Here is a 237307-nt window from a genome sequence, read left to right on the forward strand (position 1 = left end):
ATTTATGGATCCAAATACTTATTATTATTATATATTATATTAATGATGAATAACAAATAGCTTAGCAAATAGTAATACATCTATGCCGGTTTAGTGACATTCGTCGTTAGCTTTTCTCATCGGGTTTCGGCTCGCGTTTGCCAAAAGAGTGTTGGAATGCATCGATTTTCTCACGGATAGACCGTGGAATAATTTATATCGAATAAATTAGATAGATTATTGGAACAGACCGTAGATTAATGTATTGGTGTGTATAGGTGTGTTTGTTTGGATGAACGTTGACAAGTCTTGTCTTTGACTGACTATCTGAGAGAGAGCTTTGAAGGATTGCTGTAGACTATACATTGATATACGCCGTCTGCACAAACTTATGCAAAATCCCTGGCAGATAGCTCCGTGTATACCTATCGACGATCATTTGCCTGGTTGCTGTAGGTTTGCGCGTCTTATGCTCCATGCAAATCATTGTTCAGGTATACGGTATAGTCAGCCGAAGTATATAGCTGATGGTTGCGCTGTTTTGCGTGGTTTAATACAATAGTAGTCCCAACTGCCGTTGGTCGTCACAATAAATCACCAGTTGTCACAACGAGCATTTCAACTCTTGCACTGTTTTCCGGTCTTTGGTTCTTGATTTACCTATTTAGTTTATAACCTTTATTGGTATCTATCACTCTCCGTGTCATATACATTATTTAGCTCATTTTTATCTGATAGTTCATTTTTTTTTTATGTAATTATTGTTTCATCATGTGGTGATATGTTATGATTGATAAGACGTTTTTGATTTTATTAATTTAGTAAATAATGAAAATGTAATACGTCCGTCATAGTTAGATGGAAAATTAAACTGAATAAGATTTTTTTTTTTTTTTTTTTTTTTAACTACAACTAAATGTTATGTTTCAACTGGGTAATTGACATAAAATTGGACAGTAAAAATAGATTCAAGATGCCTGTGGAAAAAAAAGACAGATGCTAAATGAATGAGTAGGAAAGTTTTTATTTGATTGTATTCTTCATTTATTAATGCAATTAGTTTTTCTGGCTTCCGTTCATAGTATTTTATTTGTAATGTAATAAAAGTTGGTAGATGTTGTTTTCAAAAGTAGAATCAACTTGGCTATTTAGTTTTGTAATTTTATTACTCGCATAATGGAATATGTTTTAATCATTGTATTCGTCTTTTACATTAACAGAAAGAAGACTTTTATAATTTATAATAGAATTTTTATTTAAATAACAGTAAAATGTTTCACTGGAAAAACAATTAACTTTATTTAAGAGAAAAATTATCAAAACAAGAAAATTATTTTTGAGAGTTTCATATTCTGGGATCAGCAGAAAAGTTTTTTGAAACTGAAAACTTTTTCTTGATTCAAATAAATATTTTTTTTAATATAGATATATAGTCAGTTAAAGAGTTTATATTCGTTAATAATGAAAAAATCATTTTTAATTATTTTACACAATTAAACTTGATCTAAAAACATTAAACAATAAAATTTTCCTCTTAATAAAATTAACAAAATCTTATTTGAAACTAAAAGTTGGTTAATTAATAATCTTTTTCTTTGCTATGAAAATTGAGCAGTAAGTTGCAGATCATATTGTTAAACTCGAAGAATAATGAGAGTAATGAAAATATGTCTGAATACTAGTACGTCTACAAGTCTAAGAAAGTACGACGGGACAATGAAAAGTACTTATTGCCAGGAGAGTTATAGTATGAAAAGGTCCCGAGATAAACTTGAGGCTAAAGGGCTTTTCGGGTAAACTGCCGAATAGAATGAAGAAGAAGAAGCAGTAGCAGAAGTAGAGGAAGAGTTAGGGTAGTTTAGCACTCCGCATACTTTATTGGAATTACTACCCCGGGTCTCTCATCGTCGTTGTCGTCCTGGTTGCAATGCTTGTCTTCGGTATGCTAATAATGAAATGGATGCCTCCAAGCATGAATTTCAATAGTCAAGAGTGTGAAACTTATTCGTAAATTAACCTCACTTATTCATTAACGGTAACGACCTGTCGCAGCTCAACTTAAGCTTTTAAATTTCATTTCAAAATGTATTTTTATTATTTTAAAACAACTGTAATTTTATTTTTTTTTTTACATCTCATTATTGCAAACTTTTTGTCGGCATTAACTCAGATCTACCGAGCTTGTTAAGATAGAAAAAATGTTTCAGCGAAACAAATAGAAAAAAAAAATGTTACACGGAATTGATTATGAAATTTTAAATGAATGAAGATCCATTGTTTTCTCTTTCGTTGCGTTAATTAAGAAAAATCGATAAATTTGTCGGTATCCGAACAACGGAGAATATATTAATCAAATTGGAAATGAAATAATTGGTGAGACAAGAGACAGAAAGAGAGCGGAAAGGAAAGGGAGTGAGTATGTTGGATAGTGAAAGGAAGGGCTGGTGGATGATTGGAATGCGATAGAGAAAATGGGATGGACGGGTTTGTCAGAGTATTGGCATAAGCATTAGTATCAGTAGGTTGTGATGTTACCCGGTGTTATGTACGCAGCCACACAAAGTCTCTCTAACCGCAATATGTGGTCTCTCGTCTCCCGCATAAATCACTTCTCGCAATATCCACGGCGGCATAGGGGCACAGCGGCGGGTGGCCAAGCGATATTCCAAAGAGTAAAGGGATGAGAGTCTGCTCTGGTTCGCTGGTACCTACACCCCTAGCATAATACACGACTCTGTTGACGCACTCCTCGTATTTATTTTTTATACTTCTTTTCTACACACTCTCCCATCAATAATTTTTTTTTTCTTTTATTACCTATTTTTTTATTTTTATTGTTAGACTTTTTTATTTTGTTTCGGTCTATTGAATTTTAAGTCATGGACTAAAATGAACAAATGTCTGCGAATTTGGTTTTTTTCACTCTTCAACTAATAAACTTTTCCGATAATTATACGGTAATCAGGAATTCGAGGAATTCAGATGTAATTTAATGATGAATTAATATACGAATCAAGCGAAATATTTCCGTTAACATTTTTTAAATATTATTCTTAATTATTAATTACTTTATTTTTAGGTATTTGTTTCGACGAACAAATTCATCACATAGTTTTTAGGAAAAATATTCCAAAACTTTTCATTTATTGATAGTATAATTGGCTAGTGGTTGATGAATTCATTCATAAAGTTGAATTGAGTTCAATTTCTTTTTATTAAAACTACGCTGAGTATATCTTTTTTTTTTTTTTTAAATTATAAATTTTATAAATAGAAGGTCGTATCGATTTTTATTTAAATAATATTTTTCAGTCGTGCTTCCTGGTTTTTTATGAATTTGTTACGGTTGAAAATTTACCTTAATGACGTCACTGTAATATATACATTTTTATATATGATAATAAACCTTTCAGAAGATATACTGAAATTTTTTTTCAGTTTGCGATACCTTTGCTCCGATGTACTCATAAAATTTCAAGCTTATTATGGTCGTGAAATTTATTATTCGTAAATAGTATACTCTATGTATACTACCTCCGTGCTCCAGTATAGAAAAATAAATAATAATAAATGTGGAGAGATGAGTGGAAAGTGGAAAATCTTGGAAAAATTCAACCATATTTCCTCGTGGTTAAACTTTCATAAGAATCTGTGCGTGTTTCCGCGTGAACAAAGGTACACATATATTTTGCGGATATGTATAGATATATAGAGGTGATACATTCCCATATGTTATATGTTGAAATTTCGTGGATTTAAAACATCTGAAGTGTGCAATGAATCACCGTAGTGATACTTAGAGGCAAAAAGACACCGAAGGGTCAGTTTTTTGTAACATGTTTTACAAAAACTTATGGTGAATTTTCTTTAATATTATTCCTGACACAACTGTCATACATTCATCTTTTTTGTATCTTTTGAAACGATCCGATTTTTGTATCATATAATTTATTGAAATTTTATTGAAGGAAGGAACAGTGTAATTTGAATAAAAAAAAAATTAGAATCAAATGAATTATTGGCAATATTTGAGCTGAGTTAATTTGATTCAAGTGTTTCGTCAAAAAATTTATTTATGCCTCGGGAAACAGAAGTAAGAGGAGCGTAAAAGGACATATTGGGAATGGTTGTGCGTTAATGGCACAACAATTTATCTCTGTCGATCTATGAACGATCGAGTAGTGAGTCCCGATATGCTCTGTGCAGGTTATAAAGTTGGATAAAAGTAAAATCATGTTGCTGAGTTTTTCATGCTGTTGCGCTCAATCACAACTACCGGCAATGGCAATATTTTTTTTTACACTATCTCTATTAGATAATAAATATAGTTACGGTTTTGAATAACAAAATAGTTTATGGCTACATTATGAATAATTTATCGAGGTAGCAAAAAAAATTATAAAAATAAACAATGGGAATAAAAAATGTAAATTGTGAAAAAAATTTCATTATCACTTGTTATATTTTGCTTGCTACCAAATTATAAGCCATCCAAGAGAACACAAGCGGACGTTAAAAATTCTGTATCCGAGAAAATGGTTGCCGCGAATATGAAGAGCAATTCTGCTCTGTTGTGCACGTAGGCGTAAAATGTCGAACGTTCACGGGAAAGGGATTTTTTTACTTTTTACTTTAAACTTTTTTCCTTCTTTTTAACCACTTATTACATGACCGTGGAGGTAAAATAGGGTGTGTGTGTGTGTGTGTGTGTGTGTGTGTGTGTGTGTGTGTGTGTGTGTTTAACGGTGGCCTGATCTAGTATACGGTATATGGAATAATAATCATAATGATTATGATAATAATAAAAAAAATAGTGTTCAAAAAATAGCAACTTGGCGTTAAATAGTAAAGACTCATACTTGTATGCGACTTGAGACTGAGAATGCTTTTTTTAACACGTTCGTATTATTTCGAGTTGTTTTCCTATTTGTGTTCTTATTTCAGTTCTCTTTTTCTTTTTCACCACTCTCTTTTAATATTGATGGAATTTATGTCTGCACTATATTGAAGTATTTTGGGTTTTATATATAAAGTAGAGATTAAAGCGCTGAATTTTTCGTATGAGGCGTTAGCTGAAAAGCTATTGAGTTATATAAACTCAAAAGAACTCTTGAAATGCAAATAGATTTTTATTTATTTAGTCAATCAAATTCACAGCTTTGCGATATTTTATTATGTATTGAATCTTAATTTTTAAGCAGATAGCTATCGTCCATTTAGATGTTTTGTATTTTTTTTTTTAATATTTTCGGTAGTTAGTCTTAGATAGTTTCATTTTTGCAATCTTTATTCTACTTTTTTTTACTGTGATATTTTTTTTTTTTATTTTAATTCTCATATTTTAGCATTTTCCTTCAATAATTGAATTCCTTTATTATTTGTCGGACTATGTAGTTTACAGTGATTTTTATTGGAGCTTTGAGCTTAAGTGTCTGCATCCAGTTGAAGCGAGAGACAATTTAAATAAACATCGGATGTACTAATTTAATTACCAACTTGGTCATTTATTTTGAGGTTTATGATAAACAAATTCGATTCTGACGTAGCTGAAATGGAGATAGAAACTAATACACCGAACAAAAACGATCCGTGTTTTAATCTCTTGGGAGCAGGATGATTAGCTTCTGTCCGCTAATTTGCATTAGCCTGAAATTGTCTTGTTTCGAGCAAGTAAACAGACTGTAGAATTCAGTCTCAATGCAGGTTATATAAAAAAGCCCTTTATGTAAAATTGAAAGTAACAGAATCTTTTTTTTTTTTTTTTTTTTTTAATAATTTTACAAATGATTAAAATTCGTTTGCTAATTCATTAATTTAATTTTTATCAGGGAGATTATAATAACATAATGAAGTCAATATATACGTCACGTTAAAATCTATTTGATTATTTGGATGTTTCATTACTCATGATATTTTATATTAAAATGGAATTATTTTATATGTATTTTATCATTTATTTATTTACCATCGTCTGTTTAATCAAAAGATCACATTAAACTATTTTTAAATTAATCGTTATATATTTACTCAGAGTAGTATAGATATAATATATAATAAATATTGATTATTGATTATTTCATTATTATCGCTATAATAATATTCAAATGCGATTGTTCAAATTGGCAGCTCTTGAATAGAATGCAAATTTCAAATGTCATTTCAAAATGAAAAATAATTTATGCTGATATTTATATTCATTTTTTGATGCTTTCAATTCATCAATCACGATAGCGATCAAAAATACAATAGAGCCCTTACTATCAATGTGAAAAACAATTTGTCACTTATTAATCTCAGTCATTTATTTTTGATATTTACCAGTAAAAATTTATCGTTTAATTATCAATCGTTTTTTTTGTTTGAATTTTTTTATTGCTTCGTTAATGATTATAACGTGCGAAGTTGAGTATTAAAACGTGATACACGTGTTTGGATATATTTCAGGGTTAAGTTGAAAAAATTAGTTCGGGTAGAGTGAGAGTGAAATCTAATATAAGTTGGCTCATAATTTTCTCGCATCTGACGCGAGGCAACGCCCTAGGTCCTATCGAGCCAGCATCAAGGATTGCTTCGAGTAGCGTAATTAGACTCGAGCTAATTGATTCAAGCTATTATTTAGCTTCTAGTGCTTTGCAATCCTATAATATATGAAACTCTCCTAGTAGTGACGTCAAATTATATAGCACATCTGTATCTTTATTGTAAATTCTAATATCAACAATTGGCTTTAAGTTAATAATAACATTAATCAATAATACACGTATGGGTATTGATAGATTTAATTTGGATGTGAAATATCTCGATAAGTTTATACCATTAGGTCAGACGTATTTTCATTGCCAATTAATGCATTTGTAAACAATTCACGGCATTGTCCTATTTTAAAGTTGATTATTTTTAATAATTCAAATTCACCCTTTTTTTTCATATTATCAAACACACTCTAAAGGTTTTTTATTATTGATATTTAAAGAGAGTCTACAGTAGTATTACTGGTGTAGTAAAACAAAATAGCATGTAAATTACAATTGCATTTGAAATTCGGAAATTTGCTAAAAATTAGGAAACTTTAAATAAAAATTATTCGGTAAAACTTGCAGTGAACCTATTTTTATTATTCTGATTTTTATTAGTTGTAAATTTTCAGAAAAATTACCTTTTCTAAAGATGGTATTTTAAACTTCTTCATTTACAACAATTAAAAATAAATAAAGTGATAATTAAACATTAATTAGATGCCAATTATTATGGTGGTATATTGATAAAACTTCCAGGCAATATGGCGTTATTGATGTACCGAATAATAAAGCGATATTAATATTAATATAAAATTAATTTTGATCATTATATAGCAGTAAAATAAATGATAAATTAACATTAGTTATACTTGAACAGTTTACAGTATTTTTTCCGATTGTTTTTCTGTTATTTCCAATATTAATTACACAAAAATATCCTCAAATATTTTTCGCTGTAGAATGAGTGATTGTGAAAACTTTTTTGTTTTCCTGATCTTTTATGAACACGAAAAAAATAATTAAGTAAATAAACAAAATAAATGGATGTGAATGTAACCGGATTGTCAGCATCAGCCGTCATCACCCATTCTCCTGTGGGTGCTTCCATAATTTTCTAATTAACTGGGTGGATGAAAATCAGGGGTGAAATTCCGTAAACAACAAACGCTTGGCAGCTATTAATTAAATAGCAACGGTAGATGTTGGTATGCCGGTGTGGCGCAAAGTTACTGGATGTAATTTCGAACAAAATTTAACGGACCAGTCAGCAATCTCCGTATAATAGTATCAATACTTTTCGCGTGTAGACGTGACTCATGGATCCTGTGTTGTAGTGTACAGAGTATAATAGAAATCATTTAAAACTGCTTCGTTATAGTACATGTATGGTCTCATGTAAGTATACAATATTTAGCTATGGTAAATGTATATTACATATGTGCTGTGAATATGAGCTCTAGTTACACCGACGGAGTAGAGAATTTGGTACTGGATTTGTGTTGAACTAAATCTATGGTCCCATCTTTCATGTTCCAAGTTCCAAGCTCCTAGTGCGGTGGACAGAGTCCTCAAGCCCTCTGGCTCTATTGCGTACTCCTCCTTTCATTATCCACTCGAGACCGTGGCAAACGGCAAACTCATTTGGTTTCATCTTGTTTATTCTCTCCGGTCTTTCGTTAGCCCATATTCTGGCAGGCGGTACTGATCGTGGCAATCCTGGCTACTACTGAATAACTTTTTTTTTATTTTGTACTTTTTTCTTTTCTTCTTTCTCTATTTCTTTTCCTTCAGTTTTTATTTAACTTCTTTTTTTCGAGCCTTTCCGCCCGTTGATTTCAATATCGACGCGACAATGAAAAAGAGCAAGGGCGTCAGCAGCTTTATGCTTGAGTCCGCTTTAATTTTCATTTTTGTTTTCCCGTGTTGTCTTATTTTCTCGAGTACGGAATTTTTATTTTTGGGAGTTATTTTTTTTTTCATCTCAATATTCAATATTCGAATGATTTAAGACCACTGAGGTGGCATGGCTTAGTTTATTTAATAAATTTATTGAATCCTTATTTGTTTTTAGTATGTCCGTTATAAAATACGCTCAACATTGTTCTGCTCATCTCAATAGAATTAAACAAATATTTTGAAGTACTCGGTTTAATCGTTCAATTGCTTGTAGTCAAAAAATTATTTTTCAAATTAATTATTTAGGTACTAAATATGGTTATTTGTCTCTCCATGTATATAGATATTTAAGTAATACATCGAGAGGACACAGTTTATAGATTTATATCATCGACGTTGGTGTAACACACAATCTATATCGGTTTCTAGTCGACTGCTTTGGGTAATGGGAATTTGAGAAGTATCCAGTTGTTCGCGTGATAATTCATTCGCGCGTATGCTCGCTTACGAACGCTTACATAAACAATAAATTTTCCCGCAAAGTGTATATTATTACGATAATGATGTGACGATCTGACTCTAGCTCGAATAGTAGTGCCAACATTGCAAGCTCACTTGTACCGATAGTTTGTCGCGTTTTGCATTCTCTTGTCGGCTATCATATAATGGTAAGTAACCATCCATGTACACACACGCGTGCATGGATACTCTAAAGGCCATAGAATTATTGGATCGAGCGTGGTTCCGCCGAACGATCGCAAACGAGGTTACACCCTGGTAACATTCCGTGCTTATCCATTTGTGCATGCACAAATTTATCAATGGACACGTGTGTTCATGTATTTTAAATATATATCCATACATCGACATAAATTTACAATTTAATGTGTACATTAATTTAACTCTGATATATTTCTTCTTCAATATACTTTTAAGGCTGATTTTTTTTATTTAACTTTTTTTTGTCCTCTTAAATATCCCCATGAGTATTGTCTGATCTATGCTCTCAAAATTTAGCATCTGTAAATTTTTGATATAATTATTTTACATGTTTGCAATTCGTAATTCATTAAAATTTTTTCTAATTTCTTTTATAACAAATTTAATTAAATTTTGAACCGAGTAATTTAAGTACAAAATTAAAACATACTAAATTATTTAAAGGACTTCTCTTCTTAGAATCACTAGTCGTAATAATACTGAAAATTATTAATAGTTTTAAATCACATTCTATTAAGCAGTAAAAATAGTATCAATCATATCCATAAAATTATATGAAGATCATTATCGTAGTATTTAAGTTTTAATTTAAGTATCTGAAATTCGATGTGAATATTTAAAATCTGTTTCGATAAAATATCAAGTCAGAAGTAAATATTTCATCGTTACAGTGTATTTCGAGAGGATTTATGTAGAATTTCGACATTAAGTCTACAAGCAAATTTGCGTTTAGTATATGTTGAATGAAGTTTACTTAAGCTTGATTTTACAGGAATCGTAATACGAAACAGAAGGGGTTTTATAAAAGTCAAAGCACTCTAATAAGAGGTATAGTTTTGGTTAGTTTATATAATTTAACGAGTTTGTATGAAGTGTTTCATTAAAACTATTTAAACTTTTTATTTATATATACATTGACATTTATTCTTTTAAACTCATTAACGTAAGTATTGTTGTTATTTTGTAGCAAGTTTGCATCTTAATTGGTCACTGAATGCACTAAAAAAGTAGAAAAATCAAAAGAGACTAAGTAAAATTAAAACCGCAAAAAGATACGTTTTATTTTACTTCATTTTTCTCTAACCGTTCCAAAAAATGAAGACAAACTTCTTTTATATAAAATACAAATGATTAAAGAAACGTATTCTTTCGATGATTAATTTTCTCGGTCCCTTTGTTTGCTATTTAAAATTAAAGTTTTCAATAAAATACTTTGTAAGAAACTTTTAAGATGTTAAAGAACTTTAAGAATTACGGATAAGCAAACAAATTTTAAAAAGCTTGTTAAAAGTTCTCAACTATAACAAGATATGGTTTCTTAAACTCATTATTAATATTATTATTATTATTATTATTATTATTTTAATTTTTTATTCATACAATCGTCTTATTTAAAATACATTACAATTATAATGTGTGTCAAAAATAACAATAATATCAAAGAAAACTTTAATTTTTTTCTACTCCATTCTCTTCCAGATTACACTAGGCATATCAAATCATTTCATAAAGTCAATTTGACATTTAGGGTAACATGTCTTCTGGTTTCTCGTCACTGGACTTGACTCTTAATATTTCTAGCCCGTTGAACCGTACAAAAATCAACAACGACGCAGAAACTCTTGCTTAAATCCCTCGTACTTTTCATGCCGTAGATCAGAACAGGTACCCTATAATAGTAGCAGATGTAATAAGTATCACATGAATGGTAGTATTAGTGAATAGCACTATACATACGAAACGACATTCAAAGTTATACGTATGTTTATCTATGTCAACGTGTCGTACATAACACTTGACAGGTTAGCGAATGCGCAGACAGTTGTACGTATATCTATATCAAGGTCTATGTTTAGTAAAATCAAGTGAATTTGGATTATGTAGACTGCTGAGTATGAGAATTTGTAGGGTCTATTGAGATGAAAGGTCGGTACGAACAACACAACTGACTGGTGTTTGTATAAAAGACAGCTAAAAGGATGTGAAGAGACCAATTGTGAAGTCGCGAAAAAGCATTACATGCAAGAAAATTTTTTAAATCCACTTTTAACGCCTATAGATTCTTATAAAATCTACGATTGTACTGGTAATTTTATTGACACTTACATACTGACATTTGCTTTTTTAAATCGGCTACACTCGTAGAAATATTTTTTACTTCGTTGATTTTGATTCTAAAAAATACAGAGGATCATTTGTCGATCAATACACTCTAGGTTGAATTGGTAACAAGAAATTTGAGAGATAGGTAGGAATTATACTGATACACATTCTTTTATTCCCCTTTTTTGAAATCAATTACTAATTAGATTCCATCATTTAAATTATTAATCAACTTAAAAATGGATTGGTGATGTAAATTTTATTGAATCCGGTTACATTGTTAAGATTTAATTTAAATATTGTAAAAGCATATCGTTGTCGCGTTTGAATATATTTATGATTAATAACATTAAAATTCAAAAATATGTGGGGTTAGAATTATATGTCAGATTTATATTCAATTACTGTAAATTTTAGCATAGAAATTAAATAATTTAATTTCAAAATGTCACTGTTTAAGATGTGTTATTAACTAATTTTTAATCTTATTAAATTTACACTTTAATTAAACTTTTACCATTAATGAAAATTTATTTCCACTAAATTTAATTTGTTGTAATTAATTATTATACTTAAATAAATTACAATACGACATAGTATATGGATGAATATTTTGATGAAAGTTAATCACTTAGGACAATTAATTTATACACTGTAAAAAAACCGGAGTGAATCGGGAGTGAATTTCACTCCCATTTCACTCCCATCACTCGGAGTTCCGGAGTGAAGTAATTAATCACTCCGCGTAGGTAGTGAATCCGGAGTTTTTGTTTGCGGAGTGATTCCGGATTTCACTCCGAAAAACATCCGCGTTCGGAGTTTTTAAAAAAAATAAAATAAGGATGAATTTTCGTTCTAGGAGGGATGAAACAGTTTTTTGTATCCTCACTTGCTAAAGTTCCAGCTTGCTCATCAAAAGCTGAGTTCTTGGCAGTTAGGATGCAGAAGGCTGGTATACTTGGTTCTCTCCGTCTCTTAAGGGAAATGACTTTGGCCTGCTGTGATCACTAACCGCCTTGTTGTGCGGAGTGGTCCAGCAGTAACGGATGGAGCTCAGGCTGGGCCCTCGGAGAATCGGACTCCGGGGATAACCCCCCTGAGCATTTAATAACAAAATAATAATAATCTATATTATTAAAAGAATAAGTAAAATTTTGTGGCCAGTGTATTTATATGATGAAATGGGTTTTTATGGTTAAATTTGGTATCGTTGGAAAAGTCTTGACTTGGAGTTGTGCCTTTTCATGGTTTCATATTATTCTCACCAATAGCCAATTTATTATGATAAGTATTTACTATTTAGACTGCAGTCGAAAACATTTTTAAAGATATAAGCTCACCCCGACATTACACTCATCGAGACCTTTCATTTGAGTACCCACATCAATTTTTAATATATTTATATATATGATATATATGTATATATGAAAAATATATCAAAATGCATGTGGGTACTGAAATGAAAGCTCTTAATGGGTGTAACAGCGGGATGAGCGTATATCTTTAACAACGTCAATAGTTAAAAAAGTACAGTGCAATTCTAACAAAAATCATTATTTAATAAAGCAAAATTTTATCTAATTATAATTAATTTATGAAAAAAAAATATAAAAACATTATAATAATAATTAAAATTAAATATTATTAAAAATAATAAATTAAATTTTTAATAATTAAATATAAAAAGGGTTTATAAAAATATTTTCTTTACAAAAATTTATTTATTTCTAAATTCATTTATTTTGGGAGTGAATGCGGAGTGAATTTTATTATTAATAAAAATTAACTCCTTCTCGGAGTAAAGATCACTCCCGCTGGGAGTGAATCAATTAAAAATCATTCACTCCGCGTTTACTTCGCATTCGATCCACAAATTTTTTACAGTGTATCATTTTATCGTAGTGAATCGATAATTTATGGACTTATTTGTTTTCAATTATTACGCATCTAAAGAGACGAATGGTTACTTACAAAATTTATTAAATAAATATAAATTTTAAGAAATTAGAATACAATGGGAATAAATAACGTGTGAGCACGCACAATAGCCAGCCAAGAGTTTAGAATAGAAGTGAAGGCAAAAGGGCAATAGTTGGGTTAAATAACAGGGTGTGTGCTGATATTATTCATCCTGTAGTATATGATGGCTGGCACTACTGCCATTACTCTCTCATCTCTGGTTTACTTGTAGAATAGTATCTGTGTATGGTTGAAAATATATCTTCCGTGGCGGCAACGTCGGCAATGATTGCACAGTAGTCGCGAGACTTAATGAAATTTTTAAGTGCAGACTATTAATATGGCTTTCGAGAGTAGTCAGAAGAGAGTGGTGTACTAGTACTAGAAGCTATAGCAAGTAGTCGTAGAGCAAGTACAAGTTTCTATGAGCTTGCAGACCACCATCAGTGAATAAGCATGAGAAATTATAACTTGAGGATCTTTAGTTGCACCACTGATTTTATTAAACGAAATTAATTTTACTTCATGCAGATCCTCGGGTACTTGTTTGAAGGGATTGCGGAATTTTTTCATCATTTAACGAGAACGATGAATTTTTTTTTTTTTTTTTTTTTTTATCGCGATCGCAAAACTAATACCCGCGACCCACAAATCATGTGTGAAATAATCGGTCGCTTTTATTGGTTTATCCCTATCCGTGGTACAAGTGTAACCATTCATTTTTTTAGTCAATTTTTCTTTTTTTTTAGCTGATGTAAATCCATCGCGGTTTTATGAAACGTCGGTACACTCGACTATATGACATCCGGGATAAAAATCAACAATCGCTAATGATTAGTTGGCTGGGATTGTTGATTTGACCTTGATGCGGGGCTTAAAAATTCGCGACACCCATTTATACAGGATTATATGCATAAATTTACTTTTTTATTTTTTAAATTCGATTCAATGCTGGTCATTAATCTCGGACCAATGTCAACAAATGACAGCTTTCAAACAATATCCCATTTTATTTTTATTTTATTCACAATTTTTTTCATGTTTAAAATTCTCTAATATGAAATCCTATCAGAAACTTTTTTATAATCATATTAACAGAAAAAAAATTACTTCCAGATCTTCGTTCAAGTCCCCGAGGATCACTTTTAATATATTTTCTGTCATATTCGTTTGCATAACACCTTCTTCGGTTTGTAGAAAATGCTCGATAAAATAATTTGCGATTACAAAATAACAAATACAACAAATACTCTCCACTACAAAGATATATATATATATATATATATATATATATATATATTAGGGTGTGCCAAAATGTAACTTCCTTGATGGACCTTATAAAATTGGAATTTTCAGTTCCGCTTTTGAAATCAGCTGTGTTTAGGCCTTTCCTAAGATATTTTGGGGTGAGACGATAAATTTGATTTTCATAGAATTTTTTAACTGGAGCTTAGTGAGGGCACTTCCGCTGAAAATTCAAATTTTCGCCGGAAGTGCCTAATTAAACCTCTTGCTAAAAAATTCTATGAAAATAAAATCTATATATATATACACGAGATATGAAAAACATTTCAGTCGTTTAGCTCGTAATTAATCAAGCTGTCGCTGGAAATAACGAATCCGTCGTATTTTCCCTCGAGAGGCAAATATATAAATTTCATTTTATCAGGTAGCACTTTCTCGTGGGGGTAATGAATTAATTTTCGCGAAGCACTTGCTGTTGTAGCTATAGCTGTACCGGCAGCATCAGTTTTATATATAGTAGTGGTAGGAATAAGTGCGCCATATATCCTGTAAGTATGAATGTAGTGGTGTGTGAAAAATAATGGTTTTGAAAAATGACGTGAGCTTATGTGACAGTGGTAGCACTGAAGCTCAGTATTGCAGAACAGACGTCAACCTACACTAATACAATCTCCCTATACGTCGTATGTTATGCTAGTAATGCTAGTATATCTAGTACTGAAATGTTTACCATAGGGATAAAGTCAGAAAAACAAACGACATTACCGATGCAGTAAAGTATATAGTTATAAGTTGGACGAGTTAGGAATGGATGTGCAAGAGGGAATATGTGGAATGAAAAGGGAATTATTGGGTGATGGTTCAGTTTGGTACGAAGGTTACACGAATATACACGGAATGGGGAATAAGGGTAAATAAATACGTGGCGTCCCAACGCAAAACTCATTCTTTCTCTTTCGACCGTGCCTCGCTTTCACTCATGTGCTTTTGCTTCAAAATAGTTTACAACACAAGAGCGGTCGCACCAGCTATGCAGAGAGCCGTGGGGTTGCGATTTTTATTGCTCTCTTGGAAAACAAGTGCGGATACATGGTTCCACGTAATGTGAACACCGTGCGGGCGGGATGACACGATGAAATTCACGACTACTCCAATGTACATCCTATTAAATACTACTACTACGTTCTGTTGAGTAGGCAATGACACGCCCGTACGCTTTAAACTCTCTGTTCTATCCAGTGTATACGTTGCATTCTATAGTACATACCATTTGTTACTACTTTATATGTGAAAATCTTTCATACATATATATATATATATATATATATCTATATATTTATTACTTTTTATTTTTCATGTATTTTATGTATACTTCTATAACAACAACTTTTCCTGTTGGTTTCACTCTCCAGTAGTCACGAGTTGTCTCGACAGCATTTTTCTGCACAACATACACTCCGTCTTAGCTACCGATTATTTCCGGGATGAACGGGTTTACTTTTCATTGCTCCTCTTCCGTGTGATCCGTATGACCCGGGTAGGTTAACATACAGCAAAAGTTTAGTTCGACACAGCTGCAATGACTCTTTAACTTCTTCGTGCATTTAACAATCCATCTTGCTTTGAAAAATTGATCAGACGCGTGCCGGCGTCTATGCAAATATATTACTGCGTATATTTTTAATATATTTCCACGGAAGTGTGCATGTATGTGCTTATATATGGATGTGTTTTACTTACTAATGGCGCATACTCCCGTTTTATTCCTCGTTTTGTGTTCCTCTACTCGTGACGATAAAACTTGGCTCGTTCGAACTTTCCTAGTAGATCAGTACGTGATGGGTAATTTTCACTCACTCTTTCCTATACTACTGAGCACATTTATTTTAAAATACATTAAGAAATTTCAAATTCTTTAAAGGGCAATTGTATTTAATTTTTTTCTTTTTTTGTACTGCTTTTATCTCTTTTACAATTCTCGCATTGATCGATTGTTAACTCAAATATTATCGGGTCTATAGTAGAGAGGTTTGAAATTAAAATTTTTAACATTTTCGATAGGTATTCAGTGTAATCTTACGCAGTATAATCAAAAAAATTACTTGGTCAAATCGGAAATTTTTTTTCAACACAGATTACACTGAGTATAACATGGGAGGATACGCAGTGTAATTTTGTTCTTTCTGTGTACGTGAGTGTAATGACGAATTTTTTTATCAGTGTAGGATGATTCAATGATCTCTAGGATGGTACAATGCTCCCTCGGTATTCAGCTGACCGAATATCAGGCGTATCTTTATAATATCCCGTGGGCGGACGGATCTAAAAATACATGCGTTCATTTATTTAACGAGACCGCTCAACGTTTAATGAGCTCGATGAGTTAATTATGAGTCAAACGTCAGGGCAATTTGTATTTTAAGTTGCAGCGGACATTTGAAAAGTTGTCTGATACTGTCATCTTCTTATTTAAAATTTATTTTTTAACTTAAATTTGCATCAGACGATACATTTTTTATAATTCATAAACAAAGACTGGGCTTTTCAAAAATGTCAAAAAAACAAAAATCCGATGACTTTATAATTATTCTTTTATACCAGTACATCTAGATTATTGTATAACTTATCTTTTATTCAACACGACCTTAATTTCTGATATACGAAGTAAGTACCCTCAAGGAATTTTTTAAAAGATTTTATGAAGCTTGAACTACAATACATTGTTAATGCTAGTACTCTGAAAACTTCCGGCTAAGTTAATAGTATTGTAGTAGCTCGAATGACTAAAGATCGTTCTTTTCCACACTTCCGCCTAGTGATACTTAATTTTCCAACAGCCCTAAAACCATACAGCTCTATATATTTTCACTAATATTTGTTCCTCAACATTCTTATAATAAACATACATCCGTTCAGAGCCGTGTTTATTTTCATCAATCATTTTATAACTCGAATCACAGAAAAAAAAATTATTTTCTACACTATCTTAAACTGACATTACTTATTTATTACTTTTTACTGTGACTTTTTGACAGTACACTAAAATAAACTGGTCATTTATATTGTAATAATAAATGACCGGTCATTTTTTGTTCTTTTAAACCCGTAATTCACCGTGACTAATTAATACACTGTTAATGTGTTGCATCAAAAGACTTTATTAACGTAAAAATATAGATATTAACAAAGTTCAATGTACTTTTAACTTTTAATTGTATGTAATTATTTGTCAGTTCAAATTGTTAGTTTATTTTATATAAACATAAATGTTTATATATATAAAATAAAATAATTCAATATTGTTGATTTTGATAATATTTTGACGCACAGCCGTTCATAGTAAAATATTTCAATATTGTAAACAAATATTTACAAATAAATGAATAAGTCGTATTGAAGCAGAAAGTCCGTCTATTAATGCGTAGATTTAGTCTCTCTTTTCCACTCTCGACAACTCCAATCATTGTATAAACTTACTCCAACATATTCGTTTACTTATATATGTATATATACGATTAACACAACCTTCTGGGGGCCAGATAGCATTTCCCTGAGGCGTGTATACATAAACGGTAATATGTGGTCAGGGATATATATCGCTACCACGAGGGACAAAGATCTAAGCGAGTTGAATCGATTGATCCATATCAATTGACTGTTATGTAACAATCAGCAATACAAGACGAACAAGAACAATATATAATAGGCTTATTATCATCATTATGATTAGAACTATTGTTATAATATTTATGTGTTTTTATCAGTTAAGTCGTTGTTGTATACAAGCATTGTATAAGCGTATTTATTAAAAAAGTTTCTAACTTGAGCTTTTGTATGATTGCGAGCTGAATTGCTCTATATCAGACATACGTAACAAAGAAGATATAAGAGACACAAGACACAAGAGACGAAACAAGAAACGAGAGACAAGAGACAAGACAACGATGAGATATACATCGATTTACAATGGACGTCAGAGTGGAACGCGCGCACTAGACTCGGTTCAACATTATTGATTCGAATACCTTCAAAACTCGTTACCGATAACGTAACGCGGAAACTTTGAATAAGAATGTCCATGCCGGGGTAACGTTTGCCGCTTAGCACGCTATGGGCAATCGATTTTGCCGCTTATTCATTTATACATGGTATTAAGTTGGGGTAAGGTGCTCTGATATGTATATGTATGCATATTAGGGAGATAAAAGCGAAGATGCCCAAGTAACAGGTAATAACCCAGCCGTTTGTCGTTCCAAGTGTCAAATAAGCGCATTCAAGTATACCTTCTATGGAATCTTAGATTTTATCTATCCAAGCTACCACTACCACTGCCTCTGGCGAGACTCACATTATCTTTCTCTCCTATTGGTAGCTCCAGTTGGTCGTCCTATCCAGTCTCTTGCATTCCTGACCTCTTTTACACCGTCTATGTCTTCCAGGACGACGTACGGAATAATAAAACAAACGCCAGTGAAAAGATTGTCGCATGGTATTTGGTTCGGGGGTGTACTTTTCCACTAGAGTGTTTAAATAAAATAAATTAGCCTCATAATTAATGCGATTAACTTGTTTCCTTTAAGCACTGTGAATTGATTAATTTTTTGAAACTGTTTTGCACGATAATTTTCGGTGTAAATAATGTATAAAACTTTACGGTAATAGTGAAATTTATACTTGTGGTCTTTTTACGGCAATTATCATCGCTGAGAGTAAAAAGCCCCATAAGTACTCCAAATGGGCAGAGTTAAGAAACTCTGTGTGGAAAAAAAAAGTTTTAAAAAATTATTGCAACCAACTCTTGACCAAGTTTACCAAATGTCCCAGGCTCGATAAAATTGTTTTTCTTTGGCTCCTTGGTCTCACTTTTTGGCTCCTTGGTAACTTCAATACTTTATTATATATATTTTTTATTTAATGGCGGCTGGTATGCTAAAAAAGTTCATAAACTTTTAGCTTGGTTGCTCGCTTACTCGCGTTTGACTTTCAAGCTTAAGTTCTGATGCTTTTAACTTTTTGAGAATAAACGGGCATAGATCGCAGTGGGGGTAGTTTTTCACGGTGAGAGCACACGAATCTACTCGATAGGTAATTTGTCGGTTAAAATTTCAAACCAAACTCACTCTTCTATTATTCTCTTTCTCTCTGTCTTTATATGCATGATGCTGTTAAATTAATTGCATCGTGTCTATAAGAAAACTTTATAATCCGGAAATTAAACTTGTGTTATATAAAATTGTGTTTGTGAGTTTGTAATTTATTGTAAGAATGCCGTTTAAACGCGATCAAAAGCCCGGTAGCTTCACTTTTAAAACAAGAAATATATAATATATCCATATATAAGTGTTTACTGAATATATACATGTATATTCGTTCTTAAATAACAGTAAAAAAATGATAAAGGCGAAAAGAGAGTTGGGAAGAGAATAGTTTGGTTTCGAAAGGCAATGAAGAAGTGAACCAACCTGAAGTGGTAACTTTTCTTATAAGATCTAAAGTTTCAACGCGCGAAAGTCTTCCCCCAGCAGTAAAGTCGCACCAGAAAATATTAGAGCTTTTAAACGTCATTATTAGTTTGCACTGTGAGCCGAATAACTTCAGGCGTTTCTGTAATATATATATTTTTTTTAATTTTTTTATTCCAGTAGTCTTTGATTACTTTAAAAGATCATAAGCATTGGCTCTTTTTTACTCACTTTGCTCTTAATCCTTCGTTCATTAATGTATTAAAAAAAAAAAAAAAAAAAACTTTTAGAACTTTAATTTATCAAAATTTTTTTGAGTATCTTATGTATTGTTTAATTTAACACACTACTTTTTTTATAGTCACAAGTAATGGCGGAAAATATGACGGGTATATATAAACATATTTCTTTATAACTTTGTACTTTATATTTATAGAAAGAAACGTATTCTTCAAGTATTCATGAAAATATTGGTTTTCCATGGACCATTTGTTCTGACGTCAATACATTCAAGAATAATGTATACGCTTTTGTCTCGTTGTATTTGTCACACTGTTTTGGTCACTTACTTTTTAATTTTTTATTTTTATGAAAGTTTTACAGTCTAGTTGATTTTATCACAGTTCGTTTATTCAGTGATTCATCTCATCCTGACTTTTATCAATTATCAATCCATAAAAATTGGTTTAAACTTTTCCAAATAACTTTTAATTAATTTTTTATTTTGTTTTATTTATTTTTTTTTTTCTATTTAAATAAAAGAAGGTTTAGTAGTCCAAACGTTAATGCTCTTCAATAAAAAAGTTAACCAAAAAATCAGCCTACGTCGTCATGCCGTCCATAAAAAAACAAAACAAGTAATTGGCTAACAAACCAAATAGTTGAGTTGACGATGTTGGTCGATAAAAGTGAATTGCCAATAAAAATATTTTGCCAATATTTTGTGATCGGATATTTAGTTAAAGCATCAAAGAAGATTTATTTTTTGATATAATCTGTTTTATAAAAACTTTCACTTTGTATTGCGTAAAATATATACTTAGCTTTAATTATTTTCACGTGACTACTTTGCAAAACATAGGCCTTTATTTTCCATTTGTTTTTTTTTTATGATAATTTTTAAGTAATTAGATAGATGACAATGATAATAACTATTAAAGTCTTGTCAGAGGTATTTTGCGTGACAGCTGTGTTTTGTTGTTCGATGTTAGTATGCCATCAAATAAGCCACAAAGACGAGAGATAATCGTGAATAATTTAAAGCGACGCATATTCGGATGAGGATGGGAATGAGAAGGAAGAGAAAGCCAATATATATATGTGCATATATATATATATATATAGGCTGATAGATAGGGAGGCACACATCTTGAACATGCGATGAGTGGTACTTGTCCCATCCCCCGTTTTCGTCTCCCATCATTCCACGCCAATTATCATCCCTTGTTTGTCTGTTTCCTGTACGCGACATACCGCACAGCTTGATGGGCATTAAAGCTACTTCTCTCTTGTTTCCACACTAAACGATAATGAGATATTCGTTAATATTCCAAAGCTTAAATACCTAAATTACGGACATTAGTTATTCTAATAATAATAATAATAATAATTATTATTATTATTATTATTTTATCATAATTGAAATATCTAAATTTCAAATTTTTTACGTTAATTCAACTTTTTATTATTCATTAAAATTATTGAAGCATTTAACTTAAATTTATATAAATAAATTGAATTAAATTGTGTAATTAGTGTTTATAGGATGTCAACTATTTTTACTGAGAATAAATGCACTTGGAGAAACAGAAATTGATAGCACATTATTTCAAAAAAAGAGTGTCGGTTATTGAATTAATTTATTATTACGAGAAATATTTTAAGAAGCATTTAAATTGAATTGAGAATTCATCCGGATGTTCTCAAAATAAATCTCAAAATTTTCTTCATATACAGTAACTGTAATAATTAACTCAGTTTGAATCAATGATATTTACGAGTCTGGTTATTGAATTCTTTCGGGTATGTCCATTATCATATATAAAGTTTCATTAGAATAAATTTTATATTAAATATTCATTTTATAAACAAATTTCAACTCCAATGTTCATTCACTTGAATACGATACTATTAATGAATATCTGGTACAATTAAAAAGCTTAAAATTAAACTTTTTTCATTTCTCTTATCGACTTAAATTGATGAATTTAAAAGACCATGGTTAGCAGTAGTAATATAAAACTTATAAAAGAAAATTCAAGTGGACGGGTAAAGGGATAAAAAGGGGGAGCTGGTATTGTGACGAATAGTGAGTCAGCGAAAGAGAGAAAACAGACGGTTTGAGGATAATTCTAGGTGATAATTTAGGAAGTGGCTCGATGGGAATCACCTTTACGATTTAAGAGCCAATTTCCAAAGTGCGAGGCGCTGGTTCTACTTAGACGTTACTCGTTTTAAAAGATAGAGCATGCCAGTAGCATATACCCAGATGAGAAAAGAGAAGAGAGTAAGAGAGAATGCTTCGGAATTCTGATCCTGGCTGGGCGGGTGATACGAGTAAGGAGTTTTAGTTTCCACGGCAGGCTAGTCCAGGGCGTTAAAGTTTCAGTTTCAATTTAAATAGTTCACCTACACTCTCCTTTTTTCCCTTTATGTACCTCATGGTTTTTCTCTTGTCGACTCTATATACTTTCAGTCTCGCAAGTCTTCTTTCCTTTCTCTCGCTCCAACTGCTTACCTTGTCTTTTAACATCTTAGTTTTATTTTACTTGTTCATGTTCTTTATTTTATTTCGCTTCCTTTCTCTTTCTTTCTCTTCTTTTCTTTCTATCAACTAATGAAACATATTACGAGAGTTATCTCAACGAGCTAGAGCTGAAAGACGGAATGGAATGATCAAATATATCCTTCGAGCGCATCTTCATAAAACACGTTGACTGTATTATTCACTTGCAATGTCTCTGCCGTATATATTTTCTAAAAAATAATGAATGACAAAGTCTCTCAGAGACTCGTCTTATACTTTTAATTTTTATGATTGCAGTTAACCTGACGAATCTTCCTTGCCTTGCTACTTTGATCTCACTGCTACGAAATCTTATCCAGTGGATTTTTTTCTCAACATCCATTTCGTCTTCTATGACTTAACGTATTTTTTTCTCAGTGCGACTGCTACTGTCGCTTGAATGTTCAACTGTCGACAGATTAAGATCCATGGGTAAAGAGAATATTCATAAATCTCCGCTAGGGCATGATCTAAATTAAAATCTCTGAAGTAGTATTGACTCAAGGTATAGTGTAATATTCATAATGCTTATGCTTAACGTGAACTTGACCTTTCCTTTTTTTTTAGTTTTTAGTATTTTTATCAACTGTCTTACAAAATTATAAATAAGCGACATTTGTGAACTTCTACCTTAGAAGTTGAGCGCTGGCTATATCGGTAAATTTGCTGACAGTAATATTTTCAATATCACTCAATAATTTTGAGTAGCAAAATTTTAAATGAAAAATCGAAATTTTGGATCCTGTTAGGAGGTTTAAAAATCTCACAATAACTCTAGAATTTCTTACAAATAAGCTAACATTATAAATATTCGATAGCTTAAAAATTTTTCTGACCGATTGAAACCCTGAAATTTTTCTTCAATGAAGTTATTTTTGTAATTAGCTTATGGTTAAAAAATTATTGTAAAATAGTTTTTTCTTTAACTTAGGTTAATTTATAAATCCAGTATAAAATTTAATGATCTTAGTTTGCTTCATCACGATTATCATGGATGTACGATATTTTTTAATATTTTTTAATATTTGAAGTATAACCTAGTTTCTTTTGACCCTTGAGACACATTCAACGATTTTTTTTTGTTTTGAATCTCACAAATGCTCTTGAGATCTGTATTTAAAATTAAAATATTTCATACGTGTTTTGACAGCAGTATGCATTTTTCACCTCATACTGCTATCATACTGATAGCACGCCTTATTAATTTTAATGGTAATAAATATATTGAAAACTGAAATAATCTATGCAAGTAGAAATTGAAATTTAGTTCAACCGAAAACAAAAAAAAATTTCCATAAGATTGTCTAAAGAAACATAATACATTAATTTCAAAGTCTCCGTGTCAATTGAATTTAATTACTCCAATTCTATTATTGTTATTATTCATCTAATTATTGTTGGAGCGAAGTAGGTACTAAAAGCAACCGGTATGTTAATATGGACGATATAGCTGGTTCATACATTAGCTAGAGCATAAAAAAGAGAAAAAGAATACTGTAAATAAGGCGTGGTATTGCGTTGGGTCAACGGGGGTTAAACTGTTCTTGTAACGGACAAAGTTCGAGACTTATGAAGAACCATCATAAACGACATGTCAACCAATCTATGTGTTATGGTATAAATTTTCTTCAGATGACTCGTGGTCATTTAGGCCGACAATGATCTCATCATTTTTGATGACGTTGTATCCTACAGATATAAACCAAGATTAAATAAAATAAAATAAAATATAACGAAAAATACAAACAATGATAATAATAACAATAAAGTGCAAACTGTTAGACCAATTATTTTCGTGCGATAAGAAATATTATTGGATAAAAATAATATTTTTCTATGATATCCCTGGGGGCTTTTATGCTGTTGAATACAAATGTTTATCAGTTATACAAAAAACGTATGTCGGTTGGATAACAATGAGCTGTCAGAATTGGATTTCCGAAGTGTTAAATTTATTGACCGAGTAATTTTTAATTCTGAAAATCGCAAAGAGTTTGATATTTTTATTCGAAAATAAAAGTACACAAAAAAAAAAAAAAATAACATTTATTTCAAATAAAATCAAATCAAGCTGAGGTTTTTGCGTAATATTTTTTTATGACAATCTATTTCATTTGCTATACCCATACACTGCGAAAAATATTCAAAAAAATTTTATTCAAGCACTTGAATTTTTTATATAAACTAAATAATTACTTCGGCTCAGATAATTTGTATTTTTAATAGAACAATCAAACTGTTATTATTATTCATCTTTTATTAGATTTATCGAGTTGAGGTTTGAGGATTTAAATTTATTTTTGCTTTGGACACTTTTATGAGTAATGAAGGATGATCAAACCTCGAAGTCCAATGTATATATCTATAATTTAACGTGACAAGGGGGCGTTTGTTCGATCGCGGATTTTAATAGAGATGCCAACCGGCGCCTTTCAATTTGCACGTTAATGAACTTTTTTGCTTTTGTCAGCGAGCTGTTCTCTATATATATTCACATATATATGGATGCTGCTGTTGAATGTACTGGATCGGCCGGGACGGTGGCTCGTAAAACGAATAAAAATGACTTGTTGTTTTCATTTTTATATCATACCCCCAAGTATATTTAAATAATAACAAGTTGCCCGTTGATATTCCAGTCAAAATATTAGTATCGATTAAAAAGTAACAAAGTTAATAATAAAAACTTGCTCCGACATTCTTTAAACAACTTTTATTTTTTAATAACACCAGAAGTACAATATAAACACGATATAATACAAATAAAAAAAAATCGAATTATTTATGCAAAAAATAGTAAAATGAAAATCCGATGGCCTATTTTAAATACTATGCAACTCCTCAGATCGCAGATAACATTTCAATCCATATTTTGAGGAAAAAAAAATTATAAAGAATCCCAACAAAGATATCTCGGAATAAGATCAGAACCTCAGCACAGCGTACTGCATATAAGGATATAAAAATAAATATATATCTCATAAAATGACTCAAGCCTTGTATCAATATCCCCGTAACGTAGAAGTAAACTCACCCCTTGATTCTGTACCTCTTTTTCGGTAAGTCTTTTTTTTTACTTCCGTGCGCAGTAAATACGAGGAAAGCGTACGGTAATAGTGTAACTGTTATATAGAGAGAACTAAGTCATCTTATACGTGTGTAAGTATATATATATATATATATATATATATATATATATATATATATATATATATATATATATATATATACACATATAGGCATGTTAAAGCTTTATGGTACTTTATGTAGTGCCAAGTAAGCCCTCATCCTTCTTTCGTTTTCGCTACATACACCAGCGGTGGTCTATAACAGCCAAGCGGAAGGAAATTTAATCGCGCTCATGCGCCTTTTCTTCCTTTATTTTCAACTCTGTTTTTTTTTTCTCTTATAACTTTTAATCGTTTTATTTTTCGCCTACGTGCCGGCATAGCCTACAGACGCTCATCTTTCGTGGCCAGTTTTTTTTTGCTTAAGCTCGATTTTCGTGAGCCTTTTACCATCCGCTTTTATCTCCTTCACAGCTTATTAGATTATTTTAAGAGTTCTCTTAATATAATTACGACCTATATACTTTATTTTACTATTTTTATTATTATTATTTACAATCTAAAAGTCAACAGTTTTTAATGTTGAAATTAAACTAAACAACATTCAACTTTTAGAAGTGAAGCAAATAAAAGTTGACACAATTTTTAAAGGAAACTTTTCTCGCTAAAAATTTTGAAGTAGAATTGCCCAAGTGAGTAAATTTTTTCTGCATTACTTTTTCTTACACTGAGAAAATAGAATTTTTTTTGTTAAAAAATAGTGTCACATATCCCTTAAGGGCTTCCTGACTATACTTCTGTTTTTACTACAGCGGAGTCGTTTCATAAATTCAAACTCGAAAATCATCGAATGAGGAGTAAATAAATGATTTTATTCGTCACTGTAGCTACATTTATCTCAACCGGTATAAACCACAAATCCCGATCTCCCTTGAGACAATCGTAACGTCGAAAAGACAAGAGAAACGGGCACAAGAGGGTTTGTAGGTGATGTATGAGATTGCGGGTTACCACCCGTGCTTTTGCTTTCAGCTTGGATGGTACGAGTAATGTTTTCTAAGTTTTTTCCGTTCTTAATGCTGCGTTCTACGTTTATCTTGTATACCTTAATAAAATAACAATAATAATAATAATAATAATAAAAAAAAATTAAGAATAACAATAACTACAACAGTAATGATAATAAAATAATGATAATAATCACATAGAGCCGCATTGCGGGGTTGAAGACACCAGTCCCAACATAAAATCGTCATTACCGTCAAGGTGCAAGCTGAGTTACAAGAGTTACGAGGACTCTCATCGCGAAACGTCTTTTACTATTTCACAATTCATGTGCTTGTATATACTCCCCACATCCATGATGTTTTATCTTTTCAATGAGACTTTGGTAGATATGGACCTATTCGTATTAGCTGTGCAACAAATATATAGACACGGAAAAAAGTAAACTGTAATAAATAACAGTCGATTTATAATAAGTAATGATCAACTGCTAAAAATTACCACTTCAAACAGTAAAATCATGATTTTACTATTCACATTGGAATATTTACAATTTAAACCTTACAATTTACTCTTTACATGGAAGAAAATACTATTTCAAACAGTAATATTCGCCATGTAAATGTCTAAAATGTTAAAGTATAATAATTAAGAATTCAGACTTTAATATTTATCATTTTGTACCGAAAAAATGATGTTATGATATGTAAAAAGTATAGAATAAAGTTAGTAAATTTATAATACAAGCAACGTCAATATTTACAAAGTAAAATGGTAAATTTTAAACGCAACGCTAAAAATCAAACTGTAATTATGGACTTGCTTAGACTGGTAAAATGTATATTTTAAAAGTATAATTTTTACTGTTTGAAATATTAAATTCTCCCAGAGTGAGACCCCCTTCTCTTTCATCTGAGTTCCCCTTCTCTTCATAATATGGACTATATATTGAAATGGCAATTTTTACTGTTTGAAACTGTAATTTTTAAAGATAAAAGAGTCGTTATTAACTATAGTGACAACTACTAATTACTTATTTTGGATATTAAATTATAAATTGTGGCTTTTATACTTTCTACATTAAGTTCTGTAATATTTACATTTTTGCCACCCCGATGTCCGCTTTACTGTTTGAAACTATAAAAACTAACCGGAATCCGAGTGAATATTACAGTTTACTTTTTTCCGTGTATGTATACATAGAGGCTGACAAAAAATTGGCCTCTGGCCATCACAAAAAAATATAATGACAGACTCTATTTACAAAACCACTCACAGAATTTATTTTTTGCTTTCCATTATTTATTTACCTTTTCATTTAACTCCGTCGGATGTTAATAACTAATGCAGGTGCTTCAACAAATATAGTCATTTTGTCTTAATATATGGCGTGACATTAAACAGTTCATTTTAATTACTCATCACTTTTTCTCTATTAGTTATCCTTCATTGGGATAGTAGACACTCAAAATAGCATTGTTTAATTGAAATAATAAATTTTTACTTGTCTTAAAGATGTCGATCTCAAATATAGCGATGAAGGTGTCATAAGAGTGCATAAAAAAAATTATTTTTGGGAATCGATGTAAATTATGATTTAAAAGTGTAATAATTGCCGCCAAGAACGTGAAAATCGGTTGATTGTTTTGAGAGATATCGTTGACAAACAATTTAAAGAATAGTGTTTCATTAAATGTTTTTTTCTAAACGGTCCAATATTAAGCTGTAAGCATTTGAGACTAATATGGTATCATCAAATAATTAATTGTGAATTATTGATTGTTTCATATTATTAAAAACGTAGAAGTTGTTATAAAAATATTTCGGTATTTTAAATCTATCTCAACAACACTTGACACAACTAATGGATGAATAAAATACAAAAATAGCAGACTCGGTTAACAGAGATGTTATTTGGTACTGAAATAAAATATTATTGGAAGAATATAGCCAGGAATAGAACTGAATAACCAGAAAAAATGGTATCGAGTAGTATATTGACATTTACGATGATGATAATGATGATTATTATTTTGGAATTTGATCCATTTACAAGGTGAAAGTGGGCGCCGGGCGACGGGTATATTAGGATTGAGGGTAATCCTTCCACAACTCATGTTCTTCTTTATTATATACCATAACCTTATGTAGGCTCTAATACTAAAAAGACACTACATACCTCCCAAAGAATTACTTCCATCGTGGGAGCTTAAGAATTTATCGCTGTTCCCTGAAGTACGCGGGAATAACGATTACTCTGGTATTTTATTTTCTCGTCAAGATAAATGTGAAACGTTAAATGGATGTAAGGAAAAAAAATTGCCACTTAAGTGTTAAAGAGAAACCTTTTTTATATATATATATATACTAGAATTCAAATTTGCGCGCGCAAGCGCGCGCCTTACTATAGCGTTTACATATATTTTCATGCTCATGATATATTCGACCAATCACGTTACGAATAGTTTGATGCCACATACATTTTATCTCAATTTTATTATGGGATTTATTTATATAATACATACATAAATAAATCTGAGGTATATAGGTATGGATGAATATAATTTAAAGTACGATGAAGATAGTAGTTTGTCACAAGGGTCCTAGTTATATCAAATCGTTAAAACTTTCGCTGGGTATATGGTAAAAGTCTGACTTGTTATTTTATTCCATAGGGTGTCAACGAAAGTTGCTAGTCCGTTCAACTGATACGCAACGTCTGTATCGCGTAAGAATTAAGCTCTTGTCCCATGGCGTCTGCCGTCGAATTGACACGAGCAAGAAGCTTGCCAGCAAAAAATAAAAATATTTTAAGTAGTCAGAACCATTTAGCTCCGACGAAAAACGTTTCTTGAGTAGTTTCTCATCTCTCATTTTATCCTTTTCTGCTTTTGTATCTTCTTTTTCGTTTTACTTCCTTGCCACTCTCGCACACTGCATACTTAATATACATTTATGCTATAATTATTATTATTATAATAATTATCGTTATTAATACCATAATTGTCGTTTTGAAGTTGAAACATTTCTCATGTCTCATTAGTTTATAAACCTTCAATTTTTTTTGCATTTTATTTCACAGTTATTACCGTCACAATAATATATGAAATGATTGGCACATTTGATTAATCGAATAAATCTATAATATAAAATTAAAATTTCCTATAAATATTTACAACCATGTTAAAAATTATCCTATCATGCGCAAAATGAATAATATTATGGTATCGATCAATTGTGGCAATCATGTCATAGTCAATCGTTAATCCCGCTCAAAACAGGATTTATTTATTTGGGGTGCTTGATATCAATTTTTGAGTAATTACTTTTAAAGTTAAGCTTGCTACTTCCTATCAGGTGTTACAAAAAATTGAACTGTTAATTGAATTGATTTTTTTTTGTTTCTTTTTGAACCGTAGATAATAAATTAAATTTGCATAATACCGACTATTGGGGAGAAAAAATACATGACTCAAATATTAATTTAGGTCGATTACTTGTAAAATTTTGAATGACTCAAATTCGCAGATGCATGAAAGAATAAATAATAACTAGGGGTGAAGTTTAATACACAAATTATAACAATAAAGCATAATGTTAGTATATGTTATGCTGACACATTGGGCGAGGGCGTAATTTTTTTTGCTCTACTGAAGGCAAAAGCTAGAATTTAATGCGAGTCATAACTACCGATACTACAAGTAAAGCGTGTTTTGTTTGTCTGACATTGATCATGGCAATGTATGACTCAGTGAGAAAAGTCACCGCACACATGAATATATTAAGGTGATATAATACGGTATAGGAGATTGTACATTTTACATGTAATGTGTATAGCAGGGACATTGATATTACAGATGTGTGAAATTAGCGAGCGAACCGATAACGTTGAGTTGTAAACGCTGTTGTTGGAATATTACGGGCAGCACACCGTACATTTACCTAGCTCTGAAAGTTAAGGGTGTATGCGCTAAATGACATGCTGACTCGTATGACGCGTCTGGTTTGGTTTACCCATAGCCACATACATGTATAAGTTTAAATAGCAGTTCAACCAACTGTACATGCACGTGTCTACGCAGTCGCGTGTGTCCATCAAATATCACGTATTAAATTCGCATTCTAGTTCTCTGCTCGTTTCCTCCTCCATCTCCTTCTCTTATGCATTATTTCCGCTCGATACTAATACTCCGGAACCATTGTTTACTAATCTCCGCAACATGTAATCGTACTTACCTATGCTATCGATACAATACTCATTTTTATCGATTAGTTATTATTTATTTCTCGGATTTATTTTATATTCAGGTCAACGATTAGGTATTAAAATTTATATATTTTAAACGTTAATTGATGTAATTATAATAATAATTATTATAATAACAATTGTTATTATTATGATTTTAAGTGTAATTATTGATATTTTTACTATTACATTAATTTAATTGGATAATTGAATATTATATTAGCCCATTAGTACCATTTCAAATTAATATGTACAGTATTGACAGTCGCAACGTTACATCTGTTTATTCAGATTTTATCAAGCTGCTGTGCCATAATATACCTTGATAATTATCAATTTATGTTATCATTATGGTATGGTAGTGTTTTTTTTTAATAGTTCAAAAAATAATAACTTTTATTAGCTACTATTTCAGAAAATTTAATTTTGTTCATGCACGTACATAAAATATATTTTAATACAGAAAGTGATTTTTTTTTTTTAATTGAAACCAAATGGTGTTGAAGGAAAAAATAATAACGCGTAAAAAATATACAAACAAAATTTTTGCTCTACAAAAATGAACGAACAAAAATTTCAAGTTATTTTACGTTAAAATTTCATAATGCGTATAATTCTAAATTTTACTATCATTTGGTTGTAATTATTGTAAATTTCTCAACGTGTAAAGATGAATATGTTTATGTAGTGAATCAGTCGTATAATAATTCGATTGGAATATACAAAGTGATGTGAATTATCGCACGGAACCTGACTGATTTCTGTTCTGTACCTGATTCAGTCCGGTGCTAGAAAACCTACATATATCCATATTTATCGTTATGCTGATTTTTTTAGATGTTGAAAAATAAGTTTACATTTGAATTAAAAAAAAAATTATTTATCTTTCATTTTTTTTAATTCAATTTTATGATTATGATGGATCGTTTTCTCAGCGCTCAATTTTCTATTTCAAAGTAAAATTATTATTTGAGTGCAGGATACGACCAGTTTCTGTGCTGGATGATAACCATTTGTTTGTGGCTTTCAACTGGTTACTGTGCTCGAGTTTAGGTGCATCACCAGACTGATTACTGTTTAGAACCTGACTGAGTCATGTGTGCACAATACTCAGTCGTGTGCTAATTAAATTTTCGTCGATTTTTTTTTAGCACCGTACAGGGCAGATGCAGAACAGTAACCAGTCGGGTTCTAATCTTTCCGTGCAGGGTCGTAATTTTGTCACAAGGATTCTTTTGAAAGCAATGAAAAAATTTATATATTTGGTAAGCCCATCAGCTGCCTGCCAAGAATGATAAACCCATTTCGGGCGATAATACATGCATGATATAACTTTATATAACATAACACAGAATAATATAATAATATAGGTTATAAAGTCTGTTAAGAAAGGCGTAACTTAGAATCAGTAATCTGCGTCTGTCGTGACGCTGGTAAGCCGCCTATTCAGAACATTAGCATCTCTCCGCAGGGTAGCGATATTATATTATGTCTACACTATTATACATAATATATTATATATGTATAGTATCTTAGCAGGTAGTGTCTATGGTTATTCTCACGTAGACACAGATGTCACGCCTATTATATTGTATTATATATGTATATTTAACAGGCGGAGCAAGTCGCTTGCATTGTCAGATTAACCGGCCGCATATCAAAAACTTTGAATTTAATCTGGCTTTTCTTATTCATTTTTATATCTACGACTTCATATCATGCTTATAATAATATAGGAGAAAAGAAAAGACAAAATAAGTCTCCCTCAATAAGTTTAAAAAGTTTTTTTTTCTCGAAATTTTCTCTCTCGAAAAGCAAAAGTATACGGAGAAAATAAACTTTCTTTTTCACTTCTAATCAAATTATATTACTTTGTAATTAATAATAATTTAATTTTTATCGAATTATTTTTGGACAATAGCAAAGCTTTCCATTATTCACGACACAAAATTTCATTAGTTTATTAATTTATATTTATTGAAAATTGCTTTCGACATTGAAAAGAAAAAAAATTATCGTGATAACGCTGTTAATTTTTTTTTCAGTGCAAAAATCTATTTGAATGACAAAATAGCCTAAAAATTTTAGGAAAAGTAAATAAACAAAATAATCTTGTAATTAGTAATAAAATTGTTGATTTACTTTGATCCAAACAATATTAAATTTTTTACAGCCACCTAAAACATACACTTCCATAAGAACTTTAATTAAATTTTAATTAAAATTTTTGAAGAGCCTTTCTCCGACATACCTTATATACAGCATTGACTCGAGTATTGTTGTTAATTTAGTTAGTCGCATAATTGAAAAGTGATAACTTACTTATTCTTCGTAAGTACCTCTAACATTCGTCACGTTCGAATCGTACTTTAATAGTTTTAAGTACTTGCGAGATAGAAGCTGACACAAGTACTCAACTAATTCTTGTTCGTCTCTGAGTGGTGAAACCTAAACTTTTGAAATATTGTTACTGATTGTTGCAGTTTCTGTGTGGCGGTGTGATGATTACTTTTGCTCAGGATATACGAGCTTGACGAGTTTCAATTTATCGCCTCGATGTTATATCATGTCAATTGTTATAGGCACGAGCTGTTCTGTTTTTATATAACATAAATATAATATACTCCTCTTTGATGCTATTGAACTTTTACCTTCATATTTAGAAATGAAAGTATTCAATATATCGATTCATGCTTCGACGTAATTGGCAGTTGATATGCAGCAATATATATCTACACAAAGACCTTAGGTTCATGGAAATATCATAAAAATTTTTATATGTAAATAAAATGATTCGTTGAGATTTCCTTTACCCGTAAGAAAATTCTGATATGCATGATTTATATGATACGTGAAAAATTTGATGTGTCTATGTATATGGTATGTCCTGATATATTCATATATATTGCTGGATATGAAAATTGACCATATCATACTATATTAGCCCACACTTGAGTATATCAAAACACATAAGGACATATTCGGTTTGAAATGTCTTGAAATGACTTTGTGTACTTACATATTTTTTCAGTAAAAGTAGTATCGAAAATCTCTGACAGAGAGCGCACGGTCGCTGAATCGTCTCCTTACAAGAGAATTAATTCTGAAGTTTCAAAATGGAAATCATTTTTTTTATTTTTTTTTAAGGAGCGTATCTAACAGGTTTCAGTTTAATGAACTTTTAATTTAATTTTTATTCATAGACATGCTGTCCTAATTTATGGACACATTTCTATAAAAAATAAATTAATTATACATAGCTTGATATGGCTATGTATAAAAAATGGCTACATTGGCTATAGTTATTAGGTAAACCCTTAATGCATCACATCCAAAATATTTACAATATTTTTTTGACGCAATAATGGAGAATTTTTTACTGCACCCGGGCAGATAAAATAGGAATTTATTTTTAACAAATAATATTTGATTAAAAATGACAGAGAAAAAATGAACTACAGGATTAAGCTGACCGCGATCTAGCTAAACGTGTGAGTGTCATTAACGAAATTCGTTAACGGCCGGTACGGATTTTCATGTGATGTATGTGCAAGAGATAAGAGTCTCATTAATTTTAAGCATCATATTGCTAAAGTCTGTTCACTAAGAAAATAAAACAAGAAGTAAATTAAAAGCCACGGTGGTTTTAATTACAAAAAAAAGTCAAAAGTTAATCTGAAATAACGTGATAAGAATGCAGTTATTAGATAAGTGTATGTATGAAAAAGTGTTCCAACACTTAAATTCCTAATGTATATATATGTAGAGCTTTTATATCACGATTCTACATCCACATTCATCGTACATCGTTTAATAACCGAGTAAATGAACAAAAGCCGAGTAAAGTAAAAGGAAGAGTAGTTGCTGCCGGGCGCAGTGAGGTCAGAGCCCGTCAGAGATCGAAGGTTAATCGCGTGGAATCGCGTAATTACGCATCCGCTGCTCGATCTCTTTTCATTGGCACGAGCATCACGAGAGCGAATTATATGTTTTTTGTTGTTTTCTTTTTTGTTCTTGTTTTTACTTACTACTGTTTCTTTTTTGGTTTCAGCAAGCACCAATTTTTCATGCAACTTCTGGATTCCTGGAATCGGTAAAAATTACTGGTGCAATGAAGACACAGATATTTATCTCTCATTCGTCTGGTTGTCGGGAGAAAATCACTCTCATTGACGTCGGAATGTGTGAAGCAGCTACGGTTTACCTTCCCTGGATTTCGCTCGTCTTCATGCCGATTCCATCCGGTAAATTAACTCGGAATTTCCATAATCTTCTCCTCATTCACGGTAAGTACCTTATGTACGTATATATCTATTATCAGATAAAGTGCACAAGAAAAAATTGAATGCCAATTTGTTAACTATTTTTAAAGTATTCAAGATGGATCACTTTTTCTTCTAGTCTCTTTTTTCTTATAAATTTTTCATGTCTTTTTATATATTCATTCAGTTTATTTTGTACAATAAAGTTCATCTCAGGGTAAGAAAATATTTTTTTTCTTAGTTTTGAAATTCAAATTATGATGAAAAAATTATTGAGGGAAATTTTCTTCTATTTTCGTAAAAAAAAAAATATTCTATTCATTTTTTTAGAAATAAACACGTAAATGAACATGTTGTTTTAACCAAAATATTAGCTCCGATTGGTTTCTTAGAGGAGTCAAATTTGGTAAAAAAATTATAATTGATCATATCATGGCAGATACGGGCATATCAGCACATATGAAATTTTTTATGTGTTATAAAAAAATTTTTTTACGGGTCAGAAAACCGTTGTGGGAGTTTGTTGCAATCGCTTCAGATCATTGAACTAAAATTTTCTTTTCATCCTTTATAAAAATATTTTTAACTTCTAATGGGTTAAATTTGAATATCAAAATACTAAAAGTCACTTCAAATACTTGTATTGTGACTGTATTAACTCATATCCGATGACTTAGTGATTTCAAGAATTGTAATTTTCCCCAAAGTGATCCTTGAAAAAAAGAAAAATGTGATGTAATTTATCGTTCGAAAATGACGTTAATAATTTTTCAAGTCTCATAGGCATTGCGGAGGAGGGTTAGTAAGCCTAAACCCCAAAAAAACGAGTAGGATAAATTTTTAATAGTAACCAAAAATAGTAAATTTAATTTGGTATAAAATAAAGTAATGTAGAGTAATGAAGTTATTGTTAAGTATTGTATTTTTATAAAACCCAGGAGACTTTAGGGGACGTAAAAGTCATTTTCCGCTCGTAGTGTGTACTGAACATATCCATAAAGATATACTTATGTGCACATACTTTTACGAGCGTTATACAAAGAGATATTAAGTATTTATGACACCAGCGAGCAATGCAATAAATAAATGATGGCGTGTGCGCCTCCTAATGAGCTATACCGCCGAGACACCCGCTCTGGTCGCTGACTCACTACTCGTGCATTACAGACATATATGTATATTATATGTACTATGTATTATATGTACAATTTACAGACTGTCCCCTCGCATAACACATTGCGTTAAGCTCCCTTCTTTCATTTTATTATCTGTCTCCTCTTTCACTTGATCGTGTGACTTTTATCCTCATCACTCCAAATATTACTCGTCTTTTTCTTTACTTTCTTTTTTTTCTATTTTCTTTATTTTAATTACTCAATACAACTGTTTAAATAAATAAATAAAAATTAAACTTTATTAATTAAGTGACATCTCTCTTACGTATAATTTGTCAAGTAAATTCTAATATTTGTCGAAGAAAATTAATTACATGTTTACATTTCCTCAGCATCTTCGCTGTCAGTATATATAGTATATAATTTTCTCGGCAAATATTACGATTTAGTGAGCAATCTTCATTAATTAACGTTTGAACATAAATATATGCGTACTTTTATGACTTACATCGCATATTACATTATATTTCTAATAAAGTCTTGATAATGTTTAGTTTAATTTAACTAAAATAAATTTTATTACAAGTTCCTGGTGAACTAGAATTAAATTAAAGATTACATTTGTGATAGATAATTACAATTTTTTATTATTCGTGTATAATATCTATCCCCATTTCATTGCTTATCATTTATCATTATAGTGATATCTCAACAGGTTAACCGTAAAAAATTTAATATACATGTATGTGCAAAATAAACAGCATTATTATGACTTATTGAAATAAACGGTTAAACATACATCCATAGATGTGGCATTTAGCGTTAACTATCATTATCGTGTTAAACTTTTCACTCAGCGCTACAGTGTAGGATTACTAAGTACTTACCCCCGGGACAACCTGAAGAAAATTCTCTTGCTACTTCTCGTAAATTTAATCCAGCTATTCGCAATGCTGAGACGGCTTTGTCGAAATGATGAGCAAGGGAAAGATCGTTTAATCCCACGGGGGATCATGCTAGATGAATATTTTGACTTCAGTCACTAAGTAATGATTCATAGATATATATATATATATATATATATATATATATATATATATATATATATATATATATATATATATATATATATATATATACATCCACAGTCCATGGGCACAAATATAGTACAATACATTCGTCGATCTATTTATCTGTATATATTTATGAGACTTTTAAATTAATACCGTATCGTTTGTATCTCGCGTGATTAAGAGCAATTAATCGCATCGCCTACTTATTTAACCTTATTTATTCATTAATTATTAACTATTTGCATATTCATAACTTTATTTATTATAAATAATTAGTTTTATTGTTTTTTTCGGTTATTTTATTCCATTATTTATATTCGTTGACTGTGGAAAGAAGTTTAGTTTAAAAAAAAATTATTGATTATCTCTCACATAAAAATTACTGTAACGAAAATTTTTATTCTTTCCAATGCGTACTTAAAGATACTCGATAAATAGTAGTGTGTACACGTAAGAGATGTTAAATGTTAATGCTTAAAGATGGCGCGTGGAGGGTTTCAGCCAGGTTTGTTTGACCTCTTGGATCTAAGCCAAATAGAAATTGGCTATTGACCAAACTAATGGTAGCTGAATTACCGGTGTGTTACTACTGTAGTGCGTCGTACCGTGCTGAAATGCTTCGGCCTTGTTACACGTCGTATATTCGATTATCTACTGGTTTATTACATAGATGTGGTCAGAGGACAACGTTATTCGTTCTCTCTACACCCTTATATATCTACCACACACCATATATGTATACTTTTATAGACACAAATATGCATTAATATTAATTATTTAACATGCAACTAACAAATTATTCAGTTATTAATATCATAAAACGTATTGTTAAAAATTTTCCCTCTTTACTCAGTAATAACGGTGATAGTTGCGTCCGATTAAAACTCATAAGCACCAAGATTAATTTTTAATTAACTAAGTGGTTTTATCTTTGTTAAGTTTTTGGAATCATTATTTTGCAATGCGTGTCTGATAGTTTAGATTTGATTAGAGTGTAAATAATGGTGAACCTCAATCAATCGTTTGGCTGAAGGATTTTCGGTTTAGTCGGTTGTCAGATTCATAGGTAGGCTAGTATACATATATATATATATATATATATATATATATATATATATATATATATAGCAGTCAGACGTAATTTGACGCCCGTGATTCGTTAAAGATGCTTGTTAGCAGGCGTTATATAGTCGAGTAGTAAATTATATGACAGTGGAGTGAAAATTGATGAAGGGCTTGGTTGGGGTATTGTGGCGCATGGCTATTGGAAGAAAAAAAAACTGAAAAAAGTTTAGTGTCGATTTAAATATGCGGACCTTAACCATTCTTGTTATTATAAAAATAAAAAATTATACGAATTCAAATTTACTGTAATCGATATTTTTTGTTGAAGATTTCATTTTTTTTATTTTAATTTTTTTTTATTTTTATATTATTATATTAAATAAATTGAACTAAAAACCAATGTCAGATCAGTTTCGTAGGAGAGTCAATGAAATTATTTCCATTTTAAAATTCAACACCTTAGACTAAATTCTCTTGTTAGGAGAAAGATTTAGCGATCATGTGTCCTCTGTCGGAGATTTTCAACACCAATTTTGGTTGCAAAATTATATATGGACTTATATAAGCATATCAGGCCATGTATGGACAAATCAAATTTTCTAGTTTGAATTAAAAAACTAATTGTATACCTACACGGAGAGAAAAATTTAGTCAAAATGACTATACAAAGTATCTTTGAATGACGTATCCTTAAAATAAAGATTTGTTTCTCCATTGTTATAATAATTTTACTCAATTTAAGCATACGACAAATAGCCTGCGTAAACATGTGCTGCTTTATTGATGTCGCCATCTACTTCGCCAACATGAGGATCTGTATACTTGATTTGGCCATACGGTAGATCACTATCGACAATAGAGAGTGCGGAGTTTACGCAATCGCATTTTTAACGTATTCCGATGTTGTGTTGTGTAAATTAATATCAATATCTTTAATTAATTCATTATATTCAAATAAATAATAATTATTGAAGATAAAAATTTATTGCTAATGGATGATTGGGTAAAGAAAAAGCTCTCGGAGTGGAACTTAGATTATCTTGGATCAATTTTCAACGGTATGTATTTTTTAATATTTTTATTTGTAAACAACTAATCATTTAACCTATATAGATTAAGTTACAAAAATCGACGCGTAGTCAAATGATTAATATTTAAATTAATTTTTAGATAATGAAATTGACGAAGAATCGTTTAAATCGTTCAAAGAAGACAATATTAGAAATTTGATTTCAAAGATCGGTCCACAAATAAAATTTTTAACGAAATGGAAATCGGAGTTCGGAAATTTTAATGACACAGTTGATTTACAAGTATATTCTAAATATTTTTATTGAATTAATATTTTTATTAATTCAAGATTATCGTTTTATTCACTCTAAATCATTCCTTATTCATAGGTTCTTCGTAATCCTCTCTCTCCTCGTCCTAATGGAAATTTTTTGAATAATATTGAAGTAATCTATACTGAACCAGGTATATCTAAATTTCATTTTGTAGTAATTTTGATAAGTTTTCATTGTTTTCTACAACTCAAAATTATTTCTTATTAAGAAACAAGTTTAATTTATGAAAAATATTAAATACAAATGTTATAGATAACAATGTAGAAATTGGAGTCAGTGAAAATATGCCATGTGATCCTTTACCTTCTTAATTATTACAAAAATCACCGAGATCTTAATGACACATACCGTAAACTTTTGTGTGATGCCATTCTTTTGCATGAAATGCGCGCTGATAACACTTTAATGTACTTAAAATTTCTTAGTTTATTTGCTCTTGAATTAAATAATATTTTAAGATATTTTTACATAATGACTAATGAAAGTTTTTTTGTAGGATTACTCCGGAGCGTCTATATGATCTATCGCAATTAGTACCAAAACTATTCATCTCAGAATTGTCAACCACCTACTACGTACGATATTTTAAAGAAGGCAATAGAAAAATTTTACCCCGAGGAAAATTATATTCTCGTTACAATTACTGGAGGGACGTCTTAATAAAATCAGGATCATCACAGAATTTTCGAGGAGTAAAACGCAAGGTCATCGATGAATCCAAACCAGTTCGCTTGGGGACTTATGAAAATATTTTAAAAATTGACTGTGCTCGTTTAGATGTTATTGATCAATTAGAATATCTCACGGAGCATATAGACCCGTGGAATGTAATAAAACAGTATTGGGAAAATACTTCTCGTCATCGGATTCAAGAACTCATAAAAAACAGTCAAGTAACGAGCTTAGATTATCTTACAACATATCCAGTGCTCAGAAATATTAATGATGGTTTACAATTAATTGATATTGATTTTAATACTCAATATCCCGAGAAAGCATCGTGCTTAACTAATAAATATCAAGATTTAGAAAAAAAAATTTACACTTATTGTGTGAAAAAATCAAAAAAAAAGTGAAGACATTAAAAATCACATTAGTTTATTTGAAAGGAATCGCGATAAAAATGAAGATGTTAGAAGTGCAATTATATTTCGATGGCTCCCTTCACTTTTACCCAATCCTGCTCTTTTAACTTCTCGTGATAAGTCAACGTGGCGACCAACCAAAGAAGACGTAACTGAAGGGTTTCTTTTGCATGTTAAGGATGAACACACGTTGAAGGTCAAATTGGAAACTAGAAAAGCTAAGCTGAAAAAATTTGGTTTATCAGAACAGCCATTGTCTGTTCTCATTGGAGAATCTTTAAATAACATTACAAAGCGTTTAGTCATCATCAACGACGTTAAATACGTTGCCAACTCTACAATCGAATGCGTTGATTTGACTTTTAAAAGCTTTTACAGCTTACAATTAGAATTTTCTCGAGAAGCTGCTTATCCGTGGATATTCTTGAAAGATGTTATCTATAAGATTACTTGTGACGATGATGTAGTCATCCCTCCACTTGATACGTTTATTAATGATTTGGATCGAGCTGTTATTTCATAACTAATTGATTAACTTATCAAATTAATGTATTTTTAATTTAAGAAATGGATATTAATACTAATTCAGACGGAAGTAAAGACTTTTACAATAAGTTATTAAATGCTACTTTAAAGCTATATGGCACCTCAAGTATTTCTTTCAATCAAGTAGATTATATTTTTGATATGATTCAGGAACTCTTTAAGTTAGAACATACGAATATCAAAAATACCTTACAGCGTAATGCAGATAATGATAAAAGTAAACAAATTAGTTCTAATGTCTTAAGTATTTGTAATTCATCAGAAAATTCTTTTAAACAATTTAATACTGAATATCACCGTCTTCAAGTTTTACAGAAAAATAAATGCTACATACCCCCAATTGAGTTTTTTATTGGTAGTAGGTGTGCAACTTTAAAAAGAGATAGTGAAGGAAATCCTAAATCTAAGCCTAAAACTGCGACAGGAATTTTATTTCCATTACGAGCAATGTTTAAGAAGGTTTTTGAATTGCCAGGCATATATGAGAGCGTTCAACATTACAAGCAAGAATTAGAAAAAAATAAAAATATAGTAACGAATTATATTCAAAGTATTAACTGGCAAAAGAAAATTGCGAACTTTCCATCAAAAAATGATGTGCTTCTTCTTCTTTTATTTAGTGATGATTATGAAACCGGAAACTGTCTAGGTAGTCATGCTGGCTCTAATAAGTTATGTGGTACATATGTATCAATCGCTTGTTTCCCACCACATTTACAATCATTAAATTCAATATTTCACGCGCTTATATACTATTCTAAAGATCGACAAGAGTATGGAAATTTCGCAGTTTTCAGAACTTTAATACAGGAACTACAGTTTTTAGAAACCACAGGGGTAGAAATTAATTTACGTAATAACGTAAAAAGGACCATTTACTTTAAACTTGGCCTCATTTTAGGCGATAATTTGGGCTTACATTCTATTCTCGGTCTTGTTGAAAATTTTAATTCATCTTACTCTTGCCGATTCTGTAAGATGGATAGTGTTCAGCGTTCTTTGGCAACTTTGGAGGATCCAAGATTAATACGTGACAAAAACTCTTATGATACTGATGTTAGTTTGAAAGATCCTAGCTCTACCGGTATTAAACAAAATTGTATTTTTAATCGTTTATCTAGTTTTCACATTTTCGACAATGTAGTAGTGGATATTATGCATGACTTTATTGAAGGAGTTATGCACAGAGATATGCACGATATTTTAAATTATTATATTAACACAGTAAAACTTTTTTCTCTCGTAGAATTGACTCATCGGATTAAATTGTACGATTTTGGTGAGTTTGATATTAGAAATAAACCACCTGAAATTTTGGTAAGTCATTTAAAGTGTGGATCACTGAAAATGTCTGCAGGTGAAATGCTGACATTTGTTCGCCACTTCGGTATCATAATGGGTGATCTAATACCAGATGAAGACATTGTCTACAGGATTTATTTAAACATCCTTGAAATTCTCGATATCATCTTATCACGATCAGTTCATAAACAATGTCGAGGATTACTGACATCTTTGGTATCTGAGCACCATTTATTGTCAAGTAGTATTTTTAAGCGTAAATTTAAAACAAAAGAGCATAATATGATCCATTATGATACCGTAATGCATGAATCTGGTCCATTAATCAATTTTTCTGGCATGCGCTGGGAAGCGAAACAAAGAGTCTCGACTATTAGCTTCAGTGTCTAATTCACGAGTAAATGTGTGCTATACTCTTGGTGTTAAACATCAGCTCAAATTTGGCTATTTTGTCCAATCACAAACCATGTTTCCTGCGGAATTGTTAACTGGTGTCTTAACACAAGTTTTGATTAACCAATTACTTTCATTAGATAAAAATGATTCTATAACAATTCATAAATTTTCTAATAAAAAAATTAACACGTATGATTTCATTGAAAAAAGAGGAATTAAATACAAACCAAAAATGACCTTATGTATTTCTCACGGAGATTATAAACTTAACTTTGGTACTATTAAATATGTAATGATTGAGCAAAATGTTATTTATTTCATTTATGAAAAATTAAATACAGTTTTTGATAGTCATCGTCATGCCTTTCAAATACTAAGTTCTAAACAAGATAATTATATTATAAGTTATGATGATTTAGTAGACCTGTATCCCGTATCTTTAATTCAAAACTCCGATAAATATTATATTTTACTACATTACTTAGCCTAAAATATTGTATAATAATGTATTCTATCAGTTATCACAATAAAATTCGTTATTTGTAATTTATATTATTTTTATTAGTAATACTTATAATCCAAATATTAATCAGCTGTACACTGATAGAAGTATTATTTTCAATTTAAGAAAATTTCTTAATAGTTAACCAATCATTAATTAGAGACTATTTTTTACCTTTGAACAAATATTTTTTACTATTGAAAATAATTTGTTAGTATTAAAAAAATAATGAGCAACAAATTTATTAAATATTAACAAATCATATTTAATAGTAATAAATATTTGTTTATAATGCTAAAAATGGTCTCTAATAAATTATTTGTTAATATGTAAGAAATTTTTTCTAATCTTAAAAAATCTTTCTATCAGTGTAACTTATTTTAAATTGATCGATTTCAAGTTAATTTAATATTCGTACACTGTCAAAAATGTTTTGGATTCTGTGTAGTGTACATGACTCGATGTTACAGAGTAAAATTCTTCTTGAAGGGAATTTAATTCTCTATAAAAATATCGGACATAATTTTTTTGTATTTTTTCTATTATTAATCATAATAATAATTTTTTTTAATTCAAAAATTTTTACACTGTCGCTTTACATCGTACGGAGTAGGGTGGGTCAAAAAAATCGAATAATTTATTTTTGACTTTATACTCTGAAAAATAGGTTCGTAGACACCTAAAAAGAATTCTCTCCAAGTATAAGCTCTTAATTATAACGGGAAGGTCCTCCGCTTTGCGGGTTTCTATTTTTTTCGAATAATCAGATAAAAAAATTTATATCTCGCTTCCAACTGCTTGGAAAAATATTCCGTGGCATAGATTTTGTGAGAAATTGAATGCTTTACAAAAAGGTCTCTTATGACTTTTTCAAAAACTCAACCGATTAAAAGATATTCATAGTTGAAGTTTGGCTATTTTAAGGAAAATATTCGTTTTTATTATGAATTTTATAAGTCGATGAAAAAAATTATTTCGGATTGCGGAACTCATGATTTTGTAGGAAATTTACTGCTCTACAAAAATGGTCTCTTATGATTTTTGATTAAGTGAAGCCGTTACGAGATATTCATCGTCAAACATTAACGAATATCAATATTTCCAGTTTTTGATCAATAATTCGATAAATTTTAATTTAAACTATGAGTTTCAGGAAAATTTACATAAATTTGAGTTTCGATCGATAAAGAAATGTTATAAACAATTTTTTTAATATTGTTTTCAGTCTTGAGCTTGTTTGATTGCATTAAAACAAGAAATTAGAGCATTTTTTTCGACATATAGCCAATGATTAGTTTAATTTGAAGTGAATGACATATTTCTTTGTCAAATTTAATATGAAAAGTATTGAATCAAGTGAGAAACAACCAGTATTTAACTTTTTTATAGATAAATTTTTTATTGAATTATCAATTGCAATATAATTGTCTATATTTTTAACATAACAGTACGCTATTACTATAAATAATTTCTTTTATTACAATTTGGGAATGTTTTTGATGTTCTTTGACAACTTGCAATAAGTACTGGAATTGTTCTTCATTTTTGTCAAGCATTGATTATATTCACTGACTAATGCAACAGCTCGCTCTGCTGAATCATTGACAACTTTTAGTTGTTGAAAGTATTCTTTATTTTCGAGATAACTCTCATTAGTAGGCCATAATTCAACATCGACATCAAGAAAGTCATACGGTAGATCGAAGATTTTGAAAAGATTTAATGACTTTTTAGACACAAAGTCACTCAGAGTTCTCTGCGCCAATGAATTCAAATCTTTTTAGCAATTACAAATCTTTTAGCTTTAGAATCTGTACCTTCACGAGTATTAACAGCTTCAACAATACTTTTTTTTTTACTTCTAATGGAACGCCATCGTCAAACAGTGATAAAATGGCAAGTTCATCGCTCAAATACCATAAGTGCGAAATCATTTTTTCACACGTAGCTGAAGAAATCAAAGGATTGATATGTTTGTACTCCAATAAATTTTTCATAAACTGCAAGTCATGATAAGCAGCAGTTGTTGCAGAAGTTGATGAAAACCAAGCTTTTAAATACAATGTGACTATAAAAATACAGAAATGACGAAGACCATGCAATTCTTTCTGAGAGAGTTTGAATTCATCTCTGAATAGATACATTTTCAAACTATAAATGGCCTTAGCCATCCATCTAGCATGATGAACAGCACCAGGACGTTTGAAAGAAATCTTTTCTTGAGGCATTTCTCCAAGGAAAATCAATGATAATTCCAATAATTCTTTATCTAACTTATTATAACATTTCTTTATCGATCGAAACTCAAATTTATGTAAATTTTCCTGAAACTCATAGTTTAAATTAAAATTTATCGAATTATTGATCAAAAACTGGAAATATTGATATTCGTTAATGTTTGACGATGAATATCTCGTAACGGCTTCACTTAATCAAAAAATCATAAGAGACCATTTTTGTAGAGCAGTAAATTTCCTACAAAATCATGAGTTCCGCAATCCGAAATAATTTTTTTCATCGACTTATAAAATTCATAATAAAAACGAATATTTTCCTTAAAATAGCCAAACTTCAACTATGAATATCTTTTAATCGGTTGAGTTTTTGAAAAAGTCATAAGAGACCTTTTTTGTAAAGCATTCAATTTCTCACAAAATCTATGCCACGGAATATTTTTCCAAGCAGTTGGAAGCGAGATATAAATTTTTTTATCTGATTATTCGAAAAAAATAGAAACCCGCAAAGCGGAGGACCTTCCCGTTATAATTAAGAGCTTATACTTGGAGAGAATTCTTTTTAGGTGTCTACGAACCTATTTTTCAGAGTATAAAATCAAAAATAAATTATTCGATTTTTTTGACCCACCCTAGTACGGAGTTCTCGGAGTCCATTTTTACCCCAAATTTTTTTATAATGTACAGTCACTTTTAGTTTTTATACACTTTTTTAGGATCATATTAACCTCCTAATTTTTGTTTATTAGTAGATTTCATAGAAATCTAACTATTGTATTTGTCCTCATGACGCAATTTTCAAAAAATTTTGCTTGTTTCTCGGTCAGCTCGACAAACTGAGTCCGAAAACACATCTCGTTTAGAAATTTATATATGTATGTATTTATATATATATATATATATATATATATATATATATATATATATATATATATATATATATATGTATATATATATATATATACGATATAACGCGGTTTGTCACGACAATAGCGTCTTCAATTCTTAATAGATCTTAATGAAACTTTGAATACTTCTTTTTTTTCAGATTTTTGAAGATCAAGTTCGAAGCTGAGCTCAATCGGTCGAGTAGTTTAGAAATAGAAGGATTTTGAAATTTTGAAATTTCAAAAATTTCAATTTCACTTACATTCATACGTGAATAACTTTTGAATGCTTCAAATTTTTTAAGATCTGTAAAATGCATTTTAAAGTTCATTAAATAAGCTTTAATTTGACCTATATAAAGTATAATAAATCTCATTATTACGCCTTTTTTTGCTACAGTCTTTATGGAGTACATGAAATTTAGCTTTTGCATTCGTTGTATTCTGTTTTTTTTGTAGTAGATTTCACAAAAATCTAACTATTGTATTGGTCCTCATGGAGTATCATGTAGTTTAAATATTTATTCACTTAATAAAAAAAATAATGTGAAATCTACTTCCATTTCGGCTGCCGAATGGCCTTTTTTTTATAACATAATTTATTCACATGTCAAACAATGTCCGGACAGTAATAAAAATCTTTTATATGTCTAAAATAACGATACGATCATCATTTTAACAATACGCAATAACAAAACGTGGTATAGTTGAATTAGCTATACGATGTATCATAAAGATAGATAACTATATTCCGTATGGCTAAAATAGCTATACAGATCCTCATTCTGACAAAATTTTTCTCTCCGTGTACAATTTTTTCAATAACAATCTAGTTGTTATTTCAACAAATTATTTTCCCACGCATATTTATTGACAGTAGAATAATGTTTTTAAGCTTTCTATGAATAAATCAATTGATGTCGGTTCAGAGCTGGCTCTACTCAATCTTAGATCTCTCCTCCTGAAGATAAGTGAAGTAAAGTAAAGTACGGTGTTGTAGTCTGTACAAGAGGAATAGTACCAGCCGTTACACTGAGTCACAACGACGACAATGAAAAAGTTAAAAGAAATTTTAGCAACCAAGAAAAATAGAAGCGTCGTTGAAAAGAAATTCCTTGGGCGTCAAGTACCCTAGGTACTTCTTCTTTGTATACTCGAAGGATTTTTCTCTAATGAAATAATTAAAATTACAAAGCTTTTCCTGGCATCCGGCTTACAAGACGCGCTCTGGAGCTTCTTTTACTTTTTTTTTCTTTCCGGTTATATGTAATGTACAGAAGCTTGAATTTAAATTTATACATTAGTATTTGTACACGTTGCTGTCAGAAGGAATTACGTCGTCAGCGTTTTCAACGTCTAGAAGTTAATTAATTAAGTTCGACAAACTTGGTGAATTTGTTACGGTCTCTTTTACTTATTTAAGTAAAAATTCGTAGCATGTACTTATTCATTATCGCGACTTGAGTCCATAGTTATAATAGTTCATAAAATTCATTATCCGAATGATGATAATAATGAGCTTTGAATTTTCAATAAATGGCTTTTGCGCAGTAATTATTACAAGTGGGGTCAACCTCATTTTGTGAAAAATACCATAACTATGTGAAAAATGATTATGTATGTTAAAATTTCTTTTTTTGATTCTGCTTGTTTTTACGGCACATTTATGATAAAAAATATCGTGAAAGGAAAAAATAAAGATTTCGATAGCTTTTTTGCCTTTAAAAGTTGGAAAAATATTGGGCTTTCATGTTTTAGGATAAATTTTTTATTTTATCCAAATTAAATAAAAAAATTGATCAATTTGATCAAAAAAAGAAAAATTTTTTTTCTATGGCCAAATATAAGGCAAAATGGGGTTGACCCCACTTGTAAATAATTAACTTTTTTCGCTTGCTAGTTTTTTTTTTGTTTTTATATTTTTAGCGTCTGGTTATTTTTTGCCCTCCATTATCAGAAATGACGACGAAGGGTCGTGACAAAGAGAAACACCTCAGGGGATCTGGAGACATACTACTTCTAGTGTACATTACCGTGTATCGAGAATCCCTTGGCTCTTTTTCTCGGCAACAAGGACCATCAGTACCATACCTATCTACACCCCTTATATAATACATACAAGTATACACAAAGCAATACTCCCCATACCTGTTTGGTGAAATGGATTTGCACCGAAAGTGAGCGCGTCGCGTGATCGTAACGTGTTAAAATATTGGTTACTTGGTGTTTCTTACGGTAACTCAGTTATTATTTGGCAAAAAAGATGCGACCGAAAGCGAGTTTAAGAGCGTTATATTTTTTAGCTGTAACGTTTGATATCTGAAGCACACACATTTCAGCTCGTTAAAAGTTTACGATCTTGGGTTTTGTAATCATAAACGCCTTTTTTCCCGGTTTTATTTATTTAACTAGCAATTTTTTCTACTATGTTATTTATTTATTTTTCTTAAGTTAATATTTACCTTAAAGTTTCAACATTTGTTAGCACACACATATACTTCCAAAGCTAAGTAGCCTGTGGCGTAATTTTTATTGTAACGCGCGCGCTACGCCAACTATTTGGCTAAACAGCCATCGGCATTTTTGACCGGTCACGCCTACTGTTTGTTTCACAGGAATTTGTTTTCTCACGTGTGAGAGTCACTATCATTATAGCATTAACGCGCGACGTCGGTCTAGTTTACAAAGGTGATCATCTTAAAAGTATAAAAAATATATATACATATATAAGTATCAAAAATAATATAAATTGATGCCGCGAGCTAGAGAATAGGCACCGTCTTTTGATGAATTTAACGACGCCGATCACCTGGTAGATGTTCATATAAAATATATGAAGCTTCTCAATATCTTTCGTATCGTATAGTATATTCTATAGAGTATATTCTATACACCAGGATCTAAAATATAATATATCAGATGTATTGAAACCACACTAAAAGTATAGATTCATTTCTATCTTCTGTGTACTTGTGCGGTACAATGAAGCCTGATACTTTTCTAAAAACTCCGGTCTCTTGGATCGAACTCTCTATTTTTGTATACAATATCTATATCGTTCTCTTTCACCTTTGTACTTCCTTTCAGGCCACTCATCGCACCCGTGCTCCTCACGTAACACCCGTATCTGTCGGATAATCAAGTTTTGCTACTTAATTTATCGAGCAGAGATTTTAACGTCGATTCACTCACTTATCTTCTATTCTATCTTGTCTCTCCTCGTCTCCTCGTTGTGAGTCACCAAACTATTCAATTACCGTGCTTTTCATTTTCAGACAAAGTTTTAAACTTTCCAATGAGGTTGTTAATGAACTTCCACAATAAAAAAAACATATATTTGTTTCAGATAAATCGATTTCATTGTTGTAACTTATTTTTTTGAAAAAGTGTTTTTTTATGAGTTTAAAATTTAGCAACAGGTCAGATTAATCACTTAATCGAAGAAAAGATAAAATATCATCCTGAATGAAGAAGTTAATTATTGAAATCATTGTTTACTTGTTTTGAATAAATCAAGTATTCGATTAAATTTTTTTTCATGGGTTTTTCGTTTTAGTGAAGAGAAAAATGCTAAGTACAAGTAAGCGTATGCATTCTACTTAGTTTATTCGTATTAATAGAATTAGCTTTAGTTAAGTCGAATATCACGAGGACTACTTCGAGAAACAAAATTTGAAAATGAAAATTGAAAAAAAGTCTTGTGATTCGGTAAGGCTATTTAAGATCGTGTTTTTATTGAATCTTAATGTTTTAGGATATTCATGCTTTAATTTCGAAGCATTTGTAACATTAGAAAAAATCAAATTAATATTAAATGTTATTTAGCAGCAGATTTATATCAACCTCCATTTCTATTCCAAAAGTAAATAATTTATTTCACCCTTCTAAATCTCTTGTTTGACACTGATAAATATTTATTTGACCATTTCCAAGTTTACGATTTCGTTGGTTAAAATAAATACTATTTCACTTAAATAAATATTTTTTCATCGTCAATTTTATAGTCGTACTACTATTTAAATTTCATGACCTTTCTCGACGTTTGAAACATGATTTTCCATTACCTGGCCCTTGAATTTACATTTTGTAAAACTTTCAATACTTTATCGGAAATTATGATTGAATTTTTTTTTTCTATTTCCTTAACCGCTCAAGTGATTTGTTATCAAAGATATATATATATATATATATATATATATATATATATATATATATATATATATATATATATATAGATATATATGTATATATTGGAAACGAAATTTTATTAGCGACCTGATGCTGGTGGTATAAAAGGGGGAAAAATATAATGTTTTCTGCGTACAAGGTTACATTGCCCAGAAATCATATTACTAGTACTTCTACACCAGTAATAATAGTAGTAGTGAAGTCTATATATATTTATAAAAGTTTTGGTTGGCTCATGCGCTTGCTCGTCGGTTACATTCCCCAGTGAATCTAAAAAATTAATGTTACCATTAATAATTTCTGGACTTCGTTTAGTTTTTTATAACAGAATACAGGGGCAATAGATATATATGTATATGATTTTTTTTATTTTAACCCAAAAGTTATGATTCCCTGCGGGAACAACGTATTTAAATAATTGATACACTCCCGTAGACATTTTCATTATTTTATAATACAGATATTACATAATATAAACTATACATACCTCATTCAATATTTAATACCTACACAGCAATATTTTTATCAAATAAATATAGCTTCTGTTATGAGTAATATGCGTCGCAAAAGACTCCATTGAATGGTTGAATAAAGCCTGATTTGATATGTAAATGATAAATCGACATGAATGCATGCTCAAAACCACCCAAATTGATGAAAATAAAATAAAAAGACGATAAAAAAATAATAATAGAATATTTGAAAAAGTATAAAATTCCGTGTACTCAGTTCTGAATTTACTTTAAAACTTTCGGTTTATATTTCACGACTCTATACTGCTAAAGTAAGACCAACTTTTCGTCGCACATTTTCCAATCGATCGGTCCGCCACCGCGAATGTCCGCGTTACTGTCAACTTGATCGATCATCTTACCGCAAAATCGCCGATCTATTGTTATAGGCAAGGATTGTATTCAATCAATAATAGCGCAATCATGTCGTTTCGAGTTATAAATAAGAAGTCACTATTGTTTATCGTACTATCGAGAGTGGGGTGACATTAGTTCACTTCGGATAGATTTAATCAATTAAAAATTATCCACTCCGCATTCTCTCGGAAAATCACTCCATGAATTTTTTACAGTGTAGATCTATCTATATATTAGGATTTACGGAAACTCAGTTTCGAAACTTTAGATTGATTTCTGTGAGTCTATATAAATTTATTCATAAATATTCTTTTTCTCAGAATGATGGATATCATTTTACTAGTAATAAATAATTTTTTGTATAAAATATAGCAGGTATGTTTGAAATAAAAATTACAGATTTAGAATTTCGCCTTTATTCGCTTAGCCTAGACAAGCATGATTATGCCATAGTTCGGCTCATCTCCATGTCTGCACGGAAAAAAGTAAACTGTAATATTCACTCGGATTCCGGTTAGTTTTTATAGTTTCAAACAGTAAAGCGGACATCGGGGTGGCAAAAATGTAAATATTACAGAACTTAATGTAGAAAGTATAAAAGCCACAATTTATAATTTAATATCCAAAATAAGTAATTAGTAGTTGTCACTATAGTTAATAACGACTCTTTTATCTTTAAAAATTACAGTTTCAAACAGTAAAAATTGCCATTTCAATATATAGTCCATATTATGAAGAGAAGGGGAACTCAGATGAAAGAGAAGGGGGTCTCACTCTGGGAGAATTTAATATTTCAAACAGTAAAAATTATACTTTTAAAATATACATTTTACCAGTCTAAGCAAGTCAATAATTACAGTTTGATTTTTAGCGTTGCGTTTAAAATTTACCATTTTACTTTGTAAATATTGACGTTGCTTGTATTATAAATTTACTAACTTTATTCTATACTTTTTACATATCATAACATCATTTTTTAGGTACGAAATGATAAATATTAAAGTCTGAATTGTTAATTATTATACTTTAACATTTTAGACATTTACATGGCGAATATTACTGTTTGAAATAGTATTTTCTTCCATGTAAAGAGTAAATTGTAAGGTTTAAATTGTAAATATTACAATGTGAATAGTAAAATCATGATTTTACTGTTTGAAGTGGTAATTTTTAGCAGTTGATCATTACTTATTATAAATCGACTGTTATTTATTACAGTTTACTTTTTTCCGTGTGTACAATAGATTTTTCCAAAATTTATCTTTTATAATTCTTAAAAAACGCGCTCGCTTTACATTTTTACATTTAATCAATAAAGTAAAACGGAATGCAAAGCTGAAATTAAATACTTATGATTAATTTCAGTTAAATAATTTTCCTAATAAAGAACTCTTTATTAAATGGCTTAAATAAATATTTCTATCAAAAAATACCTTATCTTGAAACAAAAATAACAACAACGTTTAATTATTATTAATTATGCACATCAATGATAAAAGCCAACATATACAAAGGCTATAGATTTTCGTATAATATCCCATTTGGGATATTGAACTAGGTTCTTTTTTTATTATGAGCTTGTGTACTAAATATAAATAAAATATGTTAATAATAACATCGAGTGCATTGATATTACCAAATTAAAAATTTAATCAATAATATAATTTTATGCATTAAATAAAATACGAAAGTTTGTTGAATATAAAAGGTATCTTCAATAGTTGAATTTAAAATTTAAAACCTTTTCTCTGAAAAGAATTTTCATCAAAATATAATTGAGTCAATACATACAATATCGTTCTATTAATATTTATACTTCAATCTTTATTACGTAATTAGAATCTTAGTTTGACAAAAGTAGCATTAATGTGACATTTACAAAGAAAAAAAATTATTCAAATAAAATCATCGTTTAAATTATAAATATTATTCTATTGGAAGTTCAGTAATTTATTTTTACAAGCGTTGAAAGACTTCAATTAATTTTACCAATATCTAAAGAAAAAAATGAAATAAATTTTCGAATCAGTGTGTGGTGGGTAAAATAAATAACCAATAAATAATAATGAAAATACTTGAAAAAAGTAAAAAAAAAAAGAATAAAATAAAAAGACACCGTTTATTTGAAATAAATTAATATATAGACAGTTTGGTTATAGAATAGCAGTTAATCCCGAACGATTGAATCGTTCTCGCGCGGTTGCAAGGCGGAGACGGGAAGCGGCAATGAATGAGTTAATCAAGTGCCATCAATTCTGGGTTCGGTCTGCCACAATGTGCTGTAAAATATATATATATATATATATATATATATATATATATATATATATATATATATATATATATATATATATATATATATATATATATATGTATCTGTATATATAAAGGCGCCACTTTTAAAATACGTCAGCCACTAATTAACTCAACAACAAAACAGCGTCGTCTAGCATGAACATACTATGTTCAAAATATTCTCAGAAAATATAAAAATTATGCATAATTTATAATCTTTAAATTGTGTTGTTTGTCTTGCGTCATTATTATCGAAAAGGAAGTTGTGAAATAGAAGAAGAACATATCTATTTATAATAAAACTGAATTTTCAAAACTGAAAGCGTATGTTACAATAATTATGCTAATACGGCTCTAAAGAATTTTATCTGATGAACTTAATACTTCTTGGAGACAACACCCGAGTCCTCTATTAAATACAAATATATACCTGCCACAAAACAGAATGGGACTTACTCAGGTGTTAAATTTCATTTAATCGATCGGTAGAATCCAATTTTCGACATTCGATGTAGTATCCGGTGGTCACGACTCGATGTCTCGGATCACTGGCAATTCTTTTGCCAATTGTTCATTGATCTATCAATTATTTCGTTATTCTATACTCTCTACCGTAAAATAAAGCCTACGAAATACGATTATCTGTAATCTTCGTTATTTAAAAACTTCAACAATCCCGCTATTTTCAATTATTTCATAGCTGTCTATTATTATTCACCAATCAATATCAATATAAATTCCAAATTACGTATTGACTTACTTCAGATTATTTTTATTTCCCGTTTATGAATAATATTTTTCGTTCATTCTATTGCACATCACATAGTATTCATAGTAAAAGTAAATTTCAGTTAATAGCCGACATAAATGCAAATGTGGTAATCCGGCAAATGATTTAGGAAATTAAAACCGATCGGTTGTCATTTGTTTTTTAATTTAAATTAATGTCAATAATCGTCAAATGAAAATTGATTTTATTTATACCGAGACCTCATTTCTATTATCTACGCAAATTGAATTTTTCATCATTTAGGTTATGCCTCGGGAATTTTATTGATGTAATTCAAAAGCTAGAGAATTTTTGGATTGAAAAAAAAAATTTTTTTTTTATTTAAAATAAATTCAATTAAAAATTTTTAAAACTAAGAAAAAATTATTTCAATTATTACACTGTTATTATGAAATTGTAATTATACAAATAATGAAAAACAATAATATTAATAAAATTCATTTTGTCAATAATTGGAATTTCTGTCGTTTAAAATTTTAAATGAATTTATCGAACAGCATTAATTTAAATTAAAGGAAAAATTTGCATGCTTAATCAACAAAATTTGCAAATTTAATTTACAAATTATTCATAATATAATTTATTAAATATTGTAATTATTCATTAAAATAAATGAGATAGGCTATCTTTGAACTCTTTATTACTGTTAACGTTCTACAACTGCCTACAATCTTATTAATTACAACAATATCATGTGTTATTGCCATTAAAAAAAAAACGGTAACTAACAAAATAATTAGAGTACATATTTTAAAGCTACACCTGGAGAGTTATTGTATGCATATATGTTTACAAAATTTGATATCGAAAACGGCTGGGCTCTGTTATACACCGGTTATTATTATTGTCGTCAGATAACATACGCACGCTTTGCTTTAGCAAACTCTTTGGTCACCCGGTAACCCATATTAACCTACCTCGTGCATCCACGGAAAAAAGTACAGTTGAAAAATTACATTTCCTACTGTAAAAAAAGACGCTACGGGTAAAAATCTAGAAATATTACAGTTTAAACAGTAATAATTGAGATATTTTTTCTAATAAAATAAGTACAATGAAAAATACTAAACTTTACACTTTCTAATGCATTTTGTACGAAATAGAACTTCGAAATTTCAGTTACTTTTATTTTTTTGATTTTTCGAAGTTGAGAAGTTATAGTTAGTCGAAGAAACTGTAAGAATTACAATTTATTGGTGATTCATTTTTTGTTTTATGAAAATGAACTCATTCTTACATCAAATAATAAAAATTACACTGCGAGCTATTAATTTCCGACAATGCTAAATATTCTGGAAAATATTACAGCTCATACTGTAATTTTTAAAGTATAGAAAAATTACAGTTTGAGTGAGGAACTTTTAAATTTTAGCTAATAAGTTTTACAGTTTATAAAGTATTGTCATAATATGGCGCTACGTTTTCCCGGCAAATGCGTGTCTTTAGCGACGGTCGCAAGCAGGTTCAAACACGTTTTCCGGTAACGCTCAGTTATTTAGTAACGCTATTGTGGATAGTTCAATCTCAGTGGTTGCAGAGTGAGGACATTGTGTTATAGGTTATCTACATCTGTGCTAGTGACAATTAATGTAAGTACATAAATATCTTATTTATATAAATGCATGTTGCCATCAAATTTTCATAGCATCTAATCTATTATTTATAATTATTATGATTATTTTGCAAGTTTAATTATGAAATTATATTAAATTGTGGTTATGTTGAACGTATGTTGTGATTTGTTTTTTTCTTTTTTTTTCAATTTCTGCTTCAAAACATCGATGCTTGGGAATTATTGGTTCTTCTTCAAGGGACACAAACATGAATCAAGAAATACATAATAGTAATTCTACAGCTCCTCCAGAATCCTATTATTTAAACGCATTTAACACGCTATATGCAAATAATGAAAATGATAATTATTTTCATTACCAAAATCAAGTATATGAAGTATTTTAAACACGATTTTTTGCATGTGCTGTCTAAAATAATTATAATATTAACATATTCGTACAATAATTAAAATCTGTTAAATATTAATATTTTACGTGACCATGTTGAATTTAGTCTCTTGATAATTGGAATTTTCCTACAAATTATTTGTCACATATTAATTACTATGAGTAAAATTAAATTACTTAATATGCTCATGGCAAAAAAATTACTTCAGTAATCATTAGAATTTTTTTTTTCAGAATCAAAATCCGCATGGTTTTATTCGGAATCAAGCTACATCAAGTACATCAAGCTTTCCTTCATCTTCTCATACATCTACACAAGCTTCACAGATACAGAGTTCGAACTGTGGAGAATCAGAAAACGAAAGCTCATCAAGCATTTCTTATTTTTGTGACAATAATTAAATTTGTACCATCTTTTTTAGCTTTAAGACAATAAACACTTATGTTCATCTGTATTAATTTTAAAAGTTGTATTTACTCATGTTCTTGACTAGCAACTATATTTTTCTATACTCGTACATTAACTCAATATATTCGTAATATCAATATCTTTACAACAATAATTGAAGAAATTTAAATAATTTATGCTTCATACGATTTTAAAATTGAGAGCTGATACTTTTAATGTTAGAGTGTAAGTAACATCTCTCATTGAATATAAAAGAAATATTAATATATAAAATTTTAAATCTTCTATTTTGTAATTGCAATGATCGTCGTATAGAGTGTAAAATTTAAAAAATACATTCGAAAAATTACAGTGTGAAACAGTAGTTTTTAAAAAAAGATTTAAAGATTGAAAACTTGTTTACTAGACAAGACTACAAAATGATCTGTGTGAAATTGTAATAATTGTTATATCAAAATTTTAATGTAATTTTTACAGTTTCAGAGTAGAAGCGACTCACTGTTATTTGAAACTGTAATAAATCCTAGATAAAAACACAATTTTTCAACTGTTCTTTTTTCCGTGTCCTCGACAGTCCATGTTTAAAATATGTAATTACTAATTAGTTATGTCCCTACACTCTTTACCGCAATTTATCGAGCGTTCTCTAATTAATGACTTGATGAATATACCTCCCGTTAACCAGTTGGACTAAAATTTAATTACCCATCATTATCACACTCCAAATTGTCGATTTATTCATTAGCTCAAGCGTAATTAAAACTTTTGTAGCCAATGACAATGACATTTATTACGAATCAATTGATCGATAAATCGTATATATCGTGACCCCGATTAATTCATGTCGCTCTTCCAAAAAATCACTGCTAATTCTATTTACCTGGCTTGTTTACCGTTCAAGAGCTATCATTGCACACAGTAATAGAAAACTACCTCCCGTATATTAATAACGACGACAATAATAATAATAATGATGATAAAAACAGTAATAATAATAATGAAAATAGTAATAGTGAGACGCGTGTACTGAAGTAAAATCAGGGACGTATGACGACGCGCTGAAGCGTGACCGTAGGGTGATACTCGTTAATGAAAAAAAATACACAGCACGCTCCCTTACGTTTATATTCTTTTTTCGTGTTTTTTACTAGTATAATATATATGCTTGATTCATCATCATATTTCCAGTAAATATTGTTTTCATGTGATCCCACCCATGCAGTTGTTTGTATTTCATATCTACCCTTAGTCACGACGTCTCTTATATTTTAAATATACGTATATGCTATCACTGATATATACATATTATTCATTACTACTACACATAAGAGAAAGAATGGTCTGACTCTTCATTATCTTTCGTCTACTCCAATATCATTAATCCGTCCTTTAATGTAATTTTTCACCCTCCTCGTCTTCTTATTTTTTGTCTGGTAATGAGAATAGTCGTTAATCCTATTTTGAATTTTTATTAACAAATATCTATCCAATTTCTGAAAAATATTGATGTCAAAAATTATATTTTTTTTGTTAAAACAATTACAAAATTACTTCCTACAATTCAAATTGTTATTAATTAATCGAAAATTAACTTCCCACTTCTTAAAAATCATTGATTAAAAAAAAAAAAAATAACAATAACATAGACAGTAACCTATAAATAGAATCATTTTTGTCAATCATATAAAAATAGAGTAAATTTGGATTCTCGTGAGTGTCCATCGTCTATTCATGATCCCGACGTGCTGGAGAGTCGCAAGACGGTCGTGATGCTCGTTGGTAGTATACTAGCGATCGCTAAGGGTGGGGAGCGGCGGCAAGCGTCGCGACGCTGCTCGGGACCAACGGGAACTATGCGTCTGGGCGCTCATCGTACGCCAGTATCGAACCCGCGATCGTACTGAGCGTATGCACATCTCATACGCACCATCGTCTGCATATACTTATAGATACATATCTATATATATATTTACACTAATATATAAGTGTATATATGCACGATTTACAACGTACTTATGTATACGTACCTATGCACATATGTTTTCCTGCAAAACTTCCCGGTAAAATTGGTGTTCGCGTTATTATTAAATATTAGAGTAAAATAACAGTGACAATTTAAATTATTTTAATTAAATTATTACTATTATTATTGTCATTTGGGGTTACTCTGCAAGTTATTACTTGGCATGATAAATTAAGAGTTTAATGATGATTAAAAAAGTTTATGCTTTAGTGAATGTTGATGATAATAATTATTATTATTTAAATAGTAATAATAATTGTAAATAACTAAAAGTGAGGGTGGAGTGAAAAAATGAGAGAAAAAAAAAATAAAGTGTGAATAAAAATTTTATTATTTGATCTTGATACCGTGCAGAATTGATTGGATAGCAGAATTGTAAGTCAACGTGACATCAAAGGACGTTAACCAGTAGGGTACGTTTTAGGTCTTTTACTTCCTATAGTCAAGACGGATTCTGTTTCCTTTAAAATTGGATTTTTTTTTCTTTTGCAACGACTACTACTGGAGCATACGTCGGCTCTGTATTATCGCGATATAGTCACATATGTATATAGAGTGCGCAGTGAAATTTTTCATCGCGATTTGTGCTGCACCCTCTGTACTATTCTTCGTTGGACGAATGGCCCAATTTTATACGTGACGTTCGTACAACCCTTATTCCCCTTATTCTTATTCTCCATCTCCATCTACTTATTCTTCTCGTCCTTTTACTTCATCTGTAGTAAAACTACTGTACTCAAGCTTCGCTGGTTTATACACCTCAATATTCTTTTTTTTGTTGAAACAGTGACAGTTCATTTAGAAAAAAAAAAAAAAAATTATTATGTTACTTTTTTGTTCAAATTACTCCATTAAAATATTGTAAAAATTTTTTACTCCATTTTTTATAGCTACGAAAAAATTTTAGCACTTTGATCCATCTGCGCTCGCAATGTGAATTTAATATTGGATAATTTAGAGACGATGTAAGCGATGGATTTCCGTGAACAAACTTTTTCCTATATTTTTAATAAAAAATTTTTTCATATCTCTTTTATTTGAATTTAAAAAAATAATTAAAAAAACTAGCATTCATTTCAATTTTATTCATAATATAAAACTACTTTTGTTTTAAAAGTTTGATGCTCTACGTAGAAATTCTAACTAATTACTTTTGAATTCAGAGAAATTAATTAACATCGACTTGAAATTTCGAATCAATGCGTACTTTAATTTGATTTTAACTGAAAAACCTCACAAAATAAAGGCGTGGAATAATAAATTCGGTATTCTCAGTGATCATTAAAGGTTTAATCTTTTTTCGCGATACTCCATTTTAATTAAACCGATGGTACACAGTACATATTTGTTGTTCCTCTTTTTTTGTATGTATTTTCTTCGTCATTATTGTTGTAGTAGTAGAATTTTTTAGTACAAGATCGACGTTGTAGTATTATTAAAAATAATTGCCTAACAACTTTTATTTGTATTAATAAAAGAGTTTATTCCCATAACATTTTATTTATTATCTTTTATATAATTCCACAATAATTATGCTTCTAACTGATAACTACTTTAATCTTCTCTAATATGTATGTTTGAAAGAAGACAAAAGCTCTGAATTCTTTATGAAGTTATTACTAAAAGAGTATGTTTCTATTGCATATCTCAAAATAAGAATCAATCATTTAAATTAATGAGTGATTATATTTACATTTTAATTTTTTTTTTAATTTTTTGCCATCACTGTTGATTTCGTAACGCGTATATGATAATTGCATTCCATAGTAATAAATTTTTATTATGTTGTTGTTTAATTTTATTAATTAATATATATTTTAACGTTAATTATTATAACATTACTGTACTCACCCTATTATGAATTAATTGATGTAATTAAAAATAATATACACATTTGCATAACTGAAAATTTAACTTTGATATTTCATTATTGAGAAGAATGTTTTTTTAATGAAATATAATTAAACAAAGTTGATATTTTATTTAATTTTATAAATACAATGCATTCAATTAATATTACACGTATACAAATTGATCGTATTTTATTAAAATTTAATTAAACTAAAATATAAAAGGTGCGTATCGACCTGACAGTTTTATTGTGCTGGCCAAAAAAAAATCATTTCAATTAAAATAACTGTTTATGAAGAACAGATTAAAAAAGTTTGTGGCTTGATTTTAATTATATAATAAATAAACCATAGCTAGGAGAAATATTTCAACGTGAAAACTTTCAAGTTTATTATTTGTAAGAATATTTTATTGGAGTTGTCTATAATTGTTTCTATAATTATATTTTTATTCGATCAAACAGCTTGAAACAAATCGTGATAAATCAAAAATTGAGACGATTTAAGATAATATGACACGCGGAAAAAATAAGCTTTAAAAATAAAGCCTGTATGGGGCGAAAAAGTGGACTAGTGCGACAGCGCAGGTGCAAACTGTTTCGGATGCTTCTAGTCATCTTATGTAATAACTGTACATATATATATAGAGGTACATGCAGAAAATTGCTTGTTAGTGGTTGTTTTTAGCTGTATGGTTGTAAAGAACATTCTATTCCAAGCCGAGTAGAGGCGTTTGTGTATTCATCTCCACTCAGCGGCGAAATAGGGCTACTTGTAAACCACCGGGGCGGTCTGTGATGCCAAGAGTCTGAATACTTGTCTCGCACTCGAGTTCATCAATCATCACCGATAAAAAAAAATATCCTCGATTTACCTTTTCAACGTGACTTAGTATTATATAGGCTCGGTATCAACTCTCTAGTGTTATTCCGACACCTCTGGGGTTAATCGGTGTGATAATATATTTTATGAGAGAGATGCTGTGTGATTATATACATATATATATATATATATATATATATATATATATATATATATATATATATATATATATATATATATATATATATATATATGTTTGTCTATTGGATGTTTTGGGGACAGTAGATAGAAACCTGTTTAAATAGTGGAAAACATCAATATAGATTAAATTACATTAATATTTCTGTGAACTATAATTTTTTTTTAACTTTTCACACAATTTTTTATCGACTGTATGATATGAGACCAGTTATGTAATAGATGTTTCGAGGACCTATAACTTTGTTCAAGTATCGACTACTATGGGGACAGCTATACTGAACATATCAATATAGTCTATATTTTAAGGACATTTGTCTGGTGACTGTTTTGAAAATGCTAATGCTCTGATTTTTTCAATTTTCTGTACATATTTAGAGTAATTATTGCTCATATAATTTATAAAATTGGTAGTTTTAAACACAAGTTACTATTTTTTTCTTTTTTATAAAAATGAGAGATAATCTAAGATATCTAAGAACAATGTATGTCTGGTTATCTAATACTTCAAAGCACTCATAAATGTTTCAAGGGAAATAAATTATGCTTTAAACGTCAATCGAATTATATTACATACAAAAGAATATTTAATTGATTCAAACGAAAAATAATTGAATTACATCAAATCATTGAATTAAGATAATAATCTTGAAGAATTTATTAATTTAAATGAAAACAGAAAATTTTGGATTCAACTAAAATTTACTTGAGTCACAAAACATTTCCAAATTCAAAAATTTGTCTACTTCAATCAAGACAATGAAATTCTTCAAAATAATTTTTTTAATTAAAGGAATGTATATTTTATATATTGTATATTTTTCCGAAAATGGGTAAAGAAAAAACAAATGTCTGGCAGAGACCTCATACCAAACGTTGTAAGTACAAACCAATGTCTTCATAATGACTGTTCCATAGAATGAAAATGTCTCCATAGTTTTCTAATGTCCTCATAGTATACAAACAGTAAAATTTACAGATTACCGTATATTTCACCGCTTGTATACCAATGTCCTCATAACGACTGTTCCATAGAATGAAAATGTCTCCATAGTTGTCGGATGTCCTCATAGTATACAAACAGTAAAATTTACAAATTACCGTATATTTCACCGGTTATATACTATGAGGACATCAGACAACTGTGGAGACATTTTCATTTTATGGAACAGTCATTATGAGGACATTAGTTTAATTTACTGAACGTATTAATATAGTCTATACTTTGAGGACATTTGTATGGTCACTACTTTGAAAATGCTTGTATTCTGATTTTTTCAATTTCTACGTACATATTTATAGCAATTACTTCTCATATAATTCATAAAATCGATGGTTTTAAACATAAGTTACTATTTTTTTTTTGTCTTTTTATAAAAATGAGAGATAATCTAAGAAAGTTAAGAAAATGTATGCATACCTAATACTTCACATCAATCATGAATGTATCAGGGAAAATAAATTATTCCTTAAGCGACAAAAAAATCATATTACATACAAAAGAATGTTTAATTGCCTCAAGCGAAAAATTATTGAATTCAGATAACAATTCTAAAGAGTTTATTGATTTGAATGAAGACAAAAATTCTTAATTCAACTAAAATTGACTTGAGTTACAAAACATTTCCAAGTTAAAAAATTTATCTACTTCAATCAAGACAATGAAATTCTTCAAAATGATTTTTTTAATTAACGAAATTTTTTTTTTTTTCAACCAAGTTCATATTTTTTTTTTTAAAATTCAATTTAATTTTAAACAAGTGATAAAGTACTATTCGCGGGTTTTATGTTATTTTCCTCATTTTTGTATATTTTTCCGAAAATGGGTAAAGAAAAACAAATGTCTGGCAGAAACCCCATACCAAACGTTGCAAGTATAAACCAATGTCCTCATAATGACTGTTCCATAGAATGAAAATGTCTCCATAGTTTTCTAATGTCCTCATAGTATACAAACAGTAAAATTTACAGATTACAGTATATTTCACCGCTTGTATACCAATGTCCTCATAATGACTGTTCCATAGAATGAAAATGTCTCCATAGTTGTCTGATGTTCTCATAGTATACAAACGATAAAATGTACAGATTACCGTATGTTTCATCGCTTGTGTACAATGAGGAGATCAGACAACTATGGAGATATTTTTTTCTATGGTACAGTCATTATGAGGATATTGGTTTGTACTTGTAACGGTTTGTATGAAAACTTTGAAAGAAATTTTTGTTTTTACTTCATGTCTAATAAAATACACTCTCCAAGTATAGATGAGGGAAATTTTGTGTAACTTATGTAGATAAGAAAATATCTCTCAAAGTTCTCATACGATCTGTTAGAAGAACAAACCGATATAAATATTTGTAATTTTTCCTTTCAGCTTAATAGTTTTTTAATAATTATTTGTCATCGATTTTGTGGAAATTACTACACACATTTTAAAATGATTAATTTCTAATAATAATAGCATTTATTTTTATATCAATTTATGAAATTAATAAACACGATCGTTTTTTAAATTAATCAAATGAACAAAAATTTTTTTGAATCGTTGATATTTAATCTTCGTAATCGATTCAAAACGTGGCCAATAAATTTTATTTGTTTGTTGTCAATTCTAATATTGACCGTGTTTACAATTTGCTGTAATCAGTCGACAAAACTTAAAAAAATGTCATGAACAATCATTATAACCAAACATACTTTATAAATGACGAACAAAATAAATTAATCGTAACAACTTTTAAGAATCATTACGTGTTTTTACCTTGTATTTAATACCTTCGACTAATCAACGTCTGTCCTTAAATCATACTTTTGGTGATTAAATATTATGGGGACACTGTCCCGGTTTACACCTATCAGTAATGCTGTCCTTAATTAAACCTTTATATTGACGGTGTATACTTTGAAGACAGTCCTCGAAGTATACAAAATATGAAAAGAATTATGAGGACTGTCTTCAAAATAGCCATATGTCCTCAAATAATACTTTATATAAGATAAAATGGTCTTATAATAACCAATAGAAATATATATATATATATATATATATATATATATATATATATATATATATATATATATATATATATATATATATATATATATATATATATATATATATATATATATAGTGCCCGTCATAATCAACGAGCGTTGTATTTTATGAATAGATGCTTCTGTTTTACTTTTAATGCTCATTATTTTATTAACTTCCTTTTTACTTTAATGCGTTAAGTGTATCGTACTTGAACATTTTTTTTAATTCATTTCCTTAGTCAGGAAGTGAAAAATAAGAAAAATAAAAAAAATATGAAGAAAGTAAAGAAGGACAAGGTATACTTTAAATTATTAAAATATTTCATTTTCTTCCATTAAAAATAAATTATTAATATTAGTTCTCAAGACAGGGATGAGCTTATTTAATAATTAAAAAGCTTAGAGAATTTTCTAAAATTTTAAAAACAATGAATGATCTTATGCTAAAAACATACTGAATAATAAGTAAACTCAGTACATATATAAATTAATAATAGAGTAATTTTGAAATACTGAATTATTAAAAAACATTTAAAAATTATACTTGTACAAAAAGTAGTCACTAAGGAGTTTAGTTAGTCTGAAGTTGAGCTGGCTTACTGATTTTTCTTATTTAAACTTCCATTTCACTAGTAGTGTCTCTTTCATTAGTTCGTGACTGAGTCCAGTGTATCTATAACCGCAGCTATGTTAGCATATATCATCATTATTCTTATTCTTATTCGCATTCTCTTCTTCCTTTTCTATTTCTAGTTCATTTCAACTTAAACTTCTTCTTGGTTTCGCGTTTTGAGTTAGCGGTGGGAATCGTTAAGAGTCTATTCACGCGAACTCTCTTCGAAATAGACTGGAAACCAACCAGAAGACGAGTTGGATGACATTTTCCCATGGGCAAGTTCGCAAACTTTTCTCCGGTCTTGAAAACTCAAATCTTTGCTGGACGCTGTGGGACTCCGCAGATATGTATACACCCCTTCACATCTAAATGTTCTCTACAGAAATCTACTTTTATAAAATCAAACAGGAAGGAAAACTCGGATTTTCAGTGGCAGGGGATTTAAAACTTGTTCGTATCAATGTATTTACTTTTACAGCCCATGTTGAAGTGAAGCTTAAAATATTGTACTAGTTTTTTTATGTTATTTAAAATAGTAATTATTTAAAAAATATTAAATTTTTAAATAAAATCTTTTTTTGGTTCTTTTAAAGAGGGTATTTGACATTGATTTTTAGATTGATCAACCGTTAAATCAATTTTTATTTCATACAACGTACATAGAAAAAAAAAATAATTCTATTTAAGAGAAAAATTCTTATATTAAGTAAAATTTACTCACACTACATCAAATTTTTTAGCTCAAAAATTTTTCGCTTGATTCATGATCATTAATTTCTTCAAAATCATATTTTTGGTCTATTTTTTTCTCTTCAATGAAGTTAATTATTTTATCAGCGTACATATTTCTAATATAAAGAAAAAATTATCAAAAAAATTTTTTTTCATTTTTATACGTAGTCTGATGTGGCAATGAAAATTTTTTCGCGAGGTATTTATTTTTTCAGTCATATAGCTTCTACCCTAACTGCTATACACTATTTTTTATTAGTCATCAGCCTTGCGTGTCGTCAAAGTCAAGTTTTTAGATTTTTTGAGAGACGAACGCAATCTTCAATGAAAATAGAATCTCCAAATTAGAAAGAAAGCTTTTCGGTTAGACCGAAGCAAAAACTACAAAATTTAACTTTTTTTTCTCAACCTCAAACCGTCTCTCTTTTATCTAGTCAGAGCACCGGAAAAAGCGTGCTCGGAGACTCTTGAGACCAAGTTTTCCATTACTACAAACCAAGTTTTCTCAATCGAAATTCCAAGTACGTATTTTATTTTTATTTTTAAGGACACCGAGGGAGTGAGTCCAATATTCGAGTACTCTACCAGCACCATATTCTCTACATCAAAGACACACATTCCCAGCATTACTGTTGACGTTCGAGAGTTGTATCGATATTTCTGTATGTGATGGGAACACATTTGGACACAAAGAACTTTCTAAAGTGGCTTAGTGCTAAACTTTAATGTAAAAAGTAGATAAAAAAATTCCATATACCGTGTTTCGAAAAAAAGAGAAAAAAAAACTACATCGCTAAACGCATTTTTAAACCGCGTGTGAGTACGTGAGTGAAGTACCCGGTGGTAAGTGAAGGACACTCTGAAGTGCTGAGGCCCGGACGAGGATCAGGAAGAGTGTGGTGAAAAAACGTCAAAGCGGACAGAAGTGAAGAAATGAGGTACCATCCGCCAGTCATCATCTTCATTCTCTTACTCGGCAGCGTACGTGCGCAAGGTCAGTTTCTTCAAATTATTTTTTATTTTTTGTAAGCTAGTCTATATTTTTACAAATAAAAATTCTTTATTCATTGTCATGGTGATGATAATACCTGACATCGTAAAATTTCATTATCTTAATAGTTTCTTAAAAAATATTATTCTTAAGTAATTGAATACTGAAATATATTGAAATTGATATTAAAATTAATTAATTTATTTCTATCTCAAAAATAATCTTCGTCAGAATTAACCTAATTAAATTTTTACGATTATTAAGAAAATAAATTTAATATTCTAATGAAATTAGTTAAATATGCTCTATTAATAAAATACAATGGCTCATTTTTTACAATGGAAAAAAAATTTTTCCTATCGTTTATTTTTAATTTCACCAAAAGATTACAGATAGAAAAAATTATTTAAAAATATTTTTTAAATAATCTGTAGTCTCAACATGATAATAAGAAATTATAGAAATGGTATCGACGTCATTTTTGTTTGGTCCTACTAGCTGTTCTGATGAAATTAAGTATCAATTATTTGCAACTAATCTGGTGTCTTTAAAAAATAGTGACTATAAAATTTGTATGCTTAATTTTTTTCGGTATTTTTTAGTATTTTAAACTACCAATGTTATGTTCTTTTTTTTTTTTTTTTTTTTTTTTTTCAATTTATTTATCGATATACCTCCCAGATGTAAATCAAAATTTGTATCAGTTTAGAGTGTAAATATTATTCTTTCGAGGCAAGCTTGAAAAAATTAAAAAAATGTCATTTACTGTGTTGTAAAATAGGGCAGCCGTAATCTGTCAATATCCATCCTGTCGAAATAATAAACTTACGTTTGCATAGAAAGCTTCAACTTTTTTCACTTGCATTGAAATCACTCCAATAACTTGGTAACAATTTGTGAACTGAAAAAAAAAAAATATTTCTATTTTCTGTAGGTCTAAAAAATGTATTGTTTTAAAAAACTTGTAAAGTATATTTTAAATATTCTGTTCGCTCAATTACACTTTGAAAAATCTCTCGAAATTGTGTTAAAATATTTTTATTGTTCATAAATTTTAAATAAGCATATTGTTTGTTTTTTCATTTACATTTATTTACTGTGTAACAACAACTTTTTTAGTGGATCTTATTCTTAAAAATGATTTTCATCGTTAAAGATTTACTAGAAATCTAGTTCCATTTCGGTCGTTGAATAGCCTTTTTTTTTTTAACTAAAAATCTTTTACATTCTGTCACAAATGACACAATTTGACAAACGAAACCATTTCTTTAATTGTCTCTCCGTACAAACCATAATTATTTGATTATTACGTATAAATAAACCGGGTATATTGTATTAATATTTACATAGACAGTACCTATATCGTTTAAGATAAATTAACCGTTCGCGTACCCACGCTAAATAGTACGCTCTACTGAGACATTCTGCGGGACTGCATTACACCTTGCACTATTGACCCAAGACCACTTATTTGCACGTATCATTATTATATGAGATTGGATGGGCACGGGTGTATCGGCAGCAACGAGCGCCAGAGCATATCCGAGCAATTATGGGTCAAGCCAGATGAGACTTGACGCTATCTATACATGTACATTTATACAAGTCCGTGTGAATGTGCGTGAGTATAGGATCATGATACGATATGCAGGAAACCGTACCCGGTTTGGGGTTCGTTGCACACTCGTTTATAAACTACAATTACTAATCTGACGCGTGTCTTTTTCGTACTTATCTTCCAAACATGTATTATAATACATACAAACGAGTTTATGTGGCCACCGTGTGGCTGCAATACACTTAATGAATTAATATATTGATTATCGGTAAAGCTCAATATTTTTCAATAGCAGACAGTCGATTGCGGTCAAATTCACTCATTAGAGCAACCGAATTATGTGCAATTGGTTATTTCAATATGGCGTAATTAGTGATTGGGTTTATTATTAGAGCGCTTTAAGTGGAAAATTTGGGTAACAGTATTAGAGAAAATTAATTTCATCTTGTTTAAATAAAACACGATAATAGGATGGTTTAAATTCTCGGTATAGCTTTCATTATTCAACGGTTACTATTTTTATCAAAATGTCAAGTTATTTAAACCATATTATTAAGTTTTAAATTATTTGCTAATTAGTTATAACTGTTTTCATTGATCCATTCCATTTATGTCTGCATATTTCTTATTCATACATAGAAAGAAAATTTTAATAGGATATTACTTAAAAGTTGGGATATTAATTCAACCGGTGAATGATTTATTAACAAGCGATTTGAATAAAGTTAAAGATAAGTTTAATGATGAAAATGAAAAACGAATAATAAAAACTTTTGTTAGTGGACTTAAGTTTAGCATTATTAAAGTTAGCAAACAATCACTTAGTTTTTATATCGGCGGATATTATATAAAAGATACTATTTATTATGTACAGTACTGTTCAGTTAATTGAAAATTTTTCCATACTTCGATCAATCGATTTCGCTTTTATTTTTTATCATTTTGCATTTTATTACGACACGTTTCCATTTAACCCGTAACATTCGTGAGAGCGAACAATTTTCAGTAGAGGAGCGCCGGAACACCTGACAACTTTTCGTTTCAGCATTGCAAATTGTTTGGCACAAATTCCGCTCAGTAGCCATCAAATGTGTTTCAATTTACTCCATTTTTACTTTGCTCACAACACAAAGTAAAGAGTATCCTTTCTTTACAGTAAACATTTTTTTCCATTTTCATCTTGAATTTTTCTCAACTTACTGTTAGAGTCATCCGCTGTATTGGTTGTCCTTTGAACAAGCTTTTTTGTTTTATTTATTTTCCTCATTTTTTTCCCTTCCGTTTCTTTTTTTGCCTAACAGAAAACTATCATCAGAGAGAGAGCAATCCAACTTTCATCAGCGTGACAACGTATGCTTTAAAATTCATCCTGGCTCTCAGCATACTCGAGTATGTCATAAAATATTTAATCTTCTCATGAGGTAATTATCCGGTTTTCAAAATATTCACACTCACACAACATATACATCTTTATGCCTGTACGTTTGTAAAGGAAAAAGCTCCATCAATAATGAGAGTAATTTTTTAAGGATTTTTTCAAATGATACTTTCTCTGTTAGACGGAAGTGGAAAAAAATATGAAAATAATTAAGTTATTTAATGATCGATCATTGCAAGGAATTAGAATAATTTTCATATAATATTACAATAAAATGTTAGAGGCTGAAAGCATTCAATTTTTTATTTTACAAAAGGAATATTTTCATGTAAAATATAACGCTACAAAAGTTTGTCTATTGAATTATCTTTTTATACATCAATAGCTTACAACTTTAAATGTGAAAAAATAAATTTTATATTTTGGGATAGAATTGTTTGTTGATAGTTGCAATATTCTTGAATAAAAATAATAATATGAATGCACAAATATCAGTTGTAAATTTTTTTTTTTTTACTTTAAATGATAAAAATTAATAACAAGGATGAAGATTAAAATTAAACTTCACTCAATTGAGTTTTTGAATTTAATTTTGCGATTCCTTAAAACAGGAAATCAATACCTAAAATGTAACTTTAACCTATTAAATATTCCTTACATATCTAAAATATTAAACATGCCGATCAAATCACATCTCAAGTAAGCAATAATTAATGAGCTTATATCTAGAGTAATTCAAAAAACGATAATCGGTATTTTAAATTACTTGCAGATAAAGATTAGTTTGATATTTTTTCATAAATTTTACATGATTTTACTTTGCTGTGTCAGTTTGAAAATTAAAAAATTAATTAAATGTAGTCAAATTAAATTATTCCTACAGAATAAAATGTTGATAACATAAAAAAATTCATGTGTTCAATTTAAAATAAATTTTGTTATTTTATTTCTAAAGAAAAAATTTATATATCAGTTCAGTCATAACTTAATAAGTTTATTTGACACAATTATTTATTTTTTTCTGTGCCTTGTATTCACCGTCTCTGTAACAAGCAAGTTATGGCGCAGAACACATAATGTACATACGTAAGTACAGATAAATGTAAAGTCCTTCTAGACCAGAGAAACTAAGTTGGATCATTCGGTTATTGTATATGCGATTATTGTACGCACAGTGGATTATGTGGTACACGGATTATCGCTTCGAGGGCCAATTAACGGCAAAATGTTTCCCCGTTAATACTCTATGCTAAATGATCCTTAAGTCGAGAGAACTTAGATCGTAAGTCGATTAGTTATTTATTAATTCAGCTCGGATAATAAGCTCATTTGTAATTCTATCGAGCACCGCATAACATTTGATCTTCTGACTTTAACATTTATTTCTCACAGAAAATTTAACTATCAATATTAATTATTAAAGTGAACTACATTTATCTTTAAACTCTTTTACTCAAAAGACTTTATTTCTGTATCAATATTTTCATTTAGTCGAAACGTTTCACGAATGATTGCGAAATAATATTTATTTGAATGCACTTTTATTCTATTTTTGTTATTAAAAGAAGCATTTTATACATGAGTAAAAGTATCCATTTGGAAGCTTTACAATCTAAAGTGCATTTACGTGATCGGTACTGAGTGAATTAAATCTTAATCTTAAAGTACATAATTTAATTGATTCAATTTATCTATAAACAGCGTTTGCTATACGCGAAAGAATAACAGCTCGAACTTTTCATTTTTTATCGGGCATAAAATTAAACCAGTAAAGAAATGTGAAACATGGATGAAAATATACCATTTAAATATTATTCAACAGAAACTAATCGAGCGAAAGAATAAAATAAATAAATGGTTGGAATAAAATAAACCTTAAGTATATTAAAGTAAAGTTTCAGCGGTTTACCTCACAAAGTTACGCACTTTACATTGACTTTTATTCAGTCTATTTAATTATATACCTTTTTTACTTAAAGTCGACAAGTGGATTCGTGTAGGTTCGTGCTTGCAGTAGGTATCCCGACTAATTAAATTCCTGGTAGTCCAGAGCCTTGTTACGAGGTCAGATGATACAGAGAGAAAGAGAAAGAGAGCACCGGAATAGAGAAGGAAACGCGTTAGTTGATTACTCCAATAATTCCCTTTATATTCTCTTGAACCGAGAGAGATCTTCGTGTCTGCATATCTAGCTACATTGATACGAGCTTGAGATGTACAACGTACATTGTACATAGAGTGCATAAACATGCTATAGAAAATTGTACCATAAAAAAGCTCCTTTCATTTTTGTAAAGTCAATTTTAAGGTCGAAAAAATAACAGACGTAAACTTTGTCACAGTTCAGTTATATTTAATTTTTCTTAAGTAATTATGATTATCTTTGTTCGCTATTTGTTTAAGCATTCTAAAACTCAACATGATAATATAAAATCAATACCACAATATCAAGTATTTTATTAAAGTTATTTTTTAGTTTATTGTATTATCATCTTCATCTTCTTTTTTATTTTTTGTTTGAAGATTAACTATTAGTATTAAAGTTTAATAAAAGAAGTTAAGGGTAAAAAGTAAATCTAGAACTTACAAGGCACTTTGCGGTGACCCAGAAAGTTATCTTGCGATCTTTGGCCGTGTAATGCTTTCGAAAGGATATCTGCAACCCAATAGAACTACATATAAAAAGGTATTAAATTTTTTACCATTTTTTTTCACTTGTTTTTTAATTTCTCTTATTATTGTTATTAGTATGATTATAATTTTTTTTTTATTGAATAATAAATGTGTGCTCTCTTTAGTTTGAAGATAATGCATACCGCATAATAATGTCGGAAATCGCGTATTGCTTATTACTTTAAATGATCATCTCTGTTAATTAAATTTCGTCGGTATTATATTTTTTCTCGTAGCACACATAACAGTATATAGTAGTACTGTTTTACGTACTGCTGCTTTTTCTCTGAGCTTTTTTAACGCAAATTTTTGCGTCAAGCTTGAAAAATTATTAAATTTAAGGGGGGAGACTCATGTAAATCCCCCGAAATCGGTCATTTTTTAACATTTTTTTTTACAGTGATAAAATAATTTCATTGTTTCGAACTTTTAACACAACTTTATTAAACATTTTAAGATTATAAAAAAACTTTTTTTTTTTTTTTTTAATACAAAATGGCGGCTCAGCATGATGTCTTGTAGGCTGCCTCCGACGCGAGGTCCGAAACTGCTCTATTTGTCACTCATGAACCGTTGATCTGAAACAAAAAAAAAAAATTTTTTTTTTTCAGGAGATATAAACGGAAAGGATAAACCTTTAAAATTAAAAAAAAAAGGATAAAATCCAATATAAAATCAGCCTTAAAAAAAGTTACGATTTTGGGCTATTTTTTTTATCCTTTTACCCCCAAAAAAAATTAGTAATCAATCAGAAATACCTGAAGTTTCAGGTTTATCCTTCCGGTAGTAATGTAGAGAAAAGCCTCACCAAATTTCAAACAAATCGGTCAATAATTTTTTGAGCTACAACACGAGCAGTTTTTCAAAAAGTAGTTTCGAGATAATCGCGTTTAAAGTTTCAGTACAGGAAAATGAGTAGTTTTACTGAATTATTAATTACTTACCGACTAATTTGCAATTCCAGGTCCATATAACAGTCCTTCTGCCTCCTCAAAAGTTGATTTTCATCTATTTGATGTTGTCTGCGAGCTGAACGAGCTTCTTTGGTCTCTGAAAGGCTTTTACGATTCTGTCGGGTTATTCGCTCTTCGTCTGTACTATCCGCAAATATCTTAGCATAAGTGCCAATATTCAGATTCAGAAGGTTCATTATTCTTAATATGGAAGTATAACCTTCATTAAATATCCCAGCAGCAATGTAAGCTGAAATTTCGACTACTTTTAGTCCGGAATGCAGGTGTTTTGGGGATAATCGCCAAACTGTAGCGTTAAAACTTTCGTTCGCGTTCTGCGTATGACCACCAAGGCATCGCTCAAGTAAATCATCTTTGGACAAATCTTGATATATTGGTAAAAGATGCTGTTTAAAATCTTCACCAAGTAATGGAGCTAAATTTTCCTCTCGAGGATCTCGATTTAGAGCAATAGCCTTCTGCCATTTGCACCAGCTATCAACGCCTTCAGGGCAGTTATCATGTTGGGGATTTTCTGTAGTGGAAAAAATATGATCATAAGTAGCCATTATGGCTTTTTTCATATTTTCAACACTGTTAACATTTCTCTGAATACTTAAACCATAATATTTTGTTAATTTTTTACCACTTTATCAGTTAGTTTTCCTCTCCCCGAAAGTTTCTTTTCTTTTCTTACATTTCTAAGTCGAGAGCCCATTCTTTTTCTACATGACCAATACATTCACTCTTCACTACTGGTAACTCATTACCGTAAGGTTCTAAATCTAGAATAGCCTTGAATGTCTTAAAATCTCCGTCACCAATGTAGTTACCATATTTTACTCCAAATTTTTCTTCTGAAGTCGAGAACATTTCTTTCATGGCATCGACTTCCATCTTTCCTGACGAACCTTCGTGATTTTGTTGACACTCATCCTCATGATACTCACTCCACTTACGGAATTCTTCTGTATGAGTCTTGTTCTTCCAGTAAACACAGCCTTGACAGTAACTACTTTTTGTTTTCAAATCAATAACTTTCCCTGAATAATATCCTATGAGCGTTGCAACACCGTACGTTGATTTGAAACCACGTTTTTTCCAAGTACCATCTCCAGATACTTTTAAAATATTTTTTCTCTTCCTTGCTCAACATTTTTTCCATCTCTTCTTTCACTGCCTTCTGCGATAGAAATTCAAATGATAATTTCACTGTATTATAAATGTGTTCCACAATGTTAGCGTAACAACTTTTACTCAAACCAGTGCATAGATCCATCAGGTTACAAAATACATTTATTCCTTCTCTTCCAACACCCAAAAGTCTCATGATAAACACTATTCTCCGGTTTATTTCAAATCCGTTGTGAATGAAAGGACCTGAATTGATTATTTTATTACCACATGGACATGTGATAACAATTTTAAAACCAAGACCTCTGGAACCACACTCACTGAATTTTATCTTCTGATTACACACCGAGCACTTCACAATTTCCGACAAAGCTGTGAACACCGTAAAAAATTCAATTATCCTGTACCCGTGTAAAGGATTTGTTATAATTTCTTCACTATCACAGGTATGGAGTTTTTTGCCACTGGCACTCTCATTGTGGCTTGTATTGGCTTCGAAATTTTCACCTTCTTTATTGGTGAACTGATTACCCTGATAACTTCGTTTTTTGGAGATATTTCGTGCAATATTGCCACGTGTGCCTTTTTTATAATTCGGCATTTTTGCTTTTAAAAATCGACTGAACACGAAGAAATCTCCAGCTAAACTAAATATATTTCTATACTAACGGTTATTCGTGTACTAATGTTACACGTGTGCAGGAATGTAAAAGTATGTATATATATATACTAAAAGGGATTCTCGGTAGTTGAACAAAATAAATATTTCTAGGTATTATAATAGAAAGGTCCTTTTCAAGCGCCCCGACTACCTGGCTCGTTACTTAACAATACGTACTCCGACCCGCTCCACTGTATTAGCCATAACTTTGTAAATGTTCGAGATTTTTTTTTTCCGGCTCGTCAGTACACGCTCAACATAGTATACTTTCAGAATATCGAAAAAAAAAAATCGATTTTTTGAAAATTTTACATGAGTCTCCCCCCTTAACCTCTGATTATTTTCGTAGTAAAAAATGTACTTATAAAACATAAAAATTTTTATCATTATTATTTTATAATTAGCTTACAACCGAATTAAATGCGAAAATATGAATATGTTGTTCGAAAACTTAAAATATGATTTATTACCCTTAATCACCTGAGCGAACATAATTATTTATATCCTTCAGAAGGTTTCGACATATTTATCATTTCAATATCGAAAATAAATAAAAATGTCACCTGCAGAAACTGTGCTGTCAAATACAGTCACATAGATCTAGATACCTCCAAGCTAAATATTTGTATTATGAAAAAAATTTACATTTGTAAACTCAATTATACTTGTTTAACTCCCGACAAACTTCTATTTATCCAGATCTGACAGTTTATTCAGCGAATAATAATAAAATATTTTTCCCTGCTACCGTGAATTAATATTCAATAGTTACGTGGGCACAGTAAGAGTAAACAGGATAATTGGTGCTAAATATAGTGGAAAGAATGAAGAGTAAAGTGCTGATGAAAAGTAGAACGACGACTCTCAAGAGTCGGAAAATATATATGTCGACTCTAGGGCAATGTTCATGTATTGCATGTACACATATATACATAGATACATATGTTTGTTCACACATGCACTTTACTCCACCTTCATCCTGGTCACCCAGCATTTCACCGTCTCGACGTAACGTCAGATTTAACCTGCTCGTCGACACGCGATCCCGTCGATTTTTTCTCCGCCATCGATCGACATAATTTTCTATTCTATATTTTATATTAAATATTATGAGGTCGCGCTTGTTTTTATCATTAACCTGACTTCCATATTTCTTAAATAACAGAGTTTTCATATATTAATTGACACTTGATTGGTTATTTACTGTAAGACTACACGAAAAAAATTTATAACAAATACTATTTTAAAGAGTAAAATCATTTCAATTATTAATTTGTGATATTTATTATTTAAATTCTCCAATTCAACAATTATATAGCGAAAATACCATTGCAAACAGATTTAAATGTCAAAAAAATTAAAATACCGATCCAGAGTCTGAATTACTGTTTGAAGCATTAAAAATTAACAAGAATCTGATCATATTTTATAATTTATTCTTTCATGCATATGAATATTCTATGAAGTAGAAAAATAACCTAGTTTGTCTTGTAAATCATTCAAAAAAATTAAAATTCGATAAAGAATCTTAACATTCTCTAAGGACAGTTTAAAATATTACTCCTCATCCAGATGGCAGTAAAGATACCTAATCACTATGTTCTAGAGACGTCACATGCACGCAAAATGTATTTATGATGTTGCACCTAAAGATACGACCTGTACTTAACGCAAATCGATTGTCAGTTACTGCTTATTTTATTAGATACAATTTTTTTTGTAACTGTCAGTTCCTAATTTTGATTTGAAATCTAATACTAAAATTGCATCTCAATTAAAATTGGTATAAATTTGGATTATAACGATACAATAATTGTATAACTTTTAATAAATATCTATTTTGCTAGCTCGGGATTTCTAATAGGTCAGAATTATCAATTTTTATTCAAACTTAATAACAGACAATCCTGGTATTTTTTTAAAATTATCTTCGATTTGTAAATTAGAAAAAGTAAAAAGAAGAAATATATTTTATAGATATTTTTATTAAATACCAATAAATCGTGAAATAAATCCAATAAGTGTTTCTTTAGTTAATTGCTATGTAAATATATAGAACTGTTAAAGCAAATGGGATATAATATTATTGCTATCGAAATTTCCCACAAGAAATCCTCGAATAAACACTAAATAAATTATGTTTGATTATTGCGGAATTATAAGGACCAAATAATGTAGAATCATGTATATACGTAAAAACAAATGTTTACCCAAATGCTTGATCATATAATATACATTTATGAAATCATAACGATCTGGAATCAGCAGTCGCCGGCATTAGGAATCTCTTTTGGCATATAGCTCTTTCTCTCTACTCTGTGCTGGCTCACCGTGTAATTAAGCTGTTTGTATTGTATGAAAGCAAAGGGGACTGTGACTCAGTCTTATACCACCTTTCGCCATCCCCTAAGGCTAAGAGAACCAAAATAACGGGGTGTTTCTACAGCCGTTCGTAGCCAACACTTTCTTTACTTCCCATTAAAATGTTCCTCTCTATATACACACGCGTATTATGCTCTTAATTATCCTCTACTTATATTTACTTAGCTTTTATTTTATTATTCCTTTTCTCTTACTTTCGTTAATTAACGTTTTTTTTTCTTTTTTGTTATTAATTTTGTATACAACTTCGGTGTTTTACTCCCTCTAAAATAATATTGTTACGTCGACTATTATTCATCGAAAGTTTGCTCTCAAGTACGACTGATGAAAATTCCGGAATTCCACACCCTATATAGATTTTGCAAGCCATTAAAGTATTTCAAGATTCAATGGGCATGTTCTTTGAAATTTTAATAATTTATATTTTCACAAACTTGTTCACAATTTTTTAAAACTTTATACTCAATGTGAGAGTAGTTTTTTTTTCATACTTTATTTGATGTGAATTTTCTCTAAATTAAGGTTGGTTTTTATCGACTCAAATATATTTAAAAATTTAGTAAATCAAGTATGTTCACTGTTAACGTAATAAAAAAATTATGTATCGATTATAGGATTTGTTAATGTTTAATAAGTTTGATTAATTGTTAATGAATAGTTTTTAATATCAGATAAATTAATAAATATTTTTTAATAGTTAAAAAATCATTTAATAAATGCGATTTATTTGCTGTTCATAAATAATACTTTTCTTTGTAGAAATATTTATTAAGTTAAAAGTTAAAAAAATGCCATTCAGCAGCCGAAAAGGAAGTAGATTTTCTACTTAAACAAAATCACAACACTGATAATCACATTTATAGAATCCCTTTTCCATAAGTTACGAAAAACTTGTATGATCGTTAAAACGTATGTAATAGAAAAATTTCATTAAATATCTACAGACGAATAAGTTATTTTCAGTCTAGGAGGATGAAATGACGTGGAAGTAAACGCTCTTTTAATGGACTTTGAAATGCGACTTACAGAAATCCAACAAGTTATTTCATTCAAAAGTTATCCGTTATGTCCAAATTAGACAAATAAATTGAATTTATTTTGGTCCTGGTATGTTTCAACCGGTAGACCGAGAACCCAGAAGATTAGAGGGATAGATTTTATTAATAAAATGATGGTTCAAATTATTCAATATATAGAGCATATTGTTGAACACAAATTTATTTTCATTGATTAAATTACATAAACATTTTTATCTCATAGAAAGTTAACATTCAAAATTTACTTGGCAAGATTTAAAAAGATAGATAATACCTGAAGTTGTTTTGTCGACATACGTGGTTACTTATATTAATTATTTTATCACTACTTTTTTTTATTACTAAGGTACTTTTTGATTTAAGTATAAGTGAGTTTGCTGACGTATAACAAAACTCCCATTTATTTATCTATTTGAATTTTAATCCCTTTAATATATCTGGGCCCCAGACTAATGGCGGGAATTTCTCCAGGCCTCTTACAACGAGCCGAACGAGAGACTTGATATTCACACTCGAATAACTTTTACTATCGTTAAAAATGAAAAGAAGTTATTATCAATTTTTACAATTAATTAAATATGTAAAGAAAAAAACTGTCAAAATATGAATTTTTAAGATTTTGAAAATTTTAAAACTCTGTCTATCGTCGTGATAAGCCGCTATAAAATATTCATTGACATAATTAAATATAGACTATAAATCTTTCCAACATATCATCTTCTAGAATTCAACGTATTCTCAGAATTAATAAACCGATTTTAAAGATTTTAAAGATTTCAAAAATATTAAAAGACAATAAAAATCCGTAAGAAAATTGAGAGTTGAGAGTTGTTTCAATTAGGAAAATCTTTAAGAAAATGAAGTTATCAGATTAACCGAAAATAGCTAGTGGAAACGTTCCTGATGGAAACGAGGCAATATTTAAATGAAATAGCTAATTTCTCTTAAATAATTATTGTTGAATCGCAGGAAATCCTGCTCAAATATTTAGAAAAGCATCACATAGCTAAAGTAAAATAATTTCGAATGTTTATTTAATATTTATTAATTTTATCTCTCGGTATCAATCGCCATAAATAATTTCTCACAACTGTGCGCTTCAGCATCTTAGTTGTCTATGAATAGAATCTCAAGTGCTCACTTTGTTGACCAACCGCTCGAATTTAAGGTATTATTTATGGTATCGTAAATTAATAATTAAATTGGGGAATGAAAATTGATTTTGTTTAAAATACACACAATATATATACATATAGTCAGGAAGGAGCACTTTAGTATTTAGCTCTCTGGGACTACCTCGAGATATTTTGTATGGTGAGGTAGTTAGTGCCCCTAAGAGGCCTTGCTGATGAAATAAGAGGCAGAGAGAGGCTCACCGGCAAATCAATAGTGATTTAATTAAAGATTACAGGTTTATGAAAATTAAGATTAATCGCGCGAAATGAATCCCCGTCTTTTACGGGTACTCGTGCACGGGTCAATGGATTGTAATTATCACGGGAGTTCCGTTCTTCCTTAAATAATTAACGGTGGTTATATACAAGCACCCAAAAGTTTAGATCGACGTGTCGACGTCTCGCCCTTAGGTTTAAATCAATTTTTTAGTTTCTTTAAGCTGAGTTAGGCGGCTCTTTACTCGGAAAAAAGTTAAATTGCTCGAGAAATACAAAAACAAATAATACATACATCTACATATATATCTTGGAAGTATAAAAACGTATCAGGTTTTTGCTTAATGTTTTTTCTTTTACGCCCATATATACTCATTCGCGGTACATTATTGTAGCACTGCCACCGCCAGTTTTCCCTCCGACGTATCTCTATTAGCTTCTAAATCGGAAAAGTTTGCCAGGGCCCTGAAAGTGAGAGAAAATAAAATACAAAAAGTTAAATAAAATAAAAAGATTATGGACACTGAGATTAGAGTAGAAAGATTCGAGTCCGTGCGGTTGTTTCTGGTTGGGTTACAAAACACAACCCATTGAATTCTACCTCAGGTAATATATATATATATATATATATATATATATATATATATATATATATATATATATATATATATATATGTATATAAATTTCTATTTCTATACATATATTGTTATTTTATTTGTTTATTTATTTATCTATATATTTTAAGCTTGCACGCCACAATTATCCACCGTTAAACTTTTTTAATTACTACCTTTTGAAGAAAATATCATCAGAAACGTCTTGATAAAATATTTAACTCTCCAAGATCCGGGTGGTCGTAAAACCTTGAAACTTTTCAAATATCCATTAAAACTTACCTGAAATTATATATTAAGAAAAAAATTTATCGAGTTGATAAAGGGGAAATTTTTTTTTTAATTCATTATATCTAATCAAAAATATCAAATAAATTATTTTCATCTCTTTATTAAATTTTACAAATTATATTTTTCTCACATCTATATTTTCTTTGATAATAAAAAAATTAAAAGCATTTTTTCGAATTTTAAAATCGATAAAGTATAAATATTATTCAATTTAAACTCTTCAATCTGTATATTTCAGTTCAATATATTATATGTCTATACTTTGCATTAGCTGTTTGGATTTGGCATATTCATATACATAAGACACGTACCCATTTTATTTACTGACATTTATGATAACGTCAAAAGAAAACCAATAAGCCCACTCAGTATTTGTTGGCAAGTGAATAGAAAATACATAACCAATATTATCGGAGCATCTACACAAGCAAGGTACCGAGAATCGACAGCTACTTTGTCCAAGTTAAAAAGATTAAGACACTTCGCTCGCGGCTAGATATTTCTTATCGTTTTCCGTTGCCAGCAAGTCTGCTGCTCGCTAGCCAGCAAACCTTTACTTGCTAAATCGAACTATTATTTTCTGGTACGGTCCATTTCTATTTTTCTACTCGACAACCGTAAGCTTCATATAAGTGTCTGACGTATATAATGCTTCATACTACCTACTATATATAATATTTGATATATATTGTAGTATATAGGATAGCGGTTACTGGACCGTTCTGGTGAGCACGTGCATGTGTCAAAGGTCGAGTGGTGTATGGTCGTGGATAGGAGACTCGCGCGACGTGTGAGGAAAGACGGCCTCATTGTACTAAACTTTATTCATCCAACACAATCACCCTCCTTTACTTAACTTTGGTATTCCACATCGACATCGATACGCTGTGAAAAATTTGCGGAGTGAATAATTTTTAATTGATTTAATCCCTCAAGAGTGAAACTCACTGCGAAAAAAATTTTCATTAAAATGATTAATGGAAGATAATAAAATAGTTGTCATTCGTTTAAAAACTATAGAATGCGTTATTAGAAATTTTTTTAATTCACATAATCTTTATCTTTAGTTTGATATATTTTTTTATTTCTCCAAATATCATTTTTTGATAAATTCTCTCTATAATAATTTATTTGTTAAGAAATCCTAAAAATTTTTACACGTCAATGAGCTTCAGTAACATTAAAGTAATTAATTTTATTTAATTTAATGTTTAGCAATGCTATTAATATATTATTTCTTATTTTTTACATTAGAATTAATCAACAAGACTTAAAAAAAAAATAATCTTTATGAAAATTTAGTTCCATGTTTCAAAAAAGTCAAATTTGGGAAAAATATAATTTACAAACTAAAACTTTGGATGAAACTTATTTCCTCTAATTAAAATTTATTTTAGTGTAAACACTCCGTAGATTGAAAATTCACTCCAGGTTTTTTACAGTTTATCTGCACACAAACATCGTAAGAACATATTAATAGTCTAACTTTTTTTTTTTTAATCCTATCCTAGTGCTCTGATTTTGGTACCGCGGATAGTTTGCCGACTCGCGAAGCAATAACACGGTGGCGGTACCACCTGCTACCAAATGTTATGAGAACTCCTTCCCACTTATCTCTCTTTCTTCTTCTTGTCCTTTTAAAAAGCGATGTACGTAAAGGCTGCCACGTGCTATCAACGAGTTACACCAAACTGTGACCCCCGTAACATCCTTGTCACCCTACACTGTTACTAATACTGCTATTCCGCTCTCTTATCTAACCAGCCGCTGGCACTCGGCAAGTCACAGCGCCCAGAAGGGCTTCTGCAAGTTCCATTACTACCCCTTTACCGACCCCTTGAGACTAGGGGCAAGGATGGGACGCAGATGGTACTTTTGGTCTTTGGCTTCTTGCCGATGCACCCCCGCTATCCTCTTTCACAGTATACCATTATTACTACCACTATCCTCTCATCATTCCCGTGCTTATGCATTTCTTACATTGTGTGCAACTGCGAGAGAGTAATGCCAGCAAATCTCGGAGGTGAAAAACCGTCGAGAAAGTGAGAACTCGGCATTCCGAGCTCTGATAATGAAAATAAAAATAAAAAAAACACTCTCTTGTAATCATATTTGTAGAATTATTTATCTGATTCTTTCTGTCTTTCTCTTTTCTCCTTAAAATTATTTATTTTGAATGCCAAGAAAACTCTGCCTGGCATGATAAATATACGTATGCTCGTATATAGTTATAAAATTGTTATTTACGTCACGATTGACGGAATTTGTTAAATTACTGGTACTAATAATGATAAAACATTATTAGAAAAAAATTTTTAATTTTTAAGTTACCATTTAATTATTATGTAGATATTATTTATGTTAAGTTTATAATTTATTGATAAATTTAATTTTATCCGCGGATTCGTTATTTTACATAAAATAATAAAGTAGACTAAGCGCGGCGTAACGATAAGTAGCTACGGTCAGTGTCAAATCAGACAACTGAATTTATTTACTAGAATGTACTTTTGTAAAAAAAATAAATGATTATTAATTTAATTTATTGATTAAACAAAATTACGATTAGCTATTTCTTTTAGTTATCTATGATTTTTTTATGATTTATCTATATTTTTGTTACAGGGGACCCGCGAACATTTTCGGCTAGGCCTTTCCGAGGAGGTTGGTTCGTTTGTTTGTTTTGCAAAATTAGGATATAGTCTGTAGCATTTTCTCTGTATAACCACTCTCTCTCTCTCTCTGTTTCTCTCTGTATCTCTCTCTCTCTCTCTCTCTCTCTCTCTCTCTCTTCATTTCATTCTCTTATTCTCTTATTATGTTTCTCTCTCTCTATCTCTTTCTCTTGCTGTATGTTTCCTCCTTTCACGTATTATTTATTCACCTGGTTTTTTTTCGCTATTATAAGTTAAAAATTTTCATATATTTATATATCTACAAATGTAGATATATATATGTGTATGAATAACTCCTTCACTCAGCTAATTAAAACCCAATAACCCATATACATTTAACGACTGGCCGTCTTTCCTCTGTACTAATTTTATACAAATATATTATAGTATTATTATCATTATTGTTTTATTTATAATGAGTAAATTAACAATATGATATTGATTCTATGGCTCACTAACCCAATTAATTTAATGCATTTTCATTAATTTAGAAAATTATAAATCTAGTAATTATTTATTATTATTATTATTATTTTTGCTTTAATGTACACATTTATAAATGTACATAATGCTTACGATAATACATCTAGTTGTTAATATCTTGATTATTGAATAATACTTATAATATAAACTGTAATTGTAATTATTATTATTAATATTAATATTAATATAAAATATGCACAGCACTCAACAGTAATTAACTTACAAAGTAATGGGATTAATAGTCGAAACATAATTTATAAACGCCACAATCAATTATCATCTCAGGAAAATTCAAGTACTTGCCGATTTTATTATTAAATATTATTGCGCGATAAAGCATATTTTTTTTTTATTTACGATAGTAAAACGGATATTATCATAGATTACGACGTCATATAGTATTTTTTGTCGCCGAGCGTCCCAGTACAGTAGAATAGTGAGTGAGCTGTATCATATTGATATCATTTTATCGTAAAATTTGACGGTGACACGCACAAGATCTAATACCGATAATATTACGCGAGTGACGATAAACATAAAAAAGCTCATGTGACATGAATTTTATAAGAATAACGTTACAATTTATGGAGGGTTGTTTTATTTATTTTTGTAACTTGTAACACAATGATCTGGAGACATCTCGACAACGTTAAAGTTGAAATCAAGGAAAGCCGGAAAAATATTTAAGAGTACGGTAAACAATTTTTTATTAAATATTCAAATTCTTGAAATTTTTCTCATTTTTACAATTCAATTATAAATTGTTATTATTATTACTTACTATATTTTACCCCGTTTTGTTCAGAGAGAATAGAAAGTTTAAATTGTTTCTCGGCTTTGATCTCTCATTTGTAATCAAATCTATTTTTTAAAAGTTAATTATTGAGAGCTATTTCAAAATTAATATATAATGACTCGAAATTTATACGGTGAGCTCATAATTAAAGGGCAGTTGTACAACGGTTGATAATTGATGACAAAATAATGTATAAGACAGAATATTAAATTACGTCAAATAACCCAAAGCGTTGGAATACTAATTGACTGTTTAACTCAAAGATTTTATCGAACATATGTTACATGTGTTTTACTAACTTTTATTACTTTTTCGCCTGTTAATTTTTTATTATGCTTTTTGTCAAGGATAAATTTCGTATTTTCTAACAAAAGTTTTAGCACAATCATATTTTTTACTAAAATTTTAAATAATCGCTCCGCTAATAGCTGTAAAATATAAAGCGGGATTTGGAACATTTTTGTGTCTATTGTCGCTCTAGACAAAAAGAGGGATTAAATAAGGAAATAGAAAATTTAAATGCGTATAATTTTTTATTTTTCACTGAAATTAATGATGCACTACATGTTTTGTGGAACAAAAAAGAGCTTTTATTTAGGCTTTTGTTATATTTCAAGATAGAATCGGCTTTTTACATTATGAAATTGGCTCGGAGAGTAAGATTGAATGATAAAATGATAGAGTGTGGCTGTATCCACGGAAAAGACAGAGAGAGTAACAAAAATGGTAGAAGTAGAGTGGAAGAATAAAAAACAAATAAATGGATATGTATGATAAAAAGAAATCTAGGTGGGTGTTAGAAGCAGATTTATTCACTCGTGAGGAATAGAATTTTACGCGCAACACCTGCGTTCCCATGGCTGCCTGTCGAAATTCCCTCTAGCATATCCGTCTGTTTTTCACCAACTCAGCATCAACGACCCTCGCTAGAAGCACACTCTGCATCGCTTACCCTCTGGCTATCCGTTGGTCCGTAAGCTCACCGCTTTTCTGTATCTACCTAACGCCCGTCCAAAACTCAACTTTCTCGATGAAAATTGCATTAACCGAGTTTTCGTACACGTTACTGCCCAACTTGATACTAAAGTCCGAATCGTTCCGGATACGGAACTTCAGCCGTGCATGTGTATCTCTATATATAGATACTTTCATACATATATATGTATATTTATCCTCGTACGACATAAATGATACTGACACAGTATCGCATTCAAAATATTAATTAATTTTTAGAGCTTATTGTCGAATTATTCCATTATTTTGAGACGTAATTACTCGCTTAGTTATCTATAATTTATAAAATTATTATTTATAATATCACGGGAAAATAATTTGGATTTACTAAGATCGTAAAAATAAACAGAGAATTTTAGAAGTTAGAATTAAAAATGTTAGTTTTCATAGAAATTCAAAAATTAATTATTGAGAGATGAGGTAATTATGCATAAGTGGGGCTAAACTTTTTTTGAAAATTGAAAATTTTGGTGATTTTTTTCATATAAAAATTCACAAATTTATAATTTTAAAAATTTTCAAATCATTATATTTTGATTTTTTTTTTCTAACTTATTCTATTTTTATAATGTTTTTTGACACCGTATTAAAACGAATTAAATTAAGATATTTTTCAAATAATAATTTAAAATAACTAAAAGTATTCGTAAAGTTAAAATAAAGTGTACCAATAAATAAAAGAGTGAATTGGTTGGAAACAAAAATTATACGGATTCGGTAGCTGATAAAAAGTTTTAATGATTTTATATTTTATTGAGTGATTTGAAATTCAAATAGTAATTAACTTTTGATGGTATAGCATAAATTCAAATTTCTATCAAGCGATTTCCATGCAATCGTGGAGATATATATCACTGAATTTGGGCTGTCTGGTAGTGCTGCAGTGACCCTCGAGAACTAACTCAACATCGTATAGCTTAAAAGCTGTTTTCGTGCTTAACGGGTAAATACGTGATTTCATTTATGATACGAACTTACGATCGCTTTTGGTATCTGTTGCGAATATGCTCGAGTTTAGCTACTCGTCGAAAGCTTAGCAATAAACTCATTCAGTTTACTTGCCACTCATTCCACTTTTATTTTCCGTCTTCCGCGCTCTGTATAAACATTATACGTCTAGCTATCTTTATCTCTCTATCCATCTATCTATCATCGATAAACATATACGGTTTACGTATATTTATAGATTTAGATTGATTGAGATGTATACATAAACAGTCTATTGAATATTCAATTTCTCAATCTATTTCAATTCACGCGTGCACTCCGAGGTTAAAGTTAACTGTGAACAAGCATAAACATTTAACCCGTAACATTGAACGCGACCTGGGGTATGGCATAGGTATATAATGGCGGATTATCTTTATGAAGTGTCATAAAATCTGTGCAAATAAAATAAAAACAGTATTCTTTTGCTTAACTTGAGTTCTTTCTCTCTTTGCATTATCCTATCTCGGAAATGAGAATGAAAGGTAGGAAATAGCATCATAAAATTGAACGCTTTTGTGGAAATAATGAAAAAAGAATTGTAAAAGAGTGAAGAAACGAAAAGAATAAAATAGGAACAAAAATAAGAATAAAATAAAGGAGACTTAGAAAAAAACGATTGTGGAAAAGTGCTGTGGGAATGCGCAACTAGGGACACTAACTTTACTGCCCCATTCCTTTTCCTTTCGTTTTACGTTTCTTATAAAAATTCAACTTACTATTCAACAGCGTTATTAGGGGCCATTAAATCATCTTTAACCAACAGGTATCGGTTATATTATGGTTAACCAACAGGTATCGGTTATATTATGGCTGGTTGTCATTATCGTAAAAGTAAGTGCTGAAGATTTAACTAAGAATTGGTTCTTTCAATTATTTTATGATAAAGATAATACAGTTAGCACAATTAATTTAATACTCAAACAAACAGTGTTGATATTAATGCTATTGCATGAATAGTTTTAGTTCGTAATTTATGAGTTTAAGTTTAATTTTCCAATAGTTTAATTACGCATCAGCTTAAAGTTACTAATTTGTTGTCACATAAATTTTAAAACTGCAATTCTGAGCTTTGGATACTTTCGGAGATTATTTTCTCAGTGATTTGAGTTCATCAACTCAAGTTCATTTGAGTTGCTTTCGTTTTGCTTATTAGAGCTGTAACTATTAAAATTGATAAGAACGCTGCAATAAGAAGTCATACTTACTCAAGGAAAAGATTATTAACTTTTTGTAACAAAATTTTTAATAAACAATCGTTGTGATAATAACCTTGTAGTTGAGTGAAGCTTTATGTAATTGCTTTGGAAAGTTATATTATATAAATTTATAAACTATTTATTTTACTTGAATAATAACTTTCTTTTGACAGTTTAATTATAAGATCTTTACCTAAGATCGGAAAATTAGTTTTCGAGTTCCGATCATCTTAACTAATTACATTTATGATAATTTAAAAATTATTACCAGAGATATTAGGAGATTTAATAAGAATTTAACTATTGTATTTGTCTTCATAATGGGACTTTCGGGAAACTTTGCTATTTTTTGACTCAGATCGTCAAGCTGGTTCAAACATAGATATAGTTCAAAAGTTTATACATATATATATATATATATATATATATATATATATATATATATATATATATATATATATATATATATATGTATAACGTGGGCAAGTGTTCAGCCTAGATTCTACAATTCTCAACAGATTTAGATGAAACTTGGCATGTATACTCCCCAGACATCATCAAAGTCAAGTTCAAATATGAGCAAAATCAATAAGTTAGTTTATGAATGACAACAATTTGAAATTCGAAATTTCAGATTTTAGATTCTTTTCTTCTAAATAACTTCCAAATACATTAACTTATTCAATTTCTGTAAAAAGCATGTGATAATAATAAAACAAGCTTTCATTTCCATACATACATAAGATTCTTATAGATAAAAATTTTCAATAGTTCTAATGAAATTTTATTATTGCATTCGTTTTGAGGGATACATTAGTATCTTATTCTTTCACAAAAATTCAACACAACATCCGAGATTATGTAGTAAATCGTAAAAAAGATTATAATCGTACAAGAATTTAGAAAATATTGTAAATGAATGATTTATAGAAAATCGGAAAAAAAAAAAAAAAAAAAAAAACACGATGTATTGATGTTGAAAATGAACCCTTACAAGCATATTTTAATTTATAATTTTTAGGATCAATTGATGAAATCTACTTCCATTTAGGTTGCCGAATGGTCTTTTTCAATTATACTTAGATTGAACCCGAGATATATATCACAGCTTTCGTCGACAGGTAAAATCATGAAATAACATTGGATTACTTTTAATGAATTAAAGATCATTCAAAAAATTGAATAGAGAACAAAAAAAATTTGCAACTTAAATGAGTTAAAATAAATATTGATTGTTTACGTTTTCGACACTACATTTTCCAATATTTATATTTCCCAGTCTTCGTTTATTTAATTACATTTTTTTTTTTTTACTTTTTGAGTAACATTTTTTGACGGATTTTTCAGAAGGATATACGCGAAGATAGATGACTAAATAAATAGATGGATAGAAAGATAAAGTGTTAATGGGTTAAAGGGAAAAGTTTTGCACATCTGGAGACCGGTGATTACGTGGTCAGTGTAAATTCACATAGGAAAACTCCGAGTTTCTATTTACCTATGGTGTAGACGATCGATTTTACTTGTAGACAAGTGGTTGCGACGAGTCTTCAATCCTTTTTTTTTATTTTTATTTTTATTTTTTTTTTTTATATTTTTATTTCTACTTCTACTTGAGATTCCCAGGTGACTGTGCGACCACGTTCGTTGTGTATAACTGTGTGTTAAATTGAGTTCGATTGGAAAAGTATTTACTTGGTACAACTGTACCATTGTACAGATGTGTTGTGACATTTCCCCATAGATAGACATCCACTCAACAAACTTGGCCAAGAAAATTAAACTTTTAACTACTTTTAATTTAATATACCTATAATTTTAACAGTAATTAATAGTTGCATTAATAAGTTTACAATTCAAAGTCATAATCATGATCACGTTTTATTTTAGTTTTTTTATTTACACTGAAAAAAAAAAATAAAGTATAAATCCGATGTCAATACATTTTGGTACTACAACAACATTTGTGTATGCTTCAAATTTACACGAAATTCAAGTACCAGAAAATATTTAATTTTGTATTCGAATAACTAAATCGGAACTTTTATTTTAAAAAACTCTTAATTTTTCGTGAATCGTTGAACAACACTTGTTATATTTACTGATACGTTAAATGAACTTTACGAAAAATCGAGTAAAGTAATAAAAAAATCAACTCTATTATGTTGTTAAGGTAACTACACGAGTTTCAACTATTTCAATCGGTGTAACTACTAAATTTAGAAGTGAAGTGTTATCGATCGTTCGAATTTTTTTATTCCTCTAGAGTAGTGCAGTAAATGCAAGTAACGACGTAGTATCAGTCCTCTGTATTGTCATAGGTTAAAGTACCACGATTTTTTTCCATTACAAAACAATTTTTAACTTTAAATTTGAATATCTTTTAACATAACATGATTTGATACTTTCGAATATAAAATAAATTTTTTCATAAGAAATTAATAATTAACAATTCTTTGAGCTGTCGTAGATTCTGTTTTATCTAATAATAAATCTCATGTATGAAAGACCTTAATTACTTAATGGGTGCAATGTTTTATCTCTGAATGAAATAACTTCGAAATAAAAGCTGCTCTCTATCAGCTTATATTCACTAACTATAAATTACGTTTAGTTATTATATCTTGCTTTGCTTTTTACATGCAATAGTTAGATTATAAATTATTTATGTGCTGAAAAGGATGCGCTCAAGATACGAGAAAAAAGATCATTTATTGTGAGATGTATTTTTTAATACGTTTCCGATCGTAAAAAATGGATGATTCAAATAACATGGGATGTATTAGTTTTGACGAAAAAGCTTTTTATGAAAAAGCTACCACGGGTTAGTGTATTTTGTTTACTCGTAAAATATTCGGCCGATTGCATAAATACTGGGCACAAATCAAACACATGTAACAGGGAGTTCGATAACAAATTTTTGCTTATGGATAATGGACGAACGGGTCTATCAGATGGTTTAGTTCTAGTGTTTTATTATTTTATGGTGAATGAATAAAAATAAAAAAAATAACAATAATATTCGTTTATTAGCTATACAGCTATTCAAATATTATATACGATATTTTAAAAATTTTAGTATCATAATAATAACAAAAACTAACAATCTGCAGTCATATGTGGTTGCTGAGAATTACGAATTATGATTAAAAATTTTTTGACTTCATGATTTTTCGATAGTTTCAATCACAATAAGTATAATTGTGATTAAAACTATCGAAACAGCAATATCAATCAATAATGATTTGATGGAAAATGTGATGGAACAAACTTAAACTGAAAAAATTTATAGAAAAGCTTGGTTACGATCCCTATATTTCTTTCAAAGCCATCTTTGCTCCCAATGAATAAAAATTGTATTTATTTGTATATTATAACATTTACTCTAAGTAATGGATTATATATTTTGAATTACCATAAGTTAATTTTGTTTGGAATGATGACTGTTGCCAAATTAACATTTAAAAAGTAAAACTCTTAGCCAGTTAAAAAAGTATATAATTTAAAATCGAAAAACAAAAACTCGTATTTTAAATAATACTAGTAATAGCAGGTGGAAGTAAATAGTAGAGGAGCAAGAGAGAGGTCAGACCGGTCAGTACAGGAGTCGGAGAACTGAATTTTTGGAGCAATCGAGGAAATAGAGAGAATAGGACAGTCCGCGTTACCATAGTAAATCAATTATCTCGCAATGTAAATAAATCACCTTTTTCCAACTCTGCTGAACTATTTCACTGGACAATCGCACAAAATTTATTGACAGGCTTGGGTCCATTTTTTATTTTATTTTTTATTTTTCGAGTGAGCAACACGATTGAAAATGACGCGTGCGTCGCATCATTCATATGATCAACGCGTTCGAACCCTCCCCTTTTCCAATACTCTGTATTTTATCGGTTAATTTTTTGGCAATTTATCTGGTGTGAATAGAAAAATGATTTAATTTTCTTTCAATTATTCTCCTATGCTCTGTTATTAAATCGAAAAATACCTATTTAATCGATAACGTATTCCAAGATATTTAACTGACGACTAATGATTTAATAATAAAGTTAACTATTTTTTGTAAGCTCGTCTTGAATGTTGGGCTGTTGACATAAAAAATTATTACGAGAAAGATAATGAAAAAACTATTACGTGAATTATAAGATTGAGGTCAATTATAGTGTATGAAATGGCTCAAAACAATAGCGAAGACTTGGCAACGGTGCAAATACGCTCAGCGATTCTGAAAATGCGGTACAATAGCTACAACAAATGTGTGTATGTGGATACACTATATAATCAGTATGTGAATCGAAAAAAAGTTTACTGAGACAATGTATTATTTATGTGAATAGTAGCGTAAAATATGGCTTCGCGATAAGAATAATAGAGTATCTGCGTTCCTGCCAATAGGTTTTTGTTCCAATAAAATTCGTAAAATAAAACTACTTCCCTGTAGAATGATTACGACCACTGCGTTATATTAATATCCAGATTAAAATTTAATTACATTTTTACATCAAAGTTTCACTGGTAGAAGTTTTTTATTAAAAAAATTCTTTTCTTGTCATACAGACTCTTTATTAATTATTACGGAACGTTCTTTAGATGACTTAATTTTAACTTATACATCATTTTACGATAAAAGATAAACGAAATAACCTGAGTTTTGTGAGTTGATATATTTAAAAATCTCATAAATGAGCTAGGCAAAATTTCATTGAATTATAGCTTACATGAAACTTTACTATTTTCTTATTTTTGGTATGAAAAGATTTATTCAAAAATCTGTTGCTGAATAGCAAATTTTTCATTACAATATAAATAATTAATTGGGTACTGATTATAACACGGTATTTGAAAAAAAAAAACAGGTGAAGTTTTAATTCCGTGCTTTAGGTTAATCTTTCCTGATAATTTTTTCTTGAGCAAATAAAAGTTGAAACTCATTGCTGCTACTGTTGTAATAATAAAAGTGTATATATAAATGTATAAATAAAATAACTGAACGTTATTTACCGTGAATTGTTTACGCAAGCATACCCGCGAGGAAAAGGGTTATTTGCTGAATGGCTTCGTGGACTATATGCATATTACAGAAGGGAAATCATTATTTTTTAATGAGATATGCTCGTAATTTTAGCGTCTATTATGACTTAGTTTAAATATAAAAACCGCGGTGAAATATTTAAATAAATTTTTTCGCTAGCATATTATTTTGAGTTTTATGTATTCGATACCCTTACAATAACAATAAATAATAATAATAATAATAATAATAATAATAATAATAATAATAATAATAATAATAATAATAATAATAATAATAATAATAATAATAATAATAATAATAATAGCAATATTATATAATAGTGAAGGCATTGTATAATATTAGCAATGTGAGGATAAATAGATATGGAGTAAATGCTAATGCTGCTTTTAACGGAAAAGCTGGTGACATATTGACACAATATTTGGCCGGGAAATATTCAGCGAATCACCAGTAGTCTAGATTGCTCATAAATACCGCAAGTATGCTTTCATAATTGATTATTGGCTATTAATAATCTCGATAAGCTGATTCATTAAAACGTCTGGGTCATTTAGCATTATATTGTATTATAAATTATAACCAAACAAATTTTTATCTCTGTCTGTTTTTACATTCCCAAACCTGGGTGCTTCGATATATTTCCGATATTATATTATATACTATATAGCATAGTATAGTATTGGTTACCTTCACCTATCAAACGATCGATAGCACACCTACAGTATACAGACATACACATACAGATCTCTAGATAACACTCGACTGAATTTGCATTTGCATCGTAACTTTTCGAGATAACGTCTGAACGATCGCATTCGAAAATACCGGGCTGAATCAATTTGCCAGAATGTCTCTCGAGGCGCTATACGATACGCACTCACGCGGTCATCACATATATATATAAATGCATATGCGTATATGTATTTTTTTCTATATTTTTTCCAATCAAAGTTATTCTTTTTTTCTAACACCAGTATTCTTTTTTTCTGCGTATCAGGAGTTATCAGTTCGAATTTGCATATTTACAAGCTCAACATTTGGCCGATCAGCAATAACCAAAAATAATACGCCTTCAATTTAATTTCTCTTTTCTGCATTAAAAAAAAAAAAAAATGATTTCTCGACATCTTTTCTCAATATAATTTTTATATTAATTTTATTTTTTTTTTTTTTTTACTATTAAATTTTGCAAACAAATGAAAAATAAAGTTTAAATCCTAAATTAACGCGTCCCTTTATCGTATGATTGTTTATTCAGCAGAGCATAATTCTCTATTCATTTTCTTGCGCGGAGTAACGAAAAAAAATAAACTACTTGTCAGTTCAAAGCTGTCGTCAATTTATTTTTGTCTTTAGCAGGCGGTATTGTGTATATTTTTTTATATACGCTTTCAGACTCTATTTCAGAAGATTTATTTAGTTAGTTTATATATCTGTAGGTCAGATACTTGGTAAAGTCATTGTTCTCAAAAAAGAATCTAGATAGCTAAAGAATTAAAAGGCCAGGAGAGTATTAACGGATGTATTCTCGGATATTCCCTTTTTTCCATTCTTACGTGTATGCCATTCTGTTTGAATTCAGTGAACCATTTTGCGGTTTGTCTTTACAACGACTGCTATGTCATAGTTTTGTGTGATGGTTTCAATGGATTCCTATCTTTATTGTTGCACGTTGTACGATTTCTATCAAAGAGCATGCACTGGACAGACATTAGTCTATTCATTTCTATCTATGAATATCAATTGTACCTCAAAATCCATCAATATCATATAATCACTACATCACTCTCACAATAACCTCCCAATTATATTCAGTTGACCAAATTCAATAGTACCAATTATTTTGTATTTCATTTTGCTTCGAAATATATAAATAACAATAACGAAAAAATAAATTCACTCATGTAACAAATTTAAATTATTATTTGAAAATCAATAATTGCGAAATACAAATTTTTTTCGTCATTGCGTCAAAAAAATTTTGTGAAAATTTTTATACTGCGTATCAATAACACAATTGTATTAAATTAACACATAAAAGTCTTTTATTTAATTTAAAAAATTTTAAGTAGGACTTTGTAACATACACTGTAAAAAATTCAAGTATGAAAATGGTTCCCGAGGACTTTTTGACGACCGCATAAGTGTAAAATGTCGGTGTGAAATATCTGTTGCATGAAATTTTTATTTATTTATTTTTTACACGGTGCTGTATTTACTTTTTTAACTATTTCGTGGTACAATTTTATGATTCCATCGGGTCTGAGTTGAAAATTTTTACAAGTCTTATAAATTTTTTACAGTCCAATAATGGAAAATTTTTTCCTGTCTAGTTATTTGAAAAAAAAAAAAAATTAACCTAATTTAAGAAAAAAATCTTGAATCGAGAGATTAATTTTGAAGAATTTCATCGTCTTCAATTAAATATAAAAAAATGTAGTTTTCATTTTAATTTAAAATTAATTCAATTAAAATAAATCATTATTTTTTATCCAATAATTGTTCATTTATTCGCAGTTAAAGATAGATTATTAGAAGCAATAATAAAAAAGAACACCGTTAAGCTAAAAATGAAGCTGGACTCATAGATTCACGAGATAGCCGATTAAATTATATTGATAATGTCTACTACGCGGAAGAATATAATTTTCGCGAAATTAATTTGAATAATTTAAATATCCGACGCGCAAATGTGAAGAAAGTATAAGCGGATTGTATTTTTTAACATCCTCTTTTCACATAATATGTACATAATCCAACCCCTCGGGTGCGAGAGGAGTATTTTAAAAGAGAGTGTATTCAAATTACCGAGAGAGCCCATGAGCAATTCGGCCAGGAGTACAATTATTTTTAAAGCAACATTTGTATAGGAAAGCCCTCGTGGGTGTCGCTAACAGTCCTCCCCCTCATTCTCGAGTAATTTCTTCTTTTGCTCGTCTTCTTATTCTTTTTACGACGCCCCCGGTATATTTTCCATTATTCCGTCGTCGCGAACCAGCAACGTCTGGCTCTTTTGCTTTACCACTCAACTCTCTTATGAATCGGTTACCCCGTATCGCCTCTTCGTCCCGCTATATTTTATTTCATCCGGCATATAATAAACCAGCCGAGGAAATTTTTTCTTATACTCTACTGTACTATAATAATAATAATAATAATAATAATAATAATAATAATAATAATAATAATAATAATAATAATAATAATAATAATAATAATAATAATAATAATAATAATAATATACAATACTGGTAAAGTAAAATAAAGCAAAGACAAAGTCACGCTCCAATTATTTTGCATCTAAGATATATACGTTTACTAAAGATAAGTGAAGAGAACATAACAGAAAAGACAAGAGATGAAAGTACATAAAAAATTTTATTTCAAACGAAAAATATAAAATTCCTGAGTGGAAAAAAAGAAATTCCTGTATTTATATTATTATATGTGGGTACTTTTTGTAGCTTATTTTATTGTAGATTTTAAACCAGAAAATACATTTACAAGAAAGGTTTCTGTTGATAAAAATTGCTGACCGTTGTTTCGTCTTAGTATGTCAAGCGCGTACGTATTCCTATTCTCGGACGACGTTTCAAATGCACTCGACCGGGGAGGAAATAAATGAAAGCCGCGTCTTACCATCCATATGCCGAAGGTATTTTAGAGTTTATATACTAACCAACGAACTACTGGTCTCTCGGCAACAGCTATTGCTCGTGAACCCGACTTGACTCCCGAATACCCAGTGTGTGCCAGGAAACAGGAAGACCTTAGATTGCCGGAGAAAGATGCTGAATAATAGGGTTGTAGCATCCATAGGAATGGTCGGTACTGGTAGACCATAGTGCAGAGAGAAGAGAGGAGATAGTTGTGTGCACGGTATACAGAGTAGCTGGTTGATAGTAGGTGAGGCTACCAGGGTGTCTCTCACGGGAGACACGATGAATTATTTAACTTTCCACAAATCCATGGCAATCCTTCTCTTCTAACAGTCTTTTTCGTCTCGTCCGCTTTTTCTTCACCCCTAAATCTACCCAAATAATATGCCAACTATACCATCCCGGCACTCGGAATAACTCCTTCAAAGATACACATAAGCTGGTAATTTATTTGTTTTAAAGGGTTATATATTTACGAGAGCCATTCCGCCACTAAATAAATCACCTTTCGATAATCAATCAGGGTTAAGTAATTTGATACTACTGAGTTGATCGGTCAATCAATATAACAGATTGTTCGAGCTAGAATTATTGTTGGCGATGACGATAATTTTCATTTGACAGCTAATTAATTAAGTTATAATGTGATAGGTCGGTAGATTAGAATTTGAGCAAAAGCCACATACACAGAATTTACAAATTATCTCGTGTGTTGATTGAGGTAAATAGCTCGCTATCGAGTGACCGTTTCTATAATGTTATCAATTTAAAAAGTTTACTGGTATAATGTGTTGTCTAACTTGGATCTTTCAACTACTTCGGGTCTCAATTAAGACTTTACACTTCTCGAAATTATGAGGTTTGTTTATTACTTCACAGATTACCACCATTACTTTTTACGGTTTGTGCTAAAGGACTTGTATTGTAATCGTTTGTGTGAATTTCACAGGGTTGCGAAATTTCTAAATACCTATAAATTTCTAAGTAGTTGAAAATGTAATTTTGAATTCGAGCTAGAGATTACAAATTACAAATTAAATTCTAATCAGATAGTTAGAGTTGAAGATTTTAATTTTTAATCTTGATAGAATTAAAAATTTTTTAATTATTTTTGATTGCAATTTTCAAAATCACAAAATTTAAAAAAAAAATTCGAATGTGAATGCTAATTCAATTTTTTTTTAAGGCATTATTCACAAATTTAACGCAAAAACAAATAATTATAAAGAAAATGAGGATAAATGAAAGTAATGTTCAAGAAAAATATTAACAATAGGTGGGAATTTGAGTTAATTTGATTAGGGTCGATCTAATTGATTAATAGTATATTACATACCTAGGGAAGTAAAGTAAGAAATGTCGGCTTTGCCTCGGCAAAGCCGAGATTAACAAACATGTGATTTGGGACATTTATTCTTACTTTACTTTCCTAAGTGTGTAATATACTATTAATTTTTCAACAATTAAGTAGGTTAGCTTAGTTATACTGAAAGAGCAATAAAGAAGGTACCTAATAAAGTTAATCAATTAAGCGAAATGAATTATTAAAAAATTACTGTCAGATGCTGAGATTGGAGTAATGATAAATGATTATTGTTTCTCAATAATTTAAAACCAATAGAAGATGAAATTATGTTTTTTAATTATTCATCTCCTTATTGCATCCATTCGTAGTGTGTTGTTCCGTTTCGAGAGGTATTATTGTCTAGACAAACTAAATTTTTTATTGAAGATAAAAATATCTTGCAAATAGAACACCATCACGAGCAACATTAACAGCATTTGAGTTAATTAATCAGTTTGTAAAAACTATCTATATGCAGTTAAATTATTTTATTTTTTTCTTTTTAATTTATTGTTAATACATCAATTAAAATAATTCATTCATTTGTGCTTATTATTCCGGTTTTATCTTTATATTATGGACATATTTGTGGCTTCATATGTGACATGTTCGTATATATTTTGAAAATCTCCATCTAAAGTAGAATTCGAAATAATTTTTAAAACTTTATCGATTTTGCAATCGGGCCGTTAAAAAAAGAGGGTAGTAATTTTTAGGGATTGTTGAGACAACGACAATTCAATATGATTAAATAAAAAAAGTAGAGTGACAATTGCACAAGTGATTGACTTGTTTCAAGCAATTGTAAAGCGTCTGAGAGAACTGAAAGAAAGCGTAAGGAAGAACTAAAAGATTGGATATGTGTGGAGCACTTATTTTGGCCTCAATGCAGGTGAAGAGTAAAAGAGACTGGGAAATAAAAAAATAAATAAAGAAACGAGGTAAGTTGTGCTCAGTGGTGTGTATACGCGAAGCTGGAGTTGTTGGAAAGAATACCCACTTTTAATCTGGCAGCTTTCGCCCTGTGTTAGGTGGAACCCGAGCGGAATAAAACCAAGTAGCTGGACCGGGATATGAGGGAACGAGAGACGAGTCTGAGTGAAAGAGATAGATGGTCTGGCAGTCTGCTGGTAGAGAAAAAAAATAAAACGAGTGATATATACATCGAGAGAGAAAGAATGAGAGTGAGAATGCGAAAGAGAGGGTGGGTGGAAAGAGCCGCTGATAGAGGGCGCTAACGGAAGACCACTTTTTTATCCGGCTGATCCGACGGCGCTTTGTCAGCTATATATCTTTGCACTATTTTTATTTTCTTGATCTTAAATTTTTACTTTATTTTGTTTAGTGCTATATTATTTATTTTCATTCCCTGTCTTTTATTATTACCAAAGAATTCTTGCAACGCCGTCGAGAAAGCTCTCAAGTGTTGACAAACTTGTTCTTGGCCCACGGGTACGGTGCATAGTGTTAGCGGGTGACATTATATGCTGAGCACGCGTGCCAGGAAACAACCTATCGCTAGGTTTCGAATTCTCCCACCTGGGGACCTATATCAGGATCCGTAAAGAAACCTTAATAGTTACTCGTTCGTTATTCTTTGCTCGACGAGACTTTTTCGTGTCTTTGTATTTATAATTCAAGTAGATGTAGAGAAAAAGGAGCAACAAAGAGAGTTTATAAGACTTTTTATTAAATTTTTTAAAGGATTAAGAAGGAAAAGTTGAACATTTTCAGCCAAATAAAATTATTACGTTTTATTTTATTAAAAAAAAAGATTTTATCTTGTGCATTAATTTCAATTACGTTGAATGGGACATATAATTTTATTTATTTATTTTTTTTTTTAAGATCTTATGACAATTTGTACGATTATAGATAAAAGTAAGACATTATTATAAATTTAAAGTCATTTTGTAATATCAACTTAAGTAAAGTATTTTTTTTAAAGTAAATGGTCTAAGTGAGATCGTGACAATTTTTGTAATTGCAGCAAATAAAAGTATAAAAGTTGTACGCTAAAGGACATCCTGAGAACACGGAACAGAAATGATAATAGTTTTTTTTTAAATCTTATCTGTCTAACGACAGATAATAATTATACGACGTTTGTCGTATTCGAAAGAGATAATTAAGCTTTTCTTAAGCGAAATACTCATAAAATGTTAAGGGGACAATTTCCTGTTTTAAACTTTACAGAGAATTCATCGGCATTTTTTTTTTTAAATCCTCCGTGTCTACTGACGATTACTGTGAAGATATAAATATAAATATAAAAACTAAAAGTTGGTGTAAAATTTAATGAGTTAATTTGAAAGAAAGAAAACATGAATACCTTCTTAAAAAAGTGCAATTAGTTAAGTAAATACTTATGTAAATTTGTGGTTAAATAAGGATTGATGTTACGGTAGGAAAAGTGGTAAAAGAGCTCTATAGTTTCTGGAATATTTACATTTTATTCCGAGAAATGAGTAGCATATGTTCATGGAATTTTTATCATCTATGCTGCATTTTTAAGATACCTTAAGCGCCGCATTGTGTATATTTTGACTGTAACTTTACTGACATAGACAGTGTAAGAGGATTTTTAGATATACATATGCACTCATCTTCATACGAAAATCTGAAAATGTTTCATGAAAATGATTGAAAAAAGTTTCAATAAAGTATTTTTTTATCCGATGCATGCTAAAATGAAAAATATTTGTAGCAATTGAGAGTACCGTCATATTACAAATCTTGCAAAGTAGAATATAAAAAAAATTGCTGACTCCTTTGTATAGATTCACGTAGACTATTGGATTATACGGAGAGATGAGCTAGGACTTTTTTTCCAAGTAATATCAATTTTTTTTTCATCAGCAAAAAGCATCAATTGCTTTTTTTACCATTAAAAATTTATTTATGATGAAAAAAATAAAAAATACCTTACAAAGTGTAACCTACTACTTTATCAGATTTAAAAATTTTTTCTTACATTGCAACGATTACGGGAAATTTTTCGCAGTGTGAAATTCATGAATAAATTTTAATAAAAATTATCGTGAACATTTTACAATGGGGATAAAAATAGTCTGTTGACAAGGTTCTAGAAGTATTGCGAAAAATATACAGGTATATTATTGAAATATTGGAAGGTAAAGAATAATTTAAGCGGAGAAAAGTGCTGTATTATATATGAAGTAAATAAATCAGTAGTAAAGTATATTCACGCGCCGTATAACTTCTAGGAAATAATATCTAAGGCTTGATTTAATAATAAAATCGCCGTGAAAAACCCGAGAAAGTATAGGAGCAAGTAATACAAAAGAGTTTTCAGCAAAATGAGTTGAATCCCGAGCAGAATAAACTTTATATAAAGCGTCAAATAAACTGTGATCGCCAAAAAATAGAAATATACTTTATTTAATGGATAGTATGTATTTAGCAGTATTTTCTTTTGCAGTACTGCATTTTGTCTTTTTAATTTTTTTCTATGCGCCGCATAGTTAATTAAGCAAACCTTTTTTCTTTAGTTTGCTTTAATTTCATCCCCTTCATCTTTCACATCAACCACCTGAGCATACATAACACCTTTATCTTGTATTTTTGTTTCTTTTTACCACAAACTCATTAACCTTTACTCGACGCAAAAAAAAGCGAACTAAAAACTCGACATTACTTTACTTATGAGAATAAAATCTTCTTAATCTTCTTCGTGAAATACTTTATAAATATTTATATAGTTGAAAAAACCTTTCACCTTCTATTTTAATTGAAAGTATGTGAGATAATACAACATAAATTATTAACAAGTTAGTGAAGCGAAGAGAAGTCTCGTCTCTAAGTTTTTTTTTCTACTTAAATTTAAGTAAAAAATACTTAATCTTATTTTATGCACATTAAATTTTTTTATTTTTCTTGCTAAGTAATTTATAAATACTTACTTTTTTTAAGTAAAGAAGCTTGTAATTTTTATTTCAATTTAAAACATAAAAGTAGTTATTAATAATTTCTTTTGGTGAAGTAAAATTTCCTCGGTTTAAAATATTGTTTGCTTCACTCCTTACATTTAGAAATAAAATCAGTATTATTATTTTGTCTTATTTTTACGAACTGTTATTTTTTTATGATTGCATATTCAATTTTTTGAAGAGACAATACTTGACATTTGTTGAATAAAAAATAAGAAAATTTACTGTACCTTCGTTAAATTAAGAAAAAAAAGTTTAATCAGGTGACGTGCTTTATATACTTCATAAATGAGTGAGAGAAGTTGAGAACTGTGAAACGAAAGAATGATTTTATATTTATAATACAATACCTACCAAGGAAATTATTGATTGAGTCATTAAATGAAAAAGTTCTCAAAACACGTTTAATTTTTCACACAAAAAATTAATTCACTTCACAAAACTTCTGAAGCGTTTAATTTTAAACCTTTACTCAGTCAAAAAAAATAAAACAATTTTAACAAACTAAGCACATAAAGACACACATCAATATAGTTACCCGGTAGTTTAAGTATTGCGTGAGAATATTTGTCAAAGGAAAAATGCTGACTTTGATTTTTTTTTACACAGTTACGTAAAATTCAGTTCTGCTCGAATATTCAAAGTGAAAAAAAGATAAAGCATTTTTTTAATTTTAGTTGAAGTAGTATAATATTGATGAATAAACTTAAACGACTCAGAGTTCAAAATAAAAACATAAATGTTTTTATTTAATGATTTATGGATATCTGAAAAAAGCAAGTACTGCGACAATGTTACTTGTCAATATAAAAAAGATAAAATCTAAAGTCTAAAGAATAGATCGAGTAGCAAGTACAAGGTAATCGGATTTCAGTTTGAAATGAATCTTTGAACGTGTCCACTTAATTTCAAAAGCAATTCGTTGGTACAGTATCAATGGTCGATGTTACCTCAACGATTCTATACTATCTCTTTCTCTTCTCATATATAAATGTATTGTATATATTGTATATATAATCCACATTCATGCGGTTACCAATACTCGTCGATGTTACAGTCGGTTCTTTGAAGTCAATATCTTTGAGCAGTCAATAATTGAGTCAATAGTATCGGACTTAGTTTATTATTTTTAAATTGCGGATCATTTTCCATCAATACTCCTATCTGCTATCATCCCCATTTCTCTTATCTCTTCATACTAGACCGAATCAATATGACTGAATAACCTTCCAGGTACTTACTTGAATAGAAAATTAACTACTAACCACAAAATAATGAAAAATTTTTCATAGATGTACTGAAAAAACCTTTATAAAATAATGTTTGATCGATAGTAAAAATGATGGCAATATCTTACAGATAAGCTCGAGGATTTGGGTTATAAATCTTTAATCTTCACTGAAAGAACGTCATTGAGAAGACGTTTGAATGAAAGGTGATAAAATTGCCGTGAGGATACGTTTGATACTTTTTCTTATTATTCTTTTTCAAAGTCTTGGAAATTTGTGTGTGAAGAATAGTCGAAATTAATTAAAATTAATGATAGCAATTTGATGTTTGATCTTTGATGTATTACGTACTTTCAAGAAGTGTACTTCGATGTTTCAATAAAGTATCGATCGCTGGTGGTGTGTACGTCATATTGGGGAGCATCGAATGCAGTCTGGTAGCTGCTAGTAGTAGAGCTAAAAGTTCTCGTCGACGAACGGTATAGGCATAGCGTGATTCCGCTTTAAATTGTCATGAACTGTTATATGCTATTGTAATTATTTTTTATTTTTTCTTACTAACAAGATCTATAGTGTATGAAATTCAACAATCCATGTATAAAAATTTTTTTATCAAGCCTTTATTGCAGTTTTTGGGTTTTCCGGTAGATTGTTACTGTACCACCAAATTGCAATTGTATGTATCTGTACTTTTTTGTTTATTTGATTTTTTTACGGGTTTTATATCTCGCATTTGATGCCTTTGTTGTATCTTTTTGTGATTTTTCGACGATTGTACGGCTGCGGGATATCGCGAACAGTCCTCTCGTAAAAAGTAATTTTACACTGACCAACTGTTAGGACGCTTTTAACGATTTTATTCGATTAATTTTAGTTTTAGAATATTTTTATTCACTCGCTCAATTAAATTGATTTTATCATATTAAATTAGATAAATATTATTAGAATGAATAAAAATAAAGTTTGGAAAAAATAAAAAATACTAATTTAAATATTTATCGAGTTTAAAAATGAATATTGACGTTTATTAAATATTAGCGAGTATCATAAATTTAATTTCAGAAATATTTTTCTGCATATTCATTGATGCATTCTCGGTTTATTTTTTAATCTCTGGGACTTGAATATTTACATTTCGGGATAAAAGTATGTATATATATTTCATTCGGCAACTTCAAACTAGTTTCAAAGGACTCAAACGAGTGATGGAGAGTGGTTTCACAAACGAATTTTTCTGACAGAAAAAAAAGTGAAAACCGAAAAACGCGGAAAAAAAATGAATAAAAAAAGTAGATAAATAAATAGACGAAAAGACGACGGTTAAATTGAGGTAGGCGAAAAAGGGTGAAAATTGCGGAAAAAGGAAATGGAAAAAGCTCATTGCTGCATTTCGTGTTCGCTAGTATATACTTTTGAACATCGAAACACAACTAAGTGGCTACGAGATACAGTATTGTTTTCCTTCCGGCTGCATTTCTTTCCTTCCTCAGTGCTTTTCCGCCCAGCCGGCCAGATTTACGTCGGGCGTACATAAAACTTTCATCAGAAGTCTTCGTTTGAACTTCAACCCACTTGTTTTTCCTCCGAACTCGTTCAAAACAAAAATAAACTTTACGCTTGCTTTCATTTCTTTTTCTTCCATATTTACTCATTGTTTGTATGTATGTACATTATGACTACTATCATCGCTATTGATATTACTATTTTTAATAAATTCTCAGATATACTACCATCTTTCATCAATTTCACTCTTATCTCCTTTTGTACTCTTAGGACCCTATTTTTCCGGGGATTGTAAATAAAGAAATATTCTGACTAGTACGTTTCATACTTTTTCACGAGATATGACAAAAAAAAACTCACAATTGATTTTTTTCAATATGTTAGTTTTGTAATTTAATTACAAAATTGACACTAAATTTTTTTAAAACTCAAAACTGTCAAAAAAAAAAAATAAACATTTATTTATCTTATAGGAAAAAAAAAAAAAAATAAACGTTAGAATTTCACTCTAAAACACTTTAGACCTAAAAGATATTAATTATCAGTATGATTACTAAATTTAATTAATAAAGTTTCAGTGAATTATTACCTATAAATTAAAATGAATAATTATAAGCATGTTTTTAAAATTGTCTCTGTATCTGAATCTATTTATTACTTTACAAATTTATATGATTACAAACATACTGGTCACTCAATGTGTCATGAATAACGCTAGTTATGAATGTGTCATGTATAACGAAGCAACGCGATAAAATTACAGTGGTAGGATTGGAGATTTATAATTGCTCTTTCGACTAATCCCTATATAGAATTTCTGTCCGCTATTACTGTGGAATACGTTATTGGCTTAAACGAAAGGCATATGAATGAATAAATAAATGAATATCTCTATCACTATAGAAATATCTCCCTGCAAATAAATAAATAAAGCTGCCAGAGCTCTTTATTACGCAGTACTTCATTTGACAATAACCGCACACACCGGTGTCGATAAAATGATCGCAATGACTGCGAGTTTTGCGCGCTGCTTGCTGGCATACATCGTTTTTACACCGAATCTCTCGCACGATCTGCTATCGGCGATATAAACTACACAACTTTGTGACGGGGTATAGTAACAGACAAATGTGAGTGGAGGGTAGAAGGAAAGCCGAGGGGCTAGTAACTGTATTACTAATACTAATACTAATACTGGCAAAGGCTGCTTCGTTATTTTTTTTATCCAAACATGCGTCATTTTATTGTTCGTGATAGATTAACACGCATTCGTCAACACAAACAGACTCAATATTAATGGACAAACTATTTAATCACACTAAACTGTTTGCTTGACGTATTGTTATTAATAATTAGTAAATACTGATTTTTATAGTATTGACAGATTTACATTTTTTCATGTATTGGATTTTATTTGTGGTCAGAACCAACAATTATTTTATCGGTCTGATCACATGAGATTTGTACTACTTGTATGCTTTGTAAAGGACAAATAAATAGAAATATTTTTATTTTTATTGATATCGAGATAAATTTATCTCAGGTAATATTTACTTCTAATAAATTATTACTTCGGTGCCGATTAATTTAAAATTATCAACAAAAAATACACATTCTTTTATTATAAATGTCTACATAAAATTTAAAGATTATGATATTCTAATGATAAAAAAAAAAAAAAAATTGAGCTCACGAACTAGGTAAACATTTAATTTAATGAAGTTATTTTTTTTTTACTTCAATGCTGTGATATTTACCAAAGAAGTTAAAATTAAATTCATGGACGAATACGCTCAAATCTTATCAAAACTAAATTATTTTATTCATCGTAAAGTATTACATTAAATTATCAGAATAAATTAAAATGCTTCTCAATTATTTAAAAAAATTTTCAAATAAAGTAGGACGTTAATGGAAAATTTCTCTTGAACTCCAAGTTTCATAACTAACTGATAAAAAAATAATAAACTTAAACTAGTAGCCATTAGAAGGATAAATTATCTTCATTATTGTCGCAAAATTACTTAAGCTAAAAAAAGTATGTCAAATGAAGTAAAAACAAAAAATATTAATATTATACTACTCTGCTTAAAAGCTTGTATGAATAATATTTTTTCGCTATCAAGAAACACGCAGAGCCCAGAAAATAAAAAAAAATAAAATAAAATAAAAAAGTAGGGTCACGTAGACTATTACTGTATAGAATATAATACATAGAGCGTATGCTCATGGTGATAGTACTACAGCGATCGTTTATCCACTTATGTTCGCAACTCGATTACATTCCCAACAAGGTAAACGCGAGTAAAGAGTAACATAAATGTGAGCGGACGACGACGAGGGTGAGCTTCCAAGGGGATACGACGTTGTCCACAAGCTTAAGCTCAAATCGATTATTCGCTTGGGACCGGGTATCTCACTGACGAGCAGTAATGCTGGTTTTATCGTGACATATCAGTCTCTATGTCGCGAAAACGTCGAGCTGGTCATCGATCAATCCGCGATGCTCGTGGTGCCCCTGTCTCGTCAACATTCACTAGTTTCATATTGTTTTTTTTTTCTTCTTTTTTTTTATTGTTTTTTTTTCTGACTCTATATACCTCCTCAATTTATGTCTCGAGACATAATTACCGTTTTAGTTTTTTATAGGCATCAAAGTCAATTGTCAGTCGTAAATTTGTAATGTCTTACCAAGGTCATTGGCTCAGAGGTTTTATTTAAAATTTTTTACTGAAACGCGTAATGTCTGTATTGAATGGGAAGATTGTCAAGAAATTTTATTTCTATATTTCGAGGCATTCTATAGAGTGGGATTCGGAAGTGTATCAAGAGTTTAACCATGCCGGAACGGAAAGCACGATCATCCGGTTGTCCCGTTTATACACTAGCTTATCGCGATTGTACTTAAGTTGTATTGTCGTCGAGAAATTGCCGTCGATTCCGGGCTTACTCTGGTACCTTATCTCCATTTAATTTATCATTTACACATTTGATAATTTTATCAATGGAAAAAGCTTATGCTACAGTAGATCATTTTTTTTTAATAACTGCGTTCATGTTATTTTAACCTCCATACTGTGGATAGAAAAAAAATAGAGGATTTTTTTCTCTAGGAGAAGAAGTTCAAAATTATTTTTTCATAGTTGAAAATACATAAATTTTTTCTTCTTTTCTATTTTTTTTAAATATGTTATTAAAACTGATATTTTTCTTTTACGTTAAAAATGGTCTCTGATTTAATTTAATTAAACAATAGAATTTAAAATAGCTTCTCGAAAAGTCTGCACGTTTATAATTAGACGTGCTCCGGTTTTTCGAGTCCAATAATATTCTGTCAATTAAATTAAACATATTAAATTTAAAATTAGCTAGACGACTTATATTTAAACGCTCGGGAAAATTTCAATTTTAATTAGAGACTTTTTAAAATTAATAATAAATACCCTCAAGTACGTATCATCCTATCAACAGTGCCCGATATATAACTTGAAACTTTTCCAATAATGATAATAAAAAATTCAATCAATATTATTTTAATTAAAAATTAATACAAATAAAGAAAAAAATAAGAGCACAAGAGATTGAACCACCTGCAACAATTTTTCATCAAGTCTACTCTTTTTGTAGTGAGCTTTATTATCAAGATTATCATAATTTTTTCATGTTCAGACACCTTTCGTGTACTTTTCTTCGCAATAGCTCGATTCTGAAATCCCGTGATAGATCATCCTCCTGCATTTTTACTAACAAAAGAGAATTTCCTCCGGATATTCGTAGCGTAAATCCTTGTTAATATCTTCTGTTAAGTATCGGTCGAATTATTTATTTGTTCATGGATTAAAATTTATTCCTCAGTTATTTAGTGCTCTGTAACAATATACACGGATTAGTAGACTGCTAAATTATTTATCGCGGATATTTAGCGTAATCCTAAATCTCAGATTTAGAATAAGGTTTCCTCTTTATTCGTTCTTTGAATAAATTTTTTATTAAGAAACAAAAGTAAACTACTAAATAAATAAATGGAAATAAAAGTATAAACTACTTTATCTTATATTTTAAAATAAATAACATTTTTCTTAATTTGTTCCAAATCTATCGCGATTTCTTCCTCGGAATTTCGTGCACGTTTTCATTGTAGTTACGTGGCTTACGAAAAAGGAAAAGAAAAAACAAATAAAACTTACGTCAAATGGTGAGCATACAAAGGGGAAGTATAACAAACATCATGATAAGTTTTATCAAAAACTCAAATTTCATTATTTTATTCAAACTTTTAAATTCAATTTATATTTATGCAATTAATAAAACATCATATAAATAAATAATATAAAATAATTTTATTAAATCTTACGATTTTATTTTTAAATTTATTGATACCTGTCGCATTATTAAATTTTTTAGTTTTAAATTTACAGTGTATAATATCACAGCAATGAATTTAAAATACAATGTATCGTAAATTTAACGACGTCCCTTCATTCCGTACGCGGCTCTAAATTCGCACGAACCAAAAAATATTAAACAATAGTTCCTCGCTACAATTTTCTATTAACGTCAAAAATATATTACACTGTAAAAAATTTGCGAAGTAGATGGTTTTTGATGAATTAAATTCCTCCGAAGTAAATTCTTCATTTTTTTTTTTAGAGTATAAAAAAAATTAGTAGTTATTTATTTAAAAATTACAAATGTGTCTTGAGAAATTTTTAAAAGTAAAGTAATGTTTTCTTTAGTTTGATGTAACAAATAAACTTTAATATTTTTAAAAAATTGCATCAATATTTGTTTTCAATTTCTACATGTATCATTTTTCGAAAAATACTCTCTATAATAATTTATTTGTTAGTAATTCTTAAAAATTGCTGTTTGTCAGTTAAACTTTTTTGAAAATATAATTAATATTTACAAACTTAAACTTGAGATAAATTGTTTGAAGTATTTGGTAGTGACTTGGCATATGAAACTTTCATCAGCTAATAAAATAATTTTTTTTTAATTTAAAAAATGTCTTACCAGCAATATTTTAAAAATTGCTCATGATTTTTCCCGACACACTGGCTAACAATTTTTTTTTTTTGATATCTATTGAAAGCTTCAATAAAAACCGCTATTCCTTTCAATTCCAATAATATAAATGAACATCTACTAATTAAATATTAATTAACTCCCTAATTTTAAATCTCCAATTTTTTACAAATTTCCGTCGCAAGTTTGCTAAAAACTCCATTGCATGTACAAACTAAAAATGATTCAACACATGTATACACACGCAGGTTTTAATTCCACAAGTACCCTTAGAATTTCTAGTAGTCTCGGCGGCTCTATCGAGACACCCTCAGCCGCTATCTCAAACACTCGTACTTTTTCCGTACCCACACAAGTAAAGCTCACACTGATTCTATCGAGGCGAATTCGCGGTTGGTGAAACTATAGCCCTCGGGAGAGGAAACTCGTCACCGGCTGCGTAATATTTTCCAATTCACTCCGGTTCTGTATCAGTCACCAACTGCAGTACCAATGTGCCTCTATACTTATTAGCATATATCCCCTGCGGAAAGAACTCGAGACTTCACCCTCTCTCCACCCTCGAGCTAGCTACCACCACTACATCTATCATTTGTTTCAATCCACTAGACTATGCTTTGCTCAGAAACTTTATCTCTCTTGTGAATTGTGCAACGGAAGAGCATGCAAGTGCCAGTTAAACCAAAATATAAACAACAGTAACAAAAGTTTGCGAAAATATTTGCGAAACTAACCCGCTCAGTCATTTCTTGTCCACTTTGTTGTCCACGTGTTTACTGTCTTATGCGGGTCGGTCTACTTAATATAAATTCCCCGAGAAAACTCTTCTTAAGTCGCCTTAAATTCAGACGCAGGGCTTACCAACGTTGATGCTTACGCTTCTGAGGACTAAGGACTGAGTTTGCCCTTCTCATAAGATGTCTCCGGAGATTTCATGTCTATTCCTATACAATCTCATATCACTACTTGGACACTAGCAGTGAAATATCGCGTAAGGTTGGAAAAGAAACCCAAAATTCTGGGAAATTCTGATGGGAGGTCAAACTTCCCTCGGGAGTCCGCTTAATATCTCTTATACGAGAGAGGGAGACTAGAAATAATATAGCAAAACTGTATAAGTAGGATACCCAAATTCTGTACTTCTAGCCTCCAACTCTGTACTAGTATAGCTGGTATTATATGTATTTATCTTTTGGTACATGTATTTTGCAAAGCATAGATCCTGCGACCTTTGTACGGTGAACCGAGTGCCCCCTCACGTTTTGCTGATTTCATAATTTCGGCATTCTGCCAGGGTCACATACGTGATAGCGCACACGAGCATTAAATCGGAATCGACCTATACACTGAAAAAAAAAATTTACTTAAATCAAGTAAATAATTTTGAAGAATTTTATTATCTTGATTTGACTTGAAAATTTATTAAACTAAGAAATTTTTCTTGGTTTAAGTAAATTTTCCTTGATTTAAAAATTTTTCATCTTGATTCAAGTCAATAAAACTTTTCAAAATTATTTTCTTGGTTCAAGCATTTTTCTCTAGATTCAAGATAATTTTTTTTTCAGTGTAGAGTACAACGGCACACCCAACACAAAATATTATCAACGTGTCTTTTCATCACTGCATAACCTTATTCTTTGTTTTCGTTTCATCGATATCCGGTAAAAGCTGCTAGTTGGTAGCAGCAGGTAGTACTGGTGTCCAGTGCTCCCGACGTTACTACTGCTCCAGCTATTCCCCGTCATTTGCTCGCATTCATCTCATTGTTTTGGTTCTTTTACCATTCATCATCCGTATAACTCAAAACAATACGACAATATTCTGCGCTGATACGTATACTGATAGAGTTTCAGATGGATATAAATACAACAACAGTGACATTTATTGCGAGAAAATTAAAATATCATCCTCTGATTATACTTCCAGTGAGTTCATTCAGTTACATTAATCAATCTTGTTACATCGAGTATATTAAACATATGAAATTGTTTGGTACACTAAAAATAGTAGAAAGTTTTTTTTACTTTTTATTATTCATAAAATTTGATTGTTTTCTTTTTGATTATTTTTACACTAAGTTAAAAATTTATAAAAATTGACATTACTGATTAAATTAAACTTCACAAAGCCACGAAAAATTGAAAATTTTGTTAAATTAAATAAAATATTTAATGCCCAGAAACTTTTTTTCTCATTGACATTTATTATACATATGATGGGTTTAAATCTAAAAAAGTGACGAAGACACTTATGATTTGTACGTTCTCTAAAGTGGTACTGCACAGTGTTTGTTAATGTGATCTACGAGAGCAATATGCTTACTTAAACGTTTATGTCATGGAGTAAGTGGATTGCGAAACAGTGCACGGCGACATCAGATTCGAATGTAGTGAGTCGGGAGATGAGACAACCTGGTATGATATGTTGATAGTCTAGCTTATAGTATCCACATGGGTTTAATGCACGTGCAGTACTCGCTGAAGTGGCACGCAGTTCCTGGAATATCTGGAGAATAAGGTCACCGAGTGAGAGAATAAGAGAAAGAGGAAATTACAGATAGAGACATGGCAAGGAAGAGAGAGAGAGAGAGAGAGAGAGAGAGAGAGAGAGAGAGGGAGAGTTGGATTGGGAAGCATTGTATTATTGCAGAATGGTACCTCGGACTATCTGCTTACTCTGGGGTTGGTCATACATGGTCTTACAAACACATAATCCATACCGACACATACCACAAGCCGTTGTCTCTGGAGAATGTCAAACGGAATCTCAGAATCTTGTACTATTACTGCTGTTGCTACTACTGGTACTAGTCTAACACTGCAACTGCAACTGCTGCTGTTACTGTGAAATACTTGATATCATTCCCAGTAGTCAGTTTTCAGTACGACATCCTGAGTGAGTTATCAAATAAGTGCTTTCACTTCAATTCACTTAATACCTGACAGAGTCCAATGTTCCATTTTCGAAGTTACTCATTACGTATTTTAATTAGCGAGTCTTAATCACCGAATCTTATAAGGAACAAGTTAATAGGTTAACATTGATTTACAATAAACCTGTTCGGATCATTGATTGCATTGTCAGCATGAATTCCTATTCAGATAATCAGATTGCTTCAGGGTAATATTGTTATTGTTCCTGCTTACTCAATTAAAATTTAATCTGTTATTTCTCAGTAAATAACTTTTTGTTTTGCTATTATTATTTTGTTATTAAATGCTCAGGGGGGTTATCCCCGGAGTCCGATTCTCCGAGGGCCCAGCCTGAGCTCCATCCGTTACTGCTGGACCACTCTGCACAACAAGGCGGTTAGTGATCACAGCAGGCCAAAGTCATTTCCCTTAAGAGACGGAGAGAACCAAGTAAAACAGCCTTTTGCATCCTAACTGCCAAGAACTCAGCTTTTGATGAGCAAGCTGGAACTTTGGCAAGTGAGGATACAAAAGACTGTTTCATCCCTCCTAGGACGCCAACAATCAGGACGACAAGCTTGACACGGTAACCTGGATAAAGTTTGCCAATTTCAAACAGGAGATCCTGATATATTTGTCTTTTGTGCTCTTCTTTGGCTGAGATGTTGTATTCAGCCGGGGCCGAGAACTCAATGACATAAATGTCACGAGTGGCCTTGTCGAAGAGCACAATATCAGGTTTGTTGTGATCTATCCGCCGGGTTGTTGCAAATGGCATGTTCCAATAAGTTTTGCAACTGTCATTCTCAACAACCTGGGGAATATCTCCTGGCAGATAAGGCAGCACTGGTGTCACGTCAATACCGTAGCAATGACGAAGATAGTAGTACAGTACTGTCAGGGCAGCATTGTGACGCTGGATATATGCACCTCTCGCCAGCACTGGATATGCCGACAAAAGGTGCATAAGCGTCTCCGGATGTTGTCTACACCTCCTACAGGAAGTGTTCGGTAGCTGCACCTGGAGCACCTTGCTACGGTACTCAAGAGTGTTAATGACACCATCTTGGCAGGCAAATATGAACCCTTCAGACTCGGACATCAGGCCAGCTGACTTTAAGAAGGAAAACGTCAGCTGGATGGACAAGCCATGATCACGCACGTGTTTAAAGAATACGCTGTGCATGGACTTGTCCATCAGTTCGCCAAGGAGTAGTTTTTCCTCGGTGTTCCTGATGACGCTCTTAAATTCCTCCTTTCGGAGTTCCATAAGAGCGTTTATTTCTCCAAGACCAAGGGTTCTGGCCGCATATATTGCTGCCTTATACAAGAATGACCCCTTATGTTCATTTTCATGTTTATGTACAATTTGCATAAGAAAGTCATCCTCGTCTGCAGTGAAATTGACAACTTCGTGTGTTAAACCCAGGACCAAACGGTCATGAAGCCGCTCCAAACTCAACAAACCTCTCCCACCGATGGACTGAGAGAGGTGTAATCTGGCGACAGATGAATTGGGGTGCATGCTCCGATTCATATTAATGATCTTACGGGTTTTAATGTCAAGATCGCGTAAATCCTTTCGGGCCCATTTCAGGACACCGAAAGAGTATAGTAAGACTGGGACAGCGAGCATATTAGTAGCTGAGACTTTATTTTTGTCGGAAAGTTCGGAGGACCAAATTTTCCGGAGTCTCCTAACATACTCGCTCTGGAGAGTTGCTCGGACTTCAGAGACCGCATGCATACGGTGCTCTTCCATTCCTAGGTATCTATACAACTCTCCGGCGTCTAATTGTCTTAAGACGCTCCCATCTACTAACTCGACATCATCCCCCGTATCAGAGCACTTACCCCTCGCCAGATGTACGACCGTACACTTATCCAACCTAAAAGACATTCCGACATCTCGTGTGTACTCTGCTACGATGTTGAGGGCCGCTTGTAGATGATCTTTATCAGCGCTATACAGCTTCAGATCATCCATGTAAAGCAGATGGGTGATCGAATAGTTCGATTACCCGGAGGCCCCACAGAGTACCCATGAGTTTTACGGAGTGCAACAGATATAGGCAGCAGTGAAATGCAAAACAGCAGAGGGCTCAAGGAATCGCCTTGGAAGACCCCCCGTTTATACTCTACAACTCCGGTTACGTGTAATGCGTGTCCACTTCCAATGTGAAAACGCGTTCGCCAGAGCTGCATTGTACGCCGAATGCATTCCACTGTTTCCGGATTGACTCCCAGGCATTTGAGTAGATATAAAATGAACTCATGAGGAGTTGAGTCAAATGCCTTGCGATAGTCAATCCAAGCCATTGACAGGTTGCGTTGATAGTAGATCGCATCTTGTAAGACGCATCGATCCACTATCAGGTTCTCCTTGCAACCTGACAGGCCTCTTTTACTGCCACGTTGTTCATATATCTGTTGCCATACAGGCTCTATCTGCTGCAAGATACGGTTATTTAAAATTTTTGTAAAAATTTTATAAACCGCATTTAAGCAGGTGATAGGCCTGAAATTCTTAGGGTCAGACAAGTCACCTTTTTTAGGTATCAGTACGGTTCGCCCTTCTACAAGCCAGTCCGGAATCGGATCGTCAGCTCTAATGTATGATGTAAATATGCGGGCCAGATGGAGGTGGGTAGAAGTAAACTTCTTCCACCAGAAGACATTAATGCCATCTGGTCCCGGGGCAGCCCAATTTTTGCTGCCATTTAGAGCTGAACGAACTTCATCCACACTGACTGCAGGGCTCTCTTCATCAGCATTCTGTCGACGGTGTTCCCGACAGAATACTTTGAAGTCGTGCAGAGCTGGAGTGTTGGCGTTCACGTTTGGTTGATCTCCATACAACTCAGTCCAAAAAGCTTCCACCCGCTCAGGTGTTGGATAATTCCCGGTAACATCGGTCTTTGGTATCAGAAACCGTGAAGGGCTGGATCGAAACAACGAGTTGTCGACCAACCGCTTCAGTCTTTTCTCTAATGACTTTTTAGCAGCCACTAGAGCCCGCAATTTATTAAGAGACTCTTCCTTGATGACATGAAGAGTACTCTTGTTCAGTGTGTGATGACGCCACCGAAGTTCAGCAGCAATGCGCCGAATTCGGGGCGTGTATGGTGTTTGAGTTGTGTTGTACTCAATCACACACTGAATGCGGGAGACCTGTTTCCGGGACATGTCAATTTTCAAGCCAAGTTGTGAGATGCGCTGTTTCAACCTTGCCTCGATCGAGAGACATTGTCTCTCTCTCGGAAAAGCCGAAACTGCTGCACCATACACAACCTGGCTCACAGTGAGCAGGGTGGAATCCTCCAGGATGTTTGCACGGAGATCTTCGTTTACCGCGTCAAGCTGTTGTTGGGAGTAAGTTATCTTTTTAGATATACTTACTTGCCGTCCTACAAAGGGATTGTTGTTGTCCAAGGAGGAACGGCGTCGCTCTTGGTGTAGTTGCGCCGGAAAGGAAAGTCTATTAGACTGCCTTCTGTCCGGCACAAGCGATCTTCTATTTCGCCGAAGATGAGCGGCATAATTACGCAGGTGTTTGGGCGTAAAATGCGCTAGCTCCGGATGCATATCACTCCAAAGAGTGTGCATCCGGGCCATATAGCCGCTCATCCCCGGCTCGCTACGTTGGTAGCACACCAAGAGATCGACTCTCAGTTCCTCCGTCCACTTAAAGTAAGTCCTTAAGGCGCCAGGGTCGTCATCATTCATCGGGTCCGGCGTGCTCCTCCCACCTGATGAATGGTCCTCATCCGAAAAGGACCGGTTGTGGGGAGCACTTCTGAGTTGGTATCTTGTGGTAACTCAGTTATTATTATTATTATTATTATTATTATTATTATTATTATTATTATTATTATTATTATGTTATTAAATGCTCAGGGGGGGTTATCCCCGGAGTCCGATTCTCCGAGGGCCCAGCCTGAGCTCCATCCGTTACTGCTGGACCACTCCGCACAACAAGGCGGTTAGTGATCACAGCAGGCCAAAGTCATTTCCCTTAAGAGACGGAGAGAACCAAGTAAAACAGCCTTCTGCATCCTAACTGCCAAGAACTCAGCTTTTGATGAGCAAGCTGGAACTTTGGCAAGTGAGGATACAAAAGACTGTTTCATCCCTCCTAGGACGCCAACAATCAGGACGACAAGCTTGACACGGTAACCTGGGTAAAGTTTGCCAATTTCAAACAGGAGATCCTGATATATTTGTCTTTTGTGCTCTTCTTTGGCTGAGATGTTGTATTCAGCCGGGGCCGAGAACTCAATGACATAAATGTCACGAGTGGTCTTGTCGAAGAGCACAATATCAGGTTTGTTGTGATCTATCCGCCGGGTTGTTGCAAATGGCATGTTCCAATAAATTTTGCAACTGTCATTCTCAACAACCTGGGGAATATCTATTATTATTATAATAATAATAATAAATATTATTATTATTATTATTATTATTATTATTATTATTATTATTATTATTATTATTATTATTATTATTATTATTATTATTATTATTATTATTATTATTATTATTATTATTATTATTATTATTATTATTATTATTATTATTATTATTATTATTATTATTATTATTATTATTATTATTATTATTATTATTATTATTATTATTATTATTATTATTATTATTATTATTATTATTATTATTATTATTATTATTATTATTATTATTATTATTATTATTATTATTATTATTATTATTATTATTATTATTATTATTATTATTATTATTATTATTATTATTATTATTATTATTATTATTATTATTATTATTATTATTATTATTATTATTATTATTATTATTATTATTATTATTATTATTATTATTATTATTATTATTATTATTATTATTATTATTATTATTATTATTATTATTATTATTATTATTATTATTATTATTATTATTATTATTATTATTATTATTATTATTATTATTATTATTATTATTATTATTTATTACCACACCGTGAAATGTAACTAACACGATTAGCGTAATAATATTTATGGGTACGGAATGTAAGATTTTGTTGCACGGATGCTAGATGATGATGAATGCGCGGATTTGCATGAGAATATTGGATTTGAGGAATGAGACCCATGGTTGTTGTTAATCTAGAAGTCGATTGGAAATTCCTGGTAATGAGCATCGAGCATGAATGCGAGAGTGAATATCATTAAGGTGAAGCACCAAGTCAGCAATGAAACTACATAAGATGCTTCACCTATTGCTAAATTAGTATGAATGGAAGGTAATATCGTGAAGTAGTTTTTCGAATCAAGAACGGCAAGTTTTGATAATAACTACACTAGACTTTAGATTTTGTGGAATGAGTAATTTATATTTGTATATTTACTGTTTAATCAAATTTACCCTAACTATTTCAATTTGTAATTCTCGCTTCGGCTTTTCTCTACACTTTGATCTTATTAATACAAAGGTTTGCAATTTGTAAATTGTTTTTAATTAGCAGCATTGATTAATAATAAGATTTATGACTGTAGTCGTAAAAAGATTTTCTGATATGGTCATAGAAAATTTGAAATGTCTATGAATGTACTGATATGACAATTGGCTAAAAAATTTTATTTATTTTGAAGAATGTGTCTCCTTGTCAGAGAGTTGTCTGAGGTATTTTAAAATAAAAATAATCATTTTGACTCTTCTAAGGAATTTTATTAGAAAATGTTAATTGATGTACAAATTTCGATACAAAAAATAAAAAATTATAAATCATTTTTTTATTTTCATAAATTGCCTAATATGGCCATGCTCGAAAATTTTTTTAAGGATAGTAAATTGTCGGTCCGTAGTCAAAATTATTGCTATTGTTGAAATTATTTTGATGTTTCAACCAAGTAGTGGGTTAATGCGAAGACCATTTGCACAAGGTCTACAGAAAATTACTTTCCGCAATATTTCAGAACGTTTCAGTTCACAACGTAATAGTAATAGCATTTCCGTTTACATCACATTTACTGTACCTAATAGCAATTGGAGTGCGTGAAGAGTTAATGGAGAAAATTCAAGACCGGTAGTGGGTTGCTGTAGTTATTGTTATTTAGCTGCTGCTGTCAAAAAAAAATTTTCCGTGTCACAAATTCGGGTCTACGATGACTAGCATGCTTGTGTGGGATTTATTTTATCCTCGCTCAAAACTAGTTTGCTAGTGAGTGTTATATGTATGGCACAGCATATAATACAACAGTACAGTGTAGTGAGGCAAATTGTAGTGCAGAGAGTGTGCTCGTTGATGCTGAACTGAGGTCAAAGTCGATACCGGGCACGCGAGCTCGGCATTACTGTGTGTAAAATGTAATCGTGAACAGGCACCGACACAAACGTTATTTCTTTGAAAGTAACGTATAAAATTTACCCTCAGTAGGGTAGTGTACTCGTTTCACATGATCCCCTCTATGAAAGAATTCGCTGGATATATGTTATGTGCCAGGAGAAATAGCTCAACGTTATTTTATATTTTATATATTTTTTTCTTTATTCCTCAGTGACCGCGAGTTTTACTGTTGTCAATTTTGTCCGCCAGTTTTTGTGTCCCCGTATTTTATTATTTTTCATCCTATTATTCTACACACTTGATGAAAGTTATTTAACGTACGAGAATTAGATATAAATATTTATGGCACCAATCTAATATTGCGCGTCATTTGTTTGAGCATTTTTTTTTTTTCGTTTCATTTTATATATTTTAATTAACGCTCCTTTTATGCACTTTGTACCTAAAGAAATTGCTTTTCAGCAAGTATAAATGCGCAAAACTTTTAGTCATAAGTCATTACATAAGTCAAAGCTTTGATCTTTAGAATAATGTTTACTCACAATTCACGTAGGCATGTTTTAATCATTTTTGTTAGAACTTATAACTTTCTAATTAAATTCTGTTTGCAGGATATAATGAGATATGAATTTAATAAAAGCTTTTTGATAATTATTTAGTTTTATTGTCACTTGTTTTTTTTTTGCGTGAAAAACAAAAAGACATTGAAAAAAATTTTTCTTTTTTTTAAATAAATAATTTATTCAAATACACTTTAGAAGACTCAATGGATACATATTGTAATTTTTGACGATCAATGCTCAAAGTTTTAACATCAAATTACCTACAACTCATTTTTAGCGTCATGCATTTTCAAACGTACATTATTATTACCATTAATTTATATTCATCACTTGAATCCTGAGCCATGATAAATAAAGTGAGAATTTTAAAATCCGAGAAACGTCCAACAGATACTGAGGTATTCTCGTCGGGATTTCATTTTACTATAGGTCACGTATATGCCGAGTAGAAGAGAAAGATATCGAATTGGACAGTGGAACTCGAGCGTTGGTCAGTTTTAAACTTGAACGTGGTTATATTACTTGAATGAAATGGAATAAGATTTTCTTTCCAATCCCAATCTTCTCTCCCACCAAGTATAATAATGTAGACAGACACAGTCACCGGCACAGACTTTTCTTTTCTATCTCCAAGCCCAAGCGCCCCTAGTATCTACATGAAATCGTCCATTTACAGCGCATGAAAACTTTATGCGGTAAAAACTAAAATAATCCGGAAGCTTTATAAAATATCTTTCCAGACTATATTTACTCGCAAAATTCTTTATAGTAATCTTTGTAAATCCACAGCTCAATATAAAATTTATCATCTATATATTTCAAATATCTCAAACTTTTAGATGAAACATTTTTTATTCTAAGTTATAAACATCATTATACTTGTATGAAGAATATCACTAACTAAAATGATTTTCATCTTCTCTTTGTGTGATCGTTATAAATTTAACATTTAAAAATATTCAATCAAAGTCACTACGTTTACCAAATTTAAAATATCCTGATGTTCAAAAAGAAGATTTTATTCCGAATTTATTTTAAATATAAACATGTTCCGAAGTCGAATGCAGTCTTACGATTATTATATTTGGAGATTTACATCAAATTTATAGTTGACAGATTAAAATCTTTCAAATGAACAGTGAAGAACATCTCCATTCTTAAAACACAATAACTTTATTTTTATACTAAAATCATTAACTTATTTAATGAAGAAGAATCTAAAATTTGAGCTGTTTTAAAAAATTTTAATTCTATATGAAGGTAATGACTAATACTTTCAAATTTTTATCACACTTATTCTATTACTTATCAACTACACAAAAATGAAAATCAAAACAAAAAAAAATTTTTTTTTTAAATTAGACAAATGGCGCTGAAGTCCCCCTCTCCAAAAAAAATGGACCTGATCCATATGAAAAACTATGGTAGGAATTTTTTTACAGGTGATATTGGAATCTCATTAAAAAATTCATGAAATCGATTTATATCACTCAGTTCATCAGATATTACATCGGCCTACATGAGACTAGTAACCCTTATCCAGTACCTAGTATAGAGCGATAGTAATCACAACCGATGAATAATTAATTTCTAGTTATGTAACACCTCGTTCATAAATCCAGGCCCTACAGTGTAAATGCTTGGTTGTGAGTGATCTTAATATGATTCTCGATGCAGCACTCCTATAGTACAATAAATGATTCACACATTTTGTTATATATGTATACTTGACGTTGTTTAACGAGTAGATAAGCATTCCTTAAACTCATTATTGTCATCACTTTTTTCCAACATATAACACTTATTTGCTTTAATTTGCATAATATATGTATATTAGGGTGTGCCAAAATGTAACTTCCTTGATGGACCTTATAAAATTGGAATTTTCAGTTCCGCTTTTGAAATCAGCTGTATTTAGGCCTTTCCTAAGATATTTTAGGGTAAGACGATAAATTTGATTTTCATAGAATTTTTTAACTGGAACTTAGTTAGGGCACTTCCGTTGAAAATTCAAATTTTCGCCGGAAGTGCCCAATTAAACCTCTTGCTAAAAAATTCTATGAAAATAAAATCTATCATCTTACCCCAAAATATCTTAGGAAAGGCCTAAACATAGCTGATTTCAAAAGCGGAACTGAAAATTCCAATTTTAAAAGGTCCATCAAGGAAGTTACATTTTGGCACACCCTAATGTATATATTATTATAAAGCCCGTAAGTAAACTAGCTCGAAAAAAAAATTATTTCTTGTATATATATGCATATAAATACATGTATAAAAATAATATTCTAAGCAAGATAAGAGTACGGTTGAAAAAATTTTAGCTCACGTTATTCGTTAACAATTTTCACGGCAAAACTCGAGATAGAAACTACGAAAGTACAGCATGATGTCGCCGTACTATGCTCGTTCACAACGGGGTCGTTTCAAGTTCCCCGAGGCTGCTTCGCATCTAGTATAGTAGAGAAGAGCTATAGTTTTCTTTCTCTCCATCATCTTTCTTCAGTGTTGAACGACGACTGTCGTCAACCGCTTCAGGGCAGAATGAAAATCCCGTGGAACGTCCAAATAAAAGTGTGTAAAAAACAAAAAAAAAAAACAGAAAATAGTAATAATAAAAACAAAAAAAAATTGCCCAAGTATCAACCGAAAGAAATGAGAAAAAAATAATAAAGACAATGAGGAGTAACAAAACAATGCAGGTGTATTATTCTACAATGAACAAATACCTAGTAGACTTATTGGTGTACACTTGCTTTTGACAATGAAATATTTTTTTTCTATTCTTTTTTCTCGGTTTTCAGAATTAGAGACTCACCCTAACCCGTAAGTTATGATGAGACTTGCATTCGTTTATTAACACAATGATTGCATACTTATTTACATGTGAGAGTGTGAGTTTGTGTATGTGCACTTTGAATCATTAATTCACCGGATCAAAGGCTGTTTTGTCCCTTGTGGCAAATAAATGCCCCAGCGGATACATTTTACTTTTATTTACTTTATAATACATATACACATTTTTTTCTTTCTATTTTCACCCCTGACTACAAAAGTAACAATGACACAGACACAAACTCCCAACAAAAGATAGTCACTTTGTGATTCAACTTTATCCTTGACAATCATGTCAGTCACGTGGCGTTAATTCGAGCCCGCATTAAATAATTTTACCGGATGGTTTTTAGAATTTAAAAGGCGAGTCACTGTCATCGTTAAATCGATACTTCACGTCTATATTTAATGCTCTGTAATTTGTCATTCCCATTAAATTCACTCAATTAAATTATAACCATTCCATTTTACAGGAATAAATTTAAAATAAACTTTCCATGGATGAATTATTTATTTCACTTTGAGAGGATTTGATTTGAATTAACCTCGACAATTTGCCAATGACATGAAAGATGTTGAAAAATTATTTCGTCATCACTAATACAGATTGATTGGCAGCTGCGCTTTAATAATTTACAGTGATACTAAATATTGCAATAATTAAAATTCATAATTGAGGATTCAGACGAGTCATATTTATTTAGTGGATATTAAATGTCGAGAATTGCTATTATAGAGTTAAATATAATTTTCTTCAACCTGAGACTGATATTTACTTGGTATTGCAGTATTGACTCTTTACATTTTAACTCTATGAGTGTGTAAAAAACCGTCAATAAATAATACCACTCTATCAACTTAAGAGTACTTTACTTTAACAGAAAATCGTTGCAAATTTAAAGAATATTAATAACTTGGTTTTGTGGATCGATGATTTTTTTTTTAGTACTAAAGAGATTAAAATTATTACAATTTCCAAGCCGTAATAGTATATTTACACTTCTAGGGCAGAAAAGTAAGAAATTTTCTAGATCATATGCAATTGTTGGTTGAGGTTGACAAATATGTGATCTGACACAAAAATTATGTATAGACATAGATGATCGTATCAGGATATATCAAGTCAAATTTATGCTGATATATCCTATACGACCATATCAAAAATTATATACGGACATATCAGAAAATTTTTGCACGGAAAAGACCTAAACTATTTCTGCCTGGATATAAATTTTGTTCACTAGCAATAATTTTTGTACCCTGCTCAAATATTCTATTCGATTTACTACTGCGGTTATAAATCCGTACTAAAAAATGTATAATCTCTTGCAAAAGTAAATGAAACAACATTTATATCCTTGAGCTTTTAGTACTCTAGATTTTTTACACTCAAAGATATGTACAGATTTATTGTATACGTTGTTAGCATTGCCGAAATAAAAAACATAATACTTCTTCTATGCTTCTATTCTTCACATTATACATCTTTCATCTGTTTCTTGATATCCATTCCAACAAGAAACATCGAATATTTCATAAGCAAATTTTTATTCCTTGAATTTAAAATTTTTTGCACTCATTCCACCATCTTTGGGTATTATCTCTCCATCACTACCTTTACCTCCACTTTTATCTTTATCTTTATGCTGAGCTCCAACACACCACTACTTTATCTATACAATTTTTTCCTGGTTTTTATCCTACGTCTTTTGTTCATACGATTCGAATGGAGAATCCACTGGAAACTTTATAGTGTACATTCAGTGTGAGACTCAATACTGAACACTTTCCATTGTGGATAAATGCAATGTTTGTATTCAATAGCTTTTCCTTATGCGGTGTAAAATGTACATGAACCGCTTCCGTTGCTCATGACACTACTGTAGTATTATGTTCATTCTTAATATTATACATTATGGATTATATTTCCCATACGTAGTTTTGTTTATCCCCAGATGAACATATCGGTATCTTTTTGCGTTCCTCAATACCGCGTTTACATAACATAAAATATCACTGAAAACGATATTCTTGTAGAAAATCCAATAAAAACACCATCCATATTCACAATCATATTTACCCAAACAGCGTTGAGGTTTTTTGAGAAAAATTTGCATGCACAAACAATCTCATTTTCCCTGTTTTTCCCATCAAAAACAAGTCACGCATTCTAGCGTGTGATTTTCATTTTCTACTACTGTTTATCTCACGCTATAAATCTCGTGCTCTCATTTATTCTTTACTTCAATCACCAATCCACTTCCTTCCTCCCTTTAGCTTATTTCCATTTTTATAAATACACCCTTTTAATCAAAATTATTAACACAAATTCAAATTTAAACAAAAAAAAAAAAAAATACGTGTATAAATCGGATTCTCTATCGCAAAAATATTTGACAGACATAGAATATTTATGTCGGCATTTTTTTATGCGTCAGCTGTCGTATTAAAATGTCATCCACCAACAAGTCATGTAAATTTTTTTCCAATTTTCCTCAATATTTTTGACATTGTGTTAACCAATACACTGAAATATATTTGCAATAGAAGTTAATTATTTCAGAAAATCATTAAAATGATAAGAAAATATTCATACTTAAATTTTTTTTCCCCATAAAAAAATTTAATTGATTAAAAAAAAAATATTTTGAACAAAAAAAAATTTTTTTTCTTTTATTATGGCTTTAAAAAAAATAATAAAAAATTTTTCAAATAAATATTGAGAGTAAAATCTATAAATTCAAACAAATAAACTGCGGGCTCAAGATCTAATGAAAAATTAATTTTCAATTTTGGTACATACTAAACATATATCCACAAAATTTGCTGACTATTCGAGCATTAATTGCATACATATTATAACATATATACATATTTGGATCTCGAGGGGAATAAACAGACGTGAGGTGCTCAAGAAGCATACTCCAGTTGACTTGCAACAGCCTGAATGAAAAGCCCGGTTTTCACGTAAATCTACAGAGCAGAATATTTAATATAGGCACACGTAAGTCCCCCTCTTCATGATGCACGTCCTCTATATATAGACTACGCACACATACAAATAGAGATACATTTAGAGGCTCAGCACGGGAGAGTAGCTGTTATGTATGAATATGAATAGGAGGGGCTCAGTGGACGGTCCGTTATCTGTCAGACGTCTAATGTTACAGTCAAGGGAGTTCCCTCTATTCGTAGTATAGTATAGTATCCTGCTGAGTAACATCGTCTCGAGCTGGTTCACTTCATACACGATTTTCTTCTACCCCTGAGAATGAATGTCAGAATAGTATAGCGATATGACATATGGAAGTAACTTGTCTCATGGGGTTTTCGCTAAATTTACAACTATACAGTTCAAAAGTTATTAGTATTTTCAATAAATCATTTATAATCTCTTAAAGAATTCAGACGTCCTGGGATTACGATAAATTGCCCATGCCATTTTCGAACCAAATATCCATTCTTTTTTTACGCTGTAATTTATATGTATTGTTGAGGTAATGATAAGCAGATTTTGTAATAAATACAAGGATTTAGGCGTGACTTTACTAAAAAAAGAGATTTATATTGTACTCAGATTTTCTATTCAAGATTCATTTTATTGAATCAAATTTATCAAATAGAGCAAATAAAATATAAATACATTATACAGAATAAAAATAATATCAATAAAAATGCTTCCATTGACCGCAGAAACATGTCCATTAACAAAAAAATAAAAAATAGCCTGAACTCGGGATTGAACACGGATCTTTAATTCGAAATCTAAACGAGAAAATATATAAGCAAGAAAAAAAAAATAAAGGATAACAATCCACTCAAAACTTGACTTTTATGAGTTTAAAAATTAAACAGTAGTTTCAGTATTTACTGCATCGTTGAATTAACAAAATAAAAAGACATTCATTGTTTTTGACATTACTTGGAGAGTGAAGAATTTCAAATAACAAAGTTTCTTCGAGCAACTTGTTGACTTTTTAATTTAATTATCTAAATACGGTATTTCAGAGCAGTTGAAAACTTTTATCTGTTTTCTGTATAACTGTTGCCGTCCAATTTCATATATATATGATCGACTAATATTTGTTGAAACTAAGAACCCGAAGCTCAAATCATTAACCGAATAGCATTTCAGCAAATTGAACGTAATCGAATCGGAGGTCTGCTGCTTCCCGTTGTACTTTCAACTCATTGTAAATATTTATTCTCTCGATGAAATTGGATTATAAACTGTAGAGTAATTATAGATTTATGAAATATTAGTGAGTATATAAGTGTATAGGATCTACTAAGTACAAAGAAATGTAGTAATGATAATTACCTGTAAAAAAATATTTTGATTATGGCTAATTTTGATACATGGCTTGAGATTAAAGTTATAAAAGCATCTTTTATTTTATTTTTGATATTTATTCTCAATTTTTGGTAAATTGAATAAAATATTCAAGGGTATTAATTTTCTGATTATGGATTTGCTATTACTCTCTAAATCTATGGATACGAATACTTTTCACGAGTGTTTTATTATATTTAATAGTTTGGAGGTTTCATCGAACCAACATAACAAGAGGATAAAATAATTGCAGACAACTCTGCTCACTGACATTCCCTTCATTGTCTACTTCTATTTCTCTCTTCTCTCTGGTCTCGGATTCTCGAGTTCTCTTTTAATCCAGCCCGAGGCCGGCGCTTGGCTGTCGAAAGGGAGAGATAAGTGTCTTGGGAACAAGGTACAAGAGGCTGTGCAAGGTAATTTGGCCCCGGGAGAATTTATCGCGGGACAATGGCTAATAATTGTCGAACAGACGGTGCGCCAGTGACCGTCAATGTAGTTGTGCTAGTAGTAGTAGTCGTAGTAATGGAAGTAGCTGCTGCTGCTGTAGTTTTCATAATAGTAGTAGTCAAAGTGTAGTAGTAAAAGTAGAGCGCTACTAAACGAAGTTTGCGAAAATGATGTCGTAGGAGCCCCTCAGGCATTGTTATCTCGTTCGAACCGTGGTTTTTTTTTCTCAGCCTAAAACAAAAAAAATAATAACATAAAATAAAGAATGAGATCAAAATGTAATATTCAAAAATAAAAAGTTTTCCAAGAGAATAATCACTGAAATAATGCCAAGTGTGGATAATCCTTTTCTCTGTGGGCATTTCATTTTTCTCATTATTATTTTTTTATCTTCTCTTTATTTTCATTCTTCTCTCTTGTTTAAGCTTTTCTCTCATCTACACTTTACAATAACATTAGTAGAAAAAAAAAAAGAAAAGAAAAAAAAACTTTGAAAACTCTTTTTTCTCCATAGTTTTATAGAAAAAATATTATTTTTAACAAAACTTTAATTTAAAAAGGAAAAACTCAACTGTTTTATTTCTCTTTTAACTGTTTTTTCTTTTCCACCCAATTACAACTTATCCCTATTTTAATTGTATATTTACCCTCGTTTTAACTTTTGTGACTCACTCGACATAAATTATGTTACTGGTGAATTTTATCCAGGTTTGTTTAACTTTAACTCGAGTACTGATACATAACATGTTTGCCTCGATTCTGGTGTTTTGAAACAATTCGAGCACGTTATTAAATAATTACTTATTTAAAAGTCTAATTTAAAATTTTGTTGGTTATCATTATCAGTATTACTATTATTATAACTATGGTGACTAATTTATTTTAAATTAATTTCATTAGAATTTAATATTTGTAAATTGGTATTAAAACTGACTATTCATCATTGTCGTTAACAGCTCTACAATTATCTTTCGCCCCCGTATAGTATAATGTTTTTTATAAGTAATACGTAATAATAGTAATACGATGGGAAACTACTGCGTAACACGTGGTCAATTTAATGCTTGGAAATAAAATTAACCTTATTGTTGAGTAATAAAGTTTATCGAAATAATAAATTTCCGTGAAGCGTAATGAAGGATAATAGGGACAGAAGTTTGACCATAAGAATAAGGAAAAAATTTAGTAAATTAGCTATTAATTCGAGCTTACCAGCAGCCTGAACTTGTCAACGTATTGGGCATTTAATGTTTATTATTTCAATACGCACACACGTCATAAGGTCACATCGATCTCACTCTGGTCTCTTTCTCTTGCTTTCTCTCATTCTCTGCTGCCTAGCCGGAGAACTTGTGATACATCCTGATAATAACATAAAGGTCATGAGGTCATACAAAAAGAGGGTGATTTACCTTGCTCGGCGTGTTTCTACAACACATGGCTTCGTGACATGAATTGGGTTATTATCAAGCGATAATATTATCTCTACGCTTCATACTAGATTATCGACCTTTCTTAACTATTTTATATTTCATCGATTTTTTATTTTAGTTTTTTTTATTTTTCGTGAACAGAACATATGTGTCTTGCGACCATAGAAATATGTAGGAATTGTATGAATATTTAAACAAATTAAAATTATATTTCAAATTTAAATACTGAATTGATTTTTCATAGTAGTAAAAGATACACCCTTAATTAATAATGAAAATATTATTTTAAAAATTGTATGCTTTAATTAACATGAAAGCACTTTACCGGTAGCAGAAAGAGGAACTTGAAATATTAATAATGTGCATTCGATAACATTCGATGTGAAATTAATTATGCAACTCTCTTTTTTATAAATTATGAAATTGTGGCCTTAATAATCACGGGATATTGGAAAAATTGAATTAATAATAAAAGTGATAATAATTATGATATTCTCTATAAAACTAATTTTTTGAAATTTCTTTTATTATTTAAATAGTAAGTTTGAAAACTAGATCAAAATTAGATCAAAAATTCAAAAGATCCAAGTTTACTACAGAATTAGTAAAAAAATCATTTATTAATTTGTAGAATTTAGCTTTCTGATTAGTAAAAAAAACTTTCAATTTAAATTGCGATCATTTTCGCTAATTAAAAAGTTAATGTCTACAAATTAATCATGATATTCTTTGGATGTTTCAAAAAAGTAATTATTTACGATCAAATAGTAGTTTTTCATTAATTCAAGTTTAGAGGGTGCTTTTACAAAATGAAACTTTAATGATTCATTTTTAATTATTAAACAGGAATATTTTTAACCTGTAATCAAAAAAATAAATTTTTCTCTACAGAATAGTTTTATTTCAAAAATTTTTTTAGAATACAATAAATAAATTCAATGAGTTGAACGATTTTTCTATTTACCCAAGAAATTTTTCTTTAGCTAAACAAACAGTTCTCGTGTCAAGTGATTCAAGTTTTCATACAAATAATACTACTGCAATGGAATCTTGCTAGAATTTTTTATATAAGTTTACTCTCAGGATTTTTGAGGAGCAAAATGAATATCTGAGTTCAGATAAATATTTAAGATTTTGATAAAAAAGTTGAACAAATTTAAATTATCAAATAAAGAACATTTTCGTGAAAAAAAAAAAATCATGTTTTTGCACTTTACATGCAAAAACATTAATCATGTTTTCACCGACCTAAAATGTTATACTGCTCTTCTTAATATAAATATCCTTTTATATTTTTCATCCCTCATTCTTGCTGCTAAAGTGGATATAAAAATATCATTCACTTTAACCACTACCTGCCCCAGGCTATTTAACTTATCCAACGGACAGGATTTGAATATTATAGATTTTACATTCAATCATTTCTCTGTACACTGAGAGTAAATATCTTGAATGAATATTAAATGACACTGTTGGAGTTCAATTGGTAGAGATGAACTCAATTAAAGAAAAAATTTAACAAAAAAACAAGAATTCATAATCAAATCCACTGAATAATAAAAAAAAGTGTACAATGTTTTATTATAAATACTTTTTCATAAATTTTTCTGATTCTCGAGTGCACAAGCAACTTTTTTATACCTTACATTGAAGCTTGCTATAAAAGGATACCAATAACGTTTTTATCTTCTTATTTTTTATAAAATACTTCAAATACTTTCATTTTTCCGACATTTCTTTTTTTTTTTTTCGTCATGGATATATTTATTACACAGATGTAATTGAAAATAGAATTCTTTAAATTTTTATAAAATTCTTAAAATTATTCAATTTTAAATGCACTGTTTTTATTCGGTCGAATAACTTTTAAACAAAGCTAAAAACGGCATTGAACATTGAAGCTTTTGTACCACCTCGAAAAGGAATTCTCTGCTATAGACTCGTGTAGTCAATACAGTGCGTCCACACCGTTTGTTTTCGCTTACATTTTCTTTATCTTTCTGTCATTGTTCCTTTCATCGAGTATGTGGATGAAAAAAAATAGCATACGAGTCAGAAGTACAATAAGTCCACGGTCACGTAAAATAGAGAAGAAGTAAATAGAAGACTAAAAAGAATATGAGTGGAGCATTATACACTAGAGGAAATGCAAAATATCAAAGGCGGGGTCATGCGCGATTTCTGCGGATGACGTATCAACGGCGCATGGGCGTAATTCCTTGTAGTAAATCACTTCGACTAGTGGCTTCACTATCTCGATGAGGGGGTTATGAGCCCCTATTCCTGTAACTGCTACCCGGGTACGTACTGGGAACCTCTACTCTATCAAACTATCAACTATCAACTCAATTTCCCCGGGTTAAGGATCCACACACTCAACATCAAGCCCCAGTCACCAACAGCGACTCACTTTATTATTAATAATATAACAATTATCATACAGATATTACCCTTAACCCTTAACTGTTCAAAATTATTCACCATCTAAGAGGTATCCTGCCGCCCAATTAATTTGAAAGTTTCAATTAAATTTCCCTCACAACTTCAAGTATTATTAAAATTTCAATAACAATTATTTTAATTAACTATTTTAGCTGAAATATTTTTGGAATACATTAGAACATTTTTAATTTATAAAGTTCAAGGATTAAAAAATTATGAGTAATTTTAATATATTATCCGAGTTAATAATTATATTTTCGGATAGAAAAACTATTTCTAGATTTTTAAGGAACGTGATAAATTTATAGACATTATATTTGAAAGCTATATGGCAGAAGAATATTATTTTTAGCGTATGTTTGAATAATTTTTTTTTCTCAGTACAGAATTAATTTTTTCTTAACTTGCATTAAAAATTTAATAGCTCAAACAATAAACTATTTAAAATAGATAAAATCTCAGCTCCTAAGTGTTTGACACTTAACCAAATAAAGCTATATACATTTACAATGTGGGATCTAAAACGGGTGGTAGATCAGTCGTAGATCTTGACGCTCTTTCAGTAGAGCATTTCAGAGTAACCTCGTAAAGTACTTGAGCTCACTCTGCTTTCATACCTTTCAAAATCTATAGAACGTGCACATCACACAATCACACACACACACCCTTCTCAGGTTACTAACAGACGATGAGAACTCGCGATTGCAGAAACGACTGGAATTTTATTTATACATTACGTCGATTTTCCCATATTTCACGAGCTACTTTACGTCGACGGTAATTTTTTTTATGCATCTATCCTAAACGTTATTACATTTTTGTTTATTTTTACTTCGCTCGGCAATTTTCATAAGTGAAAATAGATGTGTCGATCGTACCGGTGATAGAGCTATAATACGCGTAAATAACAGTAATCTACCTAATACTTGTGCTGAAGTAAAGTGTATTTATTTAAGTGGATTGAATGTATTATATTTCATATATCAAATGTATTAAAGGTGAAAAATAATAGAAAGTATATAGTAGTTATTTATTTTTAAAATAAGTACGATGGATTGAAGGCTTTATTACTTCACAAAATAAAGTTGTTCATGAGGCATCTAATGAATTTAATTAAAACTTTGCTTCATTAACCTCAATTGTCAGAATAATTTAATCAATTATTTCTTTCACATCCACATGAAAATAAATGGTTTACTTACGTTTCTTCTAAAATAAGTAATCAATAACAAAATAATTCATTTGCACACAAAGGATTAATTATTTTCAATCAATACGTAGTTAACTTAATTTAATTTAACTGATGATTAGATAAATGAACGTCGGTTTCAGATTTTTCGATCAAATTAATTAATCAACAGTTGTAATGTGATTAATAGTTCTAATCCAAGGAAGTAATTCAAATACCCTTTAGAAACCTTCCTTTGAGCTACAGCTCTTTAAGATCTTACCTTGGATAACTACTGATTGATTCACCGATAATTCAATTCCAAAATTTTTTTAATACATAAAGATACATTATTTTTAAACATGTTAAAAATTTCAGTTATAATTAGTTTTATATTTATGATACAATTTTTTGGCGAACAATTGACTTTTGGATCAATCATTACAACAGAATTAACTGAACTCAATATAAATTAAATTATTAGATCTTATAAATATAAATACAAATAGAAATTTACTGGGAAATAACAATACGATATTAGTGTCAATACCAAGGGTTTAACCGAAAAATTATAATTGATAGTTGCATTATATTTATGTCTTAAAAAATTTTATTATTAAATTTATAATAATAATTTTTAACAATATTTAAAAAAAATTTTTTTTAGGCGACATTAAATGTAATTTTTCATGTTAAAACAGTGAGATAAAAATAATTGAAATTCATCTTTTAGTCAAAACCTAAAATGTTTAAAGTCTTTATAACACACATAGATTTTGAAATAATGTAAGCAGAAGATATTAAAAAGATGAAAGATCATTTATACAAATAAAGGAGTAGATTGCAATTCTGCATATAAATATCGGAAATTCCTGGAATATGCAACACGTGAGATTAAATATTCCATAACTTTCATTAGAGCTTTATAACTTTGAGTATCAAGAGGAAATTTGAATGAATAAGTACAAGATATTACAGCGGCTTTACATTTCCTTTTTATCCGTTAATAAATTAAAAACGCAAAGTATAGAACAATAAATAAATTATTGTCTCGGAAAGTTGACAATATTTGTACTTGGTAATTGGGGGATTATGGTGACTAAGAGTAACAAGTAAGTATTATCATGATTGTTGTTTTAGTCATTTAAACAGTGCATTGGATAGCCATGAAAATAATTGAATAGCCTGGCGGTGAATTAAGTTTGATGCCATTGGCAGAGTGAATATTGTAGATTGTAAACCAAGTGTTGTGTTGTGTTATAGCATGTGTGAGGTGACCTTAACAAAAGCGAACACCCGGTGCAAATAGTTTTGACGCTTACTAACCGACTTTAGAGATTATTCAAGTGTTATTCTCGTTACTTTGCTGTATAGTAACAGCGGCACGTTTGCTCTGTGTGTATATAGCGAACAAGAGAGAGAGAGAGAGAGAGAACGGGTGTTAGTTAGTTAGCAAGAGAGTAAGTGCATGAGTTACGTGTTGTGCGTTAGTGAGTGAGCAAGTGAGCGAATGAAATCTCTATAGAAGTGGCACACAACCCGTCACAATAAATGCCGCAGTAAATGTCCAATTGTTCGAGGCTCGACAGGGTGTATCGACACAGTAACGTTCAACACTTATCAAGTAATGCACCCCATTTGGACTTTCATTTTTTATTCATGCTATTCTTCCGCTCAATAAGCAGCGGTAAACTCTCAATAGTCGGTTATTGTATTACTAGTGTAAATTAATTATGACCCATTCTATTCGAATTACTTTTTTATTGCGTTCTTTTTGTCCTCGGACAATTAACCAAAAATATTATGATGTTAAGCACTTAATGTGCTCTGCATTTTTGTTTGGAGTAAATAATAGGAGAAATTTCATTTGACAAAAAACTTTCAAATTTTATTTTTAAGCTGAAAGAAAATGAGCGAATCTAGAAGTTTATTTTTCAAAAAACATAATTTTTTTTCGTCTAAAAATTATTTAAGTTGAACGAAAAAAAGTTATCATAAATTTTTTGTAATCATCAGGAAAATTGTGCAGGTTTAATAAAAGTATAGAATCATTGCATAAAGAAAATAATAAAAAAATCTAGTGTAAATTTCACAACTTATTCGTACAATTTAAACAATGGTTATGGAACTGATAAAAGAAAATACTGGTATGATAAAATAAAATATTTTAATTATGATATTGCATCGAAATATATAAAATTTTATTATTTCTGCAATTTACTGTATAAAATTATAAAAAATTTTTTTTCAGGTAAAACCATTTTATGTTCATTGTTGTAGAAAAATTAATTCTCAATCCTCCGATTTTTCCGTTGATAACTTTAATGAGCGAGTAATTCCGAACATTTCACAATAATTTGCCGACTGAAAGATTTTGATTCATTTTCACCAAAAATTATTCGAATAGCAAAAAAAAATTCAAAGTGTGTTTTGTTAAAACTGAAATTCTTAGTTGACTTAAAAATTCATTGAATGTTTTCTATTACAATTATGTAATTTTTGTTCCTGTCAGTAAACTATTTACTTATAGGAGTGTAAGCGCACGATTTTTCTCATAAACAATAGAGCGATAAGCACGACCGAGAAAGTTAAAGTGGTTAACTAATCCAAAATTACTAGAGAGTAGTCTATTGCGTCTGGATTGCCACAAAGACCAATCACCGAGTTAATTGCATTCACCTCCCTTGTGGGTAGCTTTGCAATTGTCGTATCCCGTAGTAGTGACAATTGAAACAACGCCCTGTCTATTTTCTGATTGCTATTGTTAGATTATTACTGTCACAATAATATTCCCGTTCATTCTATTCCATCAACTCTGTACTCTAGTATCATACCCTATTTGATACAAAGATCTATAATTGTCACCAATTTATAATCATACCCACTACTTATTATATTATACACTATAAAAATCTAATTTTGCCAATCAGTTTATCCCTTAATTTCAATTAATTGGTAGATTACTCTATTAACTTAACGAGTTCATTTTTATTAACGAAATGAGAAACTCAAAACTTTTCTAATAAATAAAATGAAACATCCAAATTTATATGAAAGACCTACCAAATTTTAAAGTCGTTAAGACTGCCTGAAATTAATGAATTCCCAATTTTTTCTGTCGAACCAAAAGAAAGCTTGCTTGAGAGTATTTTTGAATGGAAAAATTTTAACTTTTTACCCAAAACTTGAATTCATTCAGAATTTATTTCAATATACGAAAAAACGTCTTTTGAAAATTAAAAATAAAATAGTTTACATTATTATTAAAAAAAAAAAAAAAAAAAACATAATACGAACGTTTACGGTTAATAAAGTTATTGAAAGCGTAAACTCAGTTGGAGTTTAAAATCGCGAGTAAATTGCACTAGGGATAAAGAACAAAAGAAAAGTATACAGCAAAGTTGAAATAAGAAACACAAAGAATTAAAAAAAAAATAATAACCAAGCAACTTGCGATCCCCTAAAAAAATAAAAACAAAAAAGTCAACAGGTTTAATTTTTCTAAGTCGCTAAATAAAAAAGTAATTACAACTTTTTCAGCGTCTTTTTAATTACCACTGCGTCTTTTCTGGTTTCTTATAAACCCTTACAACATTCATACTCTACTAACATTTAACTCTTAACTATATAGACATTTAATATTTAAAATAAACCTGAATAAGAATCTCCCAGTTGTTAAAAAAAATTTACATTATATAATAAACCTTTGGAAGCCGTCTGTGGTATTTAAGCTGTTGAAATAAAGCTTAAAAAAGGGATATAATAGCAGAATGAATGGATGAATGAATAAAATAAAATGAAATAAAAGTAAACTGTGGTTATGCTCAACGCGCTAAATCGCGCGGTTTAAATCTGTGGGTGACAGAGCACCCAAAACCACTGATGGTGCAGTACTGTAGAGTTTTAGCGTCCAGTGTCCGGTATTCAAAGATATAAAACTAAACTCAACGGAACCCAAGTTACTGGAGCTGGATCCGGACGCCATAGTCTGCATTGAGCGTTGAGGGAGGAGAGGCATTGTTAAAGTTACATTGATGCTTTGATGCTCGCAAAGGCGATAGTGGTAATGGTGGTTGGTATATTTAACCACCGTCGACAGCTGCGGGAGTTACACAGTATTCTCGTTAAATCACAGCCCCCAGCTCTATTAATAGGACAGGACAGAACATATATATATCACATATCTTTTATAAAGATTTCCAAGGTCTAAAACAAAATACACAGTCGTTGGACGGACTACTATAACGAAAGCCAAGTTTTTGACACCTTTAAATCAAGCACTGACCTTACACGTGGGTGGTGTGTGTGTATGTGTGTGTAATTGTATGTCTCTTTGGTTCTGTCCAAAACAAACGCTGAGGGATTTTATCTTTCTCGTTGCATTTCACACAAAGGCGTAAGTGCAATGAGTGGCTATTCTGCTGCCATATGTGAGTATGTGCATGTGTGTACTTTAATGTATTAATACTCTGGAGGCATTAGTTTGGTGGAAAAGGTAGGCGTATGCATATATATATATGTGTGTGTATGTGTAGGTATGTGTGTGTACAGTAAAATTGGTAAATTCTCGTGGGATTGATCCCAACTCGCACACTACTCTGTTCTCCATAACGAGTTGGCAATTATCGGACTGGCAGTAGTTCAGCGGAAACTAGCCCCCGTGTCAATGGTGCACACGACCAGGGTAATTTCGCTACTGATAATATTGAGAGCTCAGTTTAAGAGAAATAGAGATAGAGAATAGGAGGAAACGAGAAAAGAGAAGCTAGAGGTAAATTCACTCCGACAGATCAGTTCGATGGTTGAGAAGATTGACGTAAGAGAACAAAGCGAATCGGTGTATTATGTGTATACATTAGTGGTGAGTGAAATTCAAAGCTTTTATGATTTATGATTATGAATACCTTTGTTGGTTATAAGTTATAACTTATAACTTATAACGGGTACTTGTGTAATTTGTATCGTTTCATCCTCTTATTTTTATTAGTATAAAGTGCCTTTGAGCACGTTCTTTATATTTTATCTTTTGAGCAATCTAAGCTCTTTAATGTTTTTAAATCTTTGATCTATTGACTTGTTGTTTATTTTTGTCGCTAATATTTGATATGAAAATTTTTTATCGAGCGAGAGAACATTTTCGTAGAAAGAGTAATGATAATAACGAGTATCAAGTGTCGAAAATTATGAACTTTAAATTAAAGAATTTTGGCTATAATAATTTTTCGATATAATAAAAAAATTACAAAATTTATTAACTTATTCTCAGAGTTAGTAATATAAAAAATTTTATAAAACTAAAATTATAGAGTTGATGTTGTTGCTACCTGCTATTCTAGCCTTGACTGATCTCAGGTTAATAAATTAGCATAAAATAATTACCAAAAAAAGCATTTATTCAAGATAAAGTGGTAAGTTAGGCTATAAGTTAACTGTAACGTCACTAAATCTAAAAATATTTACTTTTTTACTTTATGGTAATTTTTAACGTGAATGTAAATAAAGATAACAGGTAAATACTGAAACTGTTAATTTAAAATGTCAATTTTTTCTGTTTACCAACATTTTCATGTTATTATTCATTCATTTATTTATTGTTGATAAAAGATAAAATAAATAAACAGCTAAATACTCATTCCCATAACTCATAATCATTGATCAATAAATACAAAAGTACCAGTACATTATAGTTTATAGTTAAAGAACAAGCGGTAAATATAGCAAAAAAAAAAAAAGTAAAGAGGTAGTAAAAGAAAATAAACAAAACAAATATATGTTTAGAGACTGCAGTAATTTAAGGTGTATCACACTTAGAGCGTTATAAAAAGAAAAACGAGTAGAATTATAAGAATCGAGACTGAGCAGTATTTCCAGGTGACTTTATTGGGTATCGTACGCCATGATTTCTTTTTAAGTATAAATGTATAGATATAAATAGAAGGGTGTAAAGCAGTATAGCAGTAACCAGCAAAAGAAAATATATATACACAGTGGAGTAAACCAGGAAGTAAACGCGCACGGAAATACGTTGGTGATAAAGTTGTTATGTACGATAAGCCGGGTTTCGCGAATCCAGGGCAACTTTATTTACACTGTGCAGTAGTAGCAGCAACACGACGGCTGGAAGTCGGCTGGTAGATGCCAAGCGAAGAGGAAAAGGAAGAGGACAGGTAATATAACGTAAAAGAGAGACGATGTGCAAGAAGACTTAATGTCTCCCTCCGTTGTGGTGTAGTGTAGTATCGCGGCCGCTAGATCTTGACGAAGCTCCGTTGAGGACATACTATTTCGACCTGTCTTAAGTCTTCCTTTCACTTAGCCACCCACTCTTCACCTCTTCGAGCTATCCTACCTCCTCTCAACCCTCCATCCTCTCCATTCCCCTTAGTTTTGTTGATTTAATAATATTGCTTCGGTGAATTTCCAAGTTCCTTAAACCTCCTAGTCCCTGAATCTGTAGCTAGTATTGGTGTAGGTGTAGGTGCTCTTGTGTCGGTGCTAAGTCCTCAAGACACACGAGCTTACGGATTATTCCTCCGATTGTGGTTATCCAAAGGTCATTCCGAGGTCGTGCTATCACACTATACATTTCACATTTAAACTCCAAATCCCCCGAGGACAATTATCTATAATTTATCATTTTCAATTTCAAAAAGTTTTGTCAATTTACTTTTGAATTGTCTGCAAACCTTGGAAACTTATTTCAAAATCAAATTATCTGAATAAATAAATAAAAATTTATTTCACTAAAAAATTAAATAATTTGATTTAGCCCTCAAGAAGGTGACTTCATATTTTTATATTTTTTTAATGATTTTTCTTTCATTTCTTTCGACAATGTTTAGAAAAATTTGTTTATCCAATCAATTAATTTTTTTTTTTTTTTTTTCTATGAATATTTTTATTTAAAACAAAATTTTATTCTCAATTATTCTGTTTTTCAGTAAACTGATATGATATAATATTGGAAAAAAAAAATTGAAGCTCCATGATTGAGCCTTTAACCACATTGCAGTTTTATCGCATGACAATTAAATCCGATTTTTAAAATAATGGATATCCCGTCAACGTATTGCGGAAATCAATAAAAAACGAAATCCGATAAAACTGTAAATTAGTTTGCTTATGTTACTTACGGTGTTGGTAGATTTTTTTGTTATTTCAATAAAATTCAAATGTATTCGTATTCAAATGAGCTACTGGACCGTGAAAAACTGGTGGCCTCTTGAGTCTGTGCGGTACGTGATAGGATGAAGCATCCACGAAAAAACTAGGACGAAGTAGTTGTCTAGCGGCATAAGTAGCGCCAGTAGTATAAGTAGTACCAGAAGTGCATGGTAGTATAGTTGTATAGTACACCTACAGAGACACGAGATTAGAATTTTCAAAAAGTAAGTAAACATTCATGTATTTATATCTACACGTACATATACCGAGAGTTTATGCTCCGAGGCAGCATTTATTAATTTATTTATTTTTTTTATTTTTTTCGAGAATGAGAACACTTGCACGTTCGCATGCAAGAACATTTCTACAAAATAGAATATTTGTATGGATCAGGAAGCTTAAAGTTGTGCATATGAGTAACGGAGTGAGGGTAGTTGTAGATTCACTGGTCCATAATAACTGCCCGCGCGTACGTAAAATCTTTCAGGATAAATTTTCTAGTACTTAGCAGTACATCATTAACGCTATCAGGAGTTTCGTCTTTCCCTTAGAATTTGTGTTTCTGCGCGCTACTTGTTCTTTCTCATTATCACGGAGTAACAGATTTATGAATTTAACTTCTACCACTGCTATTACCACAACTACACCTGCAACTGTCTATGTGAGAAAATTTTCACAATATAAGTATCTGAATGTGAGATAATCTTTTTTTAAACTTCTTAGAGCGTATAAAAAAGTTAGGTAGTAAATTAAAAAAATTTTAGAAATAACTGATCAAAGAGAAAGTTTAAAATCAATGGAGCATTTTTTTATATGCTTTATTCAACAATTTCAAAAAGTAACTTAACTTGCAACTTCATGATTAGTTTTTAATATATGAAAATTTTTTAACAGGTCATCAAAATTTTTTGTCATAAAAATAGAAACTATCTAGTATATATATAATGGCAATTTTCGATTCAATCTCACATCGTCTTCATAGGGAGTAATAATAAAGTAAAAGTATTAGATAAAAAATTATTATCACGTTTTATTCTCCCGCGGGTACTATTATTTTCTGTAGGTATCTACCGCCTTAAAAAGACACAAGTCGTATCATGTAGTATGTAGTATGCAGTATAACTAATGTATAAATATGAATGTGAATATGTAGATAAAAGTGGGTGTACTGTAAGTTGTTCAGTTAAATGTAAGTGCTCGCATACCTGTACGGCGAGTGATTCCACGAGGAAAAACGGAAATACACGTCCGAAATACGATGCAGCAAGCTGTGTCTCGAGCTCCATTACCGGTGTACATTTTCTCTGGGTAAAACAAATCGATTTTACTACTGAGTAGAATCCTCAAGAGATATGTGAGCAATACTGTCGACAAATTTATGCATGAGACGAATCTTCTTCCGTTTATACCGCATATATGTATAGTTATTATTTATCCATCAAATCTATGATATATTACTGCCCGAAAATCTCTCATGTTTCTAATATAGAGACTTTCAATATCGTTACTGATCTATTCAATATTCTGCTCATATATATAAAATATATTAGACGGTTTATTACGGGAATAAGAAATGAAATACTGAAATACGCTAGCTTTTCAATTTTTTATTTCAAAAGTACTATTCTTGTTACTGTCATCGTTATTTATCAATAAGCTTTTTAAGTCTTAGGTCACTGTTAATCGTTGCAGTAATAATTTAACAAGTCTCTAATTAAAATCCGCGCTAATCAATTTCCATAAATAATTAAATTTTTCATCGAGTATCGAGTCACTAAAGGGCTTATAATAAAAGCTCAATATCGAAACTAATTGGCAATTAAAGTTCCTGCACGGAAAAAAGTAAACTGTAATAAATAACAGTCGATTTATAATAAGTAATGATCAACTGCTAAAAATTACCACTTCAAACAGTAAAATCATGATTTTACTATTCACATTGTAATATTTACAATTTAAACCTTACAATTTACTCTTTACATGGAAGAAAATACTATTTCAAACAGTAATATTCGCCATGTAAATGTCTAAAATGTTAAAGTATAATAATTAACAATTCAGACTTTAATATTTATCATTTCGTACCTAAAAAATGATGTTATGATATGTAAAAAGTATAGAATAAAGTTAGTAAATTTATAATACAAGCAACGTCAATATTTACAAAGTAAAATGGTAAATTTTAAACGCAACGCTAAAAATCAAACTGTAATTATTGACTTGCTTAGACTGGTAAAATGTATATTTTAAAAGTATAATTTTTTACTGTTTGAAATATTAAAGTCTCCCAGAGTGAGATCCCCTTCTCTTTCATCTGAGTTCCCCTTCTCTTCATAATATGGACTATATATTGAAATGGCAATTTTTACTGTTTGAAACTGTAATTTTTAAAGATAAAAGAGTCGTTATTTACTATAGTGACAACTACTAATTACTTATTTTGGATATTAAATTATAAATTGTGGCTTTTATACTTTCTACATTAAGTTCTATAATATTTACATTTTTGCCACCCCGATGTCCGCTTTACTGTTTGAAACTATAAAAACTAACCGGAATCCGAGTGAACATTACAGTTTACTTTTTTCCGTGTGTTTTAATGATATACTGTAGAAGAAAGTCACGAGAATTCGAATCATAGTCATAAATTATATTACTTTTCGAATAAGACGGGATAACGATTTATAAGATACATTATTAGAGCTTTAATACTTCTTATTACTATTGTTATTATTATTACTGTGTTGGTCGTGAGTCGTGACGAAGGAAATAAAGCCAATCAATCATTTTATACCCGTATAGACACTAAGAATGCAGCTTCTTAGTTTATCTGGTGTAGCATTTGAGCCGTATAAAACTTGAAGCCAATCCTAGTCGTTCTATTGGTCGGATCTATGTTTAACCGGAAGATCATTTGTCAGGATTAGAGGCTATGACGAAGAGAAATTACGTCGCGTAGATTTTTCTAAGGGGATCTACTCTTGATTTATAAAGTGGATGTGTACAAAGAAATTTTTTTTCATTATGACAGTTATAATATAAATATAGATTCACTTCGGCATTAAAATTTTTAATTTTTACTCATATATAATAAATCTGATGAGTTTTAATCTTTGTTTCGATTTAACTGATTAATTACAATTATTTTAATCTTTAAAATTTAACCTTAAGTGTAATGTAAGTGACTAAAATTTTATTTCTTAAATAAAGCTAACATTTTGAACAATGTTAACTTATTAATTAAGTAATTAATTAATTAATTCGTCAAAAGAAACGGTTTTATAACCAATTAATAACTTGGAGACAACTATGGAAATAATTAAACGTGCGGGCTGACTAAATGAGGAACTTTATCACTTGTAAACTATCCTCATGTCTGATATTTTTCACAGCGAGTGTGTAACGCAAACGGGAGTTTGGAGTTTCATTATATGTGTTGAGAATGGAACTCTAATGTGTAGGGTGAGCTTCAGAAACAGTGCACATCCAAATGTTGTATTGCAAAGGGAACTTTTGCTGACGTAAATGTGGGAAAACTAGACTCGCGTCTCTTACAGCGTGTACCTACCATGCACAGCCCACACCTCCGGGGGAGTAAAAGTCAGCTCACAGAAACACTCTCCTCGCTAATTCACGTACGTCAAATAACATTGAAAAGTTTGTGCTTTCATTGTGGTTACATAGAAACTAACGAGTGTATTCCGTGTGCAGTCATAAATCTGAGCTCTAGTTTTTGAGATTGACACGAATAATCATCATGTCTTATAATTATAATGATCACGAACAATTTTTTTAGTCTTTTTGTTAACTTTATGTATTTTAATTACGTTAAGCTAAAAAAATGACAAATTTAATTTTACATTGATAAAATAATTAATTAATTCTATTTGATCCATTATTTTTAAATTTTTAATAAATAATTTTTAGGAACAAAAATACATTTATTAACAATTATTAAATATTTATTGACAGTCGATAAATTTTGTTTGATAAAAGATCTGTTAATTATTAATAAATATTTGTTAACTGTTAATAAATATTCCTTGAATCATATAATGTTAAAAAATTATTTATCAGCAGCTAATAGAGCTTATTAAATATTAAAAATTCCTTCTGTCAATGTATGATTTTCACCCGCGATTCAGTTTGAAAGGCTCACCTCTTTTTTAGCGTAAAAGCAGTGCTCCAAGGCGGAATATGCTAATTCATATGAATATGCATTGATTATTTGAGACGCGAGGTGAAATAATCCAGGAATTTACGAGGTTGAATCTCATCGTCGCTGTAATATATCCGCAGCTGTGTACGAGCATACCAACGTAACATAACATAAAATAATAACACAAGAGCTAGCTCTTAGCATGTATTTTATATATTGTACAGGTACCAAAGGTATATATTTGGTCAGGAAGGAAGAAGGCGCGTCTCTTATTGATGTCTCGAGCACAAAATGCATATTTACATGCAACTTGGCTCACGTACAAGTGAAGGGAAGGAAAGTGTCCGTCCTCGGTCCTACTAATTTCCTTCCCTTGAGACTTGCTAAACTTTTAGCGACAAACTTCAAAGCAGTTTTTGGCTGGATACCTACACCGATATCTGCACTTCCATCTACACCTTCACATGTACCTTTTTAGTTCACACAGATATAGTCTAATATAGTGAGTATTTAAATGTGTCATTGAGAAAGTAACGTGCTGTATTTGATGCTTTTTGTGCCGAGCACCCAGTACCAAGTGTAGGACTGAGTGAAAAGATTAATGCTGTTTAGATCGTTGAATTCAAACGTTCGTTTACTCTTCGGCCGCTTTGCTGCACCTGTAAACTACACAAGCTTTTGAATTTATCATTCTACATGAAAACGACTAGACGCTTATCTACAGTACACTGCACTAGTGCTGTCACGAAAACCGTCGATATATATTATTCAATACACCCATATACATGTGTATATCGTAAGTTAAACGGAATGATATCAAATAACATGAAGCATTCATGCGCATATCGTATTTCATTTTTGGAAATAAGTTCATTTTATTTATTTAGGAAAAACAACCTCTACAATATTTATTTTTTTAACGAACCTAATTAAAACTGAAAAACTATCCGTCAAACAATTTTTATGTAAAGTTATACGCATATAGTTAATTTTCATATATCGATGTTCTAATTAGAAAATTAACACGGTTTATTCAAGAAAAATTGATTTATTGATTTATTGATTGATTGAAATAAAAAATAATATCTTTAAAATAAAATGTAAATCTTTTTACGAGTGCAGATGCGACAAGTTATATTTCATAAATAAGAGCTAGTCAATCGTTAGTTTTATAAAATAAAAAGAAGGCATTTTGATTAGAAAGTTTTTGGAAATACACACAAATTCAGTATTATATACTTGTACTCGTAAGCATGTATGAGAGCCGTTGCACTCTACTATACTGTTATTGTTATTGTTATCGTTGTTGTTGGCTCTTGTTGTTACAACTTTGTTGTTTTACGGAGATGGAAGAAGTCAACGAACTAGTAAATACTGATTTAGCAAAAGTACGCGCTTTAAACTCCCAAGAAAATACAAGTAATGTTATTGCACCTACGCTTGAGTTTCGATCATCCTTTATATTTTGTGCTCACGTATACACTTATATTTATTATTCCATTAGCTCCCGCTTTAGCTTGTTCCAAAAGTGACAATGAAATACCGCTGAAATACTTTTTTATTTAAAACATTAAAGTTTTGATGTTTTGGTTTTATTTATGGGTCTTTAATGGATAGCGTCTATTAAGGTATTTACAAATATTAAACACGATTCTGATGATTAATTATGAAGTACGATGATTTATAATTATATTTTTAAAGCAATTGAGCATCATTGGAGATGCTAATTGAATTATATAAAAATATATTTATTTTTTTATAGTATATATTGAACGTAATATTCATTATTGAGAAATAATTTTAACTGAATATCACAATGGAATTTCTGACATACCTACATCAAACGTATGAAAATTCCGATTTGCCAACTTTACTATTTAATTTAATTTCAAGTATATGCATAATTTGATTCTTATCAATATTGGTAAAATGATTTTTGATATAAATAAATTATTTCTTTTGATTTAAAAGTGAATTTTGTTCACTTTTGATTAACCATAAAATGTAGTAGATAAATATATTGGACTGTAATAAAAAATTAAAGAATAAAAACATTTTATCGCTGATAGGAAATTGTCAAGAGAAATGAATTCCACTAAAACAACAGCGATGGCAATCTCTCAAAGGCAATCCCCAAATCAAGCTTTGATTTAGATCGACCTATTTTTTTTACTGTTTCTTTCTATTACTCAGTATTGTTAAATTTGAGATATTTCATTTTATTCCCGGGATTCACTTTGACGATTTCAACAAAAAGCAATTATATAAAATTTAATGTTAAAAGATAGAACGCAGTTATATTACTCGCGTTTCTCATTATAAAAATGAGTGTTTACATTCATTAACTTTTTTCCAATGATATTTCTTGTTACTAATTAAGAATCTCAGCTCATTATTCAATATAAGTAAATTTTTAGCGAACATAATAAATTAAAAGTACAATCAGACTTTAAACTTCAACGTGCTGGATTTTTTTTTAAAAGAAAAATACATTGAAGTTTGAAGTGTGAATATAATATTAAAAAACGAATGAATAGTAAAATTTTAATGACAAAATGTTCAGTGATTTTTAATTTTATCATAAATAATGCTAATCTTATTGATAGAGACTGAGCATTAGATGTCGCAGTAAGATGACAGGTCTGGGTTTTACCTTTTTTTTTTATCCGGCTGCACCGTTACTATAAGAGCTTTATCTCAGCGAGCGAATTCATTTAAGCCGAAGGTGAAATGAGAAAAGAAAGCGAGACATTTTCTACTTGCAGCCCGTATATATAAAAGTATATAGTATATAGTATACAGTATAGAAAATCCCACTGAAAGAAATTGTTACATTGAGAACCAGCCCGAGGGAACATCTATAAAACCCGCTATTTTCTTTCAAATTCACTGTACCTATTCACTATTCTACAGTTCTCATTCTTATACTTTTACGTTACTGTACTCATAAATCGCACCCTTTACGAGTACCATTGATCACAGAATCTTACGATTATTAGAAAATTCAATAATGTTTAAATTTACTCTATCAATAAGCGACGCAATTAAAATCATAATTTTTATTGCATTGTTTGTTTTTATTTGAATAATTTTGTTTTTATTGGGAAAAAAAAAAAAAAAAAAAAAACATCATATATTACACCAGTTGATTTTCACATGGGAAATAATTCAATGCTTGAAATAAAGTCACCTCGGAATTATAAAAAAAAATAATCGAGCTCGGGACAGAAGAAAGAAGAGAAAAATAATGAGACACTATTTTGAGAAAAAAAATTGGGCAAAATTAAATTCCTAATTATGACTAATTTAAATATTGACTAACCAAGTTCATTATTAAAAATTCAAGCTCTAGTTTAATATTTTCATGAATATTATTCAATACTTACACTGGCTATTTAAAAAAAAACAAAAGGGAAAATAAATGCCGAAAAATTTTTCATTTTTAATAACTGTAATTCAAGTGACATAAAATATTCTAGATACACTGATAGAAGGATTTGTTAATAGTGAAAAATATTTGTTAATATCTAATAAATGATTTATTAAATATTAACAAATATTTTTAACTATTAACAAATCCTTCTATCAGTGTAGCAAACTTCAATAATGGAGTTGGGAGAAGAGAAAAAAAGTCTGATGTTGTAAAGAAGTTGAAGAGCAAGAATGTAGCAATTAAAAAATTTCATTTTGTTTATTAAAATAGCAATTAGTACGATTTAATACGCTGAAAACCATCAGAATACATTGAGCAATATAAAAATTTCTTGGAGTAGGATTAACAAATATCGCCATTCTTTAAAAGACATTGAAGTATCTTGGAATAATATAACATTGAAACAGATTGAAAGAAATAAACGTACCGAAATACATCGGCGTACTCAAATACACTGACCTACATTAATAGTCATTAAAATAAGTGCCTTTCATAAAACGACTGACGAATTGAATTCAAGTAAGTCAACTTGAGAATGAAACTTCATAATCACTACCAGTAACGAAAAATCAAAAAGCTTTATGAAACTCATCATATATTACCTTACAAAAAATTAATCTTATAATGAAAGCTTTTGGAAGTTAGTTCATGAAACTTCTAGAATTATTTTTTATTGAAGAAAAAAAAAATACAACAGAATTATGTCGGAGAAAAAAAAACAAACTGATTACAAGTTAATTATCATCGTATTAAATCGTATTAGATCGTAAATTTGTTACGTAGATTGTGAAGAAGATAAAATAGAAGAGAATGAGACAATTGACCTGATTAATTGATTATCCACTGTCACATGTAATAAACGATCAACGACCTGATACTCGCAAATACATATATATCAACTTATACTCGATAGTTACACGTACCGTCATCATTTCACTAATTAGCTACGATAATATGGGTTTTGTAAAATAGCCAATTTATTACATTATGAGGATATAATTGTACACATCCCAGTGTAGTTATTCAGGTTGGTTATTTATTTCGATCTCTGACACCTAATTTTTCGATTTCTGCCTAATTTCATCCGGGAAACTCAAACATCATTTACAACACCCACAATTTACGTACGACAGAATATTATCCTTCGACAAATTAATTCTGAGTAAATATATGCATGGTATACTATATCATCATTTACGCATTTATATACGTCCCGAGTCAGTAATATGATTTCATTAATTAATTAACTCACAAGTGATAACAAAAAAAATATTAATAGTAACAATTATAAAGTCAACATATCAATTCAGTAATAAAAATGAAATTTATTTTGTTTTATCAAAACAAAGCAAACAAAATATTATAACTTATATGAATAATGTAAAAAAAATATTACCGCACAAGCAAAATGCACGTTTGTTAAAATTTTTAATTATTCAGCCACTACATATGCAAATTACGTATACTTAAACGCAATTTATTTATATAAAAAAGTTTTTGTATTAACAAAATATTATCATTGTTGCTTTTATTATTGTATAAACGCGAATAAAAAACACACACATACATTTATGTATTAAAATAGTAACTAAAAAAATAATAGCTTTATCATGATTCAAGAACCGTATGTAATTAAATAATTGTGGTGGCATAACAGTCAGAGTGACTCACGTGCGAAATTATTTCAAATGGGTGTTTGTGAATCTCGTAAATTCTACAGTTTTCTCTCTTGTTCCTTTTCTATTCTCTTCCATGTCTTCTCATTCGTGAGTATGTCTATGTATGCTAGGATATTTTATATCTATACAATACACATGCACGACTACTGTGTGTACAGGAATAAATGCTGCAGATTTCGCGCTTGCGTTTATTTGGTTAAAAAAAAACTACTGCGAATCTTGCAGCTGGGACGCCCGAGTAAGCGGATGCAAGTGGTTGGTTTTCGTGAAAACCCTCGCATAATTAGGGGAAATTACGAGTATCTGCACAACCTGTATAAGTTCACCAGGAAGACGAGAGTTTTAGAATAGAACAAAGAATAAATTTTTAGTACTTGAACTAACTCGCGGGATTGTACTGTCGCCGGATGTCAAGACATTCAAGATTGTGCGCGTTATTTAGGGGTCGTTATAATTCTATATTGACGAACTGATCATTGAAATTGGCATAAAAAATTTTCTCATATGTGTAAAAATATCACAAAAATTTGACCTTATTTCAACTCTCAATCCAATGATAAAAAAATTCTCAAACAATCCCAAAATGAGAAATTATTGTTGTAATACTATAGCGTCGTGTTATTTCATCATATATAATAAAACATTATTATCATTTGACTCTAAATAAAATAATTACTGGTACTAAAATCATTATTGTTATATTATGTATTTATACACATAATGATGATCAACTGTTATATATAATTGCGGGAAATAATTCCATTGGAATAATTAATTACACCAATAATTTTGCTTCACTTCACTTCATTCGCGCTAGAACTAGCACGTTATGTGTAATTCAAATACTATAATTCGATGTTATGTTCTTAAGAAGTTTCAATTACTATGCAAATATGTTACATGTAAACATGTTTGAATGAAATGATTCTACGGAAAATTATCTCAGAGTTTTATCACTCAAATGTAATATTAAATTACCTTTGATGCAACACATTAATATTTACCGGGTATTTAAACCATAATGTTGAATAACGAACGGTGCATAAGATAAGAGAGTATAATATGATGATACGATTTGATACCTTAAAAGACTAAAGTAAAAGCAAGAGTAAGAGCAAAAATGGATTTACAGTTTTGACACACAAAGTGCAAAAGATCTCCCGCATTAGCAGCTCATGTCGTCAACAAACCTTTATGATTCGCGAGTTCTAAAACTTTCTTACCAATTTTACCTTTTCCTAATATGTCATTTACCCAGTCGTGTCGCCCGGCCTGAAATGTGAATAAATTCAATTTAAAGTAAGATGCGAAGCGACGTGAAAAAAAGACAGACAAAGATACTCTAAAGACTTCCTATTCCAGGGTTGTACAGGGTTGTACAGTATCAGGAAAATGTAATTGCTATTAATTTAACGTTTATTCGGAAGAGCGAATTAAAAATTATTTTGGGTAATTCAAATGAATGAATTCAATTGATAGCTTTAATTCAAATTTATTACCTACATTTACAGGATTACTCACGATGAATTTAGTTCCAGTTTCATAAAAAATATTTTCAAATAATTTATTAATTCACGATAAATTTACGAACTACTGCCTCAATTTTTCTGATAAATATTAATGTTTATTAATTAACAAAAAATAAAATAAAACGAGATTAACAATAATTTTTTTACGTTTATATAATTGATATTCTACTAAAATTATTCAAGAGATTTAAACATTAAATTGCTTTATTTAGCTCTGGATTAGCTTGCATATGTGTATGCATAAAAGTATATACCTTTGAATGTGTGAATGTAAAAGGGATAGATGGAAGTTCGTACACGCAAGTAAGCGCATAAGACGGGAACTCAGGAAGTATTAAGCCAGCCATGACGTTGCAGGCTTGCCGTGTACTTTACCGACTAGATATCTTTTACGTCGTGACGAGGGTGTGAGAGTAGTACTGTATTTAACTGCCGTACTTTACCAAGATCTTAAGGTTTGTGTCAGTTCTGGTACTGCTGCTACTGCCATTTTTCAACCCACTTATTTAGAACGTGTACTAATTTATAAAATCATGCGAAAATTACAATATTTACTGCTGACACTTTTCTTATCAACATTAAATCATAATTAAATCACTTTTCAAGGAAAATATTGATTTTATGAAAAGAGAATTATTTTTTTAAATACTTTATTATTTATGGTCTCACGATGGAGGCTTTCATTTAATTAAAAACGATTTTCTTATAACTTTAGGTAAAATCATCTAAATGATTTTTAATAATTGAACGGAAGAAAAGTTACTTAAATTCATTTTATGAAGTTAATCAGTTATTTACATGTTTGTAATGGCATTATTTAATATAAGACGTACTTTTCAGACATTCATATTAACCTAATTTGATTACTGCAAACTTTGTTCTATAACTTTGTTTCACATTCCGAATTTAGGTTTTTTTGTATTAATTTTATTTCGACAAGAACATTTTACTAATTTATTTATCATCGATTTGAAATTTAATTTTCAATTTATTTGTACTGACTTAAGTTCTTATAGAGAGTAACTTGAATTTTAGATAGAGTTTTAATAAAATTAAGAAGTTTGATAACGTTTTGCTTGCCAACAATTTGTTTATTTTTCAGTATCCTGTAAACTGATAGCAATTAAAAATCACTGAAAATAAATGTAACATGATAAAATTTTAAAAATCAATCAATCAGTAAGATAATATATGTAACCTGAATTAAAAAATTTATATTTTTATCGTAACAAACTGAAAATGAAATGCCGAATTTAGAGATGCTATGTTTATGTTGAATGTGTAATAAAAATAAGTTTATGAATTGTGTATAAGTTTCCTCATAAAAATGCATGCAATACTTTTTTTTTCGCATATAATTTGATGTTTAATTTATTCTAGTATAAATGGAGTAAGTGGTAATAAAGTTGTTTAATGAGGTCGAAAAAAAAGTAGATAAATGTATTAGAGAATCAACAAATGAATAATTAGTATGACAAACGAGGGAAATTACTCAACAGTCAACGAGGTTATTAATCAGACAGGCGAGAAGATGGCCTGATGGTCTTCCTTGAGAAATATCGCCGTATCCTGAGATAGTGTATTATACATTACACTGTAGAATAGAGTCGATATTAAAGCGAGCTATAAGAATGAAATAAAAGTAAGATAAAATATCGTACCGAGGGATATCAAACAATCTGAAATAGGCGAACGGAAGGAATTCGCTAAATTGATTAAGGATTTTAATTAATTGTCTGAATAAGAGGTGAACTGTTTTAACTTTCCTTGTGTTCGGTGCACGAATATTTAAGCTTGTATAAAGTTACTCGACATCAGAATTCTGAAAAGTTCCCTGAATTCGAAATTCGTAGTACACTTTTTTTATCTTATATTTTTTCTTCACTTTCTTTATAGTAAAATGAATTTTATATAGCAATAATAAATTTTAGACAAAGTTATTGAATTTTATTTTGCAATGGTCGGTGTTTTTAAATTGAATTTAATTTATTCAGTATTCAAATTTACAATAACTAATTGTTCATTTAAAATTTATAATTAAATAAATTTTTAATACAGTTTAATTCTCCGCGAAAGTATTATCATGAATAATAAATGATAAGATTTAAAGTGCACTCAACTTTTAATTTTATTTATTTTTTTTTTTTTTGTGGGCCTGATACAAGAAAATGTTCTTTACTCTCACCTCAAAAAATTTTGTGGAATAATTTTATAATTTCATAACTGTGAGAAATAATCATGCTAAAATGATAAATTTTCCTAATTATATACTGGATATTTGACGATAGAATTAGAATAGTTTATAATTTATAATATAATTGCTGAATGTTTAGGTAATAAAATGTAAATTTATGCCGTCGGGCGAGTAATTATAAAATGAACCGAGATTACAAAATGTTAAAAAAGGAAGTAGATCAGCGGTGATAAAAATAAACGATCGTACAATCGATTCGCGTGCAATTGATGAAAGTTACGTTTGTGAAATCAGATTCATCACAAATTTGCATACGGCCATCGCTTAGCCGTAAAATCCGTTGTAAACCACAAGATTTATCGCCTCGCGTGGCTCCCGTCGAACCAATTAGCGTTACTGCTGGTGAATCGGGTGACTGGTTTCTCTGCTTCATAGAATTGCACTACTCAGTTTTTTTTTATTTTTTTATTTTTCAAGATCTATACAGAATAACTTATTTCTTAATTTCTTCGTCGTCAATTACAAAAAATAAATTACTATTTTTTAACGAGAAAATAGTTTTGCTTGGAAAAAATATTTATGAAATGGCTATGTCTAACCTAATCTGATCATATATAGATATATCACACTATGTATGAAAAAGAAAACAATTTATTATAATTTATTATCAGACCATATATATGGACCTATCAAATTATATTAGGACATATCAAACTATATCAGATATGTCGTGATATGGCTAATCGTCATTTTCATCAAGCCATATTTTGTTACGGGTATTTAATAATTAAGACGTAAAATAATGTAAAAAAAAGTATAAGGAGGACCCTCTTTGGTAACAAAATAATTTACATGACAACGTTACCTCAGATACTTGGGTGAAATTGATTTTGTTCACGTCAACACTCGAGTCTCGAGTCTATTGAAAAAATATATATAAAGAGCTGTAAATCTCCGTTAATCTGATATCGTCCACGTCCGAGGTAACCGCCTTTTTATTTTTATTTAGTTTTTTTCCCGGTTACTTTCCTCCCTTAACTTTTATTTCTTATATATTCCGAGTTAAGCCGAATTGTTCGCCTTTAGTTTCGCCAGCGTCTCACCATCGCCACCAAAGCTCCTTCTTTTTCATCTTATTCTCTCGCTTCATTTATCTTTTTTTATTCGCCGTTTCACTTGTCATCCTTAAATTTACCACCCTACATCAAATTCCTTCTGCTTGCTATCCATTTTCTTTATCAAAGTTACTCGAGCCCAATCCGCTAGATTTTTCCGTTAACACTGTCGCAATTTCGTAGCTGTCGATTTTGATTTACGCTCAACAAACTTCGCCACCATTTTTCAATTCTTAACCTAAGGTCCTAGCTTGTGCAACTTTGTGTCAACATCCTCGGTGACTTCATTAATTATTTACCATATTACATTTTATTATTATTATTAAACTGTGCCAATAAAAAAGTTTATCGCAGAAAAGAAATTCAATTTTCTTTTTTAGAAATAAATTCGAATAAAATGAAAGTAATAAGTCATTTTTTTTTTAATTAAAATTTTATTTTCAGAACAAGTGAAATATATCAACGGGCTAGACGAATAATATATAAGTTATTAGTTTCTGTCGATTGTTTGAATTGGAAAAAGTTTCATTAAAGTACTTGCGTCAAAATCAAACTTTATTGACCTTTAAAAATGACGTGAAAATTTTATCTAATTAAAAGTAGATTATAAACTTTTAGTAAGTTTTGAATTAGGTGATTTAAAGTTACAAGCAGGGCCAAAGAGTTGGTGTTTTAAGGTTAGCGGTAAATTTTAAGATTGATAATATTACCACAGAAATATGTTCAGATCGTATACAATTTCAGATGACTTGGTATACTAGACAGAAGTTGCTGACTGAATGCGAAACTTTGTCTTAAAATTTGTCTTGAATTTTGTCTTGAAATTTGTCTTAAAATTTTTATTGAGTTTTGTCTTTTATTTTGTCTTAAAATTTTTATTGAATTTTGTCTTGAAATTTTTATTGAATTTTCCCTGATTAAACAAAATGATTTGATATGATCAAAAATGATTATTTTTCTAATTATTTTTAATCCTGTCAAATCATGTAAATCATTTCAAATCATATCTCTTAAAGAGCATTCAACATTGTGAAATCATTTTGTTTAATAAGGGTTGTCTTAAAATTTATATTGAATTTGGTCTTTGAATTTGTCTTGAATTTTGTCTTCAATATTGTATTGAATTTTGTCTTTAAATTTTTATTGAACATTTTTTACCGATGGGATAATTAGTTGAGCAAAACACGCTTGTTGACAGCAACGGTAATTTAATATTACACAAATCTTATATTTTGTCGCTGGCGCACTTAATCTCATACTTTTGAGGACTCAATTTCAAATATTTACAGTCCGATTCCGTGTTCCGCTTTCAGTCAGCAACTTCAGTCTAGTATACCAAGTCATATCTGAAATTGTGTACGATCTGAACATATTTCTGTGGTAATATTATCAATCTTAAAATTTACCGCTAACCTTAAACACCAACTCTTTGGCCCTGGTTATAAGGAAATATTTTTTAAATTATTTTTTATCTATAATAAGTTATGACAAAATTAACGTCCAACCAGTGAATGACTGACGTTTTAGGAACTAATAAACTACCTTACTATCTCATAAATTTAATATTAAACACTATAAAATACTTCTCAGATGAAATCCAAACTGTAGCAATTTCAATCTTAACAACTAAGTTACAGGTACGCTTAGTTTTTAAATAAATTAACTGTATGACACTTAACCTATTTCATTAACGACATTACGACTACTAACTTTGAAACTCCGGTTTTAAAAGCTTAGACCCTTTTATTTTTTTCTTTACTTATTCTTTTCATGGTTTAAATTTAAAATTTATTTAGTTCTTTCCATAAAATTTACCAAAATCTCTTACTATTATTTTCCAGTTGAGATTGCTAGTTTGGCTAATAAATTTTATTGACTTGTTTTTTTATTTAAATAAAATTGTTAATTTTTCTCTTAAAAAATTTTCCCTACAAGCTATTAATTAACATTAAAATTTTATTTCAATTAACACATGACTGAGGACGTTAAAATTTAAAACAATAAATTTTGTCACAATTAAATTTTTTTAGTCACACCATCATACATAACTTGAGGTTTTGCATAAATTAAACTCAAATGAATTTATGTTCATCTTAAATTCTTTTAAAATTACAATTCCCATGTTGAGAATATTCTTAAAAAAATATAATAAAATCACGAAAAAATCAAGAGTCAAATTGCAAGTGTAACTTGAATTTTCTAATTTTCTGATTACTCAAATAGAACAATTAAATAAAATATAAAAATTCTAAATTAATTATGTAAATAGCGAGCAAATGAGTTGAATATTTCATAAGTTAATAATTTTCTTTGACAAAATAGTTTGAGTAGAGAGTAGACCGGCTGTTAAACTTAACGCACTGTCTGCTTTAGTATGTCAGCGACGCTGTAGGGCACACTGTACCCAAAGTACAGAGAAACCGTAGCTTTTGTAACTCTGGGATCGGACACGAGTACAACACCCTCTTGCTCTTGCTCTTTCTCTTGCTCTGTACTTCAGTCGTATCCACTTTCCGCATGTAAAGTACATTCACGTAGGCTATACGCAGACACATTTTAAACTCGGTTGTACTATGCCGGCGTAGCTCAAACAACACTAAAGTTCGCTCATTTGCTAAGCTCGGTTTTCCCTTCTTTGTGCTTTAACTGTCATACTTGCACCTCGATTCTCGGTTTGGTTATATATGCGACCACACACCGCTCTGTCCACTTTTTGCAATAAAATTCATTGAAGTAAGGCCAGTTGTTACATCTCTAGAGTACAATTGTATAGTATTAAGCTCTTCCTCATCAAAGCTCTAACTTTTACTTTCACCAACTATTGCCTTTGCTTTTAATTTATCATTTAATTTTTATATCAATTAATTTATAGTCAGCGTTTAATTTTTTTTTTAAATAAAAATTAAAATTTTTTAATTTATCAAAAATAGAGAAGATTTTTCAGTTCAGTAGTTTTTTTGGAGTAAAAGAAGAATCCTGACTTTTCACTTGTAATTTGTAGATTTACGAGGTTTGGTTGTCAGCCAGAACACATAAGACAGGTATTACAGTCAAGAAAAACCAAACTGTCCGTTACGTAGTTGTTTCTCGGTGGTCGAGAACATGAAATTATCGGATCGACTCGGGGAGTCTGTTGGCAAGAAACGAATTTAACGTAACAGAAGAGACAGCGGTTGGGAGAAAAATACGAGATAAGAAAATTTTAAACTATCTGAGTGAGACTCTGAGCTTTTATCTGTCAGTATTACTAGTAAACTACATGGAAAAAAACTATTTGAAAATTACATGAATGGTTACGTGGATGTTACATGGCCATTTTATGTTATATTAAAAAAAAATAACTGCAAAATTTTCAGATATGGTTATGAAAAAATTACATTTCTAAAAAATTATTTTTTTTTTTATTGTTATGTCGGACTCAACGTCCGACATTTTTATTTTATAACAAATAGAATTTAATTATTCATAAATAATTTTATGTTCTTACAACTAATTACATACATTTATTTTATTTTTAAAATTTTGTTATCTTCAAATTTATCAATAGCATTTTCGAAAGAAACTTATTTGAAAAATTTAGTTTCAGTTGGGCCTGACCATACTAAGGGATTTGAGCCTGAACAAATACCCTAATAGAATTTTAAACTTTGTCGAGATCCGAAATAGAAGTTTTCGATAACAAAATAAATGTATATATAAACAATAGTTTAAATAAAATAAAAGTAAATAATGATAAAAGAAAAAATAAAAAGGAATGTTATGATAATTCTAGTATCAACAGAAGAAAAAAATATATATATATATGTTGATAATTTAAGGAACAAAATTTAATAACTATAATTTAAGTTTAAACAAAAAAAAATAATAAATAAATGTTTTCTTTTATTTTCGAATAAAATAACGACTTAAATAAAAAGAAAAATTTAGATCTAAAAAACTAATGACAATTTGTAATCTATGCACAAATTAATTTTTATCTAACTAATTTAATATAAAAATTTGGTCACAGTAAATAATTTAATGTAAAATAGTACACATGTATGTCTTTGTCTATGCATAAATGCGCTTACGTATACACAAACACATAGATGTATAATAGAGCATAAGAGTAAAGGAGAAGCGATATTGTACTCTGACCCAAGTAGAGGGGACTCATGCAACATTATAGAAAAATCTAAGAGAGAGGGCAAGGGCTCAAGGAAATAGAAAAATAATTGGACATTATTTCTCCCATCTAGTAAAAATAAGTAACGCCCTAAAATTCGACACCTTTACGATTTTTCAACAAAAATATCTCTCGTTGTCCTGACGTCCTAGTGTTAACATCGAAAAAGTTTTTATAAGTTTCAATGAAACCACGCGTCAGATTAAAAAAAAAACAATTGTTAGTAAAGTAAATTTCAATTATGTAAAGAAACGGTAACAATGACATTTAAGTAAGTTCTTAATTGAGATTTTTATGTTTGTTTTAATAATTCAAATCTTTGTATGATAATTTTATAATATATTTATTAAATTGAATTCATTTTCTTATATTATAACTTCAACCCCTTCCCATAAAGCTTCAGATCCTTATCTATTAGCCTAACGGCTAGAATAAAAATAATTAAATTTTAGTTGCGTTTTCGACGTAACATTATCATTTTCCTATTGTTAAATATTGTTTTACTTTTACAGTTTTATACAATGTAAAACATTGTATAAAAAATGTACAATGTACAACATACAATTTAAAGATTTTCGAAAGTTAAATTTACATTTTTTTTCATGTAAATTTAACAATTTCAGGTTAATAGTTTTCAAAGCATAAAAAAAAATTTTTTTTTTCATTTTAATTTGAAAGTTACTTCTTGAAACAAATTGAAAATTTAATAGATTTTTCTGTAATTTTAACAGGGCTTTTTTCTATACAATTATAATGTTTAAATAAAGTTAATACTACAGTAATTAACAATTAAGTTGATTAAAACTATCTAAGAAAAATTTCAATGCTCACTGATACAAGCTTTATTCATAATTATTATTACAATTATGTATGCCCGATGACAGTAATTACAAATATATTACGAGTTAATAAGAAGAGACAGTGTCAATCATGTGGAGAATTAAATTAAAAAAAGATTCCTTGCTGCTGAATTTGTATATCAAATATTAATGCTCTGAATTATCTATATATACTTATCGATGTCAAGCTTTATATTAAGCTTTACTTTTTAATTCTATTATCAGATAAATGTTAAAAATTTGTAAAAAACGCAAAATCCTCAATGTTTTATTTTTATGACAGAAATATTTGAACTAAAATTTTATTATTAAAAAAATAAAAACACACGTAGCAAAATTCATCGCTCAAAGTTTTATTCAGTATTCATATTAAATATTATTTTGATATCAATTTTTTTACACAAATGTTTCACTTAACCATACGTTATATAGTCATATTGGAACCGTTACAAATTAAATAAAAAATAAAAACTAAAAAAAAACAATGTTGAATGTGATATGACTCGGAGCGAAGAAAAAATTTATCACAACATTTATTTTAGTTTTTTACGATCGACCATTTACATCAATAACTTTATGGACTAGAATTCAGTTCTATTTTCATTTTCATTATTTTTATTTACTTAGTTTATTTTAGGACCTTTTTTCAAAACTAAAAAAATATCCGAACATATACTTTCGAAATATTTTTTAGTGAATAAAATTATAAAGTGAGATTTTGGCAAAAATAAAAGCTTTCTAAAAATAAAAATAAATGATAGTCTCGTGAACTAAAAGAGCAAAAAATAGATGATAATAAAAATAGATAAAAAGCTAAGAGATAAAAGATTAAAGCGAACATGCTTGCCGAGAAAAATGATTTCTCATGGACAACGGTAGTAGCTGGTATACCGTAGTCTTACATCGTGTAGACCTTCTGCAATATATCAGCGAAGGGCATTTATTGTATAACCATACGCTTCTCAAAAGGGCTATCACGTAAGCTGGTGGGTTATTGTTTCACTGGGTTCGCTGCTCTCAACCACGTGACTCGAATTCTGAGGCTCAAATAATAAAGCTCTTCTATAGCATCGTATAGGAGTACAGTAGATCGTAGATCGTTTTATTATATCACCGTCTTTTTTCGACTTATTTACATTTCCCATCACTAGGCCATGACATTTTCAGACAAAACTGTTCTATATCGTCGTGTTACAGATTGTTATTCCTCCGAGGCGTGTATTTGGACGTAAGTCAACTTTTTATAAATATAAAAAACTTTTCATATATGTCTTGATATGAGCGATGTATAAGAATAAGAAAATAATTTATTATGGCTTTTTATTTTTTTTTTTTTAAAGTGTGTAGATTAATTAATACGTCGTATTCGGAAAAAGAAAAATTAAAAAATGACAGTTTAAAGTACAATTTGTAAAAGCTGGGTGTCCTGAACAAAAAAAAATGAAAAATTACAGTTTGAAAATTGAATTTCTACAAACTCTGTGAAGCCTAATTTTAAAAACTTTAAAATTAAATTTAAAACTGTAAAAATTAATACTTGGGATTTTGTTTCTTAAAAATGTGATTTTAAATTAATTTATCTTAGTTTCTTGTTGGAAGCTCCTCTTATCATTGATTTATAAATTATTCATCCTCTGACGGAGATTTTAAATACTACCTTTGATGAAAAAATTATGTACGGGCTTCATAGATCATATCGAGTCAAATATGTTTTAACATGGTCCGATATGGCTAATTTTCATATTAGTACGTACATGACCATTTTAAAAATTTTTTTTTTAAATTCTCAAACTTATTATAACAGTTTATTACTATTCATACGTTTAGCATAGTGACGAGTTTAATTGTCAAATCGTAGGTTCTAGAGTAACTGAAGGTTTCACGCCTCCATTGAATTTAATTTCGATTAAAATCCGATCTCGAATTGCAATCCCGATTCTAATCCCAGTTCAATATCTTTTGCTGACTACGGAATATAATTATACGGAAAATTGATACCTACGATACGGAAATATAGGACAAACCCAACCAGAGCCAAGGAAGCGTGTAAAGCGTGTACCCGAGCCTTAATACGGAGGCCAGGGGTGGTATGGGTCTATCATGGTCAAGTGTAGTTGTGTGAGATTTCAGTGAATGAGTAAATGAGTACATATACTGCCGGTCTGTTAAATCCAATAAAACTTTCCGCAAAGTGAGTCGAGGGGCAAAGAGTTTTCGTTATAGAGACTAAGGAATGAATTTAAATGAAAGAGGGATATGATGAGGCTTGGATTTAAAGCTAAATATACATTATTCTACACGTAGCGCTGAATACATACAAATATACACAGATGGATTATATTAAATATATGTATATGATGGAGAAAGGAGGCGCGGTTTTGTGGTTACTTCGGAAACGTTTCGTGGTGGTAAGTTGGAAGGAGGTGTTCGCTATGATGGAGACGAAGCACGCTACACGGTTTAAACTTTTGACAGAAAAGCGAGTAAAATGGACAAGCCCTTGAGATATAACTACAGTCATACTTCAGCTTACATTGTTTTTTAATGTGTTTATAAATATGTAATATGTATATACATATATGCACTGTGTTGCTGAGCCTCGTAATTACTTTATTAGACATTTTTTCATGCGGAATATAATTAATAGGGAAAAAATTTCCCTAGAGACATTTTGTGAATTAATTATTTAATTTGAAGTTTAAAATAAAAAATTATGATACCTTTCATGAAAAAATTTTCTGACATGACCTGATTTGTCTTGTTCTGAATAATTTTCATATCAGACAATTTTTTTCATGAGCTATTATATCAAGTTACGATGGTTATAAAATATCCAGATATGTGTACAAATTTTAACAACTCACCTATAAATGTGTAATGTAATTTTCCTTGGTATCATATAGCAAAAGAAGTAAACTTCTTCAATTCACACTAAACTGACCTAGCTAAATTTTCTGGAGACAATTCTCCAAAAAATTTGTTACATCGTATAAACTGACAATATATAAGATAATTTAATATCCTATACTTATATATATATATATATATATATATATATATATATATATATATATATATATATATATATATATATATATATATATATATATATATATATATTATATGTGTCAAAAAAATCGAATAATTTATTTTTGACTTTATACTCTGAAAAATAGGTTCGTAGACACCTAAAAGAATTCTCTCCAAGTATAAGCTCTTAATTATAACGGGAAGGTCCTCCGCTTTGCGGGTTTCTATTTTTTTCGAATAATCAGATAAAAAAATTTATATCTCGCTTCCAACTGCTTGGAAAAATATTCCGTGGCATAGATTTTGTGAGAAATTGAATGCTTTACAAAAAAGGTCTTTTATGACTTTTTCAAAAACTCAACCGATTAAAAGATATTCATAGTTGAAGTTTGGCTATTTTAAGGAAAATATTCGTTTTTATTTATATGTCATTCACTTCAAATTAAACTAATCATTGGCTATATGTCGAAAAAAATGCTCTAATTTCTTGTTTTAATGCAATCAAACAAGCTCAAGACTGGAAACAATATTAAAAAAATTGTTTATAACATTTCTTTATCGATCGAAACTCAAATTTATGTAAATTTTCCTGAAACTCATAGTTTAAATTAAAATTTATCGAATTATTGATCAAAAACTGGAAATATTGATATTCGTTAATGTTTGACGATGAATATCTCGTAACGGCTTCACTTAATCAAAAATCATAAGAGACCATTTTTGTAGAGCAGTAAATTTCCTACAAAATCATGAGTTCCGCAATCCGAAATAATTTTTTTCATCGACTTATAAAATTCATAATAAAAACGAATATTTTCCTTAAAATAGCCAAACTTCAACTATGAATATCTTTTAATCGGTTGAGTTTTTGAAAAAGTCATAAGAGACCTTTTTTGTAAAGCATTCAATTTCTCACAAAATCTATGCCACGGAATATTTTTCCAAGCAGTTGGAAGCGAGATATAAATTTTTTTATCTGATTATTCGAAAAAAATAGAAACCCGCAAAGCGGAGGACCTTCCCGTTATAATTAAGAGCTTATACTTGGAGAGAATTCTTTTTAGGTGTCTACGAACCTATTTTTCAGAGTATAAAATCAAAAATAAATTATTCGATTTTTTTGACCCACCCTAATATATATACACAAATAAAGTTATAAAATTTTTCCAACAAAACGGTAAGTATAAACGTGTTATGACAGAAAACATTCTATAAAAATAAATAAATATCGTGCTCTGGCATTCATTCAGTTAGCTACAAATGGAGGTTGGGCAAACACAAAGTAATTTAATTTTTACCACTTCACTCGAGCAAATTTTATGTTATTCTAGCCTTTTTTATGGGTAGCGAGTTTTAAAGTTTTCCTTTTATTTTATATTTCTATCCGTTTATTCATTTAAATATTTTTAAAAGTTAGATTATATTTTAGCGTTTTATTGAAAAGTGTAAAGTATATGTCACAGGGACAAAGGTTCTATTCGTGATATAATGGAAATATATTCAAAGCCTGGTAAATTTTTACGAAAAAATATAAACTTTTGAGTTTCATCCCTAAGACACATAATGTGTTTTATTTATTTATTTTCCAAAATGTACGTAAACTTCGACGTATGTGTGACGCAGGCCTAAAATGGAGACAAAATTAGAAGCGTAAAAAAAAATGCTAAAATTGTAAATTCATGACGGGGTGGGTGGACAGTTTATATTCAGGAATTTAGAAAGGAAAATAGATGAAAAGAGGGTCCGGCGAAATCCATCAGACTATATCTCAGCTTTTATCTTTACGAGCACTCTTATCAGCTTCATGATCATATACGACATTATGGTAAAGCCCAAAAAGAGTCATGCGACGTGACTGACATCAATATTTGAAAATCTCAAGTTAAACCTGCCGGTCAACTTAAATGAGCTTTTTTTTTGTTATTTTGTCTTTTTCTTTTTGCTCAACGATTGAAAAAAAAAAAAAAAAAAAAAAACGAACAAATGGCGCTGAAAAATTTATCAGCATAAATGATTCTACAAAAAAATGAGTAATACCATGCAATCTCTGTTAAAAAAATTTCTGTAAATTTTTCGTTGGATATTTTTTATACTTGAACATATATTTTTGATTTAAATTAATTTCATAAGGAGGATACTTGAATTAATAAACCGAGATATTTTTCTTCCGTTTTATTTAGTTGTATAAAAAAAAATAAATATATATTTTCATTTTCATGGACTAAAATAAAACGTAAGACGTGACTTGGTTTTATGTTACACCAAGTTATACTTTCATATGGATGCACTCGACGTCTGAACTGACGAGGAAAAAAAGAGCCAAGGAAAGAAAAAGAAGCATAGTAAGTAATGTTTGTAAAAAAATACCAATAAAAAAAAATAAATACCGCAGAGGCAACGGAAAGTGACGGGAGAAGAAAATTTAAATAAAAGAGAAAACTTAAACTAAGACGGATAGCAAAACAGTTTCAGTGTTGGGTGATGGAAGCTCGAGATGTACGGTTATTATCCCTCGTGATGAGCTGCGTGTACGTAAAAATTTAGTGGGTGAAAAGGGATGTAAGACGGCAGCTAGTGAGACGACGATAAAGGAGGAATGCATCCGACGTCAGGCATGTCCGATGTTTGGGAAGTTTGAGTGAAACGCGTTTAATACCCGGTGCTTTTAACGTGCACGAAGAGCTCGAGTTTCTGTGCCGTATCATATGATGGTAAATGTATATATGAAGATGGTACACACAGAGCGAACACGAATGTGCTTTGATACCTTTCATCATGCATCACATACACACGATTAATGCTAGTAATGACGCAATTGCATTCAAGCTTCAAGGATGTTGTTTTACCAAGAATGCTTCTGATACATTTGCTTATAATTTAATAGATCTAGTAATTAGATATGGTTCATTAGAATTAAAGTACTTTCCATGTCAATTTCAATTAAAATTAATAAAGTCCTTTCTGTAACTTCGATTAGTTCGCAAATTTGTCGTCGGTTTACATAAATTTCAGTAGAATGGGAAATAGTAATTAACGTTTGCTAAAAAATTTTCTGATGTCGCCGGTTGTGTCCATATCAGGCCATATCTGGTTTGACATCTTAATATGCTTATATATTATTTCTAAACCAGTGTTAATGTTGAAAATTTCCGAGAGAGGGCACATGATCGCTGAATTGTTTCCTTATACGAAATCTAAGTTTTGAGATAAAATAAAATAACTATTTTTCATACAAACGCTGAAATAATGACATCAAGCGGGGCATTATCAACTAATAGTATTCAATCACATGGATAAATTTTTTTGTGAAAAATTAAACTGTTGTACAAATGAAAACTATTCATGAATATTATAGATGAATTAAATAAATTAAAAAAAAATTTTTTTTTACTGATATTGTTGCATAAGTATTTTCGATTATACAGAGAGATATTTTTGAAATGAAATATCTCCGAATACCAATGATTTAAAATAATATAAAATAAATATTAGATAAAGAAAAGTAATTTCTTGAGTCGGTATAAGATAAATACCATAAGTTATCTGTTACAATATTCCTTTCCAGCTTTGGAAAATAAAAGTATTTCAAGTACTTACAAAATATTTGTACTTATTTTATATTTAAATCTTTATTTAAGATATTTCTTAAAAGTAAAGTATGCTTCTAATAAAATATTAGCAATTTCTTGATAAATTTATTGAAATGTTTTCGTTCATTGATTGAACTCGTTATATTTTACCGATGTTTTCATGCGTAATGTTTAAAAAACTAACTAGAATATATATTATAACATAACAGTAAGACGAAAAGAGAAATAACATACTTTATGCTATAAAACAGCTCAGTTGAAATAAAAGTCTCGGTAAATTCGATATTATAAAATTGAAATTCTCCTGGCTCGCAAAGTAATTTTCAGTTCGATGTTCTACATTATTTTCCTTTTCCGGCAGTACAGCCAAGATTTTAAAACTTAACTGTCGTTCGCTTTTCAATATCTTTAAATTTTCACGCGTTTACTGACGTAGAAAATAATTTCGACCGCCAAGTAATATAAAATACATCTACTGCAGACTTCAGAGTAATATTAAATTTAAACAGTAATAAAAACGGAGTCAGGAAATCTTAAATGAAACAGTTATAAAAAGCGTAAAAGTAAAAGGCAAAAAAATGAAAGAGAAAAACGACATTAATATAAAATAAAACGGGGTACTTAATTACTCGATTTAATTTTGGTAGTATCTAGTATTATAAAGTTGGTTTAATATTTTATTAGCATTATAAAACCCTGGAGACTCGTGACAATTTAATTCGTACGGCAATAAACTTCCGGAGTATCAATGAAGTCGCCGGAATACGAGGAGCCATATGCAGGATCGCGGTCTCTAAAGCTCACTCGTGTGGCTTCCCGACACTGTCTGACCAGAGGATTATCGGCTTACCTGCGGCTACTGCCTGCTAGTTGGATTATTTCCACGCGCGAGCAACTGATCGGGGTAAATTTGAACGACAATGCAATAAAACTGCAAGTAAACTATACTTTCATACAAACCCAACGACACCAACTAAACTGCAACTGTTTAGTTCATTTATTTCACTTATGCTTACATGTGTTTCGATTACATTTTCCTTTCTTTCTTTCAACTCGTTTCATTTCACCATCTAGCTGCGTAGAAACAGAATAATAATAATCCAAATTATCCTGCATCTACTTATTGCATATGGTAACCGTGGTCTTGTTATAAAGGGGATGATTCCCATGCTAAATACACCTAATTACTATTCCGATTAAACTGATGTATCATACGATAATCTCTTACGCGCAAAACGATAAACATTGAAGTTGGAATTATTAATTATTATAGTTTAACTTTTTTAATATAATTTTTTCTATATAATTATTGAATAGTAACATTTGAATAATAAACATCATAAAGTAACTGTTAAAATCAGGATTTAACTGTTTGAAACAGCATTTATCATAAATTGATAAATGCTATTTATTATAAATCCATTATTATTATTATTTTATTTATTATGCTAATTCCAACCAGTAAATGCAATTTCACTGGTAAATCAGTCAAGTTCACTGGTTGAATCAGTGAACAGAATATCTGCGCGTATGTACGCTGTTATGTCCACTGGTTAAATCAGTGGAAATCCACTGATTTCTTTTAATATTAAGAGAGTACGCATTATAACCGCATATTCAATGATTATTATCAGTTGTGCACTTTTGTATTTTCTAGAAATAAATTATCTCTTGAATAATAACTTGGATTATTTTAATCACAAAAATCTATTCAACTGTAGATAATACAGCGGCCACAGATTACTGTATGAGTAAATAAGCTAACTATTTGCTGGAATAAAGAGTATTTCTTTTAATAAGCCCATCGACCTTTTGTTCCTTATCATAATCTGACGAGAATAACCCTTGGGAGATTTAGCTTAGTCTGATGACGGTAAAACCGTTGTTCTATATACGCTTGAGTTAACGTACAAGGGAGCAAGCGAGTGGACAAACAAGCTGATGAAAATGGGAGAAAAACAAGAACACGAGTGTAGTAAGAAGACAATCCAAAAGAGAATGATAAGGATAACAGCAATCGAGTTTGCTTGTGTTGCCTACAATCTACAACCAAGCTGCGTGATACAGGCGAGATTACGCGAAAAGCGCATTTTATTCCCCCAGCTCCACCTCACCTTTTACTTCCCGGCTACATAACGCCATTAACGTTAACTCAATGACCTACAACGCAACCTCCTGATAACATTGCGGTCACGATGAAGTTCATTTTTAAATGATGAATATAATCGCGGATGTGGAAAATTGTCTAGGAAAATTAGTTATTTTTTTTTAAACTCCATTTTACCTTCTGAGGACTCACTAGTACATAATTTTATAATCTTTGTGATTAATAACTGCCCTAAAAATAACGCTTCATTGAGATTAAGTACTGTTTATCGGAAGTTGAATAAAATACCATAACACAGAACTTGGTTGAAGGATGATTTTTATACGAAATATTTTTTTAATTGTTTTAAATAATAACAAATTTTAAATTTACATCATATGATGTGATTAACTTGCTTGTAGAATCATAAAAATTTATGTAGCAACATTAATTCTGAATTTATAGCTCTCAATCGAATGTTAAAAAATTCGGAAAACGGTTAACCCTGATGATGGCCATTCTTGCATCTTCCCGCTAAATTCATACCTAGACGCTTAAAATTGCACTGATGATGTTTTTGAGCTCTTCAAATTCAAAAATACAATTTATGTGTTATTTTGAGCTCTCTGAGCTCAACGAAATAGCTTTTCGAGCTCAAAAGTCTGATAGAAGTTTCACAGAACACTATTTTTTGAATTTTCACTTAACAGAGAAAGTACTTCTTGATGATCAATTAGTCGATTAAATATACTCGGTAATTTAAACATTATCGATATTTTGAAAACAATTTTAAAACCAATTAATATCCATTGAATAATTTACCAATATTCAAATTAACAACCTCACAATGAACTCTTAATTACTAGTTCATTTATTGTTACATGATGCATTTATTGTTAGATGATACATTGTCTAGATGTAAACACTTGAAACATAAATTAAACTAAAATTAATTCAATGAATCATGCTTTTAAATAACATCAAATAATTAGAACGTTTGAACAATTAATTTTCTTTAACTGCAGGTTTATTATTTTAACATAAAAAATTACTGCATGTGTTGAAATAATATCTCTTCGTCATTTTCATAAATATTAAACAATATAACAAGCAAAATTGTAACTTCTATTTTGTGGAAAAGCGTCACTTTGAGTCTTTTAAATTTCTCACGCTTCAACGAGGTTGTACTTTATGTACTGAAATGAAAACTTAAGATAATGATTCTCTTTGTTATTAAAAAACAAAAAATGCTATTTATTAAAATATTATACCTTACTATATTGCCGAGTAAACGTCTTTGAAGAAGAAATTCCACAGCGAATACTTGGAATCAAATTATGCTATTTCATACAATGCTGTGTATGATAGTAAAGACAGTAAAATGAAAAGCTCGCACACTTAGCCAGTGGTACCTTTTTTAATATTATTTCTTCAGTATCCTCATATGATACCATTTAACCTTTAGATCTGTTATTGCTTTTTTAAAACTAGACTAAAAAGCGAACATTTCTAATGTAATTTACTTTAAATTATTTCTATTTAAATTTTAGTTATAGTATTATTTTGAAATTGATCGACAGTAAATGGATTCTGAATAAACAATTTTATTTTATTTTCAGGACCGCCGATCCAAGTGACAGCAGTTCTTGATGGCACGGCTAAATTACCTTGTGACATCCGTCCGCCTCATCCTAACGACTCGGCTCTTTTGGTTGTGTGGTACAAAGCACCCGATCGTTCGTCTGAGATTACACCGATTTACAGGTAACAAAATTTTTTTCAACTTTTACAATTACTTCAAGTAAATCAATCAGAAATTTATCAACGGATTCTTAAAAATTTAATAGAATACATTTTCAATTAAAATATAAAAATGAATTATTATTAATTATTGTTTTACTAATTATTATACGGAACAAAAAACAATTTCTGAACAAAAAACGGAAAAATTGCCATTTATAGTACAATTTATAAAAATTACATTTTCAAAATGTAAAATTACATTCGATACTTTTTTTTAGTTTTTCGATCAAAACTTTTTTTATTAATGCAAAAACTGTAATTTTTCAGTACCATTTTTTCCTTATTCTATTATATTTTGTTTTATTACTATTGTATCAAATAGTTGTACAATTTATTTATTACGGCCGCAAAAAGTTTCGACTTTATGACCAATAACATAATGAATAAGTTTCCAAAAGTGCAATGAAGATATCAAACAATTAATTAATGATCATATATGACGTTACAAGTGTACAACATAAATGAGGGCGTAATTGCGTGACGGGTTTTGAGAAACAGAGGTAGTAATAATTCTCGGATTTCATGTAGTTACACAGTTGTGAGTAAATAATAGTGGTCGTGAAATTTGAGAAGCTGCAAACCACGATATTAGATATAAAAGCAACAATACTAGTTGCTATTTTAATAACAATAATAACAATAATAATAATAATAATAATAATAATAATAAATATCAGGATCTCCTGTTTGAAATTGGCAAACTCTACCCAGGTTACCGTGTCAAGCTCGTCGTTTTGGTTGTCGGCGTCCTTGGAGGGATGAAACAGTCTTTTGTGTCTTCACTTGCGAAGATACCGGCTTGCAGTTCAGCAGCCGTGTCTCTAGCAGTGCGGATGCAAAAGGCTGTCATTTTGGGATCCCTGCGTCTACTTAGGCAAATGAATTTGGCCTGCTGCACTCACTAACCGCCTTGTTGTGCGGAGTGGTGCAGCAGTAATGGATGGCGCTCAGGCTGGGCCCTCGGAGAGTCGGACTCCGGGGAAAACCCCCCTGAGCAATTAATAACAAATAATAATAATAATAATAATAATAATAATAATAATAATAATAATAATAATAATATGCACATATTTGTCATAATACCAAACCTATTTCAACAGATCATAAACAAGGTAATTTGAGGTAGTCAATAACTATTCTCTGGGGCTAACTCTGCTATATACTAAAGGAAATGACAATCAGAGTGTCCCTTCCGGATGTTTCTTCAGGCATCTACATCTCCATCTTATATATCTATGTGTACCCTTTGACTATACAAGGAAGAACAAACCACCACTTGTACGAAATAACCATCTCCACAGAAACTAATCTATAAAGTGTTCAATGTTAACGTATATTGAATAATCGCAGCACTCAAGTTTCAGTAGAGCTTATTGGATAAGGATACGAAAGTTTATAGTATACGAGAAGAGAACAGTTAACAAGTTTACGTAATCAATGTTTCATGGGCAGGCGATTGATGTCCTCCAATTTTCAATAAAAAAACAATCAAAATTTTTCAGATCTTTCTAAATTTAAAAAAATCAAAGCGAAGGCTTTGGATGAAAAATTATTACTTGGAATTATTTAATTAACTTTATGAAAATTTTCCCGGTGGTACAGAGTTTGGCTGTTAAAAGTTTATTAAAGAAGTAACAAAGCAACTTTTAACTTAATAGAGCTTCGACAGAACAATATCTCGCGTCAATAATCTATGCGTAGCAAGCCAGTAATACTGTTTGGTGGTGAATTAGTGAGTTTCTTTATCGCTATGAGCTTGTCTATATTCCGTCGAGCATAAAGGAAGTAAAGACGAGGTTAATCCGGTAATTTCTCGCCGTATGCCACGACCTTCCGCTGCACGGAAAGTCGCCGGATGTGATAGCGTTCTGAAAACAGCCGCCCGTTTATCCTTTACTCTTTCCTTCTAACTTTTCCCCAGTTCTGCAGTTCCGCCGTCCTCGACTGTCCTTCTCGTATTTTACTCAACTCTATAATATAAACCCCTTTACATATTTGTTGCATACAAATAACCCAGTAAAACAATCCTAACATGTTTATCCACCCGAATAAATTAACATCTGAATTAGAATCAAAACAAGATGTTAGTTCTCTATTTCACCTGACCGATCTTCCACTGCTGGTAGGTACACACAGAAAATTATATAATAATATTTACCGTGCCAGTAAAATAACTGATTTTAAATTATTACCGGAAGAGCTTTTAAGTTAATTTTATCATTTTTTTTTAAATTATGAATTTTTTAGAAATTTTATTTTATTCATTTGGAAAATAGTAAATTGTTGAGATGAAATGTTTATGTTTTTAATAACTGTATCTTATGTAATCATATTTTACGTAATTTCTCTGACAATATGAAAGGATCAAAAACGATTTCTTTAATATTGAACAGTTATCAGTCAACATTCAAACGGCTTTAAAACTTCAAAAATCGGTTGCTTTTAATTATGATTAGTTTTTAGATTATTTCAGTAAATTTTAAAATTATTTAAGCTTATTAATTTTTCTTTAAGGATGCAATCCATATAAAAGACAGCTCAGTCCAATTCACCGAAAAATTTTTAAAATTCATAAAATTTTATCTCTAAATTAACCTATGAAAAATGTACATTCATTTTAACTCTATTTCTCATCCTGATAAAATATTTCTGCATACTAAAATTCTATACTTTTCTGTAAATTTTACATAAATAGTTTTCTGTAAATTTCACAGAGCGAATTTTTTTGTGTTTGAAATTAATTAAATTTAAAAAAAAAAAAAATTAAAAAATGACAAGTTAAAAAAAAATTATTTTCCCAAATCAAAATGATAAGTTAATTACTAAAAATTGATAAACTTCCTAGAGTGATATATAATGTTTCATGAGTCATGGCTATAAAATCCACCACACCAACTATTCCCAAAAACTTAAGAGAAAGTTAAGGCAGTAAATAATTCCATTACAGTGCAGCAGTTACCAACACTCGAGGTAACCTTCTTCTTAATTTTCATCTTCTTGATAATGTATCTCAACATCCTTCATTCTCGTTTTGCATCAGCGACTATACAGTACTTATTGTTGCTCTCAACTGGCGTAGTACCCGTACTTTGGCCCACTAGAGATATATATTGCGGCTGAGAGTCATGAATATTCACAAACTATCTCCGGGAAATCGGACCACTAAAACAATAAAAACTTGTAGATTTAAGCTAACGTGGATTATGCACATCCGTTTTACTCATGTGTGCTTCTAAATGTTTGAGTTTTTATCCACCTTTTTTATTGTTATTGCTATTATTTTTGCACTTGTTCTTTTCTCCCACTTTCGTTATTTATGCACACAAATAACAGAGCGAGCAGCCACTACTGTAGATAGATACACGGTTGGAAGAGTTTCGTTGACCATTCCGCTGATTCAAATCCACTTTTACTCACGGTATTATCATCATCGCGTGCACAATCCAATGTGTAATGAATCCGCGGCAAAGTACTCGTAAAACTTTTCCACAATCTCTTGACGCGCTGATATAATTAATTAGATTGCCAGCGAGGCGTTGTTATATAATACGATTAAATTAATCATCCTTCACTTTAATCATTATTATTTTCATCAACGTCAATATCCTTTTCGTACAACTTTGTCGAGCTGCATTTCACAACTTCAACTACTTTTTTATTAACTTATTCTAAAAAAAATTTCAACTAATAATTTTTTTAAATAATTTTCAATCTCCCTCTTCTGTAAATTATTTTCGCAACCCACTTGTTAATGAACTAATTTTTTTATCCAATTAAAAAACAAAATAAAGCTGACATAAATCATAATATAAACACTTACAAGATATTAAATAAATTATCCGTGTTCTAATTACTTGAAAAAACTGCTCAGAAGTCGGCTGCAGATGAGTCAACAGCTCTAGACCAGACTCAGCAGTAACACCGTAGCCGTAAACCAGTAAAAAAAAAAAAAACGAAAAATAAAATAAAGAAACAGAAAAAGTAAAATAATAAAAAAGAAACCGCTGGAAAGGAAAAAATACAGTCTAGTTCTTTCAGTTAATTCCTCCCCATTCTGAATAAATAAAACTTGTTCAACACCTAGACATTGTTTCCATAAAACAAAAATACTGTATGTTGTCATTACTTCTTTTAATACTTCATATTATCAAATTTATCTACTTAACTTGTTATTATATTGTAAAACATCAGAAGTAAATATGGATTTTAATTTAAGCAATTTAAAAAATTCATTTTACATTTGTTTGTAGATATTTATCATATTTTTCCGATAAATTTGACTTTTTTAAAACGTTAAACTTAATTTTCACAAAAATTATTTTGTTTTAAAAACTCGTTGATGAATCCTAGCATAAAAAGTAAAAATTAATAAATTATTAGAATTGCTAAATTATGAAATTAACTTTTGTATGGCAATATTTAGGATTGCTTCACAAATAAATTATAATAGAACACAGACAAAAAAATTTACTTGAATCAAAAGAAAAATTCTTGAATCAAAAAAATAATTTTGAAGAGTTTTATTATCTTGAATCAAGACGAAAAATAATTGAATCTAGTGAAATTTACTTAAACCAAGAAAAATTTCTTAGTTTAAGAATTTTTCTACTCAAATCAAGAAGAAAGTTCATCAAAATTATTTACTTGATTCAAGTTAATTTTTTTTTCTGTGAAAGAATTTATTAAAAAAACGCTACTTGTAGAAATTAAAGAAAAATATTGATGCAATTTTTCTTTAAACATGAAAATTCAAAAAATAAATAGTCTTTAGTGGAGCAAATCCAATTTCAATGGGATTAAATCAAGTAGATATCAAATACTGTCATTTATTTTGATACTATAATTCTAAATTATCTCAATCGCAATGTTTGTTGTTTTTGTATTATATATTAGATGTAACTGTAACATGTACAACATACAGTAACAAAAATAAATAACATCTTTCTTCGCAAGATCGGTAGTACAGTAGCAATGTAATATAATGACAATGACTGCTGGCGGGATTTGAGAAAGCACTAGATACCAAGTATATAGCCATTGCTGTAGCCAGATAATCCCTTCTTGCTCTTTGCCTGATGTTCTGGTTATAATGAGTGCAATGCGTCTTCATTTAACCGCCGTGTTTCGTGGTAACATCCGGGACACTGGTCCGCCGGATACAATACTGAACTAGTGTACCATACTATCTCCCTAACATACATACACCATATAGATAAATACGACTGTATGCATTTATATACATTTATAGATACACACAAATATATAGGATCTTACTTTTCCGAGGTAATGTTCTAAGGATGCACCAGTATCCTCTCTCTAACCATAGAGTTTCCATTCTCCGAGAACGGGTATATCTATAAACCCTTGGATAGTGTAGTACAGTAGTCAGCGGGTGGTTGGTTCGCTCCCGGTACCGGTGGTTCGTGGTCGTAACTGCACTCAAGTGAGGATAATGCTCTTTCTTATTGTCGTAGCAACACCCCATTCCTACCTCCTAACGATTTTACTATTTTTACCAGCAGACATTTAATAAAAAGAAAAAAAGGTTTTTTAAATTAGAGACCTGTAATTCTATCAGTAATTTAAGTTGAATGCAAGATACTATCTCCGTATAAAAATTTTCTGATACGGTCTGATATAGATTTATCTGATAGTATGTGGTCGTATCAGGCTACATAAGCGAATCAAAATAAATTTTTTAATTTTTTTTCTTAATTCAGTAATGTCATTTACACGACAATGCAATTTCTATAAAATTACCGAGGGTGTCAAAATAAAAAATAAATACAACCAGATTAAATTTTTGGTGTGGTTGAATTAGGCCTTATCAGCAAATTTTTCACGACTTTACAAAAAAAAAAAAAAAAATATTTTGATTTGAGCTTTAACGAAAAGGTCAATGACTTTTTATACTATACATGAACATTAATTCATGATAAATTATTCTTGTGCTCGCTCGAGGTTATTTATGATTATGAAAATGAATATGATTATGATTGTATGTTGTATTTTCGGGGTAATAATAGTATTTAAAAACAAAAAAAGAACAGGTTACCGACCACGCGGAGGTTATTGAGCACTGAGATCCGGTCACGTTTTTCTCGTCTCTGTTGTTTATACTTATATAACATATCTTGGTAATAATAATAAAATAACATATGTATTATTGTAATAACTCAATGTGAAACTAAATGCCGTGTCATCAGTTACTGCACATCATGACTCCATTATACCTCGAGTAATGATACCATCGTACGGATAATTATCAATTTACCGTGCACTGAGTAATGTATACAGGTAGTGTTCATTGCCAAGTATAGTTTACCATATGATATGGTATCATGTCTTCAACGTTGTATATAATACTGTATGTGTCCGTATACGTAGAGGCTGTGAAGCAGATCGAAAAAAAGCCAAACATCGATGATGTGTAAAGATATTGTATGAGAAGATAAAGTACGAGTAGGAGATGTAAAAAATTCAGAGTTGCAACAGGAACTAAAAATTACGACCAGAAGTGAAGATACAACCCGGAGTTTAAGTAGCAACTTCCTAAAGCAGTAGCTTTAGCTCGAAATTTCAAGGATAAACATACATCAATAAAATTTAGGTTTATGCGAAAAAATACAACTCGTACATTGATCGCACGTACTAAAGAGTTAATTGGAGCGCAAAGAGATGAATTTCCGTTTGCAGGGTTTAGAGTAGTCTGGGTCATCGAATTTACTGCCCTGTAAATTTCGATACCTTTTTTTCAATTTTAAAAGAATAAAAAATAAAAAAAAAATACATGTATACGTCCAAAGAGTTCCGCGTGTGATTTTAAATCGAAGAGCTCGGAAGTGATGTTAGAGCTGGGAAAAATGTAAAGTGAAAGAGGTTGAGGCAGAGGCGGAGGTACAGAAGAAATAGGTTGAGAGATGAACGAAGCGGATGCACCGAATTCGTTTCTGGATTCCCGTCGCTACACTAGGACAATCGTTGATCCTAGATACACACGATTCAGCGAGCCGAATCAAAGGAAACGGAAACCAACCCTTTCGGCAACCCGCATTCATCTGCTCGTTCGTTCGTTGGTTCGTTTCACGATTTTCTTTTCGTTTTATTGGATATTGCCAGACCACACACACATGTAATCTACCTCCACTCCGGATCTACTCGCTTTCATCTCATCTCATTTCGTAATTTCCTTTTCACTGGTTCTCTTTGTCTTCACTCAAGCTTTATCTATATTTGAATGTCATCGACCACTTTTTGTTTATTACGGCTATTAATGTGTTCTACAAATCTCTAGACTTTGACCTACTGACTTTGAATATAAGAGCACTATATGGTTCATGAGTATAAATGTAGGATTATGACGGCCAATGTTTGAGTAGAACAATGGATTATTCATTTTACTGTTTTAGAACACGAAAAAAAGCTCTATTAAAATTGAAAAAAAAATCTGCTAAATTTACAGTTTTACTTCTGTCAAGACATAACTGTCGTATTTATATCGTTATAAATTTGATTTTTACACTATATAAATTGTCGACTAGAAAATGTAAATTTTATACAGCAAATAATGTAAATTTAGCATATGGAAAAAATGTAACTTTAGCTTGAGAAAATTTGTAAATTTTACATTGGAAAAATTCATAAAGATGGATAAAATTCCTGTAAATTTAACATTTGTATTTTGTAAATATATCATTATTTAGTAGCGTAATTTTTACATATTTAAACCTGTAAATTTGACAAGTATTTTTTTTAAATGTAACAAAAAAAAACCGTTAATTTATTTTTAGTTGATATTTTTGTTTAAGTTATAGTGGATCAAAATTATAGTTTAAATTTTAATTGGAACAATTTAATGAATTATAATGAAAATAATTTTTTTTTATCCAACTAGTCCTTTCAAATGAATGAATGACAAGAAATTAACAATAAAGTCGATCATAAAAATCCAATTTATACTGAAGTTTAGAGGTTCATTGAAGACATTGATAGATAAGTGACAATTATAACCATTCAAACCATTTAAAATGATATTGACGTTTTTAACTACTAACATGGTTGAATCTAAAAGTTTGTCAGCTTGTCAATTTCATCATCAAACTTGAAAAAAATTATTTTTCACGGTAACATTTAGCTTGTTATCATTATTATCAATTACACCGTTCTAGAGTCTCACAAATTTATTTCAAAGATGAATCAACTTCATTTTTCAAAATTATATAAACTCAAATTTGTAATACTTTGATGGTGTAAATGTTTTTTAGCTTAAGTTGATAGTGATTTTTTATATCCAGGATAACTCTTAAGCTTCTTTATAGAAGTTTCTTCAGATTTTACCAAAGTTAACTTCATTTTTATCTACAGAAATTCTTTCTAGGTCAATTCAATTCTGAATAACCTTAAAGTAAATAGCTTCCGTTATTTAAGTTGATTTAGGTTTGATGTTATTTTATCAGCCACCATAATTTAAATGCCAGTGTATTTAATTTACTCCAACTCGATATTTTGACTATAAATTTTAATGATTAGTTGATCTAGTATCTATTCGATAATATTATAAAAAGAGACGGTGTTTTATTGAAGTATAAATAAAATATAAAAGCCAGAAAGAAAACAGCAATGCGGCATAAATGTTAAAGAAGAGATGTTTTATATCGATTTTTTATTTTCGATGCCTATAAATGATCGAGGTATTATCGAGAGAGAATTTCAATTGACCTCTATTACCACTTGATTAGCCTCATTTGCCAGCTCTATTTCGAATCTGTTCGACCTCTATTCTCAATTGCACGTTCACATGTAGAGTGTGTGGAAGTGTTTGGGATTTTGTCGAACTTCCAAGGAAGTTAATCATGAATCCGGGTCTCTAATTCTCACAGGAATATGACATAACTCTCGAACCAGTTTACACCTCTCATAGTCCTATGGGATTACAGTGCGGTAACCTCTAATAAATTTCCCACTTATTAACTCACTGTTGACAAATTTATTCGTTAATTAAATCATTGATCCAACTATTAAACTATTTCTGTAATAATTGTGTTTTAAATAAAAACACTCACAGTGTTGATAAAATTTAATTAAACCACCGGCTTTTTTGGCTCAAATCCTGCTAACCCAATCATTTCGACAAATATTTTTGTATAATATAACAAATAATTCATCCAATATCAAGTTTATTCAAATTCAATATTTAACACGCAAATTTATTATCTAGTATTTAATAATCCAATATGAATTATATCCATAATAATTTAACACCTGAATAATTTAATTTATTTATCATATCATATTTATTGAAAATCAAACGAACTTACCTGTAAGTGATGTTTGATTATAATTATATTAGAGTCTCGTTCGAGATGATTACATTGTAGTACCGTCAGTTCTACTAATACAAGCCACAAATTTTAGATTTTACTGTTTAAAATTTCCCCGGTACTGACTACCGCGCGCTCTGCCGTCACTCTTAATATAGTTTAAAGCTCTAAATTCAAATTAATAAACAAAAATTTTACTTGCCTTTTGGGTGGGATCAATTTTTATCGATTGGGAGGGATGTAATCATTTCGAACGAGACTCTAATATAATTATAATCGAACATCACTTACAGGTAAGTTCGTTTGATTTTCAATTATATTACGAGTCTCGTTCTTCGAGATTACATTGTAGATGTTCAGAGGTTCTATTAACAACTCCAATTTTTTTTTTTTTGTTTATTAAGTCTAACATAAAACTTCATTTCTCTAGACCCTGTCTTCTCCTAGCACTGATGTGACAAACAAGCTTTTTTCCCTGTCTATGGGTCTCTTATAAAATTTCGCGAACACTTTGGATTGCTCCGACCACCCTGCCGTGCTCTTGATGATCGCTAGGTCGACTCCTCTTACTTCAGCTGAAGATGTTGCTGCGTGTCTGGTGCTATGGGCAGTGAACTGCTCATTGACTCCTGCTGCCAATAAACACTGTCGTATCCAGCGACTTATAGATTGTGAAGTTGCACGGTGAAAAAGTTGTTTAAAAGTAATTAAGAGATGATCCGTTTCACCCCTTATTTTTTTTTTGTTCTTTTTATATAGCTCATAAGAATGCTTGCGACGCAAGCGGTTTTTCTGTTAGCAAAAAATGGTAATGTAAAACAGGGCTGTGGAGCCCCCACCCGCGACGTCTTGATCTGGTCCGTGATTCTGATTCTGATGCCAGTCTTGGTTTTGACAATATTACTGATTTTAATCAGTGATAAGGTTTGAACCTTCTGGGCTGTTGCCAGAGCTAGAAGACAAACTAATTTAAATGTAAGCTCTTTTAAACTTAATGACTCAGTTGATCCGAATTTTTCGGCCCACTCCAACAAAACGTCTGAATTCCAAGTATTGTCGTACTTCGACTTAGTGGGTCTTATCTTATAGACGCCTTTAAAAAATCGACAAATGTCCGAATCTTTTCCCAGATCTACATTGCTTATTAGATTTATGGCCGATCGATCAGAATTAAGAGTGCCATATGAAGCTTTCTGATGAAAACGTACAGCCAGGTATTTTAGGATGTTCCTGACACTTACAGCCCAGGGGTCTATCTGCTCCTTCTGACAATATATCCACCAATTTTTCAGACTTGAATTATATTGGTTGATAGTAGACTTAGTTAAAGATGCAATGAAGATTTCAAAAGCTTCCTCTGGTAGTTGCTTTTTCCGGTATGCCTGCCGGATAACTTCCCTGCCACCAGGGAAAGGTGTTTGCTCAGAGGATGCTCTAGTGACCTACAGGGAGATAAAAGTAAGTTAGTTGATGGCAAAAATATTAGTGGTTCTTCAATCAACATTGCTGTAGATACTGGGACCCAAGGTTGTGTAGGCCAGTAGGGAACTACTACAATCCCTTCCGCTCTGTCTAGCCTGATTTTCCGAAGGACTCGCATTACCATCGAGAACGGCGGAAATGCGTAGAAAAAATAGTTTCCCCAATCCATTGTGAACGCGTCTATATAAAAAGCTTCCGGGTCTCTTTTCCAAGAGCAAAATTTTTGTATCTTCGCGTTCACACGCATCGCGAAGAGATCGATTTCCAAATTATTCCACTTTCTTGCTATTTCCCCGAAGAAACTATTACCTAATTCCCATTCTGTATCAATGTTTGACCATCTCGATTTCCTATCTGCATCGGTATTTTCTTTTGAAGGAATATACGACGCGAAAATCCAAAGTTCTCTTTGCTCGCACCACTGCCAGATGTCTCTCGCAAGCCTGTTTAATTCTGGATACTGAACGCCGCCTAGTCTATTAATGTACGCGATCGCCGTGGTATTGTCGATTCTCAACAATATTTCAGCATTTTTGTATTCCTGGGCAAAACATTTTAATCCAAAGAAAGCTGCAATTAACTCTAGATGATTAATGTGCAGCTTCCTCTCTGATTCAGACCAAAACCCTTGCGCGTTCTGTCCATTACAGTGAGCTCCCCAACCCAAGAGGAACGCATCAGAGTATATTTCTGTAACAAACCAAAAAGATCGAATTGGACAGGAAGCTGTGGATAACTTGGTTAACCACCAGGTCAATTCATCTTTTACTGAACAATTTAGTATCATTGTCTGATCAAAATCTTGCTCGCTCATTATCAACGCTAGAAATTTTTCTCTTTCAAGGATTTTTGTATAAAGCATTTCGTACGATACCCCAAGACATGCCGCGACTAAAGTACCTAATAGACCTGCGAATTCTCTAATTTGGCAGTGATTTACCCGCAGAAGTACCTGAATGGTCTCTGTCAGCTTACTCTTTTTATCCACAGTTAGAGATAACGACATATTTGTTGAATTAATTATAAACCCTAGATACTTGCAGCATTTTTGAGGCTCAGTACAGCTTTTTTCTTCGTTAATAATAAACCCTAATCTGGTGAGAATATACCTAGCAGTTTCAACGTTTGTTAGACAGCTTTCCCGAGATTCATCAAGGCACAAAAAATCGTCTATGTATGCTGTTGACGTTAGACCCTTCTCTCTCAACCAGTGTAATACTGGTTTGATCAATTTTGTAAAAACATACGGGCACGTACAGAGCCCAAACGGGAGACAACAGAATTCATAAATTTGGCCCTTCCAACTAAATCTGAGAAATTTCCTGCTTGATTGTTTTACCGACACCAGGAAATATGCGTCTTTGAGATCTAAAGTACACATAAAATAGTCTTTAAAAATTAATTTTACGGCCGATCTCAAGTCTTCGAGCTTAAAATGGGACGTTTTGATAAATTTATTTAGGGTTTTAAGATTTAAAATAAATTTCTTTGACCCATCAGGTTTTGCTACAAGAAAAAAACGCGACAGAAACTGACCTTCTACTGACTTACATTTAACAATAGCTCCTTTCGACAATTTATCAATTTCTCTGTGAATTAAAATTTCATCGTCCACTGGAAATTTAACCTCTTTCGTCCAGCTTAATGCCTGTGGCGGAAGAGTAAGAAAGGGAATTTCGTATCCTCTGATACAGTCTAGGATAAAGCTATCAGTAGTAATATTCATCCACTCTTGGATAAAATTACTGAGACGCCCTGCCACTGTTCTCACCTGTACTATTTCCTCTTGTCCTGAAGTGTTGGCCGATTGGGCTTCGCCTGGCTCGATGCACTGCTGTACATCGTCCTGCAGTTCTGGGGAGTTGACCTGGGAAACTTCTGGTACGGAAGCTTCTGGTCCATATTCGGGTTCCCCTGACCCGCATATGGGCTGCGCCAGTTTAAAGTCCTTGAAGACGTTGAGGATTTTTGTACTGTCCCTCTAAATTTATTTCCCGAAGTAGTTGAAGATGAGACAAGTGCGTTCTTTATTTCTTTACCCAACTTCTCAATTGTTTTTGCTGCCTTAATTTTTTCCGTCAACTTGGTCAAATGTTCCGTTAACATTTATTTATAACCAATATGTAATTCTTGAGAAGCTCTCAATCGCTCTTGGGAAATAAAATAGGTTGAACGTGTACTTCAGGTTAGGTACTGCCGTATCTTAGGAGACTGAAAAGTAAAATGAAAGAAAATATGGAATAAGAAATTAAGGTATTCAAAATAGATATAAAATCTGTATTTTACAGAAAAAAACCAGATAGTTTGTCGAAGTTTTTTTATATTTCTCGTTCATTTCTCTCGACTTCCGGCAGCTTTCGTTCCTCTATTTCTGCAACGTCAACGAAGACGACAATTCGTGAGAAAAGGTGACAACTCGAGCAAGTGGCCTTGTCTGCACTCTTACTTACACACATATATGTATACATATATAAAGATAGATAGATATATCGAGCATGCAATACTCGAGACGGTGAGCAGCCGAACAAGCAAGTATGAATAATGTAAACGACGGTGAACTACAGCGGAAAATACACGAAAATGAGTGGATATGGATGCAACAGAGTAAGCGGGAGAAAATCCATAAGCAAGACAAAGAAATTCACCGTTTGTGCATCATGTATGTGCGTGTAAGAAACAGCGGGACTGATATTATTCAGATAGCGGTAAAAGTTGTACTGATGTAGGGAAAAATGGGGGAAGGGGCAAGAGGTAAAAACCTATAATGTATTATATTGAATGTGGGGTTATCGATACGCATATTATAACGTATGCGAGTACATGAGCCACACATGATGGCAGATATTGCTGTGCAGTGAGCTAAAGTATAAAATGAGAAAAGTCTATTGTGAGGGAATATATTCGCGTGATAGCTTGAGAAATAAGTAGATGAATGTACAGATATATAGATATATATAGACTAAATGTACTTGGGGAATAAGAAATGAAATTGCAAATGAACCAACGACTTAGCGCTCAATTTAAGACTCGTACTACTGAGTCTGCTGGTTTTCGCTCTATATTTCTTGCTCCTGACTTTTTATTTCCAACCACTTCTAGCGAACGTCTAACGCGATGCAAACTTCTCAACAATCCGTTGAATTTTTTAATTTTATTCGTCCTACACTGAGAAAGAGGAATTATGTAAATACGTAAAAATAAAATTTATTGTTATTAAATTTAACTCTATAAAATTATCTCGCTATTTTATACATAGTCACAATATATTTAAATAATGATTTGAATTGAGTTGAGCATAAAACCGCGAATAATTATTAACAACATTGAAGCTTGCCAACTGTTACACACTACATTAAAATTCAGCCTGCTCTTATCTAACAGTATGACGAGAAAATGCATAATTTAAAGAGCAAATTCTCTTCGCTCTCTGTTTCACTATTAACATCAGTCGGGGTTTCTTTGAGTTTTCAAAGTGACACGAGTCGTCAAGAACACAGATGACGATGACGATCCGTAACGAACTTGAAATTAATTATGAACCTTCCTCTACCAAGTAGTAGTAGTAGTAGTAGTAGTAGTAGTAGTAGTAGTAGTAGTAGTAGTAGTAGTAGTAGTAGTAGTAGTTGTTGTTGTTGTTGTTGTCATTATAAAGGTAGCCGTAGTCAGACTAATAGAATAAGTAGGTGGAGACATTTTCCAAGTTATCAAGGTTTGGTTCAGTTTTATTTTAGTCTTTAGTCTTAGTCTAACTCAGCTAACGAGTCTACGGTTTCATGTACGATATCGGAGTATAGCAGTATATAAGGATAATGTATACATAGGCGTCGAAATGTGATCCATGAGACTGCGCAGATAATAGGGAGAATTTCAGCGGCATCCAGTCAGACCTGAAAATTCACCACCCTTGTTTTCTGTTGTAATTATTCCATCACCGGTACAATGTAGACACACCAACTGGAGACTATAAGTACAACAAATGATACATTACCATCCAAGTAATTATCAAGTTGGTGTTTGTAAACAATGGTCAAAATGCAAATTCATCTTTAATTTTGGTCGTTAACGGCAGACATGCCGAATAAACCTACCGGCAAATTATAAACAAACGTTCTTGTGTACACAGTCTGACGCTTTTTACTGCTCTCTCTCTTTCTCTCTCCTTCGTGCTTTTCTGATCTACTGCTAGTGGTACTACTACAATTCCAGATATGGATAGTTACACTTACACTTACACTTACTACCGATGATGGTAGTATTTGTAGAATAACCATCGTACGGAACAAGCTGGCCTATCTATAGACGCCACCACGAGCATTTAATGAATATGCAAATCGTTGCCTCGATTCGCCACAGTTTCGAGCCACCAGGAGAGCGATAGACTTTGAGAGTGAGAGAGATCGAGTAAGAAATTCACAGAGACAGAGATGGAGAAGTCGAGGGTGGTTGAATAAAAGGAGAGAAGAGAATGTATGTATATACATCTATATATGTGTATGGTGGATACGGCAGTGGATTTTGGCAGAACGAAGCCCGGCTGCAGGAAGTGGTACGGGAACTCGAACCGGGAGAATATCTCGGCCTTGGTCTGGTCGTGAGCAGAGTAGCAAACGCACCGATGGAATTGGAACTGGTGTGCGGGCCAATAGAAGGGAACAAGTGAGGAATAGAGAGTCCTAAAGGAGCGCAGTGTCGATGGCTGATAGCAAATGCAAGCTCTAGAGGAATAGAGATAGCTGGAGAATTATAGAGGAGATTCCAAGTGCATCAGTCTGTCGTAGCAGTCGTACTAGTCGATTCAATGAAATCGATATTGAGTCGTGGTAGCTTTCCAGTTGTTTGCCTCCTTGCTCGCGCCCTCTTTCTCCAGAGAATCACTCTTGGATGGAGAACGAGACGGCTCAAGTGCCGGATTAATTGAAAATCGTGGAGGAATACCAGCAGAGAGGAGTCTAGATCGACTGGATAGGATAGGAGATCGCTTCTCAGGGAATTGTCGGCTATATTCCCTTATGATTTTCTCTCGACACTCTCTATCCTATACCACTTGATTCTTCATGTTTCGCCTCCTTTTATCCGTTTGAAATCTCAACAGTCTCGGTAGCTTTCCACGGTGACTTGCTATCACCGTTCAAATTTTTATCTACCAAGTTACATTATATATTGTATAGCACATTTTTTTATCTTATACTCTGTTACAAAAGCGATCAAAAAAAAAAATTAGGAAAAAATATCTTACGGTTGAGTTAAATTTACTGGTGAATTTATTTTACAGAGTAGTTATACTTGACAAATTGCGAATTTCGTTTTCTTCATATATACTTTTACTTTTTATTTTCATTTTTTCTTCTTCTTATTTCCTGCTTGGATTTTCTATCGTCAAGTGACTACTTCGTACGTAGTTCACCTTTACCAATCGCGAAAAGTTTCGATACACTTGTACTTTTTATACAGGCTTTTAACTCACACACCCTTTCGACTCGTGCTTCCACACCCGTAGGTATATAGCATTAGTTGAAATCAATTTATATATCGCGACTTTCATCTAACTTCATCGTCCTTTCTCCTGCGATGGGTATTTTATCAAAATTGACAGTTAAGAATGTAGAAGGTAGTTATATACGTAGATAAGGTAAAGGTTAAGATATATGTATGCGCCCTGTTAGACGAGGGAGTTTACCCGTTATACCTAAGGCACGTAGTCTATACAATTCAGATTGAATCGCTCGAACAACTACACCTACAACTACAACTATAACTACTACTACTACTACCACCACTACTTCTACTATTACAGGTGGTACTACTGGTGAGATCTAAATGCCGAGAACATATCCCCACCGGTAATTGAAAATCGTGGCTGTGGCAAGCGGCTTTAGAGGTTTGAGTTTATAGTACAGTCAAGTAGAGTGTACTGAGTTTAGTTGAGTCTACTACTAGGTTCTAGGTACTGGTGCAGAGTTATATATATATATATATATATATATATATATATATATATGTTATAGGTACTGCGCTCCTATATATATACCAGAGAGCAAAGAAGGAAAGAGAGGACTAGAGAGGAGAACCGAACTGAAACGAGGCAAGTATCAGCAACCCCTTAGTGTGAGAGCTGAATTCAGTTGGTACCCAGGCGGAAAAGCTCAATATGAGGTTGCTCTCTGTTGGCCACGATCTCTTTCATTTCTATCCTTCCTCGTGTTCAAGACTCATCCGCTGTTTCATCAGCTTTATTATACATTAAGACATCTACTTACTGAGAAACACGCACGAATCTGTTCTTCCTCCCTCGTAATTTCAGGAGGAACTGTTAACATCTTTAAAGTAAATTTTTGTACTCAAGAAGTTTGTTAAAAAATAAATTTATGATACAAATCACTGGGAGACATTGATCACACTTTTTGATACCAGTAAAAAGTTATCGAATGGCACTCATGAAGAATTCTCGGCGGTTTCCGACGTCGGACCTAACAGCAACCACTCTACTTGTTATGTAGAGAGCCAGTTGAGAAAACCGTCCATTAACGTTTCCGGTATTGTGTCTTTTGCAAGTACTCGAACGACTGGCAATAGCCACTACGGTTGTCGAGTACTCGGCATTAATATTCCGATTTAGTATTCAGATGCTTGCTTTAGAGAGTCAGGTATAGAGCATAGAGCCAATGTAGGCTGAGTCCTGTCGAGTACACACGACTCTTGGCTAAGTAATCGCCGAATGGCGTGCTCTCTCGTATTTTACACGGTAGTATAAAACATCCATATTTCTTACATCGATCTCGATGACGGCTACATCAATTACACAATTGCCAATATATTTAGTCCAAGAAAAAAGTATTTGGTATATTTCGTTCAATTAATATGATGAATCGTCTATTTCAAAATTACTCTTTTTATTTTTGTTGGTTTTTATCGTAGGTTGATAAATGGACATTAAAACTGCTCCAAGGTTTTTATTCTTAACTATTTGCTGATTACGTCTATGGAAAAATAAATTATTTCTTCACTTTTACAGGAAAAATACTTCCTAAGTTTATAGTTGTATTATTGATTGATCATGATATATTTTAGGAATAAATGATTGATTCATGGTCTTTTAATCAAAGTCCATTTTTGACGTAAAAATTTCATCTCTAAATTGATTTAAATTTTAGCAAAAACATTTTTTTTTCTTCAATATTGTAAATCACCAAGAAAAAAAAAATGAACCGTGAAATTATTAATATAAGAATAATAAAAATTCATTCTTTGTTCTAATATATAGTCATATCCTGACATTACAATTGCCTATGTCAGAAAATTTTTTACGAGAATATTTTAAATGATATTTCGATATTGTTTTTAGTAAAAAGTGTGTAATTTCAACCATTAAACGATCTGCTGTAAACTGCATTATTGGTTATTTATCGAAACACTTTGTAAAGGTAAAGCACCTGAAATTGTACCATGTTGTTATGAATTATGACACCGCATAAAATAGTTAAAAGTAAATTATACTAATCATAATAACGACAACAATGATAGCAGCGATAGTATATTTATTATTTATCGCCTTTGAAATAGTAATGTAAATACATTGTTTTCTTAAAATACCAAAGCAAGTTAACGGAGCTATTTAGATGCACGATAAATTTTCACATATTCGCAATAACAGAGCTTCCCCGACATTCTTGAGGTGCATCTGTAACTGTAACATTATACACCTGACATTAAGCACGTATCACAGAGCGAGTATGAGCGAGAGGGGTAGAATGGATTCACGGAGAAAGACACACGTTGTTGTCATTGTGTTGTTATCGTTGCTTTCCCAGTCAGTTGCATTGTAGTGTATAACTTGTAGCGATAAATATATACATCTATATATGTATGTTTTGATATATATATATATATATATATATATATATATATATATATATATATATATATATATATATATATATATATGGAGATATATACATGTAATATATACATGTATGTAATGTATTTGTGGAAGTTTATTTATACGTATAGGTAATATATACATTACCAAAAGCGTGCAATGTCTTTAACGAAACATTCACAATTCACAAACACGCTTACATTGTGAAATATTTCCGTTTGATGTTTAACAACAGGAATTTTACATAGTTACTCTGTCAATGAAATTTAAACGTACTTATATCTCGTGTGCCATGTCGATTAAATCCACAGCCAGCATTTATAAATTATTAACAGTTATATTTCGTTATATGTGCTCTGATACAATTAAATTTTTTACTGTTCGTAAAGCATGCATCAAAAATAAAGTTTTTGTGAATACAGTTTAAGCGTACTTTAGTAATTGAATGTTATATTGCAAGTAGAAAAATCGGATGTAATTCCGCACCGTGGGAAATTAGTGACCATTGAATAATATAACATAAAGCGGTAAACTGTAATTAAACATATAGGTAGTTTTCCAATTATAGCACTAGAGCGCATTATGCGGCATAATGTTCAACGTTGAATGTTCCAACTACAGCAACGCTTCGCACAATCGAGCACTTTTAAAAGTACTATTCTCGTGTGATACTCGCAATCAATACCAATTTAGTGACAGAAAATTAACAAGCGTTTTTTATTCAAGTTGGCATTGTTCGAAATTTTGTTTATACATTATCGTTCAAAAATTTGTAAGGCTTTATTTTAACATGCCAAAACAAATATTTTACATTAAGATCTATGATTAAAATTTTGTGATACTTGAAAGTTTATGATAAATGGCAAAACAAATAAAATAACATATTTCAAAGTTTTTTAAATTTTTTATTTCAGTATTCTATTAAGTACTGTCATAACTACGTAATTGAGAGATTTCTTTAATTTGGTTATAAACAGTGAATTATTTATCTAATAAATGACAATTCTTTATCGTTTCAATTGATTTTGACAATCTCATTTTTACAATTCAATTGACAAGTCGTATCGGAAAGTGTCGATATATTTTATTTTGAACTTAGATAACTATGAATATTTATTTTTCAACACTGAGCTTAGCACACTCTGCTGAAGCATTTGAAAACTAATTCACGTTCCAATTAAGCTTCAGCATAATTAAGTATTGTGCGCCACTGAGTCGCATTATGCTCTGTAATTGGAAAACTACCATAATGATTCAATTTCGAATAAGGGCCTTTAGCCCTTATTATCATGGGTGCTGTAAGAGTGATCGTGAATATTTGAATTTTCTTATTCTATTTAAACTCAGCATTTTTTTAATAGAATTCCTTAATAAATATTTTTACTTGCATAAATTAATTAACTTCAATAGCAATGAATTTAATAGTTAATTTATCAACTTGAAATCAACGAGTTGAATGTAAATAAAAAAAAAAAGTTGAGAGAAAAAATCTTAACTAAATTCTCTTAACGCAATTGTTAAGAAGTTTTACATGTACAAGCGGTTTAAGCATTATGTTTAACATAAGTTTAAGCATTCTTAAAAAATACAATTTTTATTTAATTAAATCTTACTATTTTTTCATTTTACAAATATAAAAAATTGTTATAAAATATTATCAATTGTAATTATTGACAAAGTTTATTGATAAAATAATAAGCTTTAATCTTATCCTTGTTTTACAAAGAAGCGAATAAATATTGATATAACAAAAACTTGTAATTGTTGTTGGGGAGAATCGAGATGAATTTGGCAGGTTGTTTGGAGGAAATCCGTTATTTTCGAAGCGTGTTAGTATACGATGACACTCTTTGGGGTAATAACTCTAATCCGATATATCACTCATTGTTAAATCAAATGCACATGCTAATTCTAATCCACATAGATCATGTAGATATACCGCAGCAGGAATATGACATATAGCATCACGTATACCAAAAACCCTGTGCTCATGATAGCGAAACGTTGATTACTCGTGACTAGTCTAGTCGCGGCGCTATTCTGGGCAAATTCTATGCCAGTAATGTTGGTACAAGTACAGCACGTTGTTCCCAGAGGTTGTAAAACCGTTCCAATCCTCACAGCAATGATTGGTGAATGGGTAAATGGATAGCTGTTGTGAATACGAGACATAGTACATTCGAGAATACACATTGTACATACATATATATTAATGGGGTATAAAGATATACACGAAAAGATCACTTCGATCGATAAACCTGTTTGTTAATCGGTTCTCCGTGTACACATTATTTGTCATTGTCATTAGACGGTACAAGTGAGCCTCCTAAATAACATCAAACCCGATCTCTACTCATTAATTAAATTCTCAATCACATCTATATTTATCTTTAATTACCCGAATAACTGGAAATAAAACTTGTCTAGACTGATAAAAAAATTAACTTTAATCGAAAAAAAAAAATTTCAAACCTAGATCAACAGAGGATTTTTTTGTTTGATCAAAATGATCTAACTCTTCAAAAATATGCTTAAGGTTCAAAATTTTTCTACATAATAAAGTTATTTTTTTTTTTGTATCAGTGCATTTGAGATAATTAAATGAAATTTATTTTTAACAACATTGTTTGTAACAAGTTAAGAAATGTACTGTGTTCTTGTCAAAAATAATATATGAAAAATTTAACTCGTTTCAAATAATAAAAAAAAAATAGATGATCAAGTAAATTTTATTTGATTCAAGAACTTATTTCCTTAATCCAAGACAACGAAATCAATTTTCTTCATAGTGTATTTATTTGATCATATCCAAAAATGTGAAATCGTTGACAATAATAATTCATTTTTTTTTTTTTTTGGCTAAAGCGTATTGATATTAATCAGTAAGTTTTGACTGTTTGTTTCAGCTATGACAAACGACTGAACAAAGCGCAACACTGGATAGAAACAAAATACTTCGATAAACGTGCTCACTTTTTCACGACCAGTGAACCAGCAACTTTGAATATAAAGCAAGTTGAGGAAAAGGACGATGGAGAGTATTTGTGTCGAGTGGATTTCGTAGCCAGCCCGACGAGAAACTCGAAAATACATCTTACGGTAGTCAGTGAGTAGCTTTTTAATTTAACATTCCAGGTACTGCTTATTATCGTTGTTATTATCAATAATAACGACCGACGATGCAGAATAATATTCGAAATTATTAAAGTTACCATTTCAGTTGATCGCTCTCAATTCAGTAGAACGAGACTTCAATTCGGGTAACCGGATGAGTCAGTTTTGTGCTTATATATTGTATATTATATATGTAATATATGTATATGTATATGTATATGAAGGGGTACAGAGATGATAGGAGGGATGCCTTGAACACACGCACAGTTGACTGCGCATGGCACAGTTGTATCGGTAGTTATTTCGGCGGACCTTTTTCCCCGAGTTTCGTGTGCCAAAATAATTCAATGACCTCAAAGCATGCTGAGGACTACGGGGTTGGGATATACGAGAGTTAAGCCGATTATCAGGATATTTCCATGCACTCCGGTAATTCACTCTCTTTGCCGATTGCCATATCTTCTCTATTTCACTCACTTCCGCTATTCCTCTCTCTCTCTCTCTCTCTTCTTTCTCTTACCCTCATTCTCCGGCTCATCCGGTTTTACCCTGTCGAAAGTTGGAATTTACACGAAATTACTACCCTTATGCAAAGTATGTCTATATATTTAGATGATAATATACCCTATCATACAGTCGAGGGTAAACATATCTCTAAATAAGTCGATCATGTTTGTCATCCTGGAGAATTATATCTCAGAATATGTGTGCTATGTGAACTCATTTCACTCGAGAGAAATTGTATGATTATGATGAAGCCTCGGATACGGAGACGTATGTCAAAGTATTACACACAAACTACTTTCTGGACAATAAAAATAGCGTAGATGTTATATTATAATAAATCTAATGGAAAATCACTCAATGATAATTTGATTTATCGAAAAATTTTCAATCGAAATGTAGACTAATAAAAAAATTAACTTGAATCAAGAAAGTTATTCGTAAGAATTTCTTTTTTAGTTTTTTTAATCAAGTAAAAAAAAATTTTAAAGTAATAAAGTAGAAGTTACTAATAAAAATATGAGAGAAGGCGGTGAGAAGAGTAAATTTCAATAAGTGGAAATACGCTTAGATAGTTGCGGGGAGATGTGACGGAAACAATCACATTGCCGTTTAAAAAAAAAATAATTTGAATTATGTTTCAATTTCTCTCTTTGGAATCATTTGATATGGAGTTATTTTATTACATCAACAAATTTCTGCAAGTATCAGCTTTCTTATTTAAATTTATAAACACGGAAAAAAAATGTTTCATTATATTGCTTGCTTCAAGATTTTTCTCTTAAATCAGATGAATTTTTTATCGATGCAAGTTCAATTAATTTGATATTGTTTCATAAAAAAAAAAAAAAATAAAGTAAAAAATTATACGATCAGTAATCAGAAAAATTTATAGAACTAAATTGAAAAAAGAAATAAAGTACATTAATTGAGTGTTTACTTTTACTCTAAATTCTTCATACTATTAATTTCTCCATCGTTTAAGCCCGAGTAATTCGAGAACACTCAATATTTTCGATTTGACAGATTATCGATTATTTAACTCACGATATATATTATACGTAATATATATAAATTTTAAGCTAAAGGGTTCTTAACGTTTTAAAATTTATTAAGGCCGTGTTTCACGTGATTGCTCGACTGTTCTTCGAATTCCAATCAACTTGATGAACCAGCCGATAAATTTTCATGACCCATTAATAATTAACTAAAAATCCCGCACGTATAAATTTTAATTACTTCAAATTCATTTAAACGAAAAAACTAAGAAGAATTCCCAGAAACTTTTCGGGAATCGAAGTGAAAAAAAAGTATAAACATAAATCAATGTCTCTATTCGGAGAAGTGACGTTCAAGTCTCACGATGATAACACTAACTTTTTGAAACAGCATGTGAGTGTCGGTAGTTGATAGCAAGCTCTCTTGTGCTGTACAGAATAAGAAGGGTCGTGTCTAAATTTTTGACAAGCGAACACGTCGTCTCTGAAACAGTAGATTGTACCTGTCCGTTTCAGTTTCGTGAAAGTAAACCAGACAGTAGCACGCTAATTGCAAATCCTAATTTTAATTCGTCAGCGAGCGGTAATGATGATTGAAATAATGAGTGAATTGATTAAAAGTTATTATTATTGCTATTATTCTTTTTTTTTTATTTTTATAACAGTTAAAAGTTTTTTAATTTTTAATAATATTGTTGAATTAATTATGGAGAGTTGTAAAAATAGACTGTAACTTATTTTTTTTAGTTTTATGATCACTGTAGAGATTTCACTTTTGTAACCAAGGGTTTAGGGTATCGTAAATTATAAGATTTAAGTAAGTACGTCGAACATGCTGTTTGCAGATGTTTTGACAGATAGGTAAAATTGTTGTAAGTAAAATTGTGAGAGTGAATTTTAAAAGTATTTTGGAAATGCGTGGGAACTTTAAGTTTAAGTTAGTTTTGCGCATTGTAAAAGTATGACTGAGTGGGATGAGAGGCCCAAGTAGTAGGTAGAGTAATTAAGAAAAAGGACTTGAGAAGATAGTCCTGAAGAACTATTCATTGTAGACAGACCTCTGTATTCTTTCCTAATAAACGCAACACTTAAATTACCTGACCTGTGATATCCTTTTTAGATATTAACAACATCGATATCCTATCCAGTATTTCTGATACTACAATTATAAGATTAATTCCAAATTAAACAATTGATATTGTTACACCACTTTACAAAACGGACCGTTTCATGACTGAGTGAGATTTAATATAAATTAAAGCAAAATAATTTCTAAATCAATGAAAATTCAAAATAAGCTCACTAAAAATTTAAGAACAATTCTGAAAAAATATTGGGATTGGACCAAGCCAAAAATCAATTATTATTATATTATTAGGATTACACTAATAAAAATATCACTTTCATTGAGTTTAATTTTATTAGTTATTCGCAGTGCGATTATCTGAAATGTCAGTTTAATAATACTAATGGATATTGATTAATAGCAATAATATTACAGTTATTAAATTTATTATTTTTCACAGTTCCGCCTCACAAACCTAATATTATCGATGAGCACGGCAAGACTGTGTCAGCTATTACTGGAACTTACAGAGAAGGTGGTGACATGCGACTTACTTGTCTCGTCTCTGGAGGTAAATATTTTTTTTTTATTCACTTTTCTTCACGCAGTTATGAGCTTTTATTTTTAGTCTTTTTCATATTTTGTTTTATGATACCATCTATTTTAATCAACTCGAATGGAGTATCGATTTTTAGGCAGCCGGACTCTTATATAAACCAGTTTAATGTCTCAAGCTCATGACAAAAGCGGCTATATAATAAAATAACGAGTACAAAAGTTAACTCATTAAAATTTTAATGCATAAAATTAATTAACTGTTTTTAAAGCGAGATTATTTTGCTTTGTTCATAAAACTGTTATTAGATATCAATCTGGCTTTAAATTTATAATTTTAAAAATTCCAACTAATTTTATAATAATCATGACGAATGCTTTACAGTCGCATCGTCTATTATTTTTTCATGTAATGATACTCTGTGAATCGTGATAAAAATTTTAATTTGTTTTATTTATATTGCCTTTGAAACTTACGTTCAAAAGTGGTTCATGTTTGCCTTGATGATAATTAAGCGCACGCAATAAATTATATTGTATACTATGAATTATTAATTAGTAGACTACCTCTTATCTATATATATATATATATATATATATATATATATATATATATATATATATATATATATATATATATATATATATAATATATAATATTTTTTGTTGAAGCGTTGAGTTTACGGAGAAAATATCGTTGCATATAATGCGAAAAGTATGTAAAGTATAAAATCATTATTCCGTTTACTGTTAATTTAATTATTTTCTTAAAAATAAAGTAAATTAAATTGTAAAGATTTATTTATATACTCGATTAAAATCATCAGTTGTAACATCATCTAAGAAGGTTAAAGTTACACGGAAAGAAGTTTTCTTTAAAAATTAACGTTAAAATCATAGTAATAATCTAATAATCTTTAATGTACCCTTGATAAAATAAAAAAAAATCCGATTACCAAATTCTTTTATTTTCCCTGTCAAAAAAATTCCCGAAAATCACCTTTTTTTCGACCGTCAGAGTGGTGTTTCCCCTTAAATTCATCATTTTGATACTGTTATGTAAAGAATTTTTCTTTACATATTTATGAATTATAAAAAAATCGAGTATGATTCTATTTCATTTTTTTTAAAGGATAATTCGAGTGTGATCATTAAGTGTCTCGTCCGATCTCTCTCTAAAATTTTACTGTACTTAGGCTATCTCGGATGCGTCAGGGAACAAATAGTCCTAAGTACACAAAATGTTTTTGGGAAAGTTTTAGATTATCTTTAGATAAGTAAAATAAGAACTCCCAAAATAAATAATACAAAAAAAAAAAATAAAAGTCTAGATAGTAAATAAGTTTAGAAAAAAAAAATAGTTTAAATAATAATGATAACAAATACGTTAAATAATAAGTAATAATAAATAATTTAGCTAAATAACTATTCGGATGTTAAAATGTTAAAATAATAGTAAATAACTAAAATGATGTTCAAACAAATAAGAAATACTTTAGTAATGACAAAACTTTAGATAAAAGGGGATTTATTTTAAACCAAAAGATTTTAGAGTAACTTAATCACCGAATTTGAGTGTTAAGACAAATGTCTAAAGAAATTTTAATAACGTTTTTTTTTATAATTTTTAGATAATAAAATTGAACATAAAATGAGAAATGAACTGTACGAATATGAAACAGATAAAAAAAAAAAAAGAAATATAGAACTTAAAAGTTAAACAATTTAAAATGAACAATTATTAAACCACGAAATTCTAAAATAATACAACTTATAAATTAATAAAATAGAAATATTTCTACAAATAATAATTAAATTTAGAAAACAAAAGAGATGCTAGATTCAAGTACATGCACATTTATTCATACGATTTTTAATAAATAAATTCTTGTTAAACAGTACGAATGTATGTATTTGTCTATGCGTAAATGCGCTTACGTATACACAAACACATAGATGATTAATAGAACATAAGAGTAAGTGAGAAAACTATATTGCGCTCTGACCCAAGTAGAGGGGACTCATACGATATTTTTGAACAACTTAAGAGAGAGGGTGAGGGCCCAAGAAAATAGACAAATAATTGGACATTTGGTTCCCCCAATGAGTGGAAATTAGTAACGCCCTAAAATTCGACACCTTATAATTTTCTCAAGGAAATCTCTCTCGTTGTCCTGACATCCTAGTGTTAATATCGTAAAGTATAATTGTGAAGTGAATCAAATCGAAAGAATAAGTCAAATCAACAAGACTCATAAATTTTTATCAGGTACATTTTAAATAACTAATATTTGTGAATTTAAAAATATTGTAAAATCGTTATATGAAAGAGAAGGGTTAACTTCGAATCACTGTGTAATAATTGTAATTATTGTAATTTAACTAATGATATTAATTTTTGATTTAAACAATATATGTATTAAAATTATTCCACGTACAATTTATTCAACAAACCTATTATTCTCAATAAATATGAAACTCGGAGTTCCCAGTCTATTAGCCTGATACGCTAGGACTAAATACTAAAATAAAACAATTAATTACCTGTAAATTAACATAAATTTTTTACATAACAATACATTTTCTCATAAACTTTAAACTTGACGTTAAAAATTTTACATAAAATAATAATGTTCTCGTTAATAAACACGAAATAAAATGAAAAATAGTTTTTTGTTATACTGTTTTGACTTTTACGTGCTAAAATGTAAAATATTAAACATAAAAACATAAAACATTGCGTAGAATATTTAACAATTAAATTAAACAATGACTTTTCAGTGCTCCAGTATTGATTTATACAAAAGCTTTCCTCATAGACTATTTATATTTTACTATATTGATTGTAAACATGTGATGTAAAAACATTTACGGAGTGGATGTACAACAATAGAAATGTTGTGATGCCAACAGGTCGACCGTCACCTACCGTCAGATGGTGGAAGGGTGAAATGCTTCTTGAGTCTAAGGATGAACCGGGAGAATTCCCAGCTTTAAGGAGAAACACTTTGGTCGTGACAAGTCTGACAAGAGCTGACTTGCATGCTATTTTCACTTGCCAAGCTTCTAACAACAACATTAGCCAGCCTGTCTCAGCTTCCGTTGCCATAGAAATGTACCGTGAGTATTTATTCATTTTAACTCCGGAATAACAATATTACACATTGATATAAAAAGTTTTCTTGATATTTAATAAGCTCTATCAATTGTTACTAAATGGTTTTTCATTATTAAATGATCTCATAAATATTTGTTAACAGTTGGTAACTATTTGTTTAGATCCTTGAATAAAAACTGAGTGTAAAAAATTCTATTTTGACACTTTTTAGATAAATTTTTCTATAAATCGGTCTATTACAAATGTGCTCAAGTTGGAATTTAAATAAATTATTTATTTCTTATATGAGCCACGCGCCAATACGGTCGAGGTACGCTTTTTTTTAAATGACAGTTAAAACGGAAGCTATTTGGCTGTATAGAGATTGGTGACGCATGAGTGACATTGTCCTCGACTGTATAAAGTTCTATATAGCCCAGTATATACTGACGCGTTTTATTAACAGATTGAGTGTCGTTTGCACGTAAAAACCCCTATACATCCGCCTCGGATGAAAAAAATTTTACTCTAATATATTTTATTTTGTTAAATTATGCCAAAAATTAGCGTCAACTCAAAAGTTGACATATATATGATAGAACAAGCCTTGTAAGCACGATTACAGCCACAATTCTCAAGAGGTCTTGATGAAACTTAACACATTCATTCCATGAGCGAAAGTTTTTGTCAAGTTTAAAATTCGATCAAATTTAGTTAGCTATTTATAAATAGTTATTAACTATCGAATCTAACATAAATTTATATTTAATAAACCAATAAATTTTTTCCAAACAAATGAATTTATTAATTGTTAATAAACTCTTCTATCTAGTGTATTTCACTTCAAAATATTGATAAAAAAAAGATTAATATATTTCCTCAATAGTCAATGAATACATGACAATATTTTATTTGATATATAAACGGATAAATGTAAATATTTTTATGAACCGCTTTTTATATGTACTTCAATTAACGACATTTCATCAAATGTGTCATGTATAAAACTTATTTTTCTTATGTTTTTTATGAATAAAAGTATGTTATAAATATGTATCTGTAAGTATTATCTTATTCATGAGAAAGATTAAAAATTGTAAATGAAGTTTTTCAATGCCAACTACAGAGTACTATTAAGCACAGAGCTAAAAAATCTTTTAAAATATTATTATCCAGCTCTAGAGGTAGTACTGATATATATGAATAAAAAAATAAGTTGTACATATTTATAAAAGGTTTTTTATTTTCATTTAATCTCGCTGAATGGGCAACGAGAGTGAGACGTATCATCATGTATTCTATAAACATGGAAATTTTTCCCAGATAATATAGAACTGTATATATTCGAGTATCATAAATGCAATACAAACAGCTTACGGCTTTCGGAGAGTATTAAATGAAATCTATCTACCTCTATGTATTTCTATGGAAATTATTTATTTTGTCATTATTGAATACTATTATATATTTTCTCTTATGTTAAAAGTGTTATACTGTCATCAAATTTTCTTTTAAACTGAGTCTATTTACAATACTTGGATCATAGGAAATATACTAAATTTTTTGGTCAATTAATTCATTGATGTTGAAAGTAATAGAGAACGAATTTTATTTGCTTCCAAAATTCATAACTAGAGTCGAAGATAATTAAAATAAAAATGTGTATAAAAGTAAATTACTCAAAAAAGAAAAAAATAATTTAAAAATATAACAATAAAATAAAAAGAAAGTAGAGCTTAAGTTGACTAAAGTATCTCGAGAATATTATTTTATTTTTATTGTATATCACCAAATTACAACTAGACAATTTAAATAACGTCTCTTTATACTTTTATCGTAAAATATTAGAGTCGACATTACTTTCATCGCGTCATTTTCACCCGATCTTTTCGTATTAAAAGAAAAGATAAAAAAAAAAATAACACATACTTTTATCACTTCTTTATTCTTATTCTTTTCTATTATTATTATTTTTTTTAATTTTTAATTTAAAATTTTCTTACTAGAACTTTATGCCAGCGAATCCCAGAAGACACCTATTTTGGAAGAACGAAAAACGGTAACGTTACTACGAGATTCCAGCAAGGATTAAATCTCATAAATTCCTGCCCGTGACCCGTGGAAGTATCGGTATTTCACGTTAAACTTTCAAGTTTTGGTAATACTGTAATTTCGAAAAAGCTCTTAGCTTTTTTATTGTGCTTTATCTACTGAAATGCTTTTAGAAAGCTTAATATTAAATATTAAAATATTAAATTTAATATCTCCAATTACGCGAAAGAAAACCACCAATTTATTTGTAAATTTATTTGTTGGTAGAACAGATTTAAGTTTAAAGATATATTGCATCAGCATTCTATTCAGTTTCCTCAATTAAAGCTCATTATCACCTAGGGAAAAGCTGATGGTAATGAATAGGGAGAAAATTAGTGAGTAATTGCAATAATACACGATAATCTGTTGTTGAGGTTGCAAAACTTGATTATACTGACCTTATAGTCTATTACATCACTAAGCTTTCTTTGTGTCTTTGTGCCTGGTTTCCATAGTCGCTGAAGATCAGGAGAGACTAAAATGAACCTCTGAATTTCAATGAACCTTTGAAAGGGTTCATGGCATTGTCTCTCCTTGTCACGCTTAAATAAATTAATACAATTCTTACTCTTACTCTGTAACATTTAATTAACGAGTAGAGGGTTAACTAACTTGAACGAAATTTATTATTATTTAAAATTGATATTAACAAATATTTTAAAATACTGAAATTCAACACTTTGAGAGAACAACAAAATGAGAATACTCAGAAAAAAAAATAAATTGGTTTAAGTAAATATTTTTCTTCAAAATTCAGTGTTGTTAAAAAATATTTACATCTCTTAATTAAAAACATCATACTCGAATAAACTAATTATGAAGCGCCCTCTGATGTTTAAATAAGTATTTATATTAAAAAAATGTATTTTGGTTTGAGAATTAGATTGTATTAAGTTAAAAACATATACTTTTGAACCAAGCATAAACAAATTTTGAAGCAAAAGTTAAGAAACCAATTAAAAAATTCTCGAAGCGACATAATCGGTTTTCTTAGTGGAAGAAAAATTTTCTTGAATAAAGTTAATTTTTTTTTTTTTTTTCTGGATAATCTAATCGAACGCATACAAAAATTATTACACCGGGAAAACGATAAAAAAGAATATCAATGAAAGACCAGAATGGTATATATCTATAACATAAAAAGAAAAAAAAGAAAAAAAAAGACGCTGATTATAATAGTGAAAATCACAGTTGGAAATGACGAAGACTAAATGAAGGAAAATAATAGAGAAAATGCAAGGAAGGTAATAATGAGTAAGGCGGACCAAGTGGGAAGTGAGCTGGGAGGAGAATGGCTGGGGACCAGGGAGATGCTGATGTATGAAGTAAAAGGGAAAGAGCAAGCACTCGGGGCAACTTCCTTCTGCATTTAACCAAGCCCCGACCTACCATTCACCTAGCTACCTAATCGAGCTTGACTAATTAGAGACTGGTCTAGTCGGTAATGGAGTCAACCCTACTGCTAGAATTGGGTAACATTGCTTCTGATTTAGAGTCAGCATGAGAATGAGGAAATTACAGTGTCAAGTTACTTTTGTTTTACACTTTAATACTCTACTGGGAATGATCTTTCATTTCTTTCGACACTTTTGTCTTTTGTCTTCATTACCTATTCTTTTTGATTTTGTAATAAAAAAACTAAAAAATTAACTCGCTCCGAAATATATTTTCAGATAAAAATATGTGTCTTATGAAAAAATAAAAAAAAAATGTGAAATCTTATCTAAATAATTTAATTCAAAAAGTAATTAACTGAATTTCCTATAACCGATGTTAAACTTTCCGCATCTATGTGAGATAAAAATAAATTAAAAGCATTTCAATGAACTCAGAGAATTGTTTTTCCTCTTTATATCGCAGTAGATTCGAAAAAGAGCCGAGTTAAAGTACGAAGTATTCTAGCGTAGTAGCAAAAGTATATAATGTGGATATATAATACCGAGAAAAGGGAGATGAGTTGAACGGGCGGTTATGTAAGCCTGTGAGCGCGTAGACGTTTGATTTTGTAATGAAGACTTGTTCTTGAAGCAAAAAATAAAAATAACAGTAAGTATGTGCGTGTGTGTGAGAGAATCTGGGAAAACGTCTCGACTGAAGAGTCAGTGTCATGTGTTACCTTAGCTCTTGTATACAATATATAACATATAATACACAGCAATGTCTCCTCAGCGTTTTCTCTTTTTAATTTTTATTTTCTCTAACTGCTCTGCTTTTCTTTTATCTTCTTTATTCCGTTTCGCGCTTTCACAACCCTCGGCGTGTCGTGAACCCTAACCCAACCTTACTTTTACAGTACGAGCTGATTCAAATTCTCACGTGTGGTGCTCTTGTGTCGGAGAAGGAGCATACACCATCAGGACTCATCTTTCCATGGATGAGACCGTGGTGCTTTGTCTTTTATTTATTTTTTCATCAGTATTTTTCTATTTTCTTTAGTTTGTTTCTGTTTGTTTATATATTCAACTTTACGGAAGAGTATCCTCGAGAGCCCTTTTTCACAACTTTTATCCGCTGTAGATAACGTGAAACGACCTCGTTGGTTTCTCACAAAAAGCTGCCTTGGATTATGTATCCTCTCCAAGTGTGTAGATGTGTGTGTGGTCACAGACATGGATAATTGGGCTTTCTTTGCTCTTTTTGTTCTCCTTTTTACAGAGTGCCCGTGAGGAGGATCATTAGAGGTCTAACAGAGCTTTCTATGCCCTGCCCACGCGCCGGAGGAGGGGCTAAGTGCGTCCTGAGGATTAAGCTCCAACGTATTTTCAATTCGCGATAACAATAAGTTCGGTCTCGTCCGCTCGTTCATTACTTAATCTCGAGAGTTCGGTGGTGGTATTTCTCTGTTTCCTCTCTACTCCTCTTTTGTTACCCCAAACCCTCAACTCTCATCCGCTCGTTTCCTCTCGATCGCAACCGCTTATTTCTTTTATTTTTATTTTTTTTTATGCTTTCCTAAACCCGTAACGAATCCTAACCAATTTTTTTTTCTCTGTTTTATTTTATTTTACTTAGTTTGTCTCACGCTGTTATAGAACGCAGTACGGCTTTTATTGGATCTCGATATCTACCAATAACCCAAAAAGCTTTTGTATCTTACTGACTTACTTATTAAAGAAAAAAAAATATAGAAATAATATATTTCTCTTATTTCAATGAATTTCTCTATTTTTTTAGAGTTTTAATAAAGTTAGGCTCGGGTCATTATAATTTCTCTATTTTTATCAGTCTCTGAAGAAATTCTTGAGCAAATATTTAACTTCCTACAAGTGTAGAGGCTACACGGAGAAAAAAATATCGCTCTCATCACTATACGTATCTTAATTATCACGATCCAGGCGAAAAGTAGTGGGAAAGTAGTGGCGCTGCAAGCGGTGTATCGTGATTATCACGATACGTATAGTCCTTAACACTATACGTTTTGAGGTAATCACAATAAGTATAGTGATAGAATACAAACATTTGTTAACAGTCGCTATACATATGATTGTGATAATGATGATACAAAGTTTCGTGTTTATCACGATATTTTTTTCTCCGTGTACTTATACAGTCTAGATAATTTAGCAGAATGTTTTTGAATTAATATTCTGAATTTCAAATTAATTTTCTGCTTAATGAGAGCGATTAAAATGTTAATTTATAGAAAAAAAATTTCAAAGAGTGAAAAAAATTATAAGGAGTAAATTTTTTTTAACAATTGTGACAACAATAATGTTAATAAAAAAATCATGATTTTTAATACAGTAAATAACATCTGACATATTTTTAGGGTTATGAAAGCAATGAGAATTAGTTTATTTATATAATTTATAATGCGGTATTTTCTAATAAACTAAAATCACTAGATCCAAGTTGGATTTTGATAGTTTTTTTTTTTCCCCATTTTAAATTCATCAAAAATTTATGTTTACATACGAAATTACTCAATAACACAGGCACCAATAATGATATTAAAATTACGATAACTCAAATAGTGACAGTAGCGACACAAACGTCGCATGATTTATTTCAAACAAGATTTGTTCAACTATTAACAAATCTTATTTGAATAAAATAAATGGACGAATTCAATCAAATAAACCAAAACGAAATAGTATTTGGTTCAAAGTAGTCCAAATTTAAATGAAACAAATTCGTTCATATTGAGTACATTTTTTTAAGTTGTTTTAAATAAATCTAAAAATTGAAATCAAACAAACTGTTTTCTCAGTGAAGTATGAAAAATTCAGTGAAATAATAAAATATTTAAATTCAAAGACAACTTTGAAATTTTTTCGTTGAAAAACAAAAGGATGTTGAATAAAAAGTTTGATTTTCAATTGGTATCCTCAGTTGAATGAAAAAGCTCATCACGATTCAATCATCTTTCTTAACTTTTAGTCATCTCTTGCTCTACTATTTTTTCTATTTTTCATTTTTTGTTTCGTTATTTTTCTAATTTAGCTAGACACACCTGGGGCGGTTTACGATTGCCCAAAAGTAACTTCAGACTTTCGAGACAATAGGAGGAAAGACAAACAGCTCTTTCGCTTTATTTTTGCAACCCCAGCTGTATAATGACGCGACTCGCAATTTAAATATTCAAGCATAAACTTATACGTTATTTAATAATATGATCACCGTTACAAAGGTATCACGTAACAAGCCTTCGCGTATAATATTGTATAATAAAATACCTATAAACGAGTGTACTAGGGTGATTCAAAAAAAAAGAATATTTTTTTTTTCGTTTGGTACTCTGAAAAATAGGTTCCTAGACACCTCTAAGAAAGCCTCTCCAAGCATGAGTTCTTAATTGTAACGGGAAGGTCCTCCTTCTTACAGTTTTCTATTTTTTCTTATTATCAGATAGAAAAATTTATATCTCGCTTCCAACTACTTGAAAAAATATCTTGTTCCTTAGATTTTGTAGGAAATTGAATGCTCTACAAAAAAGGTCTCTCACGATTTTTTCGTAAACCCAACCGTTTAAAAGATATTAACGGTTAAAGTTTGATTATTTTTGGGAAAATTTTTTATTTCTTATGAATTTTATAACTCAATGAAAAAAATCATTATGAATGATGAAACTCATAGTTTTGTAGGAAATTTACTGCTCTATAAAAATGGTCTCTTATGATTTTTTCGATCAAGTTGAGCGTTTACGAGATATTCATCGTCAAACATCAATGCATATCAATTTTTCTAGTTTTTGATCAATAATTCGAAAAATTTCAATTTATTTTGTGAGTTTCAAGGAAATTTAGACAAATTTGAGTTTTTATTATAAAAGCAACTCCTATAGATGTTTTCTGTTCAAAAATTCATTTGAAAGTTTTTATTCTAATAATATTTTTTTAATTTTATCTTTAATAATTTAAAATCTTAATCGCGTTGTCATTTATTATTATGAAATTTGTTCAGTGCGTATTTTTAAATTGTTTTTCACAAAATATACATAAAATTTTCGTTCGAGGGGATTTTTGTTTTGAATTCCATTTCTTCTTCTGTTTGTCTTCTGAAACTAACGCCATCTATGTTTTTTACTCTCAACTATCTTCAGTATCTACCCATTTAATACCGTATTTTCAGTGTTCCTAAAACTGATCATCTTGAATACGTAATAAAATAATTCATTTTAAATAAGTCTTATAATCATCACATAAATTTATTTATCATCAATTAACCTACAATGAATAAAGAAATACGTTTTATCGGAATACCTCTACAAAGAATTTCGGAACGTAAGTTACCAAAAGTGAAAGAGGTTATGCGTGTGTTTTTCTACCAACTTAAAATTTTAAAGTATTCAATCAAACAAAGTGCTAAAAATTCAGTTGACCAAGTTATTGAACTGTGGAGAAAAAATTAGATTCCAACTAGTGGAGCTCCTAATGCAGTCAAAAAATTTCTTCGCTATCACAGTCAATGGTTAAAATTACAAAAAAATTTCGATAAAAAGAATTCAGCGCAAAACCAAAAGGAAATGAAATTTCAGACTGATCTTGAACAATTATTCGACATTGTGAGCGAAAAATCCTTAAAAGTGCTTGATGATAATATTAGAAAGTTGTATTTGGATTAAAAATTCGGTACCCATAAAGAGATTCTTTCTAATAATGTACCTGTATCAAACTTAACCACAACTATGATGGGAATAGATGAGAGTAGTAAGTATCTGAGATATTTAATTATTATAAAGTCAGGTAGTAGTGTAACTTTTCATAGATGACTAGATGACATTTGACTAGACAATTTTTGGAGTCCTTTCTTAATTATTTGTCATCAAAATGAATAAATTCTATACATTTTCTTCGTTTAATTTATAAAACAGATCTTATTCCAGACTTAGATCAACCGTCTACCAGTCATGCGATTGTTCCAAGTGAAAAATCAGAGTCGTTCTCTACGTATACATTAAGTGGAGTTACAAATTTTGGATCTGATTCAGAGTATGAACCTCCAATTCCGACAAAACGAGCAAAACTTGATGTCTTAACTCCTGAAGTCATTTTTGGACTCGACCGAGCTAATGTCAGCAGTAGAAATGCGATGTTTATTATTGCTCCGGTTTTACTAGCAGTAGGTATTAAAATTGAAGATACAACGCTCAGTTATAGTTCAATTCAACGAGCTCGTATGCTTCAAAGAGAAGACATTGCTAAAGGACTTAATGACAACTTTAAGACACACGATAAATACGTTGTGCATTGGGACGGAAAAATGCTGAATGACCTTGTTGGATCAAAATCTGTGGAACGGTTACCAGTTATTTTAACTGCATTTGGTACCGAACAATTACTTGGGGTTCCAAAAATGAATTCTGGGACGGCAGACAATCAAACATCAGCCATTTTATCGACATTGAGTGAATGGGGTATTACTAATTATGTTAAGGCGATGTGTATTGACACGACGGCAGTTAATACAGGTAACTTATCAATGATAATTTAATCTAAAAAATATTTAATTATTAACGTTCTAGTTTAATTTTTATTGCTTACTGAATTTCACTTTTGAAATTATTGAGAATTATTTACTCATTTGGATTTTAAATATAATCTACAATTTGTTAAAAATATTAAATTTAACGATAGTTATCTATTTTCTTTATACAGGAATTCATAACGGTACATGTAAGGCAATTGAAAAGACTTTGGGAAGAGAGTTAATCTGGTTACCATGTCGTCACCACATTTTTGAGATCATATTGAGAAGTGCATTTGAAGTATATTGGCCTGTGTCATCTGGGCCAAACGTACCAATGTTCGGAAGATTTAAAAAATCATGGGATGAAATAAATAAAACTAATTATAAATCTGGAATTGAAGATACTGTTGTTGCTGATATCATTTTGGATAAAAAAATGAAATATCTAGTTTAATTGCACAATCCTTACAGGTATGATTTAACTGCGATTTTAAGAAAAAAATTTTCTTGTTTCTGACAAATTTTTAATTGTTTTTGATAGTTACTACAACCCCGAGATGACTATAAAGAATTGTTGGAATTGTCGTTGATTTTCCTTGGAGAAATGCCTCAAGAAGAAATTTTTTCAAACGTCCTGGTGCAATTCATCATGCTAGGTGGATGGCGAAGGCAATTTACAGTTTAAAAATGTTTCTATTCAGAAATGAATTTAAACTTTCTAATAAAGAATTGGACGGTCTTCGGCAAATTTGTATATTTATAGTTACACTGTATTTAAAAGCTTGGTTTTCATCAACTTCTGCAACAACTGCTGCTAATCATGACTTGCAGTTTTTGAAAAATTTATTCGAGTACAAAAATATCAATTCATTGATTTCTTCAGCAACTTGTGAAAAAATGATTTTGCATTTATGGTATTTAAGTGATGAACTTGCCATTTTATCATTATTTGACGATACCGTTTCATTGGAAGTAAAAAAATATTGTTGGAGCTGTTAATACTCGTAACGGTACAGATTCTAAAGCTAAAAATTTATAATTGATAAAAACGATTTGAATTCATTAACGCAAAAAGTCTGAGTGACTTTGTTTCTAAAAAGTCTTTAAATCTCTTTAAAATCTTTGATTTACCATAAGACTTCCTTGATAAAGATATTGAATCGTGGCCTACTAATGACAGTTACATTGAAAATAAAGAATACTTTAACCAATTGAAAGTTGTTAATGATTCAGCAGAACGAGCTGTTGCATTAGTTAGTGAGTATAATCAATGCTTGACAAAAATGAAGAGCAATTCCAATACTTATTGCAAATTATCAAAGAACATCGAAAAAACTACCCAAACTGCAATAGAGGAAATTATTTACAGTAAAAGTGTACCGTTATGTTGAAAATATTGAAAATTATATGGCAGTTGATAATTAAATAAATAAATTCTTCGATAAAAAAGTGAAACACATGTGAAACACACTAAATTGAATTATATATTTAAAAAAATGCACTAATTTTTTGTTTTAATGTAATCAAACATGTCCAAGACTAAAAAAACTAATTAGAAAAATAGTTCATAACATATTTCTATTCATAGAAACTCAAATTTGTCTAAATTTCCTTGAAACTCACAAAATAAATTGAAATTTTTCGAATTATTGATCAAAAACTAGAAAAATTGATATGCATTGATGTTTGACGATGAATATCTCGTAAACGCTGAACTTGATCGAAAAATCATAAGAGACCATTTTTATAGAGCAGTAAATTTCCTACAAAACTATGAGTTTCATCATTCATAATGATTTTTTTTCATTGAGTTATAAAATTCATAAGAAATAAAAAATTTTCCCAAAAATAATCAAACTTTAACCGTTAATATCTTTTAAACGGTTGGGTTTACGAAAAAAATCGTAAGAGACCTTTTTTGTAGAGCATTCAATTTCCTACAAAATCTAAGGAACAAGATATTTTTTCAAGTAGTTGGAAGCGAGATATAAATTTTTCTATCTGATAATAAGAAAAAATAGAAAACTGTAAGAAGGAGGACCTTCCCGTTACAATTAAGAACTCATGCTTGGAGAGGCTTTCTTAGAGGTGTCTAGGAACCTATTTTTCAGAGTACCAAACGAAAAAAAAAATATTCTTTTTTTTTGAATCACCCTAGAGTGTACATATGCGAGTCATGCTTTTGTATCATTAACATATGTACAATAATATTTATCCAAATCGAGATAAAAAAATATCGCGGTTGAATCACGTTTATAACTAGTTTTACTTCTGCTCCGTTGTTTTCTTTTTATTATAATTGTAGTATTGTATAAATTTTATTCCAACTCATGTCATGCAATGCCAACTATGTAAATATTATTATTTTAAATTGTTTGATGAGGAAAAGTATACAACAATTTTCATCAATCAGCATAACACGATCAACTTGTTAGCTTGTGATTCGATGAGAAATTTAGCTTCACTAAAAATTTTATTTTTTACGAAATTATTATAAATTTCATTGCATCTCATACTTTTATTCTCAATGCCAAAATCAAAACCAAGGAATCATATTTTTCGAATTAAAAAACAATTTCATAGAGATGCGACTAAAAGCTGTATTTTATTTTATTTATATTTATATTTATCCATTTATTTATGGATATACAAACATTCAGGCAATTAAGCTTTTTATTAATTATTGCCCATAGAGGATCCACACATACAGATTAACTGATGTCCAAGGAAATTTTTTTTCAAACGGTTTCATTTCATGTTTAACTGATGAATAAATATTTTTTAGAAGTATCTGATGTATTGATACTCATATTTAACTATGCACATATATTATCTTATAAGTACTATTCGAGTAGAATAAAGGCATTTTAAGTTCAAGAATTTCTTGATTTTTATGAGTTTAGAGTATAGCACTACCTCAAACGCTTTACGTTATGAGACATGCGAAAAATAAAAACATAATTTGAACAAAAAAAAGATCCATCATATCTTTCAAAAAAACTATCCAAATAACATGTTGAATATCTTGATTTTTCTGTTCCAGTACGACCATTAAGCGTATCAATTCTCAGCAGCGAACATGCACCTCTAAGTGCAGACCGCAAATATGAAATAAACTGCATGACCGTCGGCTCAAGACCACCAGCCAACCTGTCCTGGTATATGGAGGGCAAGCTACTGAAGAACTCCACTCAAAAGGTTACTTAAATATTCAAAAATATTTAAAATCGCTCTCACCTTATCATCCAATTACTTCAAATGAGCTTATTACACATCCTTATTAATTTAAATACAAAATAACATCGCCAAATTACCGCTCAAATTACATTTTATCTTTTTATAACTTTCAAAGTTGTTTTTTTTTGTTTTTTTTTTTTTTTTTTATTACTGAATAAACATCTCTCAATATTCGCGGTATTTTTCGGACGTTGGCCAGGGAGAAAATTAGAGTTTTATGCCCGCCGGGAACAAGTATCATATAGGCAGGTGTCGAAAGCCATACCTGCCTCAAATATGGAACGGTAGTGTTAAAAAATAAAAATACTTAAATAATAACAACTAGCGACAAAAAATTAGTAAAACGAGGCATATTATAGAATCGATTGGTGTTATATATATGTTATACATGTATGTGTGTTGGGTTCAGTGTGCACGTAAAATACATCACACGTGTGTTTTAAAACTTTGATCGTAGCTTGAAATCACTAGCATTAGAACACGGTATCGGTATTTGCATCGTTGCCATTAGCGTCTGCCTTGAACACGCTATGGTACAATTACTGGATAACCGATGCTTTCGTGATCCTCCTCTTCCTCCTGATTTTCTCTGTCCTCCACCACCTTCCATCCAAGCCTCTTCCTCTTCCTCTTTTCACAATTCGCTCATATTAAATTATAATAACTCTTCCCTTACTATAAATATACCTACAGGTATTACTGCTACTCTTCCATATTCAACACACACACACACGCACACACACACACACACACACACACACACACACACACACACACACACACACACACACACACACACACACACACACACACACACACACACACACACACACACACACACACACACACACACACACGTCCATTGTTTTGTCAATTGTTTGTCAATTTTTGTATTTTATCGTGTTGTTATTTTGGATGTTTTTCGTTCTTTCACAATAACTCTCTTCAATCCCTCAGTTTATCTAGCGATCAATTTATTTATCGATCTATTTTGCGTATTAAATCATCCGCTATTATACCCACGTGAATATCCAGTATCTCACTGAAATTTACGTATTTTTTTTTTTATTTTTATTTTTTATGCCATTTCGTTAATATCCAGATGAAATTTTAGATTCGTGTGCTGTGTTATTGCGTATAAATCCGTTGAACCACACGATCATACATGATTTTCATGCCCGAATTGTGCTCGCATTACATACTAGCCTATACCGACAGAAATATGTTATATGTATGTATGTATGAACGCTACGAGCAATTGGCATTACAAATAACTATCTACAGTAGATTTTACCTATATTCATAACAACAATACGTCCCAATATCCTCCTGTATGTTGCATATGTAAAAACCGACATATAGGCAGAGAGCTTGTTTTTCTCAAAATTTATTATTATTTTTTTTTAATCTCTGTTTTTTATTTATACTATTAATATATGAAAGAGTTAATTTATAATTCTAATTTAAATTATTCTTATTAGATCCATTTTTTAATTTTTAAAATTTATTTTCCTATGGCTGATTATTAATTTTGATTGTCGTCATCAAAGTTGAATTGATTTATTTTCTGGAAAAATTTCAACTTGATTTTATTTAACAGCTTGAGTTATTATGCGATTTTCACGATGCTTAAAAAAGTTTGTAGACTAAATGTGACAGGTGATGAAGGTTGTTGAGGTTGAAAAGCTTAATAAATCCAATAACGAAATATTCACTTGGATGTATGTATATATAAGTCGATAATAATTATTACAATAGAGTTAAACGTGTCAATTTAAAAAAAGATAACTGCAAGTTATTAATTCTTCCAGGTATTAGATATAATAGCAGTGTCAAATATTTAAAATAAAATAAAAAGATTAATAATAAACAAATTAACATGAAATGAAACAACATGTAAATTAATCCAACTATGAAAATAACTGTTTAAAGATATAATTACAGATACTTTTGGAATAAATTATTGGATAAATCAATGACAATTAAGGAATGTTTGAAACTAACTGTAGAAATTAATGCTGGATGGATGTTTCAATGATTTTTTTATTAAATAACCATTAAAATTTATAAAAAGATGGATATAAGTAAATTGTGATTTTACGGAAATTTAAAATGTCAATTTTGATTAACAAGAGAATGACATTATTTCGTTCGTACCTATCAAATTTTTAGAAGCTGTAAAAGCAGTCAGGTTACAGAATTTAAATTAAACATGAAACTTGATGAATAAAATAGTGGTTTAAAATCATACCAATAAATCGAGTTGGTAAAATAGATTCGTGCTTCTATTTAAACGGATAATTTTTAATTTCGAAAATATTCTTTATTTATTCTGTATTTATAAAAAATAAAAAAATAAACGATTGTATTGTATTGCGTTGTATTGTATAAACACTTCCATTATATTAATCAAGTTTAAAATATGGACAAAATTAAATGAAATGATTTAATTCTGTAACAGTTATTAAACATTTATGTTTCAATTAATTGAGGACGGAATGAGTGTTCAAATTTGCATGAATTATTGGTTACGAAGTGTACTAATTTAACAAGGAATTAAATAATTAATTTCATATGAATTAAAGAGGACAGAATTATTACAATAAAATTTTATATCGTTTCATTTTCGTATTTTAAAAAATAAAAATTTAAAAAACATTCCAGTCATAACTAATTAAATAGGGCACATGCTTATTAACTTTCAATACCTTAAATACTACTTAAATAGAATGTTGCTCATCTGTTTAAATTCCTACTAAAATGATAGTAAAAATACAAAAATCAATTATGTTATAACGTGACTGGTAATTATGATCACTTTTCATTGAAGGAATGTTCATTGAATGTGCTGTTAAGAGAATTAATGTTTTATCTGTATGAATAGAGGTTTAATTATAAAGTTCATCAATCTTTGAATGGTATAAATTTGAAATATGCTTGTTCAATATTCGTGTTGGTATAATTTTAGTATCAATTCATGCATTTTTGATATACACTTTTAATCATGTATGTACATTTGTGAGTAATTTTTGTAAAAAAATCATTTATACTTCAGGTATCAGAAAATGGAAATATGACAACTTCAACTTTATCATTTCAACCGACACGGGATGATCACGATAAGAGTATAACATGTAGAGCTGAAAATCCAAAAGTCGAGGGTGGCTTCGAAGAGGACACTTGGAAACTAAACGTATTTTGTGAGTATACCCACATATATATACATATCGTAAATCCATATATATCGTACAGAGTGATATGATTGATAAAATAAAAATGAAAGAGTAAAATTCATTTGTAAAGTGATTAAAAGAGCGATTGTCGGGATATTTGAACTCGTCTCATATAGTTGCTACTATGAGTGTATCCGCGAATGTCAAAATGTAGAGTAAAAAAATTCCATAACATTTTTTTGTATATCTATGGATGTATATATTATATATACGTAAAAATGTCATGACTATTGAAAACGTTGAATAGTATATACTGTGTAGTATAGAGAGCGAGAGAGTTTCTCATTCCAGCGTTTGCCATTGAAAGAGATAACGTGCATAACAACGAGAATGTAATCGAAATAACGAGATGTCAACGGGAAAATGGAACTAGCCGGAGATCTGGATTTATTCGGTCAAACTCATGGTACTAGAAACCCCCCGGTATATATTTACTCACTCGCTTGCTCGCTTCCTCGCTCGCTCACTCATTCGCATTACACACGTGCGCGTCGGAATAAGAGTGAAAACGGTATTTCAAAGTGATGCTCCAGCGTTTATGAATGTGAATTCATACAGAAAAGAACTAAATAAAAATTCACTGTTATATTTCATTCAAATTCCATTTTTCCACCACTCACGATTGAGATCAAATTTTTCATCACATGGAGATAATTAATCCCCATAAATGGAGGTTATTACAAAGAACGCTCGTAGAAAAAACAATAAAGCATGGATCGACTTGCCCTAAGGCTATTTCGCGAAATTTATGTTTTGCTCGTTTTTTTTTTTTTTTTTTTTTTTTTGTAATCAATATTACTATTTTTCGTTTTTAGTTTTATCATGACTACAATAGAAGGCTAACGATCGAAATTGAATGGACAGTAATAACGATTTTTAATTTTTCATTGATAACTAATTAAAGTGGATTTTTTTAAGTTTAAAACTGAAAACGAAGATGTTTATTTAATTGGTTGTTAAAAAAATTTATATTAGAATTATTTTATGAAAAAAAAAAAAAAATAATTTGTTTCTTTTGTATGATTAATATATTTTTTTGGTTCATTAAAAATCATAATGTAACTTTTGAATATTAAAAAATTGTAAAAAAGATTTATGAAATTTTCTTGGCAAATAATTAATTTAAACTGGACAATAATTTTTCTTTTTCTCAATTTGTAAAATATGAGTCACAGTCGAAAATATAAATTATATGTTAATCGAAAAAATTTATTCTTGACTTGCAACATAATTTTTTTATAGACATTAATAAGTACTATAATATACTATTTCTTTAAATAATGAAAAAAATAACCAAGATCTTGGATTATGTTCTATGTTTATGATCGCTCGTGACGATATTATTATTTCTTGTGACATTTTGATGTATAACATAATATACACCTCGATCCTGGATCATATGTTGTGTTAAAAAATTTTATTTGGTGTTGAACAAAAAACTTTTGAAGCACAATATAAACAAAAATTTATTTTATTTGCAGTCATACCGATAATTCGACTAGAGCTGGGCTCTAAAATGAATCCCGACGACATCGAGGAGGGCGATGACGTATATTTTGAATGCAAAGTACGAGCTAATCCAGAAGCCTACAAAGTCGTGTGGAAACACAATGTATGTAACACCAATGTCAGATATTTGTTTTTTCATTCAATTGTGAAATTTTTTTCACCATATAATTCGATTATTCCTTGTATACACATTTGTTACGTTTAATGGATGACTACTCAACAGAGGACTAATCACTAATCAACTTTGTGATAAAAAAGATAAAATGTTATGTTTTTATTTTATTTCAGGGAGTGGAGATTCATAATAATGCTAAAAAAGGTGTTATCGTACAACATTATAGCTTGGCGCTAAGAAAAGTAAATCGTTTTCAAGCGGGTAATTACAAGTGTGTAGCTTCAAACGTCGAGGGTGATGGCTACAGCGATACCGTCGAGCTTAAAATAATGTGTAAGTACACGTCTTTTTCTTTTGTTTATCACAATCAACTATTATACAAAATATATCTATATTTTTACCCATCAACAATATTTCCCATCTACTCAATTTGTAACGAACAATTTAGAAAATTGCCCGTCATAAAGCGTCAAACTATTATATTTGAAAGTTTAAAGTCAAAGTTCATAAAAAATTAATAACTTTCAAACGTATTTTTACAGAAATATTAATTTTTCATTGCAAAATAATAAAGGAATAATTTGTTAAGCTTTGTTACGACATTTTAAAGAGATTTTATCTCAAATAATTGAGAAATAATATTTATAATTTAATAGTTTAAGTGAAATGTAACTCAATTGAGCCATAAATAAATAATAAACTCAAATAATTCAATCGCATTAAATCAATGATTAATTATAATGTTACGTCGAAAACGCAACTAAAATTTAATTATTTTTATCCTAGCCGTTAGGCTAATAGATAAGGATCTGAAGCTTTATGGGAAGGGGTTGATGTTTATAATATAAGAAAATAAATTCAATTTAATAAATATATTATAAAATTATCATACAAAGATTTGAATTATTAAAACAAACATAAAAATCTCAATTAAGAACTTACTTAAATGAACACTTATGTAAAGAAACTTACCGTTTCTTTACATAATTGAAATTTACTTTACTAACAATTGTTTTTTTTTAATCTGACGCGTGGTTTCATTGAAACTTATAAAAACTTTTTCGATGTTAACACTAGGACGTCAGGACAATGAGAGATATTTTTGTTGAAAAATTGTAAAGGTGTCGAATTTTAGGGCGTTACTTATTTTTACTAGATGGGAGAAATAATGTCCAATTATTTTTCTATTTCCTTGAGCCCTTGCCCTCTCTCTTAGATTTTTCTATAATGTTGCATGAGTCCCCTCTACTTGGGTCAGAGTACAATATCGCTTCTCCTTTACTCTTATGCTCTATTATACATCTATGTGTTTGTGTATACGTAAGCGCATTTATGCATAGACAAAGACATACATGTGTACTATTTTACATTAAATTAGTTAGATAAAAATTAATTTGTGCATAGATTACAAATTATCATTAGTTTCTTAGATCTAAATTTTTCTTTTTATTTAAGTCGTTATTTTATTCGAAAATAAAAGAAAACATTTATTTATTTTTTTTTGTTTAAACTTAAATTATAGTTATTAAATTTTGTTCCTTAAATTATCAACATATATTTTTTTTTTCTGTTGATACTAGAATTATCAGAACATTCCTTTTTAGTTTTTTCTTTTATCATTATTTACTTTTATTTTATTTAAACTATTGTTTATATATACATTTATTTTGTTATCGAAAACTTCTATTTCGGATCTCGACAAACTTTAAAATTCCATTAGGGTATTTGTTCAGGCTCAATTCCCTTAGTATGGTCAGGCCCAACTAAAACTAAATTTTTCAAATAAGTTTCTTTTGAAAATACTATTGATAAATTTGAAGATAACAAAATTTTAAAAATAAAATAAATGTATGTAATTAGTTGTAAGAACATAAAATTATTTATGAATAATTAAATTCTATTTGTTATAAAATAAAAATGTCGGACGTTGAGTCCGACATAACAATAAAGAGATACTAGTCGAGTAAATACTCTATTAATTAGTACTTAACATTGAACAATAACTTTATAATATTACGAAACACTTGAAAACTAAATAATCGATTAATTTTACGATTGATTGATTATAATTACCTTTATGATACGTTTATTGTAAATGTTTGTGTATCATTACTACGATACACTGTAAAATGTTTGAAGAATTTCCAATTTTTTACAGTGTAACTTATAGCTTAATTGAACTGTTATTTTGACATTCAATTTAAATAAATGCAAATGTTATTCTAAAAAATAATATTTTCAGAGTTAATTTCAATTATTTAAACAACTACAGTGCGAATATTCCTTCTTTTTTTCTGAAATTAATATCCCAGTCATAAATATAAATCATTCATCCAGTCTTATGATTAATACCAGACAAGATGTTTACTAATGCATTACAGAGCTCGTAATGAAACTAAAATAAAATAAATTATTATGCTCCGTAAATTGAAAGTTGTGTAAAAACTGCAATATATCATAATGTTATAAAAGGAAAAAAAAAAAAATAGTCACAGTGACATGACTAAACTGAGCAGACAAATTATTCCGTGCCAACGAACTTTTCCTGTCCGGCGAAACTATTCGAACGCGGAAATAATGGTCATCGATCTTGTGGGAAATAACGGAAACACACGACTGCATTGGTTGGGCGGTTGGCTTTAGGCCACCTTCACCACCGCCTCTTTTATTCACCGCTTACTTTTGAAATCCTCATACCCAACCCTACCACCTTGGCTTTCCCTTACTATCCCCTATACTAATACTAATACTGAAAATAAAATACACACAATACCACTAAGCTACAAAAGCACTCGTTTCACTTCTATAAGTCTGTTCAACAGTAGTTTTAATAAATGTACTATCCGTAAACCCTGTTTTCACTTATTAAGTTTACGAGCTCCGCCTCCACTCACCTAGACTAGAAGTTACTCTTTCCTAGTTAATTTTATCAGCTGCTATCCCACGTACACATTAAAGCTACTTTCCGACACTTCGTACAAGCCCATCACTTCGCGTATGTGGTGATGTGTATAAGTATATAAAGGTATATACTATAAAGGCTAATGACGCCGCTAGTGGTGGTCCCGAAATGAGCTGCCGTATAGATGCCCAAAATTAGTCCTTTGTTAAAGCTGATCAAGGCTCTTCTATCTGCATCTCATTCTCCACTACTTCACTGTCCTCATACCATCGAGTAATTCGATCCACTAAATACGTTGTCATAGTCTCTCTACTCATCCTGTAACTGTGTTGTTCCGATATCATTCGCCCTCATCCCTCACCACGGTCTTTTATTTTACAAATGACTCGCGTACCACCACGAGTAAATACAAGCTCTCGATATATGCTTATTATATATGTGGGTGTATGTATATTTATCGATATATCTACAGGTGTAAATGGACTCTCACCGTGTACATTACTAAATTAACATGCATTTCGTTTACCTGCGACTATCATTAATACCTTTGAAATTAATTCTTTTAATGATTATTTATAGCGCATACATTTCAATTCGTGTATCGAGAAAATTGCTACAAAAATTATTTAAATTTTACATTATTTTGAATTAAATATACTGATATCAGTTTTTCATCGACAAATTCATTAAAATTTTTATTATTTATCGACAAAGTTACAATAATCTATATTGGCATTACGTATTGCATCGATAAATGATAAATAATTTATTTTTATTCCAACTTTTATATGAGAAAAGTTTTTTTTTTATTAGTAGAGCATTAAATTGTTGTTAAATTCAAAACAGTTCGATTTACTGTACTAAAATGTACAATTTTATTATATGCATATAGGTATACGATTATTATGTAGGATAATTTATAGAAAAATTTTAAAAACTCAAAAGTGTACAATTCACGGGCTCATTTTAATACAAATAAAAAAATTGAAAAAATCAAATTAGCCTTTTAGAATTTCACAATAAGTGCAATATGAGTATAATAAAGGCATTTAAAGTTCAAAAATTGCTTGACTTTGATTGGTTGAAAGTAACACCCTACCTCAACCGCTTGGCGTGCGAAAAAAGTCGAATATTTAACCTGATGTTGGTCGATACTCAGTTAAAAATTTACTTTAATCGCTTATCAAAATAACCGAAACGTAAATGTAATTACAAAGTACGAAAAGATATGCTATAAAAAATTTACTATGTTACTCAGTATCTGTAACAAAATTAGTAGACAAGTAATTGAATTAACTGGACTATAAATGATTCTAAGTAAAATATAAATTGATTAACTCATTTCAATCTTTACATTAAAAAAAAAAAAAAAAAAAAAAAAATCTGAATTTCAGTAATATGACACAGAAGACTTGTAATATGACCCTAGTAGAAATGAGTGACATTTTATTAATTATAATTCAATCGTCCTGGTTCAATTTTTAGTGTATTTCATCCCGGATATAGTAGTAATTTAATTAAAAGAAAAATGAATCGATAAGCCCGCGAATTCAATTAATAAACTGAATTTTTTCATCTAAATATGACTAGAGCACTACTTATACAATTAAATTTCTTCGTACAGTTAGTAAAATTTGCTCATTAAATCGAATTATTAAATTAAAGACAAATTCAAAGCTAATAAAAGCCGTGAGTGTGTGTCAGGAAAAATAACGTGTAAAAAAAAATAATTTATTTATTTATTTGATTTGTTTTAAGAAATTAAATTTAACTTTTATCTTTATTTTTATGTGTAGATAAACCAATCTGCATACCAGATCAGAAACGAATCTACGGTGTGGCACGACTCGAAGAGGCGAAGGTTGCCTGCCGAGTGGAAGCTTACCCACCACCAAACAACTTTCGTTGGGCATTCAACAACACCGAGGAAATGGTAGATGTGCCGCAGGCACGTTACAGGAATTCAACCCGTCATACACAGAGTGTGCTCACATATAAGCCCGTCACTGAAATGGACTATGGTACGGTGTTGTGTTGGGCAAGCAATACAGCGGGCCAGCAGATGAACGCCTGCATATTTCACATCATACCGGCAGGTATTGTACTACATAAACACCCATACAGATATCCACCTATGAATGCATCACATACATCAGCGCTTGCACTTTAGCTTAAAAAATCCCTGCGATTCCATCACCGGTAGACGTTTAAGTATTTCAGCTGTCCGATGAATTTATTCCATTTTTATTGTTTTATTATTATTATTATTATTATTATTATTATTATTATTATTATTATTATTATTATTATTATTATTATTATTATTATTATTATTATTATTATTATTTGTTATTAATTGCTCAGGGGGGTTTTCCCCGGAGTCCGACTCTCCGAGGGCCCAGCCTGAGCGCCATCCATTACTGCTGCACCACTCCGCACAACAAGGCGGTTAGTGAGTGCAGCAGGCCAAATTCATTTGCCTAAGTAGACGCAGGGATCCCAAAATGACAGCCTTTTGCATCCGCACTGCTAGAGACACGGCTGCTGAACTGCAAGCCGGTATCTTCGCAAGTGAAGACACAAAAGACTGTTCCATCCCTCCAAGGACGCCGACAACCAAAACGACGAGCTTGACACGGTAACCTGGGTAGAGTTTGCCAATTTCAAACAGGAGATCCTGATATATCTGGTGTTTGTGCTCTTCTTTGGCCGAGATATTGTATTCGGCTGGGGCCGAAAACTCAATGACATAAATGTCACGAGTAGCCTTGTCGAAGAGCACAATATCAGGTTTGTTGTGGTCAATCCGCCGGGTTGTTGCGAATGGTATGTTCCAATCAATTTTGGAACTGTCATTCTCAACAACCTGCGGAATATCTCCTGGCAGATAAGGCAGCACTGGTGTCTCATCGATACCGTAGCTATATCTGAGATGATAATAGAGTACTCGCAGGGCAGCATTGTGACGCTGTATGTAGGCACCTCTTGCCAGCACAAGACATGCCGACAAAAGGTGCATCAGCGTCTCCGGATGTTGTTTACACGTCCGACAGGACGTGTCCGGAAGCTGCGCCTGGAGCACCTTGCTACGGTATTCGAGAGTGTTGATAACACCATCTTGGCAGGCAAATATAAACCCTTCGGTCTCGGACATCAGGCCAGCTGACTTCAAGAAGGAGAATGTCAGCTGGGTGGACAAGCCATGGTCACGGACGTGTTTGAAATACACGCTGTGCATGGACTTGTCCATGTGTTCACCGAGGAGTTTTTTCTCCTCGGCTATCCTGACGACGCTCTTGAACTCCTTTTTCGGAAGTTCAATGAGAGCGTTTATTTCTCCGAGACCTAAGGTATTTGCCGCGTAGATTGCTGCCTTATACAAGAACGATCCCTTCCGCGCATTTTCATGACTGTGAACAAATTGCATCAGGAAGTCGTCTTCGTCTGCTGTGAAATTGGCAACCTCGTATGTTAAACCCAGAACCAAACGATCGTGAAGCCGCTCCAAGCTCTGCAATCCTCTTCCTCCGATGTTCCGGGAGAGGTACATCCTGGCGACTGATGAGTTAGGGTGCATGCTCTGATTCATATTGATGACTTTACGGGTTTTGATGTCGAGATCTTTCAACTCATTTCGAGGCCATTTCAGGACCCCAAAAGAGTAAAGTAGGACCGGGACAGCGAGCATGTTAGTAGCTGAGACTTTGTTCTTGCCGGAAAGTTCTGATGACCAGATCTTCCGGAGTCTCCTAACATACTCGCTGCGAAGAGTTGTTCGGACTTCAGAGACGGCATACATTCGCCGCTCTTCAATCCCTAGATATCTGTACAACTCTCCGGCGTCTAATTCTCTTAAGACGCTCCCATCCACTAATTCGACATCTCCACCCGTATCAGAGCACTTACCCTTCGCCAGGTGTACGACCGCACACTTGTCCAACCCAAAAGACATTCCGACATCTCGTGTGTACTCTGCTACGATGTTGAGGGCCGTTTGTAGATGATCTTTGTTGGCACTGTATATCTTTAGATCATCCATAAACAGTTGGTGAGTGATCGAGTATACTCGATCACTCGGTGGCCCCGCAGAGTACCCACGAGTTTGTCGGAGGACAACAGATATTGGCAGCAATGAGATGCAAAACAACAGAGGGCTCAGAGAATCTCCCTGAAAGACGCCTCTCTTGTACTGAACAGCTCTGGTTACGTGCAATGCATTTCCACTTCCTATGTGAAAACGCGTTCGCCAGAGCTGCATCGTACGTTGTATGCATCCCACTGTTTGGCGATTGATTCCGAGGCATTTGAGCAGATAGAGAATCAACTCATGTGAAGTTGAGTCAAATGCCTTACGGTAGTCAATCCAGGCTATGGACAGGTTGCGTTGGTAGTAGATTGCGTCTTGAATGACGCATCTATCTACCAACAAGTTGATCTTGCAACCTGACACGCCCTGTTTACTGCCACGTTGTTCGTATATCTGTTGCCACACAGGCTCTATCTCCTGCAAGATACGGTTATTTAAGATTTTTGTAAAAATCTTGTAAACCGCATTCAAGCAAGTGATAGGCCTGTAGTTCTTCGGGTCGGACAAGTCACCCTTTTTAGGGATGAGTACGGTTCGCCTTTCTACCAGCCAGTCTGGAATTGGTTCGTCACCCTGAATGTATGATGTAAAAATCCGGGCCAGATGAGCATGTGTAGAAGAAAATTTCTTCCACCAGAAGATGTTTATGCCATCTGGACCCGGGGCAGCCCAGTTCTTGCTGCCATTCAGGGCTATACGAACCTCTTCCACACTGACTGCAGGGCTCTCTTCGGCGATATCCTGCCGTCGGTGTTCTCGACAGAATGCCTCGAAGTCGTGCAGAGCTGGAGTATCCGGGTTCACGTTTGGTTGATCTCCGTACAATTCACTCCAAAAGGCTTCCACTCGCTCAGATGATGGATAATTCTCGGGAACAGCGGTCTTAGGTGACAGAAAGCGTGAAGGGTTGGATCGAAACAAAGAGTTGTCAATCAACCGCTTCAGCCTTTTCTCTAGTGACTTTTTGGAAGCCACCAGAGCCCGCAACCTGTTAAGAGACTCTTCTTTGATGATAAGAAGAGTACTCTTGTTCAGTGTGTGATGTCGCCTTCGAAGTTCTGCCGCCAGGTGACGAACTTTTGGCGTGTATGGTCTTTAAGTACTAACATACTCTATCACACACTGAATGCGGGAGACTTGTTTCCGAGAAATGTCAATTTTGTGTCCAAGTTGAGCGATGCGCAGCTTCAACTTCGCCTCGAAGGAGAGAGAATGTCTTCTCTCTATCGGCAGAAGCGAAGCCGCGGCACCGTAAACAACTTGGTTGACAGTGAGCAGAGTGGAGTCCTCTTGAAGCTGTGTGGGGAGATCTTCGTTCACCGTGTCGAGCTGTTGTTTTGAGTGAGACATCTTTTTGGAGATGCTCACTTGTCGACCTGTAAAGAGGTTGTCGTTGTCCTTTATTATTATTATTATTATTATTATTATTATTATTATTATTATTATTATTATTATTATTATTATTATTATTATTATTATTATTATTATTATTATTATTATTATTATTATTATTATTATTATTATTATTATTATTGTTATTATTGTTATTATTGTTATTGTTATCACTGTATTTTATCTCAACACAAGAAAATTTTTAAACTTTCCTCAGGTAAACCGGAAGCGCCGTACAACTGCACTTTGACGAATCAAACAACAGACTCGTTATCCGTGGAGTGTTCTGCGGGTTTCGACGGTGGCCAGCCCCAGAATTTTCTCCTGGAGGTCTACGATCAACATATGGGTATGCTCCAAGCCAACATAACTAGTCGGGAGAACGCATCCTTCACTGTTCTAAACTTAGAACCGGACAAGGTGCTTATGATGAAGCTATATGCCTACAACTCTAAAGGCCGAAGTGAAGCCATTAAACTCGAAGGGTTTACTTTGAAAATCGCTGAAAAGCAGACTGGTAAGCCTCACTTATCCTTCTCAATACGATATTCTTTATTAGAATTAACAGGAAAAAGCTAATGTTTGATAACAAAGTTTTTTAAAATTTTTTCGCGAATAGAATTTTTTTTATACGAATTAAATGCTCTATTTTGTTCTGATGCGTCTATCTACTGTATTCTAACAAGTTTATAATAATAACAAATAATAACAATAATAATAATTTGGATTATAGATTTTTTCTTACGTTACTGAGATTTAAAGTGACAAAATTTTGATTAGCCTATTTTAATAATTTTTTTTTATTTCTATTACATAAAATCGATTATTTTATGAAATAATAAACGTATTATAATAAAAATAGTTGCAGGAAGAAAGCGAAAAAAATTTTTCGATCATAAAGCACTCTAATTAAATAATAATAATGATTTACATTGAAATTTTCATCCAATATTAGTAAGCTTTAAAAATCATCAAATTATTTAATATTCTAGAAAACAATTAGAGAAATTTATCCTTATAAATATTTCAGATAGTTGCAATAGAGAACTAAATTTTCCAAGCTCACGAACCTTCAACTACCGCTCTGACCCAATTTCTTATTAATTTAATTATGAACTTATCGACAAAACTAATTACGAATTACTCAATTTTAGTTATCCTGGTCTCAAAACATAATACTGTATACTTTACCAACACACCCCACTTTGACACTACACACGTGATATTTACATGAATAAATATCAAAAGTAATTATTATTTTAATTTCTTTAAAAAGTTGCTCATATAAATCTACCCCATTCAAGTATAGAGAAAAATAATGTACACGGATTTACATATTCATTTACTTAGTTGTTTTATTAATGACAATAATAATAAAAGTAAAAAATAATAAATTTTAAAAATCGAATAAAACTTGACCTTATTAATCTTGTAATTTCTTTATTTTCCTTTCATTATTATTGTCATTATTTTAAACTACAACTCATATCTTAGAACAAAAAAATAAGTGGAGCTATTACCCGAGACACGACTTCGAACGAACGTTAAAGAACTTCATTCATCAGAATGGCATCTTAGTGTACTTGTGCCGCGATTAAAAATTAATCTGCACTCCAGGCTCATGACGACAAAAGCCTTAATATCTTGTACGTTATAGAGTTTTCCGAAGCAAGCGTCCGAAACACGAAAAAGTAAAAATACGGCTCATAAGAACTAAAAGATAGGATAAAAGTCCTGCCTGCAGTATAAGTATAGATCACCAAAGGCTTTTTTAAGCTTTTACGAGTAAAACGACAGTATTATATTATATTATATTATATAGACAAACACTCACTCTTACTTAATGTTTCAAAAGTAATCAGATCGTTAGTACACAAGTACCACAAAGTATATACTTGCAACAATTTTTGAATAATTCAAAATAAATATTTCATTTAACCTTTTAAGATGATCCTGTTTACACGAGGGGTAATTGCACGAGAGTAGTGCGCGTTTTGTCCTCAGGTACCCAGGTGCCGTTCGAGATAACACCGCTACTCGGAGTGCTTATTGGGCTTGTAGCGGCGCTGCTGATCATCACAATTGTCATTCTGGGAGCGTTGAAAATTCGTAGTGACAGACGAGCTCACAGACCTGGTGATTTGCCGCTGAAAAAGGCGACCGCGTCCAGCTCGGAAGACTTGTACGACACTGATGATCGGAATCCAGACGTTGTTCCAACGAATAAAGGTATAGAAAATTATATTGTTTTTTTTTTTTTTTTTTTTTTTTTATAAATATAGGGGAGACTTGAAAACTTTAAAGTCAGAGTTGCAAAATATTTCATTTGAAAATTTTTCTTTTTTCATTTAAAATAAAATAAATAATCATAATTCATCAAAATTTTAGAAATGCTTAAATCAATTTTTTAAAATTATTTATTGTTTTGAAAAATGCATTAATTAAATTTTTTGATTATTAATCTTTTTCAAAATATGTTCATGAAATTTTTGAATTATTAATTTTTTTTAAAATTACGAATCTAAAAAATTTCATTACAAAAATTTTTGAGAATTTAATTAATTTTTACATTTCTCAAAAAATAAAAAATTTTTTTATTCAATTGGAAGATTTTCCGTAACATAAAAAAAAAAACGCATTTTATTACAACCCGGAGCTAGATATTGATAATGCATTTAATTGAACTAAAAACTTTCAAATTCACTAGCTATTTTTAGTGCTTTGTGCAACACAATAGACTATTAAATATTAAAGTCACGTAAGCTGAACATCTTAAATAATTTCCCTTCTATGTAGGTATATATAGATGAGCTTGCTTTTGTATACCAAACTTCGAGACTGTAATCCAATAAAATTGACTTTATTGTAAATTTTTTGGAAAGAACAATATTAATGAAGATTAAGAATATCAGAATTTGACCTAAATAAGCAGGACAAAGTCGGCTCCATTACCGTAATTTAATATTAATAAGCACTAAGTAATAATAAGCAATCATTCCCGTATTAGTCTTCCCTATGTACTTATATTGAATATACTTTACTCCGGAATTAAATTTAACGCAACAGCGTATCATATAATATTCTTTCTGTTATTTTTTCTCTGCTATTGTTAATTGGAAGATTCAGATTACCAATTAACTGGCTCAACAGCTGGTACTCCATTAGCTGCTCAACCAACTCCCGATGAAATTTCTACCACTTCACTGCCTATACAACAGACGAATCATCTTCAGACTCTTAATACTTATTCGCATAACGATTATACGAATTATCCCACTTTGCCGGTAAGTTTAAATTCTTGTATAAGTATTATTATTATTATTTTTATTAGCATCTAACAATCTCTATTAACATTTACGATTCAATTTAATTGCACTTTAGCTGATTATACTACCGTCAGTTTGAACTTACATATAATAATGGACAAAGGAGTTGGGAATAAAAACATACTTATATAATTTAATTATTCAACAAAGCTTTCGATATTTCATTATTCATTACATTAAGCACTTTGACAATTTGATGTCATTAATTTTATACACATTCAATGAATATTTTATATTTTCACTCATCTATTATTCTATTATTCATTCGTCGATATTTATCACCGGCAAAGCTTTTTTAATTAAAATCCCTAATTTTTGTTTTACATCGTATGTCTTTCACTTTTTTAAGCAAAAAATTTAGAACAATGAAATTTGACCCGTACTTTAAACTCATCTTGTAAAGTGGTTTTAGGGCGATCACAGTTCCACCTATTTTTGGCTAACACAATGAAAAATTGTTGTATCAAATTTATTATACGATAACTATTTTTTTTTTTTATTGTTTATTATTATAAATAAAATTTTTTTTTTTTTTTTTCAAAATCTTTTATGTGTAATAAGCTTTGAAAAATAAAATCATCGATTGATCGAAAAAATTAAATTATACAATTTTATTGCCAAAAGTAAACGGAATTATAATGCTAAACAATTAACAGAAGTTTTAATTTTGTTATTCTGAAATTACCAAACATCTTAAAATTTCAGGAATTTTTATAATAATTTAATTGTTATAAAAATCAAAAAAAGTGACATCAAGTATAAAACAAATAAAAACACGAAATTAAATTTTGTAAATAGAAAGGTAAAATTTATCATTACAAATTTAATATTCTATCATGTCAATTCCTTCTTTTCATTAGACTACGTTAATTTGTAATACAAAAGTAAAAGATCTTCAATTTAATCAAGTCAATTATTTTTATAAATTTGTTATAGCTAACAGGGGAAGTTACATATGCCGAGTTGTGTCTAGCCCGACCAACGACCCTATCAACAACGGTGGAATCAAAACTCACGTGTTTGAGCGGCAGCCTGTCGGGTATCGGTGGATTCGGTGGGAGTAACGGCGGCAGCGGAGTCGGGAGCGGCGGAGGAGTGCTAATCGGGGGTAAACCTTACATAAAAGAAGCCACCGTATATGCGTGTATAGACCACAACGCGCGACCCCCGAAAATAGACCAAATTTGTCAGCCAAACAAAATAAATCAAATCAGCAGTCCTCTGCTGCAAGATTCCAATAGTAGTATCGCGACAATAGGCACTAAGCAGCACCATCATCCCCGTGAAGTCGTTACCGTACGCACACCACTGATCTCTACTCAAGAGAGCTGCGTATAGGGGCGCGAATCCGACGCGCTCGACATAAACGAGTATTACGTCTAATCGTAGCGACGTCGATGTAATTATTATATTATGATTTGATTTTTAAAGTTTTTTTTTTCGTTTCATAGGGTATGAGTCGATGAAATTGCATGGTTTTGTAAATCGATAATAAAAAAAGTATGTGAATAAATAAACATAATGGACGAACAAACAATAATTCAATTTAGAATGACGACGAAATAGAACTTGTATGTAATATTTACAATGCTTTGTTCAGCAATCACATATCGATCGGTAATATACCAAGTATTTCTTTATAAACACACCAGTACCATTTATTTAACATTTCTCAGTACAGACTCAAAGCTATTTTTATTCTAATTTTTTTTTATTTTGTCTGTCGTTTTTATTCGGGATTTGTGCTTTATTTTTTTACAATTATTATATTACGATAAATTTAAAACGAAACAATAAAATTATTCTAAAGTTTTGTTACGACACAAATAAATATAAATTTAAAATAAAGACTTTGTCATGACAGGTAAGATGAGACTGCTTTTATGAATGCGTTCTATAGTATAATAATCATAAAATAATTTAATAAAATTAAAACTGAATAACGAAAATAACTAATTGATTAATTAATAATAAAAACTATAATATAGACGATAATAATAGAATAATAATTAATAAGTGTAAATACTAACAAAGCGGTTTTATAATAAATGCTGCAGGTAAATGCGACCGGATCGCATTTGTAAATTTATTTGTAAATACTGACAGTTTAAATAAATTGATAACGTTATTTGACACTTTCAAAAGACTAATCTCGTTTAGTAATTAATGAGTTAATTAAATTGACTTACAAATTATAATGATAATGAAATTACCATACTGAGAAAGATTAAATTAGAAGGATAAAGCTCATTTTAAATTTAGTGAATTAAATATTAATATAAATTTAATTGAATGACAAATGGGATGTCGGAATTTTTTAAATTCTGGATAAAAAATTACATTAGGAGTTTTAAGATAAAATAATTATAATAATAATTGACGGTTTTAATAAGCTGTCACTTTGACTGTAATATAGTTTTTATGTACAGTAACGATATTTTTTCAGAGTATAACTCATTAAGATTTATTAACTAAGAAAGAGATTATTAAGTAGTTAGAATATTACGTTAATAATTATTGATAAAAAATAAATAACAACTGAGAGAATGTTAAAATATTAAAAAAATAATAATTACTATTGTTATTAATACAATAACAACAATAATATTGATACATGATAACAATAAATTAATTGATAGTTCTAACTATAATAATGTAAACGTCTCATATAAAAAATAAAAAAACGTATGTTAAACATATATTTAGTTATGACTTTATGATTTATTTTGTATGAATGAATAAAGTATGCATTGAATTGAAAATTTGTTATCATATTAAACTAACTAAAAAAAACCTTTTTCTAATACTCAATAAACAATATTTTTTTGTACATTAAAAAGTTAATTTTTTTATATCGATATTTTGTATTGTCAGTTGAAATACTCTGTATCATAATTAAATAAAAAATATTAAAGCAAATTTTCGGTGGTACTGTCGAATCTGTTGTGTTCGGTAAAAAAAAAAAAAAAAAAAAAAAAAGGGTTGACACAATTTGAAAGGCATTGAAGCACGCGCATTGGTTATATTAACGACAACGGGTTTCCAGCCTCACGCATACACACAACTAAATTCTGTTCTCTTATTTAAAAATCTCTCTTTACTCGAGCACTCGACTCTCGAGTTTGATTTTCAAATTCATTGAATATTGCCAACGCGTATCGCTCCTCTACGCGTCAATTGAAATACCCTTCACAGCTTGCTACGCACGTTTACCTAACCCGAATTCATCATCCTGCCTACTATATACTCTAAATTTTATTTCATTCAAGCCCTATTTTACAACATATACTGTTCTGTTTGTTGTCATTTTGTCCTCCGATATTTATTATTACTACCTATTGTCTTACAACTTCACTCGCTATCAGCCTCGCACTGAGTAAAAAGTTAAATTGAAATCAAATCTGTTAACAACGAACAAGTATGAATGAAAATAATTTTTTTTTTTCTTTTATATTGTATCAATTTACCTATGAGTGACTTTAAGTGATCATTTTTTTTTTAAGTTTTATCGACTAAATAAAAGTATACTTTTATTGGCCTTAAAAATGACAACGTGACCAGGTTCATGCGGTAAAAAAATATTTGGAGGGTGTGTCTAACCCTTGTCATGAGCCCTCGTGTATAAAAAATACAAAATAACTATATATATATATATAAAATACAAGAAGCGAGCTGTCAGCTTTATTTATCACAAGATTATATACTTTCTTAGGTTGTACATTGAGTTATAGCCACAAGACTGATTCTTCCCGCAAACTTTTTCATACAAAATAAAATCTAACAGCCCTCTTATCGTTAAATTAAATGCCAATTCAAGTAATTTTTTTATTCCTTTAAAAACTATTTTTTGAAAAGCAACATCTGAAGATGAGCACACTTATCTTTGTATTCCCTCAGTAAACGCGCACTTTCAGAGAAACTGGACAAAAATATTTTATTTACTTATAAATTTCCATTTGTGTGTATAGTATGAGTGTATGTACACTGCACATTGTTAAACAAATTGTGTAACGAAAAGAAATTTCACAAAGGAATTCGTAACGTTCCTTATGGGGTTCAAAATGTCTTTGTTGTGCTTTTGCAACAACATTTAAGAGTATAGATTATGATTGTTTATAAATTTTTCAATTCATGTAAAAGGTAAATAAAAATAAATAATATATTATTGTCACCTAAATTATCTGTCAACTGAGGTTGAATTTAGGTCATACATTTATGGAGACTCTTTAAACATTTGATTATGATGGTTGATGATATTTATTTGTGATGTATATTGTATAAAAAGGGCGATAGTTGTTGGAATAATTAAAATTGCGTGGGTGGAAAATTGTAGGTATTTAAATTTTGGTATTTAGCGCTGGGTGCTGACAGGTAAAACATATTAAATGACCATAACATGTATGTACATTAACATTAATGATAATAATGATATTAATAATATAATTATGTATATATCGATGTGTATATATTTAAAAGGTAAAATAATGTGTATGCAGATAAATCGAGTGAGTTAATTAAGCAGGTTAATTAATTGAAAATATTGTACGTATTATACAGCGTAATTCAAATGAACGTGTTAATATGAGAAAAATAAAAATTTTAAATCTCAAGAAATTACTTTTCTTTTCCTTAAACTTTCCTAATTTTTTTATCGACCTTTAAGTTCGCTAGAAATTACATCATTTTGAACCAAAAAAAATTTTTTGGATCAAGTAAAATTTACTTAAACCAAGAAATATTTTTTAATTATAAAACTTTTCTACTTGATTTAAGATAACTCTTCCTGATGTTCTTGGTTCAAGATCTTTTCTCTTTTTTTTACACACAAAGAAAAAATCCTTGGTCAGGAAATTAATTTTCTTGAATTAAGAAAATATTTAGAAAAGCGAATTTTCTCTTAGCTAAACGTAGAGTTTTGAACCAAGAATAGTCTCTCATGCTCAAAAACGACTTAGGTATTCCGAAAAAAATTCTTGATTTAAGTAAGCCTAATTTTCTGTATAGAGACCATCCTTAGCCCTTATATTAGTAACCGGGTACCCACCGCAGTGTATTTACATGAATAACCCAAAGAAAATTCAATATTTTATTTTAAGCTTTCGAATTGTCGTTATTTAACTCAAAATAAAATTATTTGTAAGTGCATTTAATTTATTAATTTTTAATTTTTTTTAAACAAGCTTAAACTATAAAGTTTAAGCTTGTTAACTAACATAAGGGTTAAGCTGTAGCTGGAAGATAGAGAAACATTTCCCAAAGGTTTTCGATAGAGCTTATCAATCTAAGGTGGAATCTAACCTACAATTAATTTTTATAAGTATTCATCATCGAATGATATAAAACATTAAAACTTTTCCCTCTCTGTGGATCATTAAATTCATAACGTCACATCTTTTACATCGCATCATATACAACGGTCTCTTGAGATTAAACGGTCATAGAAAAACATACTAGCCACTCGAAGAAGTAGTAGTAATAGTGCAAATAGTAGCTGACTTCTACAACAAAACTCTCTGACTATCATTATCCAGGTCGTGTGTATAGAGAGTAGCAGTGGCATCGAGACTGAGAAATGTACAATCCTACCCTCGCCAGAGTGTTTAATTGTGCCCTGTGCTGTTTGCACACAGATATACACTTGAAACTTTAGCAAGTACATACATTACACAGAAAACACATGGACATGGACGTACGTAGGTTTATATTTGTCGCTTGGAGTAGAGTAAGGCTTCGGGTCGTTTTGCACTACTAACACCGAGAGGACAAAGAGAAGTACAGAGAACAAGACTTGCCGAGCCCGAATCTGAAACTTAAGACACTAGACATAAGACATCAGACACTGAACTCCATGAACTTTAGTACCAAAGCTAATATTATGTACAGCAGTGTAGGTTGACAGATGCGATACATATTGGATTGCATAAGTGCAGACACCTTGGAACTGCTATTGAAGCTACGGCGTCTGCGTTGATTGGACTGGCCCAGGGGATGAAATTCTAAGCACTTGGGAGAAATGAATAGAATTGAACCGACGAATACTACTTGAATCGAGTTAAGGGTGTATACAGGTATATATACTAAGAAACTATTATGCGTACTTGTAGGTCAAAGGTGAAGCTTTTTGCAGAAAATACTCTGCGAATTCTATTCGTCTTTGACAAAATTACTGATTCAAGTATTTTCTATACGGTAAGAAATGTATGGCGTTCATACTGGTATTATATGGTATAGAGACAGATGCTTAGACAGTATCTTAACTATTTTCATTGAAAAAAAATTAATTTGAATCAAGACGAAAAATTCTTAAATCAAGTAATATTGACTTGAGCCAAGAAATCTTTAATTTAAAAATTTTTTTATTCGAAGCAAGACGAAAAAGCTCTTCAAAATTATTTTCTTGATTCAAGTTATTTTTTTTTTATGTATCTATACAGGATCGCAGCGAGTACGATAATAATCAATATTGTAGGGTTGTGGCTACTATAAGCTATTGATAGATGAGATGAGCACATACATTTTATAAGGAAAATTAACCTTTATGTATAATCGAGAAAATTATCCTATAATACAAAATTTATGATTGAAGTGGAGTTAGTTTAATATCGAGATTCTCGATACTAATTGAAAAAATAGACCCTGATTCCTTATTCATTTAGGATTAGGGCGTGCGCGTACAGCGCGCAATTTAAATTTACAATGATCATTAAAATTAATTTAATATTAATAATCCAGGGTTCATATTGATATTGACCCGTATACTATATTCCCACAATGATCAAATCAGCTATGCATATAAATTTGTAATCAATAAAAATCTTGGATACCAAACAGTATTGCGTTCACTACCGTATTCGCATAGTGATAACCGCAAAATAGCTCTAACCACATAGGAAAACGTTGTTAATTTATTGTACAATGATAAAATGATACACATTATTTGTAGATTTTGATGGAATTTTATAGAGAACGATGTACTCAACAGCCGACTTGAATATTAAAAAAATTGATAATATACAATAGGTATAAGCTTATACTGGTTAAAAGAAAAAATGTATTTCAATTTGCAAAGTACGACTGCGAAAAATAGTAAAATAAACGTTAATGTAATCATCCATCAAATTGCTTGGTACATTTTTAAATAAAATAAGTTTAGATAGAATTTCCATCAAAATATAGCCGAATTTGATGCAGTAAGGAATAAATTACTCATAACGAAAATTCCATAATAAAATATAACTAAATTTTATTATTTTTCACCGAACTTAAAAAAAAATTTTCAAGATAAAAGGAAAGTGTTATATTCTAAAGTTCCATTCAAAATAAAATGAATGAAAAACAAACTTAAAAATTTCTTTGTTATACTTTATGACACTAATTTTTCCCAAAATTTACGATTAAAATGAATTGATTTATTGATCTCAAATTGCAAATTTATGTTTGTTAATTTATTTATTAAAAATAAAACGATTGAAAGAATACAAATGCATCGGTAATAAACTCCAAATAAAGAGCTAAGAGTAAAAAGTAAAGAGTTAAACAAGCTAACACAATCCTCTGAGAAAGTTGTGTTGCCTCTCTCAGTAGTGCGGTTTTACAAACGCGAGTTGGCGTGCAGTAGGGGCCATTCGCTCGATTACAACTCGAAACGAGAAAATGAACAGAACATAACTCAAGGAGAATCGCCAGTCACGTACTGAAGAATCATCCACAATCCACGCTCAACACCTTCCTCAGTTAGCCTTATTTGCTCCACCCTTACACGGAATTCGTTTGATGGCTCGCTATTCAACCGAGAGCTGTATCGCGTGAAAACTGACTGATAATGAAACAACACACGACAGTCATTTGATTGTATAAGTTGTTGGTTGTTGGCCTGCACTTGTTACTTGTTAGTTGTATGTGTAAAAATAAAATCTGTTGATATTTTACTTTTATTCGGGTTTTTTATGGATAATTTAATGTGTTTTAAAATGAACGAGGGACACACGTATCGCGACGCTCTGAATACAAGAGAGAATGCCATCTAATTGCATAAATAATTCAACGCAACGCAAGCAGACAACCAACTTTATGTCCTGTGTATATACATGTATAAATATAGACCGGGTTGATGTCACTATATAACAAAATAAACTTATTTTTATTCTCACAATCTATTGCGCACCTAATAAACGTGTACATATTATGCTGTCAATCATTTAAATATTTTTCCCCTATTTATTTTCAACAACAAATAGCGAGGTAAAATCTTTTCTACACAAATACGGTATTACAAAAATATTAAATAATTTAAACATTAATTTTGTCACTTTGATAATAACAATAATAATAAATAAAATTATAACTGCAAATGAAATTGTTCAATGAATATTAATTGCCAATAAAGTCCTTGATGTACAATTTAGTCAGATAATCGATTTAATTAATCACTGCGCTAATAGTTAACTATAGTTGTTATTTTATGATTAAAACAAAAAATTTGCTACAGTATAAGTATTAATAAATTAATAATCTAATAAATATAAGCCCGAATATAGCCGTAACTTTTATCGTAAAACCAATAGACTATAAATTTAAAAGTAAAGTTTACCGAAAATGCTTGGTGACGCGAATAGATTTGACTATAAATTTTTAATAAGTTCGATAAATTGATATTAAATACTTAAATAACGATTAATTGTTTAATTGATATACTATGACTTAGAATAAAATAAAATTATCAGGTCTTTTTATAGAATAAAAAGTGCGATAAAAAAATTAGATGATGCAAGAAAGAAGCGAGCGCCATCAATCACAATCCATCATACTTGAGCGAAATTAGAGCTATAAGGATACCGTCACTCATTATGGAAGCCGTGAGTCATGAATAATTTCACACGAGAGCCAAAAGACTCAAGCAGATATATATGTACAAAAAAATAGCACGGGTGAATTTTTTGTTACTTTATTTTTGCACTTTTATATTTAGTTGAACATTGAAATCTTGTTACTTTTTATGACGTAGCGTGTTACTTCAAATATAAAAAAAAAATGAATTAAAAAATAGTAAAGAAATATAAATAGAGTTGAATAAAAAATTGAAGTTATCGTTTTTGTTGACGTGTTACAGGGATTGAAAAGATATTGCAAAAAAATTCCAATGATGAAGTCAGTTATATCGAGAGGATAAAAATACATTCTCAATTACAATACGTGTATTGTCAACTATTGAATGTAAAATATTATAATGAACTTTGTTGATCCGTCGTTGTAAATGAAAATTCTGCCATGCAACTCAATTTATTTCCGTATACCTATTGATTGACTTATTTCACTAACTTGACTATTGTGCTATGTTATGAATTAAGTGATCGATATAATTTTATAGTCAGCCGTTAAATTTTTCTCATTTATAGATAATTTAAAACTTTATTCACTGAATAAATTTTTAGAGATAATTATTCTGAAACACGATTAAATTTTCAAAATTCTCAGACAGAATCATTTTGTACGTATGGTTCTCTAATATTAAAAGAATAAAATTGAATTTATGTTATTATGAGTGAGATATGAAAATAAATATAATTTTAAGCTTCGTTTCATTTTTTTTTTTTTTAAGCTATTACATAGCTTTTATCGCGGGCTTTGAGCGCGGCGACCGAACCAAGAAATTCCGTAACGAAAAAAACCTAACAATCGTCTAACGTCGTTTCAGTTCGGTAGACTTCGGCACGGTGTTTGTGTGCGTGCGACTATACGTATGCGTGTAGAGTCTACACTGTATAGGAATCTATCATCTATATACAACAGTGAATAGCTGTACGCGTAAAATTTGTGTACAAATTGTTTTGAATATGAATAAACAAAGTGCATTTATTAATGAAGAAAGTGATGAAAAAATAGTGAAAGAAAATGAGTGAGTACTCTATATACATAAATTTTATTATAATCACAAATGCAGTATTTTTTGAATTTATATATAATACTGCTATAAAAATAACCTAAAAATATTTGATATTAAAATGAGCGATCTTAATTTAGTACCTTTGTTTTTGTGTATAGGTAATACACATTAATGCCGCACAGAGAAAGTATATATGATATTTTATATCTATATAAATGTTCATCGCGCGAAATCCAATGATCAAACTCTTAAAAATATCGTTTTTTTTGTTCAAATTTTTTGAATGAATAATTGTTTTGGTGTGTAATTACACTATTTATACCTAATTATTTATACCTATTATTTATACCTAGCTATTTTCGTTTTATAGAGAAGAAATACTTAAAGAGCTGAAAAGAAAAAGAAATTGTGAACGTCAAAGGGCATATTATCAGCGTCAGAAAGATTTGAAGAAAAATGAAAAAAACCAGTACCAAAATCAAATGCTGAACGTCAAAGGAAATTTCGTCAACGTAATGCAGAAAAATCTTACGTGGATATGTAATTTGATTTAATAATAATATTTAAAAACAAATTGTAATATATGCCTTAATATTATTCAACTTTACGATTTCCTCATTTTTTTCACAGGAAAACACAAAAATTGGACAGTAATGAAGAGAATGTCGTGCAATGTAGGGCTGTTGAAAATAAAGAAAATGTAACGCTACAAGAAAATCAATTTCACAGCCAACAACTTCAAATTTATGAATATAAATTTTGTAAGATAATAAAAATATTTTGAACAATATTAACTTCTCATTTA

General features: G+C 30.4%; 2 protein-coding genes across 6 annotated transcripts; both read left to right on the forward strand.

Annotated features, from left to right (window-relative positions):
• Positions 1 to 34819: 34819 nt before the first annotated feature.
• LOC141530696 (nephrin) lies at positions 34820 to 229213 on the forward strand. Of its 5 annotated transcripts, none has more exons than XM_074247966.1 (16): positions 35176 to 35272; positions 67140 to 67586; positions 84282 to 84320; positions 169620 to 169764; positions 191388 to 191587; positions 194624 to 194734; positions 197632 to 197838; positions 209862 to 210016; positions 213111 to 213255; positions 214770 to 214900; positions 215086 to 215245; positions 219611 to 219910; positions 223511 to 223810; positions 225241 to 225522; positions 226414 to 226577; positions 227556 to 229213. In XM_074247966.1, exons 2-16 carry the CDS (start codon positions 67526 to 67528, stop codon positions 227955 to 227957), a joined length of 2802 nt encoding a protein of 933 aa, XP_074104067.1. In that variant the 5' UTR covers positions 35176 to 35272; positions 67140 to 67525; the 3' UTR covers positions 227958 to 229213. The 5 variants fall into 5 exon arrangements, with proteins under 5 accessions (XP_074104063.1, XP_074104065.1, XP_074104067.1 ...); XM_074247965.1 differs by lacking the exon at positions 35176 to 35272 and adding an exon at positions 59227 to 59747; XM_074247967.1 differs by lacking the exons at positions 35176 to 35272; positions 84282 to 84320 and adding an exon at positions 59227 to 59747.
• LOC141531455 (uncharacterized) lies at positions 205266 to 209592 on the forward strand. Its single transcript, XM_074249291.1, has 3 exons — positions 205266 to 206819; positions 207007 to 207224; positions 209512 to 209592. The coding sequence occupies exons 1-3, from the start codon at positions 206441 to 206443 to the stop codon at positions 209590 to 209592; spliced, it is 678 nt and encodes a 225-aa protein (XP_074105392.1). The 5' UTR covers positions 205266 to 206440.
• Positions 229214 to 237307: the final 8094 nt, after the last annotated feature.

This window comes from Cotesia typhae, unplaced genomic scaffold (assembly GCF_013202065.1).
Source record: "Cotesia typhae breed Kobodo isofemale line unplaced genomic scaffold, CoteBio_Ctyphae contig_5, whole genome shotgun sequence".
Taxonomy (NCBI): domain Eukaryota; kingdom Metazoa; phylum Arthropoda; class Insecta; order Hymenoptera; family Braconidae; genus Cotesia; species Cotesia typhae.

Bases quoted from the DNA above. Each gene is read 5' to 3' on its own strand.
- LOC141530696 (XM_074247962.1), top strand. From the start codon at position 35,098: ATGAAGACACAGATATTTATCTCTCATTCGTCTGGTTGTCGGGAGAAA. The intron at 194,735-197,631 runs GTAAATATTTTT...TGATGCCAACAG, and splicing joins TACTTGTCTCGTCTCTGGAG to GTCGACCGTCACCTACCGTC. The intron at 225,523-226,413 runs GTATAGAAAATT...GTTAATTGGAAG, and splicing joins CGTTGTTCCAACGAATAAAG to ATTCAGATTACCAATTAACT.
- LOC141531455 (XM_074249291.1), top strand. From the start codon at position 206,441: ATGTTTATTATTGCTCCGGTTTTACTAGCAGTAGGTATTAAAATTGAA. The intron at 206,820-207,006 runs GTAACTTATCAA...TTCTTTATACAG, and splicing joins CACGACGGCAGTTAATACAG to GAATTCATAACGGTACATGT. The intron at 207,225-209,511 runs GTTGTTGCTGAT...TATTGCCCATAG, and splicing joins AATCTGGAATTGAAGATACT to AGGATCCACACATACAGATT.